The 206,902-nt window shown below is 48.6% G+C and overlaps 8 protein-coding genes, 1 non-coding gene and 1 pseudogene across 32 annotated transcripts; 5 read left to right on the top strand and 5 right to left on the bottom strand.

Annotated features, from left to right (window-relative positions):
- The first annotated feature begins 273 nt into the window (after positions 1-273).
- CCDC51 (coiled-coil domain containing 51) lies at positions 274-11,051 on the top strand. Of its 3 annotated transcripts, none has more exons than XM_026500756.4 (6): positions 274-380; positions 2,114-3,083; positions 7,233-7,355; positions 8,096-8,413; positions 9,410-9,574; positions 10,054-11,051. In XM_026500756.4, the coding sequence occupies exons 4-6, from the start codon at positions 8,129-8,131 to the stop codon at positions 10,807-10,809; spliced, it is 1,206 nt and encodes a 401-aa protein (XP_026356541.1). In that variant the 5' UTR covers positions 274-380; positions 2,114-3,083; positions 7,233-7,355; positions 8,096-8,128; the 3' UTR covers positions 10,810-11,051. The 3 variants fall into 3 exon arrangements, with proteins under 3 accessions (XP_026356541.1, XP_057168044.1, XP_026356544.1); XM_057312061.1 differs by having other exon boundaries at positions 2,114-3,746; XM_026500759.4 differs by lacking the exon at positions 7,233-7,355.
- A 1,550-nt stretch (positions 11,052-12,601) lies between these two features.
- Positions 12,602-39,347, top strand: PLXNB1 (plexin B1). 14 transcript variants are annotated; one of them, XM_057312057.1, is made up of 38 exons: positions 12,602-13,064; positions 17,603-17,655; positions 18,470-19,428; positions 20,207-20,389; positions 20,729-20,857; positions 20,954-21,054; positions 21,352-21,484; positions 21,776-21,932; positions 22,196-22,304; positions 22,380-22,488; positions 22,862-23,548; positions 23,758-23,880; positions 24,069-24,191; positions 24,460-24,553; positions 24,628-24,800; positions 24,963-25,114; positions 27,243-27,348; positions 27,486-27,622; positions 27,912-28,088; positions 28,289-28,460; positions 28,644-28,886; positions 29,624-29,800; positions 29,877-30,025; positions 30,542-30,642; positions 30,747-30,964; positions 31,098-31,276; positions 31,428-31,494; positions 31,696-31,842; positions 32,784-32,952; positions 33,249-33,352; positions 33,428-33,512; positions 33,750-33,922; positions 34,125-34,285; positions 34,378-34,525; positions 36,160-36,224; positions 36,363-36,438; positions 37,359-37,433; positions 38,603-39,347. In XM_057312057.1, the coding sequence occupies exons 3-38, from the start codon at positions 18,571-18,573 to the stop codon at positions 38,705-38,707; spliced, it is 6,165 nt and encodes a 2,054-aa protein (XP_057168040.1). In that variant the 5' UTR covers positions 12,602-13,064; positions 17,603-17,655; positions 18,470-18,570; the 3' UTR covers positions 38,708-39,347. The 14 variants fall into 14 exon arrangements, with proteins under 14 accessions (XP_057168040.1, XP_057168033.1, XP_057168034.1 ...); XM_057312050.1 differs by having other exon boundaries at positions 18,316-19,428; XM_057312056.1 differs by lacking the exon at positions 12,602-13,064 and adding an exon at positions 13,910-14,008.
- Positions 39,348-49,954: 10,607 nt separating this feature from the next.
- On the bottom strand, positions 49,955-95,142 carry FBXW12 (F-box and WD repeat domain containing 12). Of its 2 annotated transcripts, XM_057312044.1 has the most exons (11): positions 95,059-95,142; positions 94,287-94,361; positions 93,783-93,932; positions 91,461-91,554; positions 80,235-80,320; positions 60,604-60,813; positions 59,863-60,021; positions 58,261-58,471; positions 57,627-57,805; positions 57,421-57,554; positions 49,955-50,122 (listed from the first exon to the last, which is right to left on the bottom strand). In XM_057312044.1, exons 3-11 carry the CDS (start codon positions 93,807-93,809, stop codon positions 50,023-50,025), a joined length of 1,200 nt encoding a protein of 399 aa, XP_057168027.1. In that variant the 5' UTR covers positions 93,810-93,932; positions 94,287-94,361; positions 95,059-95,142; the 3' UTR covers positions 49,955-50,022. The 2 variants fall into 2 exon arrangements, with proteins under 2 accessions (XP_057168027.1, XP_057168028.1); XM_057312045.1 differs by lacking the exons at positions 80,235-80,320; positions 91,461-91,554; positions 93,783-93,932; positions 94,287-94,361; positions 95,059-95,142 and adding an exon at positions 65,493-66,152.
- On the bottom strand, positions 83,179-104,677 carry LOC130543655 (60S ribosomal protein L7-like; annotated as a pseudogene).
- On the top strand, positions 89,021-102,298 carry SPINK8 (serine peptidase inhibitor Kazal type 8 (putative)). Of its 2 annotated transcripts, none has more exons than XM_026500743.4 (5): positions 89,021-89,159; positions 91,523-91,569; positions 92,360-92,481; positions 96,973-97,015; positions 101,844-102,298. In XM_026500743.4, exons 1-5 carry the CDS (start codon positions 89,021-89,023, stop codon positions 101,898-101,900), a joined length of 408 nt encoding a protein of 135 aa, XP_026356528.1. In that variant the 3' UTR covers positions 101,901-102,298. The 2 variants fall into 2 exon arrangements, with proteins under 2 accessions (XP_026356528.1, XP_044240761.1); XM_044384826.3 differs by having other exon boundaries at positions 101,841-102,066.
- An 11,063-nt stretch (positions 104,678-115,740) lies between the features above and the next one.
- NME6 (NME/NM23 nucleoside diphosphate kinase 6) lies at positions 115,741-127,354 on the top strand. Of its 4 annotated transcripts, none has more exons than XM_026500742.3 (6): positions 115,741-116,035; positions 118,188-118,284; positions 120,059-120,161; positions 121,464-121,503; positions 121,925-122,085; positions 122,349-127,354. In XM_026500742.3, the coding sequence occupies exons 2-6, from the start codon at positions 118,195-118,197 to the stop codon at positions 122,534-122,536; spliced, it is 582 nt and encodes a 193-aa protein (XP_026356527.2). In that variant the 5' UTR covers positions 115,741-116,035; positions 118,188-118,194; the 3' UTR covers positions 122,537-127,354. The 4 variants fall into 4 exon arrangements, with proteins under 4 accessions (XP_026356527.2, XP_026356525.2, XP_048082725.1 ...); XM_026500740.4 differs by having other exon boundaries at positions 116,004-116,091; XM_048226768.2 differs by lacking the exon at positions 115,741-116,035 and adding an exon at positions 117,642-117,796.
- A 7,501-nt stretch (positions 127,355-134,855) lies between these two features.
- Positions 134,856-137,059, bottom strand: ZNF589 (zinc finger protein 589). The gene is given in 3 exon segments (XM_026500393.2): positions 134,856-135,631; positions 135,634-135,738; positions 136,972-137,059. Coding segments are annotated over 3 exon segments (969 nt in total).
- A 4,648-nt stretch (positions 137,060-141,707) lies between these two features.
- On the bottom strand, positions 141,708-143,667 carry CAMP (cathelicidin antimicrobial peptide). Its single transcript, XM_026500358.4, has 4 exons — positions 143,418-143,667; positions 142,707-142,814; positions 142,498-142,569; positions 141,708-141,908 (listed from the first exon to the last, which is right to left on the bottom strand). The coding sequence occupies exons 1-4, from the start codon at positions 143,613-143,615 to the stop codon at positions 141,753-141,755; spliced, it is 534 nt and encodes a 177-aa protein (XP_026356143.2). The 5' UTR covers positions 143,616-143,667; the 3' UTR covers positions 141,708-141,752.
- A 31,829-nt stretch (positions 143,668-175,496) lies between these two features.
- CDC25A (cell division cycle 25A) lies at positions 175,497-201,872 on the top strand. Of its 4 annotated transcripts, none has more exons than XM_057312041.1 (15): positions 175,497-176,090; positions 177,105-177,178; positions 178,294-178,336; positions 178,837-178,873; positions 179,313-179,411; positions 181,375-181,494; positions 184,205-184,339; positions 184,948-185,022; positions 189,496-189,669; positions 195,369-195,467; positions 196,940-197,002; positions 197,098-197,196; positions 198,397-198,527; positions 200,448-200,559; positions 200,764-201,872. In XM_057312041.1, the coding sequence occupies exons 1-15, from the start codon at positions 175,921-175,923 to the stop codon at positions 200,902-200,904; spliced, it is 1,572 nt and encodes a 523-aa protein (XP_057168024.1). In that variant the 5' UTR covers positions 175,497-175,920; the 3' UTR covers positions 200,905-201,872. The 4 variants fall into 4 exon arrangements, with proteins under 4 accessions (XP_057168024.1, XP_026356513.1, XP_057168026.1 ...); XM_026500728.4 differs by having other exon boundaries at positions 179,310-179,411; XM_057312043.1 differs by lacking the exon at positions 181,375-181,494.
- LOC113257310 (U6 spliceosomal RNA) lies at positions 190,712-190,818 on the bottom strand. Its single transcript, XR_003316923.2, has one exon. It is a non-coding gene; the product is annotated as a U6 spliceosomal RNA (small nuclear RNA).
- Positions 201,873-206,902: the final 5,030 nt, after the last annotated feature.

Here is a 206,902-nt window from a genome sequence, read left to right as displayed (position 1 = left end):
GCAATAATCCAGGTGGATTTCAGGTCAGAATGGCGGGGTGTGGGGGTGATACTGGAGGAAGTATGTAGAGGCCAGATTTAATTTTGCTGATGGGTCGAACGTGGGATGTAAGACACAGGAACCTAGCAAGGACCTTTCTGAAGCTCTTGTGTAAATGCAGACCTGGTGTTTCAGAGTAAGCTTGGTTCTTAGAAACTTTCAGGAATCTTTTTCCTTTCCCCAGTTTTATTCCCTTTATAGTGCATCTTGTATGTATTAATGTTGCTCCTCTCTCATAACAGAGAAGTTCCTTGACAACAGGAATTCCTTTTTGGTACATGTGCAGCATGCACTTAGTGGACTCCTGACAAGAAAGACGAACAGTTCCACTGCAACAAATGGTAATGTGGATGTCCTAAGAGAGAGAGACCTTTTTTCCTCCCCCAAAATACAAATTCTTCCATTAACCTCATTTAATGTATTCCATTGGGTATACGATGATACAAAAACTATAGCCATTTCAAATGAATTAGTTTAATTCCAGGTGACAGAGTTCAGGAGAGAACAAAGACCAAAGAGCACACACTGGCAGGATTCTGAGCTAGGTTCACTCTGACCTCACAACTAAGGTAGAGGTGACTGAGTGGCAAGAAATAAAGAGAATATGAGCCACTGTATGATTGATTATTTTATTTTATTTTTTTTACAAAAGTTTATTCTTAAATGTACAACAGGATCTAAGACAATACTTCATTCCAGCTATAGGTAGCAACGGATGCTATGACAGGGAATCCAGATGTTTAAACAGGAATGGAATTAAGGATCATCATTGCCTCGGGCACAAGGGACAGCTTACTTTTTGCCAGATTTCTTAATTCCACCTGTGGCTGCAAAAAGAAAAAAAAATGTCTCAGCTAAGGAAAAATATACTCCTTACCACAGAAGTGCCAGGGACCTGATATGGGTCCTAGAAAGGCTCAGCTCTTGCGCCGGGCATTCTTTTTGATACAAGCGTGCACAAGGCTTTACCAACAGCCTATTCTGGGTAATATCTGAATGAGGATGAGGCAGTGGGACAAATAATGGCTGGGCACTAGCCCAGATCTACACTGTTAAGTATTTCACACACTGGCTCATTTAATCCTCATCCCCCATCAACCCATTTTCCAGAAAATGAAATCTTAGTGAGGTGTTGTTCAAAGACACAAGGTGGGGGCGCCTGGGTAGCGCAGTCGTTAAGCATCTGCCTTTGGCTCAGGGCGTGATCCCGGTGTTCTGGGATCGAGCCCCACATCAGGCTCCTCCGCTGGGAGCCTGCTTCTTCCTCTCCCACTCCCCCCGCTTGTGTTCCCTCTCTCGCTGGCTGTCTCTCTGTCAAATAAATAAATAAAATCCTTAAACAACAACAACAAAAAAGACACAAGCTGGTCTGCCACAAAGCCAGGATTCCACCCTGGGTAGTCCGACATCCAAGTCTACGTTCTCTACTGTCACATCACACATTGCTACTACGTTATGATCCTGGAATGTGGTTTACTCAATATCTTTATTCAATTTACCTTTGACTGTATATTTGGCACACAGTAGATAACTTAAGAAATAGTTACAAAATTAAATATACCTAACACATTATCGAAGATCCTAAATGTCTGACAAAATAAACCTTTAAAAACGGAGACCATCAATGAAAAAGAAGTAGTATAGGATTTCACTAAAGATGGACCTTGTCCCTATACACAGCCACAGATTAAAGGAAGGCATAAAATACCTCACGATCCAAAAGAGAATCTCAATAACTAGAACCTCAGCACTGTGAATCAAATCAAACTCACTGGGATAGAAGTTTTAGGAAGCCATGCATGACACTCCCACCATCCTAGCCTCCACCAGCCCCACTGCGGCTCACAGAGATCCCATAGGGCACAAATAACTACAGAAGAAATTGTTCACTAGTTTGATGAACGTAAACAGCATTTAAGAAGCACAGAAAAGTATTCGGGCTGTTGGGTCTGAAAAATCTTTCGATATGTAAGCAATTCTTCCTACATAAAGAAAAGAGGCAGAATGGTGGGGATTAGGTTAAAAGAGCATATAGCGCAATAACACATTAAGGAGCCTGGACTTTATCTTTTAGGTGAACCCAGGAGTGAAGACTCAGGATGCAAAAGAATTTACTAGAATTAACAATATGAGCGGTGAAGTCAAGAAATGTTGTAAGTAAAAAAGAAGCAGTGAAATACAAATTTGGGGCAAGAAATAGCGCACAATATTCGGAAACTCAACTCTACGAATTTGTGCCTAAGATATATGAATTTCGGTGTTTCCATTTCTGCCGCTTCCCTAAAGAAGGCAACATCAGACTGCCTGGGAGAAAAGAGACTTCATTTCCAGAGCGGGTCTGACTCCCGCCCCTTACCGCTGCTGCGACTCCAAGCCTGGCGGGCGCCGTCCGCCGGAGCGGACGCGAGGAACCGAGCCCTCACCAATAGGACAGGATATGGACCAGACTGATGTTCTCAGAACGTTTGCCCGGCTTGCGCTCTCTCTACTCGGCCCTCACTTACCCAGGGGGCCCTTCCCCGCGGCCTTCGCTTTTAGCTCCTCGAGTTTCTTCTGCTCCTCTTTCTGTTTCTGCTTGAATGCCTTATCTTCCTAAAGAGAGGCAGACGGGGTTCACCCCAGGTAAATTTCCCAGTCCCTCCGCACCCGCCCACGCCTCCGCGTTCGCCCTCACCTCGTCCATCTCCTTGGCCTGCTTCTTGGGCTGCTTCAGGGGCTTCTTCTTGCCACCTGTGGGCGACACAAACGTGCTCAGTTCAGTCCCTGCGGGGTCCTGTCCCTCTCCGCCGCGCCACCCCCGCACACTCACCTTCGCGGCCGGACATGGCGCCTGCCGCCCCTTCCCCAGACCCTGCCACCGGAAGCGGAGCTCCCCTTCCCACCCCCTGCTCCTATACTTCCACGCGGGCCCTCTGATTGGCTCCTAGTCAGGAAGTTGCGCTCCCGCTGCCGGAAGCAACTCTGGGGGTGGGCGTTAAAGGGTCAGAGATCCACTGAGTGGCGGGCTCTCTGTTTGAGTTGCAATTACCTCGTTGGGGCGCCAGGTACGAGGTGGGGGTTGGCTTGCCGGGGGAGGGTCCGGAAGCCAAGAGGGGTGCTTAACCGGAAGGCGCTAGGTCTGGGACAGTGCATGGGGAAAGCGCTGAGGGTAGAACGAAGGGCGCTTGCTGAGGCCTTGAAGTAAAGTGCGTTCCTGGAACCGAGCAAAGCACGCATGGGTGGACGGAGATATGAGGGAGGTGACAGAAATGTGGACGGGGGCTAGATCACCCCGTCCTGAAGTTTTGGAGGCTACCGGCAGGAGTTTGGATTTTATAATTGAGCCGGGTTGTGATCTTTTGCAAATTCTGCTTATTCATTTAATACATTTTTGTTGAGTATGTACTATATGCAGATAGTATTATAGGCACTGAGGATGCAGTACTGAACAAAACAATGCCTACCCTGGCAGAGCTGACATTCTAGTGGGTGAGACAGCCCATAAGCAAAGTAAGTGAAATACATATTGCAGGTCATGTGATACATGCATGGAGAAAAGTAAAGCAAAGTGGGTAGAGTACTGGGATGGGAATGCATGGCAATGACATTTGAGCAGGACTTGGAAAAGAGAAGGAAGCAAGCAGTGCAGATACCAAGTCTGTTGTGTGAAAGTCCTGCTGTGGGGATAGCCTGGTGTGTTCCAGCAACATCAAGAAAGTCCATGCATGGTAATTACCTGAACAATGTGTTAGCTAACCTTATTGTCGTACAAGTACTCATCTATCAAGTGTATCGAGTACACATCTATCAAGTGTATCAAGTCATCACGTGTGTATCTTAAACTTACACAGTGATATGTATCATTTATGTGTCAATAAAGCTGGGGGGAATAAGGTCCCTGTGATTGGAACAGAGTGAGAAGTATATACTAGTGGGAGATGAGGTCAGAGAGAAGAATGAGAGCCAGGAGGTGGATGCCCTGTAGACCATGAAAAAATTTTTGGCTTTTACATTGAGAGAAATGAGAAACGATTGGAGAGTTTGAGCAGGTCAAGAGACATGATTTGGTCTGTGTTTTGAAAGGACCACTGGCTGCTCTGTTGACCATAGACTGTAGGGGCTGGAGTAGCAGTAGGGAGACATTGTAGTCATTGGGACAAGGTGATAGCAGTGGCAGGGGTAAGAAGAGAAGGGATTTTGGTTTTAGAAAGGAAGTAGCATTTACTAATGGATTGGATATGAGATGGGAGAGAAGGATGTTGGATGATTTGAGGTTTTTGGTCTGATTTGGACTTGAAGTTTACATCAACCAAGATGGAGAAGGCTGTGGAAAAGGCAAGTTGGGAAGGGAAGTTAAGATCCCCATTAATCTTCTAAGCAGAGATGTGGATCGAGCAGTTGGGTAAATGAGCCTGGAATCTACAGGAGAGGTCTGGGCTGGAAAAATGAGAGTATAGTTGATAGTTTTTTCAAGTAATTGTTTTTGGGGGGGCACTTGGCTGGCTCAGTCAGTGGAGTGTGTGACTCTTGATCTCGGGGTTGTGAGTTTGAGCCCCATGTTGTAGAGATTACTTGGGGGAAAAAAAGTGATAGTTTTATTGAAATACTATTTATATACCATACAATTCGCTTATTTAATGTGTACAATTCAGTGGTTTTAGTATATTCGCGGTGTTGTTCAGCCATCGGTATAATTTTATAACATTTCCATAGATGGGGTGCCTGGGTGGCTCATTTGGTTAAGCTTCTGCCTTCAGCTCAGGTCATGATCGAGCCCCACATGGGGCTCCCTGCTTAGCGGGGAGCCTGCTTCTCCTTCTCCCTTTGCCCCTCCCCCTGCTTGTGCACACGTGCATGCGCTCTCTCTCTGTCAAATAAATAAATAAAATCTTCAAAAAAATTTTTTTCCATAGATGGCTTTTAAAGCCATGGGGCTGGATAAGAGAGGAGTCTGAGGACCTTGCCCTGAAGCACTCTCTGTGCAGAGGTTCCGGAGATGAGTGGGGCCAAGTGTAGAAGGCGTTTCAAGGAGGAGGAAGGCAGCACGAGCCCCAGGCTCTGATAGGCCGAGTAAGAGGAGGACTGAGATCTGATCACTGGATTTAGCAACATGGAAGTGACGTGGACAGGAGCATTTCCGGTGGCATGGTGGTTGCGAAGGCCAGATCAGAGAGGGTTTAAGAGAGAATGGGAGAAGAGTAACTGGAGGCAGCAGGTGCTGACAGTCCGTCAAAGAGTTTGGCTGAGAAGTGGGGCTGGAGGGATGTCTGCTCAATTAGTGAGCAGTGTCAGGTGGGGAGAGCACATGGGACCCGGGGCACAGCTTGGTCTTCCTAGAGCATGAATTCTTCATCCTGAAGAGCAAGAGAGAAGGTGGAAACTGGACATGCACTGGCAGGTAGAAAGGTATGGTAGGGGTTTAGAGAAGTTGTCCTCCAAGTTTTAAATATTTTCTTGGTGAAAAATGAAACAAGCCATCAGCTGCGAGTGAGGAAGAGGTACAGGTGATGGAAGTTCGTGGGATGGGCATTTGGTAGGAGACGGTCATCTGGATAGAATGAATGGGAGAATGGATTTGGAGGGGCAAAGTTCTGAATGTGGCCCTCAAGGACCTCCTTAACGTGGCCTCTGTCTACCTCTTCAGCCTTTCCTCTGCCCACTCTCCTTTGCTCTGCTGTCTTTCAGCTGCACTGGCTGCCTTTCAGGTTTTAGATGACCCCACGTGCATCTCCACTTTGCCCCCTCTGCCAGGAACACATTCCCTGTGCTGAGTGAGGGCCTGTGAGATGTTTGAGTGGGGAGGGCCTTCGAGTCAGGCTGGAGTGGGGGCTGGGTGGGCGAGAGGAGGGACTGGAATAGAGGAACAACTTGAGTCATTTCCTCGCACAGCAAAGTCTCTGCTGTCACCAAACTTATGTTCTAGCGAGGGGCCTGGCAACATGTAAAGAAGGCAAATATGTGTCTGATGGAGACAAATAAAGCAGGTGGCCCAGGAGGGAATGGTCAGGGAAGGCCTTGCCAGGAGGTGATATATGTGCCAAGAGCTAGAAGTCAGGGTGAGCCGCTTGGAGCTGCTCAGGAAGCAGCAGGGTTGGGCTTCGCATGTTTGGGTGCCTGTAGCGGAGGACAGGGGCAGAGAGGAGGAAGGGGATGACAGTCGAGAGGACCGGGGCTCGTTGGCCACTGGCAGGACTGGTGTGTTCATGGCAAGTGAGATACGAGCTGTCAGGGAGCCGGGGAGTGTTGAACCAAGGGATGTGAAATGATGAGTAAATAGAGCTTCAGGTTGTGAAGAACAGCTCTGAGCGGCAGGGGGGAAGGCAGGATGGCACAGGAGGATGTGGCTGTCGTCGCTGCCAGGGATGGGTGACCCTCCTGGCTTCCAGGAGTGGTTGGCTGGTAGAGGAGGAGCTGGGAAAGGAGGCTGAGAAGGTTGGAGGAAGCCCAGAGGGGGTAGTGGCTTCAAAAAGACGGGGTGTTGAAAGCTGCAGAGATTTGGAGAAGAAACGTGAGAAGTGCCTGCTGAATCTGGCAAGGTGGAAGTTTTGCGGGGCCCCCAGGGGAGCAGCCTCGTGGTGGAGTGGGATCAGGATAGAATGGGGGCTGAGGAGGTCATGACAGCCAAGGCGGACACCTTTCTGGTGAGTGTTGCTGAAGAGGAGAGGGCTGTGGTTGGCGGGGCTGCAAGCCTGTATGCTTTACTCTGATGCAGGGCCCACCACAGGATTCTTGTGGGGTCACAGCTCAGTGCAGTGGGTGCTGGTGTTGAGGCCTTGGAGGCTAGCTCGACCCCTGGGTCCTGGATGTTGTGTGCTTTCTTGGGCCTTAGGGATGGGGCCCAGGAGTTCGGGTGCGGCACCAGCTTGGAATCAGTGTCACAGGAATGTCCCCTTCTGTGGCTCTCAGCTTGGACCCGCTTTAGGCAGGAGGCATGTCCCTACCCAAGCAACTTTGTTTTCTAGAGGGCCCAATCTGTCTTCCTGTCCCCAGCTCTCACTGTTTTTCTCTGGCCACCAGGTGTCACTCTGACAGCCAGAGTTAGTACTTGAGGGCTTGTTGTGGGGGCAGGGGGAGGTGGCCAGGGGAGGGAGTGCTGGCCCAGGTGTGCAGGGAGCATGGGTCACCTGGCCCTCTCTTGGGGTCCTCAGCGTCCTCGCTGCTCTTGGGCTCAGGCAAGGCTTGATGGGTAATGGGAGCCTCCCTGTGCTGTTTAGGTAACGAGAAGTGGTTGTCGTTGTGGCCCAAGCATCAAAGCAAGGCTGAAAAGGGAAAGATTAAAGAAATCTAACCTGTAGAGCGCGACTGAGGTTGGAGAGGCTGGAGAAAGCTTACAGAAGGTGAGGACTGTGACATGGGACTGGGAGCCTGGGCAGTCTGGGCTCGGAGCACACAGGAGAATGGCTGGTTGTGAACCTAAGAAAAACTGTCCTCTGTAAAGAGATCTGGGCTTTTTGTTTTGTTTCCTTTTTCTCTTGGAATTGTCTTCTCAGAGGACAGCCAAGGAGGGAGTTTTCTGCCTTGGGACATAAACGACCTATGTCCTCAAACATAAGCAAAACTCTGTTTCCCCAGTGCTGCGGCAGCCCTCAGGGTCTGGGCAGTTGGTTTTGATGGCCTTTTACAGAAATCGTTCCCTGAAACCGCCTTAGTTTCACAGTTTCCCCGGGAGTCTTTATGAAACCTTTGTGGGGCTTTGTCAGCATGGGCACAACTCAGGTTTGAGAATTTTCTTTGACATTATCAGAAAACCAGGCACCAGGATTCTCATGCGAGTCACAGCAGAGACCTGGGGGATGTGGGGAAGGTGGGTGGAATGAAGTCTGGTGGCTTCGCGGAGGGAGGCGGAAGGCATGATTTCCTAAATATGTTCTTCCTCCTGCTATGTTCTTCCCCGGGCTGTCTGGGAGCACCCGTGGAAGCCTGACCACAGTGGCTACAGTCTCCAGGCACAACAGAGTAGCGCTCCGTGTGGACTTTTTCATGGGCATTTGTTCAGAACTGTGCCTAGGCCCTAAACCCCGACTCGTGCCCAGCCTTTCTCAGCTGTGAGCTGATCTGTCTGGCGTCCCCCCCACAGATCTCCTGATGACGGTGTGGCACCGCGTTTACCATGCAGCACGTCATGGGTGTGCCCCGAGCGTTGGTGCGAAGAGGCCTCCTGGGAAGGGACCTCTTTATGACCAGGACTCTCTGCAGCCCAGGCCCTAGCCAGCCCAGAGAGAAAAGACCTGAGGAGGTGGCCCCGGGGCTGTTCCACCGCCTCACAGCTCTGGGAAGAGCCCTGGGGCACGACATTCGGCAGCGAGCCTCCTCCACGGCCACGACCTGGTGGGACAGATATGAAGAGTTTGTCGGACTCAATGAGGTTCGAGAGGCGCAGGGAAACGTGACTGAGGTGAGGAGGGAAGTCGGGGTGGTTGGCCCTGCCTTCTGGCTCGGGAACTGTGGCCTGGAGGCCCCTGCCAGATATTCACCAGCGACATGGTGCTGGGAAGCCATGCCCAGATTTTCCTTTTCCTGAACAAATACTATTCGTAGAGGGATCTGACTTATTTCTCACATGACAACCTGGATTTGATAGTCCTGGGGTGAAGATCTCTGTGGAACCGTGCTCACCTACCCTAAAAACAGGTTTCTGTGTACCTGTCATTCCCGGCCATTGACATCCATTGTGTTAGGCCAGCGGACACTCCCTGCAATGGACTCTTTGGGGTCGGTGAGAGCGTTACAGTGTCCTCAAAGCTCTGTGTGGAATTAAAACAGCCTTGGTGCGGGTGGAGGCACAGGGCCGGGGCAGCAGCATACGGTGAGCTGGAAAGAGCTGCGTGTGGCTGCGAAGCCCTTGGTGGCAACGGAAACGCATCCTGTCATCTCTGTTCCCGCTCCTGCCTAGTGCAGACCCGGCTAGTGAGGTGGCAAGAACCTGGGGTTCGGCGGGAGGTTTTGAGGCAGCGTGCTGTCTCTCCCCTTGGAGGTCGTGACCTCGGCTGAGCTGGCGTTTCTGGTCTGTAACGTGGAAGCCACAGCAATGCCTCTGGTGGCATTGTTGTGAGGTGTAGGTAAGGTTACGTACATGAAATGGCTTAGGAGCCTGGTTCCTCATTGTGGTTTGTATCAGAATGGAATTGGCTGGGTTTTGTGTGCAGTGCTAGCTACTTTCCAGTTTCTCAGGGGCACATTATTTCTACTTGAATGGATAAATCCGGGGATTCTGACGGGTGTGGCCCGGGGCTGCACTTTGAGGACTGCTGGGTGAGCCAGGATTTTGTGTCTGAGGGACACCTTTTGCATCGACACCCCACTCCCCTCAGCCACAGCCTTGTTGGGAATGGAGCTGAGCCTGCGTGGGTGTGGAGGGAAGGGCAGACGGCCTCCGTCGTTCTCTCTGCAGGCAGAGAAAGTGTTCATGGTGGCCCGAGGGCTTGTCCGAGAGGCCCGGGAGGGCTTGGAAGGTCACCAGGCCAAGCTGAAGGAGGTGAGGGACCGCTTGGACCGCGTCTCCAGAGAGGATAACCAGTACCTGGAACTGGCCACGCTGGAGCACCGGCTGCTGCAGGTGGGCACGGCGGGGGGCAGCCCTACCCCGCTGGCCAGGGCCCCTAGCCTGGCAGGTCAGGGAGGAGCAAGGTGGCCTCACGGGCCAGTGGTCAGAGGTCTGGTGAGGAGGTAAACCAGAAGGGGCTTCCAGAGCCTCTCCACGCACTTCCTCCTAGAGTTAGCAGTCCAGGGCAGTGTAATCTGGGTCACAGATTGCTGAGGAGTGAGCACCATGGAGGAGGGACTGGCCCAGAGAGGACACGTTCTGTAGTCTGATCAGACCCAGCCCTGCTTGGGTGGAAGGTAGTCCGGCTCATCCTAACCACCCCCGATCCCTTTGCTCCCCGACCCGACCGGGCTTACTCTGCCTTCATTCCCTCGGCGGGTTTACGGAGCATGTAGTCTGAGCCAGGCTGAGGCTGAGCGCCAGGAGCGGCTGCTCGTGGCTCCAGCGGCAGGGCCATGTGGCTGCTGTGTAACACAGTTCTGCTTTTGCAGGAGGAGAAGAGGCTTCGTGCAACCTATCTGCATGCTGAAGACTCCGAGCGAGAGAAGTTCTCCCTCTTCTCTGCGGCTGTGCGGGAAAGTCACGAGAAGGAGCGCACTCGAGCTGAGAGGACCAAGAACTGGTCGCTCATTGGGTCAGTCCTGGGGGCCCTGATTGGCGTGGCTGGCTCCACCTATGTGAACCGTGTGCGGCTACAGGAGCTGAAGGCTTTGCTCTTAGAGGCACAGAAGGGGCCCGTGAGCCTCCAGGAGGCCATCCGAGAACAGGCATCCAGCTACTCCCTCCAGCAAAAGGACCTCCATGACCTCATGGCGGACCTAAGGGGCCTGGTACAAGCTGGGCCTGGGCAGAGCTCTGGGGCCCAGGCAGGTACTTTCCCCACCCGAAACAGAGACACAGATGTCCTTTCAGCTGCCTTGAAAGAGCAGCTCCGCCATTCCAGGCAGGTCCATTCCTGTCTAGAGGGTTTACGAGAGCGGCTTGATGGCTTGGAAAAGACTTTCAGCCAAGCGGCGGAGGTGCTTGAGCTTGCAAAGGCTGCCGTGCATCCGGGCCTGGTGGAGCCAGCAGATGGGGCTCTGCGTGGCTCCTTGCTGGAGCAGGGGAGCATGGTCGTGGCACTGTCGGACATGGAGCAGAGGCTGGAAACCCAGGTCAACAGGAACACCATCTACAGCACGCTGGTCACCTCTGTGACATTCATGGCCGCGCTGCCTGTACTCTACATGCTGTTCAGGGCCAGCTAGCCCTTGGACCCTCGTCCAGAGGCCCTGAGGGGATAGGCGTGGCTATGGATTTAGTTAGAGAAGCCCAACAATGAAGTGAGCCTTAGGGGTGCACGCAACCTCAAGCTGAGGCTGAGCACCGTCTGGTGTGCGTGGCTCACCAGCAGGCATACTTTGCTTTTTAGAAAGTGCTCACTTATATTAATTATCAAAGCCCTGCGCTAATGTCCAATTAAAATGTCTTTGGGTTTGTGTTACTTAAAGTAATTTACATCAGTTGGAGTTTTTCTTGTTGAAGACTGAGATTTGGGATTCGAGGGTTGGGCCTGGAATGATGGTAATCATCAGCCCCTTTAAGTTTCTGTCTCACCTCCTCTAGGTCTCGTCCTCAGTTCAGGACCGTGTTGGATGTACTTACCTTTGAGGCCTGGGTTTTTGTTTTAGATTGCCTTGCCTGGCCTCTGGTTGGCTGACCCTCCTGTGTCGGATATCCTGGGGGTTCCAGTGAGTGGAATCTAGCCTGTGCACCCACTGCTGACCATGGTTACTGCCCTGTTTCTGGATTACTTTCTCTGCCAGGGTGGAGAGAACCTGGTTCTAACACTGGAGGGATGATCGGAAGAGAGCAGGGAAGAGGGATCAGGGGAAAGGTTGATAATTATTGCTGGGGACATAATTACAGAGATTGGTAGTCAGTCTGGGTCCCTGTGCAGAGAGCCTTGGGCAGTCCTGGTGTGCCCCTAGAGCTGAGTGTCCTCCCATACATAGCCTAGGGACGGCCTGTACCAGCGGGAGCAGAGCTCAGCCCACCAGCAGTGTGAACTCCTTGGCGGTGATGGGAGGGGCCTCCTAGAGGTGGGAGGTGCCCTGGGGGAACCCAGGGATAGACTGCCTGGAAACCCCTGGCCTGTCCCTTTTCAGAGAACAGCTACCTTTGACCTCCTGGGCTAAATGGCCATGGGTAGCCTTGCGTGTCCTTGAGTAAACAGGAACCGCCAGGAGGTACTCTGTCCTCCCTGTAGGTCTGGAAAAGCCACTCCTTTTTTAACCTGTGGAGGTATGTAGATCTGTGGGGAGGGGCTTCTGTGGGTTGGGACTTGTTTGCCTGGGCCTGTGTAGAGCCCTCTCTGCAGGGGCCTGTGGAGCCAGTAGGGTTTCCTATGGGTGCCCTCCCTCCTCGGAGCCTGTGGTCAGGCTTGGGTCGTGATCACAGCCCAGGTGGCCCCACGGGTTCTGTGTGCCTCTGAACGACTGGTCCCTTGGTCATTTGGTTACTCCATTCTTGACCTTGTTTTCTTTGTGTAATGGTTCCTCAGGATGGCATGGGATGAAATGACCACTGTTTGTGGGATGTTCACCCTCCTGATGGGGTAGGAGGTGCCATATCTGTGTACAGACGAGGGGTGCTGTGGGTTTTGGAAGTCCCATGTCCCCCTTTGGGGTGAGGTAGGTCCTAAAGGGTGTGCACTTGAGTGAATGGATTTGAAGTGGGAGGATTCCAGGTATGTGGGACAGACCTCCCCACAGGCTGCACAGGCAGGAAAGCCAACGGGGCTGAGGTGTGGGGGAGTGGTGGGGCATAGGTTAGAGAATGAGGTGGAGAGCCTGCGGTCTCTGATGCCAGAGGCCAGGGATAAGGGAACTGGGAAGGGTGTTCCATGATGGTGCACGGGCCCCAGGTGCTAGAACAGGGGGTGGAGGAAAGGGAGTGACCTGAGAAGTTGGTGAGAGAGAAATTGGAAGGCAGAGTTGGGTAGATGAGAGTGAAGGCAGACTCTTGATGGCAGGTGGGGGTGGCAGGTGGCAGAGAGTGCCTGTGGTGTTGGCTCTTTGGACAGTAGCCAGTGTGGGTGACCTGAACCTTCTGGTTGAGGCTCTCCCTAGCCTGTGGAGGCTCTGAGGGCTTCCAGAGTGGTGTGTGTGTGTGTGACAAATTTTGCCTCCCAGGAGGCTATCCCAATGTGTCTTGAGCTAAAGCCCTGCAAAAGTCCTAACAGGAAGGGCCAGGTCCTGGCTCCTGAGTTTGCAGTCGGCAGGCCAGGGTGTGTGCGAAGGGCCCGGCAGAGGGCACAATACCCGGGCCAACGGTTCCTCCCTAGAAAGGCCCAGGTGTTTTTGCCAGTGAGGGAGTCCAGACTTGCCCAAGGCTTCTCAGGGTGGGTCCAGGGACAGGCCTGGGAGGAAAAGAAGTAAATGTGTCCTTGCTTGTGCACTTTGCAGCCCGCGTGTGAGCTCCTGTAACAGCCGGCTAGGTGTGGTATCACCTCCAATTGCCGGTGAGCAAATAGGCGTGTATGGGGGGTGGAGGTGGGGGGGGTGGTCAGGTTACTAGGCTTAGTGGTGGCACAAACCCAGGCCCAACCCCAAAGCCTGTGCTCCTCTCGCACAGCCAGAGGTTGGGGCCTGAAGGAGGGGGTGGCTGTTAGGGAGTCCGGGGAGTAGGGGCGCTGGGGAGAAACCAGGCGCCGAGAAGTTCAGGTAAAGAAAGTTGGGAGGATGGCCACAGAAGGGAAGGAGGGAGCTCGGGGCGCTGCGGGGCGGGGGTGGTGGCTGGCGAATCCGCGGGGCGGGTGAGGGGCGAGGGAAGCGGCAGGGCGCGGAACCTGCACACCTGTGGGTGCGGAGCGTGCCCCCCACCCGGCCCCGCCCATCCCAGGAGGGCTCTTGATTCCGGTTCCTGCGCGGCTCGCAGGTGAGGCCCGGCGGGGTGGGGCCGGGCCGCCCGCGCTCCGGGCTCGGCTCCTCGCCCTCGGCTCGCCTGGCCGCGACCCGCGTTGCCGTGGCTACCGCCGCCGTGCAGCCTGCGCCCCCATAGGGAGGGTCGAGTCCCCCGCCCTCGGCAAGTGCGGAGCCCGCAGGGCTGGAATGCGGGGTCCCGGGCGGCTCGGGGCCGCGCTCCCGGCTCTCGCGGCTGCTTCCGGCCTGGCCTGGGCGGCGGGCGGGGGGAGGGCGGCCCGGCGGGCGCGGGGGGAAGGAGCGAAGCCCGGCCCGGCCGACGCGGCTTTGTCTCCTTTGTTCCCGGCGGTGGCAGCGCCGCGGCGGGAGGGGCGGGCAGCGGGCGCGCTTTTCCGCTCGTCGGTCTCCGGGTAACAGCTGCGGCGCCGCCGGAGCCACCTCCAGGGGGGGCGCGGGGGGCAGCGAGACCGCCGCGCGCAGATCCCGAGCCCGCAGCGGCCGGCGCCCGCCTCGGCGCGCTCCTCCCGCGGGGCCCGGCCGGGTGGTGAGTGCGGGGCGCGGGGCTGGGGGGCCGGGGGTGGCGGCGCGGCCCCGGGGGGAGGTGGGCAGCTTCGGTCCTGATGCCGCCGGCAAGGGCAGCCCGGGTGAGTGGTGGGCAGCCTCGGTCCTGAGAGTTAGGACCACACTTCTCCGCACTGAGGGAAACTCTGGCGGCTCCGCCTGTAACGCGATTGGGAGACAGAGGAGGTGGAGCTGCTCCTCCGCGCCCCCTCCTCGCCGCCGCCTCAGCCGGGACCGGCCGGCCCCTTCCCCGCCCTCCCAGGACCACTGGTGGGGTCCTTGCCCTGCGGCCGAGGGAGGAGGGAAGAAGAGCCGATGGGGAGGTCGAGGCTTCCCTTCTGTAGTAACAGCCTTTCCAGGCTGCGCTCGGCGCCACCGACAAAGGCAGACTGTGAGCCTTGCGTTAGGCATCCCCAGAGGGGGACCCCCACCTCCCCAGACGACCCAGGCGGTGGGTGATTGATGAGCGCTCCTGAGCCCTCACGGGGCGGTGCGTAAATGGTGGGCCCCTCCACCCCACCTCAACACGCAGACAACAGGGCGAACAATGTGCACTAAGGCACTGTCAATGAATCTCCTCTCCTGGGTGGACCCTGGAAGCGGAGAAGGGGAAGGAAAGGCCAGTTTCCCACTGGTCCCTGTGACTTGGTAGATGAGGGCTGGGGTATCACCCCTCCAGGTGTGGAAGGGCAGAGTTTGTTACCCCTTTAGTCGGTGAGGGCAGCCCCAGGACGGCCAGAGCTACTGCCTCTTTGAGATAGAAGTTAGGCAGCTGTGGGCTCTGCTGAAGGGGTCCAGAGAAAGATGGGCCCAGAAGAGACCTCAAGGCAGGCCCAAGGCCCTAGTACAGGCAGAGTTAGGCTTTGCTGGTGAGTTTGGATGAGGCCTGAGAACTGGTGATTCTGCAAGTTGAGGACAGGAGGCCTAGTTCCAAACCAGCCTTTTCAGTCTGCTCTGGCCTGGTTATTAATAAAAGTGCGCCTGACACGTTGTCCCTTTGAGAGGCCAGGTGGCCTGGGGAGGGGTGTGGGCCCCATATCTCCCCTACTGGCTGGATTTCCTTGGCTGTGAAATGGGGGTTCTTTCAACATGTAGGGAGCACTTGCTTTGTGCTGATATCCGTCGTAGTTGCTGGGATCTCTGACTCAAAAGCCACGCTCCTTGCCTGCAAAGGAATGTACAAATCAAGAGTGGGAAGGGTGGAACAGGGAGAAAAGTGGCCTTGGTTGGTGCCACTCATGCCAGGCACACACCATTTCGTATTTAATCGTCAGAGCAGCCCTGCCTCTCATTCTACAAACTGGAACTCAGAGATTCAGCCCAAGGCAGAGCTGCGTCCACAATATGTCCAGTCCTTCCACCACGTGGAGCCTGGAGGAGACAGGGGAGGCTCTCCTGGGAGATAATGGTTGGGAGTCAGAGTTAAGCAGATAGAGAGGGAGTGGGCATTCCAAGCAGGGAGGAGTGCGAAGCAGCCCACAGTTCAGACCAGCAGGAGCTAACAGCATCTGTGGGGGAGCCCTGGCATAGATTGGATGGAAGAGGGCGTGGACTAGAGGGCTTTGACCTTTATTTTTCAGGCCTGGGGCTGCCCCAAAGACAGGGGAGAGATAGGCTGTGATTCTGCTTGAAGAGCCCGTGAGGTAGGAGGGGCAGCCTGCAGGGGCTCGGGGCTGCTCTGGCCTGTGGCAGAGGTTAGGTGAATTCGAGTGCCCAGTAGGGAGAAGATGTCACTGCCCCTCTCTTCCCCCTTCGTCACCTGTGGTATGTGGTGAAGAGTGAGGGTCCTGCTTCAGGTTTGAAGAGACCCGTCACTTTTCCCAGAGTGGCTCAGACTTCAGCCTCCTATGTGGCCTGGCCAGGAGCTATTCTGATCCCTCCCATTTTCCTGTGGGCCACTTGACCAAGTTGTGGTTTTAACATTCGGGGAGTGTCTTGGTTGCTGCCCCTTGAGGGCTGGAAAACCTTGGCATGCAGTAAGCTCTGAGCAAATGTTTGTAAGCGCATGGAGTGACTCTTGGTCTAACTATGGACCTTCTGCCCCTAGCGCATCCCTGGGCAGGAGGTGGCCGGAGGGCGTGAGCAGTTGCTGAGTGCAGGAGATAGCCTCGGCCCATCCTTAGGCAGACTCTGTCTTCTCAGAGGAAGAAACTCTTCCCCCATCCTTTGGAAACAAGGTGGGGGGCTCCTGGAAGCCTGGCCTTGCCATAGCCCTGGGTTCACGACTCTCCCTGCTATCCCCTTTCCCCCACCCCCTCGGGTAACAAACAGAGGCGGCCTTGTTCCTGCTCCCATAGAGCTGCCCTGTTCTCCGCACACTAAAAATGGAAACCCCCAAGCTATTTCGGGAGCAGTGCCCAGCTGGGCTGTGGCCACCGCTCCCCTGCTCCCACCAGGCTGCTGGACCCTCCTCCCGGACAGGCCCAGCCTTCTCACTCTGGGACAGTCTCAGCAGCACCTTGGCGGGGTCTTGGCTGGGAGGAGCCGACCCCGGGCTGAGGGACGCTCTCCCTTAGGCAGACTGGCAGCTGGGTGGCGGGAGGGGCCAGGCAACGTGGCCTGAGCAGAGGCAAGTAGGGGAAGTATCTCTCTGGCCTGGGAGCAGCACTTCATCAACCTGGTGTTCCTGGCTGGGGACCCCCCGGGGCTGGGGAAGATGGTGTTGCCATGGTTTTCTGCTCCAGCAGGCTTTAGCTGGGGCCTACAGGGAGGGATCTGGGAGGAGAGCAGGCACCCAGGGTCTGAGGAGGCCCTGGGGATGGGGAACACAGCTGGACATAGTGACTTCCTCTGGGACAAGCCTCCCCCCAACCCTGGGCCCTGGCTCTGCTCTGACCTGCAGGAGAAGAAATAGCAAGAGATGTGCTGGCTTCCGCGGCCCTGTAGGCCTTAGGGCTCGAACCAGGGAAGTGCGCATGAATCTGTGTGTGGGGGTGTCTGAATGTGTGTGGGTGTGACATGTGCTTGTGTGGAATGCCTGTCTGTGCAATGTGTGTGTTTGTGTAAAGAGGTTGTGTCTTTGTGCAGGTGTCTGAGTGTGTGGGGTGTGTGGCCTGTGCTTCTACGTCTGTGACGTGGACACGATGCGTCTGCATGCATCTGCCCGTGTGATTGTGTGTGGGTGTGCATACACAGGGCCAGTGGCATGTGTGCTTCCTGGTGTGTGCAAGTCTGCGTCTGCTTATGTACTGGTGTCAGTCTGGGCTAGGACAGCCCCTGGCCCGTGTGGAGGGTGTGGACCTGGGTGCTGTGACAGAATTTGGGCAGAGGGTGAGAGGGAGTGCCAGGAAGGGACAAGGGGCTGCAGAGGGACAGGGCCATGCTGGGGGGCTGGGCCCTGCCAACCGTGGGTCTCCTTCCTAGCTGCCCTTTCCCAGGCCCTGAGGGTGCCTGGTTCCGCTGCCCTCCCCCTCCCTGTGTGGGCTCTGAGGAGGCGTCCCCTGTGGAATGTGTTTGGTGGCCGAGGGCCAGGCTGGGCCCAGTTCCACTGGCAGGCTGGGCAGCGGGAAGGGGAGCCCGGGCTCCCACATGCCTGCAGCCCAGCCCCAGCTTCATGCTCTGCTATCTCCCTGGCTAGGTGACTCCCACACAGGTCATGCTGTTGTCTCCTGATCCAGCCGGCCCTGCCAGGTGAGGCTGACCTCACACCGAGGCACGTGGAGAAGTGTGACTCCCGCTTCTTAGGGCTCTCCAAGGCAGCGTCCAGTCTTTCAGGTCCCAGCCACCTGGCAACCTCAACCTCCCTCATCTTGCCATTGGTTTCTGTGGATCCCTTCTGGATTTCTAGCCTGAAAGGCCCTCCATCTGATTCTCGCTCGCTCTAATGTGGAGATGGCCTATGGGAACTTGCCCTCCCCCTTTCCCCCCAGGCAGCTGACATCTGTGCAGAGGTGTCCTCTCCCTCCTGGGGGCTCTGGGCCCCTCCTTCCTCTCACCTGTGCTCCTGCCTCTTCCAGGCCCCAGTCCCTGGGGATGGGATGTTTCCCACATCTCTGCCCCTCTGGCCCCTTCCCCTGGTACCCTGTGTGACATAAGGCAGTGCAGGGCGAAGGGGAGCTGGGGTGGGATGGAGGTCTCCTGAGACAGAAGTGCTTGCAGAAAACGGGCCGTGTTGAAGTCTCCAGGAAAGATCTCCTGCCCCTTGCTAGTGTGTGGCCAGGGTCATCCTGGACCACAGTTCCCTCTAAGCCTAGGCCTCCTCTGCTTACTCCCCAGGTTAGGATTACCTTGGCAGTGTGATGGCTCTGTCCCCCCAGTGGCTCCTCAGCACTCTGTCTCTCTCCTTGTCAGGTGACCATGCCTGCCCTCGGCCCAGCTCTTCTCCAGGCGCTCTGGGCCGGGTGGGTCCTCACCCTCCAGCCCCCTCCACCGGCTGCTTTCGCTCCCAATGGCACACATCTGCAGCATCTGGCACGGGATCCCACCTCAGGCACTCTCTACCTAGGGGCCACCAACTTCCTGTTCCAGCTGAGCCCTGGGCTGCAGCTGGAGGCTACTGTGCCCACCGGCCCTGTGCTAGATAGCAGGGACTGCCTGCCCCCTGTGATGCCTGACGAGTGCCCCCAGGCCCAGGCTACCAACAACCTGAACCAGCTGCTCCTGGTGAGCCCAGGGGCCCTGGTGGTGTGCGGGAGTGTGCACCAGGGGGTCTGTGAGCTGCGGCGCCTGGGGCAGCTCGAACAGCTATTGTTGCGGCCTGAGCGCCCTGGGGACACCCAGTACGTGGCCGCCAATGACCCTGCGGTCAGCACGGTGGGACTGGTGGCCCAGGGCTTGGCTGGGGAACCCCTTCTCTTCGTGGGGCGGGGATACACCAGCAGGGGTGTGGGGGGTGGCATCCCTCCCATCACAACTCGGACCTTGTGGCCGCTGGACCCCCAAACTGCCTTCTCCTATGAGGAGACAGCCAAGTTGGCCGTGGGCCGCCTCTCCGAGTACAGCCACCACTTCGTGAGCGCCTTCGCACGCGGGGCCAGTGCCTACTTCCTGTTCCTGCGGCGAGACCTGCAGGCTCAGTCTAGAGCCTTCCGTGCCTATGTGTCCCGCGTGTGCCTCCGGGACCAGCACTACTACTCCTACGTGGAGTTGCCGCTGGCTTGCCAGGGCGGCCGCTACGGGCTGATCCAGGCTGCGGCTGTGGCCACGTCCCTGGAGGTGGCCCAGGGGGAGGTGCTCTTTGCAGCCTTCTCCTCGGCCGGTCCCCCCACCGTGGGCCGGCCTCCGTCAGCAGCTGCCGGGGTGTCGGGAGCCTCTGCCCTCTGCGCCTTCCCTCTGCACGAGGTGGACCGCCTTGCTAACCGCACGCGAGATGCCTGCTACACTAGGGAGGGCCGCGCCGAGGACGGCGTGGAGGTGGCCTACATCGAGTACGATGTCAACTCCAACTGCGCACAGCTGCCGGTGGTGAGTCCCAGCTCATCCCTGTCTGGCAGCCACAGCTGGGCAGCCGCCCGGGGAGTCTGAAGGGAAGCTAGCGGTGGTGTGGGGGCTGATCAGGTCAACAGAGGCAATGTGCTTCCTTTGTGTCTGGGTGCTGGAGAGATGCTTTCCTGAAATCGTGGTGCGCAGAGGTCAAAGACCCAGCCGTTCAGAGCTGGGCTTGGACTGGATGCTGCAGGGGGGGTATCTGCATGGGTGGACTGAGGATTCTAGGGTATGGGGCAGGGACCTAGAATGTAGGGCGATGGGCCCTGTTTTAGGTTTTTGAGCAAGGGAGGCAGGTGAGGTTGAAACTTGTTTGGTTCTAGCTTCTGGATGGATGACGCGGGGACTGAGTGAGGGAGAGGTGGCAGGGACCTAGGGGAGCAGACCTGGACAGGAGGACACAGCTTTGGGAGGCTTTGGACAAGTGGTCCAGGGGAAGACTGAGTGCATAAACCAGGGCAAGGCCAGGGGTGGGGGAGGGTGGACCCCTAGATGGGGGGGCGTCAAGACTGGGGTAAAGAGCTGCTGGAGTCTGTCTAAGGCAGCTGAGGCCACGCGAAGGATGCAGCTGTGGGCGATGTCAGGGAGGCCAGCAGAGAGACTGGGGTGGGGATGAGGCTGTCTAGGGGCTCCCAAAGAGAGGGAATATGGCTGTCCCAGGAGGCCCAGTAGAGAAGAGAGAATCATTTAGGGAGAGCTGGCTGGGCCAGGGGATGGGGATGTCCAGGGGGGACATTATTGGTTTTGCTTCCTGTAGGACACCCTGGATGCTTATCCCTGTGGCTCGGATCACACACCCAGCCCCATGGCCAGCCATGTGCCCCTGGAAGCCACACCCATTCTGGAGTGGCCAGGGGTTCAGCTAACAGCCGTAGCAGTCACCGTGGAGGATGGACACACCATTGCTTTCCTGGGTGACAGTCAAGGGCAACTGCACAGGGTGAGTGCACAGGAGGTATTGGGTCCTGCCCCAGGGTCTAGAGGGAACAGGCTCCTGGTGACCAGCCTGGGCAGAGCTACACCTTTGATCCCTGGTGTGGGGACGAGGGATCTGTGACACGCCCCTGGCTCCAAGGCTGGGAGAGATGACTTATGCTTCTCTTTCCAGGGCTGGATAGTATTTACCTATGACTTCCCCCACCCCCTCCCCAAGGGCTGGGTGGCGTGACCTGTACTGCCTAGGAGAGCACTCTGCTTGTAAATTGCTTCATTGCGGGGAGAGGAGAGGGCGTTGGGTCTATGGCCATGGACTTGTCCCAGAACTTGTCTCTGACCTCAGGTCTACTTGGGCCCGGGGAGTGATGGCCACCCATACTCCACACAGAACATCCAGCAGGGGTCTGCCGTGAGCAGAGACCTCACCTTTGATGGGGCCTTCGAACATCTGTATGTCATGACCCAGAACACAGTGAGTGCCAGGCGAGAGCTGGGGGCCGGCTGCTGGGAGGGGCCTTGGGCCAGGCCGGGGACCCATGAGTCACTGGTGTTTGGATTGCTGTCATAGCTTCTCAAGGTTCCTGTGGCCTCCTGTTCTCAGCACCTGGACTGTGCATCTTGTCTTGCTCACAAGGACCCATACTGTGGGTGGTGTGTGCTCCTTGGCAGGTCAGTGCTCCACTGACCCCTGACCCTTGACCCATTCCCCAACCCCCAGTCCAGCCTCCTGCCCTCGCTGCACCTGCATAATTGCCCTGTCCAGTATTCCTGGTCCTTGACCCTTGACTTGCACCCCCTGACCCCGGGATGCCCCACTCTCCTTCGTCCGTCCTCCATCCTGGGCATCAGTGCCTTGCCAGGGCAGAGGTAGCCTAGTGTCACAGCCCACCTGAGAATCCTGGTCAGCTTCCCAGTATTGGGGGCGTCCCTGCCCCATGAAGGTGGATCCCCATCATTCTCGTGCAGGTGCAGTCGCCATTCCGAGTGCTCGCGGGGCCAGGGCCCAGAGCGGTGGCTGTGGAGCTTCCAGCCTGAGCGGGGCTGTCTGCAGGTGGCAGCCGTGAGTCCTGCCAACATCAGCCGAGAGGAGCGGAGGGAGGTGAATGAGCAACGCAGGCGCAGCCCTCATGGGGAGGGCTCCGGTGGTGGGTCAGGATCTCGCGTTTTAGTGTCAGCTGCTCCTAATGCCACAGGGCCTTCTACGAGTCACTTCTCGTGGGGCCTTGCTTTCTCTGTTTCTGACCCAGGCTAGAGGGCGTTTGTGAAGGCTTGGGACCACCAGCCCTTGGCGGCCACCAGCCCCTGAGCCTGCTGTCCTCGGGCGCCCAGGGAACAGGCCCTGGTCTGCTGCCCAGTGGCTCCAAGAGTCTATCCTGGCCTCTCTTGGCAGGTTTTCCTGTCGGTCCCTGACCTGCCACCTCTGTGGCCAGGGGAGTCCTATTCCTGCCAGTTTGGGGATCACCAGAGTCCTGCCCTGCTGACCAGTTCTGGTGTGATGTGCCCGTCCCCAGACCCTAGTGAGGCCCCAGCACTGCTGAAAGGAGCCGGTGGGTGAGAGAAGGGGCCAGCTCTGGGGCCTGGGAGCCCCACCCTCTTCGCATCTTGCTCCAAGGGGTGCGGTTGGGGTGAGGTGTGACTCTGGGCCAGGAGCCCTGAAGTAGCACCTTTCTCGAGTCCCCCAACTAGTCCCCAGTCCCCTCAAGTGCCCATTTTGTGCCCTGTGGACCATGTTCCCCAGACCCCGGGTGCTCCACCGCCCTGAGGCTGCTAACCCCGGTCCTCAGCCCGGGCCCTCTCTCCTGCTTTGCAGACCACGTGTCCATGAGCGTGGAGCTCAGGTTCGGTGCTGTGGTGATTGCCAAAGCTTCGCTGTCTGTCTATGACTGTGTAGCAGTCACTGAGCTCCGCCCGTCTGCACAGTGAGTTCCTCCCCGCCCCCCAGCCCCGCCCCCCGCCCCACGGAGACCCCTGCCCCATGGCTGTGCTCTGTGCAGGTGCCAGGCCTGTGTGAGCAGCCGCTGGGGGTGTAACTGGTGTGTCTGGCAGCAGCTGTGCACGCACAAGGCCTCATGTGACGCTGGGCCCGTGGTGCTTAGCCATCAGGTGAGCAGGACCCCCAGCCGGGCCCCACAGGGTTGTGCGGGTTTCTCTGCTGGCCCGGGGTCTGTGTGCCTGCCTGCCCACGCGAGGCTCTGGCGTGAGCACCCGAGCTGCTGTGTGCGGTGGACTCACTGGAGTTTTGGGAGAGGACGTTTGTGGCTGAGCGGCAGGGGAGGTCTGGGCCTTGGGCCCCACCTCAGCACAGATGCCCCTGGAGCCTGCCCTCCCCTCTCTCCTTTGGAGAATTAACGGGCTGTTTTTGTTTCTCTTTCCCTTGGTCTCCTTTCCTCTTAACACACCCTTTGCCTGCCTGCCACCTGCTCCCGCGCCTGCCTGCTGAGCGGCCCCTCCTGTCTGTCTCTGCCTCCCCCTTCAGAGCCCGCTTCTCTCCCCAGCCCCTCCGGCAAGAGATGTACCCACCCCCTTCCCACCCGAAACCCCCCAGGCCCCAGTCACCCCTGCTCCCGACACCCTTCCCATGGAACCTGGGGCGCCCTCCACAGCCACAGCCTTGGATGTCCCACCTGGCGACAGGCCTTCCCTGCTCAGCCCCTGGGGGCCAGGGGCGGGTCCTGGTCCCATACCCGCCTCAGCCTCCACAGAGTCACCTCTCCATGAGGAACCTCCCCCTCCCAACCCCCCCCACAGACCTGGAACCGCTGTCCCTGCCCCCACTGACTCCGGACCCACGGCCACACCCGAGGACCTCTCAGCCTCCCACCCATCGCCCTCAGAGGCAGCAGCACTGCCCCCCGCCCCTGCAGACCCCGGCCCCGAGGCCGACCCCTCTGCGGCACTCCTGGACCAGCCCCCCGGCACCGCTCCCGCCACCACTTTCCCAGGGGCCGCTGGCTCCGCGAAGCCTGCTCTGGACTGGCTCATGAGAGAAGGCGGCGAGCTGCCTGAGGCGGACGAGTGGACGGGGGGTGACACGCCCGCCTTCTCCACTTCCACCCTCCTCTCAGGTGATGGAGACTCGGCTGAGCACGAGGGCCCTCCTGCCCCCCTCATCCTCCTGTCCAGCCTCGACTACCAATACGACACCCCCGGGCTCTGGGAGCTGGTGAGGCCCAGCCCAGGAAGGAGGCCTCAGGGGAGGGGGCACAGGGCAGACTCGGCCCCTTACCTGCCTTGGGATCCTGCGTCGGGAGGGATCGAGGGGCAGGGTGGGTTCTGCAGCTCCAAGCTGGCCTTGGGCCCCGGGTTCTGCACGGGGAACCCCTGGGCTGACAGGGTGGGCTCCATAGACTGCCTTGCTCTTGGTGTCTGCAGGAGGAGGTGACCCGGGGGGCGAGCTCCTGCCCTTGTGTAGATAGCGTTCAGGGCTCCACGCTGATGCCAGTGCACGTGGAACGACAAGTGCGGCTGCTGGGCAGGAACCTGCACCTCTTCCAGGTGAGTGTGTCCGTTGCAGGTGGGCTTGTGGCCTCCCAGGCTGTTGCCCAGCTGTACACAAGCCCCAGAGAGCAGGAAGAGGGCTTGGCCCTCAGTCCCCAGCCGGGGGCTCTGCTGGGGGCCCCTGGGGGCCTCACCGGGCCCAGCTCCCCTCCAGCTGCCCCACCAGCTGTGTCCTCTGCCCCCAGGACAGCCCAGGAGACTATGAGTGCGTGATGGAACTGGAGGGCCATGAAGTGGCGGTCAAGGCCTGGGTCGAGTGCGAGCCACCTCCAGATACCCAGTGTCATGTGACCTGCTGGCGGCACCAGGTGTGGGTCACGAGGGCCCGGGTGGGCGAGGGCGTGCTGGCCACAGGCCGGCCACCGACCTCAGCTGGCTGCACCATGTTCATCCTGGGAGTCCGGGTGCCCCGGCTCTGGCTTCTGACCCTGTGTGCCTCGGGGTCCCTGCTCCCCAACTCTGATCTCTGACCTTGTGCTCCCACAACCGGTCATTTTGGTCCTTTCTGTGACAGCCCCCTCCCCAGGCCTGATGCCTCCCCAGCCGCAGGCTCTGACCCCACTCCCATTTCTCCAGCTCAGCTATGAGGCTCTGCAGCCAGAGCTCCGTGTGGGGCTGTTTCTGCGTCGGGCCGGCCGTCTGCGTGTGGACAGTGCCGACGGGCTGCATGGTGAGCTAGTTGGGGCCTCTGGGGCCGGGGGCTCCTCCACACCTGTCTCTCACATTTGTCTCTGCTGCCCCCAGTGGTACTGTACGACTGCTCCGTGGGGCACGGGGACTGCAGCCGCTGCCAAACTGCCAGGCCCCAGTATGGCTGTGTGTGGTGCAAGGGAGAGCGTCCACGTTGCGTGGCCCAGGAGGCTTGTGGCGAGGCTGAAGCTGTGGCCATGCAGTGCCCCGCACCCCTCATCCACTCGGTGCGTTGAAACATGGTGTGCCCCTTCCTCACTGCTGCCTCTAGAGGGATAGCGGGGGTGCTGTGGGTCCAGGGGGCCCAAAGGTGGGAGGCTGGGTCTGCCTGTCTGGGCTGCCAAGGGTTGACTGGTGGGTGGAGGTGAGCAGCCCATGTCTTGGAACAGGTGGAGCCGCTGACTGGGCCTGTAGACGGAGGCACCCGTGTCACCATCAGGGGCTCCAACCTGGGCCAACATGTGCAGGACGTACAGGACACGGTCAAGGTGGCCGGCGTGCCCTGTGCTGTGGACGCTCAGGAGTACGAGGTCTCTAGTAGGTGAGTTGGCCGGATCGACGGGAGTTGGGCACACCGCATGGGCTCCCCAGTTGGCTTTCCTGCTCACGGCTGCCCACCCACTACTCATCTGTCCTTCCCTCTCCCCCTTTCCCTGTTTCTGGTCACAATGCCTCAGAGCTAGGGTGCACAGACATGCATGTTCCCGGCCTGGACTGCTGGGGAGTCACTGCTGGGCCGAGGCCCGGTCTCTGCCTAGAGCTGACAGGTGGCCCTGTCCAGGTGTTCTCACCTGGCTTTCCGGTGACCGGGGACGTAGTTGTGATAACGAGGTTCTCAGATCCCAGATAGCTGTGCTCAGGGGCTAGCCTTCCGCTAGCTGCCCTTTCTCCCCCAGGCACTGCCTCAGGAGGACGGACTTGGGGCTCCCCTGCTGAGTGGCAGACTCCACAGTCCAGTCCCTGGGACCCCGGCTGCCTTCCCAGGGCCTGTAGCTGATAGAGGTTCTGGTAGCCTGGCTGAAAGTTGCAGGTCCCAAAGGTGCCCACACGGGAAATTCCCAAGGAGATATCCACAATCAGCCAATCCCAAACCCGGCTGAATATCAGGGTTTCCTGGAGAGCTGTCCAAAGCCACCATGGAATGGGTCCTTTGCGCCCACCCTCAGAGATCTGGATTCAGTAGGCTGGTGCTGGGGCCCCGTAATCTGTATCTTATTGAGCTTATTTATTTTGGTAATCTGTATTTTATTATTTGTTTTTAAAGGTTTTATTTATTTTTTTAATAATTTTTTTTGAAAATTTTATTTATTTGTCGGAGAGAGTGCATGCACTGGAGCACAAGCAGGGGGAGTGGCAGGCAGAGGGAGAAGCAGGCTACCTGCTGAGCAGGGAGCCCGATGTGGGACTGGACACCAGGACCCTGGGATCATGACCTGAGCCGAAGGCACTTAACCAACTGAACCACCCAGGCATCCTTATTTATTTATTTTTAGAGAGAGAGCGAGTGAGCCCGCACATGTGTGCAAGTGGCAGTGGAAGAAGGATGGGGAAGAGGGGCAGAGGAAGAGAGAATCTTAAGCAGGCTCCACCTTAACTGCGGAGCCCGATGCAGGGCTCAATGTCATGACCCTGAGATCGTGACCTGAGCTGAGATTAAGAGTCAGACACACTAACTCACTGAGCCACCCAGGCGCCCCTTGTAATCTATATTTTAAACCAGACTTTGGGGGCACCTGAGTGCCTCATTTGGTTAAGCGTCTGCCTTCAGCTCAGGTCACGATCTCAGGGTCCTGGATGGAGTCCTGCATCAGGCTCCCTGCTCAGAGGGGAGTCTGCTTCTGCCTCTCCCTCTGCTCCTCCGCCTGGCTTGTGCTCTCTCTTGCTCACTCTCTCTGAAATAAATAAAATCTTAAAAAAATAATAAGAAATAAACCAGACTTTGTTAGAGCACGTGGTTTCCCACTCAATGTGTTATGACCAAAAACTTCAGGGGATTGTCTAGACTGTTAATGATTCTAGAACCACGGGACTCAAGTAACTTACAAAGTGATTTATAAAGAGATTAAAGTATTCTCTGGTTGAAGTCTCTCCTGGGTACTTTACATATCACTTGCTCTGTTTTCCAAAGTGCTGGCAGTGAGTGTGACCATGTCACGGAATCGCGCCGCTGCCAGCTTCACATTGGGGAAATTAATTCGCCCCAAGCTTCTGTTTTCTGGCCGAGAACCAGCATTTTCTTAGATTGCTCACTTTCCCTTTCCCTCTACCTCCAGACCTGACTAGAGGCTTCCAGGGACTTTTTTTTCATGAGGAAATCAAGTTGCCACCGCTTTGCAAGTGGTGTGGCGCATGGTGGCAGTTAGGTCCCTCGTTTGCTCAGCTCCTCATCCCCGCAGCCAGCCTTACAGGGCTCCTTCTAGATTTGTGCCACACAGAGAGGTGAATTCCTCTTCGTTAGGGGGCTTTAGTTGAATGACTGAAACCACGAATGTGAATTCTCCAATGCCAGAGCCCCCTGGTGTGCCCTGAGGAATTCCCTCCGAAGCAAGAGGATCTCTGTCAACCTCGGGAAACAACACCTGATTTCGTGGGGCAGGGAGGGGGCAACCGGGTCCATTTGAGGGACCCTTGGTGTGGCCCTGGCACCCCAGCCTGCCCTGTGCCCACAGCTTCGTGTGTATCACTGAGGCCAGCCTGGGGGAGGTGGCTGGCGTGGTGACGGTGGAGGTGCCAGGAAGAGGACGCGGTGTCTCAGAGCACAACTTTGCCTACCAGGTAAAGTGGCTCCCCCAGCCCATGTAGTTTTGCCCTCCTGGGGCTTCCCACCCTACGGCCTTCTCGTTTGCCTCAGGCTCCCCTTGCCTCTCTGTGGCCTCATGCCTGCCTATCTCTCCCCATCCCCCTTCCCACAGGACCCGAAGGTGCATTCCATCTTCCCGACCCGGGGCCCCAGAGCCGGGGGCACCCACCTGACCCTACACGGCTCCAAGCTCCTAACTGGGCGGCTGGAGGACATCCGAGTCGTAGTTGGAGACCAGCCTTGTCACCTGTGAGGGCTGCTTCCACATTCGGCAAAAATCCACGTGCTCCAGGGAGAAGACAGAGGGGTGGGATGCTGGGGAGAGCGGAAAGGAGGGAGAGGGCCAGGTCTGCTCCATCAGAAAGTGGCCAGACCCTCCCTAAGCAGGGGCTGTCGTGGGAAGGTGGCCTCCAGGGTCACCTGTGGAGCTTTCAGTCAGCCCCGAGGGAAGTGGGCAGAGGCCCGAGTGGGTCCTGTGTCCTGGAATCATCCCTGTCCCCTTCCTGGCCCGCCTTCCATTCGCCCCTCCCTTCCCTAGGCTGCTGGAGCAGCAGGCCGAGCAGCTGCAGTGTGAGACCAGCCCCTACCCCACGCCTGCCATGCTCCCTGTGGCTGTGTGGTTTGGGGCCACTGAGCGGAGGCTTCAACACAGCCAGTTCGAGTACACAGCAGACCCCAATGTCACCTCTGCTGGCCCCACCAAGAGCTTCCTCAGGTGCTGGGCCAAGGGCATGGCTGCCTGGCATGTGCCAGCGTGGAGTGGGGGGTCTTTGCAGCTCTAGGACGTGGGGAGGTTGCAGGGCTTTTTGTAGATGCTGTGACTCCCGTGCCGCTGGTGGGGAGAGGGGCGTGTGGCTTGGGGCTGGGCTAGCCGGGTTCTGCGAAGCCCCCAGCGGTTCATGGTCTGTGTTGCAGTGGAGGACGTAAGATATGGGTCCATGGCCAGAATTTGGATGTGGTGCAGACACCAAGGATCCGAGTGACTGTGGCCCCAAGAGCCCTGCAGCCGAGCCAGGGGCTTGGGCGGAGGCGGCGCGTGATCCCGGAAACAGCGTGCTCCCCCGGGGCTTCCTGTGGCGGTCATCACGTAGGAGACCCGTGGGCCTCCCCTGCTTGCACAGGGCTAGCCGTCCCCCATGTCACCCCACGTTCCACCCCGTGCACGGCCATGGGTGGCGGGTACCGAGGAGGCTATCTCCCCGTCCTTGCAGGACCTCTTTCCGCGTGGCCCTTAACTTGCCCTCCCCTGTCTTTCCTCCCTCTGCCGCAGTTTGAGGAGCCCTGCCACGTGAACTCCTCTCAGCTCATCACGTGCCACACGCCTGCCCTCCCAGGCCTGCCCGAGGACCCCTGGGTCCGGGTGGAATTTATCCTTGACAACCTGGTCTTTGACTTCGCAACGCTGAACCCCACACCCTTCTCCTATGAGGCCGACCCCACTTTGCAGCCCCTTAACCCCGAGGACCCCGCCACGCCGTTCCGGCACAAGCCTGGGAGTGTGCTCTCTGTGGAGGTACTGTTCCCGCTCGGACACAGTGGGGCCGCCAGACCCTTTGCTTTTCTGGATGCTGCTGCTGGGGGAGGGGGGCATGGCAGCCGAGCAAGAGCCAGGGGACTCCCTGCATGTGGTGAGGGCTGAGGGGCCGGTGGTGGGCTGCCTAGCCTGCCGCGTCTGGCCGGGGCTTGGGTCCTGTCGCCCGGGTCCCAGCACACTCCGTGGCAGGAGTCTGAATGACGGTATGTAAATGGTCTGGCACACGCAGTAGCGGGGAGGCATGGTACGCAGTAGGCGCCTGGGCCGATGCCCATTTGGCAGCCTGGCTCAACGCGGACAAACCCTTGGCGTGGGTTCTGACACGTGCAGTAGGTGGGCGTTCCGAAAGGCCGTAGGTGGACAGCCCATTGTCATTCACCTGGTGGGCCGGCAGGCACACTAGGGGCTCTGGCTTTGTGAGTAACTGGGCAGGATTGGGGGGCAACTTTATATGGCCCAGATTTTTAGCTCTGGAGAAGTGAGAATGTGAGGAGGAAGGATGGGAAGGGCAGAGGAGGGTCAGGGGGCAGCTTGCAAGATATCCATGGACTGTCACCCCCCTGCAGGGGAAGAGGTGCTGAGGTTCATCAGCCCTGCTCCTGGGGTGGGTGTCAGGCCCGTCCGATCCACATTTGGGGGGATAGGATCTGAGTGACCGCCAGCTCCTCGCCTTAGGGGAGAGCTCGGAGTGATCCATCAGTGACCTCGTGTTCCAGGGGGAGAATCTGGACCTTGCGATGTCCAAGGAGGAGGTGGTGGCCATGATAGGGGATGGCCCCTGCGTGGTGAAGACGCTGACCCGCCACCACCTGTACTGTGAGCCCCCCATGGAGCAGCCCCTGCCCCAGCACCACGCCCTCCGAGAGGTGCCTGATGCTTTGCCTGAGTTCACGGTCAGTAGGTGGGTGTGGGCCGGGCCGGGCATTGCGCACGCGCTGAAACCTTGCTCACAGAGGGCTTCCCGTGTAGGTGCAGATGGGGAACCTGCGCTTCTCCCTGGGCCACGTGCAGTACGATGGCGAGAGCCCGGTGGCTTTTCCCATGGCTGCCCAGGTGGGCTTGGGGGTGGGCACCTCTCTTCTGGCTCTGGGTGTCATCATCATTGTCCTCATATACAGGTGGGTGCAGCCGGGTGTGGCTGGCCTGGGGCAGCGAGGCGGGTGAGGCTGGATGGGAAGGGCAGACGAGGCCAGGGCTCAACAAACGTTCCTGGAAAGTACCAGAGAGTACCGATTTTAGGCTTTCGTGGGCCAGGGGGCCTCAGTTGCAGCGGTTCAACTCTGCTGTGACCATGCAGAAGGAGCCATAGACGAGAGGCAACCTCAACGAGTGTGGCCATGTGCCAGCACATCTTTATTGGCAGAAACAGGTCGTGGGCCAGGTTTGGCCTGGTTGTAGTTTGTTGATCCCTGGGCTAAAAACCGCTGGGCTAGACTGGACATGGGGTGTGACTTGCCCAGGACGGGACAGGCTAAGCTATTCTGGGCGAGGCCTTGGCTTGGCCGGGCATGGCCGTGTTAGACGGTGCCAGCCTGGGCCAGGGTGAGGCTGGGGTAGACGGCCCGGGGCCTGGGGCACCAGAAAGGGCTCTGGCCTTGTCTGGCCTCCCCTTTCCTGACCTTGGCGCTGAGCAGGAGGAAGAGCAAGCAGGCCCTGAGGGACTACAAGAAGGTCCAGATCCAGCTGGAGAATCTGGAGAGCAGCGTGCGGGACCGCTGCAAGAAGGAGTTCACAGGTGAGGCTGCAGAGCGGAGGCCCGGAAGGCGCTGCAGGACTCTGCCCCAGCCTGCTCCCGTGGCGTGGGGTCCGCGCCCCAACCCGGCCTCCTCTGCTCCACAGACCTCATGACCGAGATGACCGATCTCACCAGTGACCTTCTGGGCAGTGGCATCCCCTTCCTCGACTATAAGGTGTATGCCGAGAGGGTCTTCTTCCCTGGGCACCAGGAGTCGCCCTTGCACCGGGACCTGGGTGTCCCTGAGAGCAGGCGCCCCACTGTGGAACAAGGGCTGGGACAGCTCTCCAACCTGCTCAACAGCAAACTCTTCCTCACCAAGGTGCCAAGCCCCCCCCACCCCGCCCACGGCTGGGGGCGGGGCTCCTGGTCCCACCCCTCCTGCCCCAGCCCCACCTCTGTCCCTCCGTCTCTGAATCGGCCCCTCCCTCCCTGTCCCGTCTCCCCGGCACCAGTTCATCCACACCCTGGAGAGCCAGCGCACCTTCTCGGCTCGGGACCGTGCCTACGTGGCTTCTCTGCTCACCGTGGCGCTGCATGGGAAGCTTGAGTACTTCACCGACATCCTCCGCACCCTGCTCAGTGACCTGGTGGCCCAGTACGTGGCCAAGAACCCCAAGCTGATGCTGCGCAGGTCTGTGTGGCTGCCGGAAGCCATGGGGCTGGGTGGCTACAAGGGCTGGAGCCGGGAGCTGAGGCACGCCCTCTGGGGCTTAGGGGTCTGCAGCGCCGGGAGCCCCGAGGCCGCCCCTCCTGACCTGCCCTCCTCTTCCCTGTCATCCCAGGACCGAGACTGTGGTGGAGAAGCTGCTTACCAACTGGATGTCCATCTGCCTGTACACTTTCGTGCGGGTGAGAGAGGCAGGGCGCAGCGGGCTCTGAACCCCACGGCTGCTGGCCCCCGGGCGGCTCATCCACTCGTGCACGGCATGGCTCAGTCACCTTAGGCCCTCTGCAGCCCGTCCTCGTCCCCAGCGTGGGCCATGTCCCATGCAGCTCCCGTTTCATGCCTGCCGTCTGCCCCGGGGTCCTCACTGCCCGTCACCTCCCTAGGACTCAGTAGGGGAGCCGCTGTACATGCTCTTCCGGGGAATTAAGCATCAAGTGGACAAGGGGCCAGTGGACAGCGTGACTGGCAAAGCCAAGTACACCCTGAATGACAACCGGCTTCTCAGAGAGGATGTGGAGTACCGTCCCCTGGTGAGGGAGCGAGGAAGGGAGAGGGATAGGGAGGCAGGAAGGGAGGGAGGGACGCAGGGACGGAGGCAGGGACAGAGCGTGTGAACACGTTCGCGCACCATGGTGTCAGCCCCGGTGAGGCTGAGCACGTGTGCTCGTTATGCGTGTCTGTGTCTGGGGTCCGGCTAGCCTGGCTCTGGCTGCCTGCCAGACAGGCCCTCCGACGAGCTTAGTCTAGAGGATAGAGGCTGGAGGGCCCGTCCTTGGGGCAGAGGGCCTGGAGAATAGGGCCTCAGGCTTGGGGTGGGGTCAGTGTGGACACTGCCAGGGTTTGGGGAGCAGTCCAAGTCGTTGGACTGGGCCAGGGCCTGAGTGTTTGCCTGACGAGTGTCATGCCAGGGATGTGATGCGCCCACCAAGCTGGGAGCCAGTTCTGCCAGCCCTGGCCATCTCTTCCTCTGGATTGCTTTCCCCTTAGTGGAGTCCTTTCCTTAGTGACCCACGCGAGGTGCCTTCCCCCGTGACCCATGCAGGGTGCCTTCCCCGGAAGTCACCCCCGGTGACCCATGCAGGGCGCCTTTGGGAAAATCTCATTCAGGCTCCGGCAGACCTGCTCTTCTCTCAGGCTGGTAGGGACTCGTCACTTCTCATGCAGGCTTCTCTTCGGTGCCTCCTGATCAGCTGAGCGAGGAACCTAGGGACCTAAGTTAAGAGGGCCTTGTGTTCACTTGTTTTTTCTTCCATTCACCCATTTACCTAGTGCTCTGTGCTAGGTGCTGGGGTCACAGTGGAGGGAGCCGCTGTCCCAAGGAGGGGTCGGCAGGTGAAGAGACAAAAATTAGGGACTCTCTGGTGCCTGGAGGTCAGAGGCAGTGGCTTCCTCTTGGGTTGTCCCTATCCCCGCGTCTTGGTCATCCCGTGTGCGGCACAAGCCCTGACTGCTCCCGTGTTTGCCTTGGTAGACCCTGAACGCACTGCTGGCTGTGGGGCCTGGCGCGGGAGAGGCCCAGGGTGTGCCTGTCAAGGTCCTGGACTGTGACACCATCTCCCAGGCCAAAGAGAAGATGTTGGACCAGCTTTATAAAGGAGTACCTCTCGCCCAGCGGCCAGACCCCCGCACCCTGGATGTTGGTGAGGGTGGAGGGGAAGGGTAGCTTGGGGGCCTGAGCCAGAGTGAAGGCTGGGCTGGCCCTGGCCCAGCCCTGCAGGGGCAGCATACTGCTCAGTGGGCATGGGGTAGTGGTGGGTTGTGGAATCCCTCTACACAGCCCCTCTCCTGGTGAGGGGTCCCCAGCCTAGTCTCTGCAGAGGTTGGGTGACGCTGCCCCCTGATGGTGAGGCCCGTGTCCCGGTGGAGGAGGAGGTAGGCTCTACCTGCAGGAAGGGTGTCCCGGGAGCCGGAACTAAGTCCCACCTTGCTCTTGCAGAGTGGCGATCTGGGGTGGCTGGGCATCTCATTCTTTCTGACGAGGATGTGACTTCTGAGGTCCAGGGTCTGTGGAGACGTCTGAACACCCTGCAGCATTACAAGGTGGGAGGGGTACGAGCGGGAAGAGGGGTACGGTGGGGTGGGGCTGGTGGAGGGGTCACCAGCTGTGATCAGCAGGTCCCAGACGGAGCAACTGTGGCCCTGGTCCCCTGCCTCACCAAGCATGTTCTCCGGGAAAACCAGGATTATGTCCCTGGAGAGCGTGAGTACTCCCTCCTGCCCTCCAGTCCCCACCCAGTCACTGTCCTCTGCCCTCGCTTTGCCCAGTGCCCAGGAATGGGCAAAGTCCTCTGCACCTTAGGGTGGGCTGGTGTCTGCTTCCCTTCCACCTAGAGAAGCCCTCAACCCGTGCCTCCACTCCTGGAAGTTGGCAGGACCCTGGGGGCCCAGGGAAGGTAGTACCTGATGAGGGGTGACGAGCCGCGGCATCTTGGCACAGGGACCCCAATGCTGGAGGATGTGGACGAGGGGGGCATCCGGCCCTGGCACCTGGTGAAGCCAAGTGAGGAGCCGGAGCCTCCCAGGCCCCGGAGGGGCAGCCTTCGGGGCGGGGAGCGCGAGCGAGCCAAGGCCATCCCTGAGATCTACCTGACTCGCCTGCTGTCCATGAAGGTGGGGCGGGAAGCGTGGGCTGGAGGCTAGGGTCCAGGGCGGGCAGGCGGTCGGTCTGGGCCGTGGGCGAGGACCACCACTTACAGGATTCGGGGTGGGGTGGGGCTCGCAGGGCCATAGTGCCACGAGGCATCCGAGGCCGGGCGGGGGCTGAGGTCCACTTGCTGACTGTACCTGCTCCGGTGCTTCCCGCCTCCCACAGGGCACCCTGCAGAAGTTCGTGGACGACCTGTTCCAGGTGATTCTCAGCACCAGCCGCCCCGTGCCGCTTGCCGTCAAGTACTTCTTCGACCTGCTGGATGAGCAGGCCCAGCAGCACGGCATCTCCGACCAGGACACCGTGCACATCTGGAAGACCAACAGGTGGGGGTGGGGCCGGGGCCCGTTGGGCGGAGCGTGCGCGGGGTCTCCTGCCTGCCCAGCACGCTCAACGGCCGCGCCCGCCCCGCCCACAGCCTGCCCCTGAGGTTCTGGATCAACATAATAAAAAACCCGCAGTTTGTGTTCGACGTGCAGACGTCTGATAACATGGACGCGGTGCTCCTGGTCATTGCGCAGACTTTCATGGATGCCTGCACCCTGGCCGACCACAAGCTGGGCCGGGTGAGTGGGGAGGGGGAGGTGGGCACAGAGGGGAGCATGGGGGGCGGGGCGAGTGGGGGACAGGGGTGGGCCGTGCAGTGTGCGCGCAGATTCCGGGCTTGGCCGAGAAGGTCCAGGACGAGGGCTAGGGGAGGCCTGTGACTCCAGCCCCCGGCCGGACGTGGTCCCCGGGAGCGACAGTGCCCCCGTCTTCGGAGATGACCCCTCAGGAACCAAATCCACCAGGCAGCCTGGGGCTGTTCTGTGACTGTCGAAGCCACCTGTTCACCTGGAAACCACCTGGTGCCCCCCGCCCCATCACCTCAGGCTCACCTCCTCCAAGTCCGGGCTCACCTCTCCAAGCCAGAGGCCCAGGGATCAGAGACGACCCCTGCGTCTTTCTCATCGCCCCCTCCACAGGGGTGGAGGGGGGGTCTGCCTGCCATGGCAGTGTAGACAGGAGACACCAGGGCAGTGAGTGCCAGGCGTGAGCGAGGGGCTGGTGAGGAGAGCCGAGAAGCAGACGGGAGGGGCCAGGGCTGTCTGGTAGCACGGGGCAGTGCTGGGGTGTTGTCACAGGAGTAAGAGCCAGGAGAGTCCCATGACAGATAAGGGGTCACTGTCGCAACTGCTCAGCCACCCAGCCGGCAGGGCCGGTGGCTCGCCAGGCCCGCGAAGGGAGCCTGTTACCTCTTGAGAGGCCTATGTCTAGACCCCGGTGGAGAAACAGAATGTTAGTTCTGTGCAGCGCTGTCTTTCGGGGCCCATTTTTGTTCTGTGTGTTCCCGTCACTCTGTCTACAGTGAACTGAGAAACCCCAAGGCCCCTCCTGGCCCCAGGGGCCCCGGTGGGTGGATGCTGAGCGGTGGCTGGGTTTTTGCCCAACCTTCACACTGCGTCCCCTTCCCAGCAAAAGTGCGGCTGCTTGCTGGGCAGCTCAGGAGTAGTCCAACCAGGAATGCCAGGGGCCCCCCACAGAGAGCTGGTGAGAAGGCACGCGTGCTGACTCAGGCCCGGGAAGGCCTTGCTGCCCACACAGGGTGGCGCCTTCTGGCCTCCCCCTCCCAGCAGCTGTAGGCCGAGGCGGTGGGTGCCGAGAACGGAAGCGTGCTGCCCAGAGCCCACGGCCGGGGGGCAGAACTGGGATCGGAACCCACTTCGGTGGTGGAGGAGGTGTCTGGGTGTGTAAGATTGTGGGTTCTGACCTGAGAGACCTGCTTCAGGTGCCAGCTCGGCCACTGAGGTGGTGTGGGGCAAGGTACTCAATTCCTGGGTCAGTTTCCTGGTTTTTAAAATGCTGACGCGGGGAGCGACCAGCACGTGGAGAAGCAGCATTAGGGCCCCACACGGCGCCGCGCCCTCCCGCCCTGCACGCCGTCTCCCTGCTGGATGCAGGTGGAGGCAGATGGAGCTGAGAAGTGACCTGGGAATAATTCGGGGAGAAGCTCGAGGTGACAGAAGCAGAGGCCGGACATTGGTGGAGGGGAGGGGCGGAAGACGTCCTTGCAGAAGGAAATGGGCCAGGGGGACCAACCATCCTGGTTGCCTGGGACTGAGAGTTTCTTGGAATATTTAAAACTGAAACGGTGCTGGGAAAATCGGGACAGTTGGTTACCCCAAGGGGCCTCTCCTCTTTCTTTCCTGCTGGTGCCCAGGACTCCCCCATCAACAAACTTTTATATGCTCGAGATATTCCCCGTTACAAACGGATGGTGGAAAGGTATGAGGGTGAGGCGATGAGTCTGGAGGGAGGATGGGTGGACAGATGGTTGGATGTTTATGGCTGCAGCCCAGGGGTGGGCCCTGCTGGGGTGAGGCTCGTTTACCCGGCAGTTGCCGTATGCACGGTCTCTGACAGGTACTACGCAGACATCAGGCAGACCGTCCCTGCCAGCGATCAAGAGATGAACTCCATCCTGGCCGAGCTGTCTCGGGTATGGCCCTCCCTCTGCTTCTTGGGTTGGGCACAGGTCTCCTGCCATGAGGGTCCTGCTCTTTTGCAAGGAAGCCCTGGGGACCTCAGCAATCTTGTGAGCTGGTTGGGGCAGGACACATACCATCATCATAAATGCAGAATGTTCCAAATGGCCACTAGAAAAGACCAGGGCTCCCAGCATCTCACTACAGAGCAGCAGGGGCTTGTCCGGGCAGCGGCCTCCTAACCTCACTCAGCCAGGTACTTGGGTGCCTGCAGCCCGTCTGGGGTCTGGGGTCGATGCGTCCGAGGCAGTGGGGTGGCTGGGATCCGTCCCGGACTGTCCAGGTTGGCCTGTCCTTGTCTCCGTACCCCTCTGCTTCCCTCAGGGGTGTAGATGTGCCCCCACCTACTCCTAAAACAGCCCCCAGATGTAAACTCAGGGAGCTTACAAGCAGTGTTTTGGAAACAATGATACGGACCACAGCCACACCCAGTAACGACAGCCGCGGCCATTTGGGGTGTTGCTGGGTGGGGGCACTGTGTCCACTCGCCTGACCCCCGTAGGAGCGCCACGGGTCAGGTGATCTCAGCCCCGTGGTCCTGATGAGGAGGGGCAGACTCCCAGACGGCCCCTAGAGGTCTGGTGTGACCTCAGGGGAGACGTGAGGGAGATCAGAGCAGACTGACGTCAGAGCAGACAGCGTGTAAACAGCACCTGTCCTGCGGGGCCCTGCCACCATCTGGGACCCCGGGCTCCTGGCTTGTGCCTCGACGGGAGAGAGGCAGGGCCCTGTTCACGCTGTAGACCGGGAGCCCTGGTGTGTCGATGGGGCTTCCCGCTTCAGGGCCTGTCCCTTCTGCCACCTCCTCCTCCGTTTCCCAGGGGTCCTGTGGCTGGTGATACCCCTCATCTCTCATCTCTTGTCTCCTCCCTAGAACTACTCTGGAGACCTCGGGGCACGAGTGGCCCTGCACGAACTCTACAAGTACATCAACAAGTACTACGACCAGGTGGGCAGAACCGCTCAGAGCCCCAAGCCCTAATGGCGAGAGGGGCCATGACTTGTGGTCCCCCCCATACCCGGGCACGGCGCAGGGTGTGCCCTGGTATTGGCTGTGCTCTAACCCGGCCTTGTCTTCTCCATCTGGGCTCCTTGGCAGCAGCAGGGATCCTAGGCATTGGGGCAGGGCTGCCGGGGGATCTGCCAGGGCTTGGAGGTGGCATGGGGGAGGGACACACAGCCGCCACCTGTTCCTGCCCTGACCCGCATCCCTACCTGAGTCCACAGTGGCTGTGTGCTGTGCACGGCCAGCCTGTGCTGTCAGAGAGGAGGGTCCTGCCGGGGGTGGGCACAACAGAGCCAGCAAGGGGGCTGTCGGGGGGATTCCAGGACTGGGCCTCGAGATCAGAGCACTTCCAAGTCAGCGTGCTAAGTGCCTGCCAGAATCGCCCACCCACGTGTTTGTGTGGCCAGCGATGGGGCTGTTGCTGGTCAGAGAGGACGAGCCTGCCTCGTGGCCCAGGCCCGGGGTGAGGACAGTCATTTCACAAAGGAGGGACGCACGCGTGTGAATCCCGGGCACGGTGGCCTTGCCCCAGCAGTGCGAGCCCCCGCGTGGGGGAGGCGGGGGTGTGTGATGCGTCACAGGCCCTCGTGCAGACGGGGTGGAGAACCCTCCCGGGCCCCGCCGTGCCCCCCGTGGCAGCCCCCACTTCTGCTTCTGTAGCTGTGGTGTTGGGTCTGTGTCTGTCCTCCCAGCGGGGAGTCCATGAGGGTGGGATCGCATGGGCCCCCTCGCTGCGGGGTCCCTGCTCCTTGCCCAGCACCTGACGATAGGAAATTAGGAAACGCTTCTTGCCTGGTGGGCAAGGGGGGCCACGATGGCTGGAACAGGGCTCCTGGGGGTTTGTGGCGAAAAGGCCAGCATGGTGCGTGCAGGTGGCCTCCACTAGAACCTTCCCGGTGGAGATGGATGCTTGTTACCGTGAGTGCTAAGTACTGAGTAGAGTACCCCATTCTCACCTCTCGCATCTGGAAGACCCTATGCTGACGTCACCAGCCAGGCCCTGAGGAAGGGAGGGGGCTTGCCGGGTGTCGGGGCTTGCCGCAGCCTCTGGGGGGCCGGTCGCGCCTGCGGGTGGGGCGGTGGCGGCCCTGACCGGCCGGCCTCTGTTGCAGATCATCACTGCCCTGGAGGAGGACGGCACGGCGCAGAAGATGCAGCTGGGCTACCGGCTGCAGCAGATCGCAGCCGCGGTGGAGAACAAGGTCACGGACCTGTAGGGACCTGACCAGCCCTGGCCTGCCGCTGCTGCTGCCCCGCCCGGGCGGCCCTGGAGCCCTGAGGGAGAAGCTCCCTTCTTAGATGCCTGTAGTGCCTGACAAGCTGAGTTAGTGCAAGGTGGCTCCCGGTCCCCGGGGGCCTCTGGCCTGGGCCCTGCTGGACCTACCTCGCAGGCCTGGGGCCTTGAGGCGGACGGGTGGTACCCAGCCTGCTTCCTGAGCCCAGTGACCCCGTGGGCTATTTTGTGTGTGTGACGTCAGCCTGTGGGGAGTCAGGGACTAAGGGCTTCCAGAGAGTGGCTGGAAGGGCCGCCAGCCCCTGGAGAGACCGTACTGTTCCTGAACACTGGCCTTCATCCTGCTGGGATTCGGCGGGGGGGAGAGTCCCGCTTCCTGGCCCGTCCTCCATCATCCCTGACCTCAGTTGAGCTGCCTCTGGCCTTGTTGCTGCTGCCACGTTCCTAGGTCTGAGAGAGGAATGCCTTTGCCAGGCCGCCGCAAACTGACCCCCCAGCGGGGCTGCCTGCCTCCGGGCCACCCTGCCTCAGAGGCCGCCCATGGTGAGGGGCCCCTGCCGCAGGCGCCTGGGGGAGAGCGGTGGCCCCACTGACCCAGCTCTTCATTAAAAGATAACACACTGCATGGCGCCTCATGTGTGGGCTCGGCCTAGCCCCTCCCTTGGTAGGAGGGTGGCAGCCGTGCCTGGCAGGCACGGGGGGGGGGGGGCGCGCGGTGGGGACGTGGGATCTGTACCCTGGGTCATGGGTGTGTGCGTGGGGGGATTTCTCATGACCCTCACGTGAGGCTGCGGTGAGAACCCCATTCAGGATGGGCTAGGGAGCCTGCAACCCGAGGCGGAGGGGTCGGAGTCCCTTCAGGGGCCCTGCTCTGTCTGCAGCGCAAGTGTTCTCAGGCCACCATCCGTGTCCTGTCGTCTGGAGAGGAACTGGGAGAGGAGGACTCTAGAACAGGCGACTCCAGGCAGAGTGGGTCTTGGGGCCCTTTTCTGGGCTCCCCACACCCCTCTTGCTTGGGACATTCGAAGGGGCTCCTGGATACTCCAGGCGTCCGGGGCAGGGACCCCGACCCAGCTGTGTGCCTTGTGTGAAGGCCGCCTAGGGTGGTGTTTCCTCATTCGTAGCTGGAGGTGAGCGTCGAGACTGTCCCTGTTGGGTCTTGTGTTGCTGGCTGGGCCTGTAGGGCTGGGGGTCGATGCCCCTTTGACTGAGACCACCCTTGGCCTCAGCAGGAGGCCAGCCTGCCAAATAGAAATGCCCTCAAATCTTGACGAGGCTCTCCTCCTTGGCTGTCTGCTTACTGCCTAAGCCCAGAGACCCCAGCCTCCTTTCCCTTCTGACCAGAGGCCCCACCCCCCACTCAGGTCTTCACGGAGTTTGAAGAGACCCGGGGCTGATAGGATTCCAAGAGGAGTCCCTTCCTTCCCTCTCAGTGGCCCGAAATAAAGTCGTCTCAGAGTCCTTGTCCCTAAGACAGCAGGAGCCACACTGGTCTGTCTGTGCCCACTGGTCCCAGCTGCTTTTCTCTGCCCCGAAGGCCCGCCCTCCTCACCTCTGCCCCATGTCGGGACCGCAGGCGGAGAGGTCAGCAGTCAGGCACCATTGCTGGAGCGTGGGAGCTGTAGGGCTTCAGATGGCGCCCTAGCCAGGTTTTTGTAGTGGCTCAGAATGGCTCGGACTCCCTCACAGGCTGTGGGGCCAAACGATGGGATCTCAGGGAGCAGGCCCGAAGGGGAGTTCAGTCTGGGGCGGACTTGGTCAGGACAGGCGCCCACCTCTGTTCCAGGCTCAGGCCAGTAGCGGTTCCAGGAGACGGGTAGGTGAGGGGAGGAAACCAGGTTCCTGTGTGCCCGGGAGGGTCGAGTGTTGAACAAGCTCAGAACATTGTTCTAGGTAGAGGTGGAGGAGGAAAATCTACCGTGATGACGTAGCAATGTCTAAGTGCTCACGAGAACGGAGATTCCAACGCCAACAGCTCTTTGCGAGTGCACGCTTGGGCCTGGGCCACAGTTTCAGTGTCAGACACTCGTCCAGACTGACCAGTGTCTTCGTAATTGTTCCGATCAGGGTGGCAAAAGTGGGCTCTCGTGGCTGTGTTTCCCACAGTCGTGTTAGTGTGCAAAGGACCTTGTTTCTCGCTGGGGGTGCCTCCAGGGGTTTAGGGAGTGACTTGCCTTAGTAATTGAATTTTCTCCAATTTAAATATTGGAATAATTGTCCAGACAAGATCCGGGAGTTGTGTGTTTTTGTTAACTTTTTTGGTATTTAAAGAACTGTGCTAATTGGTGTAACAGCTGACCTTGTGCTGACAAATGGTGGTATCTTCTTGGAAGGCCCTTGAAACCTTGGGAGTGGGCGGAAGTACTCCAGATCCTCCTGGCCAGCGCTGACAGATGCTGTCGGCTGTGCTGGGGGCCGCAGGGTGGGCCTGGCTGCCCCAGGCTTCTCGGGTGGGCACTGACACTCATGTATCCGGTGCCCTTTCACCCCCCAGCTCTTCCTTAGGCTAACACATTGCAGACCAGATTCAGACCCAGACCATCTGGTGATGCTCCAAGAATCTCCCTTTAGAAGTGTCCTGTTCTAATTAAGGATGATGGCTTATCCCATTGCAAATATTTACCAGAAATCTAAGGCAAAGATAACATCTTGGTATTTGAAAAGAATTTGTTCCATGATTGCAGTTCGGGGGTTTTGTTTTTAAGTGTTTGGATTACCTGGCTGATACGTGCACTTGAAGCAGAATGATCTTCGGGCTGTCCCAGAGGCCACAGGTCAAGGAAGGTGGGGGGGGGGGATGCTGGGGGCGGGGGCTGGACCCCTGGGGAACTGGGGACTCGGGGTGGTGGCATACTGCCACCTTCTGGTCACGATGTGGAATTTTATCGGAGGCTGCTATGGATATTTCTGTGTCCAGAGCTCTTTAGAAAATCACAACAATGAAAGTTCAGTAGCGCTGGGGCTCAGGGCATGACCTTGTCTTGTCTCTACCCTGACCTCTGGTTTAGATGTGAGATATGTTTTGGGAAGTAGTTGAGTCCTGTAACAGTGAGTGGACTAGTGCAGAAAACAAACCTGAGTGTTTCAAACGGAATATCGATCACTAAAGTGTTGGGAGGGCAAAGCAGAGGTGACCAGCGAAGACTTTTCACCCCTAAACTGGCAGGGGCACAGCCAGGGCTGGGTGCTCACTAATGCTGTAGGACCCTGGGGACCTGATTTCCCCGCCAGGCACCTACTATGAAAATGTCACCATTCCCAAATTCATCTCTTCCCCAAGATCTCAGGCCAGGAAAGCCAGAGACCTGGATTCTAGTTTGTTTGCCTCCCCTGACTTGCTGGGCCTCTGGAGAGAAGGGCAGAAACGTTCTGGTACGTGGCAAGAGCCACCCTGTGTCGCAGGATGGGACCTTGAGTTGGCAGCTGGTAGGATTTAATGAGGAAATGTCAAGGGCTGGATCCGTCCAGCTCCTGGTGGGAAACTGATATCATAAACCGGAGAAGGGGTCATGGAAGTGGCCTTAGCGAGAGAACTACTTCCAGAGCTGCGGGCCTTGGGGAAGCTTTCCAGGGTGGTGAGGCTGAACCTGGCCCTGTCGTGAGAGGTGGGGACGGAGCTGGTACCAGCACCGGAGGGAGCTGAAGCTGGAGGAGGGGCCGCCCCACGTGAATGGAGGCCTTCCGAGGAGGAAGGTGGCACCTGCCAGCCTGTCCCCTGGCAGGAAGGACACTGTGGGATTATTACCCTGGCCTCCTGCTCTACTTCCCAGGCTCCTGCCAAGCCACCTGAGAGCCAGAGGGTGGGGGAGCTGGGCAGGTGCAGAGCGGGGCGGAAAATCGGGTAGGACGGGCCTGGTGGGCAAACGGTGCATCCAGCACGAGCACCCCTTTGCCCTGGGAGGCATATAGCAGGTGTTTTGTTGTTCAGGGCCACAGGGTTAAGGCCATAGTGGGACTTGGTTTCCAGCTTCCGGGGATCCCTCCCCCCACACTCCATGACCTGCTGCTCCTTGGGAAGTGCTGCACAGTCCACCTGAAGGGCCTCAGAAACCGCAGCTCCTTGGAGCTGATCGGCCTCCTCGCCCCTGCAGGCTGGGGGGGTTGCTGGGTGTGCAAATAGGGACCCAAGGGAGACTCGAGCTGCACGCTGTGTAAGACGTGTTCGTCCCAGGGCAGAAGAATCCAGCGCGGGCAGGGCATAGACCCGGTGCAGAGATGCAGGAGGCCACCTGTGTTCCTTACACTCACCCTCCTCCCTGCTCCCAGCCCCACTTGCTGACCTGGAGTCAAGGCAGCAGTGCTCATCATTACGTTTGTGTGTGTGTGTGTGTGTGTGTGTGTGTGTGTGTGTGTGTGTGGCATTGGGGGCAGGCAGAAGCTCTGGCCCCAAGAAAGATGCCTGGTGGAAAGCCCCATGGACTTGGAGCTCTAGGACTGGGTTAGGGCCTGGCCCTGGGGACCACCTTGGGACGGTCGCCCCAGGTTCTGTAAGATGTGGGTCCCTAAGCACCTTTCCAGAGGGACGTCTTGTGAGCAGTATCACTGGAGGAGGTAGGGCCCTGGAGACCCTGAGGGCTAGGAGAGCCTGCAGGACACAAGTCAGCCCTCCGTGGCCCAGAGAGCCAGGCCTGACTTGGTGGAGGGTGAGCCGGAGTCCGCCCGATGCCTTGTTGGAGGAGGACGGGAAGGGGAAGGTGTACCACCCCTCACCCTGGCCTCCTCGCTCTGCCCCCCGGGCAGCCCAGCCTAAAAGAGGTTTCTCGACTTCTCATGCCCAGGTTCCTGCCTGGGGTCTCCCTGGATTCAGGCTCCAGGCGATGCAGGAAGGCCCTGCCTTTGCCCTCTGTCTTGCCAGCACCCCCACCTGTACCCTCGCAAGTGAGAAGTGCTGCTGTGGCACTGTCCACTGATTGGGGGCTAGGCTGGGGGAGGCATAGAGGGTGTCTTTTCCTGGGCAGGGGGAGGTTGAATCCATCCGGAGGGAGTGACTTGCTCAAGATCACCCAGTGAGGAGGACTAGAACCAGCTTCTCCGGACTCCCAGATGGGAACCTTGGACTCCTGCTGCTCCGTGCTGCCCGGGTTCAACTTCCTACCCTGCCCTGGCCCGTGGGGGAGCAGTGCTCAGGTTCCCTGTGCCGCCTCCTGCACCCCCGTGTCCCCAGCTCTGTTATTGGACCAGGTCCTTGGGTCTCTCGGGGCACCTGCCAGGCCCGTGTTCTCTGTTTCTTGGACATCATTCAGTCTTGGTTTCCCATCTGCTCCCCTGCTTCTTGCCTCCAGTGGTTGCGTCCATTTCTCCTGTTTTGTTTGTTTGTTTTGTTTTTTTTCATTCCTATATTTGAAGGGAGTCATATTTAGGATTTTTAAATCTTTGTGTTAAAGTTTTTATTTTTTTAATTTTTAAAGATTTTATTTATTTGACAGAGACACAGCCAGCGAGAGAGGGAACACAAGCAGGGGGAGTGGGAGAGGAAGAAGCAGGCTCCCAGTGGAGGAGCCCAATGCGGGGCTCGATCCCAGGACCCTGGGATCAGGACCTGAGCCGAAGGCAGACGCCCAATGACTGAGCCACCCAGGCACCCCTGAAGTTTTTTTTTTATTTTTAATTGAACTGTAGTGGACATATTAAATTAGTTTCAGGCGTGCAACATAGAGATTCAGCAATTATACACATTATGAAATGCTCACCACGGTAAATATATTACAATATTACTATTTCCTGTGCCATGTTTTCATCCCCATGACTTATAATTGTAAGTTTGTACCTCTTACTCCCCTTCACCCACTTTGCCCATCCTCCTCACCCCCTTCCCCTTATTAGGCAACCACCAGTTTGTTCTGTGTTTATGAGTGTTTCTCATTTTTGTTCATTTTTTTAGATTGCACATGTAAGTGGACTCATACGGTATTTGTCTTTATCTGACTTATTTCACTGAGCATAATAACATCTAGATCCATCCCCGTTGTTGCAAATGGTAAGATTTCATTCTTTTTTTTATGGCAAATAATCTGTTGTGTGTACATGTGTCTGTGTGTCTATGTGCAGGCGTACACACACACACACACACACACACACACACACACACACACACACCACGTCTCTATCTGCTCATCCGTCCATGGGCAGAGGCTGCTTCCATGTCTTGGCTACTGTAAATCTTGCGGCAATAAACATAGGGATGCGTAGCTTTCTGAGTTAGCATTTTTGTTTTCTTCAGGTAAGTGCCCAGAAGTGGAATTAAGGCATCTTATAGTATTTCTGTTTCCAATTTTTTGAAGAAGCTTCAGACTGTCTTCCAGATTACCTTCCACCGACAGCGGGAAGGAAGGGGTTCCCTTTCCTCCACATCCTCACCAACACTTGTTGTTTCTTGTCTTTTTGATTCTAGCCATTCTGACATGTGGGCGGGGGTAGCTTACGGTGATTTCGATTTGAATAACGACGTGGAGCATCTTTTCATGTGTCTGTTGGCCATCTGGGTGTCTGTCTTCTTTGGAAAAATGTCTATTCAGGTCCTCTGCCCGTTTTTTAAATTAGATCGTTTTTTTGGTGTTGAGTTGTAGAACTTCTTTTGTTTTGGATATTCTTTGCATATCTTATAAATTTTACTATTTTGAATATTAACCCCTTATCGGAGGTATCATTTGCAGCTCTCTTCTCTCAGTTGGTAGGTTGCCTTTCTATTTTGTTGATGGTTTTCTTCACTGTGCAAAAGCTTTTTAGTTGGATGTAGCCTCACTTGTGTATTTTTGCTCGTTTCCCTGGCCTGAGGAGACAGAGCTAGACAAATGCTGCTAAGGCTGATGTCCAAGAGCTTTCTGGGCCTCGGCGGTCGGGTTACATCTCTTGCTGGGTGGTACCCATTGTACGGACGCACCGAGAAGATCTTTTCACCAGTTGAAGGACGTTTGGGTTGTTTCCAGTTTGGGGTGATTATGAATACAGTTGCTGTAAGCATTTATATACAGGCTTTTGTGTGATCAGTTTTCATTTCTCTTGGGTAAGTACTTAGAAGTGGGATTGCTGGGTGATATGCTAAGTGCGTGTTTTATTTCATAAGGAATTGCCCAGCTCTTCACAAAAACGGCTGTAGCATTTTGCATTTCCGCCGGCAGTATCATGGGGCTCTGGTTGCGGCATGTCCTCGAGCTCCTGGCATTGTCCGTCTCGCCACCTGCCCCCTCCCATCTGACGGGTGTGCACTGGTGTCTCACTGCGGTTTTAATGTAGATTTCCTTCGTGGCCGGTGACGTGGCACACCGCATGAACTTGTTGGCCTCTGTGTATCCTCTTCGGTGAGGTTCACGTCTCTCCCCCACTTGTAATTGGGTTGTTTTCTTGTTGAGTTTTAAGAGTTCTTTATCTATTTGGGATGTAGGTCTCTCAGGGCTCAAAGGATTTGGGGGCTCATCATGGAAAAAACCAGAAGAGGCAGTAACACACACACGCTTTACTGAGAGGGGCTTGGAGAGTGTTCTGTGGAGAGGAAGTTCCTCATCTCACAAGACTGTCTGGAAGCTTGTGGCACAGGGGCGACCCTCCAGGAGGGGAGGACGGCAAGGGTACTCTGGGAGAGAGGAGGAGATGGGAGCAGGCGGCTTCTGTGCCTAGGTGTGCGTGTGGTGTGGGGGGCTCTGGGTCAGATAGCCCCCGATACTGTAGCAGCCTGGCACCTGTAGTCACAGGGCTCTGGCCTAGCAGTGGGTAGGAGCTGTCAGGTGAGCCTTCGGTGGGGGTGGGAAAAGCAGACAGGCTCTGAATGGCTAAAACTCTGCTTGTTTGGGTCATTTCAAAAATAATGTGTTCAAATTTGAATTTGGCACCAGTTGGCTTTTAAGGTAACGGGTCTTGTGCCCGTTTTTAGAGCCAGTGAGAAAGCATCCCTAGGATCGAGAATCCTAGAGAGGATTCTCTATAGGATTCCCTATAAAGTCACAAACTAGGATTTCAAAACCCTTTTTTTGGAGCCAGTCTGCCCATTTAGTGGTAGAGAGCCAGGAGAATTGATCCAAAAAGGAAAAGATTCTGATTTATCTGTTTAGTTCGCAGACCAATATTACGGCGCCTTTGGCGTGGGTCCCTTACTCTGTAAAATTTGGCGAGTGGTGTTCACCCACAGGCAGGAGGATGTGCTAACAGGCACTAGACACCCCCACCCCCATGAGCCATGTGGGGCTAGGGTGACTGGCCACTGAACGTGTGGTCGCACTGGTAAAGGTTGAAGGAAAAGACGCGACCACAGAGTAGGGGGTTAAAGTCGAAGGTCATCTGCCGGGGGCCTCTGTTGGTCTCCTGGGAATCACCCATATGCTGGTACCCCATTCAGGGCAATCAGTTCTGTTAAATAACAAAAATTCAACCAAGTCAATTTTAAAGGTCCGAGGGGCTTTATTAATCCATTTGTGAATTGGGCAGCATCTCCATCTAGCAAGTAAAGGGGAGCTCCAAAGGGCTACAGAAGAGGAAAAGCTTTTAAAGATGGGGGGGGGGGGAGAAGGAGATTATTAGCAAAGAATTCATTGTTTTAGGCCAGGTTGCGCTCCTAAGGGGAACAGAAGGGGTCGAGCAGTCAATCTCATAGTGCTGACCAGGAAAGTCCCATGTGGACTGGGTAAAGGTGACATTTCGGGGGGGCTGAAACTGCAGCTAGGTTAAGGTCCCAAGTCCACCAACCAAGACCTAATACCTAACCTAAGGGACACCATGTGGGGCCTTGGTTTCCTTTTTCACAGATCTCCTGGGTGTCAGGAGCAGGTCCAGTTGGCTCCAGTGCCTGTAACGGAGTGAAGTACACGAGAGAGGATGCCTTGCTCTCTCTGGTAAAGTCCTTACTAACTAGAACGTGTTAGTCAAATCTATAACCACTTGAACGTATCCATTCAGGCAATGATACCTGGTAGAGGAGTTCTAGCAAGAGGAGTAGCCCTGTTCAGTTCTCTGCAGCTGTAGCAAGCCCCCACCCAGTAGCCGTGGCTTTCAGCACAGGCAGCCCAGGGAACCAAAAGAAGGGGTGGGGGTGGGGGGTCAGCACCCCTTCTGTAACTAAGCTGGGCCAGCACCCTGCAGGTGCAGGTAGGGGAAGTGAACTCTTCCCAGCAGTGCTGCCGCCCACGAGCTTCCGGTGGCTGAGACAGAAACAAAACCTGGCCTGGACTTGCGAGCATAGGTCGAAAGTGGACTGCCAGCGCCCTGTTCACAAAAAGGAGGGGCGAAAACACCACTAAGTGTATTATTTCTGTGGCTTCTCGAATGCTTTTCACCACAAACCCAAATTACAGTAGTTCCTTTATTAAACCTTGGTCAAATTACCTTAATGGGTGTGTGACCTCTGTGTAGTCTTGGGACCTTGACTGATGTCAACTCCACCCCCAAGGAGAGTATGGTTATAGTTAGGAATTCTCTGGAGAGAGTGGTTTCTCCGTTTTTAATCCACCCAAACCTGAAGCTGAGAGAGGCAGCTCTCCCCATCATCCTTCTCCAGTGGGGAGGCTTCCCTTCAGTTTACCTACAAGGAAAGGACTGTTACTTTTCTGAGGGTCCCGGACCTTGCAAATCTGTGAGCCGACCTCTGCTTTGGCAGGGGCCCTGTGTTCCATCGTGGAGTTCTTTAAAATTCTAGGAATAAGGCATGCAGCATTTCTTCACTTTTCCGGATTTACCCTTTTTCTTCATTCCTCAACTTAGAAGGGTTCCCTTCATTTCTGGCCCCTTCACCATAGACTTTAAGGCTTTCTTTTGCATTTGCAGTTTTGAACAATGTTTGGTGCTGTGTGTAGAAAGTTTCCTCTGCCTAGCTTGACCACCTTTTTCTGGAAAATGAAAGCCCAACAGCAATTCAGTTTTGTCTCTAAAGTATTCAGAAATCACAGGCCCCGTGGGATCCTATTTACTCCCGTTTCCTCGGACAAATTACGTGCTTTGTGCTCATGCACGAATAGTCCGCAGATTTTTGCCTCTGTCGCCTCTTCCGCCTGTGTGTCCTCTGCCACATATTCCCTTTGTCACAGAGATTAGAGCCTCCTGGGCTTTCCTTAGTCACCATGGCTACGTTTTTGTTTTTGTTTTTTTAATGGAGGTAAAATTGGTATAGGACATGATACTCATGCCGGGTGTAGGCCAGGGCTACTTCTAAATCACTTTTCTAAATGACACGAAAGAGGATCTTTAAAAAAACATAGATCTATAAAATATAGTTCTTTCTTTGTTAAAAAAAATATTTGGGTTAGATCCTGCAGCTGTCTGTGTGACTTGACACTTGGACTTTCCACCCTGTGTTAGAATGTATTCCTCCTCACGGACCCTGATTCAAACCTGCGACTGTCCCAGAACCGTCACGTGCTGTGTACAATGATGCTCCTGTCAGCTTCTCCACCCAGCCTTGTCCATCTCCGGGGACCCTCCACTGACTTCCTTTATCTTCCTGGTCACAGCCTCAAGTCTGTTTTGAGGAAGAGGGACTGGTGGGCACTCTAACAGCCCAGAAACGCACACAGCTCCTTGGAGAAATCTCCCATTGAGATCACATCCTCATGGGAGAACTGTGTCCCCCCCTCATGTCCTCTTTCTTCCAGTCCTCCTCTCAGAGCCAGAACAGCAGACCCATAGGTCTTAGGCTTGATGTATTAGTACTCTCTCCCCAAACTCTGAATCCTGAACCAGGGATGCAACCTAGGGGGCAGTTCTCTGTCATGTCCGGTGGCTGTGAGGATATGCACAGTGAAACTTCCATGTGATTTAGCTTTCGCTATATTTCCTAGTCCTCTCAAGTATTTTTTATTACCATCTACATTCTGAGTCGCTTCTAGCTACCGTCAAGTATTAACGTCTATGTTTTTCTAATACATTTATGTTTTGCTTACATTTTAGAGAACACTAATACAGATGACCTTGACTTCTACAATTTTTTTTAAGTAGGCTCCGCGCCCATTATGGGGCTCGAACTCACAACCCTGAGATGAAGAGTTGCTGCTCTACCAGCTGAGCCAGGCGCCCCCGATGCCTTCACCTGTAAACCAGCCTCAATCCTAAGTCACTCTTTCTCCTGTTATAGGCTCCCCTTGAATTGAGTTGTGTGACCAGTTATATTTTGCTGCCTTAGTATTCTAGACTCTTCCTGCTGGCGAGGACAAAGGACGGGTTGCTCCTGCCAGCTGTACGGCGCCGGATCTGTAGTAGCTGTTAGTGAAATCTGCTTCTTTCCTAATATCACTAAAATAATCATTCTGGGTTTGCAAACAGAATTCTCTTTACTACATTGAGGGAGATGATGCAAAGTTAATTCCATTAGTTTCCACGTTACATATGCAAAGAATACATGACCAGAATGCTGGATTCCCGAATTCTTGACATCACACATACTATGCTCATATTATCACAGATTGCTTTGGAGACATAGCTGCCAAAAGAAAAAACAAGATCATCAGTGGACAAACGGGAAAGTAGTGATAGCCGTTGTTGAGAATACTAAATTTGAACCCGACAAAGATATGAATATTCTTCCCAAATCAACTGGTCCTTTGGTCACTGAAGCTATTCTGAGATTTGGTTTTGATGCACAGATCTGACAGGTCTGCTGATTATGAATTGCAAGAGCAGCGATCCCAACCTGCTGAGAGAGCACTGCCAGAATTCGCACGATAATCTAGCAAATCAGAGACATTATTTAATAATGCTGAGGGGATATTTTTTAAAGATTTGTTTTATTCATTAGAGAGAGAGAGAGTGCTAGCGAGAGCAGGGGAGGGCCAGAAGGAGAAGGAGAAGCAGACTCTCTGCTGAGCAGAGAATCCGATGCAGGGCTCGATCCCAGGACCCCAAGATCATGACCTGAGCTGCATGCAGATGCTTAACCAACTGAGCCACCCAGGCGCCCTGAGAGACAATATTTTTATTTTAAAATAGGATTCTGCTCCCTTTGATTATGCCTGCCCTCTTCCGGGCGAATCCCTAAGAGGCCATGCCCCCTCCCCACGGGGGTGATGTAGAGCTTGTGGGGCATGGCCCTGTCAACCATTCTCATCATGTATTAATGAGGTGATACTCCTACCCCTCTTCTCCAGGAGTCCAGAACTGTCAGGGTAGAGTTCTGGTGACCATCCCTGCTTTGTACTAACCCAAGCAAAGGTGGTGCCTTTACCCCTCCCCTGCAAAGACTGAGTCGAGCCCTGTTGACCATTTCCTCCCTGCACTAAGATGAGTGGAGGTGGCCCTCCTTCCTCTTTCTCTTCAAGCACTGCAGAGACAAGTAATAGCTAAAAACTCCTCAAATTTGGTAAACCTACAGATTGAAAAAGCTGATCAAACGCAAGCAGGTTAAATTCAAGGAAATCTACATCAAAAACAATAAATTTCTGGAAACTAAAGACAGAAAATAACTTGAAATCAGCCTGAGAAAAATGACAGTTTTATCTATAGAAGAACAACACCTCTAATGACAGTGGATCTCTCACTGGATACCATAGAAACCAGAAGGAAATAACACAACATCTCCCAAACGCTGAAATAAGTTAATACACCAGTGAAGAGACCAATCTTGGCACAATGTGCATAAAAATCACGACCCAATTAGATGCTGTCTACAGGAAAACCACTTCAATTATAAGAAGTAGGCTGGAAATAAAATGAATGGAAAACAATGTCACATACAAACATTAATCAAGAGGGAGCAGGAATAGCTAAATTAATAACAGGTAAAGTAGACCTCAGAGCAAAGAAAATTGCCAAGGATAAGGAGAGACATTACACAAACATAAGAGGGCCAACTAAGCAAGAAGTCGTAATACTAAACGTATACGTACCAAGTAACAGAGCTGCAAGATACATGAAATAAAAACTGATAGAATTTAAAGGAAAAAGATTCCACATTTATAGTCAGAAAATTCAACAATCTCCTCTCATAATTGATAGAACCACTAGATCAAAGGTCAGAAAGGGTACGAAGAACTGAAACAGATCATCAACAAAGCGGTGCCATTGCTATTCCATCCGACAAGAGCAGGGTACACATTCAAACATTCACCAACATCCACTATGCCCCAGGTCATAAAGCCAAGTTCGACAGACATAGAAGGAAGAACATATGGAGTAGGCGCTCTATAATTGATTCAAACTAGAAATCAACAAGATAGTAATAAAATATCCAAACACTTGAAAAATAAACACACTTTTGAATAATCCATGGGTCTTTTCTCCTGAAACTAATATTACATTATATGTTGACTAACTGGAATTTAAATAAAAACTGGAAAATAATTAGTCAATCCATGGGTCAAAGGGGAAAAGGGAAATTAAAAAGTATATGGAGGGGCGCCTGGGTGGCTCAGTCGGTTAAGTGCCTGCCTTTGGCTCAGGTCATGATCCCAGGGCTCTGGGATGGAGTCCCTCTCCCTCTGCCACTCCCCCTGCTTGTGTTCTCTCTCTCTCTCTCTCTCTCTCTCTCAAATAAAAACTTTTAAAAAAAGTATATGAAACTAAGTGAAAATGAAAATACGATCAGTTGGAATTTGTAAGTTGCAGCCAAAGCAGTGCTTAGTGAGGAATTTAGAGCATCAGATGCTAATATTTAAAAAGAGAGGTCTTGAGATGCGTGGGTGACCAACTCTTAGTTTCGGCTCTGGTTGTGATGATATCAGGGTTGTTGGAGCAGGCCTGTGTTGGGCTCCACACTCAGGAGGGGGTCTGCTTGAGATTCTCTTTTTTTCTCCCTCTGCCCCTCCCATGGCTCACTCATGCACTCTCTCAAAAAAAAAAAAAAAGTCTCAAAGCAATAATCTGAGTTTCTACCTCAAAAATTAGAAAACAAAATAAACCAAAGCAAGAAGAAAATAAAAGAGCAGAGATGAAACTAAGAAAAAAGACAAAAGAAAAGCTATTTATTTGAAAAGATAATTAAAAGTGATAAACCTCTATTAAGACTGACAAAGAGGGTCACCTGGGTGCCTCAGCTGGTTAAGCATCTGCCTTTGGCTCAGGTTATGATACCTGAGTCCCAGGATCGAGCCTCCCATCAGGTTCCCTGCTCAGAGGGCAGTCTGCTTCTCCCTCTGCCCCTCGTCCCACTCTCATGCTCTCCTTCTCTCTCTCAAATAAATAAAACCATATTTTATATATATATATATATATGAATGACAAACAAAGAAAAAAAAGACAAATTACCAGTGTTAGGAGTAAAGGAGTCGAAATCACCAGACTCTGCATATATGTAAAAGACTGAAAGAAACAAGTTACATGAAATGACTAATTCCTGGAAACCACGAACTACCAGAACTCAGCATAAAAGAGATCATCCGAATGGTGCTATAACCATTAAAGAACTCCTAGTTGGGGCACCTGGGTGGCTCAGTTGGTTGAGCGTCTGTCTTGCACTCAGGTCTTGATCCCGGGGTCCTGGGATCCAGTCCTGAGTCGGGCTCCCTGCTTAGCGGGAAGTCTGCTTCTCCCTCTGCTCCTCCCCGCTGCTTGTGCTCTCTCTCGCTCTCTCTTCCTCTCTCTCTCTCTCTCTCACACACACACACTCGCATGCCCATGCTCTCTCTCAAATAAATAGAAACTTTAAAAAAAATTCTTAAAAAGAATTCACAGTTATGAAGTCCTGGGATCAAGCCCTGCATCAGGCTCCCCGCTCAGCAGGGAGTCTGCTTCTCCCTCTCCCTCTCTCCCTGCTCATGCATGCTCACTCTCTCTCTAATCAATAAAATCTTAAAAAGAAAAATCAATCACTGTAATTTGTCTTATTAACAATCTAAAAAGGAAAAATCATATGCTCATAGTAATTGACGCAGGAAAAGCATTGGCAAAATTAAACATCTATTGATGATAAAAACCCTCAGCAAACCAGGACTAGAATGGAACTTCCTCAACATAGTAAAGGGCAACTACGAGAACATACAGTGAATATCATAATGGTGAAAGACCCAACACTTCCTATAAAAAGCAAGGATATCTGCTGTCCACTCCAATGTTGTTACTGAAGGTTATTATTATTATTAAGTAAACTCCACACTCAACGTGGGGCTTGAACTCATGATCCCAAGATTAAGGGCCTCATGCTCTACCAACTGAGCCAGCCAGGCACCCCTGCTATTGAAAGTTATATCCAATGCAATAAGTCAAGAACAAGGAATAAAAGACCTATGGATTGGAAAGCAAGGGGAGAAAAACTGTCTCTGTTGACAGATGACATGATTGTATACATGGAAAATCACAAAATATCTATAGACAATAAGAGCTATTTGAATAATAGTTTAGCAAGATCGCAGGATATAAAATTAGTATTTTAAAAGTCAATCATTTCTACATACTACTAGTGAAAAATTGAAAACTGAAGACATTACTGTTACAGCACTCAAACCACTAAATACTTAGGTAGAGTCTTACCAAATCTTTGCAAAATCTGTGCCTGAAAACTAGAACACTTGATAAAATAGGGAAGATGTAAATAAATTGAGAGACATAAGGTTCACTGATCGGAAGACTCAATTGTAAAGATGCCATTTTCTTCCCAGATTTGTAGACCCAATAGAATTCCAGTAGAAACTCCAGCAGAATTTTTTGTGTGTCCAACTAGGATTCTATTTTTTTTTAATTTAATCTCTATACCCAACTTGGGGCTCAAACTCATGACCCCGACCGAGATCAAGGTTGCACGCTCTTCTGACTGAGCCAGCCAGGAGCCCCTAATTCTATTTTTTTAATTCCCTTAAGTAACCTCCAAGACCAATGTGGGACTCAACCTCACCACCCCAAGATCAAGAGTCACATGCTTCACAGACTGAGCCAGCCAGGCGCCTCCCCGGCAGAATTTGTATAGACATTTACAAACTTATTCTAAAATATGTGTAGAAAAACAAAAAGCAAACATAAAATGTGTAGAAAACAAGGGAACCAGAATAGCCAAAGTAATTTTGCAAAAGAAAAAAGTGGAGGACTCATATCATCAGATTTTAAAATTTCAATGAAGTTACACTTTCAAAGTAGTGTGTTATTATAGAAAGGATAGACACATTGGTCCTTGGAACAAAAGAATCTTGAAATTAACATACATACATTATATATATATATATAGAGAGAGAGAGAGAGAGAGAGAGTCAATTTTTGGCAAAGATGTAAAGGGAATTCAGTGGAGAAAGAATAGGTTTCCCCTCCCCCACAAATGGTGCTGAATAAATACCTGTATTAAAAAAAAAAAGAAAGAAAAAAAAAAGGAAACCTTGATCTATATCTTATCCTATATAAAATTTAATTCAAAATGGATAACAGACTAAAACATAAAATCTCAAACTATACAATTTTTATAAAAACAAAGGGGAAAACCTTAGTGACCTTGGGTTAGGCAAAGATTTCTTAGATATAACATCCAGAGCCAATCATTTTAGAAGAAAAGTTGGAGATTCACCAAAATAAGGACACCTGCTCTTTGGAAGACACTGTTAGAGTAGAAAGACAAACCACGAAGTGGGAGAAAATATTTGCAAATCCTTATCTGATAAAAAATTTATATTCCAAATATATAAAGAACTATCAAAACTAGATATTAATAAACAACCCAACTAAAAAATGTACACAGTGCTTCACCAAAGAAGATATCTGGATGGCAAAAAAGCAAATGAAAAGCTGCTTGACATCATTAGGGAAATACACAACTCTAATAAGAGCACACTACACACATATTAGAATGTAAAATAAATAAACAAAACAAAACCAGAACAAGACCAAGTGGGAATGCGAAAACGTATAGCCCCCTAGGAAAGGGTTTGGCAGTTTCTTATAAAATCAAACATCGTGTGCCCCGACAGTTCCACTCGTAGGTAAATACGAAAACATGTTCATCCCAAGCTAGAATCAACATAAATGACCCTCAGCTGGCGAGCTGATGGACCGGGGCCCAGCTACACGACAGGGCACTGACCACTCAGTGGCAAAAGGGAGGGCGCTCCCAATACACTCGACAAGGGTGAATCTCAGAACCACCACGCTCACTGAAAGAAGCGAGACACAAAAGGAATATGTACTGTCTAATTCCATTTACATAAAAGTTTAGAAAATTTAAACTAATCAATAAGGACAGAAAGCAGATCAGTGGTTGCCTGGTGTGGGGATGGAAGGAGGGACAGCCTGCAATGGAGCCTAAGAAAACTTTGGGGATGATGGAAATATTCTGCGGTTTGAGTGTACTTCTGATTAAAAAGACTACGGTTCTGTCAAAACTCAGACTGTGCTGGATAACTGGATTCTATTTGGGGAAGACTAAATTTCTTTGCATTGTTAAAAAATTAGACAGATAAAACCATAATGCTACATAGTTTGGACCATGTGATACGAAGGGGAAGTATTTAAAATTATTGAGAGGCGCCTGGGTGGCTCAGCTGGTCAAGCATCCTGACTCTTGATTTCAGTTCAGGTCCTGATCTCAGGGTCAAGATCAAGCTCTGAGCCTGGCTCCCCTGTCAGTGGGGAGTCTACTTCTCTCTCTCTCTCTCTCTCTCTCTCTCTCTCTCACCCCCCTCCTATCGCCCCTCCCCCTACTTGTGCTCTCTAAAATAAACGAATCTCAAAAAAATTTTTTTTAATTATTGAAAGGAGAAAAGCATTTATGACTTAGAGTAGGCTAAGATTTATTAGATATGATAAAGAGCAAAAAATAAAATCTGCTAAGTATAATTATATATCAGTTATATACAATTAAAAATTTTTTTGCCTCCATAACCCTGGAAATAATTTATCCGAACATAGAGATCCTGATTACAGCTGCACAATACTCCATGATGTGGATATGTCATAGTAATTTAAACAATCTCTTATGTTTAGGCAGTTAGAGAGTTTCCAGCATTTGGCAATCACAACTCATGTTGCAATAAACAGCCAACGAATTTCTAATTGGTGGAGGTTGACTGTCAAATTCCTGCTAGTGGTACCGGCAGCTTGAAGAATACATATTTTGTATTTTGTTAGATCTTGCCAAAAGTAAACATTATAAGGACAAGCCAGGACGTATATAAAGGACAAGACCTCTATGGATACTATGGAAAATCTCAAGAAAAACAATGAAGGCAAGCAATCTACAAGAAAACTAAAATGGAGATAAAAACAGCTCACTAAAGAAGCACCCCAGGGGCAGCCGGGTGGCTCAGTCGGTTAAGCGTCTGCCTTCGGCTCAGGTCATGATCCCGGGGTCCTGGTGTGGAGCCCCGCATCGGGCTCCCTGCTCAGTGGGGAACCTGCTTCTCCCTCTGCCTCTGCCCCCTTGCTCATGCTCTCTCTCTCTCTCAGATAAATAAAATTGTAAAAAAAAAAAAAAAGGAAAGAAAAAAAGAAAGAAAGAAAGAAAGGAAGAAAGAAAGAAAGAAAGAAAAAAGAAAAGAAAAAAGAAAAGCGACCCAAATGACTAATGAACTCAAAAAAAGGTATAAACCTTGCAAGTAGAGACAGGATATTGAGGATAGAAATGTTCCATATTCTGCTGTGGGCAAACAAGTGGGGGCCCTTTTGGAAAGCCTTTTGAAATGTACTGCAAGGGCCGTGAACATATTCCAAGGACTAGCAATTCTCTTTTTGGACATAAGTTTGTTTATGGAGATATATATATATATCTCCTCAAAAAAATTTTTTGAAAAAACCTCACTTATTATCCCTTCATTTTTTTATATGGAAATTTGCAATCTTTAAGGAAAGGTCAGGTCACAAAGCAGGGCTTACCAGCTCGGCGCCGGGTCATTCCCCACGTGCTCCAGGTGACAGCAGCTCTTGAGGTGCGGGTAACGGCCTTCCTCGTCCCACATGTACAGATGCAGAGAGTCATCCGTGGAGGTGGTGAGGACGTGCACCGGATCCTTCAAAGGACACCCGGGGTGAGTGGCCCAGAGTCCAAGCAAAGAGCAGCGGGCGGGGAGGCTCATACCTACCACCCACAAGTTGCCGATGGTCCTCTGGTGGTCCTCAAATCGTTGCAGCAGGTGGCCACTGATGGTGAAGAGGAATAAGGACGGCCCACTCTCGAAGACAACCGTATTTCCGTCCCCGACGCCCATCCAGATAGGACTCTCCATATGAAGCGGCAACAGGAAAGTTGCAATCTGGCGGGCTGTGTTTGTGTGAAACACACACGCACGTGCAGGCAAACTGCGGATCCTTTAGCCAGCAGGAGAGCTTTACACCGAGTGAAAACACACACTCCCTGCTTTCATGGGACCTCAGTCTGGTGAGGAAAACGAAGGGTAGGCCAGCGACAAATACACTGCACAGACCACAGTAACGGGTGCCCGGACCCAGGAGCGGGCGGGGCGGTGGACGGGAACAGCTCAGGCATGGAGGAGGCATTGGGACCCAGGCCCTAAGGCAGGATGGGAATCTAGACAGACCTGCCCAAGAGCGGGGTGGAGTGGAGTGGAGGTCAGAGCACGGGCGTGAGAGGCACGCAGGCAGGGGTTAGCCCCCAGCTAAAGAAATCCCCCGCCCCCTTTCCACAGAGTTATAGCTCCCAAAGAATGCATGCGTGGAAGGGACTAGAAACCGTGTCTCTGGTGTGGCACAGCCTACCCTGCATGTCTGTTTGGTCCCCCGTCCTCTTAGCCATTAGCTCAAAGGTGGTAAATCCCGTCTTCTTGCAAGAGCCTCTTCGGTACATCACCGTGATCCTGCTTGTCCTCCTTGGGGCCCAGCAGGCTCTGCAGCATGATGAAAACGGGATGGAGAGCGACAGAGGGCTTTTGCCTTCTGACGGTTTCAGCAAGCTCTCTGTGAGAAACACCTATGGAGAGATTATTGCACATGTAGTCGGGTGAAAGGAGAATTTACAGCACGTCAGGACAGGAGCGACTCCAGAAAAGCCTCCTTAAAAGTCCTGGTTTTCTGGGACGCCTGACTGGCTCAGTCAACAGAGCATGTGACTCTTGATCTCAGGGTCATGAGTTCAAGCCCTACATTGGGCATGGAGCCTACTTAAACAAAACAAAACAAAACAAAAATCCTTGCTTTGTAGCCAAAGCTTTATTCTGAATCTTAGGAACACTGAGTATTCCCTGCTTGTCATCTGACATCCAAGGACTGTCTTCCTCTCCTGCCTGTCACGGTCACGCCTAGAGCAAAGTCCCCAAAGCTGCTCTTCTGGCATGCCGCGGAGTTAGAAAGTCATCTGGCCACATTGGAACCCACATCAAGCTGCCATTGGTTGGATAGATTTTTCCCTTCTTGGAGAACTGGTCGAGGGCTGTTTGGCTTTCACTGACTCCTCTTAGCTCCTTGCTCTCTGGTGTGTGGTCCACGCACGCCACTGGTAAAAATGGCGGACTCAAGGGCCACAGACTTTCTCAGAGGGACATTCGGAGGCTGTTACGTTCTTATTTACTTCCAGACTTTTGTCCTTTCCAGCCAAGGTAGATAAACGTAAAGTAAGGAAAGCTAAAATGAGCAAGGTTACCAAAGATCCTGCTTTCTTTTTTTTTTTTTTTAAAGATTTTATTTATTTATCTGACAGAGATAGAGACAGCCAGCGAGAGAGGGAACACAAGCAGGGGGAGTGGGAGAGGAAGAAGCAGGCTCATAGCGGAGGAGCCTGATGTGGGGCTCGATCCCACAACGCCGGGATCACGCCCTGAGCCGAAGGCAGATGCCCAACCGCTGTGCCACCCAGGCGCCCAAGATCCTGCTTTCTTGAGAGCTCTCTCACCTCCTCTAGCTCTTTGGCTGATTCAGGCTTCATGAGCAAATTTTCATTAACAAACTTTTTTTTTTTTTAAGATTTTATTTATTCATTGGACAGGGAGAGAGACAGCCAGTGAGACAGGGAACACAAGCAGGAGGAGTGGGAGAGAAAGAAGCAGGCTCCCAGAGGAAGAGCCTGATGTGGGGCTTGATCCCAGAACTCCAGGATCACGCCCTGAGCCGAAGGCAGATGCTTAACGACTGAGCCACCCAGGAGCCCCAACAAACTTTTTTTTTTCTTGCAACTTGATACTATCACTTCAAAGAACATTATTTCTTGGCTACAAAAATGGATTTTACATGTGATATGGCTTTTGAGATGAGGGAGCACCCTGTGCGATCCTCCCTGAGTTCTGCAGGTTCTCCAACACTTCCTGAACCCCACCTTCCTAATGTTGACCCTCTCCTCCCAAAGTTAAGGCGCAGAGCAACACCTACCACGGGCAAGATATTCTGATGTGTCCCAGATGCAAAGATCCATTTCTTGTCGGGAGAGCAGTGTAGGAGGTCAACACTATATTTAAATGCATTGACTTTAGAGACACCCCTTAGCTCAGGCACTGTCAGTGTGTAGATGTCGCCTTCAGAGTTGCCTACCTGAAACCAAAGCACCACCACCACGTCAACGGAAGGAGACAGGAAATCCGAGAGCACACAGAAGGCAGCACTGTCAGCTGCGAAACACACTATGGTTTCTTCGATCCCCCAGTGGAGGTGACAAGCTGTCTCAGCATCGTGAGAATGATCCCAAGGAATAAAACTTTCTAAGCCTCAAAGCACTCTTCTCAAGAATAGTCACTCATAGCACATCGACACTATTTTTCCCCCCTCAATGTCTTCCCAAACCCACAGCTCTCTCTTCATAATCCCTGTCCAAGGTCAAGTACTGTATAATACACATTTGAAAGAAGAGACATAGATAGGAAATCATTCAGGGACACTTTTTTTTTCTTTTCTGGAAGAATGACTAGGGAAATGTACTTGTGGTAGAGCAAAGGCCAAGATGGTAGCGAGGTTTATAGGGCCAACATTCATGGGTATGTTTGGACTCTCAGGGTATGTGGTAGGGATGACTCCAGGAAGATAGACAGTGATGTGACAGTCATGGGGCCATAACATCTGTCAAGGCAGCAAGGCATTTTGTTTTGTGGGCCCTCTCTAGGAGCAGTGCTCACTTACCATCAGGAATGGGCCATCATTTGTGAGACAGATTTCCAAGGAAAAACAGGTCCAAGGCATGGTGAGAGTAGCCAGGGCATCCTCATCCTGACAATTCCACACTTTGACAGTTCCCTCCAAATCCACAGTGAACGCAAGATGCATTTGAGGGAGGGTCGCCAGACGCATGATACTAGACTGCTGGACTGGGCTGGACCAGATCATGGTGCCCTAGAGAATGAGAGGAACACAAGGAACTCTTCACACCTACTGGGCTTTCTTTTTGCCAGTGTTTATTTGGAACTCTCCTCCAAATCAGATCCATTTCTCGCTTCTGGGAAAGAATAAGAAAATTCTAAACATCTCAATTATTTGAGGGGTAGTGAACACAAAAGGAACAACGCAGTATATTCAAAGGGAAGATCTCACTATGTGGTGGGCATAAAGAACAATCAGGCCTCTGGGCTCAAGTCAGTTCTGCCTCTTACTAAAGGTGTTACAACCAGCAAGTTACTTACCATTGTGGCTTCTTACAGGGCTGTTGTATTACATTTCACAGCACATGAAAGATTCTTAGAATTCTGCCTAGGGATGCCAGGGTGGCGCAGTTGGTTAGGCGTCTAACTGGGTTTCAACTCAGGTCGTGATCTCAGGGTTGTGAGATTGAGCCCCTCGTCAGGCTCCATGTTCGGTGCAGAGTCTGCTTGGATTTCTGTCTCCCTCTCCCTTCCCTCCCAAGTAAATAAATACGTCTTTAAAAAAAGAAAAAAGAATTCTGCCTCGTCAACAGTTGGAATTCAAAGAATATCAACTCTCTTAATTGTTACTCCATCATCGATCTTGTACATTGCCAATAACACAGAAGAAACCGTTTCCCTTCTAGATTTTCTTTAACCTTTAAAAAATTGTGAAGCATATCATACAAAAAGAACACAAAAATAAATGCGAAATTTAGTTATTACACATTGATAATAACTACTTCTAAGCCCACTTGTACTTGCTCTATTAACTTCCCCACACCCCCCAAACGTAATCACCAATTTGATTTGTAACGCTTAACAGGTTGCCTGTGTAGTGTTATCTATTGTTGTGCAATAAATCATCTCCAGATTGAGTGGCTTAAAATCAAAACCACAATGAAATATCACCTCACACCTGTCAGAGTGGCTAAAATAAAAAATGCAACAACCAACAAGTGTCCGCAAGGGTGCAGAGAAAAAGGAACCCTTGTGCCCTGTTGGTGAGAATGCAAACTGGGGCAGCCACTGTGGAAAACAGTATGACGTTTCAAAAAATTAAAACTAGAACTACCACATGGTCCAGCAAGTCCACTACTGGGTATTTAGCTGAAAAAAAGGAAAACACTAATTTGAAAAGACAGGAGCATCCTTATGTCCATTGCAGCATTATTTACAATAGCCAAGACATGGAAGCAACTCAAATGTCCATTGATAGATGAATGGATAAAGAAGACTGGTATGTATGTACGTACACACGCACACACACACACACACACACACACACACACACACGCACAATGGAATATTACTTGGCCATGAAAAAGAATGAAATCTTGCCATTTTTGCAACAATATGGATGGATCTAGAGGGTATAATGCTAAGTGAAATAAGTCAGAGAAAAGCAAAGACCATATGATTTCACTCATCTGCGGAATTTAAGAAACAGAAAAGAGACAAACCAAAAAAACAAACTCAACTATAGAGAACAGTTACCAGAGGGGAGGCGATGGGTGACAGGGAAACAGGTGACGGGGATTAAGGAGTGCACTTGTCATGAGGAGCACCAGGTGATGTAAAGAAGTGCTGAATCACTATATTGTATGCCTGAAGCTAATATAATGCTGTATGTTAACTATACTGGAGTTTTTTTAAATAAGCAAAATAAATAAAAATAAACCCTCTCCAAAAAAACTGTGTGGTTAAAAGAAAAGTTTTTGTTATCTCAGTTTCTGTTAGAAATTCAGGTACAGCTTGGCCAGGTGGTTGTGGCTCAGGGTCTCTTATGAATTGAAGTCGGCTTCACGAGGAGGAGGCTCAAGATGGTTGACTCATACAGCTGGCAAGTTGGTGCTGGCTACCCGCAGCCCTCAGTACTTCACCACACAGACCTTCCCTGTAGGGTCTCTTAGGGTCCTCATAATACTGTGGCTGGCTTTCTGGGAGCCAATGACTCAAGAGAGAGGAAGTGTATTTTACGACATAGCTTCAGAAGTCACACACCATCATTTCCACGATGTCCAATTGGTTACAAAGGTCAGCCCTATTCAGTGTGGGAGTGGACTATCTAGGATCACGAATAGGGGACAAGGAAGACTGAGGCCATCTTCAAGACTGGCTGATACACTCCACCCTGCAGTCCCTAATGACTCACCTCCCTCCCACATACAAAATACATTCACCATCTCCCATGCCCCCAAATATCTCACCATTACAGCAACATCGCAAAATCCAAGATTTCATTGTTTAATGACATGAGGCTCGTTAGATCCAGTTCATCTTGATGTGAAAACCTCAGAAGTATACAAGTTGTCTGACCCCATCCCCAAAATACAAGGATAGGAGATTATAACATAGATAACATTATAGACACTTTCATCCAAAAAAAGGGAAAATGGAGGTAGAGGGGTGGGCATCACTGCTACGCAGAATATTTGAGATCCAACAGAGAACGTGCTGTAATATGTTGATCAGGATTCAACGCCTGGGAAAGATTCTTCAGGACTCCTGGCTCCACTTTCTAGGCTCTTGGTTCTGCCCTGTCTGTATATGGTGGCCCAATTTTGTAGCTGAATAGTTTCACAGGCTGCTTCTTCCTTGTAAAAGTTCAAGATTCAAAGTCCTCTTTTCCTGTTGTGATATTTCAACCCCTTTAAATTCAAGCTGGCAGCATTTCAGCCAGTATGATTCCCTTGAACTTAGTGGGTCTCCGAGAAACTTACTGGAGTTGGTGTCATTAGACAAGAGCCACATCCACAAGTCTTTGGGATAAATCCCAGGGGCTGCTGAGGACAAGGCCTTAAACTTTGAGGTCCATTGCTTGACTAACAGTTCTGAGGCACCCCCTTAGATCGTTCTGTGGTCTGTAAAGAATTCCGCAGTCCCTCCTTTGGCTTCACCTTTATAGAATGGCTTATTGACACTGCTCTGGGTTGATCTTGCTTGGAGCCTACATCTTAAATTTTTGCATCATTTGCCATCTTGAAAGGCTACAATTTTTCAGAACCAGCGATCCTTGGCTCTCTTTTATCTAACGGTCATTTTATCCTCTCCCTCTTCTTCCAATAGCCTTGTTTACATTTTCCTTTAAGTCTTTGCAGCCTCATGACAGGCCCCTGGGTTTCTGCTAGGTCTCCTCAAAGTCCCAAACTCTCCTCAGAATTTTTCCAGCTTCTTCCCACTGCCTGGTTCCAAAGCTTCTTCCACATCTTAAATTTTAAGGAAAGTGATACGAAAAATGGTTATCTGTTGCTGCCTAAGAAAATGCTAGAGCAGCTCGGAGCAATAAACGTTTCTCTCACACAGCTTCTGTTGGTTGAAAATTCAGGAGACGAGTCACTGAGTGGCTCTGGTTTCGGGTTCCTCATCTGGTTTCCGCGTGTTGACTGGGGACACAATAATCCGAAGGACTGAAGGTTAGCTTCCAAGGTGGCTCGCTCGCATAACTGCAAAGATGGTGTTGGCTGTTGGCAGAAGGCCTGAGATCTTTGCCAAGTGGACCATCCACTGGGCTGCTGGGATGTCCTCAGGGACATGGTGACTGGTTTCCCCCGGAGCAACTTATCCAAGAAAGTACCTTTCGGATTTTCTCAGCTTTTAGTGAAACGTAATTGACATATAACATTGTGTAACTTTAGGAGTCCCTTCTAGATTTTTTTCATCATTCTCCTGCCACCTCATATATTCATAAAGGGTTTATTTATCCTACTTCAGAAGACCCAATGTGAAGAAGTGTCATTGTATACTTTCCATAGGGAGAGGAGAAAAATGCAAACAGAGAAAACCAAGAAAATACAATAACTTGGGATCCACTTTGGGGTCTTCCAATTCCCCATCTAGTGATTTTTTTTTAAAGATTTTATTTATTTATGTGACAGAGAGACAGCCAGCGAGAGAGGGAACACAGCAGGCGAGTGAGAGAGGAAGAAGCAGGCTCCTAGCGGAGGAGCCCGATGTGGGACTCGATCCCGGAACCCCGGGATCACGCCCTGAGCCGAAGGCAGACGCTTTAACGACTGCGCTACCCAGGCGCCCCCCATCTAGTGATTTTTGCACCACATTTATTGGTCCTGATGTAGAAGACCTCTGTCTGCCTTGGAAGTGATCGGTGTTAGAGACCACTTTCTGAAAAAGCCAACGTAACAAATGCCAACAGTTGACAGAGAGGCAGAATAGGTCACGAAGAGGTACAACACCCTGAGTTTATTTCACAGCCATTCCACGTTACCAATAGAAAACAAGTCCTTGTACAAATGTATAGATACAAATACACATTAGGGACGCCTGGGTGGCTCAGTCGGTTAAGTGTCTGCCTTCGGCTCAGGTCAGGATCCCAGGGTCCTGGGCTCGAGTCCCCCATCTGGCTCACTGCTCAGAGGGGAGGCTGCCTCTCCCCCTGCCTGCCTCTCCCCCTGCCTGTGTGCCCATGCGCTCGCACTCTGACAAATAAAATCTTAAAAAAAAAAAAAAAAAAAAGAACTACACGTTAAAAAGTGCGTTTTGTGTGTGTCTACAGTCTAAACGGAAAGGTCACAGATTACCAATGAGAAGACCGGATTTGAGACTCTGTTTCTGTCACCGATTCCAAGTGCCATCCCCCCAGCACTTGTTGCCCGTGTGGCACAGGATGGACAAGGGGAGGCATTACTTGTGCTCCTCACTGGCCAGACTCACCTCCTGCACGTCCCAGGCATAAAGCTTGTGCTTTGACGACACTGTACAAAGGACGGACTTCTCCTGTGCACCCACTGTGTGGCCACATCCTGACAGATAAGCCATAGGTCCTAAGATTCCTGGAAGGAAACAGGCAATACTGGGCCACCAGATAGTGGAGGGATGGTCCAATCGAATAAAGAGGACTCTGGAAAGATAACTACGCTTTCCTGCACCCTCTTAGGACCGTTTGGGAAACAGCTATGGCGAAGAGAAGCAGCTGGCTGCAGAGTCATCCAGACATGGGTTCCCACGGCGGACGGGCCACTGGGGAGACACTGGCCGGCTTGCTTTCCCTCCTTCGTTTCAGTTTCCCTAACGGGTAAAATGGGGATAAAGAGGGCTCCATCGGAGAACTGTTCTGAGTTTTAAAAGAGGCGCTAGGGATAAAGTGAAGGGCAGAAGCCCTGTTACTCCAGGTTCCTTTTTGTTTAACATTTTTATTCTAGGAGGGACGGGAAGACTTGGGAGAAAGGGAGACACGGGGCCTGATTTCCTGAAGAGATCACTCTGGTCTCTCCATGCACCGTGGGGGACAAGAGAAGACACAGGCCGACCGTGACCTCTACCACAGCAACCCAGCGCCAGAAGCTGTCATTTTCTTTCTCTTCACTGAATGAAGACACAGGGGGGAAAATAGTGCATTTCTTTTTTTTTTTTTAATGATTTTTTATTATATTATCTTAGTCACCATACGAAAATAGTGCATTTCTTAAAACCCGTTTGTCACGTTCTTCCCGGGCGCCCCATCCCCGTACCCAGGTTCCCGCTCGCTTCTCTGAAGAGAAAGTCCTCTGGCTTCACGGCTGCCATCCGGTGCTCCAGCTTCGTTTGTTGGAGGAAGAGCCGCTTCCAGGTCTGTGAGCCCAGGCACCCGGAGAAGTTGCAGAGGCTCCATTTCTTCAGACACAGGCTTCTGGAAACAGAGTCATCGGCCCCCCAGGCTGCCCCTGGTCAGTTGGCCTCCCCAGTAGCCCTGGTCTCCTGAACCTTTCCTCGCTGTGAGCCTCACTCGTGCCTCTCCCCACGCAGCCCTGCACAAGCCGCCTCAGTACACACTCGGAGGTCCGCGGCCTCCCACGAGAAACACCTGCCTTCCCACCGGACCCTGCCCCGGCTCACCTCCACAGCTGGTCGTTCTCCGCCACCCTGTTCCAGCCCTGAGGGAGAGGAAGGAAGAGGGCAGCGGGCAGTCACTACCCAAACGTTGGCTCCTCCTCTGCTCTCCTGTGCTCGGGGAGCAAGGCCTTCCTCGGTTCACCGGCCGCCAGCCGGGCTCTCAAAGCCCTCCCGGTCTGGGGGGACCCCGACACGGTAGCCGCAGAGGCCCATCTCTGCTAAGACAGGTGCTCGGAATTCTTGCAGGAGAAACGTGGGTTTCCCGGGCCTTGAAACGGGAGCCGCAAGGACCCTTTAGTCAGCACAGAGACGCTGTACACTCCTTTGTCCTTTTTCGTTTAACAAAACGTGAGGCCCTCAGAGCGAAGGACGCGAACTCCCCAACACCCAGTGCATCACTCCGCTGTCCTGCGACCTGGTCAGGAGCGGCCGCTGCAAGCCAGGGAGCTGGGTCTGTGGGCGCTGGGTGAACGGGCCAGAACACGGTAAATGTAAGCGGTGAGGCAGCCTGCGGGGGTCTGAGGCTGGGGTCTCCTAGATCCCGACGCGGAGGGGCTGAGCGGAGAGGGGTCTGTGCGACACTCGTGGAGGGGTGGGGGTAGGACCCCACAGAGAGCAGATTGTGGGGAGCATTTACCCTGTTCACTTGGGAAGCCTGGAGCAAGCTGAACGCGTCCAGGAAGGAGAAGATCTTCAACAGCGGCACGTCCGGCACTTGGAGCTCCATCCTGCGCCGGCCGAACCTGCATCCTGCCTCCACTCCAGGTGCTCGGAATTTAAAGGCTGCGCCCTTCCCCGGGGTCGGATCCACGCAGCCGAGGGCCTCCCTCCCAGCCCTTGCTTGTTAGTGCTCATTGTTCAAACGTGTTCCACAGGACCTTCTTCAGTGCTGGGAACTGAGAGCGCCGGATCTGGGGCTGCTCTAGGTGCTGATGAACTTGTCGCCAACCTAGGAAATTGTCACTGACACGCTCACATTCATCCAATTCAAGTCTCTGTGTGACACCCTTTAGGTTCCAAATCACCGGTGTAGGGAGTCAGCCTGGCACTTTTTAGAAAAGATTTTGTTTATTAGAGAGAGAGAAAGAGAGAGAGAGAGCACTAGCAGGGGGAGCAGCAGGTAGAGGGAGAAGCAGGCTCCCCGCTGAGCAGGGAGCCCAATGCGGGACTCAATCTCAGGACCCGGAGATCAGGACCTGAGTTGAAGGCAGACGTTGAACGGACTGAGCCACCCAGATGCCCGCTTGGCATGTTTATATGTCTATTTGGGGACATGGAATCCGCTGGCAGGGCCTTTCTCCTAGCACCAGCGCAGCCCCTGTGTGTCCACCTGTGTGCATTCCACTTCCCGGCGGAAGGAGAAAGCATGGGCCACGCAGACTTCCCCACAGAGGCCCATGCCGAGGACACAGGGCCTGCCCGAGATGGTTGCCACAGCTGGCGCCTCTCTCTCGTGACCCGATGTCAAGTTCTTCCAAGAACTTGACAACCGATTCCAGTATTTTCAGTGGCAACGACCCCTTCTGTTGCCTCCAGCCGGAACCGCCGTAGTGGGTCTTGGAAGCCCCGTTTTCCCTACAACGTTATCTACCCCATTATCAGAAACCATACTGGGCTGTTCAGGGATAAATATCCCTTCCTCAGAATTTGCAGTGGAAAACTTTCACATTGACAGGCCCAGCAAGTACAAACCTGACAACTATGGGAGGACACCTTTTTCATTCTGTTGAATTAGGTTCATAGGAAACTGGTTTGAAGAGAATGTGGTTTAAAGAGAAAGAAATTGTCACAAAGAAAAAAAAAATTCTGGTTTCAAGAGAGATAAAGGGGGTCTTCCAGTATCTTTCATATCAGTAATTCTAGTCCTTTCTAAGTCAGTTTCCCTGAACGATGCCATTTTACTAATCACAATATTAAAATCTGTTTTTTGGTTTCCCTAATTCAAATTACGTAAGCTCTTGACTGCCTATTCCTATTCACTACCTTTAATACCAACAAAAATGAATGTTCAAATTTATTAGACCTTGAAATACATCCTAAACTTTTCTTCAAGTATATTCACGTATGGGCAAATAACACATGGGACCGCACACCTGTCAGAATGCCTAAAATAAAAACACAAGAAACAGCAAGTGTCGGCAAGGACATGGAGAAAGGGGAACCCTCGTGCGCTGCTCGTGGGAATGCAGAGCGGGGCAGCCATTGTGGAAAACAGCATGAAGTTTCCTCAAAAAATTAAAAATAGAATTACCGCATGGTCCAGTAATTCTACTAATTCAAAAAGATAGGTGCACCCCTATGTTTACTGCAGCATTATTTACAATAGCCAAATTATGGAAGCAGCCCGAGTGTCCACTGATAGACAAATAAAGAAGATATGTATATATGCATATATATACGGAATACACGCACGCACACACACAGGAATATTACTTGGCTGTAAAAAAGAATGAAATCTTGCCATCTGCCACAACATGGATGGATCTAGAGGGTATAATGCTAAGCAAAATAAGTCGGAGAAAGACAAATACCACATGATTTCACTCATACGTGGAATTTAAGAAACAAAACAAATGAACAAAGGAAAAAAGACACAAAAACAGAGAGAATAAACTGATGGTTACCAGAGGGGAGGTGGGTGGCGGGATGGGTGAAATAGGTGAAGGGGATCAAGAGGGCACTTATCATGATGGGCACTGAGTAATGTTTAGAATTGTTGAATGAGTATAACGCACACCTGAAACTAATCTAACACTGTATGTTAATTATACTGGAATTTTTTAAAAAAATATTTATTTGTCAGAGAGAGGGAGCACAAGCAGGGGAAGCCGCAGGCAGAGGGAGAAGCAGACTCCCCACTGAGCGGTGAGCCCAACTCAGGACTGGATCCCAGGACCTTGGGTTCATGACCTGAGCTGAAGGCAGACACCCAACCAACTGAACCGCCCAGGCGCGCCACTACTGGATTTTTTTTAAGCCTCAAATTCAGAAAATTCCTAAAGAAAAGCAAAAAGTAACTAAATATCTACAGCACTAGTGGGAAAAATCTTAAGTTTCCCAGAATGAGTTATAGTTACATACATAGTGAATATATACATACAGTATATCGTGTACATACCTCTGTACACAAATGATCTGAATATTATTATGTCAGTTAGATGTCCCCAAAGGCACTCAATTCTAATAATCCTTTGTCTTACCCTCTCTAAAGCCTGTCCAATGCAGAATCAATAAAAGGACAAAATACCCACAATACAAAACGCACGGGACTGGAATTTGGCGATAAGCTTCCTTCCAGCTCTCATGGTCCAGGACATAGAATGTTAGCACTGATTTTCAGGCTGCTGCCTGCTCTTACCCTCTATAGGGTGAGAATGGTGATTTCTAACTGTGTCTCGGGATCTCTCTCTCTCGCTCTCTAGGTTTCGTATTTTCTCTCTGATTAAGTATTCCTGGAATTACTTCAGGGTTCTTTATTCTACCGGCCTCCAGCCTCCGGGTCCCTGTGTTTATACAGCAGATGTGCATTAAATTGACATTGAAAGTACACAAGGCACTTATCCTTTTTTCTCTGGATCAGGGAAACCACTCATCTTTGTTTCATTAAGGTCCTTCTGAGGTTTGATCTCCTTCTTTCATTTGGCACACATCCCTCTGTTTCTTCATGTTCCTTGACTCTCTGCATTCGTTCTTACGCATGAGAGAGAACAGCCACCTCTCCCGGTCTTGGCGAGTGGCTGAGTGGCCTCGTGTGGGAGATTAACCTTATCAGTCGACCCTGCCCTATCTCTTGTCTCTCAAACTCTGGTGATTGTCCAAGTAGCCGACTTTCTATTTAGTGGCTCCTAGTCGTTGAGGGTGTGCCAAGACATGTCAGTGTCCCAAGGGGGAGGATCTCAGTCAGCACTAGATTCAGGCTGGTTGGCAGTCTGACACTTAGGCAGCAGCTTTTAAACATGTGCAAATAGGGGCGGTCTGGCCGGTGCAGTTGGGCTTGGGTTGTGATCTCAGGGTCATGAGAACAAGCCCCACGTCGGGCTCTGTGCTCAGCACAGAGTCTGCTTGAGATTTTCTCCCTCTGCCTCTGCCACTCCTGCTTGTGCTCTAGCACGCACTCTCTCTCTCTCAAATAAATAAATAAATCTTTTTTAAAAAATCCAACACGTACAAATATATCTCTTTCAGAAGATGGATGTTTCTATCTGCTTCCTCTGTGCTGAGCCTTGGGTGCCAGCCAGTTGAGAACTGTCTCTTTCTTCGCTACTTTCCTGTTGAACCTGTGAACACAAGCCCCACTGGCCACCAGAGCCAGGCTATCAAGAGATGTGTCCTTGCCTTGGATTTGCTGGCTCTGCACCTGCTAAGGCCCATTCTGGCATGAAATGGCCCCAGATTCCTCACGCGGAGGAGAAGGAGCCTCTCACGTCGTGTGACCTCCTCAGGACATAACTGGGTGGGGGCAGGGATCCTTGCTGACCCGAGGCTTCCCTACTTTCTTGCTCCTCGCAGATGGCCCCACAGGCTGGCAGGTAGGCAGCCTGCCACTGTCTGCCCATGCTAATGTTTCCTCTATCTTTGTTCCCCTTTGGGGGCTTTCCCTAAGCATATTCTTTCTGCAGGCATCTCTCTCTCTTTCTCTGAATTTGTCCTCCTACTTTTTTTAAAAAGATTTTATTTATTTATTTGTCAGAGAAAGAGAGAGAGCACAAGCAGGGGGAGCAGCAGGCAGAGGGAGAAGCAGGCTGCCCGGTGAGTAGGGAGGCTGATGCGGGACTCAATCCCAGGATCTAAGCTGAAGGCAAACGCTTAACTGACTGAGCCAACCAGGCATCCCATCCTCTTACGTCTTTTTTTTTTTTTTTAAAGATTTTATTTATTTATTCGACAGAGATAGAGACAGCCAGCGAGAGAGGGAACACAAGCAGGGGGAGTGGGAGAGGAAGAAGCAGGCTCATAGCAGAAGAGCCTGATGTGGGGCTCGATCCCAGATCGCCGGGATCACGCCCTGAGCCGAAGGCAGACGCTTAACCGCTGTGCCACCCAGGCGCCCCCCATCCTCTTACGTCTTATCTTTACAATCTTTCTCATACACATATTCATTCATTCATGCAATCAGTAAAACAAATATTTACTAAACACCTCCTAGGTGCCAGCCACTGTGCTAGGTCTCTGGACTGATCAGACAAAACTTCAAGAGGCTGGGAGCTCAGCAGAGAGCAAGAGAGTGGCTGCCTTTGCCTCCCTGGAGCACGTCAACCTGACTGTCCTACTTTCTGTCTCTCTTCTAGGTGAGTTGGAGAGTTCAGGGAGAGTGAAGCCTGGGTCCTCTCCCTGGCGAGCCCCGGTGCTCACCACTACAAAGAGTAAGCACACATTCCATATTTGCTGAGTAAATGATGCATTACAGAGCTGAACCCGTGACCAGAGGGATGCAGTTTAAAGTTACAGGAGACTTGGGGACATAAAGGTTTGGGGAAGCCTCAGGGGCATAAAATATGAATTGCAAATTTTGGGTACCATCTGTGCTCTCCCTCTGCCCCACCCCAGATCTGTGGTGTTTCTGAGAAAAGAGATTTTGTACATGCCTGGTACCCTGGCTTTTGTGTCTGCTGCCCAGAGGACACACTCTCTCTTTCTCTCTTTTTAAGATTTTATTTATTAATTTGAGAGAAAGAGAGCACAAGCAGAGGGAGGGGCAGAGGGAGAGGGACAAGCCTGCCACTATTCTAAGCATTAAATCCTCCCAGTGACCAATGAAGACATGTCTATTCTATTTCCTTCCCAGAAGAAGGAAACACTGAGGCTCAGAGAGTGAGGTATGTTGAATATTCAGACTCCTGATCCTGATGGTACAAGCCAACTAGGATCTGGAGCTTCTTTGGGGTATAATCCCTTTTCTCCCTTAGCACAGCCAGTGTTTATCTGCCCAAGAGATAGTGAATTCACCTAGTTAACCCTGCAGCTGTATAACCACCGCTATAATCAAGTTCTATCACTGCCCCAATTCCCCTGTGCCCTTTGGTGCTGACTTTGATAAAGAGAAGTTCTTCATGAAATCCAATTTATCCATTTTTTCTTTAAAGAACTGTTCTGTTACTTTTTCAGGTACATTTGCCTACCACAAAATAACTTTTTGTTTGGATCTTTATTGTTTTGGCCTTTCATATTTAAGTCTGTAGTTCATTGTGAATTAATTTTTCTGTGCGAATTTCCATCTGACATAGCACCACATGTGGGAGAGGTGATTCTTTCTCTATTACAGTTCACTGACAGCTTTGTCAAAAACCGGGTGATCATAATATATGTTGGTCTATTTCTGGATTCAGTATTATGTCCCATCAATCTATTTAAGTAATACATTTATTCACTTCCCCATGGGGATAGGGGAAGATTATCCTAATCCGCTAAGGGATTGAGATGACAGGAGGCAGATTTGCCCTATTTTAATTCCATCTACTTCTGGATCAGTGACTTCTGGAGTGCGACTGGAGATGTCCCAACCAAAAGTGTAGTGCATTTATGAGGGTCCCTATGGGGGCACCCAGGTGGCTCAGTTGGTTAAGCATCTGCCTTCAGCTCAGGTCATGATCCCAGGGTCCTGGGATGGAGCCCCAAGTTGGGGGGTCTCTGCTCAGTGGGGAGTCTGCTTCTCCCTCTTCCTCTGCCCCTCCCCCTGACTTGTGCTCTCTCTCTCTCTCATCCACTCTTTCTCTCTCAAATAAATAAAATATTTTAAAAAATAATTATAAGGCTCCCTATGCTTTGCTGGGTCTTGAAATTTGATGTTTTCCTCTCTAGCCTGAGAGACTGTGGGATATTTTAGAGGTTTTCTGTCCAACTTCTTCTTCCCCTACTCATTGCAGTCCAAGAATTTGGCAAATGCCTCAAGAGGAAGGAGAAACCAAGTCATACGTTGGGGTCTCATCCTCTGGCGTCCTATCCCTGGATTATTGGCCACCCAAATCCTGGCTTCCCTACCATCCACACAGTGCAATCCTGCCATTTGTTTTGCTTTACTTCCCCAACCCTTAGCAACCACGCTGCCCAGACCTCCGTGGGCCTGGGTTTTCAGGCTCCCTTCCGCTATTAATAGCCCAGTGCCAATAGGCAACAATCGGATAAAGAATTTTGGCTCTCGTTCTGGTTCACTTCCTTTTGCCATCTGCCCACTCAGATCCTAGTTCCCTAGGCGGATCTCTGATGATGTCATACAGATTCATTTCTTAAAATCTTATTTCCGTTTTAATCTGGTTTTCATGGGAGCATGAGGCTTCCACCAAGCACTCCATCATAGCCAGAAAAGGGTGTCTGGATTCCTGTTTTAAATGATGATGACTCCCACATTTATATATCCTTCCCGGGCATCTAATGTGAGTTGAAAACTATGTAGCCGATTGTCTTCTTAACATTTATACTTGGATGTTTAAAAAACATCTCAAACTTCCAATGTGCATTGTCCCTGTGTCCCCATGCATAGTGACTCACTGAGATTCATTCTCTTGGTCAGGCCAAAAATCTCAAAGTTTTTCTCAATTTCTCTGCCTTTGACCCTCCTCTTCTCTTGTAGAACCCCATCTCTTCCTTCACATCTTAGCTCAAATACTACCTCCACATAAAATTTTTCCTAAAATTAAAAAAAAAAGTTTTTCCTAAAGTAACACTTCCCATCAAGTGTGGTCCTTTTTGCTATTTTATCTTCATACCCTTAACAGCACCTGTAATTCACATGGAAATAAATTAAGTAAATTTATTCGTTTATCTATTTATTGTCTCTCCTCCTCAAAGGAATATAATTCTTTGATGAAAGGACTCTGTCTAACTCACTTCTGAACCAACAAAGTCCAGGCTTGTTTCTGGAAACTTAAGATTTAATTATAATCCGACGAATGAAGGAATGGATGAATTCATTTTAAGCTGATGAGAGCTGCGAGTACCCGGAACGCCATGGGTTGCTAACAACCATGGGCTAACACGGAAGGGCTCCCTCCTGATGTAAGGACAAATACGAATGAGAAATGAGGCTTAATTTTCCCTGTTGAAAATAAAGGAAGAGTTTTCCTTCCCTTCCCTTTTTTTAGAGCATTAACTTGAGAAATTTTGCAATTGTAAGCTCTTTCTCTGTCTCTTCGAAGTGTGTAAAATCTTCTTGGAAGCTAAGTAAGACTCTTGCCAGAGGACACGTACTGTGATGAGCACTGAATAATGTATAGATTGTTGGATCGTTCTATTATACACCTGAAACTAATATCACACTCTATGTTAAATATACTCGAAAACAAACAAACAAACGAACAAATAAGTAAGACTCTTGTCAGCTTTATGACCCAGGAATGTTTTTCTCAAAGACCTGGGAGCCATCCCTTTAAAATGTAAACATCCAGGGAGATAGCACCCCTATCTCACAGTTTCTGTGGGAGGGCAGGAGCCTATCTTCAGTGGGTACCTTGCTCCCAGCTGAAAAACTATCTCCTGTCATGAAGATAAGAGTTTATTTTCCCTTTGTATAAAACCAATGAACTAACACAGATGATCACCCCATTACCAGGTGAATTTAGGATGAAGTATGGAATAAATCGTGCTGTCACGTCTCTTGCTGGATGGCTAGTCATTTATTGTCTGTCTTGGGAACATGTACGCAATGGGTTGTATCTGCTTGACCACGTAAAAGGGTGAGATTCCTTTCTGTCTTTGTAATCTCTTCATAGCTGCCTGTGATCCATATCACATTCTGGCTTGATGCTTATTCAATAATGAAATTTCTTTTTCTTCTACCTTTGTAGGTTTCCTGGGTTGGAAGATTTTTTTTTTAAGATTTTTATTTTTAAGTAATCTCTACACCCAATGTGGAGCTCAAACCCACAACCCTGAAATCAAGAGTCACATGCTCTTCTGACTGAGCCAGCCAGGTGCCCCTGGGAGATTTTGTTTTTAATTATATTTCTCTGATGCTGACAAAGGTAGAAAAAATTACTTCTCTTGAGGGTATGTGAGTTTTAGACATATTCCAAACACATTCATTCGTCTCAGAAGCAATAAGCCAAAGGACAAGATAAACATGAGTCGCATCCAACCCAAATGATCCAGATCTGTAAGTGGGAAGAGGCTTAGCTGTGCTTCATACTTTCCCATCCTTTCATGAGAAAAAATACAGCGGAACTAGATGTTTTTCTAGATAGAATTAGACAAAACATCCAAGAATGTATAGTATGAATTGCTGTGCAATCCCAACCTCCCTCCTTCTTCTGAACGGATCTACAGTTTCCAGAAAAATATTTGATGAGCACATGGAGTTCAAGATGAGGCCTCCGTGGGGCTTTCTCAACTGATTACTGCCCGTTACTGCACAGCTTGAGAAAGAAAATGGACTTTTGCTTTTCTGGGGGAAGACAGGCAAATTAGGGAAGTGCCTAATTATAGACAACGGGTAAAAATTTGAGCGCTAATGAGTCGTTTCTGGGGAGAGAAAGAGAAAAGTCTAAGGTTGGCAAAACGGGGACCATTAATCTATGGCTCCTGTTAAGGGGCCTCCTTTACAGTGAGACTCGGTAGCTCCGCCCATCAAGATGCGCCAGTTTCTCTGGGCTTTGTGACTTTCTTTGGCCCGGGGTGTATGTGTGTGGACCTGGTGTGTGTGGCAGCCCATGGGCTCTCAGGCAAGCCCACCTAGGTGCAAAGGGAAGTGATACCTCTCTGCTATGGAAGGGGAAGAGGGTTTTCCCATATTTCTCCATGTGGTATCTACTCCGCTGTTGAAATTTAATTTCACTGTTTTTCTGGTGGAAAATTCCGCCCACCCATCGCAAACTGGTATTTAAACTGTCTTTTAGGGGCACCTGGGTGGCTCAGTCGGTTAAGCGTCCGCCTTCGGCTTAGATCATGTTCCTGGGGTCCTGGGATCGAACTCTACTTGGGGGAGCCTCCTTCTCCCTCTCCTCCCTGCCTATGCTCTCTCTCTCTATCTTCGTTTCTCTCTCTCAAATAAATAAAATCTTTTAAAAAAATTTTAGAAACTAACTAAATAAATAAACAGTCTTGGAGCTACCTATGATTTTCCAAGGTCTTTTGTCTTAATGTCAGCCTTTAAAAAAATTATAATTGTACTTTATGGTTGATATACTTTCTTTTACACAGAAAAATAATTTAGAGGAACCCATACTTTTCCCTCCATAATTAAATATTTCGCCTACCTCAGCTTCACCTTCCTGGTGAAAGAAAATTGGCAACTCTTACACCATGTGGGTGTAAATGCCCATGGCTAACATATATGATCTCATAATCTTGAAGAGTCCTGTTAGACACTTTCCAATGAGAAAATTTTCTTTTCCTAAAATTAATAAGGATTTGGAGAAAATGTGATTCTCTGAACTTGCTCTAAGCAATATGGTGAGTTTCTCAGGTCCCCACCAGGAGGAATAGAGTAGTTGCATTTGATGGTCCTTTTGGAGATGGAACCTCTGGTTTGTCCACTGATCACATAGAGATGCACATACACTGTTGTCGCCCCCCCCCACCCCCTTGGCCCCCCAAGTTCACCTGCGACTGTAAAGCAAGAGGGTTTCCCCGATGTGTTGTCATCTTTACATCCCAGGTATGGGCGTCTTTTCTCTGCCTGAGGCTTTCTGGACCTGAGGGGTACCACATGAACTTTCTTGGCTGCACAGACAGGTACCAGATATAGGAAATAAAGTTTCTGAGGGTCCCCTCAAACACTGGGGCATGGGAGTTGGTGGGGAAATGTCGCAGCCTCCCGTACTGAACTGGGATGATTCTGAGTTTGTTCCACACAGCTGCTCAGAGGTTCCCTCAGTGGGAGTGACCACAAACCTGCTCGTTAAGCCACAGTGAATGGCTTTTCCACCTTCTTTGTCTCACTTCCCCACTTCCTCACTTTTTTCCTGCGGACCATCTTCAATGTAGAGCATGCCATTTAAGTCCTTATCTCTGGATCTTCTTTGGGGGAACCAATTCTAAGATCATCGGTATAGAACGGTCAACTGTTGGTCAGGTGACAGTGAGGACTGTTTTGCTAATGCTAAGTGCCACATGGGGACGTTGGAAAGACATGTGGTGGATTGGGATGAGGTACAGATGGAAAGTGAAGCACTAACTTACACATTGGTTCTAGAATTTGAACTGTATGTGGGGAAAGTGATTGGAAAGTTCTAGAGTTGGGCATGTGGCCAATCATAACCTACGGACATGCTCTGAGAGTTAGAATTCCACCATGGCAGCATTTAAATAGACCCTTGTTTCTTTTTCTTGAAGATTTTATTTATTTATTTGAGAGAAAGGAAGAGCATGGGGGGGAGAGGCAGAGGGACAGGGAGAAGCAGACTCCCCACTGAGCAGGGAGCCTAATGCAGGGCTCAATCCCGGGGCCCTGAGATCATGACCTGAGCTGAAGGCAGACACTTAACCAACTGAGCCACCCAGGTACCCCTGGACCCTCATTTCTTGTAGCAAGAAGGCAAACTGCAAAAATTAAGGCCAGGATTTCATTATAAAGTCAGTGGAATTAAAGAGATGTCAATGCACAGACCTTGCAGGTCTTCTCTGCTAAACCAGGACACTAAAGCTGAAGGAGTAAGACCCTGATACCAAGATTCCTGAGATCACTGAACCCCTAGATTCCCCCTAAAAAACCTCTAGGTCTATGGAAGCAGTCGCTTTACCTTTGCAAGAGGAGAGCAGGCTCCCACTATCCTGTGGCCACACAAAGGCCTCCTGAAGTGGCTGCCTCACAAGATGACGTCTGCCCACCTCAAATTCCACTTCTGCCCCCTGCATGACCGTGAACCCAGTAACTAGGTTCAAGTCTCAGCAGAGCCTTGGTGAGGAAATAGCTGATTTACCAAATGAGCTGTGTGCTGTGTCTCGTTTGTATTGATGGCCACTGAGGGAACAGGGGCAAAGTGCACTGCGAGGGTGTTCACTTGCTGTGGAAAAGGCTGGGCACGGAAGTGTTTATCGACATGAGGGCACTCACAGTGACTCAAGATTTGACATCTTGTAAAAACACATGACATTGGCCCTTGACCCTACTGGGAGAGCTCTTTCAAGATCTAACATGATGATGCCACGGTAAATGAGGCAGAAATGCTGGAATTGCTTTAGCAAATTGTGAGGGTCAGAGTTCCAGCAAAGGGACATGTAAGAATTGAATTACTAGGGGCGCCTGGCTGGCTCAGTTGGTTAAGTGTCTGCCTTCGGCTCAGGTCATGATCTCAGGGTCCTGGGATTAAGCCCCACACTCAGCAGGGAGTCTGCTTGTCCCTCTCCCTCTGACCCTCCTCCCTGCTGATGCTCTCACTCACTCTCTCTCTCTCTCAAATGACTAAATAAAGTCTTAAAAAAAAAAAAAAGAATTGAATTATTAGGGGTGCCTAGCTGGCTCAGTTAGGAGAGTGTGTGACTCTTGATCTTGGGGTCATGAGTTTAGTCCCACGTTGGGTGTAGAGATTACTTAAATAAATAAAACTAAAAAAAAAAAAAAAAGATGATGTGAATCCAGAGAACCCACTAGAACAGCCCTGGAGCTGATTATGCTTACCATAACCCAGCTGAGTATGGTCCTGGAGAGGGCCCAGAGATCACTCCTCTCACAAAAGCAATACATCCTGTATTATTATTAGTCAGATGGGCTCCAGCATCACCGAGAAGCTCACTGGTGAGCTTTTGTCCTCTGAAGATCCTGGTGAGGACAGGAAAGTGACTAAGAAAGTGGGCTCCCTAGTGTCAATAGCATTCCATACAACAGGAGCCGGATGGTAACAGCTCACTGTCAGAAGCAAGATGGGTGTGACTGCTATGACTGGAAGCAAGTCTGGCTTTGCAACCTGGGGGCCTCTATCCATAAGGATTTGTGTCTGTGGCAAACTGGCCTTGTTCTAGGTATGAGATAGCATCGGTAGCCAGCGACGGCACTGCTCACCTTCTACAGATGAAATGATAAAGAATGGGACTGCAGAAGACTCATGTCAGCAACTGAGCAGATAACTGTGAGCCCTTATACAGCTTTGACATCTAAACCAGTTCACAGAGCCCATTGCTTGAATGGGAACCTGGGGACCTGGTGTCCTTGAGAATGGAACCAACAGAGCCTCTGTAAGTATAAATAAACATATATTCACGGAGTCTTTTACCAGTGGGACCTATGGCCATGGACCCAAGTAACTCCACACTGGGAAAAAAGGGATACCCAGATCTATTGAGGGCTTTTGGATATAGATAAGGAGCTTACCCAATTACCAGGGTAACATAAGAGGTATAAACTTCCAGTTATAAAATAAATAAGTCATGGGGATGAAAAGTACAGCACAGGGAATACAGTCAATAATATCATATTAATTTTGCACGGTGACAGATGGCAGTTACACTTGTGGTAAGCATTTTGTAAGGCATATAATTGTTGAATCACCATGTTGTACACCTGACACTAACCTATTATATGTCAACTATACTTTGATTAAAAGAAAAAAAGAAAAAATCAATCACAGTCCTCATGTTAAACTCAAACATATGGAGATCAGAGGTTACCCAACTCAAGTTCATTTTATACTGGATCCAATGGTTCTGTGAACTTACCTCATTGTCATCTCTCTGGTCTTGGACTATAAAGTCATGATGGCTCCACCTGGCTGCTGGCAGAGCACACGCGTTGGTTGTATGTCCTGTGAAGTAAAATTCACGATGGTAAGAAGAGCCAAATGAATGCTCCTGAAACCGCCTTAACTAATCAAAATACTGTACTGTATCCAGGTAGAATTGTAGCCTCAAAGACAAAGGGAATACGGGCCCCATCACAGGCCAAAATCTGGCCATTGCAAAAACGAGATGGATCATGGCAGGTGAGAGTGAACCACCCTGAACCTAACCGTGGGGCGGTTCCATGTGCCCCAGGCATGCAGAGGGATTAACCTTGTACGGACAGATTAACACGAGCTCCGGAATGTGGCTATTAGTCTAAAGTATGTGTTGTCTTTCGTCTCTATCAGGAAGGAGGATCAAAAGCAATTTTCGATCACCTGGTTAAGAAAGCATTCACATTCACTCTCTCTCCATGGGGCTACCGCAACTTTTCTGTTCCATATCACAGTGTAATCTGAAGAGATTTTGATTATCTTGAGATGATGACATCATGTTAATTAGTTCTCAGAAACAAGATAAAGAAAGTTCTCTGGATAATCAGGGAAGATGAATCCGCACCAGAAGGTAGGATAAACCCTCCCTCTTTTCATATCCAAAATATTTAATAGGGCCATCTACACAACAGTGTTGGCCTTGGTTCCTAGATTCTTCAGAACCACGGTTCCACGGAGGCTGCGGAAACCACCAATCTTCCCCAAACTTCCTTCATGTATAATTCAGGAGCTGCTTCAATATGGTTATATTAATTTTCCTCTTAATAGTTTTGGATTTAATCAAACATTACCTCCTTGTTAAGATGACATTAGTGAGGGGAAAAGGGTTCTTACTTCTTCCTCCTTGGCAGTCTCATTATACACTATTTTTTGGTGTTTCTATTTCACTTTTTATATCATAAATGTCTGAGTATCTGAAATTTGTAAAGAAAAGTATATGGAATTACACATCCAGGGAAATCGATTCCTCAAAGGAACCATAATTCTCTCTGGAAAGTGAAATTAGATTCTCTACACTGATTTACTGCGTCTGAGGATACTTGCTTCCCGTCACCCTGGAAACCAGTGCAAAGTTTCTCTTCTAGTTAATTTTGACCATCTCGTTGGGCATTTTCATTAATCGCTAATAATCGTTTACAATAATACTACCTTGGACAAATCTTTGTCAGAGAATTAGTGCGATGTTCCCTTGATGCCACTGTCATTCCTGCTGTGGGGGGCATGACAATCACAGCTCTGGAAAGAGGTGAGCTCAGAGATTCCGAAGTTACAACACGGAGTTTAGCTTCTCCTCACCACACAGCCATTTGGATAGAAAGCTGAGAATTTCCAGCCTCGTATCTGGGCTTTTATGATCACTCTTACCCCATTGCATATCCAAATGGTGACCTCGTCATCTTCTCTAAGCTTGAGGGGAATCTCAGATATTGCAACATAAAAAGTGCCCTGTCCGGCTAGAACCCAGATCCCCTGACTCTTGGTTGGATGCAGTTTATCCTGATGGAAAATGAAGATATTTCCACGGCACTTCTAGGGCTCTGAGGATTGCTTCTCAAGAGTTTGCAAGTGACAGAAGAAAACCTGTCACACTGGGGCGCCTGGGTGGCTCAGCCGGTTAACCACCCGACTCCTGATTTCAGCTCGGGTCGTGATCTCAGTGTCCTGAGATTGAGCCCCATGTCGGGCTCCATGCTCAGCGAGGAGTCGGCTTGTCCCCCTCTCTCTACTCCCACTCTCTCTCTCTCAAATAAATAAATAAACTTTAATAGATGTATTATAAAAAAGAAAACCTGTCACACTGCTTTGTGGTCTCATTTTATATTTTAAAAGGTTTATCTAAATCCAAAAATGCTTTTTGTGTCTTTTTAAAACTCTGTGGAGCATTTTGTGAAAAGCTAAGAATAATCAGGACTTGTAATTTCATGTTAATTACTTTGGGGAAGTCACTGAATTTTCGTTCTCCTTGGATGGTAACTGCAATGTTCAAATCTGTAGTTCTTATGAATCTCCAAAGATCCTTAAAAGAAGAGGGTCCGGAAGCTACTTTCAGTATTTGTAAAAACCTATCAGAAATCATATCTACGTTAAAGCTTCAAAAGGTTAAAAACAAACAAACGAACAACAGCCCTGTCAGAGTCACGCCAATCACCGCGGCCAGCGCTGTGTTGTTTGCACAAGAGACTGGTCGATGGAGAATGACAGTGCTTTATAGATTTTAGGGAGACTGTCTCCTCAATTTTTAATGAGGTCCAGGGCCCATGTGGACAGCACCACTTTCACCCAGGCTTCACGCGGGCTGGTGTGTTTATGCTGGATTGTGCTTTCTCTCAAGCAATCTGCCATCGCCTCGGCTCCCCACATGCATTCAATGACTTACTGCCTTCGACAAATACATGTTTTCTACAATAAACACGCACACACATCATTTCCCGGGAGCACTTTTACCGAAACAATTCCTTTGGAAGTTAAACTTATATGGTGAGCCATTATCTTTCATTTAATGATAATTTGATATTTTGTTATATTTCAAGTTTTCGGTTTCGGATTCCTGTCTCTACTTTTCTTGCTTGTTGATTTTCCTCAGCTCCTTTTCTCTTATTCAAGGGCCACTATCCTGCTTTCTTTCTTTAATACAGATACTTCTATAGGCTTCTCTTATACTTTTTAGATAGTCTTATCACTGTTTCATTATTTATCATTATTTATTACCTTGTTATTGTTTATTACCTAGTCTTTCATGTAGCGTTAGTGAAGCATTGATTCACTGGAAAAAACATCCTTCAACAGAAATATAACTGGGCGGCAGGGGTGCATGAGCCCCTGGCTCCGGGGTCCCAAAGAGATGTGGCCAGTCACTGCTGACAAAATCCAAAGGCAGAGAGACCAGCGGTGGTGAAACAAGAAAGGAGTTTATTTCAGGGAGGCCAACACCTGGAAGACAGCAGACTAGCATCTCAAAGACTGTCTCCAAAGTGCTGAAAGTACTTCCAGGTTTATATAAGGGAAACGTGGGACAAAGGTCGGTGGATACGTGCAGATGGGCAGTGAGGTCAGGTGGACCATCGTCTTGGGGTCAGTCATCATCATTGGGTTGCTGGCTCAGGGCGGTTCTCATTGCTTGAGGGGGTAGTTTCAGTTCCCATCTGGGGATGCTTTGCCTGCAGGGTCTTTGGCCTGAGTTAAGAGATATGCTAGAAAGAACTGAATCAGTTAGAAAGTATGACTGAGGTCAAAATGGAGGTGCCTGAAGTCCTCTTTCAGACACATAATACAAGTATCTCTCTTTGACAGAAAACTAGGACTTCATATTCTGACTCTATTGTTAGTAGCCTGTGCCTTTCTAACTATCCATTTGCTCTCTCTCCTCCCCAACCTCTCACCTACTTCTTTGAATAGCTTAAATATTTGAATACCCAACGGTCTTCAAATATCTTAAACTATCATTTGGCAAAATCTCTGCTTCTTAGCTCTGTGCCTCTGTGTTCTATGTCCCAAATTTCAACAATTTTCTGATTCAGAATCTCTCATGTTAAATATTCCATTAAATGTTAAATATTCCATTAAATGTGTGCTTTGGGACTGGGATAGATTCCTTTCAATAAGCACACACACGCATTTGGGCATCCCGTGTCCTATCGCTTTCTGAGAACGCAGAAAGAATGGGATATTCTGCAGAATGGGTTATACTCAGAAAGGGGTTCAGATACCCTGGACCCTTCTGTTCCTAACTACACTGATTTCGTTTAGGGTAATCTTCTAAGGATACTGTTTTATTTTTTTAATTAAAGATTTTTGTTTCTTTATTTTTGAGAGAGAGAGAGAGCATGGGCAAATGAGAGCAGGAGCTGGGGAGAGGGTCAGAGGGAGAGGGAGAAGCAGACTCCCTGCTGAGCAGGGAGCCCAATGTGGGACTGGATCCTGGGACTCCAGGATTATGACCTGAGCCAAAGGCAGATGCTTAACCAACTGAGCCACCCAGACGCCCAGGATACCTGTTTTAAAAGTATTTTAGAGTTCTACATTTTCCTGTGTCATCTTTTATAAAAATGTCTGGTTTTATACACAAATATTAGGAACATTATAATTTTTCTGCTTACATAAAAAGAATAAAATCTTTGAGTTCCCATACTGACGGCATGTGCTGGGAGATTCTCATTTGTTTCTGTCTCAGAGCCCGATACAATTAAGGAGACAATAAGTGTCTCTCTCACCCCAAGTGCTTGTGATCAGTGAGAAGCTGCCCACTTTCTTTTCTTCAGTATATAATTGGACAAATAACAATGTAAGTCTGGAGGTTTCAGAGATTCAAATGATCCTTTTGGATAATTTTTGTTATTTCTGTCCTTAAACATATTTTCCTACCCCTGCTATTATTTTCTTTATTCTTGTTTTTTATTCTATTTCTTCATCAACTCCTTCAGGTGGTATGAACGAGTTGATTGTTAAATGGAGGTGAAGAGTTGACGTGGGTAGCTGGTGGGTGGGTGATCCAGGGAAGTATTTAATGGTGACAATCACCTATCATGAAGGAAGCCTGAATGGAGAGGCTATTTTGTGACTGAGCTGGGAACTGGTCTCTTTCTATTGCTTGGTTTCCTAAAATAGCCCGTATGTGGTTGCTTACAAACGGATATGTAAAGTGTGCTTCTTTGCTCTGCTCGGACATCACGCATGTCCCCCTACTTCGTGTAAGTGCTGTGATTCAGCTTTTCCATTCTCCTGGCTTTGGTCTGGAGCTCCCTCTTTGGCCACCTGGGCTGGTCAAACAGCCTCTTGCGTGGCTCCCTCCAGTGGACTTCTATATGCACCACCTGACACACCGTCCCGAGGGGAGACGAAGCCATCTACTTGCTTCCTTTTCTATTTTTTTTTTAAGATTTTATTTATTTGACAGAGAGAGAGACAGCCAGCGAGAGAGGGAACACAGCAGGGAGAGTGGAAGAGGAAGAAGCAGCCTCCCAGCAGAGGAGCCTGATGTAGGGCTCGATCCCAGAACGCAGGGATCACCCCCTGAGCCGAAAGCAGACACCCTACTTGCTTCCTTTTTCTAGAAGATAAAACTCCCAATATCGGACTCTCACCTTTGTTTTATTGGTTTGTTTTCCTATTTCTTAATTCATTTTCAAAACTATTAAAGCTATTTGTTGGCTTCTAAAGATCTATTTCTTTCTTTTCTTTCTTTTTTTTTTTAAGATTTTATTTTTACGTAATCTCTACATCCAATGTGGGGTTCGAACTCACAATGCCAAGATCATGAATCACATGCTCCACTGACTGAGCCAGCTGGTGACAGTAGCTTCATCATTGTAGTTCTTTGCATATGTAAAATATTTTTTACAAGTCCTCTTTTACTCCATATTTAAATCTGAGCTTAAGTATTTAAACTTAAAATATCCAGACAACTTAAGTATTTAAATTAAAAATATAAAGCAATAAAATTTTGCAAAAAATCCTACATGACTACATCTACAATTTAGGGGCAGGGACAACCATATCAAAGACGATAAGAAAGCAGAAACTATGTAATAATAAAACGGAATTATTTGATGAAATACCATGTAAAAATATTTGTGTGATAATATATTCTATAAATACAATTAATACACAATTAGCACATAAATCATCGATCTAGTAAAATTGTACTTTGCAGATTATAAAATTTGATTCATTACATAGAAGTAATAACTTATGAATTTCTTAGGAAAGTCTAAGGGAAAACTGGGGAAAAGGTATGAATTTTCAGTTCCCAAAGACCAACCCAAAAAGACACAATGTTTAGAAAAATAGAAAAACATCAGCACCATGCATCACATTAAGAGATGTATACTTAAGAGCGCCTGGCTGGCTCCGTGGGAGGAGCATGTGACTTTGGATCTTAGAGTCCTGAGTTAGAGCTCCGCATTGGGTATAGAGAATACTTAAATAAATAAACTTAAAAAGATAGAGAAAGATTTAATAAAAAGTTCCTTCTACATTAAATAACTATCAACATTTGTAATATATGCTGTCTTGATCAAGGTGTACTACTAGTGCTTGTGATAACTCAACCCAAAAGAATTTTATTAACACTTTATACCCTATGCTCACAGGAAATTGAAAACACAATTCAATTGCACATTTCTGTTGAAGAAAACTAGAAAAGCCTGACCACTAAAGATTTATAACTAACATTGTGTATAAAGCTGTAGGGAAAGTAGAATGAAAATTCTACTCATTCAAGGAGGAAAAGTACATAAAATTTGAACTGTGAGCTCATCCATGTGCCTTTCATATTATCATGGTGACATCAAATCACCAAAGAATGTGGATTCCACTGGATACATCTTAAAGAACAACTTTTGCTTTCAACATTTTTATTTTAAAACGTTTGCATTTAAAATAAGTCAATCATTTAATTATTTGTAACCATTTAAACTTGGGGTGGAACATTTTATATGCCACTTAAAAAATATCTAAGTGGGGGGGGCGCCTGGGTGGCACAGTCGTTAAGCGTCTGCCTTCGGCTCAGGGCGTGGTCCCAGCATTATGGGATCAAGCCCCACATCGGGCTCCTCTGCTAGGAGCCTGCTTCTTCCTCTCCCACTCCCCCTGCTTGTGTTCCCTCTCTCTTGCTGGCTGTCTATCTCTGTCAAATAAATAAATAAAATCTTTAAAAAAATAGAGAGAGAGTTAAAAAAATATTTATCTAAGTGGGGTGGGGGCGCCTGGGTGGCTCAGTGGGTTGGGAGTTTGACTCATGGTTTCAGCTCAGGTTATTGTCTCAGGATTGTGGGATCAAGCCCCACATTGGGCTCCATGCTCAGTGCAGAGCTTGTTTGGAGTTCTCTCCTTCTCCTTCTCCCTCCCCCTCTGCTCCTCCTCCCAGTCTCTCTCTCTCTCTCTCTCTCAAATACAACAAATATTTTTAAAAAATCTAAGTGGGCACCAAATTTAGAGGGATTGAAAGCAAAAATTTTGGAGACTATCATGGTACACACTGTGGTCAATTAGAACAGTACTGAGAGAGTAGGGGCACCTGGGTGGCTCAGTTGGTTAAGCCTCTAACTCTTGGTATCAGCTCAGGTCTTAATCTTAGGGTCGTGAATTCAAGCCTCAGGTTGGGCTCCAAGCTAAGTGTGGAGCCTACTTAAAAAACAAACAAAAAACAGTACTGAGAAAGTATACTCCACCTCTCAGAACTATGCAGCATGTCCCTATTTAATGCCATTCATCTAGGACTGGGGCCTACAGAATTTATGATACCCAATAACCTCTGAACTTTTCCTTTAAAGTTGGTGTTTTGAGGGACTTTTGTTCCAAGTGGCAGAAAGAGCTACCATTTAGTGCCCATGGAAAGAGCACTCCATCCCAGGATTCCTCAACTCCACTCAACAAGGCTGAACCTGGCAGATTCCATATAAGGTAACTTTCCACTTTAAGATTTTGTAAGTCAGTATTAGAAACCTAAATTACAGGTTTCAATAAACTGAATACGTAGTTTTGACTACTGATGAAATAAGTAACTGCATATGCGGATTTAGTAATTTATCGTACTGTGTACATACCCAAAGCCATCCTGAATACAATGATTGCTATCCAGATAAAAACAGGAACTCAAATTTGGGTAGGACACATCTCTAGATTGCGAGGTCCAGGTTTGGCAAGAATGTAGATTCTGGAGTGGCAGTGGGCAGTACATACCACCCTTAAAAAACTGAAATAGAAACTCACAAGATTTAGGCATTACAGAATTTGGAGTTGGAAGAAATAGGTACGAGTTGTTACCATATTCCTAAGTTGTGAGTTCCCTCTCTTTGCGGTACCTGGGTGGCTCAGTCATTGGAATGTGCAACTCTTGATCTCCAGTTTGTGGGTTTGAGCCTCACGTTGGGTGTAGAGTTAACTCAAAAATAATTTTTAAAAAAATCTTTAAAAACAAACAAAGTTCACCCTCTTCTACTGCCAGGCATCTAAGCCTTGAAAAGACATTTCCTCCCTCACCCACCCACTCCCACACACATCGTTATTTCGTTATCAACAAACTGGAAATAAAAAATATCTTGTCCAGCCTGTTTGTCCCAGCAACTTTGGGAGTCCCAGCAGGTAAAGTGGACATACTAATTTGCAAACTTTTGAGTAGGAAAAGAGTTATATTATTTATTATTTGTTTTTACTCAGGGAGGATCTTGGGCAGAAATTACCTAGATATATAGTTTGCCTGGAAAATGTATTGAAACCAGCATATAAATAATGTCAACTGCCTTGTACTATAATATTTTCAATAATGCAAGTAAGCTGCTGGTAAATACTCTATGGTTTTCCCTTCAATACTGTTATTGATTACTAAATAGTAGCACCAAAGTAATAACATGGAAGATTAAGAAATGAGAGTGTTGTTTTGTCCCTTCCTGTTTTTTATTGCCTGTTGATTTAACACGCGTCACTGAACTTCCTAGTGACTGCCCTTCTTACCTCAGAGATAAAGATCAACTTTTCAACATTTAATCGCAAAGTTCTTGGTGCCTATTCTTTACTAAATGATCCCCTGCAGATGGTCTTTACTAGCTCTTTTTCTGGCATCTTCTCAAATTCCATTTTTTAGATCATTTTCTTCTAATGTCCAATTGTTCTAGGGAAACAAATGAAGCAACTTAATTGCATCAGACAAAATTCATTCCAAATGGCCTGAGGAAAGAACAGACTTGAGGGATTTAGACTTCACTTCCTGGTCAATGCGGGATCTCCGTGAGAATGCGTACTTCACATGGAACTTGCTCTCTCCTACCATCAAAAGCTGCATATTTTCATAGCTCTTCTGCCACCATGAAGGAGGTTTTCTTGAATGCCGTCCTTGTGCTGGCCATCTCCGTGTGGGCTGCCTTTGCAGTTGGTGAGTGATGTATCCTTGCTCTGCCCATGTTTTCTGGGGTATATCCGGTATTACAGGAAAATCAGAGGTAGGAGTGGAAATGCTGTTCAGTTTTGTTTAATCCTAATTCCTTTATGTTACAGATGTAGAAACTGAAACCCAGAGGAAGAGAGGATTCCCTTAATGTCATTGATATCAAAGCTGGGAGTCAAATCCAGACCTTCCAAACCCAGGACTACTGAACTTTCCAAAATACCTGAATACTATCGAGACATTCAAACCTTAAAAACATTCATTTCCAGAGTCTGTATATTTACATTTCTCAAACCCCAGAAGAACTTGCTTAAGCTCTGTGGAAGTAGAATCAGATATTATTCTGGTCAATGTCTGGTTTTAGAGTAAACAGTGCTCATGCTTAACTCTAGGGAATCTCTTGAGGGGCTCAATGTGGTGCATTCTGATTGGGTGCCGGCTGGTGGAGCCAGTGCTGAAAGAATTCACCCAAGGCAGAACAAAAGACATAAAAGTTGAGCGGATACACGGCCAGGGAGCATCAGGCAGGACAGCGAAGCAGAGACTGCCAGGAGGTGGTGGAGAGGGGCTATAGTCATAGGGCGGAATGAGGAAGTATGGGGACTTTTTGGTAATCTTAGGAACTATGTGTGGATGTAACTGGTCAGTTAGGGCCTATGCTTATTTCAGGTAGATTGCTTAATGAGCCTGTTTGTGTCAACTTGGTGGTCAGTGGTCACTGTGGGCCCTCTTGCCTTCTTCAGATTTCCATTACTCTAGCCTGTTGCCTAAGAGTGGCCATTACACAGGTCCTTTTCCCATCTGGACTCTGAAACTCTCATTTACCTTCAATTTTTTACTTTCTATTGGTGCTTTCTCTCACTTAAAACATTTTTTTCAAGACTCTCACATCTTAAGAAGCTCTGTAACAAATTGAAAACTATTCTTCATGCCTCTCATATCTTACAGGGAAAACCCCTTTTCTTCTACTGAAGAAAAAACTATTTCCTTCTATTCCAACACTTCTTTTTTTTTTTTTTTAAGATTTTATTTATTTATTGACAGAGAGAGCGAGAGAGCACAAGCAGGGGGAGCAGCAGAGGGAGAGGGAGAAGCAGGCTCCCCGCCGAGCAGGGAGCCCCACGCGGGGCTCAATCCCAGGACCCCGGGACCATGACCCGAGCCAAAGGCAGATGCCCAACCATCTGAGCCACCCAGGAGCCCCTATTCCAACACTTCTGACACCAAATGTGTGGGTTTTCCACACCAAGCAATCCTCCCATTTTCTGTGGACACCAACTGGGTATCCCACAATTTAATATAATTATGGCGCTATTACTTGGCATCCATCCAAACACCACAGGTTAAGGACTCAGTCCCACAAGACTGCCCCTACTTCAGACAGCCTCACAAGACTGGGCCTCCAGTACTTCTAACCCACTAGCTATAAGTCAGGAGTTCCCTGACCCCTTCCTCAGTTTCAGTAATTTGCTAGAATGGTTCACAGAACTCAGGATAGTGCTTTACTTACTATTACCGGTTTATTATAGAGGACACAGCTCAGGAACAGCCAAATGGAAGAGATGCATAGGGCAAGGTATGTGGGAAGGGGCACAGAGCTCCCTTGCCCTCTCTGAGCGTACCACCCTCCCAGCACCTCAGTGTCTTCAACCTGGAAGCTCTCCAAACCTTTTGGTTTAGGATTTTTATGGAGGTTCCATTATGAAGGTGTCAAATGAGAAAAAGAGGCAAAACTGAAAAAGAACAAAGGCCTCTCCCTGAGGTCTTGGAATTGCAATTTGGCAAGCACAGTTTCTGGAGTAACCAGAAAAGTGTCCTGCTCACACGGGAAAGCAACGGGTTTTTGTGAGAAAGAAGGAGGATAACTACAGGATATAAAGAAGAGAAAAAAACTTAATTCAGTGCTAACTGGTTGAGCTGCCTTTGATGACTACCTAGTCAATTATTTTATAGGTGCTAGCAAACAAAACTCCTCCTGGGATGCATTAGTCAATGTTTCTGTCTTCATAAAGGTCATGTCAACAGTTTAATGGTCTGAGGACCAGTTGTTCTGTTGGATTTTACAAGCAACTGTTCGTAATATAATGACCACTTCTGGCCCAGTTCAAGAGTTCATAGTTAGAAAAGAAAATAGAGTTTCAAAATGGAATCTCTCCTGTCTAGAAATTTTATATAATTCCACAAAGGCACGATTGATTAAATCATTGGCCACTAGGGATTAATTCAATCTCCACCTTCTGATGGGATCTGATGCTTCCCATGTGCCAACCAGGGTCTCCCTCATCCTACCTTTTTTCCCTAAGGTCAGAAGACAGGGCAGTAACTCTTCTGAATGTGTTTTTGTCTTCCAGATTTCCCTCTTCCTACAGGCACAGGGGCTCACCTACAAGAAACAACGGTGAGCTCTATTTCCTTAGTTCCCAAAAACAGGAATGGGGAGCAAGCCAGTTTCCTCAATAGCCCCCAGAGTTTTCTTCTGAGAGGTGGGGGCAAAGGGGACTTGCATGGGAATAACACTATAGTAAAAGCTGGGTCATCAACTATGTGTAGCACTTTTCATATGTTCCTGAGCCCTCTTCCCATGAATTATTCCAATCAGTTCATACTCTCTTGTGAGATAGAAGCCAAGTATTGTGAACCATTAAGTGGATGATGAAGTCATGGCTCAAGTTCAGTTCTGTCCAATGCTGCAGTGGACATTCTTTCAGCCAAGATAGGCCAAAATGTACATCCTGCCTCTCCCACACTAAGGCCCCACAAATATTCTCTCTGTCCCCTTCCTTCTACACCCTACCTCTGCTGTGACAAGTGTGACACCACTGCTGTCTGAAGCACCACACACAAGTGATTCAGTAATGTTCATAAGAAAAGTCTAAACTTAAAGACATGTTCCTTCCTGTAATCGAACAATCACATTTTGTGGTTGATAAGGCAGGGATTTACATCCTAATGAGGAACTTATAGCTCAGACTGGGGAGTTCACAGATCATATGTTATGTTATAATATATATTATATTATATTCATATTGTTGGGTAAGTGCCAGGGGTCCAACCCTGAAGCTGCTGAAGACTGTTCTCTGAACACCCGCTCTAGCATTCTTTCTTCAGGCCCCCAACCCCACTTCCAGTGACAATGGTCAGAGGTCCTGGAGGAAGGCATCTGAAGCAGTAATCTGTCTCATCTTCAGGTGGAGTGCACTGAGAATATAAATAAGTGCTGGATTTTCTCTTACATCAAGCCAAGTGAACCCATATGTGGCAGTGACCAGGTTACTTACAGTGGGGAATGTCATCTCTGCTCCATGATCCTGTAAGTCTTAATTTTTATTCTCCTTTCTCCCAGGCAGGAGGCTAAAGGCTGCCAAGATAGGAGTAATCCCCTCAGAACGCTTCCTACTGGTTAGATCTTCCCTCCAGTGACTCCTCCACTCTTTGCTCCTCCATTTCTTCCACCCTTCCCTATGCTCCCATTCACACAATTGCAGAAACAGAAACCCACTGAGGTGAGAGTTCTGTCCAACCTGGACAAGTATCAAGTGGAAAGTTCTCAGTAGCAAGGAGCCACAGCATTCAGATCATGTGACCGCAGATGAGGGTTCCCCTCAAGCCCCCACAGGCCAAAGAAGAAAAGCCTGATGAAGAAGAAGAGGAGGGGGCTGGGCGAAGAATCTTCCCAGCTGTTGGTTTATTGATTCCTTGAATGGATATTATTCTCTCAAACAACTTTCTTTAGCTTCCAACTTTCCTTTAGTTTTCATGCTTTTATGTGGTTTAGTCTTTGGGCCCATCATATGTTAGACATGAAATGCCCAAGGCTTTGGTCTAAGAGGAACAGCAAGGCACAGAGGTTTTTATCAAGGACGCTGCCTTACAGAGGTTGGAGGAGGATTCCCTGACATCTGCTTTCTCCTTCAAGGAGAAAAGCAACACTCTTGGATAACTAAGAATTAGAAATTAAGTCCAATATTTTAAGAGAGAGAAAAGCAAAGACAGGAGAGTAGATAAAACTTTCTTCCTGCCCTTCTTCTTGTCTTCTTGAAAGAAGAAATAATAATCCTGGTCACAACAAGAGATGTCAAGCTGGCAGGGTTGGACTTTCTTGCATGCCTTGCTGCATAAATACCAAAATTTACACTAGAACCCATAAAAGACTTGTGAGGTGAACAAATTTAGTGTCAGGCGCTCCGTCACTGGTACAGACATCTGACAATCAGAATGCACAATCTGGGGGATTTAGAACATCACAGACTCAGAATGCTAAAACCAGGAGATACTTGAGAGAGAGATGGCTTCCAAAGAACTCACATTGACTAATATTTTCTGAAATATTTTCTTAGTAGTTAATATGGGAATGAAAGATCTTAATGTATAATAATCCAGTTTGGATTGATATCACATTAATTACAAAAGTATTTTTAAAACTTTGCTCCTGATAGCTCCATTCTATCCACCCTTCTTTGCATATTTTTATCATGCAAATTAAACCTTCATACATGGATGCCCAACAACATAGATTTGTAATTATTGCTTTATGAAGTTGTCTTTTCAATCAGGGAGGAGAAAAAATTATAGACAAAACATACATTTATACTGTCTTTTCTATTTCCCTACCGTTACTGCTTCTCTTTGTTTCTTCATGTGGATTTGAGGTTCTATCTGGTGTCTTTTCACTTCAGCCTGAAGGACTCTCTTTAGTATTTTGAAGCAACCAATTCTCTCATTAGGGTTGTCTCCTCATTTTAGCTATTGCGTATAGTGCTCCTATGAACAATTATGTAAAGGTATAAACTTAAGTACCTGTTTTCAATGTTTGGGGTACAAACTTAAGAGTGGAATTTGCTGGGTCCTATAGTAATTACATGTGTAACTTATTGAGAAATCGCCAAATGGGGCGCCTGGGTGGCTCAGTTGGTTGAGCGTCTGCCTTTGGCTGGGGTCGTGGTCCCGGGGTCCTGGGATCGAGCCCTACATGGGGCTCCCTGCTAAGTGGGGAGCATGCTTCTTGCTTGCCCTCTGTAGCTCCCCCTGCTTGTGTGTGTGCTCTCCCTCTGCCAAATAAATAAATAAAATCTAAAAAAAAAAAAAATCACCAAATGTTTCCCAAAGGGACTGTACCATTTTACATTCTTGCCAGCAACATTGAGGGTTCCAATTTCTTCACATTCTCCCCAACATTTTTAAATATCCATCCTGTGGGTGTGAAATGATATCTCATTATGGTTTTAATCTACATTTAATCTACATTTCCCTAATGATGTTAAGCATCTTCATGTACTTGTTGGCCATCTGTATACCATGTCTGGAGACATGTCTATTTGAGTCTTTTGCCCATTTTTTTTAACTGTGTTGTCTTTTTATTTTTTAGTTGTAAGAGTTCCCTATATATTCCGAATACTAGATACTATAATCTGTAAATATATTTTCCCATTCTGTAGATTGTCTTCCACTTTCCTGATAATGTATTTTGATGCACAAAGTTTTGAATTTTGATCAAATCCAGTGTATCTTTTTTTTTTTTCTATTGTTGCTCCTGCTTTTAGTGTCATACCTAAGGATCCTCTGTAATATCCAAGGGCATGAAAATTTACCCCTATGTTTTCTTCTAAGAGTTTTATAGTCTTGGCTGTTAAATTTAGGTTGTAGATCTATTTTTGAGTTAATTTTTGTTATGGTGTGACACAGAGTTCCAACTTCATTCTTTTGCATGTGATTATCTTGTTATCCCAGCACCATTTGTTGTTGAAAAGACTATTCCTGTTATCACTGAAAGGTCTTGGAACTCTTGTCAAAAATCAATTTGTCATAGATATTTGAATTTATCCTGCATTCTCAATTTCATTCCACATTCTATATGTCTATCCTAATGCCAGTGCCACAGTTACTATACCTTAGTAGTAACTTTTCGAAATTGGGCTTTTGGGGTCCTCCAACTTTTCTTCTTTTCAATGGTGCTGGCCACTCACGACCTCTTGCAACTCCATATCAGTTCGAAAGTAGGCTTTTCCATTTCTGCAAAAAAAAAAAAAAAAAGCCATTGGTATAAATAAGGATACATAGACTCTGGAGATTGCTTCGGGTAGTATGGACATTTCAACAATATTAAGTCTTCTAATCCATGAGCATGGGAGAGCTTTCCATGCATCAGGACTTCATTAATTTCTTTCAGAAATGTTTTGTTTTCAGTGTACAAGTCTTTCACAGCTAAATTTATTCATAGGTATTTTATTTTTGGATGCTATCGTAAATGGAATTGCTGTTGTTGTTTGTTGTTTGTTTGTTTTTTAAGTAGGCTCCATGCTCAACATGGGGTTGAATTCACCTCAGGATTGAGAGTTGCACGCTCTACCAACAGAACCAACCAGACGCCCCTGTAAATGCAACTGTTTTATTAATTTTATTTTCAGATTGGTCATTGCTGCTATATAGAAACACAACTGATTTTCATGTGTTATCTGTACCCTGAAACAGTGCTGAATTTATTAGCTTTAGTAGTTTTTACATGAATTCTTTGGGATTTTCTATATGCAGAATCAGGTCATCTTCAAATAGAGAAAGTTTTACTTCTTCCTTTCCAATTTGTGTCTCTCCCCCCACCCAGCTTTATTGAGGTAAAACTGACAAACGGAATTTTGGATGCCTTTATTTTTCTTGCCCTGGCTAAAACTTTTAGCATAATGTTGAATATCAGTGGTGAAAGTGGGTATCTTCGTCTTGTTCCTGATCTTAGAAAGAAAATTTTCAGTCTTTCACCAGTGAGTATATTTGCTGTGGGTTTTTCATAAGTGTTCTTTAACATGTCGAGGAAGTTCCCTTCTATTCCTTGTTTTCTGAGTGCTTTTATTATGAAAAGGTGTTGAATTTTGTCAAATGAGGGATTTTTTTTAATGTAAATTGAGATGAACATGTACTTTTTACCTCCTTCATTCTATTAACGTGATGCTATAGCATTGTTTGGTATTTTGGGGTTGAACCACCCTGCATTCTTGGGATAAATCCCGCTTGGTCAGATTCAGTTTGCTATAGTTTAGTTGAGAATTTTTACATCTATATTCATAAGGGATATTGGTCTATAGTTGTGTGTGTGTGTGTGTGTGTGTGTGTGTGTGTGTGTGTGATATGTCTTTGTCTTTGCTATCATGGTAATTCTGCCTTCATAGAATGATTAGCAAGAGTTTTTTCTTCTTCTTTTATTTGGAAGAGTTTGAAAAGGATTAGTATTCACTCTTAAATGTTTGGTGGTATTCACTAACGAAGAAGATACCTGGTCCTGAACTTTTCTTTATTAACAGGTTTTTTTATTACTGATCGAATCTCTTTACTTGATGTAGGTCAGTTGAAATTTCCTATTTCTTTTTGAGTCAGTGTAGGTAATTTGTGTGTTTCTAGGAATTTGTCCTTTTCATCTGGGTTACCTAATTGTTGACATACAATTGTTCATAGTATTCCTTTATAACCATTTTTATTTCTGTAAGGTTAGTAGTAATGCCTTACCTTTCATCGAATTATTACGTTAATTTTATTGCACATTCTTTATATGATACTCTGGATTTCTACTTAAATATTCAAGATAATTTTAAATTTTCTATATTTGATTTAAGGCTGAGTATGTTTCATATATCAAATACCTTTGACAAATAAAGATCTATAACAACAGGGATTTTTAAATATTTGCTACATAAGAATTCACTATAAGCAGTGTTTTTCCTTCTCAAACTTAGCTAGATTGTCAAGTGAAATTTAGTCATAATTTATAATATGCCATAAAGCAAAAATAATTATTTCAAAATATGATTTCTTTCAGATACAAAGGGCTTGACATAACTAAACTGTACGATGGACCATGTGTAAGTAAAGTCATTCTCATTTTTCATTTTTAGGAGTAAACCAGATATACTGATATGCTGTAGAGAGTTTTAGATGTTTTGTTATAAAAAATTTCAAACATAACATAAAACTAGGTATAATATCATATGTCTATCATATCGATCCACAAAGTATAAAGTGTTAGCCACATTTCCTTCCTTTATTATTTCTTTTTTCTTTGCCTAAGTATATTAACGTGTGTCTTGGATACCATGTCATTTTACTTTCTAAGAAGTGTGGACCTTAGCTTACATGCCCACAATGCTGTTATCACACCTAATGAGTTCCCTGTCATTTTCTAATATGTACTTCATGTTCAAAGTTTCCCAGCCATCTCAAAAATAATATCTTTTGGGGAAAGATAAAAGTATTTCAGGGGAAATAAAAATATTTCAGCCTAATAATTTAATAGTAAAGAACATCCTGTCCACCCTTCCCTGTTCCCTGCCATACCCAATTTCTGGGATTTTTTTTTTTTAAAGATTATGTTTATTTCAGAGAGAGAGAGCCTGAGAGAGAGAGTTGTGCATAAGCGGGGGGGGGGGGGGGGGGCAGGGGCAGAAGGAAAAGCAGACTCCCCACTGAGCAGGGGACACTCCATCCCAGGACCGTGGGATCATGACCTGAGCCAAAGGCACATGCTTAACTGAGCCACCAGGCACCCCCCAATTTCTGGGATACTGGCAAAAGACACTAATCAGAACATGAAAGGTTATTCTGACAGTGAATGGATCAGGTCTTGCTTAGCTCTGGCCTAGATATTGTGTCATTGACTTCAGGGTCATAGGGCCAAAGCAAGAACTCAGCTGATGCCATAAAGATCACTGTAGAGTTGTAAGGCATGGAAACAAGACTGGGGAAAGTCATCTTGGAACAAAATATAAAGAAGGTGGAAGGTAAAGCAGGTAAAAAGACAATTATATACTTTTGTAATAATTTTGACTATATCTTCTGACACAATCTCAACAAGTTAACAAGTCTCAACTGATATATAGACCAGCATACATATTACTCACTTGGGGAAGGTCTGTAACCTGAAAATTCTCTAGTTCTACTAGAGAGAAATCATAAAGACTTTTAGGCACTTCCATAATTTGGGGTAACTATAAAGAGACTTTACATTTCTTCTACCTCTGTCAGATGCCTTTGACCTGGGCTAATTCCTAAAAAATCCTGCTGAATCCCCTCCTCTTGTATCTGGACCATATCTCTTTCCAAATAAACTTCTGGTCTTATGTCTTTTTCAAACTTGTAACTTCAAAGAGATATTTTTAATCTTAAGGATATTGATAAGATGGTGTCTAAAAGCTGTCTGCTGGCAGAATTTCTTTTTGCTAGGAGAGGAAGTTCTTTTGCTCAAAGACCTTCAGCTGATTGGATGAGGCCCGCCCACACTGTGGCAAGAAATCTGGGATTAAATGTTAAATGTTTTTTTAATTAAGTTTTTTTTATTTTAATTCTAATATTGTTAATATACAGTATTATTTTAGTTTCAAGTGTACAATATAATGATTCAACAATTCTATACGTTACTCAGTGCTCATCATAAGTGTACTCTTTAATTCCCATTAGCTATTTCACCCATCACCCCCACCCACCTGCCCTGTGGTAACCATCAGTTGGTTCTCAATAGTTAAGAGTCTCTTTCTTGGGGGTGCCTGGGTGGCTCAGTCAGTTAAGTGTCTGCCTTCGGCTTAGATCATGATCCCAGAGTCCCAGGATCAAGCCCCACATCAGGCTTCCCATTCAGCAGGGAGTCTGCTTCTTCCTCTGACCCCTCCCCCTCTTGTGCTCTCTCTCTCACTCTCTCTCTCTCAAATAAATATTTTAAAAAAAAGAATCTGTTTCTTGGTTTGTCTTTTTTCCTTTGCTCATTTGTTTCTTAAATTCCACATGAGTGAAATCATATGGTATTTGTCTTTGACTTATTTTGCTTTGCATTACATTCTCTAGCTCCATCCATGTCATTGCAAACAGCAAGATTTCATTCTTGTGATGGCTGAGTGATATTCCATTGTATATATAAGCCATATCTTCTTTATCCATTCATCTATCAATGGACACTCAGGCTGCTTCCATAATTTGACTATGTAAATAATGCTGCTCTAAACATAGAGGCCTGTGAATCCCTCTGTATTAGTGATTTTGTATTTGGGGATAAATGCCAGTAGTGCAGTTACTGGATCATAGAGTAGTTCTATTTTTTAACTCTTTGAGGAACCTCCACACTGTTTTCCACAGCAGTCACACCAGTTTGCATTCCCACCAACAACGCACAAGGGTTCCTATTTCTCTGCATCCTCCCCAACACTTGCTGTTTCTTGAGTTTTCTATTTTAGCCATTCTGACAGATGTAAGGTAATATGTCCTTGTAGTTTTGATTTGCATTTCCCTGATGATGAGTGATGTTGAGCATCTTTCCATGTGTCTATTGGCCATGGGATTAAATGCTAAATGTTAATCCCATGCAAAAACACTTTCACAGAAATATTCAGAAAAATGTCTGACCAAATACCTGGGCACCATGGCCCAGCCAAGTTAACACATAAAATCAGTCATCACAAACCCTGTCTGAGAAGCACTGGTTGGAAGACAGCTGGCCTCCTGCAAAGCACCTACCCGCCCCAGGGACCACTACATGTGCAAGCAATGAACTTTCAATTTTATTCAAGTCTTTTCATGTTTGTCTGCTGACTAAATGGCACTTGAGTCTGCCTAAGACAAAAATGAAGATACCATACTCATCAATCCAAGGGTGGGCTTAACCACAAACTATTAACACTACTAATGGGATTCTGAAATTGTGCTGAAGGAAAGATCAGTCTACAAAATCAGTTAAGATTTCTTTATAGCAATAACACCCAATTAAAAATAAAATAAAAAATAATACATCACTCAAAATAGAAACAAAACTCGGAAGTATCTGGAAATTAATTATATAAGAATAAAAATACTCAGGACTTCCCAAGAAAAAACTTTAAAACTCAAAGGACATTCAAAATCATATGAATAATGGAGAGACCATTCATGCTCCTAAATTTATAACTTAAGTAATACGACTATGTTAGTTTTTTCTAAACTATTCTAAAAAATCATGTCATTCCCAATGAATACCTCAGTTGGGTTGAAGATCTCTGACAAATAAAGGACACTATGGTAAGTTAGAGGACAGCTGACAGAACTGGAGGATATTTGCCATTCCTAAAGACAACAATAAGCTAATACTGAGAATTTGTGTGTAAATAAACAGCAAGAAAATATACAGCAAACCAACAGGAAAATAGGCAGAGGCTATGGTTTTCTATAAGAAAGATAAAGACTAATTAGCATAAGAAAGATGTTCAAAAGCTCGTGAATAACCAGACAAGTTCAAATTGAGACAAAATACCAATTTGCACTTGTTATACCAGCAAAAATCAGAAAGCTGGGCCATGTCCAATGCTGTACTCCCATGACATGCGGTAACAGTGAAGACTGTTCCAGCCACTCTTTTTTTTTTTTTTTTTAAGATTTTATTTATTTATTAGAGAGAGAGCAGGGGCAGAGGGAGAGGGAGAAGCAGACTCTGTCGGGATCCGATGTGGGACTCGATCCCAGGACCCTGGGATCAGGACCTGAGCCAAAGGCAGACACTCAACTGACTGAGCCACCCAAGAGCCCGTTACAGCCACTCTTGAGGAGCAATTGACCACTTCTTAGGCAAAGTAAGAAATTAAATACATGAATATCTCATGGGCTAGATTTCTAAACCTACAAAATCACGAAGCAATTTTCTCATAGCTTTGTAAAGTGACATACATGTTTATTGCAGTGTTATCCATGGTGGCAGGTGGCAGTTTTGGGGGCAGCCTGGGTGAGACTAGTCCAGAGATCAACTAGTAAACTGTGGAAGGTGTCTTCATGGAGGTCCATGCAGCTTTCAGAATAAAACAGATGTACATTTGGCAGTGTGAGTAGATCTCAAAATATTGCACTGAGAGAAAAAGCAAGAGACAGAATAATTCAAGTACCTCAATACCATTATGTAAACTAAAAATAAACACAAACAATACACATTTTATGCAAACACATACACAAAAGTAAACAAAAAGAGACACACTGAGCTCATTAAAATGTTTGGCTATAGTGTGAGGAGAAAGGGAATGAATGAATGAATGGTGGCCCCTCCCCACAACCTTTTACCAAAGCACAATGCAAACTCTGTTTTCGATAAGATCAAAAAGAAATAACAATATCCTTGATGGGAAGACTAACAATTATCACTGATAGACGGCCAGCTGGGTACCTTGCACTGTGTCCCATGCTTCGCCTATATCGCCTCCCCAATGTTTCTACAGCCCCCACCATGAGACAGGTGTTGCTATTAGCTATATTGAAAGATGGAGAGGTCTACAGAGAGATGCGACTTGCCCAAGGCCACACAGATAGGAATGGGCAGAGCTGAGTCTTCAACCTGGCTGGTCAGCCTCCAGATTCTGTTAACACCACTTTCTATGCTGCCCATGGCACCTCATAGGCCTCTGACCAGACTCTGCTTCATGCAATTTCACTGCCTCTACTCTCCACCATTTCTGCATCCTCCCCAGCTCTCCAGGGGTTCAAAGACTCACCTAGGCATCTGCATCCTGAGCTCTCCTCTTTTCTTCTCATCTCCACTCTATGCTCTTGTTCTTCATTGACATGAGAATGTCACTAGTCTGCCTTAATTCACAGAATAATGGTTTAGCACTCCTCCTGCAGGACTGCGGGTGTGGTTATCAATATGGTAGTTTTTCTCTTAATTTTCCCAACTTTGATTTCTCCAAGCAGATACTTCCCTCCAGGAAAACTCCTGAGCTCACCATGAAGAATTATAGAATCGGCTGAATCCCCAGACGATCAAGGGAAACATAATGGTTGTCACCTCTAGTATCGTCCCCTGTGGAGGAGAATGCTGGTACTGGAGGAGACCAATGGCTAGAGGATCAAACTCCTTGATGTTTGCTTCTTCAATAAATGATTCTCAGTAGAAATTCTGGTTGGCAAACATTTCTCTTGGTTAATCAGAATCTGTTAAAAATACCAACTATTCTGTGTTCTCATCCCAAAACTACAGGACTTATGCCATAGATTCCCTCTGTTCTCCTACAGATTGTGAGCAAATGACCCCAGAAATCTAAACGACGTGGTAGGTGCCTCAAGAGCAGCTATGTATACAACCTGAGGGCTCTGGTCACTATGGAACTGAATATGTGTCATGTGAGCTTTCAATACACCAGGATCTGGTTTGAGCAGTTTTTTTTTTTTTTTTTTTTTAAGATTTTATTTATTTATTTATTTATTTGACAGAGAGATAGAGAGCCAGAGAGCACAAGCGGAAGGAAAGGAAGAAGCAGGCTCCCCACTGAGCAGGGAACCAGAGGTGGCCTCGATCCCAGGCCCCTGGGATCATGACCTGAGCTGAAGGCAGAAGCTTAACCATCTGAGCCACCCAGGCGCCCCTGAGCAATTTTTCTTAAGGTTTTATTTATTTATTTATTTGAGAGAGAGAGAGAACGAGAGAAAGCACAAGAGGGGGTAGGGAGGGGCTGAGGAAAAAGGAGAAGCAGACTCCCTGCTGAGCAGGGAGCCCAAGAACTCTGGGATCATGACCTGAGCCCAAGGCAGACGCTTAACCAACTGAGCCACCCAGGTGCCCCTGGTTTGAGCAGTTTCAACCATACCATAAAAGAGAGACTTTTATCCAAAGAAAACATATTGCGCACAATACTCGGGAGTAATGCCTGGCCACAGAAAGGTTTCTAAATACTTTACAAGCACTAACTTATTTAAGCCTCGCTATAAACTTAAGAAGTACATGCTCATTTTATAAACAAAGGAACGGAGGCTTAGAGAGTTGCACACAATTCCACAGTGAGGATTCTACTAGAACAAACTGCATAGATCCTTACATAAAACATACAGTAATGGTCCTAGGGAAACACATATATACACATGCACACATTAAACTGAGAAAGGATGAGGAAATACATGCTTGTGTTACTATACATTTATTTCTTAACATGCTTTAATGCTTTTCCGTTTTCCCCAAATTATAAGCTGCAGACTAATGATACCATTTAGGACTAAGGACATTTACTCAACACAATCTAGAAGTTCTAGTCATTTGTTACAATTTCTTGTCACTTCTTAGGACACAGCATAAAGAGAATGAAAAGAATAGAATGAAATTCTTATCAGGAGTTCTGAAATGAACCCCAGGCAACACGCAGTAAGAATGAAAAGCCTCCCAAACTCAGAAATTCTGACGCAAAACTAGAATTAGGAACCATTTGACTCAATTATTGTCTTGCGGTCCCGTGCAACAAGAGATCCTACGCTTCTAAAGAGATAATTGTTTATATCTGATGGCACTGGTTGGTCAGTGTGAATATGTCTTTTCCTCATATATGAGAGACCTGAAAATGTCTATAGAAATAAAAGACGTGGACAGAGATTTAATATGAAGGTGAAGTTGTTTAAGGGGCAGAGGAGATGAGATTAAGGGGCATAGTAAAAACCTCCCTGAACTCACGCTAGGGGGCTTGAATCTGTTCCAACATGACCTTCACACATGCATAAAATGACACATGTATGCTGATAACCCCACCAAGGAGGAGGTGGGTGGAGTTATATAGGAGCAAAGTTTTGTACAATGTTCAAATTAAGTTGGAATTAATATGAACTAGATTGTTATATACTAAGATGTTAATTATAATCCCCAGGGCAATCACCAAAGAAATAACTAAGAAGTCTAGTAAAAGAGGGGTGCCTGGGTGGTTCAGTCAGTTAAAAGTGTCCAACTCTTTTTTTTTCTTTTCCATTTGAGAGTAGTCGTTTACTAACTGACCAGATTACAAAAAAGAATCATGGGAGATACCTTAGTTCATCCTTCTAATAAGCTTATTGATGGGGTCTTCCCTGTTGCCAGCATCTCCACCTTCTACAAAATGGGTGGTCTTTTTCTTCCTTCCTCCTCGTGGAGAAGACAATTTGAAGGGCCATAAAAAGTTGTTTGCTTCTTTGAAATGTTTTCCAAAAGTACAGGCCTCGTGAACCAGATCCTCCATGCAGATGATGCCATATTTACCAAGAGATCGGGCAATGAATGTGTTATCTGTCAGGGCAATTCGCTCCTTGTTGATTTTGCCATAACCACGCTTGTAGATCAATTCATTCACCGACTTCAGGGTTGGGTACCCCCATGCTATATATGGTTCCACAATCCTTAGCATGTTAACTGAAGCCTTGTTGAGCTTAACAAAGGTGCCACTGAAGATCTGGCAAAGGTGAAGCAGCTGCAACACCTTTCAAACCTTTGGGCTCACACCATCGCGACCGCTGATCCTGGTGACAAACGCCAGTTTGGGTTCCGCAGGCACACAGAAGTTGCCAGCTTTTCTTGCCATCCTCGCCATTCGAATCTGAGTTCTGTACATCTGCCTATATTCCTTGTGGTAATGCCTAGCTTTTTCATAGATAAGCTCCCTCCTTGCCTTTCGAAGCATCTTTTGGGCAAACTTCCTCCTCAGATGCCTGATCTTCAACTCTGTGAAATTCCTTTGCTTCTTCTGAAGGGTTTCTGGCACAGCAGGAACCTTCTTTTTCTCTTCTGCACCCTTCATGGATCCACCTGGAAAAGAGCGAACGTCCAACTCTTGATTTCAGGTCAGGTCATGATCTCAGCGTCGTGGGATTAAGGCCCATGTTGGGCTCCATGCTGAGCGTGGATCCTGCTTGAGATTCTCCTTCTGCCCCTCCCACTCTGCCTCCCTCTCTCTAAATAAATAAAGTAAAAGAATGACAAGGGAATTAAAATTGGTACTCTGAAAATATTTAACATACAAGAAAAGGCAACAATGGAGGAAGAGAAGAACAAAAAAGACATAAGACAAATAGAAACCCAACTGCAAAATGGCAGAGGACAATTCTACCTTACCCACAACTACATGTTAAAATCAAAAGCAGAGATTGACAGAATGAATAAAAACATGAAGTAATTAGATGCCAGCTACAAGAGACACATTTCGGATTCTAAGACACAAACAGGCTGAAAATAAAAGGATGAAAAAAGACTCAATCAAACAGTAACAAAAAGAAGCCTGACATGGCTATACTAACATCAAACAAAGTAGAATGTAGACAAAAATTGTTACCAGAGACAGAGGATATTTTATAATGATCAAAGAGTCAATCCAGCAAGAAGACATATAAACATTTTTTGCAACTAAAAATAGAGCCCCAAAATATATGAGGCAGATTAAAGAGATAAACAGACAATTCCACAGTAATAGCTGGAGGTTTCAACATCCCATTTGCAATCCTGGATAGAGCAACTAAGCAGAAGATCCAAAGGAAAAGAGAAGACAGGCGTAACTATACCGATACAGACATCACAGACCTCCCGAGACATCTGCAGATCACTCCATCCAACCACAGCAGAATTACACGTTTCTCAAGCGCACGTGAAAGATTCTGCAGGATAGACCATATCCTGGACCATTAAAAATGTTCAATAAATTTGAAAGGATCGAAATCATACTAAGTATGCTCTCTGATCACAATGGGATAAAATTAGAAATCAATAGCAGAAGGAAATACCTAAGAAATACCTGACACAACTATTGGCGAATACCTAACAAACCTAGGCATACACTTTCCTTCCAAGCCAGTAACCTCACTCCTAGGAATCTACTACTCTGAAGACACACCTCTATACAAAAATATATGTGTGCAAGGTTATTCACTGCAGCACTGTTATTGCAAATAATTGAAAACAACCTAAATGTCCACGCATAGGGGAGTGGTTAAATACACTACAGTGCGTCACATAATACAGAACATGCAGCTGTAAAAAAGCAGTAGAAAGGTCTCCGTGAGCTGATATGGAGTGTTTTCCAGGGCATTCTGGAAGCGGAGAAAACAAAATGCCAAAGAGTACTTACAGTATGCTACATTTGTGTAAGAAAGCAGAGGATGAGATAAACTACACCTGTATCTGCTCATTTGTGCAAAGGGAATACAGACAGGGTAAACCAGAAACAAAAAAAGAACAGTTCCCTGTAGGGAGTAGGAGGGAAAATGATGGAAAGAAATGGGGAATGGGAACAAGATAGCAGGAATGAGGGGGGGAGCAGCACTTCTCTGAGCATATCTTTTGGTACAGTTCCCTTAAAACCACAGTTATGTTTCACATACACAAACATAAACAACTAAAACCAACCAGGATGTGGGGGGACTCAAAATGGAATACAAACACTAAGGATTGCACTAGCTGTGTTTTAAATTGCATAACCACACTGAAAGGGGTAGGGAAGAAAATAACCCAGCTAAGTAACTTTGTGGAACAGTATCTTGCCTGGCTACCGTAAGGCTAACGACAGCAAGAACTCTACATAAATGCTGTAATCCAGTTGGTAATTGTTGAGGGAGGAGATGCCAGATGGGGGACATAACAGATTTGAGATGAGGATTCCATGTTAAGAGCAGATGTGCTGCAGGCAATTGGGAGTGACAGGAGCTCCAAAGAGAATCCGGGAGGGCCATCCACCCTGGCCTAATAGATCACAAGTCCTTTCTGCTGCCTTAAGAAACGACTCCTCCAGACGCTCCATTCAAGCCAATTAGAACTCCAAGCCAAAGAGCAGTAGAGGACAACTCATTTCTTCTTTTGTAACTCGCCTGGACATGTTTTCACTTGTCAATTTGTAGAGTCATGCTTATTAGCCGTTTGGTAAGGGACATTTATTTACTGTTGTTTACCCACAAGCTAGAATTGTTTACGATACAGTCTACAGTTCATTCTTGGTCTTTTATGGCATTTATTTACTTACTTAAGTGGCCTAGTCTTTCCTTTATGGCCTCTAGACCGTATCTTGCTTGGGAAAGTCTCCTCACCATGAAGGATATAAAAATATTTTCCTAAATTTCATTCCGACATTTTCATCACTATATTTCACTTTTACCTGTTTAAAGCCAGGCAGAATTTATCATGTCTGTGGTTGAGGTTAAAGTCTAGGTGTTTCCTTCCAGATGAACTCTCAACCTTATGAGCATTACTTTTTCCCATGGAATACCATTGACTTTGACATATACACATACTTCACTATTTGATGAGTGGATTTACAAGAAATATAAATATTTTGTAAGACAAGCCTATACCCAACCATTTTTCTTTTTAAAAATAGTTTTTGACTGTTTTTCAAGAATTAATTCTTCTATACAAAAGACCCTCATTCTGAAAGTTTTGTCTGTGACTGACATAATCCTATTCCAATGCCACAATTTTAATTATTGTCGTTTACGTTTAATATCTAAGCATTATCTCATTACTCCTATTTCTTAAGGTTTTCTTGCCTGCTTTTTTCTGTCATCTTTAAAAACATTTTCTTAAATTCTCCCCGATCTCATTTGGAATATTGATTATAACTGCTTGGATAACGCTTGAAGTTTCAGTTCTGTATCTCCATCTGGGTGATGGTTACTCAGGTGTAGATATAGATATTTAAAAGCTGCTTACTTTTTATTCACTTTGCTCTACATATAATTGCATAAAAATTTTAAAATAATCTTGTATTTTGATACTTTTTTTCATTTTGAGCAATCTCTGCTCTTATTTTTAACTCTGCCTTTTTAATAAACTTTGGTTGGTTGCTTATTTTTTCTACCTGTAGAGATGGATGGAGGCTTAGATGACGGATTCTTCAGCTTTCTTTTCTAATACATGTAAATTAGGTTTCAGCAGTATTCTTCAATTTAAAGCCAATTATACCTAAGTACAAGGTACGTACAGAAGTCACGAGCGTAAGCAGGATGAAGCCCCCCCTCTGTACTGTCAGTACATGTTTTCTGTTACTACTGTAGTTGTCCTTTGTCTCATGTATGCATAGGGACCCTGGTGGTGGGGAAGGGGTTGGGAATGGGACAAAGGGGAGGACTCTGGGATTCCATCTTTATTGGAACATGAACTTTTTATTCTTCTTTTTCTGTCCTCCCCATGGGGGAAGAAGATTTGTGCCTGTTTCTTTGTTTCATGTTGGAAAACTATATTCTGGGATCCCATCTAGGTCAGGGTCTGGAGTTTGGGGAAAGAGCTGGTTTCATATAGGGTTCCAATCTTTTGTTCAGTTGGGTTGTTAGCTGGTTTCTGGGCTTCTCCTGGAGACAGTGATTGTGCTAGGGAAATTGGGGGAATGGTAATGCTGGCTATGGCTCTTATCTCCTGGGTTACGGTGGTCATTTTATTACTGAGGTTTCTTTTGCTGTCTGTGTCCTAGGGCAATTACAACTTACTAAGGACAGTTCTCTCCCATCATGAGTCTAGGATGACCTGCTGACTGAGGTGGGACATGGAGGTATGGTCACAAAGACTGGGACTTTCATTGCCCATCTTCTGAGATTTGAAGGCTTGTTCACGTTTGCTGCTAGTCTACCACATCCTGTATTTAGGGAAGTTTTTCTGGCTTTTTTTTCCCCCCTGGCTTTCCAGGAGTCCTATTGTTTGATGTTCTGTGCCTGGTGGATTAATTTGCTGGCATTCATTCACTATGTCCTCTGACCTACGCAGTTTGAGTTGCTGCAAATTCCCCTTGTCTGTGGCTAACAGCAGGGTGAAGTACTGGCTTGTCATTTGTGGAGTCAGGGTTGGGGGTCTGGCGTTCCAGGATCCTGGAGGTTAGCTTTTTATGGGTGAGGGTTCAACGATTACAATCTATGGGTCAGGATTTAGGGATTAAACGTTGAGATTAGGGCAGAATTACAACGTTAGAGGGTAAATGTCAAGGCCTCAGGATCTAGAAACCAGTCTAAGTTTAAAGGGTTAGAAGTTTAGGGACTAGGGCTTGGGTTAGGGTTAGAAAGTAGTGTCAGAGGAGCTAAGGTTAGAGTGGTGGTCAGGGACTGCAGTGGATTAGATGTTAGGGCTGTGGCAAAAGCCTGAGGTTTAGGACTTCAGTTTAAGGATTAAGGGTCAGAGTTACAAGGTCAGTGTCAGAAGAGAATGAGTCAGGGTCAGAAGAGCTAGGGTTAGGTTACAAGTTAAGAGTTAGATCACTGTCAGTGGTGGGGTTAGGGGTCCGGATATAGGATTTAGAGTAAAAGGCTAGGTACTACGGTTGGAATTTGTTAGGGTTAGGGAAGCAGAGTGAGGGTAGCTTCCTCTTCTTCCTTGCTGTGGGCAGACTGTCCAGGAAGAGAGCAGGCATCACGGTCTATGGTTTCATAAGCCCCAAATCCCAGGGGATACATGTCAAAGTTTCACACTAACTACTCCATTGCACACCCCATCTGACCATGGCAACACCAGGCCCTGAGGTTCAAGGAATCAGTAGGAGAGAGAGGCCAATCTCCCTTTCCTGCAGCACCTCCCCATATCTGAAAGTCCGACTCCGGAGTCCCCTTCCCTTGGCTCAGGGGAATTACTTTTCCTCCACCAAAGTAACCTACACACACACATACACACGGAAGTATCCACACATGCAGGAAGGAGACAAGTGGACCTGGAGGGCTGCTAGCCAGACTTTCCTCTCTTTAATAACGCCAGAAGAAAGGGTGGGCTAGAGCAACAAAGGTACAGGTACTGAGGAAAAACAGAGAAGGGTAATGGGAAAGAGAATGCTGGGAGAGGGTGTTGCTTTAGATTGTGAAATCTGGCCAGGCCTCTGTGAGGAGGGGACTCAATGCTGAGTGAATGGAGCAAATATTGGGTAGAAGAGCTTTCAGGCAAAGTGAGCAGCTCCTGTGGAGGCCCTGAGGTGGGAACAAGGTGGTGGAATGGTAGCAGTGAGGGGAGAGTGGTTTGTGAAGAAGGAACAGAGCTCAGCAAAGGCCAAGTCAGGTTGTGCTTTAAGGGCCATGAAGAGTTTGGCTTTTGTTCTTAGTAGAGCAGCAAAACATGGCAGTGCTTCAGGCAGAAGAGCGATGTGACCTGCTTTATCCATTAAAAAGATCAATATGGGGGTGACTGGCTGGCTGTCAGTGGAGCGTGCGACTCTTAATCTTGGGGTTGTGAGTTCGAGCCCCATGATGGGTGTAGATTACTTTTAAAAAAAGGTATTTATTTTTAAAAATTAAATTAAAATAAAAAGATCAATTGGATGGTTGTATGAAAAACAAGCCATGGAAGGGATAGACAGTACATGAAGAGATGAGGCCAGCTTGGGCTAGGAGATGGACAGAGGTGATCTGATTTAGTGTACAGCTGAAGGTTAAATGGACAGGTTTGCTGAGGGACTGTTGAGGGGAGTCTGGCAAAAAAATGAAACCAAGAATCATGGCTGACTTTTTGGAGAACTGGATGGCTAACGGCAGAAGTGGAGCTCAGGGGATCAAAAGTTCTGTTTTATAACATTTATGACAAAAGAAAAAATATACATTTCATCTAAAAAGTGAGTGTGAGGGTGTTTAAATATGTATTTTTTTAATGGAAAATATGTTTCAGCAGTTGTGAGCAGAGACGGTGATTCAAAGTTAGAAACTTCTATCAGGATTTTTGTTCTCTAAAGTAAATGCTCTCTCAATTATGATCCACTTGCTTTGTGAATATTCATTAGTTAAATTTCACTAAACTAATCCTTGGGACTTAATCTCCTGACTAAACAGGCCAGTGAGTAAACTGGATATGAAATGAGTTCCAAATATTTTTAATAGTATCTAGGATTCCCTTGCTCTTTTTGCCATTGTCTGCTAATATTCAGGGGTTTAAATACTGTTATACAGCCACCGCCCCCAAAACAATATTCAACTCATGTTGCCCCCTCAGGGCTAATGTGGACTAGAGCTAAGTTTGATTAAAAGGGAGGAGGTCAGAGATTCTGACGAGGGAAATAGCAGACCTGGCCTGATGGTGGGGCTTAGAAAGGATACTGACAGACACTATTCATCCAGAGACAGCCTGACATACACCTCACCTGAACTCTAGAGGTCTTCTGGAGAACCCATAAGCAAGTGAAATTGGTATTTTATAATCCATTCAGTTGCCCCAGGGAAGAATACTGGCCTCTTTGCTGGCTGCCAGCTGATGAGCAGTCTACCCACAGGAAACAAAAGCCACAATTTTCACACAATCTGTGGTTTTTCCTTCTTCCCTCTCTACTCTTTTTTGTACATAAATCGTTTTTGCTTTTGCTAGATTAAATCAATCAATTATTGTTTTCCCTTATATACAAGTGGGTTTTTTTTTAAGTTTATGTATTTATTTAAGTAATCTCTACACTCAACATGGGGCTTGAACTCACGACCCTGAGATCAAGAGTTGCTGCTTTTCTGACTGAGCCAGCCAGGCGCCCCTTTATAAACAAGTTTTTAAATTATTCTTTGACAGGGGAAGGATTGGTCTTTGACCCTGTCTTCTGTCTGCATTCTTTCCCATGGTTGGTTCTTCACTGACGTGTTTCCGACTATCACCACTCTGATAACTCCCAAACCTAACTACCCAACCACCATCAAGCTAGTCCTGCTTGAACGTCCCACCACCACTCCAAACTCACCACATCCCAAATGAATTTTCTTTTTTAAGCCAACCTCTTAACAAATTCCCAAACACATATGTTGAAACCAAAGAGTTATTTTCAACTCAATTAGAAAGGGAATGCTTCTTGGACTGATTCCTTGGGTCCACAAGGAAGGATTTCCTCTAAACACTTCTGACCTCTTGCTGTAACTCTCCTCCCCTGGCTGAAGCTTCAGGGACAGAGAGCCGGGTTAAGTGTAGCTTGGCCCCTTTTTCCCTTCCTTATTTTGGGAGCCAGCTGCCCACAGGTTCTGCTGCTCTGTGTTGGAAGTTTTACAAGAATAGGCTCTGCCTATTGGCAGAGGTAGAGGGACATTTTATTCAAAGGAATGTTAGGATCTCGTGATTTGGCAGAGAGCATAGAAGAGAGACCTGGTGAGGAATGTGGGGAGTGAAATATCACATACAAGCTGAGGCTATGATGGGACGAGCACTTGAGGCATTTCAAACACTTTTGAAGTTGGCCATGTGGAAATGCTGGCGACTTTGTTCAGAGGCAAGTGTTTTTATACCTCCGATTTTATGTACAGGTAGGGATGAATGTATACGGTTTTATACCTCCGATTTTATGTATAGGTAGGGATGACTAGCAAAATGCCAGTGACGTGGTTCAGCAAAGGCAGTCCTTATACAAGCACTATGGTTTAAGCATGAAGGGTTAAGGTGTGGGCACTGACTTTGGCCTTAACACAGACCCACTGCCTTCCCTTGTGGGGCATCTGCAAAGCCTAAGTAGCAGAGAAGACCTCGGTGAGCAGGCCCTGCTGAGGCACGGATTTGACTACAGGGAATCTTTCCCTATACACACCTTTTAGATATTGGGGCAAAATTAAGTATATGGTCCTTTACTATGCTTTTTAAAAGCTAGTTTGACAGGCCACGGGCTTTAAACTGTAATTCCACATATGCTGGGGCGCCTGGGTGGCACAGCGGTTAAGCGTCTGCCTTCAGCTCAGGGCGTGATCCCGGCGTTATGGGATCGAGCCCCACATCAGGCTCCTCCGCTATGAGCCTGCTTCTTCCTCTCCCACTCCCCCTGCTTGTGTTCCCTCTCTCGCTGGCTGTCTCTATCTCTGTCAAATAAATAAATAAAATCTTAAAAAAAAAATTTTTTTTTTAAAAATTCCACATATGCTAAGCAACACAAGTGTGTAAGCTCCAAACTTTGTTAGTCTCAGCCCAGTAGATAGCATGAAAAGGCTGTCTCAAATTCCATCCTTTATGTTCTGAGCTAGACTCAAGCCCAAAGGCCAAAACCAAAAGAATTCATGTGGGTTTTTTTGTGTTTTTTTTTTTTTTTTTTTTTTTTTCCTCCACGGTTTAAGAGTCACTCCCCTCTTGCTGGTCTGTTTGCCAATAACTTTGGCTAGGGTTTTATAGTTCTGGGATTTACAATGCAGCTTCAATCTTAAAGACATGGTAGGTTTTATTTATAACAATAAAAACAATGCTCTTATTACAAATAAAATATGTCATCCTCTCAGACTGAAGTAGATAAACCACTCAATGAAATTACCACAGCCACAGAGATCGACAAGGAGATGAGAAAAGCCTGTGCCTGGAACACTGTTTTAAGGAATCGCGTAAGTTCAGGAAGTCCAGGAAGAAATGCATAGCTTTAGAAACCTGCTCCATCAGATTAGAAGGAGTACAAGAAATGAAAAGAACAGGAAAAAGTTGTTTTTTTGTTTTTTTTTTAAGAGAGATTTTCTTAAAAGAAAGCTGACATCTTGGAAGACAACTGAGAGACAAATCTCCAGGGCCCGGCCCTGGAAGCTCATTCCTTCCCCACTTTCTGTAGCCTCGCAAAGAGCTGGCTCCATGGTCTTCCTTCTCTCCAACAACAAAAATGTCAGAAATTCAATGAGCCTTCTGGAAAGGAGTAGGGGAACACAGAGAAAAAAAAATGCCAAAAGAGAAGTGTCTGAAAGAAATGCTACTCCCCATGTGACACATCCAGAAGCTGAAGACAGCATCCTGAGGAATGGCAGAGGTCTCAATTCTCAGTGGGTCCCTAAGGCAACAACCTTTAGAAGCAAGAACAGCAACATCAGGGGGAAACAAAACAAAACAGAACAAACAAACAAAAAAAACAAACCAACCAACCACCTGCCAGAGTGATTCTCAACTGAAATTCATGGGGTAAAGGACCACCCTCCTGCCCTCCACGGATAGCAGCCAAGTGTCCCGGGCCTGAGCAACTCCACAGCAGAAGGCTGAGCGCTGCTCACAGTGGGGCTGGGTAAGCTAGGTCCCAAAAGCCCAGTTTCAATGCAGCCTGGGGATGCCAGAAACACAGGACCCAAAAGAGAAACGGTATTAAGAAATTTGAATACGCTGGATAAAAAAGAAAGGCATCTCAAAGACCTGGTGTAGGGCTGCCACTACTGTAAATTAACACTGCAAGAAGGTGGCATCGTCTTAAAAACCACTAGCTAAAGATAAGACTAGACACAAGTAGATGCCCCTCGGGATATAATGAACACAGGTCATAATTCACCTCAGAATGGGTGATTCTCCCAACTGAGTTTAGACCCACAAGTTAGGAGACTCTGAATAACTGGTATAGAATTACCTGAGTCTCAGTGACATTGAATCAAGACTTCTTCAGCCTATTCACCTTCCCTCTCTGAGTATCAGTCTTTCACTGAGTATCAGTCTTTTGACAGGTTTCTAGGGACAAAATCTGCTATGAGCTAGCGGTGGTCTACTTTCTAAATTCAGTGACTGTGGGGCGATACTGCGATCCTTTTGCATGCTCTGTTAATGACTTAGATTTTTTGTTGTTGCTGTTGCTTTAAAGCTTTTAAGAGACCTGGCATTGAACTCTGGCAGCACAGAATGAGAAGGCAGGCGAATTTGGTTCTCAAACTAAATTATGTTCTCCAACAGCTCTATCAGTATTAAATAAGCTGACATCTGGTCTCCACCTGCCTGCCATTCCTGTATTTCTGCTGGTTCTGAGCCCAAATTCACAAAAAGCGTGTTCTTTATTGGGTCTCCTCCTAAAATCATATCTGCCCTACTTTCATTATGTAGGCTTGTTGCTGAGGATAGTCAAAGCAACTATAACATATGGAACTAAAGGCTTCTCCTGTGTGTGTGTGTGTGTGTGTGTGTGTGAGGCAGAAAGGTGAACTAAGGACCATGGTCTAAAATTTGTCGAAGTCCCTATAATTCAAAGATATATTAACAAACATAAAGGTAGCAAACAGGGGTGCCCGGCTGGCTCAGCCAGTGGAGCATGCCACTCTTGATCTCACCGTTGTTATGTTGGAGCCCCCTGTTGGATGCAGAGATTACTTAAAAATAAAACCTTTAAAAAAAAAAAGGTAGAAGACAAAACTGGACCTGGTGCACTTGGAAAATAAGACTAAAACCTGATGTCTGGACAGTAGCACATGGTTAAGTTTATTCTCATCCTGTGAAGGCAGAAATGGACCCGTGCCTTCACCAGCCAGGCAGGACTGGACTTTCCCAAAGACACCAGGTGGAAACAAGCTGCCAGAAACACAGACTTGCCTTCCAACATTCCAGGAGTGCAACACCTGTTTTTCTGGTATCAGAGTCAGCTAAAAATATATATATTTACATTGATGACCTTTATGGCTTATTTTCACTCTTCTCATATTCAGTGACTCCTTCCAAGACAAAATATAACACCCTTCTTCAACCTACCACACCGTCCCCTCTCCGTACTTAGACCACACACCAAGAATACCCGCAGTTCTCATCTCACCCTGCACTGCTTCAACAGATTCCTGGGTAACCCACCGCACCCTGAATTCCTTAGCGACAGGTTCAAGGCGCTTAGGACTAGCTCCCCTCACCTCACGGCCTGCGGACACCCGTACCCCAGCCAAGAACCCTGGGTCACCACCCCCACGTTAGCTGTGCTCCCTCGTGTCTCCGTATCACTCGCAGCTCCAGACTGGCAACGGCGGCCTCTGCCCTCGCGATCAAGCGCGCCAGTTCTTCGCCCTCCACGTACCTCGTACAAGTACTGGCCCCCAACCACGTGCCAGGAGCTAGCCTAGACAGAAAAGAGAGAACAAGTCAGGCAAGGTCAGTCCCACCGCCAGGCGGCCACATCCCCCGCGCAGGGCTGCCCCGGAACGCCGGCCTCCCACCCGCCGGAGGGCGCCCGAGCCCCGGCGCGGAGGGGCGGCTCCCGCCCGAACCGGCTCTGCCCTCTCGTGCGGCCCGGGGCAAGCACTGGGGAGACACAAGGGCCACCGGCAGGACCGGCCCTCGGGGTGCAGGCCGCCCCGTCTCCGCCCGGCCGCTCCCGCTGCACCCTCTCCTCGCGAGCCCCACACACACACACCCGTCCTTGGCTACCAGCTCGCTCCGCGACCTCCCGGCAAGGACCCCCAGCAGGGCTGCCCGGCCGAACGCCCGAAGGACCCCGCTGGGGCGGCGCAGGCTGGCTATTGCGGTGCCTGCCTGCCGGGGCTTCGCGGTGGAGGACCAGGTGAATCCAGACCGGAGCTCCGGCTAGGCAGGGGCCCGAACGGCCCTGAATCTGGGGTGCGCTTAGGCCCTGATACGAGGGCCAGGAGTCGCGCGGCTGCAGGCCCGGAGAAATGAGGGGCAGCGAGGAGAGGGATTGGTGTCAAGGAATGGGGCTGAGAACCTGGGGGGTTCAGGGAGCTGGGCCTCAGGTGTCGGGGTGAGCGTAGGAGATAGAAAGCCGAGACAGAGTTGGGGGATTGCAGGTCCCCGCGGCGCCTGGGAGGAGGGGGGGCTTGGTCACCGCCCTCCCGGAAGCCGAGAAATGGGCGCCTCAGGTGTGGAGGCGAATGCCCAGGCAACTTCTGAAATTTGTGATGCTCTGATGGAGTGACTTTAAAGTTGAGCGAGTTTCTTGACCTGTCAGCATTTGTTTTAAACCGGGGGACCAAGACAGTCGTTACTTAGCTGGCATTAGGAAAGGAACCACGTCCTTCCCTGGAGAGCTCCTGACAGCTTGGCCTTGCAATAGCTGGATGAGCTTCATTCATTCATTCATTCATTCATTCATTCAACAAATACTGTTGAGAGACAGCTGTGTACTAGGCAGTCTGCATAGGTACTGGAAATAAGATGGTGAGCAAAACAGACCCCTGCTTTAACAGGGCTGACCTAACGGGTGAAGATGTAACTGAAGAAAATGTCCAAAAAGCTATATAGTAGGGGAAGTGAGCTAAGATCTAGTGGGCGAATAGGAGGTAACCAGAGGAAGCACATTCTGGACTGTGGAAACGTCTCACGCAAAGAGTTAAGGAGGGAAATGATAGGATCAGATTTGATTTTAGTTCGCTGGCTGCTGTGTGGAGAACAGGTGGTAGAGGCTGGCAGGAGTAGAAATTGAGAGGCCATGGAGGAAGCTGTTGCAGAAGTCCAGGGAGGGTTGATGATGTCTTGGACTGGCGTGGTGGCGCTGGAGAAGGAGAGGGTTGTATGGATTTGAGATCTGTTGCTTAGGTAAAATTGCCAGAACTTGGTGATTGACGTGGATGTGGAGAGTGAGGGAGGGGAGGTGTCAAGGGTATCTCTCCCTAGATTATGGTGAAGATTCCGTTTGCTTTTGGGTTACTCACATCCTGGGATATTAGGGAGAGTGGGTTGGCTGATCTTGCACTAGTTAGACTGGACTGAGTTTTGTGGTTCGAGTGGAGCATCCAGCTGAAAGCTGTAGAAAGGACATGAATACGGGAGACCCTAGCACTGCCTTTAACGTGATTGTCAGGCTTTCAGCCTAGAAATGAGAGTGTTGTCCAGACCGTCCCTGTGTGTGTTCATGGAAGCCTTCTCCATATTTGTTGGCAAATTTAGGAGCTCCACCAGATAATCTTTTGAGACCTAGTCCTTAGTCCTGATCAGATGATCCATTTCTCACATGTGAATAGCAATTCGCAGTTGGGTGAGACCTCATTCTCTTAGTCCAGTTTCAAAAAATACTTTTATGTTCCTTATATCATTTCCACATTTATTTATTGAGCTCTTACACCATGCTAGGCACTAGAAATACGAAGATGGGCAGAATAAGACTATATAGGTTCCGTTAGTCAGTTAAATTGACATTTGTCGTAGGCACTGTTTCAGCTGCTTCAGATACAAAATGGTTACAACTGATCCCTGACCTTGGAGTTGCATGTCCACAAGTCTTGCCATTGAGGACAGCTGAATGTATTAAAGGATTTGATTTGAGCAGGGGAGATCCTGACCTATCTGTAAGATTAGATAAGAGATGGTATGTATCCAGCAGACTTCTTTGGGGGTATCCTGGCAACATCCCAATTCTTGTCCATCCAATCTTCCAATTCTAGATTGATGGGAGCACACTATGGGATAGAAGGCCTTATGAAAGGAGACAGTTATTGTACCTTTGTGGCCAGGCTGTTTAGCAATGTAAGTTATAAATCCTCTAAAACACAAAGAAAAGTTAGAAAGTGAAGGGAATATTGGCAGAGACAGGTAGTATTTAAACTTGAATTTCTCCTGAATAGGTAACTCCTTTGTATGGAACTGCAACAGGCTTTGAGAGTGAGATCGCTGTGGGCTTGCAAGGCTGCATGGCTCTGGAGTAGGGAGGGTGGGGAGCACAGCACTGATAGGTCCCTAATCCAGCTTTCTGATGGCAGGAGTGAGATGACCTCGATCTTGCGGAGCCCTCAGGCTCTCCAGCTTACTCTGGCCCTGATCAAGCCTGATGCTGTTGCTCACCCCCTGATTCTGGAGGTAAGAAGGAGTCCTAAGCCTCTTACTGTATGCCCTGGGCACTGCTTCCATGTCTAGTGCCACAGGGCCGCTTGTGAAGACTGACAGCACAGTGCTGTGCAAGATGCTGTGGAGGCAAAGCTAAGAGCCATGGACTCTGACCCTAAGAAGACTAAAAATCTACTGGAGAATTGGGGCAGATTACAAATATAAGGATCCAATACAATAAGAAGAACCAAACCTCAAGACAGTGTATGTATATTAGTTTTCTATTGCTGTGTAACAAATTACCACAAACGTAGCAACTTAAAACAACATTTATTATCTCATAATTCTAGAATTTAGAGGTCCAGTAGGCTCAGATGGGTTTTTCCTCAGGGTCTCACAAGGCCAAAGTCAAGGTATCAGCTGACCAGGTCCTTAGCTGAAGAATCTACTTCCAAACTCATTCAGGTTGTTGGCAGAATTTGATTCGTGTGATTATAAGACTGAGGTCCCCATGTCCTTGCCGCCCTTCAGGCGAGGACCACTGTCAGTTTTTAGAGACCGCTCACGTTCCTCATCACATGGCTCACTCCATCTCCAAGACAGCAACAGTGTGTTTAGTGCTGCTCGTGCTTAAATCTGACTTCTCCTTTAGCCCCTAACCAGATAAAACTCTGCTTTTAAAGAGCTCATGGGACTAATTGGGCTCCTCTTGAGTAACCTCCCTTTTGATTAAAGCAAAGTCAACTGACAGGGCGCCTGGGTGGCTCAGTTGGTTGAGCGTCTGACTCTTGATTTCAGCTTAGGTCATGATCTCAGGGTCATGGGATCAAGCCCTATGTTGGGCTCCACACTCAGCAGGGAGTCTTAAGATTCTCTCTCACCCTCTCCCTCGGCCTCTCCCCCACACATACTCTCACTCTCTAAAATAAATAAATAAATCTTTAAAAAATAAATAAGCAAAGTCAACTGATAGCAACCTTAATTACACCTGCAAAATCCCTTTTGCCATGTAATGTAAAAATCATATTGCTTCATATTCACAGTCCCGGAAAGTAGGGTTCAGAATCTTGGTGGAACTGGCGAGGGTCCTTGTAGGGTTCTACCTGCGGTAGCTGGATGAGTACTAACTGAGCAGCTCTGCTAGGTGAGCTCGCTGTGGTGCAGAGGAAGACCAGCGCGGTCAGGAATGGCAGCCTACAAGTGTCGGGACCTGGCCAGGCTCGAAGGATGAGTGGACTTCGGTTAGTGCACAGGAGGACAGATGTTCCGCAGAGGCAGGAACACGTGTGGTGGATCCAAGGGCCAGAGGCCGACTGGGGTGATGGGACTAGAGAATTGGAAGAGGTAGAGGGCAAGGAAAGTACAGCCTTGAGCACCGGGCTAAAGTAGTTGTACCTCATTCCATGAATGAGGTTCTGACCAGAGTGTGACGTGTAAGTTAGGGTGTTTTTAATCCGTCAAGTGTGATGGTTTGGAGAGAGTGGGACAAACTCAAGGCAGGACCACTATCAAGAGATTTTTATGATGGTCTGACATATGGGACATGTGGGCTTCAGCTAAGGGGCTGTAGGAACGGAGGGGCAGAGATGGCACTTCCTGCCCCCTGCCCCCGAGCCTCATGCTTTGGCCGTGTGACTGAAGGTCTTTACCTCACCCCACCTTCTTTGTCTCCTGACCCAACCATGGGACAGACCCTCAAGTCCTGGGCTCTGATGGGTCTTCATGGTTCTTTTGGTCAGCCTGGGTCTCCTAATGACTCACGTGGTCCCTTTGACCGATTTTTATCTTCGATGTGGTGTTTATCCAGGCTGTTCATCAGCAGATTCTGAGCAACAAGTTCCTTATTGTACGAATGAGAGAACTTCTGTGGAGAAAAGAAGAATGCCAGAAGTTTTACCAAGAGCATGAAGGTAGGATCAACGGTCCTCTCAATGGGACGATTCTCTATCCCAAGATGCGTGCAAGAGAGATTTTTAGCTGGATGCACAGTGGCAGGCTGTCTCTGACCTACCAGCCGTCAAGCTGCAGCCATTCTTCTGAAGTCTTGCTTTATACACAAACTTTTCATGATTATCAATGTTTTAAAGATATTTTCTGGGGGCGCCTGTGTGGCTCAGTCAGTTGAGCATCTGACTCTTGATTTCGGCTCAGATCACGATCTCAGGGTTGTGGGATCGAGCCCTGCATCGGCTCCCCACTCAGTTCAGAGTCTGCTTGTCCCTCTCCCTCTGCTCCTCCCCCCACTTGGTGTGCTCTCTCTTTCAAATTAATTAATTAATTAAATATTTTTTTAAATATATATTTTTTCTAGGAGGGTTCCACTTCATAGTCCCAACGAGAAATTTAGTTTTATGTCCTGATGATATCAGTAGTTAATCAGTAGTTAATAGTAAATATTTACTCTCTCAGACATTGTCCTAATGCTCATGGTTTCATAACTTTCCCTAGAGCCCTATGACTTAGGTATTGTTAGGTCTCTAGTACACAGATTAGGAACCTGAGTTAGGGAAATGAATGACCTACCTGAAACTGCACACGTTGTGGGGCGCCTCGGTGGCTCAGTCATTAAGCGTCTGCCTTCGGCTCAGGGCGTGATCCCAGCATTCTGGGATCGAGCCCCGCATCAGGCTCCTCCGCTGAGAGCCTGCTTCTTCCTCTCCCACTCCCCCTCCCCATGTTCCCTCTCTCACTGGCTATCTCTGTCAAATAAATAAATAAAATCTTAAAAAAAAGAAAAGAAAGAAAGGAGAGAAGAAAGAAAGAAAGAAAGAAAGAAAGAAAGAAAGAAAGAAAGAAAGAAAGAAAGAAAGAGAAAGAAAGAGAGGGAAAGAAAGAGAAAGAAAGAAACTGCACACATTGTAAATGGTAGAGCCTGGATTCAGACCCAGGTATGTCAGACTTCAAGGTCCTTCTCTAAAACAGTTTTTATTGTGGCGCCTGGGTGGTGCAGTCAGTCGAGCTCAGGTCATGATCTCAGGGTTGTGGGATCGAGCCCCACGTCAGGCTCCACGCTCAGCATGGAGTCTGCTTCAGACTCTCTCTCCCTCTCGCTCTGCGCCTCCCACCTGCATGCTCTCTCTAAAGTGGATGAATAAATCTTTTTAAAAAATAAAATAAAATAAAACAGTTTTTATTATTCCAAGTGAGGAGGCAGAAGTACAAAAAGTTCTCTTGGGCACCAGTGTCTTGATGAAGTTACTCTCTCTTTGCAGGGCGTTTTTTCTATCAGCGGCTGGTAGAGTTCATGGCCAGGTACTACTCATTTTCATTTCAGTATCTTTATCCACCAAGATTTATCTCCCCCTGCTCCCTAATTGTTGATTTCGTTTGACACTCTTTAAAGTTGTAATCAGTGTTAAGTGTCTCAAGAACCATGGCTTGGGGCCATGACTCAGGCAACCCTGACCTGGTGGCACCTGTCTCATGATGGTTATTGGTCCAATGGCTATAGAAGAGTATTGTTGAGTGCTACTTAGCAGCTCTACTGACCTTTGTGGCCTTTCGTGTGCTCCCATAGTGGCCTTCCATCACCGATGACTTGAAGCAGCATTGGTACTTAGCTGGAAAGGCAGGGTAACTCTCAGGATGTATGTGCCTTATTAGTGCTCTGCTCACAGTGTGCGCTCCTGGACCACACAGCCAGATTCCTGACATGTGTTCCTTCTGTACACAGTGGGCCAATCCGAGCCTACATCCTCGCCCGCAAGGATGCCATCCAGCTCTGGAGGACACTGATGGGACCCACCAGGGTGTTTCGAGCACGTCATGTGGCCCCGGATTCAATTCGTGGCAGTTTTGGCCTCACTGACACCCGCAACACAACCCATGGCTCTGGTGAGTCTGCCACTGTCCTCAGCCACAGATAGGGGAGGATGGTTTGCGGCTGGTGGTCAGGCCATACGGTGGAGTTGAGAGCCAGTGAACTTTCCTCCCAGTTGCATTTATGGTCCTTTGTGGCCATCTCAGCAGATGTGGCCCCGGGACTGAGGGTCAGGCAGAAGTAGAGGCTCAGGTTTCTGAATCTGATTATGACTGCCTCTTGCCTCCATCCTGCATTCCCTATGAGAACCCTTTCTCTTTCTTACCTCCCCTTACAGACTCTGTGGTTTCAGCCAGTAGAGAGATTGCAGCCTTCTTCCCTGACTTCAGTGAACAGCGCTGGTACGAGGAAGAGGAGCCCCAGTTGCGCTGTGGCCCTCTGCGCTACAGTCCAGAGGGAGGCATCCACTGTGCAGCCGGGCCAGGAGGCCCAGGACCAGCCAGATGCAAGCCTATTGGTCTGTGAAGACTGGTGGCATTGCCCAGCCTTTTCTCAGAGACCTCCTGGGGCCAGGGAGGCCTGGGGATCGTGGGGCCCTCTCTGCTGGGCACCACACTCACCTGAGGATCTAGCTCCTCAACGCCACCTGCTCTAGAATCTAGCTCTCTATCTACCTCTTTTCCAGAATGTTCGTGGTGATTCAGAGGAATAATGGCTCCTGTTTTCTCTGAGAACTAGTCATCTTTTTCAAGGAGTTTGCCTAATTGACTTGCCTGAGAAATGCAGTGACCATAAGCACAATTTGGCCTATCTTCCTCAATAAAAGTCAGTGTTCAACTAAGTCCTCAAGGCTAGGAGCACTACTGCGGGTGCTTTCGCTCTCTCCTTAAGTGAAGTTATTAAACCTGTTCCGGGGGCACCTGGGTGGCTCAGTCGGTTAGGCATCCGACTCTTGATTTCGGCTCAGATCATGTTAGGTCGCAGGATCGAGCTCAGTGCAGAGTCTGCTAGAGATTCTCTCTCTCTTTCTCGCCCTGCCCCTCCCCCTACTTTTTCTCTAAAATAAATTTAAAAAAACAAACAAAATAAACTGTCCTGAAGCCAAGTTTCTGGCCTATGCTAAATGGAGAGAATTGTGTAGAAACCTCCCGGAAGGTTCACACACAGGGTGCAGCTTGTCCAGTGCATAAAGGTGCCCAGTGACAGAGCTGTGTGTGGGCCCGAATCCATGCTGGGCACTGGCATAGGCCTGCATCCTAGGGGAAGGGGCACCTTCGATTTGAACAAAGGTGTGTCTGCCCAGTAGACGCATGTTTTTATGACTCACGTTTTTTCTGATTTGCACAAAGCCACTAAAGTTAGCCATGTCTCTGTTGTAGATGACAATGACTGTTACCTATTGCTGCATTAGAAATCACCTCAGAATGTAGCGGCTTAGAACAATGATCGATTTATGCGTCTCTGGATTGGCTGGGTGATTGTGCTGGTCTCACCTGGACGCACTCCTGTGGCTGTGTTAAGCAGGTGGGTCCGACGTGGTTTTTTATCCGAGCTGCTTCATAGCATGATTGTTTCAGGATTCCAGGAGACCAGGCTGCCCATTCACAAGCTTATCAAGCTTCTGTTTCTATCATGTGTGCTAATATCCCACTGGTCAAGGCAAGTCACGTGGCCAAGCCCAGAGTCCACGTGGGAAGAGACTGCTCAAGGGCATGGATACTGGGAGGTGTGACTCATTGGAGGGCCGTTACTATGACAATCTACTGTACAGGGAGTAGTGAGGAACCTTGAATTTATATAGAATTTGTGAAAACAAATATTTGCACAAGCTAACAAAGGAGATGAAGAAATAGCGCAAGAAGGAAGGAAAAAATCAGGGATGTGTGCCGCAGGAAAGTCAAGAGAAGAGAGTGTTTCTGGAGAATGAAGCAATGTTGAATATTGTTGAGAAGTCCAGAATGATGAAGCCTTTAAATACCCTCTAAATGTGGCAGCATGAAGGTCAGTGTGATCTTGGCAAGACCAGTGCCTCTCTGCCAGTAGGGGGGATACCTTGCATGGAAGGTAATGGGCTGAAGCATCTACCCGGGGGTTAGAGTTAGATGTCTGGGAGTCAGAATCTTCTCACATCTGAATCTATAAATGTGTCTGCATATGTTCCCCTCTCCTCTTCTCCTCCTGTTACAACATAGGAAGTGTCCCGCTTCCCATTAAGCCAGTCCTTCCATGTGCTCTTTTGGTTTTTGGAATCCCACCTTGCTCTTCCGGTTTTCTGGTCTCTACTGCACTTTTACCTTCCTCTGCTGAGTCCCTTCCCTTTGAATTCAAACATGTTTTGGTGTCTCCCATCTTTCAAAATCTTTTTAGCCCCACTTTCCCCATCAGCTACCACTGTTTCTTCATCTCTATACAAACAAACCACACCAGTTGTCTGCTCTAACAGGCTCGTCCCCCACACTGCAGCCCACTCCAGTGTGGCTTGCATACTAAACACTCCAGAGGAGACTGGTTTCCTCATGCCTTTCTCACTGTTGCCCAGTACTGTGCCAGACCTACTTTGTAAATAGCGCTAGGCCATCCACACCCTGGTCTTTGATATCACTTAGGATCCCTCCAACTTTAAAGTCTTTAAATCCTACTTTTAAATCATAGTCCTCTGTATCCCTCTCTCACGTCTTCTAAACCTACACCAATCGCTCATCCACTCTCCTAGGTAACCTTTTCATATATTCTCTCTCTCCAAACCTTCAACAACTTCTTCCTTCTTCTCACTGTCCAGCTGTTGACCCTGCTTCCTCTTTCAGGAAGTTAACAAACAGCCAGGAAAGAAACTCCTTAGACGTCCAAGACCTTACTGAGTAGCTACCTGCATCTGTGTCCATGTAGTCTGCTTCCCTTCTGTTCAGAGGAGCAATGGACAAAACTTCCAACCTCCTGTTTAAGGCCTTCCCCATTTTGTGCAGGGAAGGCCTTAAACAGTCTGCTACCTATTCAGGGCATTGCTCCAGTAATTATTTCCTATGCTTCCTGCATCATCAGGAGATAGAGCTTACAAACAGGCTGTACTTTCATTAAAAAATAAATAAATAGGGGCTCCTGGCTGGCTCAGTTGGTAGAGCATGCAACTCATAATCTCAGGGTCATGAGTTCAAGCCCCACGTTGGGCATGGAGCCTACTTAAAATTTTAAAGATTAATTAAAAATAAAAAAATAAAAACAAACATTTCTTAGCACCACATCTCCTTCATGCCACTGTCCCATATCTCTGCTCACCTTTATAGCAAAGCTCTCAACAGAGTAACCTAGAGCAACCTAGAACCAGTGACTTTCAGTCTAGACAAAATGGTGTAGACCCATTTATCTCTGCTCCTCCCTGCTGAGTACAAGTATAAACCTGAAAATCATGCAAGAAACAATCAAGGAGAACTCTGAAAGGTTCTCTGAAGGAGAACTGGTTTGAGACTTCCAGACTAGAGGAACAGCATAGCAGCAGGGCATCTTAGATCTCCCCACATGATAGAACAAGGTGATCCAGACTAGGAATTTCCCAAACCCTAACCCAGCAACAGGTGGCAGCCCATCTGGCCTATTTTTTCCCATGATTAAACAGACTAAATAGAAAGTCCAACTCAAAGCACCAGGCAAACGGACAGGAGGATTGATCAGGAGTGCCAGCTATCAGTAAGCAGCCAGGGGAAGCACTCTATTTCCTAGCCAGGTCTGAGGCTACCCTCCCCCATGGAAAAATACTAAGGTGGTGGAGTAGCACCCACAAGGAGACCAAAACAAGTGCCCTAAGTTCAAGTTCTGTGACCAAAGTTAGACATCTAAGTAAAAGTCAAAGGTAAGTTCCAAGATCCAAGTCAATCCCATGTCTGAGTTCAATGTCCAGGACAAGTTGAGTTCCAAACTAAGGTTCCAGTCTAAGTCCCAGGTCCCCCACTCTATAGCTAGGATTCTGGTTCAGATCAACATTCCAGATCCAAGGTCATGTCCTGGTGTAGGTCTGATTTCTAGGTCTGAGGTCTTGACATGAGGTCAAAGTCTCAGGTTAGAGGTTGAAGTTCAAGTAATAGTTCCAAGGTCTAGGTCCATCACCAAAGACCAAGTCTGAGGACAGGTCCAACATCACAGACAAACAGAGTTCCACAGTCGAGATTTGATGTTCAAGTCTAAGGTCCATTTCTATGTCCAAGGACCAGTTTGAGACCTAAGGGCCAAGTCTAAGATCCAGGCCTAAGTCTGAGTTTCCAGGTTCGAGGTCCAGGTCCAGAGTTTGAGAACAAGGTCCTTAAGTCTACAACATTTAAGGTTAAGGTCCAGGTCCAAGATCCATGCCCATCTCCAGAGACCAAGTCCAACATAAGTATCCAAGATCAAATGCAGATCCATACCCCACGTTCAGGTCAAAGGGCAGATCCAAGTTTAAAAGGTTCAGTGTTCAAGTCTGAGGTCCAAGATACAGTTCTAATATCAAAGCCCATGTCCAAGGACCAGGTTTAATGTCAGGACTAACTTACAGGCCAATTCCACATCCAACATCTACAACAAGGTTCAGGAGCAGGTCAGTGTTCAGTTCCAAAGATTGTATCTAAGATCCAGATCCAAGTCAAGTCCATGCTCCATGTCCAATATCTATGTTCATATTTGAGGCTCAGGTCCAATGTTAGTGTTTAATGTCAAATCTAGGCCCAGGTTCACAGTCTCGATTCAAGGCCCATGTTCAAGGTTGAGAAACACTCAACTACTTCCAAAGTCCAGGTTTAGGTCAAGACCCAAAGTCTGGATCCAAAGTCAGATCCAATGCAGACCTCCAAGGACCAGGTCCAAGGTCCAATTCTGGGTCTACTTCCCAGGTCTAAGTTAAGTCCAAGATTCAGATTAAATCCATGTCTAAAGTCCAGGTTGAATATCTATACAGCTTGAGTTCCAGCTCCAAGATCCAGATCCACATTTTAGTTCCAAGGTCATGTGTAATCCATTCTGAGTTATAGGGTCAGGGTCCAGAAATGAGGTTCAGCTTTAAGGTCTGATAGTCATATTTGAGATTCAAATCCAGTACTGAAGCCTAAGTCTAAGAACAATATCCAGATCTGAGGTCTAGGATCAAAGTCCAATTTCATTGCCAAAACTCACTGGTGAGGGGCGCCTGGGTGGCACAGCGGTTAAACATCTGCCTTCGGCTCAGGGCGTGATCCCGGCGTTATGGGATCGAGCCCCGCATCAGGCTCCTCGGCTATGAGCCTGCTTCTTCCTCTCCCACTCCCCCTGCTTGTGTTCCCTCTCTCGCTGGCTGTCTCTATCTCTGTCGAATAAATAAATAAAATCTTTAAAAAAAAAAAACTCACTGGTGAGGTCCAATACCTTGTTCATAGATGCAGGTCCAAGTCAAAGATCCAAATGTAAGCACAATTTACATTTTTAAGGTAAGGTACATTGTTCAAGAAAAAGCAAGATTTGAGATCCAGGGTCACCTGGGTGGCTCAGTCAGTTGAGCGTCCAACTCTTGATTTTGGCTCAGGTCATGATCTCAGGGTCATGGAATTAAGCCCTGTGTTGGGCTCCGTGGCAGCGTGGAGTCTGTTTGTCCCTCTCCCTCTGCTCCTGCCCCCACCTCTCTCTCTCAAGTGCTGGTACATGTCTAATAATCAAGTCTAATGTCAAGTATATGTTCCAGGTAAAATCAAAGCCTTAGGTCTAAGTCCAACATCCAAAACCAGGTCCAGATTTAGATCCAAAGATCAGGTCCAATGTCATGTACAAATTCTGGTCCAAGGTCCAGGTCCAAAGTCCAAGTTCATTTACATTGTCCAGATCATGGTCCTAAGTCCAAGATGCAGACTGAAGTCTGAGTCCCAGGTCCAAGGCTGAAGCATGAGTCAGATCCTTGACCAAGATCCAGGTCTAATGTCAGTTCCTAAATGCTGAACAAATCCACGTCTGAGGTTGAATTCCAAGGTTCAGCTTCAAAGTCCATGTCCACATACAAGGTCCAGCTCCAATGTCCAAGTCAAAAATCCAGGTTCAGTTCCAAATTCTAGTTAAAGGTAATATATAGGAAACTGGGAAAATCTAGGTCCAAGGTTCAGGTCCAGTGTGCATGTGCATATCTAAAGTTCATACCTGAGGTCCAGGTCCAATGTACAGTCCAATGTCAGGAACAAGTTCCAGGTCCTATGTATGTCTAAGTTTCAGGTTCAATGTCCAGGAGAAGGTCAAAGTTCAGGATGGACATCCAGGTCTACATTCTTGGCCCAAGGTCATGTCCACATCCAGGTCTGAAGTCTAGACATGGGGTCAGATCCATGGTCCAGGTATAAAGTCCAAGTCCTCTGTTAGAAATTCAGATTCAACAACCATGGGTACCTGGCTGCCACAGTCAGTTAAGTGTCTGCCTTTGGCTCAGGTCATGATCCCAGGGCCCTGGGTTCGAGCCCCACATAGGCTCTCTGCTCAGCAGGGAACCTGCTTCTCCCTCGCCTTTTGCCTGCTGCCCTGCCTACTTGTGCTCTCTTTCTCTCTCTGTCAGATAAATAAATAAAATCTTTTTTAAAAGAATTTCAGTTTCAACAACCAAATTCAAGTTCAAGATCTAAATGCAGATTAATAAGCAAATACCATGTCTAAGTTTAGGTCTGAAGTCCAGGAATGTTCAGGTACACAGTTCAGATATGATAACGAGTTTCAAGGTTCAAGTCCAAGTTCAAAGACCATGTTGATGCCCAAGGCCAAAGACCAGGTTGAGATTCAGATGTAATTTAAGTCAGGGTCAGAGATCAAGGTTTGAAATCCAAATTCAAGGCTCAGGAACAAGGTCTAAAGTCTACTTCCAACACTGAAGTGCAGGTCCCGTGGTCCATGTCTACGTCAAAGTGCAGGTCCAATGTCCACAACCAAGGTCAGGTCCAGGCTCACATCCAAGTTGAGGTACAAGGGGCATGTCCAACTTTAGAGGAGAAGGTTCAAGATAAAACTTTAAGTTCCAAGGCACAGTTCCAAAACCCAGATCCAGTCCAAAGACCAGGCCTAATGTCAAATCCAATTCCAATGTCAAATTTAGGTCCTTGTCCAGAGTGCCTGGGTGGTTCAGTCAGTTAAGCAACTGCCTTCAGCTCAGGTCATGTTCCCAGAGTCCTGGGATCAAATCCCACACTGGGCTCCTTGTTCATCAGGTAGCCTGCTTCTCCCTCACCCTTTGCCCTTCCCCCTCGTTCATACTCTCTTTCACGCTCTCAAAATAAATAAATAAAATCTTTAAAAAAAATTTAGGTCCATGTCCAAATCCAGGTACTGGGTCCAAAGTCCAAGTCCATATCCAAAATCCAGGTCTGATCTCCTGATCAAAGTTTCAGGCACTCTTCCAAAGGTCAAGGTCTAGGTCTAAGGTCAGGTTCAATGTTCTGCTCAGGTCAACATCCAGTTCCAAGTCCAAATTCCAAGTTCCTATACAGAGTCCAGGTCAATGTCGTTAAAGATACCACTTTACACATTTATGGGTTGAATTGTAGTCCTCAGAAATTCATGTGTTGAAGACCTAACTCCCAGTACTGCAGAATGTGACCTTATTTGGAAACAAGGTTGTTGTAAATGTTATTAGTTAAGATGAAGTCATACAGGAGTGGGTGGACCCCTAATTCGATGACTGGTGTCCTTATAAAAAGGAGAAATTTGGCACAGATACACATACAGGGAGAACTACCATGTGAGCATAAAGACAGAGAGTGGGGCAATTCATCTACAAATCCAAGAATGTTGAAGGTTGCCAGAAAAACACCAGAAACCAGGACAGAGGTAAAAATTGATTTCTCCTTCACAGTCCTCAGAAGATATCAACCCTGCCAATAGCTTATCTTGAATTTTTAACTTGCAGAACTGTTGCAGAACAGTCCTCAGAAGATATCAACCCTGCCAATAGCTTATCTTGAATTTTTAACTTGCAGAACTTCTGTTGGTTAAGTGAGCCAGTTTGTGGTACTTTGTTATGGCAGCCCTACCATATAACACTCATGCTCCAGATCGAGGTCCAAGGTCCAGGTCCATGACCAAGGTCCAGATATAAGCTCAGGTCCAAGATTCTGGAAAAATATAGGTCAAAAATTTAATTATAAGGCTGGAGCCTGAGATCTAAATATTGTCCAAGGTCCAGGTGTCTAAGTCCAGGAGAAATACCAAGGTCTAAGTAAAAGTTTCACATCCACTTATAATTTCTAGCTTATGATCATTTCCAAGGAACTGGACAAATCCAGGTCCGAGCTGCATGTCCAACATACATTTGTAGACCTAAGGTCCTGATCCAATATCTATGACTAAGATCACATCTAGGTGCACATATGAAGTTAAAGGTCCAGATCCAAGGTCCAGTTCCGAGGTAAAAGTGAATAAAGACATACCAACAAAGTAATCTTTTACTTTTACTTTCTTAATGTGTCTTTTGAAGCACGATAGTTTTAAATTTTTATTAAATCCATTTTATCTTTTTTTCCTCTTATTTGTTGTGTTTTTGGTGATCCAATATTTCATTGCCTAACCGAAGATCACAAAGGTTGCCTATGTTTTCCTCTGAGTTTTATAATTTTAGCTCTTACCTTTACGTCTTTCATTAATTTTGAGAGCAAATTACATATCTGATAAAGGGCTTGTATCAAAAATATATAATGAACTCTCAAAACTCAATAATAGGAAACCAAACACCCAATAAATAATATGGGCAAAATGAAAAGATATTAAACGTTATAACCCATTAGTGAAATGTAAAGTAAGACCAAGATGCGATATCACTATACACGTATTAGAATGTCTAAAATTAAAAATATTATCCATACCAAGTGTTGGTAAGAATGTGGAGGAACTGAAACTCTCATACCATGCTGGTGAGTATAAAAAATGGGAAAACCACTTTAGGAAAGTTTGGTTGTTTTATAATAAAAAGTCAAGCATACACCAGTTATATGACCCATTCATTCCACTCCTATGTTTTTACCCAAGATACCTGAAAGCATATGCCCATACAAAGCATGGTACATGAATGTTCATAATATAGCCCAAATTGGAAACAATCCAAAGTCCATCAACAGGTAAATGGATAAATTGTGACTTATCCATACAATGGAATGTTATTCAGCAGTAAAAAAGAATGGACTATTGATATCCATGGAACAGAAAGGAAAGAGCACTGGATTGAGAGCTGGACTTCAAGAACTGGTTCATCTTTTGTTTTGTTTTAAGATTTTATTTGTTTATTTGAGAGAGCGAGAGAGCATGAGAGATGGGACAGAGGCAGAGGGAGAAGCAAGCTTCCTGATGAGCAGGGAGCCCGATTCGGGGCCCCATCCCAAGACTCTGGGATCATGACCTGAGCCAAATGCAGGTGCTTAACGAACTGAGCCACCCAGGTGCTCCAAGAACTGGTTCATCTTCCAAAGAGAAGTTTGACAGTGAAAAGAAATCATAATAGATACTACATGTTGTGCAGACACAGATCTGGCTCTATAAGACCATTATTTCCTGTAAGAGAATAACTTCCAAGGTTTAAAAATGATTATTTACAGAAGATGGCTATATGTATTTGTTTTAACCTGAAATCAAGCAAATTCATTTTCTATTTCTGCAATTTTACTTAAAATCAAATGAAACACTTATGACTAAAATATACCAGATTAATAAAAATATTCCAGATTAATAAAAAATATCCTCAGTAGAGATTCAACTTGAAAACAGATGATAGCATAGAAATCCAGCAAAATTTGGACATTTCAGAAGATAGCTACCTCTTCACAGTAGCTATTAGAACATTTGAAAGTTTTTTCACCTGTCAGCCTCCCACCCCACAAAATCCTCTCCCATGGAACTGGAATCTCTAAGTTCAAACACTCATCTACCCAAGAATCCCTCCCATGAATTCATTATGCCACAAATTCTCCCCCAGGCTTATTCTTCTTGGTCACATATGGCCCTAAGAGCCTGGGCCCTTGAATCACCCAAGGTCAGGGGGAGAGTGAGATTCACTTCCCCAGATAAGCAATTCCCTAGATGCCTAAACTGAGTCCACCTTTATCCCAGTTCTCCAAGAGCACCCAGGATTCACCCGTCCTGGATTCTAAGGTTTGGAGCATCCGCGATCCCTTTAGACTCGTATATGCCTGAGCCTCATTCCATCCTTCTCTCTCTCCCTGGAGAGAAGCTCACCCTCGGGCCCAGCATCTGAACTGCAGAGCCACATGTGAGGACTTTAATTCCCATCTCTCACCCCAAGACCTAGAAAGAGGTATCACCGAAGTCAGGGTGTGAAGCGCCCTCTCTAGATGTGGAAAGTAGGAGCAAAGGCAGGGGATATAGGAATGATGATGGAAACAGCTGCAGAAAACCAGGACCCTTGGATTGAGTCAAGAAAGCACTCCCACAGAGCCTCATGGAAAAGTGGCCTCTAAACACAGGCCTCTTGGGGCGCCTGGGTGGCTCAGTTGGTTAAGCGTCTGCCTTCGGCTGAGGTCATGATCCCAGGGTCCTGGGATTGAGTCCTGCATCAGGCTCCCTGCTCTGCGGGGGGCCTGCTTCTCCCTCTCCCTCTGCCTGTCACTCCCCCGGCTTGTGCTCGCTCTCTGTCAAATAAATAAATAAATAAAATCTTTAAAAATAATTAAAAAATAAACACAGACCTCTTAAGATGTTAAAACTTTGTGCAAAAGTGGGGTGGGTGATGGGGGTATTTGCATTACTCAGGGAGGCAGAGGTAGGGAATCAGTTACAGCAACTTGAGCTGATCTTGGAAGGTTCTACTTCATCCCCACAGAAGTTGGGATAGGGGCAGACCCAGTGAGTAGCACCTCCAGTGCCATCTCTGCCCCCCGCCCTCCCCCGCCCCCGCCTTCACAAAGCACTCTTCCCCACAGTCCCGGCCTGCAGGTACTTCAACATCAAAAGAAAATTTGGGTCGCCTGGGTGGCTCAGTCAGTTAAGCAACTGACTCTTGATTTTGGCTCCCGTCAGGATCTCAGGGTCCTGGGATTGAGTCCTGTGTTGGGCTCCATGCTCAGGATGGAGTCCCCTTGTCCTTCTCCCTCTTCCCCTCCCCCAGCTTGTGCTCTTCCTCTCTCTCTCTCTCTCTCTCTCTCTCAAATGAATAAATAAAATCTCAAAAAAAAAAAAAGAAAATTTGCAAAATGAAGGAAGAAGTCTATACTGAGGGACAAAGCTGAGAAAAAAAGGGGGTGAAGTGTTTGTAGGGCTAAAAGCCAGGGAACTTTAGGGGTGAGGTTGAAGGATGAGGCCAGCAGGAACACAGGAGCTGCCCTGGTCTCAGTTCTACTTATCAGGCCCTGCAGCCTTTTGAGTCTGGGATCTCTTATCATCCATCAGAAATGAGCCATTTGCCCCTACAGCAAAACTTCAGCTAGGGGCGCATGGGTGGCTTGGTCAGTTGAACATCTGGCTCTTGATTTCAGCTCAGGTAATGGTCTCAGGGTCCTGGGATGGGGCCCTGTGTTGGGCTCTGCGCTCAGTGTGGAGTCTGCTTGTCCTTCTCCCTCTGCTCCTCCCTTTCTCTCTTTCTCTGTCTCTGTCTCTGAAATAAATAAATAAATAAATCTTAAAAAAGAAAAAAAGAAAAGAGGAAGACACAGGAGGGAGTGATTCATGACTGAAAGGAACCCAAAGCTATCTGCCCTGGCCTGGATATTGGTCCCCTCTGCATCTCTTCCTGTGATTCCGGGATCTGACATTGATCTCACTAGGCCAAGCCTGTGTGATGGCTCTACAATGCTGTGTGAATTTTAATAGAATACATACATTTTTTTTCTTTCCATCATGTTGGCCAAGAAGGGCCATTATGGTGCTGGGAATGTAAGACAGGCAAGAGTGAGTCCAGTTGAAAGAGCTTTTAGCAGCATAGTGAGGACAGTTTTAAGCATGTGGCTAAAAGACTGGGCACAGACATTGGGGGCACTTTTAGAGGGGCTGTGCTTTAAGGCCCCGAAACCTGGTATTGTCAGGCTGATGGTGGGCATTGCTAGTAATCTTACACGTGCCAGGAGAGGGCCAAAGCAACATGGTTATGAGGTCTAAGTTCCGAGACCAAAGAATTTTTGGGGTATGGTTAAAGGAACCTGGTTTTGGGATTGGAGGGGTAGCAGGAAGACATGGTCAAGGAGTCCCTCAGATTGCAGGCTAGAGACTGAACCCTGAGCAATCCCTAAAGGCAGGGATAGAAAAGGATGCAGCAAAGGTTAGGGACATAGAAAAAAAATAAAACAGGAGAGTGTCATAAAAATCAATTGAGACTAATGGACTTGCAGAAGGAAGTAAGAATTAGTTGATTAGGTGCGAAGACCACTAAGGGGAGCATCACTTGGTACCTCTGTTCTCAGAAGCTAGACTTCTGCCACCTTTACACTCACAGAGGGGTCAGGGGTCAGAAGACTGTGCCTGAAGCCCTCTGTGAGCTAGCATGGGGTGGTCATGTATGGAGGACAGATGTGACTCTCAGTGTTTCTTAAGAGGTCACCTCCAGCTAACACTTTGCACTCCCTGTACGCAGGCTTCTCCCTGAGTATGTCCTCGGCTGTGTGATGAGGAGTGATGTCCAGCTAAAGCCTTGTCCACATTACCTTACAATCAAGCCTTCTCCCCTGAGTGTGTTCTCTGGTGTGGCTGACAATTGACTTGTTGTTAAACACACACCCTTGCTCCTTGCACACCTAAGGGTTTTTCCTGAGTGTGCCCTCCGGTGTCTCATGAGGGCTGACTTATAGCTAAAGCCACACCCACATTCCCTGCACGCATAAGGCTCTTCCCCTGAGTGCGTCCTCTGACATGTGCTGAGAGTAGACTTGGGGCTAAAGTCTCGCCCTCACACCATGCACTTGTAAGGCTTCTCACCCGTGTGTGTCCTCTGGTGTGTGCTGAGGACTGTTCTGCAGCTAAAAGCTTGCCCACACTCCCCACACGCATAAGGCTTCTCCCCAGAATGTGTCTTCTGGTGGGTGATGAGGTGTGATTTCACCCTAAAGCCTCGGCCACAGTTCCTGCACACATAAGGCTTATCTCCTGTGTGAATCCTCTGGTGCTTAACAAGGTCTGACTTTTCACTAATGCCTTGCCCACATACTATGCACACGAAGGGCTTCTCGCTTGTGTGTGTCCTCTGGTGTCTGAGGAGGTCTGATCTGTGGCTAAAAGCTCATCCACATTCCCTGCTCACATGAGGCTTCTCACCCAAATGTGCACTCTGGTGGTTGTGGAGGGTAGATATTTCTATAAAGCCTCACCCACACTCCCCACACACAGGAGGCTTTTCCCCTGTGTGTGTCCTCTCATGTGTGATGAGATGTGACTTCCTGCCAAAGCCTCGCCTGCACTCCCTCCACATGCATGTTTCCCCTGTGACTGCCTTGTGTCTGAATAGATGTGTCTTCTGGCTAAAATCTGGTCCATGCTCTCCAAACTCAACTGCTCCAAATCCTGAGGTTTCTACCCTTTCACGAGCCGTGTGCACTTCCCCAGAGTTTGTCCTATGGGCTGGACTGAGTTGTATCTTCAATACTAGGTTGCCTGCCTGGGAGCTTACTGATGGTCCCTGGGGTGAGCTAGAGAAAACCTTGTAAGTGCCCCTCTAATTTGTACTCCCAGACAAGGTTAAGAACCTCCTCTTCCTTGATCTTCTGCTTTGCTCCTCCAGTGGTTTTTATCAGAATGCTGTTGCTGCTGCTGCTGGTCCTCTGGGCTCTGGTCACCTGTGGCTATGGCCCTGAGAAAGTGGCATTAAAATCTCTCCCATTTTTTTTAAGGAGATAGAAGTTTATTGAATACCCTGCAAGGGGGTGGCAGACAGGACAGCAGAAGAGAGACTGCTGAAATCTCTCCCATCCCAAATACATCACAAAACCCTTCCGACTATGGTCAGAGCCATGATTTCCCTTTCCCTTCTCCTTCCCCCTTTCCCTTTTCCTTCCATGGTTTTTTAACCGGAAGAATGGAAATCACTTCACCACCCCCATACAGTGACTATTCCACCCATCTAACTCACTGACTTATCTACACCTAATTTATAAAAGATGGCTAATGACATGCCCCCTTACCACCACACCCTGCACGAGGGGTAACAGCCCCACGTGTGTGGGGTCAATACCACATGAAGTTGGGTTTCCACATGAGGACATGGGGTCCCAGCCACAAAGACCTACGGTCCAGACCCCAGTGAAGTTGGGTCCTGATTGGGAGACTAGGTCCTGAGCACCATCGGAGTGACTGCTCTGAGCAAGGCAGTGGTCACAGCCCCGATTACATGGGTTCGAGGCTCTGATCAAGTGGGCTCAGGGGTCTTAGCAAAGGGGCCGCATGCCCTGATGATGTGCGTCATGGCCGCAACATGTGGGGATCACAGTCACAGTTAGTGAGGTCACAGTTCCCATCACTTGGGGCCAATGGCTTTAATCATGTGGTGTCATGGTCCTGATCACGTGAGGTCATGGCACTGTTCACGCGCGGTGACGGCTTCCAGCACGTGGGGTCACGTCTAAGAACTGGAGGGGGTCACTGCCAGAGGAGCGTTCTGCTTCGGAACTACGCTTTCCGGCAGGCTGCTGGCCGCACCCTGACTCATTTCCTTTAGGATCCCCTCCTCCTTCTGGCGCCACTGGAGGCCCTGGGGTTCGCCGCGCGATCCTCCTTAGACTTGCCTCTGCCAGTGTCACCGCTGCCGCCCCCGCCTCGCCTTCCTGCCAGCCCAGGCTCGGAGGTGGGCCCCGCGGGCTCTGCTCCGGCCTGGGCGGTCCACGGTGAATCGGCCGGCCAGGCGGCCTCGCGAAGGGAAGGGCGAGAGGAAGTGACCCCCTGCTTTATCCCGCACTCCGACCTCAGGCGGCGAGCTGGTGTCGCGGTATCCGAGGCCTGGGCTGGCCTTCAGGGCATGCGGGCGGTTGAGGGCCGGACCCAGTACGCGGAGCTGAGGACCCCTGACTACTCACCTACGCTGTGGCTGGGCGGGGTTTCCCGTACACTGTCCATGGTGCTAACGGCCGCCACCCCGAATCTGCTCTCTGCTCCCGCAGCCATTGGCCACAAGTGACTGTGGACCACCTGTTGTGGCGAGTGCTGCTGAGGAACTACATTTTAAATTTTACTTTTAATTAATTTGTAACTAAAGACTGAAGAAGTCTAAAATATTTCCCCATCCAACACAAATCCATCCTGGATGGATGAAGTGTGTCTACGGGAGAAAGTGTGCCCCACAGCTCCAGCCTGACGCAGCCTTACCCAGGAGCCTCCTTTACCCTATCTGGACAAGGATGACCACGGCCACTCCGGCCACCTCCCCCACTCACCCGACCCTCCCAAGGCCCTTCCCTTCCCTTTCTGCATTCCTGGGACTTGGATCTGGAAGCATAAACCAGGAACACTCCCAGGGTGGGGGAGGTACTGATGGGTCTGAGCTCCGCTGTGCTCCTTGGATGCCAAGAGCAGCATCCGGGTACAGACAGGGCAGGGGGTGGGGCTTTGCTGGCAGACGGGAAGGGTGAGCAAGACCCAGGATGGCTCTGAAGCTGGAGTTTGGCAATGGGCAAGAAAACTTTCCTTTCTTTTACCAACTGTAGCTGAGGCTTGCCAATTTGGACCCTATTCGGATTCTGGAATCAGACTAGTCATGTGAAATTTCCATTCCCTAGTGTGCAATGGGTAATTCAATAAAGATCGTGCCATGATTGGGTGAGAGTGTGCTATATTTAGCTCACCAAACTCTTTTCAGGCAATTTAAGCAAATCTGTCTATCCTGAGGAAGTTATTTGGCCTTTTCCTACCTTGTGTGGGTTTTTTCCCCCCTGTTTTTTGTTTTGGTTTTCCCCCCATGTGAAATGCGCGGAGGTTACCCTTTATCTTCCTTAAGGAAGAGGCGGGCAAGGCAAGGAGCACACATTCCAAGGGGCTAACTTTGGCGGAGGCTTCCAAGTGCCCCCTCCCTGCTCTTGACCAAGGCTCCAGGCACCCTGGAAGCAGCCCATGGGGCTACAGGTTCAGCTCGAGGAAATGCCTTCTGGCTCCTTGTGAAACCACCACCTCTTGTTCGGCTGTCCAGCCACCCTGGACCTCCCACAGGATGCTCCTCTTGGCCTGCCCCCCTCCCCTCCATACTAATGGCTTGTTTGCAATGCTTTTTCACCTCAGGTTTTTCTTTTGGATTCCACAGGCTCCCCTAACTCGGTTTTTTGCCCCAGGTCAAAGATGCCATACCCCAGGCTCCTGAGGTGGTCAGCCAGACCTGCCTGCGGGCCCCAGAACCAGACCACAGAGTCCTCTCAAAACCACGCTGATATGCACGTCCTCATCCCTGCAAACAGGATCTGGCCAAACTAGAAACAGGTGCTTGGTGTGTTTCAAATGCCACAAAGGCCTTTTTGAACAGGGAAGACATTGGTGGTCACGAAAACCATGAGGCTGACTGGCTCCAACATGTGCAAGAGGGGAAAACACCTCTGGCCCCACGGAGCATGCCACCCTCATCTCGTAAAAGCCTTGAGCCCATGTGCTCTGAGGCTGAAGCTCCTGTTGTGGGGCAGTCTGGTGACAAACAGTAAGTCTAAAAGCAGCAGAAGGATAAATACAGACCCATGGAAACATTTCAGTACCCACCCCACTGATTCATTGACCTGTTCAAACAGAGGCTCTCATACCAATCAAAAGCTTTAAAAACAGGGGCGCCTGGGTAGCGCAGTCGTTAAAGCGTCTGCCTTCGGCTCAGGGCGTGGTCCCGGCGTACCGGGATCGAGTCCCACATCGGGCTCCTCTGCTGTGAGCCTGCTTCTTCTTCTCCCACTCCCCCTGCTGTGTTCCCTCTCTCGCTGGCTGTCTCTCTCTGTCAAATAAATAAATAAAATCTTAAAAAAAAAAAAAAAGCTTTAAAAACAAAAACGAACAAATAAAAACTCCAAAAAACTGGCACTGAGATCACAAATAGAAAACATTGTTCATCTTTGGAGCAACACAGTGACCTTCTGCACTAGGTGAGTGGATACTTACGAGGCCAAACTCCACTCATCTCTGCTCACGGGCGGCACCTGGCCGGTTACCCTTGTAACCAGTTAATGCACCTGCCCTGCTGTGCGTTCCAGGGCTCCTCCAGTGAATGTGGCCCCAAACTCTGAGTTCCTATCAGTGATTTTCACCACGAGACCACAGCTGGGCAATATGCTTCCTCTGGGGGCGCCTGGGTGGCTCGGTCGTTAAGTGTCTGCCTTTGGCTCAGGGCATGATCCCAAAGTCCTGAGATCGAGCCCCACATTGGGCTCCTCCCCTGGGAGCCTGCTTCTTCATCTCCCACTCCCCCTTCTTGTGTTCCCTCTCTCGCTGGCTGTCTCTCTCTCTGTCAAATAAATAAATAAATAAAATCTTTGAAAAAAAAAATGCTTCCTCTGCCTTGTGTTTAAAGACATTCCAGCCTTGAGTCACCAAAGTCATCCTTGGAATCACCAGAAAATACAGGCTACCCATCAGCCAAACTTCTCCCCTAAGGGGAAGACAGGGACTGTCATTTCTCAGGTGCCTGTTATGTGTTCTGGAGGCAACAGCCTACAGCCTCGGTGACTGATACAGGTCAATGTCACCAGCTGCTCTGATCTTGTCTGTTTGGGGTGGTTCCTCTTGTCACAAACCTCTGGGGGGGGGAGCATTGTCCCCTAAAAGGACCAGGCTAAAAGCATGCCTCCTGAATCCATGCTATTGCCCCAAACCAGCCACAAGAAGCAAAGACCATCCAAGGAGCAGCTAGAGGATTGACTCTAAAGCAACTACAAAAATAATCCAAGTAAAATATTGATTGTAGAGTCTAATAGGTGGGTACATGTTCACCATACAATTCTTCTAATGGTCCTGTATGGTTAACTACTTTTTAATTTTTTATTTAATTTTATTATTTTTTTAGGGAGCTCTACACCCAATGTGGTGCTTAAACTCACGACCCTGAGATCAAGAGTCACATGTTCTGCTGACTGAGCCAGCCAGGTGCCCGTGTTTAACTACTTTTTAAATAAAATATTGAGAAAAATTTAAAAACAAAATCACACAAAGATGAACACCTTTGATGGAAGAGAAAACCTATTTCCTATAGCAAGAGCCTTTTCAGATCCTTGTAATCAGAGAAGGCCACGTCCATTTACTAAGACAATTAGCTCTGATTTCCAGGGTGATCACAACAATGGCCCACAACTGGGCATGGGAATTCAGTAATTGATGAACGGTGGCCATCACAGAAGGAAGGGTCAAGTGGAGCCCACTCAACATGGGCCCGCTTCAGAAGGTGGGAGCCACAGGAAGCAGAAAACCTTAGCGTGACCTGCTCGCCAGGAAGAAGCAAGCATGACAGATAACAAAGGAAATGCTATGTGATATCCTGCCTCCTGTTGCTCTCAGAGCAGGATGTCTATGTCTTATTTTAGGTTGGCCCCAGAAGCAGATCTAAGACAAGGACGCAAGGGGAAGGAGTTTATTTGGTAGGCGAATACAGAAGGCAGGATCAGGAGCATAAGGAAGTGAGATGGAGCAGGAACAGAAGCCAGAACAGGGTGTGTTAATAACAGGTCATTGCTGTGGGCAACAGGGGCACAACCAGCTGGGGACCTGGGCAATATCTTGGAGTGGACGCACTCAAGGAGCAAGGAAGAGAAAATATTTTCCCACCAACTTCCACCAATCTTTGGTTGAGGTTGCTCCTTGGAGTGCCAACACCCCCAGCAAAGAGCCACTGGTGCTTCTAGTCGCTACTGAATGGCAAGTGAGCAAGACATTGACAGTGTCTGAAACACCCATGTCTCCCCTAGCCAGAGCTCTTCAGCCTGCCAAGCGAGACTCTTGCTTTTAATGGTACCAAATGTTGATACCATTTGATCCCTAAACACAAGCCCCCAACTTAAATCTGCTACCCAGCTAAAGAAACAGTGATGTTTTCCAATGCCAGAGGAGATGCCAGGAGCGGTGGGCTTTTCCAGAGTTAAGATTTTCAAGGGGAGGGGCACCTGGGTGGCACAGTGGTTAAGCGTCTGCCTTCGGCTCAGGGCGTGATTCCGGTGTTCTGGGATCGAGCCCCACATCAGGCTCCTCCGCTGTGAGCCTGCTTCTTCCTCTCCCACTCCCCCTGCTTGTGTTCCCTCTCTCGCTGGCTGTCTCTATCTCTGTTAAATAAATAAATAAAATCTTTAAAAAAAAAAAAAAGATTTTCAAGGGGAATTGGAACTTTATGGGAACTGCACCAGCAGGCTGACCTTAGAACCTAGCCGGCTGGGAGACTTAACTGCCTCCCTGTGTTTCCCAAAATGCCTGGCCCCTCCCTCAGCTGCCATCTCCATAGAAGCAGGAACAGCTCTGCAACCTCTCCACTAACTACACACAGCGTTGATTTTATCACTACTGGGTGTTCAGCGAGGATGGTGGGAGGCATTTGAAGGGCATGGGGAAGAATCCTGAGAATGGAGACACTGTCCTGGCCGTCCTAGCCCTACAGCCTCGCCCCATGCCATTCTGGGTGGAATAGCTGCCCCCACCTTTGTGCTTTGCATGGGTGCGTGTACACATATACACGCGCATACGCGCGCGCACACATGCACACACACACATACACACACACGCGCGCGCAAGTCCTTCCAGAAATGATGACTCAATCGTGGTGAGCAAGACAAGTAAAATTGAAGCTTAGAGGAAGTTGCTTTCACAAAAATTTATTTTTAGGGTCCAGAAGCCTAAGTCAGGGCAAAGCAGACCCTTAGACCCGTGGCCTGGGTGGAAGATTCTTTAAAATATCCCTGATTCCCTTGCCAATTCTCCAAATCCTTCCGCCAATTCCCCGAATCCTTCCGCGAATTTTCTGCCCCGCTTTCTTGAAGAAATCCCGCAGCCTGACAAATCTGGCTTCCTGGGCCTGTGTGTCAGAAGGAAGTAGTTTCTTTATGGGGGCTGGGCTGGACCCAGGGTCAAGACAAGATCCCTCCCCTCCTAGACACCTCTCTCTTGGGCTCCCCAAAGAGCCTTGGGGCTCCAGTTCATCCTCTGGCTATAACCTTCAGAGTATGTGGTTGATTGAATCCTTACACCCACGAACAGATGAAGAAACTGGCCCAGAGATGGCAGGGGGCTTCCCAGGGTCACACAGCTGAAAGCTCATTACTCAAAGTGGCTCTCAAGCCTCTCAACAGGAGTCAGAATCCCCTGGCGGGTTTGTTAAAGTACAAATTGCTGGGCCCCACACCAGAATCTGATTCTGTAGTTCTGAGTGGGGCCCAAGAATTTGCATTTCTAACAAATTCCCAGGTTCTCAGGACCACACTTTTGAGAACCACTGTTCTAAGGGATTGCAGAGACAGTCCTGGAGACCTGAGGCTCAGGTTGAGGGAGAAGCCCAGGGCAGGAGGGGCTTTCTCTGCCTGGATGCCACAGTGGTTAATTGGCCCATAGGATGTTCTATGCACCGCCACCCCATCAACCCCTCCAATCCAGAAGGGAACACTCACCTCATCACAGTTGATGTCATAGTAGCTCCTGTCCGCATCCAGGGTGACTGTCCCGTTACACCGTTTCACCAGCTGAGAAGAGGAGTCTCCAGGTCAAATTGGAACCCCTGTGCCATAACCTCCCAGCGTCACCCCAGTGGCTGGAAATATTCCCAGGAGGCCACTCGTTCAGCTCCCAGGGGGGCATCTGCCAGCAGCCCCAGCCTCACCCCATTGTCCTTGAAATCACACTCCTCCAGGGGCTTCTGTGTCGTCTTGGGACACACAGTCTCCTTCATGGTGAAGCTCACAGGCTTTGGGATGTCTGGGTTCTCATCCTGCTCAGGAGAGGAAGTGGGAAGACCAGACTCAGGCTCATGCTTGCCTTCTCTAATCTGTATACCTGCCCACCCCCCTGCCCCTGTGCCCCCCCACCAACCTCCCAGCTTAGGTACTGACTCTGTGCTAAGGCATAGAGGTGAGGCAGACAGAGCCCATTCTTGCCCTCACCAAACTGAGAGAGCATGAGCGGACCTCAGACAAGCTCTAATGGGTAGCACCTCCCCCTCAGGGGGCCACGAGAAAGCAGGGGCCTCCTGGAGGCAAAGACATTCCCACTGGAATCTCAAGGCTGAGCAGAGCCCTTCCCTGGGCAGGGAAGTCACATCCCAGAGCCAGTAATCCCAGTCTTAACCCTGGAACTTCCAGAACACTGAATGGGAGGGGCACCTCTTCACGCAGTAGAGATTCTAAGGCAAGAAGCACTCATGCTGGTGGGGAGAGGGGGGCACACGACGATGGAAAGGTTTCTTGGAAGAACACTTAAAGGGAGAAAGGCCTTCCTGACATGAGCAAAGCATGAAAAAAGGGAAGGACGGTACAGCCAAGACTGGCAGGCTGGAGCAGAGCCTCCCTCCTCACTGTCCCCCTCCTCAACTCACTCCCTCGGGCTGTGAGTCCAGCTGCAGGAGACGGTAGAAATTCTCCTCCGAGGACTGCTGGTTTAAGCTATCCACAACACGGAGCACAGCCTCCCTGTAGGTGAGGGTCCGGGAGGCAGCTGGAGTGATCACCAGGCCCAGCAGCAGTAGCAACAGTGACCACCGCGCCAGGGAGGGGCTGTCCCTCTGGGTCTCCATGGTCCCCAAGTCGGCCTCCTCCCAACCTGCAGGTCCCTCCTTTATGCCCAGCTTGGGCCTGATGCAAAGACCCAACTAGGAGCCTTCCTGACCCACCCATCACTGGCTGCCTGCCAGGATGTGGGTTGAGGCTTGCCTCAGCCCCTACTGTTGTTGCCTCACGGGGCTTGCTGGGCAGTGGGCAAGTCCTCCTCATGTGCAACTAAAGAATTCGTTTCTCCATCTCCCTGACAATGTGTTGGCCTCTCCTGGGCCCCACAGGGGAGTGTCATTGCCAGGGTTGCTCAAGACAGTTGAGTCCTTCCGGAGAGAAAGGGAGACAGGCAGGTGTCCAAGATCCTTCTCCCCAGATGACCTCCTCAGGAATCATAGTAATGTAGTGTCTTCACCAATCAATCCCCAGCTCTAGGCACTGCCTTGCACCCAGTAGGCACTCAGCTAATGTTTGATGAATGAATAACAGCAACCAGCCCTCATCTAGAGCCTGAAATACCCAGTCGGTCCTAAAAGGAGACTTTCAAGGCCACACCATGGTGTTCTCTGGACCCAGCCCTCAGCCAGTTCAGAGGCTCAGCTCTGGCTGTCCCCCTTTCCTGCGTTCTTCTCCACTGCATTTTTCAGTCTAAAAATGGCCCCAGCCACCACTAGATGTGGTCCATTGCCCTGGCTTCCCCCCACCTGAGCCTGAAGAAGGGTCATCTACTCTCATTGACCCCCTTCTTCACTCTCTCTCACACTCAAGACCACTGCAGGCTGGCCAGCCCTCACTGGCTGCAGTGGTCACTCTCAAGCCTTGTCTTTACCTATGCAGGCACTGATGACCTCTGCAGCATTGTCCCCTGATGCCACTCTCCTGGTTTCCCTCTCACCTCCCTGGTACTCCTTCTCAATCTCCTCCAGGGACCCTTCTCTTAATATGGGGGGCTTGCAGAATTATATCCTGAGCTGCTTCTCTTCCCAGTCCTCACATCTCCCTGGGGACAACCCCTCTCAGGACACGTTATCAGAGACAGACCCGGTCTGTGTCTCTAAATTCAAGACTCCCATGAATACCTCTGCTTGTCCCCACACACCTCCTGGGCTGGTAGCAGAGCCTGGAGTCTTGTTGCTCCCCATTGCCCTTACCCGCAGTCCAGCACATCCCAGGCACCAGGATGCCCTGTATACTCCAACTGCTCAGACCCCTCCGAGCCTCCTTCTCTCCCTCAGCCTCTGCTCCTGATGCCTCTGCTTGGCATGCCTTTCCACCTTGTGAAGACTTCCCTGACCTCCAACCAGACACAGCAGCCTCCTCCTCTTTGCTCCTCTTTGCATCCTCCAGAAAGGCTCCTCTGAATTGACTCCAAATGAACCTCTGTCCATTGCTCTGGTTGAGACACCAGGCTGGGGTGGCTGGTTCTGGGGGGTGGAGAGAGCACCGCTGGGAGAAATGATCAGCCAAAGCAACAGAGGGGTCCAGAGGCCATGAGGCAAATGCTAGTCCCAGCTCTCCTGAGGAACAGCCATGAGGCTGTGAGGCTGGGGTAGCTCCTGGCTCCAGGGGCCCATGGGACTCTTGGGGGCTTGGGTGGGGCACCTTGGAAGGTGGCAGTCTGGATGCATGCTGCTTGTTGTGCACTCAGCCTTGGGGGAAGGAAGGAGAAATGGGCTGCTGTGCAACCTAGTTTCACGGGCCAGCTGTTGCCCCAGTGGCCTCTTGGTCAAGCAGGGCTTCACATCAGGGCCTTTTACAGCAATTCTGCCCAGACCGCAATTCCCACTGCGCGCCTTTCTCTCCCCTACAGGATTGTACTGCCAGAAGACCTGGAATGGGGGGGATCCTGAGTGCCATCATTTCCTAGCTGTGTGACTTGGAGCAAGTTGCTTTGTTTTCCTGGGCCTCAATGGGTTAACCTCATCTTTAGGTTGGGGATTACATGCCCTGCAATGTCTGCATGGGGACACATGTGACAATGAGTGAGAAAGTGCATGTGTCCTGTCAAGTCTTTCACTCCCAGGCATTTTTGTGAATGAGGTCAAGGTCAAGTCTCCTTGCTCTGTAATGAGTCTAGCTCAACTGTTCCCCAACAGATGCATGCCCACATGCAGGTTTGGGAGCTGTGCCCTCCTTGCCAACACCATCACCCACTGTGCCAGGCCCCTGTTACATTTCTCCTCAGAGTCAGCCTCTCCAGGAGGTCTGGCCCAATGTCACCCCCAGTTGGCATCCTCTATGATGCACCCCACACCCAATGCCAGAATGGGAGGCAGCTCACCAACCTTACCTTTAGTCTCAGGCTGGTCCCCAGGATAGGACTACCTATCTCCTTAGGCAAGGGTCATGAAGGCCTGAGCTGCCCCCTCAGACTTGGACTCCCCAAGCCACCCCTTCCGCCCAGCCTCCCCCCAGGCCAAGGGCTTCCCAAATGTGACAAGTTTATCCCACAGACAGAGGCTCCCGAGGGTAAGTCTCTGCATTCCCTTCATCCCACAGTTTCCCTTGGGGACCGGACCTGTTTCATCTTTGGACCCCTCTCAGGACACAGCACTGGGCTCTGCCCTCAGAGGGGTCTGGCAGTCAGCGGGTCCAGAGCCAGGTTTAGAAAACATCCGTCAAAAGAAAAGCTACATGTCACGGAGGTGGTGATGGGTTATTTCTAGCAAATATGCCTCTGTTTCCTGGAGTGATTCCCAAGAGGGGCCTGGGACATGGTGTCCAGGGAGATGGAAGCTCTGTCCAGCCAGAACAGGGAAACCCAGATATTACCCGGATTTCAGCTTCTAGGGCCCATCTGTCTTCCCCTGGTGGTGATTGCAAGGTGGTGGTGGGGGGGAAGGACAGGAAGTGTCAGACCGAAGCATGTGTCCTCCTGGGAAAGGCCAAGGCAGCTGTGGGCAATCACACCCTGTCCGGTGCAAGAATACCCACCCCGGGCCAGGGACCCATTGCAAAATCAGATTTCCCATCTCCACATTTGCCGCCAATGAGGAAGACAAACGAGACCTTCAGCTTCCTGACCTGGGCAGCCCCTCCTGCTTGCCTGGTGACCTTGCCCAGCTCCATTCCCCATTCCCAGCCTCTCCCCTTGTCAGTGATCCATAAACCCTCTGCAGCTCCAACACTTCTGTGCCTCCAGATGGCTGGGGCTGGTGCAGCAGGAGAGAAGCCAGCCCCCTGATGAGCCTCCCTCTTTCAACCTTCCCTTCCAGTCCCCAGAGTGATGTGACTGAAGGCAGGACTGGCCCATGACCGCCATCTTCCCCTCTCTCATGCTGGCCGGGCAGCCTGCACCTGTAACTCGTATCCATTACCAGTGGCCGTAGGGATTGGGAAGCAGGTGTCTGCTCCCAAATCAACCTTTTTTTGTTGTAATAGCTTTACTGAGATGTGACTGACATGCCGCACAGTTCACCCATTAAAGTGTAAAGTCGATGATTTTTAGTATCTTAACAGAATTGGGCAAGCAGCACCACAGTCAATTTTAGAGTATTTTCATCATCTCCAAAAGAAACCCCTTGGAGGGGCACCTGAGTGGCTCAGTCTGTTAGCATCCGACTCTGGATTTCAGCTCGGGTCATGGTCTCAGGCCCTGAGATTGAGCCCTGTCTTGGGCTCTGCACTCAGCAACGAGTCTGCTTAAGAGTCTCTCTCCCTCTTCCTCTTCCCCTCCCCCCTCCTCACTTGCCTGTGCTCTTTCTCCCTAAGATAAATAAATAAATCTTAAAAAAATAAAATAAAATAAAACCCTGCTAGCAGTCATTCCCCTTTCCCCCACAAGCTGCACACTCAGCCCTAGGCAACCACTAATTTACTTTCTGTCTCTATGAATTTTCCTATTCTCAACATTTATATAAACAGTTTGGCCTCTTTCACTGAGCGTAATGTTTTCAAGATTTATCCATGATGTGGCATGTATCGGTACTTCGTTTCTAGAGCCAAGTAATATTCCATGGTATGGTTATACCACATTTTGTCTACCCACATAGAAATGGATGGACATTTGAGGTGTTTCTACTTTTTGGTTATTACAAGTAATTCTAATTGACTTTTGTTTTTTAAGATTTTGTTTATGTATTTTGAGAGAGAGAGCATGTGTGGGCCGGGGGAGGGGCAGAGGGAGAGGGAGAGAGAGATTCTGGAGTAGACTCCGTGCCAAGGGCAGAGCCCATTGCAGAGCCCCATCCCATGACCCCGAGATCATGACCTGAGCCGAAATTAAGAGTCAGATGCTGGGGCGCCTGGGCGCCTGTAAGTGTCTGCCTTCGGCCCATGGCATGATCCCAGGGTCCTGGGATCGAGCCCCACATGGGCTCTCTGTTCCACTGGGAGCCTGCTTCTTCCTCTCCCACTCCCCCTGCTTGTGTTCCCTCTCTCGCTGGCTGTGTCTCTCTCTGTCAAATAAATAAATTAAAAAATCTTTAAAAAAAAAAAAAGAGTCAGACGCTTAACCAACTGAACCACCCAGGCGGCCCTCTCATTGACGCCTTATGTTTGCTAGGAGCATAGTGTTGAAGTGGAACCTTCCACACTACATCTTCAGCCCAGCATGACAGGGACCAGTTTTAGCCCTCTAGCCGGGCTTTCAAGGTTGTCCATCATCTGCCAGCCTGTCCACCCTCCTCACTTCCTGTTCCTCCCACCTGCATACCAAGGTCTTAAACTTTGGAACACCACACTGGCTTCAGCCTCTAAACCTTGCTAAGGCATCTCCTCTGCCCCTCCTGGGTGTCCTAAGTTCACCCCACAGCACACCTGAACCCAGTCCATCTCTCAAGTTCAGCCCAAATCACACCTCCCCCAGATGCCCTCCCTAATTGCCAATGGCCCAGAGGGAATTCTTCCAGCCACTCCCTGGGGGCCCAAAGTATACATACTGTCCCTAAGTGGTCTCCCCAGTGATGCTTTGTCCTTTATCCTTTACCCCAGAGAATGATAGAGGCCACAGCATCAGGGAAAGAACCTGGGAGGGAGTAACCTTGAACTGAAAGAGACAGCTCCACGGCAGGGGTACAGCCTGAGCAAAGGCATAGTGACCAGCAATGGTCACAATGAAAAGACAAGAGGGGAATGGGGAGTGTTGGAAGTAGTGACAGAGGGAAGGCAACAGTGGCTCCCCAAGAGACTCCGTGGGGACCCAGAGCAGGAAGCAGGGCTTGTTCAAAGTCTGAGCAGGGCAGGGAAGGTAGGTGGTCAGCAGGTTGCAGAGGGCGGGACTCCCAAACTCCAGGGGAGCCTGGGAGAGAACCAGCCTAGCTAGGGCATAAGCTGGCAGGCACAAGGGGAATCAGGGACACTTGAAGAAAATCAGATGGAGAAAAAAATCTCTTAGAGTCAATGACCAAACATTAATTTTCTAAATGACCCATTCACACAGTTGATGAAATTCACTGATTTATCCAAAACGTACATCATGTATCTCTATATGGGATGAGGGGAGGAGTGGAGTCACGGGGCCTGAGAGTATTAGAGGGGCTAGGCCTCCAGGGTTCCAGGGACCCCACCCTCCCTGTGTCCTCAGCCTCCCCGTCTCTGTCTCCCTCTTTTCAGGTTCACCATCCCACATTATGTTTCCATGTCTGCTCAAATTGATTATGAAGAGAAATAAAAGCAGACCTAGCAGAATTGCATATAAATCTTCAAAGTGTTCAAACCAATCCCCTATAACGTGAATTGCTGTAAATGGTATAAAATGTTTGAAGACCTTCTTTGATGAATTGACACCCTTGCTAGATTTTGTGAATTGCTCAGTCTGAAAAACAGAGCAGTATTCTTCAGACACTAAAAGAAGGCACATCAGAAAATTACTCAAAATTTAAGAGACATCAAATGAACCAAAATTTTCATTTCTACAGAGCTAGTCTTTATTGTATAGCAAAGAGACTATGTTCTATGTTAAAAAGACAAACCCGTAAGAAGAACAAACTCCCCAAACTCAGTATTCAATCTCCTTAATATATCTGAGAAATGTCACTACGAAAAACACGTTCATAAGAATATGGTAGGAATGAAGGGTCATTAAAACAAAATGCTGGTAATGTGGTGTGCTCTGTTCGGATGTGGGCCACCAAATGTGGGGCGACCCTATTAGGTGGAGGCCAGCGGTGCAGGCGGTGAAAGAATTCACCCAAGGCAGAATGAATGAGATAGAAGTTTATCGAATACACTTTCAGGGAACCAAGGACAGGACGGGGGTGGGGGTTGTAGTTCAGAGAGAAGTTGAGGAGGTATGGGAACATAGAGAATTTCCCTTCTCTGGTACCCGTGTCCGGGTGTAAGTAACCCAGTGGTCAGCAAGGGGTTGTGGACGTTTTGAGGTGGTCACCTAATGGGCCTGTTTGTATGTTTTCAGTGCTCCATAGTTGCCTAAAAGTGACCTCTACAGGTAACTTTGGTAAATTAAGATATTTAATCCTTAGCCAGCTGACTGCTTTTGCCAGGGGACAGGGCTCAGACAGGTCAAGGGGATCCCCCTCTGCTCCCCAGGATCCTTCCCTGTTCCCCAAGACCTCACCCTGCTCTATGGCATTTTCTCCAGTCCTTAGGGTCTCACTCTGCTCCCTAGAGTTTCTGTCTGATTTCCAGGGCCCCTCCCGCTCCTCCGAATCTTCCCTGACTCCCCACACCCTCAGATGAGGGGCTCTGGCTGAATCTAAGTGGCAACTATTCCTCAGCTGCTCCAAGCAGCTGCCCTCCTTTGATCCTTGCAGGCTCCTCTTGTGGCCGCATTTTGTGGAAATGCAGGGCCGTCACCAAAAGTTCCAGGTTCTCAGCCACACACTGAACAACAGACTTCGGGGTCTCGTGCTCTCTGGAGCAGTCTCTTCTAGTAAGTGAAACACCGTAAGGAGAGCCTGGTGCCCCTTGTGGCCCGCCCGCACCCCCTCATGTCCTCACCGTGGCCGCGTTGTCTAGGAAGTCTGGTCACCCAAGTCCAAGGATGTGGCCTGTGTGTGAGTTGCTTCTGGAGTTCCTCCAATCGCGGAAATTGAACTTACCTGGGAAACTCAACATGCACTTTGATTTACTGGTTCAGTGGTCTTCTTTAAGGAATTAAGAGCTCTAAACAGGCACAGAGAAGTGAGTAACAACGCTGACAGTTGCAACTCCCCACTGTTCAGAAGGAGTAACTGAGGTCCCCAAAGAGCGAGGCAGAAGGCTTCTGGGGGCTTAGGAAGGCCACAGATGTAGCGGCTCCCACACCTCCACCCTCCTGCACCCCACCATCCAACCCTAGGGGGCAGTCTGGAGCCTTGCGAGATGACCTCTGGTTTCCTCTCCGGCACCCCCCACAACCCTCCAAGCCTGCACAGGCCCAGCGGGATCCCCCAAAGGACAGGCTGCTTTCCTCTGCTGGAGCAGCCTCCCAGCCCAGCCCAGCTTCCTGACCTGCCGGAGTCCTATGGTCCTTCAGAACAAGGCTCCCCTCCTCAGGAAAGCCCACCCTGACTCTCCTTGGCCCCAGCTCCTGGGGCTCTCCGCACACAGCTCTCTTTCAGCGCTTTGCCCCACAGTGAGTCTCTGTGGGGGAGTCGTGAGGGGTGTGAAAATATTATGATCGGGACCACAAGTACAGAACTCCTCTTGGGGAATCCTGGGGGATGATCAGTAAGCTGCTACCGGTGATGTGCTCCTGAGAGCGGCGGGCAGAGAAGGATGTGGGGAGGAAGGGCAGGAAGACCTGAGGCAGGAGAAAGAGCTGGAGTCTTAGGCTGGGACACCTGACTGACATGGAGGCCAGGTCCATTTCCTGGTCTGTCTTCCTCCAGACTGCGGGCCCCCGAGGGCTGAGACCAGTTTGTCCGTGGCCCAGCTCTGAGTGGCCCTGGACCCCAGAGGCACTTAGTATGGGGTAGATAGATGGGTGCCCCGCACTGTGAGCTCAGGAAAGGACACTCAGGATTCTCCCAGCCCCACCCCACCGAGGCACTGGGAGCTGAGCCGGAAAACCCGTGAGCATCCCAGACTCTGCAAGTGCCCTTCTCAGCTTTTGCACAAGTGAGCAGGGGAACTAGGCAACGTCTCCTGGAAAGAAACTAGCTTTTCTGTTCCTCCGTTTCCCTCTCTGTAAAGTTGGCCTTGGAAAGCACAGACCTCTGGTGGCTGATAAAGGATGAGGTCTGATAAAGGAGTAAAGCAGATAAAGAATTTGGTCCATAATGGATGTTTATTATCAACAGGGGGAGGAGCCACCCCCAAGGGTTGATCTGGACCTTAGATTCGGGGGTCAGGCAGATGTATATTTGAATCATTGATTTACTTCTCACTCGCTGTGACTTCTTTGGAAAAACTCTGCCCTCGTAGGCACTCTCAGCGGCAAGTGAGTGTGAACCCTACTCACATCGCCTCAGGCATAACTGAGAAGCCCAGCGGGAGAGCAGAACAAGCTATAGCACTGGTCCTTCTGGACGCTCGCTCCAGTTTCCTAATACCCTCAGTCTCCTTCTCTGCCAAATGGGAACAGTTGTGACCCCTTGCCCTGACTTCCTCACAGGACTGCTCTGAGCTCACAGGGGACAGATGGCACAGGAACGCCATGCACACGTCACATCCAGACTCAGGTGGCCAGAGACCATGAGTAGCATGTCCATGGGCAGTCACGGCTGTAGGATTCTATGGCCCCAGGCACGCTCTCAAGGTGTTGTTACCATGACAACTCCAAAGACACAGGTTTTTGCCTTGGTGATGGCAAGGGCCCCAGGGCTGCTCTGAGGGCTCCGAGTTTCCGAACTCCCTAGACTAGGGCTGAAGAGAGGAGAGCATCTCCCCTCCCCTCCATAGGAAATCTCTCCCCAGTGGGAATGATCTCCAAGGCAGGGGACTCTTGCTCAGAAGAGATAGTCACCAACTTTAGAGTCAATGAGGGGAAGGGTCCACTTTGTCCCCAGGAGAAGCCACTAAGGAGTCACAGAGTGAACACCCAGAAACACACTCCCCCAGACACTTGCTCATACACACATGCTCACTCCCAGGCCCCATCCTCATGCACGAGCAGGCGTGGAGTCCCCTCTTCATACCTAGCAACATGTCTCCACACCAAGGACGCTTACAGGAAAATTCGCGTTCCCAGAGCTCTCTCAGGCAGTGTCATCAGCAGTGTGCTGTTACTCTAATCAGGCGTTACATCTCTGTAGGAGGCGGTCTTCATCTCCACTGCGCGCAGCTGGCCTGCTCCAGCCAACCTCCTGAGGAGATGGGAATCTGCCCGAATCACATGGGGGAGCTCTTCTAAGTCCCCTGGTGCAGACCCTCTGAGAAACTCTGGGAGCCTGGATGCCTTCCTCCCTGCCGCCCCAACCCCCAGCGGGAACCATCCGTTGGGATGAACACAATGCCCTCTCCTGTTCCCAAGCCCCAGCTTCTCTGTGGTTTCCTCAGCTTGGTTCAAGGCCCCACTGTGTTCTGGAAGGAGTGTCCTTGGCTTCCATCCTTGAAGTGGCCCACACAGGAAGGTACCTTGCTACCTCAAGCTAGCCCCTCACCTTTCAGTTTCCCTGTCCCTCTGATGAGACCTGCAAGAAGGGATAACTGCCCAGCTGGCCGACTCACCAGGAGGATCAGACAGAAGGGATGGCAGGGAGGAAGCCAAAGCAACCAGGAAAGAGGCCACGTGGTGACCTGTGAGGAAGAGATCCTCTCTGGTGTGATCCTACTTTACCCTCTTTTCCAGCAAGCCACGGTTCTCTAGAGGTCTTACCAGTTCCTCTGTGGGGCTTACTGTGTCCAGGAGGGTGAAGTTTAGGGTCTGGAATGAACTCAGATCCCTGTCCTGGCAGAAAATGGGAAGAAAGGCCCCAGCTTAGAGTTTGCCCCTGGCCTTACTACCGGACTATGAGGGTAGAAGGGAAATGATATGCCAACTTTGGTCTCCCTGAGCAAGGCCACACACCCCCAAGGGACTGGGCAGGAAGGGCCATCTCCAGGCAAGCCCCCTATGTGCTGGACCTAGAGGTTAGCCCCACATCTAGTATTTCCTGAAGGAATCTAGCCAACGCACCTGCTCGGAGCCATAATTCAGAACTATCCATGCGTTCTCGATCCAGGCAATCTAGCCAGGAAGAGGTCCAGGTATAATCAGATGAGTTCATCAAAATCCTTCATTGGAACAACAACAAGGGCGACCAGTGGATCAACTCACCGGAGGATATCAAAGCCAAGCATCACTGGGGCCTCTGCCCAGCCCATCTCTAGTGCAAACCCTGACAGGTGGTTGGTTTTCACTTTTTTATAATGCAAGTGTCAACTGAAACTTTGATTGCCTAGGTATCCACTTCAAAGATTGCTATCTCAGGGGTGCCTGGCTTGCTCGGTAAGTAGACTCTTGATCTCAGGGTCATGAGTTCAAGTTCCACATTGGATGCAGGGCTTACTTTAAAAAAATAATAATAAATGAAATAAAGCAAAGACGGCTACCTCAAATAAACACATGGCCAGCCACTCAACTATGTAAAAAGCCAGGCCACCTCCCGGCACTGAAGGTCCTTTGTTTTAGAGATCTTGGTTGATTTCAGTAACTGACCATTTGGGCCACTTGTTTTTTCTCTTCCTTTAAATTCGCTGGTAACAAGTGAGCCTAGGCCCTCACACTCAACCCCAATAAAAGCAGAACCCCAGGCTTGCTCTCTCTTGCTTTCTCTCTCTTCCTGGGGCCTCGTTCTGTGGCCCTAGGTGTGCCTTGTAATTTCCAGGTCTTGTAAGTAATAAACCTGGTTTTTCCTTTCAAAATTTCCTAATGGTTACAGCTGAAGGGCGTCTTGCAATTATAGTAAGAACCACGAGGGCTGCTCCAGCCACAACATTGGCTATGGATAGGCTAAGACCAACATACAACAAACGGCATAGTTGGCGGGATTGCACCATTGGCCCTGCAATTAGCCACAGGGAATGCGCTTTACCTGTAACTTGCTTATTAACCACCTGACTCAGAGGGTGAACACCATCTGGGAAAGGAGCACCGTGTGCTGGGGCTTGGTTGGGCCGCTATGTGCTTTCGCTTATTGCCTTTGTTGTGTGTTGTTGCCTGTAGTCTCCAGCCCAAAAGGTCACAGATGCCATGATAATCTAATGATGTCCTCAGAGCAGCGTGATCGGGCTATGTTCTTTTTTTTTTTCATATATGAAATCTTTTATTGAATTTAAATGACTTTAAATTTCCATTTTTTTCTTTTTACATTGTTACAAACCTAAAGAATAAGTCAATAAAATAAAAATTATTACTTATTTATACAGAGCTATTACTGAAAAGTATTCTGGTGTTTAGCAGATGGCGGTATAAAATGGGATTCATGGGGCACCTGGGTGGCTCAGGTGGCTAAGCATCCGACTCTTGATTTTGACTCAGGTCGTGATCTCAGGGTTGTGGGATCGAGCCCTGCGTCTGGCTCTGTACTCAGCCTGGAGTCTGCTTGAGGTTCTCTCTCTCCCTGTCCCTCTATCCCTCCCCCATGATGTGTGTGCATGCTCTCTATCTCTCTCTCTCTCTCTCTCAAATAAATAAATAAATAAATAAATAAATAAATCTTTAAACAAAACAAAATAAAACGGATTCATTCACTGTGGGTGCCCTGGTGCACCCCTGGTGTTAGGTGCTAAGCCTATAAAGATAGCTACAGTCTGTGGTCCAGGCCTTATGTTCTAATGAGGTAATTAGACCACTAATTATAAAGGCCGTAATTGACTCTTAATGTGCGTAGGTGTCCTTCTTGCCTCAAAGCCAAGAAGAGCTAAGGAGGGTGAATTGGATCATAAAGCCATTGTCACTGCCCCGGAGGCTCTGGGCTAAAGACACACAGGAAAAGATTCCCATAGGTGAGGCTGGGAGACCTCTGCCCGCAACTATGGAGTCAGGGGGTGGTGTTCCTACTACGTGTCCTACCCCAGAGGAGTGAAGAACCCTGCAACCGGAAGCCAAGGACACCCCCAGAGGGAATATACAACAGAGACCTTTTGTCTCTGTGTCACCACTCGCTGCTCTTACTCTTTGTCCTCTGACCCAATGGGATTCCTTGGGTCAACCCTTGGTGTGATGTCACTAAAAAAATGAATGGACCAATATAAACACCGTGAACGTCTAGTGCCAGTGTCTCCTCAGAACCCTGAGGTGATGCACCAGCTCCCTGAGAAACGCAAAACTCCATGGAGGCTTCCCGGCCATGCTCAGAGCCATGGCGTACCAACATACCAAGACTCTGGTCTTACTTCCAGAAGCTTTACCCAAAGACTCTGCGTGTATTGCGCTGGTGAGGCTGACACCAATCCCAGAGACGTCTCTTGGGACACCAGGGAAAGGAAAGCAACAACCTGCCAAGAGGACTCAAGGGATGTCATCTGAAATTTTCTAGTAACAACATGTAAGATTAAGGTAACAGGAAAAAATCAAGAAATAGTAACTGAGATCTTGTATTGGGACGCCTGGGTGGCTCAGTCAGTTAAGCCTCTGCCTTCGGCTCAGGTCGTGATTCCCAGGATCCTAGGATCGAGTCCTGCGTCGGGCTCCCTGCTCAGCAGGGAGTCTGCTTCTCCCTCTGCCTTTACCCCCGTCCCTGCTCGTGCTAACTTAAATAAATAAAATCTTAATTAAAAAAAGAAGATGCTAACATCCATAATTTTTTTGAAGATCTATCCAAGTTGTATGTTTGTTTTCTCCAAGATAACACAGATCCTGAGCTCCATCGGCTTTCCCGAGTGGGGCAGAACCAAAAAACATGCCTCATGAGAAATCCCTGCCACCAAGGGAAAAGCAGACAGGGTTACCAAGGCCTCTAGTGAGGAAAAAGAGGGAAACGAGAAGACAAAGCCCTAGAACCCCTGATATGTATTACCTGTCTCTGTGCCCATCCGGTCACCACAATGGTCACCGCTAAGGCTCACAGGGAATAGAAAACATTAAGAGAGGCCCTACTACGCAACATTGGCAAGATCCAGTGGGTTTATAATTTCCATGACCACAGGGACCCAAATGATCCCCTCTTCATTTCCAACCCTGAAGAGGTCCCATTTGACCCTGAGTTCAGAGAATTATTCCCTGCAGGGTGCTCCCCCGAATAGGGTCATAGGGTGGTGTTACTACATTTTAATTGGGACTGCCAAAACCAAGGCACTAAAACTCTTAGGGAAAAACCTGTATTTTCTTTCTCTGTCCTTTGAAGATGTAAGTCTTACCATGTCTTTCAAAGGCAGACGCCTCAGGAGACAACTAAAACTCTGCCCCCAATACCTTGAGAAACTGAAGGAAAAAAAAGTAGGGGAGTACCTTTAAAAACACAAACTTCGAACAAACAAGCAAACAAACCACAGGGGTGCCTGGCTGGCTCAATGGGGAGAGCACGTGACTCCCGATCTTGGGGTTATGAGTTCGAGCCCTATGTTGGGTGAAGCTTCCTTAAAAATAAAATCTTAAAAAATAAAAATAGCAAATGAAGATTTTTTTATTTTTTTATTTTTTTATTTTTTATTTTTTAAAGATTTTATTTATTTATTCGACAGAGATAGAGACAGCCAGCGAGAGAGGGAACACAAGCAGGGGGAGTGGGAGAGGAAGAAGCAGGCTCATAGCGGAAGAGCCTGATGTGGGGCTCGATCCCAGAACGCCGGGATCACGCCCTGAGCCAAAGGCAGACGCTCAACCGCTGTGCCACCCAGGTGCCCCTGAAGATTTTTTTTTAAATGCAAACTGCTATAAAAGGCCTATTGTCCAAAAACCTAGTCCACAGCCTCCTTAACATCACTTATTAAGGACAAATATAAATCTTAAAAGTCTTCTCCACAAATATTAGCAAACCTTTAGCTTTGGAGCGCGTAACCGTAACTCGTTCCTCTGCCAGAGACCCAATTTGTATCCAACTGTTCTTTTATAAACTAATGACTTTTGTATTATTACACCTGACTCATGGCTAAAACATTAGAACCAAAACTGTAAGGTCTCTTTACCTACCTACGTGTGTGTGTGTACATGTACGTTGTAGATATGCAATACTTTCCTATCTCCAGATGGTATTGTCAAAATTAATTCGTGGGATGCCTGGCTGGCACAGTCAGTGGAGCACGTGACTCTTAATCTTAGGGTTGTGAGTTCTAGCCCCACGTTGAGTGTAGATTGCTTAAAAATAAAATCTTTTAAAAACCTTTAATTTGTAAAAGAACTCTATTTGATTGGCTTTAAAATAAGCGTTTTCAAGCTCACAGGATGTGAGATCATCTTTGCGAAATAAAAGCTAGCGCGTAAGTTGGGCTTAATTAAAATACGTATGTCTTCAGCATTATCAGCATAAAATACAATGCAGATAAACAACTTATATTACTCTACATGGGTTTACTGGCAAATAAATTTATGTTATCTCTATTACAAAATTTGTGAGCAAGAAAAGTAGCTTGGCTGGGACTTCTGGGGGCTCAGTCGGTTGGGCGTCTGCCTTTGGCTCAGGTCATGATCCCAGGGTCCTAGGATCGAGTCCCGCATCGGGCTCCTTGCTCAGAAGCAGGGGAGCCTGCTTCTCCCTTCTGCCTGCAGCTCCCCCTGCTTGTGCTCACTCTCTATCTCTCACAAGTAAATAAATTTTTTAAAAAATAGCTCAGGGCGATGGCTGACTTTGTCTAGTGTCTAATGACGTTTTCATGGGTGGTCTAGACATAATTGCTGGGAGCAGCTGATTTACATAGATGTAAGTGGGATAACAGTTTCTAAGGGAACTTTTAGCAATGATTATGTGTTATGGTATGTCTGCTTAAAGATAGTTTCCCAGGGTGCCTGGCTGGCTCAGTCAGAAATGCATGCAACTCTTGGGCGCCTGGGTGGCACAGCGGTTAAGCGTCTGCCTTCCGCTCAGGGCATGATCCCGGCGTTATGGGATTGAGCCCCACATCAGGCTCCTCTGCTATGAGCCTGCTTCTTCTTCTCCCACTCCCCCTGCTTGTGTTCCCTCTCTCGCTGGCTGTCTCTATCTCTGTCAAATAAATAAATAAAATCTTTAAAAAAAAAAACAAAAACAAAAAGAAATGCATGCAACTCTTGATCTTCAGGTCATGAGTTTGAGCCCCACTTTTGGTATAGAGATTACTAAAAAAAAGAAAAGAAAAGAAAAAAAAAGTTCCCCAAATCTTTGGTAATTTCCACTCTTAGAATTTTGCTAAGTTAAATTATATGATGGGGATTCATTGAATATCTATGTCACTTCCAAATAAGATGAAATACTGAAACTTTAATTGCTAAATCTGTCTCAGTTTACCTACTTTCGACCTCTTATTACAGAGGAACTAAGGAATTTGGATCTGTTAGAAAATATGTCTTGTGCCACATTAAAAAATTGTGCTATGGGGAAATGTATGTCTCTAGATGTTATGAAATGTATTCATCAATTTGCTAATCCAAAGAATGCTGGTGTAACAGTTCATAATTGCTTACTTTTTAGTTCACAACCGCTTACTTCTTTTTTTTTTTTTTTTTATTTATTCATTCAACAGAGATAGAGACAGCCAGCGAGAGAGGGAACACAAGCAGGGGGAGTGGGAGAGGAAGAAGCAGGCTCATAGCGGAGGAGCCTGATGTGGGGCTCGATCCCAGAACGCCGGGATCACGCCCTGAGCCGAAGGCAAACGCTCAACCGCTGTGCCACCCAGGCGCCCCACAACCGCTTACTTCTTAATTTTCCCTAGAAATTCAGGTTTATATTATTATATTATATTATATTATATTATATTATATTAATTGGAATTAATATATGCAATTAAAACTTCTGTGTACAAAGAAAGCATGATGTGTTTTGAGGTAAGAAAGGTGTGAGGTATGGAGATGAATTTTTATGGGAAATGAAAGTAATTTTGTCCTAAAGTAAAGCTAGTTATTTCAGAATGGGGAAAAGGAGAATAAAGAACAAAATGGTGTAGAAATTTGGGGACAGGGGCACCGGGATGGCTCAGTCAGTTAAGCGTCTGCCTTTGGCTCAGGTCATGATCTTGGAGTCCCAGGATCAAGCCCCACATCAGGCCCCTTGCTCAGCAGGGAGTCTGCTTCTCCCTGATTCTCCCCACCTCGTGCTCTCTCTCTCTCTCACTTTCTCTCTCAAATAAATAAATAAAATCTAAAAAAAAAGAAAGAAAGAAAGAAACTTGGGGTGAGAGGGGCACCTGGGTGGCTCAGTCAGTTAATTATCTGCCTTTAGCTCAGGTCATGATCTCAGGGTCCTGAGATCCAACCCCAGGTTGGGCTCCCTGCTCAGTGGGGAGTCTGCTTCTCCCTTGCCCTCTGCCCCTCCCCATCTCGCACTCTCTCAAATAAATAAATAAAATCTTTAAAAAATAATTAAAAAAAGAAATTTAGGAAGAGAAAGAGAAAGAGAATTTTACCTTGTGTGGTCACAAAATTGACTTGCTATTATAAGGATTTTTAAAATAAACTTTAATATCAATAGTATACTTATGAGATTTTCTTTCATGGCTAAAAGGACAAAGTTTTGAGTATCAGTCTGCTCCTGATGAGGGGTTGTGAAAGGTTTTTCTTTACCTTTTAACTCATCTGGCTAGAAAGCAAAGAATTCGTGTTTTCTCAAAATAATTTTCTGTGCTTCACGTTGTCTTTATCCCATCTTTGATTACCTAAGACAGTTAACTCTTCCCTATTAAGAGCTAAAGTCTTTTTTTTTACAGTTATGTAAGCTTCTATATTTGCCTATAAAATCTTCTGTTGTCACTTTGGTTAAATGTATAAGTATTGTTTCACAGTGACTTGTGATCCTATTTAATCAAGCCACCAAAACTTCTGATATTTTTTACTAATTCCCCCCCAAAATCAAATTCCAAATGCAGACTTGAAGACTTCAAACTAACTTTGAGATTACCCAGAGGGTCCCTGGATCATCTCAAAATATTTGTTCTCTCTCCTTATAAAAAGGGAGACCTTAAAATAATTAGGCTTATTGGGGTTTTTAAAAAATATTGTATTTATTTAATTGAGAGAGAGAGAGACTACAAGCAGAGGAAGCAGCAGAGGAAGAAGAAGGAGAAGCAGACTCCCCTCTGAGCAGGGAGCCCCAGGCAGGGCTAGATTCCGGGACCCTGGGATCATGACCTGAGCTGAAGGCAGGCACTTAATTGACTGAGCCACCCACATGCCCCTAATTACGCTTATTTGATATGTTAAATTATATGGGAAGCATTGTCAAATAGGAAGTAATACTAAACCTTCTTTATGTTGTATGTGTATAAGTATATAAGTGTTTGAGAAATTGTATGAAATTCCTAAACTTCTGGTATGTCCTGATATTATGTTATCATTCATAATTCCAGTTACTATCTTGGAACATTGTGTGTCACTGAAATAACCAAATTTCTTTGTCGATTGCATTGTAATGAACTCTAAGAAGATCTTTAACCATGGCTATTTTTAACTCTTTTGTTATTTACAGTCATTGTTTTCCTCTGAAGCTTTTGCAAAAGTGCTTCACCTTCAGTGAGATTCATGGAAACGATTCTGACAAGTACAAGTTTCTGATAACTTTCAGATCATACCACTGAACATACAAGAATGAACAGCGCTCTAAGGGAGAAACTGGTGGTTTCAGAAAACTGCTCACAAAAGATCAAGATCGACAAGAACTAACTACATGGAACTGAACGAGCTGATGACGATGATTATAATTTTCATGATTTTTTGTTTGAAACATGATGGTTCTTTAATGTTTTGTTTTTTCCAGATTTAAGGAAACCTCCTCTCTTAAGCAATTTGGTAAAGTGTTATCTTTGTGAACAAAGAGGAAATAAGTCCTTTTTTTTTCCCTACCCAATAACTCCAAAATTAGAAAACTCTCCATGAGTGTTCTTATTTTCATGGCCATATAATTATCTGCATAAGTTCAGTAAGAATCTATTCTCCTTGTGATAGGACACAATTGGAAACATTGGTTGTATCACCAGGCTTTGACTGCAACATCGTATTTGAGAGAAATGTATATAGACCCAGATATGACCAGACAGCTTTAAGGAGCTAACGCTGACTTCATGGAGCCAGTAAGGCTCCTTGGAAAAATTGGCCTGGTATCTTGCTTACAAAGTTCGTAGCAGCCTTACCAGGTGAGTAGGGGAGGTCACTTCCTGGCACACCCAGGAACGTCAGGATATTCTAGGGACATCAGGAAGACAAGAATTCACCCAATCTATAGATATTCCAGGTGAGGCTTGATGGTGAGCTCTTGGCTTGGCTTCTTAGCCTGGAGAGGCTTTTAAAAGGTCAATCTGAGATTCCGTATGAAAAGCTCCAGGGGCGCCTGGCTGGCTCCGTTTGGTGGAGCGTGAGATTCTTGATCTCGGGGTTGTGAGTTTGAGCTTCATATCAAATGTAGAGATTACTTAAAAATAAAATCTTTAAAAATAATAAAAACAACAATAAAAAATTTAAAAACTTAGAGAAAAAAAGTTCCAGTAAAGCAGACTTAAAAGAGCCTATATGGGGCGCCTGGGTGGCGCGGTCGTTAAGCGTCTGCCTTTGGATCCGGGCGTGATCCCTGCGTTCGGGATCGAGTCCCACATCGGGCTCCTCCGCTATGAGCCTGCTTCTTCCTCTCCCTCTCCCCTGCTGTGTTCCCTCTCTCGCTGGCTGTCTCTCTGTCACATAAATAAATAAAATCTTTAAAAAAAAAAAAAAGAGCCTATGTGGTCAATCACTATTCTTGCTACACTTATGTAAATAATCAGGCCAATTTTATTGAAATTAGACTTAATTTGCAAATAAATTCTTCTTACGATGCTTATCTGTGATAGAAATGGGGGAGATTGTACAGAAAAGTTATGTTTCAGTAGAAACCGTAATACACACTTGTGGATATTCAATTCTAGTTCTGTTAAGTGTCTTTGAGGCTTGGTTTTCTGCCTGTAAAGCGGACTGGATACAGAATTCTCCTTTCTCCCAATATCTGGCTGCAAGTCTCCAGACGAATGCTTCCAATTTTTCTCCCATCCTTCTGACTTGGAATCACTGAGAACTAAAACTGTCCTTTTTCTGAAGGCATGTAGGCTAACAAGGGACGACACAATATAAACTTCAGAGAAATCACTATAACGGCTCATATATGTCTAGTCTTTGTGCCGTTGCTCTGTGGGCCACTCACAAAACCACCAGAGACATTCAAACTGCAGACTAGGAAAATCTATCAGATCGCCACGGCCTGCCTCACTCCATCTGAAGATGCTTCAAGCCCGGCATCTAGAATCATCTGGACTGGCTGTCTTCAGAATCCAGAAGGGATTCTGGGGTTATAATCTACTCCAAGTATTGACCATTTGCTGCTGTTGCTGTTGTTCCCATAGAAATGCTTCTCGTCAAATGGTTGCTCACAATAGGCCTAACTTGGGGAACCCACCCGTATCACCATCTCTGGAAAGGAGACACAGCCCTCTAACTGAATGGACCTATTCTCAGGATGAATAGACTGGTTCCAGGAGACATGGACCAATCTACCAACTCAGGACAGATTCAAACCTAACTACACAGGATGGCCCAAGCTATGAACACTTTCCACAATATTGCCCAAATCCTTAGGCAGACTCCCAGGGCCCTCAGGATCATTAACTTGTTTTCATGGCAGTACCCTTCAAGTTTGGGACATGGCTACAGACTGGATTTCACTCTATTGCCTGTAGAATTATTATAAAATTTGCTACGGGGTGCCTGGGGGGTTCAGTCAGTTAAGCGTCTGCCTTCAGCTCAGGGCATGATCTCAGGGTCCTGGGATCGAGCCCCACATCAGGCTCCCTTCTCAGCAGGGAGTCTGCTTCTCCCTCTCCCTCTGTCCCTACCCTGCACATGCACGTGTGTGCGCTCTCTCTCTCTCTCTCAAATAAATGAATAAAATCTTTTAAAAATTACAGTAAAATTTGCTACTATAATCCTACTTACATGTGTACTTTCTGGATTACAAGCCCTGACTTTATCAGCTACCCAGGCAGTTAATGTCCTCACCATTGACTCTGATGCCTTGACATCACGGGATGGGTTGTGGTGTTAACCGAGATAGTTGGTTGTGGGGTTTTTTTTTTCTTTTTTGTAATGCAAATACCTGACCTAAGCTTCAATTACTGAGATTATCGATTACCAGTTACCGAGGAATCCACTTCAAAGACACGTCTGCTCCAGAGTGCTACCTTGAATAAACACAGGTCCAGCCACACCGCAAGATAAAAAACCAGGTTCCCCCACCCCCATCCCCCAGGCTTCTTTGTTTTAGAGATCAGGGTGGATTTTGATAACTGATGATTTGGGCCACATGTTTTTTTCTCTTTCCACCCTTTAAATTCCTGCTCTTATATTTTAAATTCAGCAATAAAGAATGAGCCTCAGAAACCCTAGGGCCCTACCCTCAACCCCAATAAAAGCAGAACCCCAGGCCCTTGCTAGCTCTCTCTCTCTCACTCTCTCTACCTGCAACCTCGCTGTGTGGCCCCAAGTGTGCTGTGTAATTTCCACGTCTTGTAAGTCATAAACCTTTTTTCCCCCGAAGTTTCCTGATGATCACTGCTGATGGGCATCTTGCTGTTATGATAAGAACCACAAGGGCTGGTTCAGTCACAGCCTTGTTTATTGATAGGCTGAGACCTGCACACAGCACTGACCCCTGAGTCCTGCTGAGATGCCCCAACAGAGTGCTCCCATCTGAAGGCAGCTGGGCTCAGAGCAGGAGGTGGCCTCAGTTTCCCCTTGCAGGGCTTTGGCCAAGGAGATGGTCTCGCGGGGCCTGGCTCATTTCTCCTGAAACGTCTGACACTCGCAGCCCCCTTGCACTCCGCAGAAGGCCCACTGCCTACTCCTCAAATGCAGCTACCACACCTTCCACTAGCAAACCTTCTCCGCCAACAATCCCTCCACCCAGCCACCTCCTTTTCCACCCTGCCCCGACTCTGCCCCAACCTTGCCTCTGCAAGGTCTTTGCCGCGCCCACCTGTCCCTCCAGCCACAGCGTCCCTGTGAAATCAGCTCTCTCACGATGAGCTCCGCCCACTGGAACTACTGGGATCCTTTTCTATAAGCCCGCTGACCTCTATGGAGCCTGCCTCAGTCCACCAGGTATGCTCTAATATAGTGACGCTCCCGAAGGAAAGGGTTTGGGGTCTTAATCAGGCTGTCCAATAGAACTTTCTGTGATGAAGGAAATAGTCTATGTCCGTGCTATCCAATATGATAGCATTAACCACACATAGCTATTAAGCACTTGAAATGTGGCTAGTGTAGCATAAACTGATTTCTTTCCTTTTTTTCTTTTTTTCTTTTTTTTAAGTGGGCTCCACACTGGTCGTGGAGCTTGAACACGGGGCTTGAATTCACTACCCTGAAATCGAGACCTGAGCTGAAATGCACCTGGGTGGCTCAGTCGGTTAAGCTTCTGACTCTCGGTTTTAGCTCAGGTCATGATCCCCGGGTCCTGGGATCGAGCACCCGCTCGGGCTCCCTGTTCAGCAGGGAGTCTGCTTCTCCCTCTCCCTCTGCCTCTCCCCTTCCACGCTGTAGAGTGCGGACAGAAGCGCTGGCAATGTGTGGGCATATCCTTCCAGGAAGGAGTGTTGTTCTCTCTCCTCAGCTCTGCACCTTGAAGCCCAAGCTTACATGAGCTGGCCCTTGAGCCCAGATGGGAGAAAGGGCTGGCGGTGAGGAAGAGGAGTAGGCCCCCTCCCTGCGCACTTGGGGAGGCTCTGAATGTGCCCAGGGAAGGGAGATCCAGGTCGTATTCAGGAAGGGAGCCTGCCAACCTGGGGCTGAGGGCAACCCCTCCCTCCTCTGCATTTCTATTTCCTCATGTGTGAAATGAATGTGGGGGCCACACTGGATTTAGAAGGTTCTTCTCAGAGTGTGTTCCGTGGAATAGTGGTCACACAAGACTCTCTATGAAACCATCCCATATTCAGGTAAGTATGGAAAACCTCCCTTGCCAGTTCTTGAAGTCTCGCAATACACATTAGCTTACTAGAACCTCCGAAGAGTCCTGCAGAAAAGGAACCTGTTTCACTCTGATTAACCCCAATTTCCTCCAATTTGACCCTTTTTTCACAGAACTCACAAACATCCCAGAAGGCCTGGAGCAGACCTTAGAGTCTGGATTTTAGGTATAAAAGATCAGAATAGCTCCGGCCTCAATTCCCTCTAGGGCAGGCATTGCTCAGGGCTAGAAAGGGATAGGTCCTGGAAACCAAGCCCCATCCTCTCACCTGCAACCCCCTCCCACAACACCTTGCTTAATGTGGCCATTTGTCAACCAGCTAACAGCAGGATGGCGCAAGATGCCTTAACTCAACCAGGATGGGAGGGAGCCTCAGGAACAATTTCACTTCCCAGAGGCCCCGGGATTGAGAAAGACCAGGACAGGGCAGTGACACCACAGGTCCAGCTTGTTGGCCTCCGGCCCCCACCAGCCGCCCGCACAGAGTGTTTCCTCCCCTCCCCGTATATTCTGGTGGGGGAGAAGGGACAGCACCCAGTGCAAGCTGTAGGAAGAGTTCAGCGGCTCCCCAGGACCTCTGACTTCCAGAGGGATGACCGAGGAAAGGTCACAGGAAAACTTGGCTCTTTACAATGATGCTCTCCCACTGCTCTAGAACCTACTATGACTGCCTATTGCTCCAGTGTCCTCCATTCCCTGCCCGCTGCCTCTGACCTGACTCTGGCCTCACCACCTCTACCCGCTGTGGAGTCACCTGTCTGAAAATGTGCAGCACTCCATACTGACTCACGGTAGTGTACACAAGCGTGCTGCTAAGAACCGTGCTCTGGGCTCTGGAGCCGAAAGATGTAACACGAAGACAGTCTGGGTATAAAGAGGAACAATAGCTTTATTGCTTTGCCCGGCAAAGGGGGCTGCAGCAGGCTAAGGCCTTCAAAACAACATGCCTGCAGAGAGGAAGGGGCTGGGGGGGTTATGGGGAAATACGGGATCTAGCTGGTTTTGACAGGCATTGTGTACACGCTGTCACCCTTGTTTGTCACGTCTTCAGGGTGGTACTGGGTTCCCGAAACAAAAAGGCCAAGAAGGGGGATGCCCGGCTGGCTCAGTCAGAAGAGACCAGTGCCCCTTGATCTCAGGGTCGTGAGTTCAAACCCCACATTGGGGTATAGAGATTACTAAAAAATAAAGAAAAGAAAACTTAAAAAAGAAAAAAAGCCCAAGAAGGGAGGAGGGGAGGTCTGCAGAAGAGAGGAAGAAGATTACTTTAAGATCAAGCTTTGCTGAAGCATTAGCACGGCCACTTTGATTCTTGTTCGACTCTATGCTTTTAAGCAATTTCAAGTGTGGTGTCACATACTCTAGGTTACATTAGCACGGGGGCAGCATGGGGGACAGCGAGGATCAGCAATCCCCTGCTTTTCTCAGTACACTTCACGTCAAATTTCTGAGGAGTATTTAAACAGTTTCCTTTGTTCTCTCTTGCTAATGCCTCTGTGTGGTAGACTGATCAGGGGTCATTCCTCCCATTTCCTTGAAGGTAAAACTGAGGCCAAGAGCGCTCTAGAGGCTGACACAGAAGATAAAGGACCAGCGGAGACCAACAGCACAGGTCTGGGGCTCCCGGCCCTGAGCCGTGTCCCACCTTGCGAAAGGCTCTGGAAACAACCCCCAGCAATTAGAGTGCATTCGGTTTTTCTACACGCTTCCCTTCCATCCCAAGCCGCTCTAACTACAGCGGCCTCTTCTGCCCGAAACCCTCCTCCATCCTTTCCCAGAGAATATGCTCCTGGGAAACAGTGCCCTCTGGCGGCCTCCTCGGGTGCTACGCCCGTGTCCACCAGGAGAAGAGTGGCAGAAAAAGTCTTCAAACTTTTCTGGAGAGAAAGGGGACCCTAGGGACCTGCCATCTCCCTAAGTCCGGTCCATCTTCCATGGGGGGGCGGGGAGAGGAATGACGGCTTCTCGGAGCCCCTTTCTAAACCCACCACCTTCAGGATAACACCCAAATTCTTCGTCTTCATCCACTCCACACATTTCTCCTCATCGCCGTGAGCCAGAGTATCGCTTGAGCCCCAGCAGGGCTTCTGGCTCACCCAGGAGGCCCGAGGCTCTCCCCCTATGTCTGGTTCCCACCCTCGAGGGGCCAAATGGCTCCCTCCATCATGCTATGCTCTCTATAGCATCTTTTTATAGGAGCAATTTGAGGTGGGAGGAAAGTCTGCAGAATGGTGTCCTGAAAGTCAAGTGAAGCGAATGTTCGTAGAAGGGAGTAGTCAACTGCATCCAGGGCTGTAGTGGACGGCTTCTGGAGAGCAAGACAAGGTGTACGAATTGGTCACCAGATTTAGCAAAATGAAGGTTCCCTGGAGAACTTGCCAAACGCCATTTCCGCAGAGTAGGGAGGGTTGAATGTCAGATTGGAGTTGGTTTAAGTCACAATGGGAGGAGGGAAATTAGAGGCAACTTTTTTGAGTTTAGCTGTGAAGGAAGAGACTATAGCTGGAGGGGAAAGTGGCATCAAGGGCAGGTTTTATTTCATATTTATATATATATTTTTTTAATAATAATTTTATTATGAACAATAAACATTTCAGGGGCACCCGGCTGGTTCAGTCCATGGAGCATGTAACTCTTGATCTCAGGGTTGTAGGTCTGAGCCTCATATTGGGTGTAGAGAGTACTCAAAAATAAAATATTTTAGGGGTGCCTGGGTGGCTCAGTCGTTAAGCATCTGCCTTCGGCTCAGGTCATGATCCCAGCTTCCTGGGATCGAGCCCCACATCGGGCTCCCTGCTCAGCGGGAAGCCTGCTTCCCCCTCTCCCACTCCCCCTGCGTGTGTCCCTCTCTCACTGTGTCTCTCTCTGTCAAGTAAATAAAACCTTTAAAAATAATAATAATAATAAATAAAATAAAATATTTTAAAAAAACAAAACAGAGATGCCCAGGTGGCTCCGACAGTTGAGCATCTGCTTTTGGCTCCGGTCATGATCCCAGGGCGTGTCGGGTTCCTTGCTTAGTGGGGAGCCTGCTTCTCCTTCTCCCTCTGCCCTTCTCCCCTGCTCATGCTCTCTTAAATGAATAAAATCTTTAAAAAAAATAAAGAAAGAATTATACCATTCACGCAGAAAAGTGAACAAACCACGAGTGTGCAGCTCAATGAGTTTCCACAGGGCGAACACATTCATGCCACCAGCACCCAGATCAAGAAACCATGTGACCCGTTCCCAGAAGTTCTCCTTACAGCCCCTTCCAGTCACCGCCCACCCCCCACAGATGACCAGCACCCTCACTTCTATCACCAAAGATTAAAAAGCAGGACTTCCATTTTGTAAAATTTCATGTCAGTAGAATCAAACAGCATGTCGTCGTCTGCATCTGGCTTACGGTCAACACGGATCGTGACATTCGTCCACAGTATGGGTAGCTCTCTTCTTTTCGTCGCTGTATGAAGGAACCTCCATTTACCCATTCTATTGTTGACAGGCATTTGGGGTGTTCTCTGCTTGGGGCTAAAATGAATAATGAAGCTATGAACATGTGTTTAAGTGCTTTTTGGTGGACTTATGGACCATAGTGTACTTTCCATGCCATCTCTTACTTTTCCAGAGCCTTCCTGTGGCTACTTCCTTACCTCCCGCCTCTCTCACCCACTCATCATGACCAAGACCTCCATCTGGCCACCTTCCCTGACTCCCTTCAGGGATGTCTCAACCATGGACTGGCCAGTCCCTCCCTTGTGGTTCCTTCCCCAGCCCCACCTCCACAGGCCTCTCCTGCTACAGTCTTCAACGCTGATGCTCCCCAGACCCAGTTTCCAAAAGTACTTTTTGCACATCCTCAATGGACTTACCATCTTCATGCTGATGAACCCCAAATCTCTCTCCTGAGTGCCAAGCCCATATAATACACAAGCACAAAATGGAACTTACCAAATCCCTCCAAGAACTATGCTGCCTATTACTGAAATGTTACCATCCACCCAGTTGCTTAAGTCATTAGCTAGGATTCATTCTAGACTGCTTCCTTCCCCTGACCCCCTCAACTCTGTTATCAAAATCCAATGATCCCTACCTCCTTCCCAAGGTCACTCCCTTCCTCCTATTGCTAAGGCCCCTGCCTTGGTTCAGGGTATCATCTTTCCTCACCGGGGACTGTTTGGATGGCCCCCACCTTGCAGGCCTTCCCACGCTCCCCTCACTGACACACCCTGCAGCAATTCGGATCCCATTATCACCTAGCCTCCACACCCTCCACTGTCCACAGGCCCAACCCTTCAGCAAGCTCTAAGTCAGTCCTTCAAGAGCGGACTCCTTCCCCCATGTGCCCATTCTAAGACTTGGCTGGGGCAACTCAGAAGTAGTTCCCAAAAAGTGCTGTTCTCACCTCCTAGCTTCAGGGGCTCTTCTCCCTAGAAAGCACCCCACCTCAGCCAACCCTAAATTCCCCTTTTCCAGGGACCTACGCCAAGAATCGTGCCAGCCTTCAAGTTTCAGCAGCTTTAATCTCCTTTGAGAAGTACCCCACCTCCTCCAGCCTTCCCCATCTCCATCTCCTCCCCTCCTCCAGGTCCCACCAACCACAAAGGCAACCATTATCATGGTGATGACTCCATTATTAGAAGGTTCATTCTGTGAGTTTGCATTTGGCAGATGTAAGCCCCCTGAGGGTAGGGTAGGGATTGTAGCATTTTATTTCCAACCCCCTGTTTGTCCCAGTAACCAATAAATATTTGTTGAAGGAATGAATGCAAGAATAGGGATGTTGAAACAAGCATGAAACTCCCCAGACAAGAGCAGAGGGAAGACATTTTTCAGATTTAAGGGAGGAAAATATTTGAAATAGTGGACTGGGCAGGAGAGGGCACCTCGGACCCACGGGGACTGTGACAGCAGCGAGGCCTAAATCGTGTTGGGTTTCTTGAGGGCCAGGAGGGTCATGGCTGGTGCTGGGGTGCTTGTGAGGGAAAAAAGAGAGGGAGCAGGAGAGGAGGGTGCCTCACCGTAAAGGATCTGGCATCCTGGGCCAAAGGTTTTGGGCTTCAGCCTGTTACCCACTGCTTTTCAAACTATAGGTAGAAAGCCATCATAACATTAATTTTGTTTGTTTTTGTATTTTGTTTTTTAGAGAAAGAGAGAGGGGTGGGGTGGGGCAGGGGGGGAGAGAGAATCTTAAGCAGCCTCCACGCCCAGCAACGAAGCTAGATCTCCCAACCCTGAGATCCTCACTTGAGCCCAAGTCAAGAGTCAGGTGCATGCTTAATCCAACCGAGCCACCCAGGCACCCCTCATGACCAGGATTTTTTAAGTGACATAAAATAGAAAACAGTGTGTTGTATGAAGTATGAATAAATGATGTGTTGGAAACTTTTTGAAATGTGTGTTCTGGGTCACGGGTCCAAAATGTATGAGAGCCCCTGCTTTAAGCAGTGCTGGGGGGTACAGGCAGGGCTTTGAGCAGAATGGGAAGAAGAGATCAGATTTGCATTTAGAAAGATCACTTGGGGCCAGAGTTTGGGAGTCCAACTAGACCAGAGCAGCAGTGAGGAGAAAGAACAAACAGATGAGGGTGCCGTTTCTGCCAAGGGCCCTGGGGAGGGTCACAAGCTTAGAAGGAAAGAGATGCGAACTTGAGGCAAGTAGAGTTGAATTGCCAGTGGGCCATTCTAGATGGATTCAGATGAGGGGCTGGAACTCAGGAGGGAGATTCTGACTGGAGACAAGAACTTGGGAGTTCTGTGGGTAAGGTCGAAGAAGTAGAAGGGGTGGGGAAGACTTTTCAGGACCACCCATGAAAAAATGGAGGGGCTCCTGCAAGAAAAGACTGTCATTCTAGAGCAAATATTTAGCCATGAGATGAGACATAGCCTGTGCTCAGAATACCATCCTACAAAACTTGTTACCCAGCACAATATAGTAGAAATAAAAATTATGGGGGTGGCTGCGTGGCTCAGTCAGTTAAGCGTCTGCCTTCAGCTCAGGTCATGATCTCCAGGTCCTGGGATTGTGTCCCACATCAGGCTTCCTGCTCAGCAGGGAGTCTGCTTCTCTCTCTCCCTCTGCCCCTCCTCACTGCTCATTCTCTCTCTCTCAAATAAATAAATAAAATCTTAAACAAACAAAAAAAGAGAAATACAAATTATGTATCAAAATAATGTATGTGATCTCTGGTCCTTGGTGTCTTTAAAATCCATACAGTTCAGTGGTTCCCCAACCTGGTTGTGTATCAGAACAATTTAGAGAGCTCTCTGATTGCAAAGATTCCAGGCAGGGCCCCACGCTAAAATTGTGACATCAAAAACCCAAGGGAGACCGGGGCGTCTGTGTTTTCAAAAAAGGAATTGGTAGTTATCAAAAAAGGAATTGAGGAGGGTGCCTGGGTGGCTCAGTCAGTTAAGCACCTGCCTTCTGCTCAGGTCCTGATCTCCAGGTCCTGGGATTGAGCCCCAGGTCAGGCTCCCTGCTCAGCGGGGAGTCTGCTATTTCCTCTCCCTCTGCCCCCCGCCCCCACAGCTCTGCACTCTCTCTCTCTCTCTCAAATGAATAAATAAAACCTTAAAAAAAAAAAAAAGAAAGAAAGAAACTGGGGAACTCTATGATATTCAACCAACTCCAAGATACTTCAAGTGAAAAAAAGAAGATTCAGGACAGTGTTTATATGTTGCTGTCTGTGAAAAATCAAAAGTATGTGTGGGAGAATATGTACTGTTAGCATAGACACAGACTCTAGGAGACACAAAAAAGCTGGCCACGGCGGTGACCAACAGGGAAGAAAACAGGGCAGCTGGCACAGGGATGAGGAGGAGATTTACTCTTGGCCTTTTTGGTTTCATTTGAATTTGTACCATACAAATGGATTATCTACTCAGTAAATAAATCCCCAGACGATTGTGATGTAGAACCAGAATTTGGGAACCTCTGACTGTAGGGACTCCTCCTCACCTTGACAGCATCCAAGACACTGGTTAGAGAGCCTCCTGGACAGGTCATTCATCTTGGAAAGCTCTGTTGTTCTGACCCTCCTTCTTAGTGTAAACCGAAACCTGATAGCCTGGGCGGGGGCGGGGGGGGGGGGGCGGCGGGGAGGGGGGCTCATGCTGCCTCCCATCCATAATCAGGCAGAATCAAACCAAACCTGCTACCAGCACAGGTGGGCGAAAGGAGAATGAGCACACGTAAAACATGAAATCAGAAAAGGAATGTTTCTTTTGCCCCAGAAATGAAGTCTGATACATTGATGGGAAACTATTCTGATTTTTTGTTTGTTTTTAACAAGGGGACTCCCTTCTCCAAACAAAACGGATGAGGCACTGCAATTCCTGATTTAAAAGCCAAGTTTCTGTGGTTGCCAAGGAGTGTCAGGGAGGAGGCAGGAAGCTTGCTGGGGCACGTCACTATTTGAGAGACGCAGTTCCTGTCCACCTCCATCACCACTCACAGGTACGACAGAGGCCTACTTCCCCCTCTGCATCACATCCTGCCTAGTTCAAGTCACCCCCTTCTCACAGCAGGACCTTGTGATCCCCTCCGGACTGGTCTCCCCAGCTCTCCCACTGCTGCTTTGAAATCAATTCCCCCACTCTGCAGCCAGAGTTATCTGTTTAAAATGTAAATGTAAACCTTGCTTTGTTTCCCACAACCTTTGAGATAAAGTCCAAGTTCCAGAATGTGGTCTCCAAGCCCCTGCAGAGTCTGGGCCCTCCCCAACCTCCTCTTCTCCCGTTGTTCTCTGCTCTGCACCAGAGACTCCCTCCAGCCTCAGAGCCTTTGCTTAGGGCCTGTCCCTCTGCCCAGAACACTCTCTTCCACCTCCTAAGGATTTATCCTTCTGGACATTTCCTCAGGGACATACCAGATCAGATGAGGTTTCCTTCTTAAATACTCTATGCATTCATACTTTTCCTTTTTTTTTCTTCTTCACCCCCTCTCCCCCACAGGAGTCACACTTTTTCTTTGTAGCATGTATTCAATCTATATGTTCTGAGGAGTCCCCTGAGCCAGGCACTGGCTGGTACTATACGAGGGGGAAAAAAAGGCAGGGGCCCTACCCTTTAAAGTTTATAGTCTTGGGGGTGGGGGGACTCACCCTGATCCAATAATCACAGAATGAAATGTAAACATACGGTGCCTGACAGGTGGATGATAACAAGGGAATAGATCAGTTAGGATGTCTGAGGGTAGAGCTTTCTGGGAAAGGGTGGGTATTTGCTGAGTGAAGTGACTAAGGAGGTGAGAAGGGCATTTCAGGCTAGTGTCCAGGAAGACACTGACTCTGTTTGGACCTAGCAAATTGGTAGGCTCTTAGTAGAGACTGAATGAATGAGCAAAAATTGACTTGCCGCAAACTGGAATCATATAAGAATTCAGACCTCCCAGTTCAATGCAGGGTTCATCCCGTAACTTAGTGCTCCTCCTGGATTTCAGAGCATGCCTAAGTAAATGGGGCAAAAGGTCAGGTGAAATTATGCTTTTCCTTCTGCTTCTATTTCACATTTCAGACGTCAAGTTTTTATTCCAGTACTTGGATTTGCTGGTGGAAGTGCTTCTGTGTTAGCCCTCTTGGGCTGATCCCATTCAGGGAATGTCTACTCAGGCAAGGAGGGAGAGCTTTCAATTCCCTTGACTCTGAAACGATTACTGACTGTATGTTTACAACGCACACACATGCAAAAAGTTGAAAATGCTAAAAGAAAAAAAGTTTAAAATGTTGACAGTTGTGTCCTTGACGATGGTAAAATTACAGATAATGTTTTAAATTGTGCTTATGTGTATTTTCCAAGGCTATAATTATTTTGTATTGTTGGTGTAATACAAATCTTTGAAAGCAAAAGCTTTTCAAAGAAACACTTAATGAATTTAATGGTTGGCCCTAAGCAGAGGTAATGGTCATAATCTCCACCAGACACCTAAAATAAATATACAATCTAAATAAGCAGAGTGTTTGCTCTAAGCATGCTGTCTCCAGACAAGTCTTCTTGCAGCCTGATCACTGTACCTATGCCCTTTTCATAAAATCATTCAATCCAGGACCTGCCACTGATGCAGGAGATATAAACATGGTCACCTATAAAATGGGAACAATTCCTCCCTCACAGAGCTGTAAGGATTAAATGAATTAGTACAGATAAAGCACTTGGAACAGTGTCTTGCACTTAAACACTATATAAAGGTTAGCTATTATTGTATTTATGGTGCTGCTATCTAGGAACACCCAAAGAGTAAGGAAGGGTAGAAACGAAGGAAATTATTCTGAAAAAATACAGTACGAGATTAAAATAGAGGTGAGCAATGAATGAGGAGTCTGGCAGCCTGTATCGTCGGGTTCAAATCTGTGCGGTCAGTTCGCGGCCAGCACTACAGGAGTGTTAAGTGCTTCGTTGTTGGGGCCTGGGGTTCGAGACGCAGAGTCCAGACCTTGGATCATTCAGTTCCTACTCTCCTTACAAAACTGGCGCCTGGAGGCCCGGGCGGAAGAGAGGGGCCTACGGTACCGCACGGTTATAGGTCGAGCCAAGGCTGGGTCCGGCCCGGCCCCAGTGGCCAGGACAGCTGTCTCCAGCGTGCGCGTCCCCTCCGTGTGTGAACCTCCGGGAAGGGGCTATGCAGCGGTGGCCCACAGCGGGTAGGAGGTGCCTGGACCGCAGGGCGGGGTGGGAACTACGCTTCCCAGCAAGCAACCGGGCAAGAGAGGTCTCTCCGTCTCTACCCGCGCCTCGCAGGTTCTGCTGGGAGTTTTCATTGACCTCTGAGCCGCGTCTCATTCGGATCTGCTCCGGCCTCCTCTAGGCCCCGCCCCTTTCGGAGAGCGGGTGACCTCGCAGAGCCCCGCGAGCTGCTTCCTTCTTCCCCTCTCATTGGCCCAGCGTAGCTGCCATTCGGGAGCGAGGAGGAGAAGTTGCTTACTGATTGGTGGATTCCGTTTGGCGCCAACTAGGAAAGGGGGGCGGGGCAGCGGCGGTCCCTAGTGAGCAGCTATTACCGCGAAAGGCCACCTCGGCTGCGACAGCCCGGAAGGGAGGTGAAGGTCCGCTTGGTGCTCTGCGGCCCCGGGTTCGGGCAAGGGGGTGAGAGAAAAACGAAGAGAGTGTGAGCCCTGGCCGCTTTCTCTTCTCGACCCGACGCGTTTGTTTGGATTTAATCTTCAGGTTGCCGGCGCCCGCCCGCCCGCTGGCCTCGCGGGGTGCGGGGGAATCACCCGTGCATGTGGCTGGCGCCTGCCGGGTCTAGACACCCGCCCGTCCGCGCCGCTTGCCCGCGGCAGCCGCGTCTCTGAACCGCGGGGTCGTGTTTGTGTTTGACCCGCGGGCTCCCGCGGCCGGGCGCGCGGCCGAGGCCGGTGCCGGCGGGGCGGGGCGGGCGCGGCGGAGGCGGAGGAAGAGAGAGCGGGAGCCCTGGGAGGCCGGGCGCCGCCATGGAACTGGGCCCAGAGCCCCCGCACCGCCGCCGCCTGCTCTTCGCCTGCAGCCCCCCTCCCGCGCCGCAGCCCGTCGTGAAAGCGCTGTTCGGCGCGCCAGCCTCCGGGGGCCTGTCGCCTGTCACCAACCTGACGGTCACCATGGACCAGCTGCAGGGGCTGGGCAGGTGAGGAGGGACTGGCGAACGGTGCCGCAGGCCGCTGGGCTCCCAGATGGCTGTCGGGGGGGATCCGGCTGGGAAACGGGCCCGGAGCGGGGCGAGACCTGTCCGCCGCTCGTGGGCCGCCCCGCTGAGCTGGGGCCCGCCATGTGCACCCTCCCCCCAGGCGGAATGTTGGGCGGGAGAGGCCGTTCGGACCCTCCAGGGCGGCCCTCAGCCCCGAGCCGGGCCCGGTAGGGGGTGGGGTCGGCCCGGGTTCCCCAGCTTGGCCGCCCCTTTCAGATTGCTTTGTACTCTTCTTCTGCCCCAATCCCAGGAAGCTCTTTGTAATCTACCCCCACGGGGGCAAAGCGGACCCTTTCAGGCGCTCACTTCCACCCTTTGCTGAACCACCTCGAAGGATCTTAGCTTCCTGCGAGCTTTGTTCCTTCTCGACAGAGAGACATGGCATTTTATTTCCTGGCGTATGTGCAAAATCATCTCAATTCCTCAGCCCGTGCACGTTCCTGACGTCCACCCCTGCTTTCCTAAAAGGCCAGGCCTTTTTATTCAACTTTTCATCCTCCCAAGCTCTCTGGACTTTTCCTCATGGCAAAACATGCATCCCACAGTGTTTCTGGTGGAGCTGCTTTTCCCTCAGTTTTGGACGTCCCATTTTCTCTGTAAGCACATGTCTTGTACGTTTTCCAACCTCTGAAAAAAGCAGGAACTTGTCTGATTCGTCTTTCATCCCAGCAGGTACCTAGAACACATGCTCTCGCTTCAGGAAATACTCCAACATCATAGTCCTCTTGTCTGCAGTGTGGCCCAGGCCATGCCTACCCACTCCAGTCTCATCTTTTATATATTCAAGTGCTAACTGGGTGTTTTGGGTGGCTAAATGGGATCTGTGGTGTTGCCTTAGAAGTAAATGGTTGAGAGCAGCCTGGATACTTGCTAACCTCATGGCCTGTCTCCTGTAAGTAACCTTGTGAGTATGTTTTAGAAATTTATAGAAAGAATTCTTTCTCTTGCTTCCAGTGAATATGAACAGCCGCTGGAGGTGAGAAACAGCAGTCTGCAGAGAATGGGCTCCTCTGAGTCAACCGATTCAGGTATTCCTTTAGTCTTCAACATTTATTCTGTTTACTACATGAGGATGAAAACTTGAAATTTGTTGTAATGTGCACTTCACCTAGGAACTTAGTCTGGTGACTAGTTGAGACAGTAAACAAGAGTCATGGCATTCCGTGACAAACACCCTTAAAACAGGGCAAAGAAGGCCCTGTGGTAGCTTATGGAGGAAACAAGTGTCCAGTGTCTGCATGGAGATGGTGTGTGCTTGATCTGGAGGGTGAGTATTTGGGTAAAATGAACCATAACACCAAGATCAGAAAAGCGTATTGGTTGAAACGCAGGGTCAAATTATTGTTTCAGTGAGCCTGCTATGGAGGAAATGGGCCAGTGCATTTTATTCTAATTCATAAATTCATGGTTATATTTGCACAGATGCTTTATGTTAGGGAACTGCAAGAGCAAAGGTCTTAAAATGTAGACTTCTTCAGAACTAGGGGTAGGATGCTTACTTGTGGCAGCACGGCAAATGAGAATATCAGAGCTAACACTTGACTTCCTGCAAAGTTATATGGATATCATGAGGAGAGGTGTGCACTAGGCAGACGCGGGTGGGTCTGGACCATATTGAGAGCAGGGTCTCCTACGCCTTGCTCCCTTTGGTGAGATGAGCACCTTACTTGGTGTTATTTTGTTAAAGGCAATGAACACTTGGCTTGTCATAGGACTGATAAATGTATTTTTCCATACCCCCAAATTACACATACGGTCTGACAAGATAAATTACTTGAAGTCAAAACTATTCCAGAAAACTGGTACCTATTCTTTTCGTGGTCAGAACTCACAGAAAGTTACTGGGTAATCTCTGTCTGAATAACCAACCAGTCATCAAAAGATTATGTTTAATTCTCACATCCTATTCCCTTGATGATATTTGTAAGTAGGGAAATCGGATTGGTAGATACACTATGAAAATGTTAAGACTTGTGCAGATATGAACTTTTCGACAAATAGTGACACCACTTTAATTCTGGCAAAAGTCCAAGCCATGAGTCTTGATTGATGGCTTAAAGAAACAGTACTAGTATTTTTCTTTTGTTTAATGACAAAATGGTGTTTCATGTATTATTTCCTGAGGTTTTATTATTTCCCACAGGCTTCTGTCTGGATTCTCCTGGGCCCTTGGATAGTAAAGAAAAGTATGTATTCACTGGTTTTAAAAGTTTGTGCTTAGGAAAGACTTTTCTTAATGTTTTATTGAAATTCTTAGTGCTCTGGATGGGAACCCTGGATTTAGCTGACCCTAGTAAGACTTGTGGATCCTGTAAATAAGTCTGGTGCCTTTAGGGAATGAGTTGTTTGTGTCAGCCGTCTGTAGGACTTCCCAGCCTTTATTTCAGCTATAAGTTGTGCTTTTCTCTTCGAGTCTTGCCCAACCCTTTACTTCACTCTCTGGCATCATAGACTTAAATGTGTATTTTAAGAGAAGACCTGGGCTTGCCTTTTTTACCTAGAAGCCCAGTAATGTTAGGGGTGCTTGTGAGAACAGGACAGCCTCAGAAATCTGTTCTTCCATCTTGCTTAAAGCGGGGATGTTTGACTGCTCTGTCCCCAAACTATAGACTACACACGGGATCTGCTAATGTGAATACCTGTCTCTTGTTTTATTCTCATTGTTTACCTTCCGATCTATTCGCAGCCTTGAAAACCCCATGAGGAGAATAAGTTTCCTGCCTGTAAGTTAGTTCCCTGGTTTAATCTGTCTGCTTAGCTATCAGTGGGACCTTAATGGTGGACCTTAATGTAGACAGCAAAGACTGGTTTTCCTTAGTCTTGTAAGCGCTCAAAACACCTAAACAGCCTCACCTTCAGTTCTAACTACCAGTTAGATACAGGAAGTATTCTTCTTTTGCAAATGATATTTTAGGGTTGATTTGGCCCCCTAAATCTCTGCTGAGAGGGCTGTAGACCTACCTTGTGAGGTTAGGTGGGAAGCCACGTAGCGGGACCTTCTATCCCATGTTGTGGTAAGGTGGAACCCTGGCCACATTTCTTGGTTACCACCTGCAGTGTGAGGAGCTAAACCCTCATTGCAGTTTTTGTTTTTCTTTTGAACCTGAGTTTCATTGAATTGTCATTTATGTACCTAATGTCTTTCTTTCTTTTTGACAGCAGAAGCTCTTGGGATGTAGCCCAGCTCTGAAGAGGAGCCATTCTGATTCTCTTGACCATGACGTCTTTCAGCTGATGGACCAGGATGAGAACAAGGAAAATGTGAGTGGCATCAATGTGCTAACAGGATAGAGGTAAAGCCACAAGTGTCAGTGGCTTACAGAGAAGTGGCCGGGCTGCTTTCTGGGAGACTAGACCTCCACCAAAGTCATGCATGGTCTTTGCAGGCAGAGAAACCTGGATTTGAATCCTACTTACTAGCTGTGTGACCTTGACCCATTACTTATTCTTCTTCTTTTAAAGATTTTGTTTATTTATTTGACAGAGAGACAGAGAGAGTACAGACGGGGAGTGGGAGGGAGAGGGAGTAGCAGGCTCCCTGCTGAGCAAGGAACCCGACATGGGGCTCAATCCCAGGACCTGGGATCATGACCTGAGCGGAAGTCAGACGCTTAACCAACTAAGCCACCCAGGCACCCCCCGATACTTCTTTGTAGGTCTCTTCATTTCTCTGTAAGATACGAGTAGCAGTAACTTGTAGGGCATTATGGAATTAGAGAAGATAATGTATGTAAAGCATTTAAAATGGTTCCTGGCAGGGAGCAGTTGCTCAAATGATAGCCCTTAGGAGTAATTATATCCATGAATACTTTATCCAGAAGGCCCTGCCTCTTTGTGCTCACCCTGGGATGAGTTGTAAGCTTAGGAAAAGGCTTCTTGGCAATATTTGAAAGCACAGAGTGAACAAGTCTCAGTGAATCACAGAGTAACTGAACTGGTAGCTTAGAGGGTGAGCTTGTGGTGGTCCATCCAAAAGTCCAAGAACACCCTGGCCTGGCTTTTCTCACACCTGCCAGGTGCCTTGCACAGGGCATCCAAAACAGTTCAGTGACTTGGCTCAACTTTTCCAGCCTTCATTCTCACTATATCCTCATGTCAATTTCCTTCCCTTTTCCGTTCCCTGCTAAAATGCCACAGTTTGTAATCCTTATCATCTCCCAGACTTCGTGTAAAACCTACTGCCTCCATAAATTCTCCCAGTGATTCTTAGCAACTTGTGTGTGGTTCTGAGGGAAAATACAGAAGTGAGTTCCCGCCTTAAGTGCCTGGAGCACTGCCTCGGCCTTTATATACATATATACATATAGTAACTTCTACTGGACACAGGGAAGCTGTACTGATGCCTGGTTTTCCCCTGAGCTTAGCTTTTCCCAGGGTTGCCTGCTTGGAACTTTGTTCTGGAGGGGAAACAGCATAGATGGTAAAGAGCTCTTGTGATCTTAGGCACACCACTTAACCTGTAAGGCCTCGTTTCCTCATCTGTAAAATGGAGGTGATCGGTGATGGTTATATGAGTTAATGCATAGCAAGTACTTAGTGCTGTGTTGGCATGTGGATACTCTGTGATATTAGCTGTTACTGCTCTGAGCACTTCATCACAAGTGAAGTGGCTATTTTAGGTAGGGGGATTATAAGTGCTTCCAAACTTGAAGTAAATGGAATCACACAGAATGTATTCTGTCACTTCTGGCTTTCACTCAACATGTGCGATTCATGTTGTTGAGTGAAACAGTCGTTTTCTTAATTTTCCATTGCTTTGAGTATGGAGTACAATAACTAAGTGGAAAATAATTACCTCCTGTTGGTAGGAAGAAGGCGGAAAATACAAAATCTTCAAACAAATCTAGAGTGAAAAGTTGCGGCTCCCATTCCCAGGCAATTATATTGAAACACTTTGCTTTAGATTTTAGGAAATTGCTGATTTGATTTAGCTTATTAACTCAGTGTTTTGTATACTTGGCTGATATTTATGTTTTTGTCAGGAAATAGTCTTTGTGGTGAGAGAAAAGATGCCGCCTTAGAAGTCAGCTGTTGCCTAAGTCTGTGAAATTCTTAGTGGCACAGATCCGGTGTTGGAGTTAAGCTCAGAAATGGGTAAACCCTTAGTTTGGAAGCAGTTACAAAGGTGAGCAGTGCCTGCTCCCTTGACTGTCTCACCCGAGCTACAGCTAAGGTCATGGTTTTCGTGGACAGTGGAAGATGTCTTGACTCTGCTGTCTTGCAGGAAGCCTTTGAGTTTAAGAAGCCAATAAGACCGGCATCTCGTGGCTGCCTGCATTCTCATGGACTTGAGGAGAGTAAAGATCTCTTCACACAGAGGCAGAACTCTGCCCCAGCTCGGATGGTATGTGCCCTGGCTTTCACAGGGGAGTTCCTGATGGGAACAGAATTAAAGCACCCTCTTTAACCCGGAGTTGAAGACACTACAGTAGCTCTTGTTGTCTTTACCTTGACTTTGTCATTTGAAACTAGACTGTCACATTTTTTGGTGTTTTTGCTGTGTCTGGAGAGCAGACGGGCAGAAGCAGAGTGAGAGATGGTATGTCTGGAATATTGAACTTGAGCAAGGAATATTTGGCCTCGTCAATTCTGGGGAAATAATCTGCGGGCATCCTGGGTCATTCTTCTAAATGTGTGTATGGTGGGGTTATGGGTCTTTTTTAAAACTTGCTCTTTCCAAGTGCCTCCTGAGTGCTAAGAGGCACTTCCCAGAGTGGTTTTGTTCAGAGACAGCACTTAGCTTCTTCCAAAGGTGGTTTATTAAGAACTATTGGATTCCAGTGAACCCACTACCTATGGGCTCCTTGACAATATCTGGGGCCACGTACCCCAGGGTTATTTCTTTGCCAAACAGAGGCGTCACTACTTCCAAAGTTGCCTACTGGCGATCTGACAGCTAGGGCTAGAGAGGCCCAACGAAGTGACCACATTTGGTTTCCAGGTTCTCCTGGGAACTTGCATGTGAAAATACAGCTTTCCAATCTGGCGTGTGGTCTGAGGTTCACCTTCAGCCAGTATCCTTGCTCTGTCTAGCATTTGCACAAAGCACTTCTATATATGTTCTCGTCTTTAATCTTCATAAGCCTGTGAACTAGCTGGAGTTAACCCATTTTACGGATTGGGAAAGGCTGGTGAGGGACGTTGGGTGATCTGCCAAAGGACACAGATAAACAGAAGACCAGGATTTAACAAAATCTGATTCCCAACTACACGGTAATTCTTTAAGTACTGAGTATCCAAAACTAAATATCTTTAGTGTGCCCTTGAAGACCATCGCATCGGGGTTATTGTGGTCACCTGGCCATCCCTCATGATAGGTGACATGTCCGACATTTGCTGTATCACACATGCGCAAGGGATCCCAGAACCTATGTCACAAATACTGGCATTATAATTTTTTTTTTAAGATTTTATTTATTTGTCAGAGAGCACAAGCAGGGGGAGCAGCAGGCAGAGGGAGAAGCAGTCTCCTTGCTGAGGAAGAAGCCTGATGCGGGACTTGATCCCAGGACCCTAGGATCACGATGTGAGCCGAAGGCAGACACTTAACTGAGCCACCCAGGCGTCCCCAAAATACTGGTATTCTAGTGTGAGCCTCAGAGGGTGCTGCCCCACAATAAAGTTACCTGCCCCTTGGTTCTGCTGCCTGGAAACTTGCCAGTGTGCCCAGAGCATGCCCAGGAGCACTTGTGGAGGATCGGAGGCAGCCTGGAACTTCTGTGAGGCAAGCTGGTGCCCGAAGTGGAGGAGGCCAGCTGCAGAAGGGATTCCTCCCTAGGTGGGCAACTGACTCTGAAAACCAGAGGGCAACTTGGGAATTAATGCAGTCCTATTGCAAAGGGATTTGTGTCTCAAGGATTGTCTGTAGGACTTAGGTTGAGACTGCATCCTTACTGTGGGAAAAAATCTCTCTCTGAACATTTTTCCTGGTTTTAGGAAGCACCTGGAAAAGATAGAATTCACTATCAGCAATGTTTGTATTAGTAATGTTCATCTCCAGAATTTTTTTTTTTAAGATTTTACTTATTTATTTGGGAGAGCACAAGCAGGAGGGGAGAGGGTGAGGGAGAGGGAGAAGCAGATTCCCCTCTGAGCGGGGAGCCACATGGGGCTTGATCCCAGGACCCTGAGATCATGACCTGAGCCAAAGGCAGACCCTTAACTGACTGAGTCACCCAGGCACCCCAGTAATGTTTATTTCCGATGGTAGACTTAAGAGTCATCTTTCTAAATTTCCTATATTACATATATATTAGTTTTATGATGAGGGTTCTCCGCCCCAAACAACAACATAGGGTCATCTAGTGAGATACCCTATTTTTACTCCAGGAATGGTTCTCCTAGGAAAGAATGTAGTGGGGAGAGAAGCTTGGGCTTTGGAGTCAAACAGGTGTGCCATGTGATCTTGGTAACCTTTCTTAAGCGTTGGTTTCCTGATTCGTTCAATAAGAAGAAAAGGAGTAACTCCCCTTATGTGTTGTGAGGTTTAAATGGAACCGAACACTTAAGATGATATCATAGAGTCTGGTACACAGTAATTCCTCAGTTAAACACAGCACTTGTCAGTTAAATTCCAGGTCTAACGGACGAAGATAGACTTTGTAGAACCAGGCCACCCTTTACTCTCCCCCTGTCCCACCCCCCCCCCCACCCCCCCCGTCAGAGTTACATAAGCGTTCTCTTGGCTGATCTGTGGGCAGAGATTATATCTCTCACCCTTCCTCATTGCAGCAGGTTATCCTACTGTATCGCAACCCGCATGTTGATTCCCGTTCACCGATTACAGTCCTCTGATAAAGCAAACCTTGCCCTCTGTTAGAGGCTCTCCCCAGATCCCACTTGCCTCTGAGAAGAGGTTTTTATGAAGGCTTCCAGGCCTGATTCTACTCAGGACTATGTGTAGACATCAAATCCTTTATCAACTTAGGCTGCATTTTCCTTTGATGAGTAGCTGCCAAAGTTTTACTTACAATAAATCCTCGTAAAATCTAGTGACCCATCCAAGGAAATCCGTTCTGATCAGTTATTAACAAGCTGTGAATTCTGTCTTCCAGCTTTCCTCTAATGAAAGAGATGGCAGCGAGCCAGGGAATTTCGTTCCTCTTTTTATGCCCCAGTCCCCTGTGACAGCTACTTTGTCTGATGAGGATGATGGCTTCATGGACCTTCTTGATGGAGAGAATCTGAAGGTGCTGTGTGTGTGTGTGTGTGTGTGTGTGTGTGTGTGTTCGTTCATGTGTGTGTGTGTGTGTGTGTGTTCGTTCATGTGTTCGCGTTCCCACCTATTCCATTAAGTGCCCTGGAGGAGTCATGTGAGAAAGAACAGCAATCCCCCAGGGCTTTGGGGTGGCTGATATTTTTGTTCTTTTGGTGAGAATTTATTGAGACTCTGCTCCTAGTCTAATTAAATCTGAGGTGGGAGTGGGGCAGTTCTTCAAAAGAAGACACCGAGAGGATCCTTCTTACCCTGAAGGAGCCGACAGTCTATTTTGCACAAGAGACCTGGAACAAGAACAGTGTAGGGCGAGCTGGCGTAAAGCTGGAGAGCCAGAGTCTACCTCCTCACAAACCCTCGGGGCAGGGGGTGGGGGGGGGGTGCTCTTAGCTACATGTTCAGATGCCCAGTTTGTGAAATGTGATGCTCTTCTGACCTTAACATACTGGTTAGTGGGAAAGAGGAGCGAACATTAGAGGCTTCCTTATCTAGGCCTGTTTGGTACTCCTCAGGCAGAATCACACCTAGTGCCTTCAAACTGTTAGTCTCTGCTGGATCTTTATTATAGTTTTTCTCTTTTAGAACGATGAAGAGACCCCATCATGCATGGCAAGCCTCTGGACGGCTCCCCTTGTCATGAGAAGAACTACAAACCTTGTAAGTTGTCCCCGTGTGTCTGGAGAGAGGTTCGAGTAATTAGGCCTCTGGGACAGAGTGGACTAGACTAAATGGAAAACTAATCCTTCTGCCCACATCACCACAGGGATCAAAAATAGTTTCATTTGATTCTGTCTTTGGGTTGTATGAGCCTCTCCCTTGACTGGTCACTAGTGTTCTTTGGTGTAAAGCATGCTGTTTCTTTATATTTTCTTTTGTCCTCATTGGTGTGTGAGGAAGTCTGGCTGATAAATATACATGTGGTTCTTGTTTTTATAATTTTTAGTTTATCCCAGCCATTCTCGGCCAAGTTAATGTCCTGTGTGTGTGTGTGTCTGTGTCTGTGTGTTTGTGTGTGCATTAATATCCTTTCTGTACAACTCTGATCTCTCTTACTTTCTAGTTTAAGATCTCAGGAAAATATCTGCTAAATTGAATTCCTCACAAGTGACAGTGATTGATGGCACCTCTGTGTTCTAAGCTGTGGGTGCAGGTACGGGTAGTCTGGGGATTGGCCCTGAATGAGGCTGAGTTCACAGGCTGGGGCCTTGCTTGGCCTCAGAACACACCATCTCCCCTAGGAGCTACTGAGGGACATACTTACATGGGCACTCCGAGCTCTTTAGAGCTCCTGTTTGCAAGGTGTGGAGCTGGCTGTCCTCTGTCCCTGGGTCTCTGGTGCTCCTCTTTCTTGAGCTTGTTTCGTTGTCTTGTCCATGCTTTTCGGCATTTGCACAAAGTCTGCCAAACGTTTGGAACACTGCTTTATCTCTGTTTTCTGCTCAAAGATTCTGTTTTACTTCAGGTATTTTCCATGTGGAGTTTAGGATTATTTCATAGTTTCAGGATGCTGGGAATATTACCCATAGATAATTGAGGTTTTACGTCATTTTTGTTTTTCCATTTCTCCTGTATAGACTCACCCACAGCTCACATGTAGGACAACTGTTTGTGTTTCTTTTGCCTCGGTTAAGCTAGCATTGCCTTTGACCTAGCCAGGCATTGGGTTACAACTGTTAGTGATAGAAGCACATTCTTGGATGACTCCTTCATTGCTCTGGGGTCCGAAAGTGGCCCGTGAAGCTCTACTTCACACATCTGCAGAGTGCTCAGAGCCCCCCTCTGGCCCTCAAGCTTGACCTGCTCTGACAGGTTGTCTGAGTTTGAGAAGGGGCAGGCGGCTTGCTGTGGCCACAACATTTGCTTCAGGCAGGGATTTGAGGCGTCAGTAGATGAACTCAGTCTGTGCTTTCACATCGAGACTTCCCTTCTAGCCAGTGTCCTTCGTTAGCCATTTTTATAGCCTGTGTGTCATCGTCTTGTCCCAGGTAGGGTTTTGCCCCACTGTCATCCTCAGCTACACCTTTGTTTAACTCAGCCCCCATATTAAAACCTCACACCGTAAGCAGTAAGACAGCAAGGAGTGGGTTATTTTTCCACGTCTCCGTCGCGGGGGAGCAGTGGAGTTATGGAGCCCCCGATGTGAAGCAGACAGCAGCTTACCCTGTGTGTGTGGCCTTGTTAAACGCAACGTGTGGCCACGTGTATCCCATCAAACAGGTGGGCCTTGTGGACACTTCAAGGGCAGGAACGTCCATCACGTTGGAAAGAGCCATATGCTGTGAGCAGATCGGGGGCTGATCCCGCAGAGAGGGCATGTTTGCTCAGGGTCTCAGGCTGTGTGGGAACTTGGGGGGCAGGATGTATTGATTCATGAAAAAACAGTTCATCTGAGGAAATAGCGTGTAGCCCTGGGAAGCTGGAGAACGGGGATGTATGGTGAGCAGGGGCAAGGTTGTGACGAATGTCACTTGTCTGCCAGACTAAAGGGTTTAGATGGATTTTCCCAGGGACGCTAGGATTTCATTGAATGTGACTATTAACTGGAAGGGAGGACGGGTCAGTTACAAACAGGGTGATTAGGAGCCGGTTATGACTATTTGGCAAAGTGCTAAAGACTTTTCTGAATTACAGGGAGAAGAGGGAACAGATTGAAGGGATCCTAAATTAGGAATAGTGGTATTTAGAAGTAACAATGATAAAGGAAAAGTCATGAGAATGACCCCGAAGTTGTCAGTGGGAGAGACAGTCTTAAAGTACATCCTCAGTTTTGTTGGCTGTCTTTGTGTGTGTTTAAGTACCTAGTGGGTAAAGAGCCCGCTGTCTCCCATCTTCTCCATAGCATTTGGGATGGTAGAGGTGTGCCCTCAATTTTGCCATCTTAGGTGAGTACAACCAAAGGTCAAGTGGAATCACAGGACTTAGGGATCTCGATTTAGATCCCACCTGGGCTCCCCACAAATGGAGACCTTGAGCGATGCATTTCATCTGTCTGCATGTTTCCCACTTTGTAAAACAAGGAGTCTTGATAGGGGGAAGGGCCACATTTGTTGCTAGCTCTAAATCCAGGTAGTTGGAAAAAGACTTTTCAAGTACGAAGCTTTTAGTCTGAAGATTATATGCTTTTTTTTTTCCCCCATGTATTTTTTGATCTTTCTCATGTATTTATATTCCATATTATCAAGCACAACACTTGCCAAACAACAGTAACTCATAGATTTCTATCAGTGTCTAGCCTATAGACTTCGGTTTCCATCAGGGATACTTTCAAACAAAGCTAGAAGCGAGGCTATACCCGCACAGGGACACATCCTCTCCTATGGTACAAGTGCCTGGAGAAAATTAGAACTGTCACAGGACAAAATCAGAGCCCCACACCCTTAGGTATACATATAAATTGAAATCCTTACATTTTTAAACTAGCACAGCCCTTGAACTATAAATACGGGACAAATGAGCTATACTCTTGGGACCACTTACAAATTATAGTAGATTAACGTGCATAGCTATGAGGAAATGGGCTATCCCAGTACAAATGCTTTGACTAAATTTACTAGGTCCCTTTGAAAGACAAAAATTATGTACAGAGCAAGGAAGCTTGGGAAATGTCTATCAGTTTTTTTTTTAATTGGATTTTGATTGATTTATTTTTAAAGATTATTTATTTATTTACTAGAGAGATAGCATGCAAGCGACAAGCAGGGGGAGCAGCAGGTGGAAGCAGGCTTTCTGCTGAGCAAGGCGTCCGATGCGGGACTCAATCCCAGGACCCTGGGATCATGACCTGAGCCGAAGGCAGATCCTTAACCAACTGAGCCACCCAGGCACCCCTTAATTGGATTTTTAAATTACCAGTAGAGTTCTGGGGCCCTTCACAGCAAGGACTTGCCTTGCACGGACACTTACTGCAGACTCACAGTTGCTGGGGCTGTATTGGAATTGTGGTTTCTTCCCTGGAGGAGTTCACAGTTCCCTCTGAGACTATTGAAAGCTGTGTATCCTCTTCCCAAAAATGCCTCCAGCTCTTCTAGGTTAAAAAAAAATCTCTGGTCTTGCTTTTCAGAAAACATTCCATTAAAATAAACAGAAAAATTAGGAGAAAATCCTTGGTCTCTGGGAGAGCTGGCATGGGAGTGGCACATTCTGCTGGGGATTAACCAGAATGTTTCAAGGACGTGTGGTCGAAATTTTAGTATCAGCTTGGAAAAAAGCAGTTTACTGGGGTATGAAAGGAGATTCTGCATGGAAGGGAAAGCCGAGCCAAGGCACACACTCGGGAAAGCCGAGTCATAAGCAGGCACATGAGTTTAGACTGTTCCTACCACTGGTCAGAGCAGCTGCCCTATGACTCTGAGAAATTAGTCTTAGAAAGACCAAGTAGAGAGGACTTTTGAACACCATTTTGAAGGCGTTTGCTCCTCTGTGCACCCCTGCTCCTTACAAACTCACACCTTTTGCACTATTTTAACACCTTGGCCCTGTTTTCTAGCATATCTAGCTACCTCTTAACCTTTTCTGGATTTAGGTGGGGTATTAAAAGCTGTTGAGAGCTGCCCAAGCAAGGTGCAAGTTATCAAATAGAGGGAAGGAGGCAAACCAAAAATGTGTTCCCAGCTGGAGGGTAACAGTTATTTGACTCGTAGGACCCTGTGTAGACAGTAAGCTTTTGAGAGCCGATTGTCTTCCTCGTCTCCATATCGTGTCAGCTGTGTACGTGTTCGTTGGACACCAGGTACTCAGTGGCTACTATGTGCCAGGCCCTCCAGGAGTCGCTGGGACTAGAGGAAGGGACAGTGTCTGTTTCCCGATTTAGGGTGAATTTTAAACCATCCCAGGAAGCCCTTGGCCCATCTGCTTTACCATCCAAGTGAGCAGAGGTTTTTGTTTTGGGTTTGGTTTTAAGATTGTTTACTTTAGAGCTCCAGCAACCGGGGAGGGAGGGGCAAAGGGGGAGAGAATCCTGAAGCAGACGCCCCGCTGAGTGCGGAGCCTGACGCAGGGATTCGATCCCAAGACCCTAAGACCATGACCTGCTCTAAAATCCAGAGTCGGCTGCCTAACCGACTGAGCCACCCAGGTGCCCCTCAAGTGAGTAGGTTTTAATGGAAGATGGGTCTCTTTTTTTCCCTGTAGGGCAATCGATGCAAGCTGTTTGACTCTTCTTCCACGTGTAGCTCCATCACCCGGTCAGTGTTAAAAAGACCAGACCGATCTCAAGAGGAGCACCTGCCTGCAAATACGAAGCGGAGAAAGAGCATGGCTGGGGCCAGTCCCGCCGAGGCAGCCAGTCCAGAGAAGCCCCAGGAGGTTGGTTTTGCAGGTGCCTTTTTGCTGTGGGCAAGAATGATACTTGTATTTTTTTATTCTGAAATTTCCATTTGGTTCTTTTTCTTTGCCAAGACTTAACTATTTTCCATGTGTTTCAAGCATGTTCCTAATTGACTATTGAAGCATTTTTAGGATGGCTGCTTTAAGATCCTTACCAGATAATTCCGGCATCTGTGTTGTGGTGTTGGCTTCTATTGATTGTCTTTTCTTGTTCAAGTTGAGATCTTCCTGGTTCTTTCTATGACAAGTGATTTTTCGATTGTATCCTGTGTATTGGGGGTTTATAAGACTCCGGTCTATGTAAATTTTCTCTTTTAGGCCTCTGATACTGTGGGGATGATAGGGGGTGGAAGTTCAGGTTCCCCTACTGGGTGGGGGCGAGCCTCATTATTGCTGGGTGGGAGCGGGAGTTCAAGGTCCCCACTAGGCCTCTGCTGACACCATCCCAGTGGAATGGAGACTGAGCACCTCATTACAGCTGGGCAAGGGATGGATGTGTAAGCTCCCCACTTGCTGACCAGGCATGGTATAGGGCCATCGTTTTTGCCTTGGTGTTTGGCTGCAGTGGTTATATTGTCTAAAAGTTTTCTGTCTTGATAGGCGGCCCTTTTCCTAGTCCTTTGGCTGGGGAGACCGGACTTTCCTTAGGGTTTCTTGTTTCTTTGGGTTTGCTGCATCACTGTCTCCTGGCCTACTTGGATCTGTACATTTCCCAATACTTTAAGTTTGTCTCACAACTGTGTCGTGTTTTCATTGTATTCTAAGTGTTTCAGTTCCATTGTTTTCTTTTAATTCAGACCTATTGTGGCCTAATGAAAGTTTAATTTTTATAAAAGTTTCACCTGTACTCAAAAAAATATGTATCCTCTTTGGTGTCAAGTTTAGCATATCTAATTCTATTAAATCAATTGCTCGTAGTTTGTTATGGTTTCTTTTCCTGTTATTTTGGAACTTCCTCTATTAATATCACGACCTTTCTATAGGTCGGTACACAAATGTAAATTATTTTTTGTTTGTTTTTTAAAATATGGAACACTTCATGAATTTGAATGTCGTTCTTGCTCAGGGGCCGTGCTGATCTTCTCTGTATCCTTCCAATTTTAGTGTATGTGCTGCCAAAGTGAGCACTGTAAATTATGTTCAAATAGCTGAACGAGAATCCTTGTAATGGATATGCTGTTTTTCTGTTGATTAACATTCAGATTGTTTGTAGTTTTCAAACACTATAAACAATTACAGTATTCGCCGTCCTTGCATGTTCATTTTGGGGAGAATAAGTGGGGTTGTTGAGGCAAGAGCTATGTACATTTTATATTCCCCCCCCATTTATTTATTCTTTTTTTTTTTTTCATTCATTTATTGGGGGGAGGGGCAGAGAGAATCTTCAGCAGGCCTGACACAGGGCTTGATCTCACAGCTCTGAGATCATGACCTAAGCCAAAATAAAAAAATCAAGAGTCGGATGCTTAACCGACTGAGCCACCCAGGCACCCCTACTGTATTCATTTTCTAGAAAGGAATCAGCAATGCACATGCCTGCCAGAGACAGATGAATTGATGACTTTATCCAGAATTTCCTCAGCACTGAATGTTATCATTCCTAGGAGGCTTTTGCTATTTTGATGTCTGAAAAATGGTATCTCGTATCTGTTTCTTGACTCCAGGGGTGATCGAGCGTCTCTTCATTCATTCATTTGTTCATTTAAAGATTTATGTATGTATGTATGTATGTATTGAGAGAGCGAGAGCGAGCAGAGCAAGTGAGAGAGAACACGAGTGGGGAGGAGGGGCAGAGAGAGAGGGCGAAGTAGGCTCCCCACTGGGCAGGGAGTCCAATGTGGGCCTTGATCCCAGGACCGTGGGATCATGACCTGAGCCGAAGGCAGACACTCAACTGACTGAGCCACCCAGGCGTCCTTCATCCCTTCACTTCTTATTGACCATTAGCCATTTCTGTAGGTGAGTGACTTGTCATGGTTCTCTGGGCATAAATCCTATGCGCCTTTGCAATATTTATTCCATGAACTAAAGCCTTCAAAACGTTATTGCATCCTAGCTATGATTACTCCATTTTTATTAATTTGTTTATGTATTTTGGCTTGTATTCATAGATTTCCTCATTTTAAAACTATTCTTGCTTCGTGAAATGTCGTGTTTGGCTTATTTAGAATTGCTTTTATTTATACGCGTTTTTCCTTCATTATACTGTCCTTATATCATCAGATTTTGGTATTAAGGTTTGGTATTAAGCACTGTAAAATAAACTGGAGAACTGCCCATGTTTTCTGTAGCATGAAAAGGTTTGAGTAACCACTAGTTGTCTTAAAAGGTGAGCTAGAGGGGCACCTGGGTGGCTCAGTCGGTTAAGCGTCTGCCTTCGGCTCAAGTCATGATCCCAGGAGTCCTGGGATAGAGTCCTGCATCGGGCTCTGTGCTCAGTGGGGAGTCTGCTTCTCCCTCTCCTTTGCCTCTCCCCCCGCCCCGTTTGTGCTCTCTCTCCCTCTCACTCTCAAATAAATAGATAAAATATTTAAAAAAAAAAAAAAAAAAGTCAGCTAGATGGCAGCCATGAAAATACCTAGGCCTGGTGTCTTACATTTTATAATCTGTTTTGGTTACCTAATACTTGATGAGGATTTTACTTTTTCTAATTAAAAGTGGAATTCTAGGGGCGCCTGGGTGGCTCAGTCGTTAAGCGTCTGCCTTCGGCTCAGGGCGTGATCCCGGCGTTCTGGGATCGAGCCCCACATCAGGCTCCTCTGCTGGGAGCCGGCTTCTTCCTCTCCCACTCCCCCTGCTTGTGTTCCCTCTCTCACTGCCTGTCTCTCTCTGTCAAATAAATAAATAAAATAAAATCTTTAAAAAAAAAAAAGGTGGAATTCTAGGGGCGCCTGGGTGGCTCAGTTGGCTAAACGTCTGACTCTTAATTTCGCTCAGGTCGTGATCTCAGGGTCGGGAGATGGAGCCCCATGACGGGCTCTGCACTGGACATGGTGCCTGCTTGAGATTCTTTCTCCCTCTCCCTCTGTACTGCCCCCTCAAAAAAAAAAAAAAAAAAAGGAATTCTAGACTAAAGGGCAGGAACATTTATAAGACTTTGCATTTTATACATGCCAACAAGTTGCCTTCCAGAAAGCTTCTAGTTTATTTATCATCAATATTCAGGAATATTCATTTCCTTGTACTCTTGCTATACTAGGGATTTATCTTTTTATTTTCTTAATATCGCTTCTAATTAAAAAAAATTTTTTTTTAAATAGAGAAAGGGTAGGGGATAGAGGAAGAGGGAGAGAGAATCTTAAGCAGGTGGGGCTTATCTCACAACCCTGAGATTACGATCTGAGCCGAAATCAAGTCAAATGCTTAACCAACTAAGCCACCTAGGTGCCCCAATATTATTTCTAATTGTCTCCTAAATGCATTTCCAGTTTGTTCAAATCTGGGTTGAAATAAGGTCTCTGCATCGCAGTTGGTCGCTGGATCTCTTATTACTTGGGCTCCTGTGCTCCATCTTTTTGTTTTCTTCTTGAAATTTATTGGTTGAAGAACTCAGGCCAGTTGTCTTGTAGAAGTTCCCATGGCCCTATGGGATCTTCTAACATTGACTTCTATCCTCTGTATTGCCCGTAAACCCTTGATCAGATTGGGGTTCCATTTCTTTGGCATGACTCTTTCCTGGGTGATTTGTTCACTTTGATCAGGCAGCACGCTGCTGGACAGCCATTGATGATTGTTGCCTAGATTTCATTTAACCAAGGTTTCAAAAAGCGATCCTGCAGGTCCATTGTTCTTCGTTTATTCGCAGAATGTTCCTACAAAGAGAAACCTCTACTCATCAAACTCTTTGGTCACCCTTGGGAAAGGCAAAATGAATGCTGGATCTCTTTAAAGTGAACATACCCCCATAAATACCAACTATGACCAAGAAAGAGCACTAGCCGTAGCGCAGAGCCCCTCCTGTGCTTCCCCGTCAGTAACACTGATCTGAACTCAGCCGCTGTAGCTGCGTTTTGCCTGTGTTTGAACCTGGTCTCCTTGGAGTCCTACGTATTAGTTTCTGTTTCCTAATAGTCATTCTTCTTGGTCCTAGATTTTCCTCTCTGTATTGCTAATCCAAGTTATTGCCCATTTTTCTACTGGATTATCTCTTTATGGGAGTGCTCTGTGTACTGAGAGATGAATCTTTTATTGAAAGATTGTATATCTTCCCACTCTGGCTTGCCTTTTCTCTTAATATTGTTCTTTTGATGAACAGAATTTCTTGATTTTTAAATGTATTTCAATTAATCAATCTTATTTATGTTTAATGCTCTTTGTGTCCTGCTTTAGAAATCCTTACCTCCCCATGACTAGCCCTTTTGACATGGCCTTACTAGTCTGGTAGGTTCCTTGCCACTATCAGAAGGCATTCCAGGTTTATCTTTTACATTTCTTGTCCCAACCTGGAGTCAATCGCTTCTTCAAAAAGCTATGGTTTCTTTTCTTTTTTTTCTTTTAAGATTTTATTTTTAAGTAATCTCTACACTCTACACGGGGCTCGAACTTAAAACCCCTAGATCAAGAGTCACACACTCCACTGACCGAGCCAGCCAGGCACCCTCAAGCCCTGGTTTCTTTTAGTGGGAAATAGTATTTAGAGACCACAGTGTCCTTTAGGAATGCTCCTTGTACCTCTAGAGCTTCTCAGTTGGATAGAACTAAAAAATATTTATTTTAGACTTAGCCTTAATTTTATTTATTTATTTATTTATTAAAGATTTTATTTATTTATTTGACAGAGAGAGAGACAGCCAGTGAGAGAGGGAACACAAGCAGGGGGAGTGGGAGAGGAAGAAGCAGGCTCCCAGCAGAGGAGCCTGATGCGGGGCTGGATCCCAGAACGCTGGGATCCTGCCCTGAGCCGAAGGCAGATGCTTAATGACTGAGCCACCCACGCAGGCGCCCCTAGGCTTAGCCTTAATTTTAATTCCCCTTTTTATTTTATTTTATTTTATTTTATTTTATTTTATTTTATTATTATTTTTTTTAAGATTATTTATTTATTCGACAGAGATAGAGACAGCCAGCGAGAGAGGGAACACAAGCAGGGGGAGTGGGAGAGGAAGAAGCAGGCTCATAGCGGAAGAGCCTGATGTGGGGCTCGATCCCAGAACGCCAGGATCACGCCCTGAGCCGAAGGCAGACGCCCAACCGCTGTGCTACCCAGGTGCCCCCTAATTCCCCTTTTTAAAAACGGTAGGGAGGGGTACCTGGGTGGCTCAGTCAGTTAAGCGTCTGCCTTCCACTCAGATCATGCACCCAGGGTTCTGGGTTCAAGCCCCATATTGGGCTCTTTGCTCAGCAGGGAGCCTGCTTCTCCCTCTGCCTCTGCCTGCTGCTTCCCCTACTTGTGCGCACACGCTCTCTCAAATAAATAAAATCTTTTAAAATAATTTGAAAAGGGAAGAAGAAAAACTTAGTTTCAGAACATTTCGTTTAGACACTGAAATAATAGTAGACCTAGTCAGTGACCCACATTCTCTTTTTCATTCTAGATTCAGTCAAAGAAAGAAAATATTTTATTTGTTAAATACAGGCATTTACATGTCACTCTCCTCCTGGTGACATGTTCTAGGTGAATGTTTTCAAAAGTCCTATTCAGAACACTGGCCTCATTTTCTACCTTTGATTTGTTCCAGATTCTACATCACTCTTTATCCCTGGCATCTTCCCCAAAGGGGACCATTGAGAACATTTTGGATAATGACCCAAGGGACCTTATAGGAGACTTCTCCAAGGTAATTCTAAGCAGACGCAAGGAGAGCTGCCCTGGCTATGTGATTTGGGCTTTGGGATGTTTCCTAGAACCCCCCTCAGCCTTTCTTCCTCCCTGGGGTGACTCTTGCAATGCCCCCAAGAGGACACAGTTTGAAGTTTTTAAAGATAAGGAAACAGACTCATGATCTGATGTATCTTGGTCTCTCTGGGACTGTCGACCTTACTTGTACTGATCAGACAAACTAAGAAGCCACTCACCAGCCACCTCGACTCCAACCCAAAGGCCAGGCTCTTTGGGAACTGTGTTTCTGATTATAAAAATAGTAATGCCATAAACTATAAAGAAGCAAGAATAAACCTGTAGCCTCACTACACGACTGTGTATCAAAAGGTTATCTTAGAAGATCCTAAGTTGATGAATTTCTCTGTTGTCCAGAGAAGCACAGCATTTGAGGGAGAAGGCCCTCAGGGAAGTGCAGAGGAAGATCTGCTGATGATGGCCTGATACGTACGGATTTGCTGAGTGGAGGAGTTGGCTGCCTTTGGGCTGTGGTGAAATACAAGGGTGGGACAGAGAGCGTGTAGCTTGTCTAGCCACTCAGGACACGAAGGCTACCAGCTCAATTTCTTATTCATTAGTTTAGCTGACATTTGTTGAAGCACTTACCTGTTACGTGTTAGGCAAAGATTCCAATTCCAGTATGAGACCCAGTTCCTTCCCTCAAAAAACTCTCATGTGGTAAGACCTGCCATGCCATGGACCGCACGGTGGATGGAAGTGAAGGTCGGTGCAGTGTGAGCAGGCTGGGAGAAATAAAGGGGGCTTGTCTCAGCTAGAAAATTGGGGAAGGTGTGGGTCTGGGCCATATTTCATATTTCAGCCAGGTGAGTTTTGAAGGAATAGGGACACATAAGGGGGTTGAAAATAGGAGACAACTCTATCTGAAGGGAAGAGCGAGCAAGACTGGGTGTGTCCTTGTTGGTGGAACCTTCCACTTGAATTGAAGCTTTTGGTTATATTTGTCATAATGACCTTGCAAATGGCCATGGGGATGGGTGAGCTCTTGATTCAGCCAGTTGCCCTAATGAGTAATTGCTGATGTGCCTGTCTCTCCCCTCAAGGCCAGGCCAGGTCTCATTTTTCCCATCTCCAATGCCTGACACCATGTTCCTTAAAATCTGGCTACTGAGATGAAGGTTCCTGACAAGTAGGAGGAAGGAAATTACCTGAAGTTTCTGTAGTTACATCTGGCTTACTAGCTAGCTGACCTTGGATAGGGTGCCCAGCTTCACATTCGAGAATGAGGATGAGTGCCTTATAGGTATGTGTGAAGATGAGATGTCCGGGTGTTCATGAAGGGCCTAGAGGAGTAGCCAGACGGTTCTTTTAAGGTTTGCGTGTAAAGCTGCCTCTTACCAGGCGGGCTAGCGGTATAAATGTCGTATTTACAGGCCTCGAGACTTGCTAAGTATCTTTTTAAACTTTTTACAGGGTTATCTCTTTCATACAGTTGCTGGGAAGCATCAGGATTTAAAATACATCTCTCCAGAAATTGTAAGTCACCTTTTTGGATCCTGCCACCCCTGCGATATTTGAATCTAGTTGTTCCTGGCAGCCAAAGTTGATTCTCCTGGGCTTTCTGTCCACAGATGGCATCTGTTTTAAATGGCAAATTTGCCAACCTCATTAAAGAATTTGTTATCATTGACTGCCGGTACCCATATGAATATGAGGGTGGCCACATCAAGGTATGTTCCTGAGGCTTGCTGGCGAGTCCTGCTGTTGTGGGAGGCATAGAAGGATCCCTGACAGGATCCGTGATTTTTTTTTTCTTTATTAAGATTTTATTTATTTATTTGAGAGAGAGCACGAGCAGAGGGAGAGGGAGAAGCAGGCTCCCTGCTCAGCAGGGAGCCCGATGCAGGATTCCATCCCAGGACCCTGGGATCATGACCTGAGCCGAAGGCAGACACTTAACCGACTGAGCCACCCGGCTGCCCCATGGATGTGTGATTTGAAAAGGTGGAGGGGTGGTTAGGGTGCTGGGTGGCTTAGTTGGGTACATGTCCAACTCTTGATCTCAGCTCAGGTCTTGATCTCGGGGTGGTGAGTTCAATCCCTGCATTGGGCTCCACACTGGGCATGGAGCCTACTTTAAAAAAATAAATAAAAATTAGGGGCGCCTGGGTGGCACAGCAGTTGAGCGTCTGCCTTCAGCTCAGGGCGTGATCCCGGTGTTCTGGGATCGAGCCCCACATCAGGCTCCTCTGCTGGGAGCCTGCTTCTTCCTCTCCCACTCCCCCTGCTTGTGTTCCCTCTCTCGCTGGCTGTCTCTATCTCTGTCAAATAAATAAATAAAATCTTTTTAAAAATAAATAAATAAATAAATAAATAAAAAATAAAAAGTAAAATAAAGGGGGTGGGTGGTGACACCTGGCTGCTTACTAGCTCACATGCTGGTTATGAGAATTTTTTAAAAGAGGCGTTGATTCCTGGTGCACTGAAGAACATTCCCTGGCCCACACTACTCCACCGCATCATAGAGCAAATGCTCCCTGAGCTAGGCCTCACACCGTCACCACCAAGGGCATTTCTAGGTGGTCCTCCCCGATTCCTATACCAGGCTTAGCGATGCCTCGAAGTCTATAGTTGAATTAAGCTGCAGGGTGGAGGGCGGGTGTTGGGACACGGTTTCCCAGGAAGAAAGTAACCGGTTGTGCCAACTTTAACCAATAAGATACTATTAAAATATAGTAAAGAGGTACATTAAATACAACATTAGTGTTTGCCACAGGCTCCGCGGCTTTTGAAAGTCCCAAACTCCTAAATACCAGTCATGTCCCCATAGTCATAACAGAAGATGAGGTGCCCAATTAAAGATGACTCTCAGAGTCCCTGTCCGCAAGGATGGCACGCACAGGTGCCAAGAGTGTCTGGTGCCCCCACAGGGTGCGGTGAACTTGCACATGGAAGAGGAGGTTGAGGACTTCTTACTCAAGAAGCCCATCGTACCTACTGATGGCAAGCGCGTCATTGTCGTGTTCCACTGCGAGTTCTCTTCTGAGCGAGGCCCTCGCATGTGAGTGCTGCGTGCCGCTGGGCCGCGGGGCACAGGCCCACGGTAACTAGGGGGGTGTGGCGGGGGGCGGCTCACACTCGGTGTGCTTCAGCACGACGCGCACCCTCTCACCTCCCAAGTCATTTCCATACCTTAGCCTGCAAACATGTAAATGTTTGCTCTTGTGAAAGTTCAGATGCATGCGTGGCAGATGTTTTCCCAAATTCTTAACTATTAAGCAGTCATTTGATTTGATGAACAGCTTCCTTGAGTGTGGTGTTTTTATAGCCTTGACCTAGCAGTTTCTGTTGCCAAGGGCTTTGGGCCTTCTCCAGCCGGGCGCTGTCTCTGATGCTAGTGTGGTCCGTGCTGGGAGGACAGAGGGACAGCTAGGGAGAGGGAGGGGTGGGTGCGGTTTTGACTGGGGTCAGCCCAGGTAGACTTTTCATAGGCCCACAGGCCTGGATCCTGGCGCAGCCTTTTCATTTTGAACCAGTTCGAAAGTCAGGTCACATGGGGGCACGTGGGTGGCGCCGTCAGTTAAAAGTCCAACTTTTGGCTCAAGTCATGTACTCAGGGTCATGAGATCAACCCTGTGTTGGGCTCCATGCTCAGTGGGGAGTCTGCTTGAGATTATCTCCCTGCCTCTGCCATGCCCCCTCGCACCACACATATACTCACTCAAAAAAATAAATCTCTTTTAAAAAAACTTTTTTTAAATTTATTTATTTGAGAGAGAGCTTGCGCAGGACTGGGGAGGAGGGAGAGGGAGAAGCAAACTCCCCACTGAGCAGGGTACCCAATGCGGGCCTCGATCTCAGGACCCTGAGATCATGACCTGAGCCGAAGGCAGACGCTTCACTGACTGAGCCGCCCAGATGCCCCTAAATAAATAAATTTAAAAAAAAAGAAGGTCAGGCTGTTTTGCCGCGTTAGCACACACACACCTACAGTGGGAACTTGTCCCCCCACCTGCCTCCCGAGGACAGGGACTTGCCCTGCGTTTAGCACAAAACCGTGACCACAGGAAGAGGTAGGATTTGAGCGGGGACTCATGTTCCTTCCCGAGTGGGGTTACTCATTCAGCCTCAGGTATTTACTGTTGCCTCTCACGTGCTAGTGTTCTGCTTACTGCGGGGAACAGCAAAACGTAGGAGAACTAAAACCCCTGCCTTCACACAGCTTGCATTCCGAGCAGGCGGGAGCAGACAAATACTGATAAAAAATAGGTCAACCATTCGGTGTGTTAGAAGGTGCTTCGGAGAGAAATAAGATGAGAGGTGGGTGCTCCCAGGCAGGTTGCAGGAACAGCAAGGGGGCCCAAGTGGCTGGAGTACAGAGAAGGAGAGGAACGGGGGTGGGGTACCACGCAGTGGGCCACTGTAAGGACTGGCTTTTGTACCAGGGACTGAGAGGTCAGGAGCCATGGCCAGGTGAGGTTATTAGTAAGAGTATTTGGTATTCAGTCCACGCAGAGGGTGCAAGTAGGTGCGCCGAGGCCGGAGCCAGCTCGGCCTATTTAAAAGCCACAGGAAGAAAGCCGCCGGCTTACATAGGAAGTCAGGGAGGGACCCCGGTGGTGGAGGAGGCTGGGGGGCAGTGGTATGCCAAGGGTGGAGACTGCAGCGGGAAGCTGGCTCAGAAGCAGTCACTTCACATGGGTGCCGGTGGTGGCAGTGAGGATGCTGGGCAGGGGCCACAGGGTAGGGCTGTTTAACTTGGAGGAAGGACCGTTTGAGAGAGACCGTCTCCCTTCCACTACCTGTGAACTTCCTAAAGATCGCGTGTGGCCGGGAGCTCACAGCTCAACACGGACCGTTTCCGAGAATGACTGGGAAGCCGTGTGTGAGCAGCTCTCCCGCCGCCCGCCGCCCCCCGTGTGGTCTCGTGTTGCTCTGTCGGAAGAGCTCACCTTGCTTTGGCCTGCCTGCTCCTTGATAGGTGCCGGTACGTGAGAGAGCGAGATCGGCTTGGTAACGAGTATCCCAAGCTGCACTACCCCGAGCTGTATGTCCTGAAGGGCGGGTACAAGGAGTTCTTCCTGAAATGCCAGGTAAGGAGAAGTCTCTGGAGAGCATGGTGCCCCGCTCACCCAGGTTGGACAGTCCGATCTGTCTGGGGGTCATGGCTGTGTCTCGTCCACGGTCTGGGGATCTGCCCTGCGCCAAGAAGGGCCCCGCCTTGCGAGCCCAGATGGGGGGAGCCGGCTTCCGCGCGTGAGGCAGGGGCCCCTCATCTCGTCCTCTCCCGTGTGCAGTCTCACTGTGAGCCCCCCGGCTACCGGCCCATGCACCACGAGGACTTCAAAGAAGACCTGAAGAAGTTCCGCACCAAGAGCCGGACCTGGGCCGGGGAAAAGAGCAAAAGGGAGATGTACAGCCGTCTGAAGAAGCTGTGAGGGCGGCGGCGCCGACAGCAGCGGCTTCTGAGCCTCCCTCCGCACCTCCCCCTTCCCTCTTTGCTGCAGAGAAGCTGGAGCAAGGGGGCCAGCCGCGTGCGTGACCTGCGGAGAGGGCACCTGGGGCTGCCGCGCCTTCCTGTGCGCCCGCGCTCCTGGGCTTGGAGTGTCCTGCCGGCCGCGCCTCTTCCGTCCCTGTAAGACGTTCTCCTTCTGCCACGGGCCTGGCTGCCAAGGCCGCCACTTGCCACAGCACCGTTCTGAGCACGGAGTCACGGAGTCACGAAGTTCTGACTTCTCACGCCCACCCCGCCCCTGCTGCCGGACAGACCACCTGGGGCCTTGCTGGGCACTGTCTTCTCCCGAGGGGAGGGGTAGGAGAGTGGGAGAGAAGTGACAGAAGCGGAAATGCTGCTGGCCAAATACCAAAGACAGCCTGGGAAGGGAATGCTCTCGGTGGGATAACCCGTATCTTTAATTTATTCAACTTCATCAATCACTTTAATTTTTTTTTTTTTTAAATAACTCCTGGAGACTTTTATTTAACTGCTTCTTTAAGTCATAATACTGCCATTCTGGGTAGGGTTTTATCATCCCAGGGACTACCTCTGCTTTAAAAAAAAAAAAAAAAAAGAATGGGGGAGAAGAGGCAAACTTGTGTGGAGGGACAGAGCTAGGAGCTCGGTCACCCCCAGGAGGCACTGTGGTACTGGGGCTGCTGCTATTTAGAGCCAAGGACTGAGGTACTGGTAGGAGCAGGCACTGGACTCAGGCTTGGCTACAGGACATAAGCTAAACCTCCCAGACCTACCTCGAAGGCCACTGAGATCTGGGGGGGGGGTGACCCTGCTCTCCTTCACCCCGGTTCCCTGGGACACTGGCTGGCATAGGAGTCCCAGTCAGGAAAGCACTTCGGGCAGCTTCCATTGGGCCACCCCCAGGTCATTGTTGGAATGTGGTAGCGTAGGTGTCCTAGAGTAGGGGGGAGCGGGGGGAGGGGGGCTGTGTGGGATGGGGGAGGGGAGTGTACACTTGAGTGTCTTCTATTACCCTGATACTCTTGAATAGCTTTTGATTTTCTAAAAATAGTCATTGTATGAGTCAAGGAGTATCAAATCAGTGTTGGCTGGGCCACCCAAGGGTGAAGAGGGGCTGGAAGCCCTGGGCGTGAGGAGAGGGGCGTGGGTGCTGGCATACAGACGACTGTATCGAATGTGTTTCTCAGGAGGCAGCGTGGTGGATTTTGAAGGTGAAACTTTCTGAGTTTATCATGTTTGAATTTGAGGGACAGGGAGTGATGGACCATCACTAGTTGCCCCCTTATCTAACCCCGTGGAAATGGGGGTCTCAAAGGAACAGCTCCTATGCAAGGAGCTGGGGCTGACTTGGTTGATTCTGGACAGGCCTATTTGATTCCTGTGCATCCCCACCCATAAGCATCAGCCTCCTCACCATCTTTGCTCCACTGGGGTGTAGCCAACTTTTTCTTAAACACAAGAGCCAGTCTCCCCTCTTACTTCCCTTCTGCCTCTGGAGGTAGAGAGGGAAGCAGTAGTACCGGAGATGGCTTGTTGCTCTTATGGGTTTGAGTTGCATTTGGCTATAAAACAATCTTGTTAGAAAAAGCAAGTGGGGAGGAGGGGAACAGGAAGAAAGAGGAAGGCCTCTTCCCCCTCTCACCACACATTGAGACACATCTCAGTTGGTCTCTAATCTTGTTTGTAGGGATTCTGTTGGTTGGACGCCTGGAAAGGGAGGTGGGATGGCCTTCAGATTGGACCAGCTTAGCTCACATTGCTGACCAACCGTTGCAGGCTCTGAAAATAAAAACAATCTGAACTTATGCTCTCTGCCTAGTCCTTGATGGATTTAAGAGAATTGTGTTTCCCCTTAAGGTTCTGGGACCATGTGGGGGAGGGGTGGCCATATTTCCTCGAGAGGCCAAAGCATGGCTTCAGGGATAGCCAGAATGACCTCTAGTTACTACCCTGACTTCAAAAACTTGTCATTAAGATTGATTTGCAAGATGAAATAGGGACATCAAAAGCTTACCCAGACCAGGCACCTGTGTGGCTCAGTGGGTTAGGTGTCTGCCTTTGGCTTGGGTCATGATCTCAGGGTCCTGAGATCAAGTCCCGCATCAGGCTCCCTGCTCCACGGAGAGTCTGCTTCTCTCTCCCTTTGCTCCTCCCCCCTGCTCATGCTCTCTCTCTCTTTTTCAAATAAATAATCTAAAAAAAATAAAAAGCTTACCCAAACCACTACCATTTCTTTACAAGATCTATTAATTCATACCAATGAAGCAACAGTCCAAAGGAAGGGTCCTAAAAGGAGTTTGGGTTGTACTCAGGACACCACAGAAGGAAATAGGACAGGTGTTGTAAGTCGTGGGCCCACACACGAATCTTCCGTAAATGTAGCAAATGTGAAAACCTAAACTGTTTCCCCCTTGGTCCCACCTCAAGTCAAGCTTCATTTAGACATTGGTTCCCTTCTGTTTGCATCTGTAACAGAAATATTATTTAAGCTGCTTTGATGTTGTAAGACCGTGCATGAGGAAAGGAGTTAGTTGTGTGTTTATAGGTCGGGAAGACAGGCGAGAACAAGCCCACAGAGTACCAAAGACACCCGAGCTCTTTCACCGCACATCCCAGTTACTCTCCCAGTTTCATTGTGTTTGTTTTTAGGCCCTTCCAAAGAAACGCTGGGTATCTTAAGCATCCCCACCCTTCCCTCCACTCAACTTCTGTCACACTGTATGTTTGAATGAGTGCACAGATTATATAGAGAGATGATTTTCAACTGCAAATAAAATCCGATGGCCGTACTCTAATGCCTCCCATATTACAATACCTTCCCAAAGACAAGAGTCCATATTCCTAGCGAGAAGATTTAAAAGTTTTGAATAATTAGACCACGTAAACTTCAGGTTTGATGTGGAAGTAGTTAATCTCTACTTATAATGAATATTATCTGTACTTATTTAAAAGCACATGTAAAGGGGCACCTGGGTGGGTCAGTCGGTTAAGCATCTGCCTACCGCTCGGGTCATGATCCCAGAGTCTTGGGATTGAGCCTCACATCAGGCTCCCTGCTCTCCAGGGAGCCTTCTCTCTCTCCCTCTGCCACGCCCCCTGCTTGTGTGTTCACTCTCTATCTCTCTAAAATAAATCTTAAAAAAAAAAAAAAAAAAAAACCACAGAAACCGTGTAAGAGGCGCCTGGCTGGCTCCAATGGAAGGTCATGCCACTCTTGACCTTGGGGTCGTGAGATTGAGCCCCATCTTGGGTGTAGGGATTACTAAAAAAAATCAAAAAACCTTGAAGACAATAAAAGCACATATAAAATGTTAATTTGGATATGCTGCTTCCTCTCAATTTTTCAGAATAGTTTAAAACTTCAAGATTTGTTTCGAGACTCTGTACTACTTTCCTGGAACCCATCTTTACCCAAATTATGAGAGGACAGTACGTTTCTAGTTCATGTATGAAAAACTTTATCCCGAGTATCCATTCTTGTAATTAGGATTTGACTCATTTGTCACGTAAGTGTATATGATCTCGAAAGAAATTGGCTTTTTTTAATCATGGAGGACTCCAAACAAAATAATGAACCCCTTTTCTGCCCATTACAAAGCTTCAACAACATCTACTCAGCCAGTTTTCTCTTCCTCGTTCCTCCCTGACTTCGCTCTTTAAATTTGCTCTGAGCAGGTAACCTTTACCTGGATTATTGCAAAAGCCTGCTGGCCTTTTGGTTTAGCCTGTTGTTGCCACAGTCAACTTGCTAAATGTCTAATTAGGTCAGCCCATTCGTACTGGAGAGTTTAATGGCTCCTTATTGGCTATAACATTAAACTTGAACTCTAGCCCGTGTGCTAAGATAAAACCCCAGCCTTACCCTATGTTCATCTGATGCTCCGATAACAGGCAGAGTTCTGTTTCTAGAATGTACCCTGCCCTCCGAGCCTTGCTTGGAAGTTTGGTTGAGAGTTAGTTACCTGAGAATCTTGGGTAAGACAACTCACTAAAAAAAAATTAGGGGCAACTGTTTGCAAGCCATCGTCCCTTGGTTCCAATGAAAAATGTTTAAGTTCGGGGGCACCTGGCTGGCTCAGTCGGTCAAGCATGTGACTCGAGCTTGAGGTTTGTGATTCGACCTTAATGATAAACTGTCCAGTCTCACCCATTCGCTCCAAGGGAACTGCTACCGTTGGCATTGTGACTGTTTCCCAAGCAAGCAGACATAGAATTGCTTTTCATGTTTTAAAAATGCATAAATATCTCCATTTTGTGCCCATTGTTCTGCATCTTACTTTGGATTTTTGCTTCTGTTGTTTTTTTTTAAGATTTTATTTATGTATTTGAGGGGTGCCTGGGTGGCACAGCGGTTAAGCGTCTGCCTTCGGCTCAGGGCGTGATCCCGGCGTTATGGGATCGAGCCCCACGTCAGGCTCCTCCACTGGGAGCCTGCTTCTTCCTCTCCCACTCCCCCTGCTTGTGTTCCCTCTCTCGCTGGCTGTCTCTCTCTGTCTAATAAATAAATAAAATCTTAAAAATATATATATTTTATTTATGTATTTGAGAGTGTGTGCACATGGGGAGGGGCAGAGGGGGAGGAAGAGAATCCCAAGCTGACTCCGTGCTGAGCGCTGAGCCCGATGGAAGGCTTGATCCCACGACTCTGAGATCATGACCCTAGCCCAAACCAAAAGTTGGACGCCTCTCTGACTGAGCCACCCAGGCGACCCTCACTTTGGTTTTTATGATTCTGTTTCTCACACCAAACGGCGTAGGGGCCCTTGGCTCCAGGGAGGGCAAAGCCTGAGTCAGTGATGACTCACAGGCCACACCTCTCCAGCCAAGGAACCTGCTGGAAGGAAGTCACTTCTCTTTCCCTGGTGCCTTTCCTCAGAGATAACAAAGGGCATTTGCAGTAGAAGTTCCACTGCAGCTACCCCTGTCCCAACATTCCGTGACTCAGGTATTTGGATGCCCCAATACCCACTTCAGATCCGCTGGGAAGAAGGGCACCCAGAAGAGCTGCTGCTGTCACGGGCTCGTTCAACAAGCATTTCAGTGGTGCGAGGGAGACGCTGAGGATGATGGGTAACAGGCAGGCCTTCCTCGAGGAGCTCACCAAGTCGTGGGAGAAACAGTCCCTTCAAGCCCGGGAGCACATGGGGTGACACTTCCGTGGAAGAGAAGCCAGGATGGAGACGGGGGTAGAGCAAAGAGGCGCCAAGAGGGACGGACGGAAGCACACCACCCAGGAGCTGGGGCGCAAGCCTGTTCCTGAGCAGAAGTCTCGGGAGAGCGGGCATTCCGGCAAGAAGGAATAGAAGGGTGGAACAGCACACATTCCTGAATGTCGACCAGGAAGGGGACAAGCTTGGCAGGGCGAGGGTGGTGCGGGGGGACACCAAAAACCTTGGATTTGGGGCTGAGGAGTGTGTGGAGAGCAGGACACCACAAATGTAACGGAGCAGAAGTCACACCTGCGGAACTCGTTAAAACCCAGATTCTGGCTCCACAGGCCTGCGCGCGGCCTGGGAGTCTGCATTTTCTGGACCCGGAGATCAAGAGTCGCAGGTTCTCCTGACTGAGCCAGTTAGGCGCCCCCGACTCTGCCTTTCTAACAAGCTGCTTGGTCCACGCTTGGGGAAGCCAGCCGGTGTGACGCAGCGGTGGCCGAGGGGGCTCCTGAGGAGTGGGGAGCGCACAGCCCCAGGGGAAGCCGTGGGCCAGGGACACCGCGGCGCTGAGCACTAGGACCTGCTGGCGGGTGGATGGTAGTAGGGGGAGGGAGAGACCACCATCCTAGCTCCTCGCCTGAGGGACTGGGTGGACCGTTGGCACTTGGAGCAAAAAATATAGGAGGAAAGGAAATGTCTGCGTTGAGGAACTTCATAAACTGCTGGCCTATATTCTTCATAAATGTTGGTGTCACACATGACAGAGGGGCTGAGGAACCTGTTCCAGATTCGAGGAGACTCAAG

This window comes from Ursus arctos, unplaced genomic scaffold, assembly GCF_023065955.2.
Source record: "Ursus arctos isolate Adak ecotype North America unplaced genomic scaffold, UrsArc2.0 scaffold_14, whole genome shotgun sequence".
Lineage (NCBI taxonomy): Eukaryota > Metazoa > Chordata > Mammalia > Carnivora > Ursidae > Ursus > Ursus arctos.
Note: the sequence above shows the minus strand (reverse complement) of the source record. Positions and strands in the feature narration are given on the sequence as shown.

Excerpts from the sequence above, each read along its gene's own strand:
- CAMP (XM_026500358.4), bottom strand. The coding sequence starts at position 143,615 with ATGGAGACCCAGAGGGACAGCCCCTCCCTGGCGCGGTGGTCACTGTTG. Across the intron at positions 142,570-142,706 it reads GTGATTTCAAGGACAATGGG|CTGGTGAAACGGTGTAACGG; the intron begins GTGAGGCTGGGG and ends TCCTCTTCTCAG. Across the intron at positions 141,909-142,497 it reads ATGACATCAACTGTGATGAG|GCCCAGGAAGCCAGATTTGT; the intron begins GTGAGTGTTCCC and ends TCTGACACACAG.
- PLXNB1 (XM_057312051.1), top strand. The coding sequence starts at position 18,322 with ATGCCTGCCCTCGGCCCAGCTCTTCTCCAGGCGCTCTGGGCCGGGTGG. Across the intron at positions 20,390-20,728 it reads GTCAAGGGCAACTGCACAGG|GTCTACTTGGGCCCGGGGAG; the intron begins GTGAGTGCACAG and ends CTCTGACCTCAG. Across the intron at positions 30,026-30,541 it reads ATCATTGTCCTCATATACAG|GAGGAAGAGCAAGCAGGCCC; the intron begins GTGGGTGCAGCC and ends GGCGCTGAGCAG.
- FBXW12 (XM_057312044.1), bottom strand. The coding sequence starts at position 93,809 with ATGAAGAAACAAAGAGAAGCAGTAACG. Across the intron at positions 60,814-80,234 it reads ACCAGAGAGATGACAATGAG|GGCACCATGATCTGGTCCAG; the intron begins GTAAGTTCACAG and ends CTCATTCTCTAG. Across the intron at positions 50,123-57,420 it reads AATGACCCGGCGCCGAGCTG|CTATGTCTCCAAAGCAATCT; the intron begins GTAAGCCCTGCT and ends TTCTTTTGGCAG.
- CCDC51 (XM_026500759.4), top strand. The coding sequence starts at position 8,129 with ATGCAGCACGTCATGGGTGTGCCCCGAGCGTTGGTGCGAAGAGGCCTC. Across the intron at positions 8,414-9,409 it reads CGCAGGGAAACGTGACTGAG|GCAGAGAAAGTGTTCATGGT; the intron begins GTGAGGAGGGAA and ends TTCTCTCTGCAG. Across the intron at positions 9,575-10,053 it reads TGGAGCACCGGCTGCTGCAG|GAGGAGAAGAGGCTTCGTGC; the intron begins GTGGGCACGGCG and ends CTGCTTTTGCAG.
- CDC25A (XM_026500728.4), top strand. The coding sequence starts at position 175,921 with ATGGAACTGGGCCCAGAGCCCCCGCACCGCCGCCGCCTGCTCTTCGCC. Across the intron at positions 177,179-178,293 it reads CTCTGAGTCAACCGATTCAG|GCTTCTGTCTGGATTCTCCT; the intron begins GTATTCCTTTAG and ends TATTTCCCACAG. Across the intron at positions 189,670-195,368 it reads GTCCAGAGAAGCCCCAGGAG|ATTCTACATCACTCTTTATC; the intron begins GTTGGTTTTGCA and ends GATTTGTTCCAG.
- SPINK8 (XM_044384826.3), top strand. The coding sequence starts at position 89,021 with ATGCGTACTTCACATGGAACTTGCTCTCTCCTACCATCAAAAGCTGCA. Across the intron at positions 91,570-92,359 it reads CTCACCTACAAGAAACAACG|GTGGAGTGCACTGAGAATAT; the intron begins GTGAGCTCTATT and ends TCTCATCTTCAG. Across the intron at positions 92,482-96,972 it reads CATCTCTGCTCCATGATCCT|ATACAAAGGGCTTGACATAA; the intron begins GTAAGTCTTAAT and ends GATTTCTTTCAG.
- NME6 (XM_026500742.3), top strand. The coding sequence starts at position 118,195 with ATGACCTCGATCTTGCGGAGCCCTCAGGCTCTCCAGCTTACTCTGGCC. Across the intron at positions 118,285-120,058 it reads CTCACCCCCTGATTCTGGAG|GCTGTTCATCAGCAGATTCT; the intron begins GTAAGAAGGAGT and ends GTGTTTATCCAG. Across the intron at positions 120,162-121,463 it reads GTTTTACCAAGAGCATGAAG|GGCGTTTTTTCTATCAGCGG; the intron begins GTAGGATCAACG and ends CTCTCTTTGCAG.